General features: G+C 49.4%; 2 protein-coding genes across 6 annotated transcripts; one reads left to right on the forward strand and one right to left on the reverse strand.

The window, feature by feature from the left end:
- The first annotated feature begins 10267 nt into the window (after nt 1-10267).
- CCDC33 (coiled-coil domain containing 33) lies at nt 10268-236126 on the forward strand. Of its 4 annotated transcripts, XM_025183619.2 has the most exons (22): nt 10268-10634; nt 12338-12501; nt 54801-54934; nt 65332-65441; nt 73978-74079; nt 92207-92298; nt 92759-92879; nt 127911-128040; nt 130678-130805; nt 132226-132297; nt 148617-148790; nt 195578-195628; nt 210295-210431; nt 212684-212717; nt 228455-228650; nt 229041-229129; nt 229445-229579; nt 231966-232023; nt 232527-232648; nt 233090-233176; nt 234131-234247; nt 235925-236126. In XM_025183619.2, exons 1-22 carry the CDS (start codon nt 10617-10619, stop codon nt 236033-236035), a joined length of 2382 nt encoding a protein of 793 aa, XP_025039404.2. In that variant the 5' UTR covers nt 10268-10616; the 3' UTR covers nt 236036-236126. The 4 variants fall into 4 exon arrangements, with proteins under 4 accessions (XP_025039404.2, XP_025039407.2, XP_025039406.1 ...); XM_025183622.2 differs by lacking the exon at nt 148617-148790; XM_025183621.2 differs by lacking the exons at nt 210295-210431; nt 212684-212717.
- Nucleotides 236127-253762: 17636 nt separating this feature from the next.
- Nucleotides 253763-277624, reverse strand: CYP11A1 (cytochrome P450 family 11 subfamily A member 1). 2 transcript variants are annotated; one of them, XM_075897597.1, is made up of 10 exons: nt 275343-277624; nt 274566-274858; nt 267580-267735; nt 266663-266862; nt 264231-264434; nt 263390-263550; nt 262691-262857; nt 261039-261117; nt 259291-259482; nt 253763-255073 (listed from the first exon to the last, which is right to left on the reverse strand). In XM_075897597.1, the coding sequence occupies exons 2-10, from the start codon at nt 274853-274855 to the stop codon at nt 254951-254953; spliced, it is 1572 nt and encodes a 523-aa protein (XP_075753712.1). In that variant the 5' UTR covers nt 274856-274858; nt 275343-277624; the 3' UTR covers nt 253763-254950. The 2 variants fall into 2 exon arrangements, with proteins under 2 accessions (XP_075753712.1, XP_006121145.3); XM_006121083.4 differs by lacking the exon at nt 275343-277624 and having other exon boundaries at nt 274566-274914.
- Between the last annotated feature and the right edge of the window lie 8262 nt (nt 277625-285886).

The raw sequence follows: 285886 nt of genomic DNA on the forward strand, positions 1-285886 counted from the left end.
CAAATTCCCTCCCAGAGCCTGCACCTCTCACCCCGTCCCACACCCAAATCCCTCCCTCCCCCCACCCAGAGCCCGCACCTCCTCTCTCAACCCAGTGAGAGTAAGGTCTGGGGACAGCAAATGATGGAGAGGAGGGGACTGGAGAGGGCAGAGACTCCAGGAAGGGTTAGAGTCTTGGGGAAGGAATGGGGGAGATCTTGGCTTGCCTTGACATTTGGAAAGTGATCTTCGGTGTGAAAAGGTTGGAGACCACTGCCCCTAACCCAGTCTGACTGTAGGATCAGGCGTTCAGGCCCATTGTGTGTATACTTCTGCCCCCTTGGAAAGAGCTTTTGGCTCATTACCCACTTTCATTCTGCCCAGAATTTAAGAAAGAGACTCTTGGTGCCTGGCTCTCGGATGAATTCCCAGGCTCCATGGAAAGTGGCCCTCTCCGCAGCCTGCCCAGGCTGGATTGAAGAATGGAGGTGACTGCATCCTCGCCCAGATCTGTTTGGCACTGCTGGGAGGGAGGGTGTCGCCCATTCTTCTCAGTCAGACTCCATCGCTTTCCCTGCACACTGCAGCCCCTGGCCTGTTAGTTATAGCTTGTTGCTTTCTGTGATTACCTTCGCTCTTTGTCCAATTGCTGGCTGATTGCAACTGTCACCTTCCTTTGGGGTCTGGAGGGAGAAGGCAGGAGAGCAGTCCTGTTTAACCTTCCCTTTGCTTCTTCAGTGTCAATAGCCCTTCTGGGTCAGCTGAGCCCAGATAAAGCCGGCCATTTGCCATGTGCCTAGCGTGGTGCTTGTGTGTAAGAGAGAGAGAAATAGGCTCTCTGGGGTTGCTTCAGGGGCTTCTGCATGTCTTGCGATAGCTATCTGGGGCATGCATGGTTTGTGTCCCCATGTCTATCTCTGGCATGTGTGTGTGGCCATGTGGTGGGGCGTATGGTCTGCATGTCTTTCAGTCTCTGGTGGTGTGGATGGTTTGTGCATGTGTATTGCCTGGGGTGGTGGGCGTGTGTGTGGGCCTCGCTCGGGGTATGACTGCCTGGGATGGTCTGTGTCTGGGATGGAGCTCTGGTGGCATGCATGGGTGTGCATGGCTGCCTGGGAGTTGGCATGTTGGATAACATTAGGTGGCAAGGTCCTTTGCAAAATGTGGCCTTATTTCAGTGCCTGAATGGGAGCTGAGCTTGTTGGAAAGTCTGGCCCCATAGATGAGTGCTGATTGTGGAAATCTGCCTCTGATCACTCTAGTGGAGTAAAAAACCCAGAGATCTTGGAGATAGAAAAGACCTACTTGGTCCAGTCCACTCCAGCTCTCCATCAGTGCAGGCTTATTCCGTATAGCAGTTCTCTAATGGAGTCCTATCCCAATATGGCCAGCAGGTGCACGCGCAACGCTCCAGAGGAGTGTAAATTATTCCGGAGGATCTAATGGATAGAGCACGGAACTGGGCACGGAGCATAGGTGTATCATTAGACCAGGGGTGGGCAAGAGGTGGCTAGTGAGTCCTATCCAGCCCTCCAAACCACCAAATCTGACCCGCAGCTGCCTTGCCAGCACCCTTACTACTTTGAAAAGTAGGCTGTTACGTGCTCTGCAAGCTGGGCAGGGAGGAGAAAGCTTCACGTGCTGTCCCTGCCCCCTAGCAAAATTCCCAAGTTCTCATTAGCCAGTTTCCAGACAATAGGAGCTGAGAAATTTTGCTGAAGGCAGGGGCAGCGAATGAAGCCTCCTCACTCCCCATGCTGGAGCCGTCACGTGGAGCAGCTGCCCAGCACACAGGCAGGAAGTCTGGGAGCCGCTTAGGTAAGCACCTCCCACCCAGAGCCTGCCACTGGCACCCACCCGCTCTTCCCCCCAACTACCTGCCCCAGGCCACCACACAAAGCCTCTGTATCCCCTCTCCCCTCCTCCTCTAGGTCACAACTCCCTCCCAGAATCCTGCACCCCCTCCATCACCCCTCTCTCAGTTCAGAATCCTCTACTGCACCCTGAACCCAAGCCCCTGCCCCAGATTATAACCCCTCATTCACCCAAACTCTGTTGCAGACCTCACACCCCCTCCTGCACCCAGTCCACTATCCCAAAGTACCGTCTACACCCCACCTGCTGTCCCAGACCGCGTGGCCGCTCTGCAGAAGTGCAGCCCTTGACCACTTACCAAAACCTTGGAGTGGCCTCCCCATTAAAAATTGTTACCCTCCCTTCATTAGATTGTTCCACAGTTCAACAGACCTCCTCATGTTTCCAGTTTGCAATAAAGTTCCTGGGGGCAGCAGGATCTTGTGTGTGTTGTTGGTTTGTGACATGAGGGGCTGATGTTCGGCTGCTCTAGAAATAAGGAAAAGGGATATCAAACACATGTTTTTCTTTCCTTGATGCAGTCTAGTTAGTCTAGTCAATTACCCTGTGTAGGCAAACCCTATCTGATGATCATGTAGGAGGAGGAAGCTCAGCAGATTAATGGCTTTGTTGAGAGGAAAGTTGTTCTTGAGGTTAATGCAGTGGACTACGACTCAGGAGATCTGAGTTAAATTCCAAGCTCTGCCACAAATTCCTGGAGAGATCTCAGGCAAGTCACTTAGCCTCTCTGTGACTCAGTTCCCTATCTGTACAGTGGGGATAACAACACTTCCTTTATACCCATGGTGTCCAACACACCAGCCACTAGCCACATGTGATTATTTGGCCTGTTGGCTTGAACAATGTGGCTATTTTGCCGGTTGAGTGTGGCTAATTTGCTACAATTTTGTTTCTGTGCAGGGTTCTATTGATAATTGGGAAGCTCAGGTCCAGATGCCTGCCTTGTTTGTCCCTTAGGCTACTCAAAACTGTCTGGATGGAGCGAGGTTGATGGAGAGGTGGGGGAAGAGATTATTTGTCATGCATGTTGCTAAGATCCCTCACCCAGCTCCCTAGCGGCCAGCCCAAATCTAGAATCTGCTCTGAAGTGAGACAGTGGAGGGAGAGGCAAAGGGGACAGCATGGAGTGTAGCGCCTCCTCCTTAAAGGGTTTAGAGCTGAGGCATGTCAGAGGGGACTTGTTTGGAAAAGCTTCTGGAGGAGGAAGGCAGTAAGTGCTGGTTTGGGGAGCTCCGTTTAGCTCGTCGTGGTGGAAAGGAGTCACATTGCTAAGGGATTGCCTTGACCTGTTTCCGGGCTGGTATCGCCTGCAGTGTAGCTTCCCCTCTGGAACTGGGGTGACCATATTAGAACTCAGAAAAGAGGATGCCTGGGGCCTGCCGGTGCCGCTGCAGCAGCGGCTGCTCCACTCACACAGGAGGCCGGGCTCGGGAGCCAGCAAACTCGTCCCCGAGCACACCAAGCTCTGGGCTCTGGCTGCCGCCTTGCTGCTGCTTCCGCTGGCCCCGCTGGCTCTCATGGTGCGAGGGGACGCCGCATGCCAGGTTCCCACTTCCCCGCTGTGCTGCGGGTGCCAGCAGCACCGCCAACCAGCTGGCAGCCCGAGAGGAGAGAGTGGGGGGCCAGGGAGGGTGCTGGCTGGGGCCCGTCCTGGTGCATAAAGTTAAAGGCACCAAGGGGAGAAGTGGCATGGCTAGAAAAGGAACCCAGGAATCCTTCCCAGAATCCCTTCCTTTCCCCTGCCCGCCCCACCAAACACAGCTCCCTCCCAGCTGAGAGTGGAACCCCCAGATCTAACCCGCAGACCCACTGCCCACCTACAGGGAAGGAAAGAAGTCAGAAGTTCGAATGCCCAGTGCCCCTGCCCACCCCCAGAACCATTCCCTTCCCCCAGCCCTCATGCTCCAAACCAATGCCCCTCCCCCAGAACCAGGTACCCCGCAGACCACCCTGCTCTAATCCAATGCACCCACCCCTCCCCCAGATCCAGGCACCCCCAGCTTTAACCCAATGCTCTCCCTCTTCCCTCAGAGCCAGGCAATCCCTGACCCTGTCCTGTAACCCAGTGCCCCTGCCCTCCCCCAACCCTCTGCTCTAACCCAATGCCCTTTCCCTTCCCCAGAGCTGGGGTGGAGGGTAATGCAGTGGCTCCGTGGGAGGAGCCAAACCTGCCTCCCACATCGGACCTGCCCTGGGTCTCACCAGAGCCGCCGCCGCTGCGGCCACACACTTTTTCCACCAGGTGCTGAAGCACATGCGCAGAGCGTCTGTTTACGTCTGGGCGCGTGGCTCCAAATGTTCAATTTGATAGGCACGTGCCCCACCCCTCCCCGATTCCCTTTGCAGGGCAAAATCCCGGACATTTTTGGCCATTTAAAAAAGCCAGCCGGCCGGAGATTTAACAAGCAAAAACGAGGACATGTCTGGGAAAAAACGGACATATGGTAACCCTGCTGGAACCACAGGACTCAAGTACAGTTCCTTGCTGAAATCAGCTTCCCTGCCATTAAAGATACATTTGTACATGGGTTAGTTATTGTAGGCTTGCTCATGAGCACTGGGATACGCTGACACTTATTGTAGGCGGTTTTCAGACAAATTTGCATACAGAGATTTGTTATGTTCCGTCTTAGGGTTTTATGCAGTTGCCCATCACCATAGTATCTGAGCACCTTCCACAGAGGGAAGGCATTTGGACGGACCGTTCATGCTGTGCATACAGGTTTGTTGTTTAGGCTAAGCTGTGAATTAAGTGGCACGTACTTGCTTGTTATTGTAGTGCTGCTCAGAACTGCCTTGCTGTGCTTTCTGTTTTGCTGTTGGAAAGTGGCTTATGAATAAAGCCACACACACTGGTTTGTTTATTGCAGGGTTGCTCATGAGCTCTGGGCTTTACATACTGATTTGTTGTTGTAGCTGCCCCTGTGATACCTTCTCTCCAAGCAGTACATTCACAGTGTGCTGACTTTCCGAGCGGCCTGTCATTGATCTCCAGTTTCTGCGAGAGTAAATAGGAAATGCATCTGTCCTCCGACTGTTGGCCTATCTATGAGATTGAAAAATGAGAGCCCTAAATCAGCAGAGCCTTCTTAACTTGCAAATGAAGGCAGGCTGGTTTTCATTAGCACCTCATCTGGTTGTTCTCATGCAGTGGTCCCCATGGTCAGAGAAAGTGTCCCACCTTTAAATCAAAGTGCTGAAGGCTCTTTTATCTGCATATGTCAATTGCACCTGTGCTACTATTTAACTTGCAGGTGTTATGTAACACCTATTCAGGTTGCTACCAAGGTCAGTGGACATGGAGCAGGGAGGTTTTATCCGTAACTGAAGAGAGGAATAATCACATCCCTGGATCTGCTGGCAATGCTCCTACTAATGCAGCCCGATATTCCTTTAGCCTTCTCAGTCGCATAGGCACACTGTTGACTAATACCCAGTTTCTTGTCCACTGTAACCCCCCAGACCTTTTAACTGACGCTTTGCCAGTAGCAGTGCAAGAGACTCCTCCATCTTAAATGTAGGACCCTGCAATTGTCCTTGCTGAACCTCCTCTGATTTCCCGTGGCTCAATCCTCCAATTTGTCTAGGTCATTCTGGACCCTATCCCAGCCCTCCAGCGTGTCCACCTCTCTCCCCACCCCGAGCTCAGTGTTATCTGCAAACTTGCTAAGGCTGCAATCCATCGCATCAAACATATGTCATGAAGATGTTGAACAAAACTGGCCCCAGGACCCACCCTTGAAGCACTCTGCTTGCCAGCTAGACATTGAGCTGTTGATCACCAGGAGTGCGGTGGTGAAGGGCAAGGGAGTCAATTGTCCTGGAGCCTGGTGATTCAAAGGGGCAGTGGCCAGAACCCAGGTCCTTTAAATTGCTGCTGGTGGGTAGCGCTGCATGCTCTGGGCAGCGCTGGGGGTGGAGGGAAGGCCTGTCACGCTCTGGGCAGCGCTGGGGGTGGAGGGAAGGCCTGTCACGCTCTGGGCAGCGCTGGGGGTGGAGGGAAGGCCTGTCACGCTCTGGGCAGTGCCGGGGGTGGAGGGAAGGCCTGTCACGCTCTGGGCAGCGCTGGGGGTGGAGGGAAGGTCTGTCACGCTCTGGGCAGCGCTGGGGGTGGAGGGAAGGTCTGTCACGCTCTGGGCAGCGCTGGGGGTGGAGGGAAGGTCTGTCACGCTCTGGGCAGCGCTGGGGGTGGAGGGAAGGCCTGTCACGCTCTGGGCAGCGCTGGGGGTGGAGGGAAGGTCTGTCACGCTCTGGGCAGCACTGGGGGTGGAGGGAAGGCCTGTCACGCTCTGGGCAGCGCTGGGGGTGGAGGGAAGGTCTGTCACGCTCTGGGCAGCGCTGGGGGTGGAGGGAAGGCCTATCACGCTCTGGGCAGCGCTGGGGGTGGAGGGAAGGTCTGTCACGCTCTGGGCAGCGCTGGGGGTGGAGGGAAGACCTGTCACGCTCTGGGCAGCGCTGGGGGTGGAGGGAAGGCCTGTCACGCTCTGGGCAGCGCTGGGGGTGGAGGGAAGGCCTGTCACGCTCTGGGCAGCGCTGGGGGTGGAGGGAAGACCTGTCACGCTCTGGGCAGTGCTGGGGGTGGAGGGAAGACCTGTCACGCTCTGGGCAGTGCTGGGGGTGGAGGGAAGGCCTGTCACGCTCTGGGCAGCGCTGGGGGTGGAGGGAAGGCCTGTCATGCTCTGGGCAGCGCTGGGGGTGGAGGGAAGGCCTGTCACGCTCTGGGCAGCACTGGGGGTCGAGGGAAGGTGTACCGCGGTCTGGGGAGCACTGGGGATTGGGGGAAAGAGTGTCACTCTCTGGGTAGCTGTCATAATCAGTAGTGCTGACCAGCACCTGGTCACTAAGGGGTTAACTCAAGTATCTAGCCAAGGTGTTGGGCAGTCAGCCAATAACAATGCAGGTAGGAATTTCAAAGTGGAGAAGAGGGGTTTTTCTCTCTCATCCTTGTTTGAGATTCAGAGAAGTTTCTCCCAGGTATTAAGGGAGATGCTTCTCTCTCCAAGAACGGACTTCTTAAAATATATAAGTAGGGACAAGTTTTAGATAGTCCATCAGGGTTTATTGTTTTCCTTGTTTGGGGGTTTGGAAATAATGTCTGAGCTTGCTCATTGTTTTTTCCCCTCTTTTGTAGCTAAGTCTTACAGCCCAGAGGTTTTTCCCTGAGGATCTGTATCAAATGGTGGCTTTTTCCATCTAGCCAATTTACTATGCTTGCAACTGTAGTTTTGTTTTGATAATAAAAGATTGTTTCTTTTTTCTAATTAACCGGTATTGGTTGATTCGTGTGTCCTAGGAGGTCTATCGGTGGGTATCTACATGCCTCTGATTGAGGGGTCAGCTACCAGAGACTGCAGCTTCTTTCTCTCTCTCCTTTTTCAAGCGCTTTGGGGAAAAAAGGGCTTGGGGTACCCCTGGGGTTGGTTTCAAGTGTCAACCCCTGGTTTTTTATTTATTTTGGGGGTTCAAAAGCACTCGATGGTGGCAGTGGATCCCCCAAAATCTGGGTATTAGGATTTTGTAGAAGTTTTTTGTACCGAAGCCTGTAGATGCAAGCGTTTGGAGCACTCTTGCGGCCCCCCCAACTTTTGCATTTGTTGTGCCAGAGTGGGGAACAGCCTTGACAGTAGCTCTGAGGATTGAGGGAAGACATGCCACCGTCTGCGCAGTGCTGAGGGTGGAGGGAAGGCAAGCCGAGGTCTGCACAGTGCTAAGGGTTGAGGGAAGGCCTGCCACAGTGTGGACTGCACTGGTTACATAGGCCTCTGTGGGCAGTGCTCAGAGCTTGCTGCCTCCACCCAAGGCCCTGGCCCTTCCACCCAAGGCCCTGCCCTGTCTGGGAACAGGAGCTAGGCCTCCCTCACCTTGCCCAGGGACTCAGAGGCAGTCGGCACCACTGTTGATCAGTACCCTTTGAGCCAAACGATTTAGTCAGGTTTCTATCCACATGAAGTGTTATCTGATTAAAATGTGGCCATTAGGATCATGGCTGCAACAAGTAGGGCACGTGGCCTGAAAGGTTCAACAGTCCCAGGCCACCTGACCCAGCTTCAGCCTAGAGGCAGGGGAGACAAGGAGGTAAATGGTAATTAAGGCCCTTCAGTGCTAGTTAGGCTACAGTTGTGAAATGCCAGCCTTGGTGTTAGGAATGAGAGGCAATGCTGGTTAGATGTGTTTGCTGTGCTTATAGATACTAACTGTGTGTGTGTGTGTGGGGGGGGGGGGCAACTGTTTTGGGTCAGGGGCCACTGACCCACTTGCTTAAGGCACACACACCAGAGGCTGGAGGAGAGAGCAAAGGGAAAGCTGAGGTGAAGACTGAGCTTGTCAACTGATTAAGGAATTGGCAGCAGAATAGGCTGGATCAACCATGTGGGAGCTTAATTGCCAGAGCTACACCAGCCTGTCCAATCCCAGTGAGCTGCTGGGATGGGGGAATTTTAAGAGCAAATGTCATGATACCTGATCTATATATATATATAGTGGTCCAATGTCTGAGAGTCTGTAACTCTGAAATGCTGGCTGTTCCCTCTGGGCGGCCTGTGCTCATGGGGAGTGCGGGGCCCAAACGGCCATCTGGGTTCCGCGGTCCCCCGAGTGAGAGGCAGGAAGGGAAGGGGGAGGAGAAGAGAAAGAGAGAGATGGAGAGAGAGGCAGGAGGCAGAGGAGAGCTGAGAGAGAGAGAGGGGGAGGCAGTAGGAGGAGAGAGAGAGAGAGAGAGACAGAGCGAGAGACTGGAAGCTCAGGAGAGAAGACCGACGTGGAGGAGAGACCTGAAAATTCTGTCATATGACGGGCTAATTGGCTAGTAGTTAATAAGACTGGTGTGTGTGTATGTGTATTAGCATTTGTGTCTGTAGATGTGTGTGCATGTTTGTGTACGTGTTTGTGTACACGTGTATTTATATATGTGTGTGTGTATATTGGTACCCGTTGTGTGTTTGTGTATATGTGGGTGTATTTGGGCAGTTTGGGTCTGTCACACATCTCCTGCCTTCTGTTGTGAGACGCAGGGCTGACTAGCAGAGTTGAGATTCATTGCAGACCCTGGGGCCAGGGAGGAGGCAGCTGCATGTGCCAAAAGGGGTGGGATGGGGGCAGCCAGCCCTCAGTGCTGCCCGGAACATGTTTCCCCTCCCAGCTCTCAGCCGTTTGGAGCGACGCTTCGGCACTCGAGCAGCAGTTCAGGGGGGCTGTAAGCCCTGGCCCCTTTGAATTGCCAGGCCTTGGAACAAGGGCCCCCTTTGTCGTCCCCCCTCGCTGTTGGAGGTTGTCAGATGGCTCCAACAAAAATCCCGGAAAAGCGTGACATGACATCCCAATCTACATCCCATCTTATTTAGAAAACACCAGACAGTTCTGCAGTCTCCTTTCTATTTCTCAGTTTGTTTCCTGTATGGAAAGCTCAAACACTGGACTGTCCGGTTCAACACCGGACACCTGGCAGCCCTAGTTGGTGGGCCTGGAGCTGACGTTTTGGAACCTTTTGCTAATTGCCGTAACAAGTGCAAGTAGCTGGAGAGACTGATTGCTGCTGGGTGCTGTTCTCTCTTCGCTGTCAGCGGGAGCCTGTCTGTCGTGCCTCATGTTAGAAGCAGGCGCCAAGCGGCGCTGCTCATAGGGTTGTAACCATAGGCGTGTGCAGCACATTTCATTAGGGTGTGCACCCAAAGAATTTTGACCCCCATTAGCCACACCCCTGACTCCCATTAGCCAGACCTCTGGAGGTAACACTCTCGGGGCAAGATGGGCTCATGACCAGATGTAAAAGGTGTCACGTGACCCACCATCTTCCTACCAATAGGGATTAGTTTGGCTCCCACCAAACCCCCCTCATGCAACTATTCTGCAGTTGCATTACCCCAATTTGGGTCACATTAACTCGGAGGCGGAGAGGCTGGAGGAAGTGTCCCCTCTAAGAGTTTCCTCCCATGAGCAGAATGAATTTTGTGTTTTGCACCAGTACTGAGGTCATGTGGCTTGTTTGCATGTGCCACCGTGGCACCCAGGTTATTAATAAATATCATATGAACCTCGACCTTTTCCCTCTGCTGCCATGTCTCCCCCCTTTGCTCCATCAGCTCCCCTGGTGCCTGCTGCCCCCCAACCCCTCATCCTCCTCTGCTGTTCTGACTCCTGCCCTTCTCACTGCCCTCAGCCCTCTAGGACCTGCCCCCCTCCACCATACTGACCCAGTATGGCCGTTCTTATGTTCTTATCTTCTTAGTGTCACCGAGCCAGGTTTGAAGCAGGTGGGGTGTTGTGTAGACAGGCCCTGCCTGACGGCCTGTGTGTTGTGAGGGCAACCAAGCCCGAGCCCTGCCCGGGCCCTTTCACTGTGCTGTCACACAACTCAGAACCCTCACCGGCCAATCGCCACGGGGCACCTGCGCTGCTCGTGGAGGCAGTAACCAGGGTGCCCACCGGAGGTCTGAGAGCATTTCTTCCCGAGGCCTGAGCAGAGGCAGCGTGTGTGCTCAAGGCACAAGAGTACAGGCCCATTGCCATGGGGATGTGCAGGGGGGTCGCCACCCCAGCCTGTTCCCTCCTCAGCCAGACTCTCAGCACTGAGCTGAGCGGGGTGCTTTTTGTTTAGGCCTTGCACTTCCAGCCTCCCCTGGTAGGGGTAGAGCTCCTTTCTCCTGTGCTGCCTCTGGCTGGCTGCCTGCTCCTCACCCCTCTCACCAGCTCCCTGCACAGAGGGAGCAGTGGGTTCCAGGGGCACAGGAGGGGCCTAGAGCGCTGCCCTCTGGCTGAAGTCAAACATGGGAAAAGCTCCCAAGGTAGGGAGGCGCCTGCCCATCAGGCATCAACATTCATCCATATTGATAATTCCTTGTGGGGGAGAGAGGGCTGGTTACTTCCTAAGTTTTGTGCCTTTACTGGGCCCAAATTGTGTGTGCTTCAACCTTCTGTGCATCTCCAGAGATGCAGGCGCTGGTTAATCTCCCCGACTCCTGGTGCGAGCGTGCTGCCTGTGTATGCCTACACTGCCCCCACTTCATTATTGCCCTGTCCCCCTTCCCTCCCTGCTTCTCTCTCCCACCCAGTCTCCTGCTCTCAATTCATCTGCCAGCCCATATGTTCCCTCTTTCAACCTCACCGTCTTCTATCCATTCTCTACCCTTTCTCCTCCATTCCCTACCTTTTCTGGGTATGTCTACACTACCCCCCTAGTTTGAACTAGGGGGGTAATGTATGCATACCGAACTTGCTAATGAAGCCCGGGATTTGAATTTCCCGGGCTTCATTAGCATAAAGCCGGCGCCGCCATTTTTAAAAGCCGGCTAGTGCGAACCCCATGCCGCGCGGCTACACACGGCACGGACTAGATAGTTCGGATTAGGCTTCCTAATCCGAACTATCTGTACACCTCAGTCTCCTTCCTGCACTCCAAACTTCCCACCCGCTCATGTTCTACCTTCTAACTCCACATTCCTTTGCATTCATCTCCGCCTCCCTCCTGCTCTCTGCTGATTAGCTCCCTGGTTGGCAGTTTCAGCAGAGAAGATGACAGGGCCGTACAAACTTTGATTCCTCCTGCCTGGAGGAGTCTACTCTGCTGGCTTGGCTGAGGCACATTGGCAGGGCATTGTTGGGGAAGCTGTGGGCTCTCACAGCTCCTTTTCCTGGGTTGTGAACTCCTCTTCCTCTGCATGTATTACTCCTGGAGGTAGAGTCCTGCAAATCTGCACATATCTGCTTTGTATCCATGGGTACAGGCGACTCTGCACTTATGACCTACTTGGTTTCTGAAGAACTGCCGTAAGTGAAGCTGTCATAAGTTGAATCCTTATTTCCCATAGGCGCAATCTTATAAATGGCAGTTCCATTCCTGGAAACCCATTTCATACCCTAAAAATGCCAAAGTTGACTACAGAAATGGAGGAAAATGAAACAAAATAGTTCAAATAATTCACAAAAATAACTAAAAAGTGAAGACCGGTGTGGCGCAGTTCAAGCAGCTGATGCAGACGGCGAGTCTGACTGACCGTGTACGTTTCCTGTTTTGGGATGACACGTGGAGTCTGCGTCATACGCCGTCGTAAATGAGAGCTGTAGAAGTAAATTGGGAGGTTTTAGGAGCTATCTTACATGGAAAGAAATGGCTGTAAATGCGGTGGGTCGTCAGTCGGGGGTCACCTGTATCTGCATCCACGGCTCATTTTGCAGTTACAAATGCGGACGTGGATACAAATTTTGTATGCATGCAGCGCTCTGCCCATGGGAGTTACATGTGAATAAGGACAGAAGAGGAGACATCTATGAATTTACTTTTGCTCTGGGACTCAGCCAGTGGACACATTTACATCCATTGGAAAGACGCCTCTCTCCAAGTAGATGCAAAATATGCAAGCTCAGCTTGTTTGCAGAGGGTACACACCTGAGCCTTTAGAACAGAGCTGGAGATGTGGATTGGTGGGAGGCAGAAGATCTGCATCAGGGAAGAACAAATGCTGAAGTTCCTTCTGCTTGTGCCTGGCAGGTAGTGGAGTCACCCTGTGGAGCGGATGAGGCTGCACGAACTTCAGAAACCAATCACTGGCACCTGGCGCACACTGGGAAGGAATCCATCTCCGTCACTCTGCATGGTGCCACCAACCTGCCAGCCACCCAGAAGGGCACTGTGCCATGGCCCTATGTCACTGTGTGAGTACTGGGGAAGTTTGCTTCTGGGCTTTGGTTAGAAGATCTGCTCTTGTAGCAAGGAGATCAGGCAAGGAGTTGAGACTGTGGTGCAGGCTATAAGCCTGGTCTCTGCTCATCTGTTTAGTTTTCATCTGCACAGTAATAGATTGCACTGGCAAGGTATCACAGGAGGATACATCTCTCCGACCTGAATGCACAGCGTGAGAAATCAGAGACACTGAGAATCTTGTGGGAGAGGAGCGTAACGTGCACAGAGATTTACCCCTGTTGTCAGAAAAAAATGATCTATGCAGCTCTCCGAGTGGAATGTCTATTTCTAACTTCCTTTTGTTCAAACCCTGCCTGTCACACCGGTGATTTGTGCTATGGAACGCCATATATATTTTATAGCAGCAATGTGAGGGGAGAGAGTGAAACACACTAACCCCTTGCAGCGGGGAACTAGCATATGATCAGACTGAAGGTTGCCGCATTCACACTCAGGTGGTCAGAGCTGCCACGTACCCAGGGGGTAGCCCCAGATGCAGTTTTGCTCAGTTGATGCAGCTGCCCAGACTTTGCATAATGAAGCAAATGAGGCGAAGTGTGGAATACTGCAGCGCATCATTTGCATAATTAACGAGGCTCTGTTTTTGCGCAAGAGGCTTTCACGCAAGAGCTGTTCTTCCTGAAAAAAGGGGAAGAACGGCTCTTGCGCAAAAGCCTCTCGCGCAAAAACGGAGCCTAGTTAATTATGCAAATGAGGTGCAGCGATAGTCCATGCTTTGCCTCATTTGCATATTTTTTGAGCAAGAGGGGGCAGTCTAGACATAGCCCCCCCTTTATCATAGTTGAGGCATCTCACCGCATCAAGGCAATGGGCCTCTTCTACTGAAAATCTAAGTCTGGTCTGCACAGGACAACCATGCTGGTGTAGTTATATCAGTCGGACTGCGAAAAAACCCACCCACCTCAGCAGCACAGCTATGCTGACAAAACCCCATAGTGATGCAGTTCTGCTGACAGAAGAGGGCTTTTGTCTGCACAGCTAATGTAGTTCAGGGAGATGGTATTCCTAAGTTGGCAATAAAACTCCTTCTGTTAGCTTTCACTGTGTCTGTGCTAGGATCTGTGCTGGCACAGTCTCTGTAAGGCAGACATGGCCTTCATTTCCTACTGGCTTGAATGGAATATATCATTTGGCAAACAAACCTCTGGATTGGACAAGGGTTTGTAATTGGGTAAGCTGATAGGTGATAATTGGTCAGGGTGGCTATTCTATATTTTACAACTCTGTGAATGAATTTTTGACAGTGTGAAATGTATAGACTGATGTCAGAGTCCAGAAGATGGTGCTTCCTGGGTTTATTTAGATTTGTCAGAAAAAAGAAGTAAAACAATGTGTCTTGGTGCACAGAATTTGGTTCCTTGTGCAGGATACATGCATCAGGGGACTCAATTTAGCATTCGCACTGTGCTATGTAGTAACTGAAAGGACACGGTTGAGTTGTGGTGTTATAATCAGATGGGCAAAGCCTGAATGCTAAAGGAAAAAAAATCCATCTCTTTTTCACTAAAAGAGGGGCAAACAATCATTGCTTGTGTAGGACCTAGGCAAATAATGCGTTGTGTTCCTGTACTGTTGTTGTGGCAGGTGTTTACTTAGCAGCCCCATTCCCAGACTGGTGTAGGCATCACAAATGACATCAGTGCACCTGTCAACAAGAAAAGCCATATTAATTTCAGCTCCTTTAGGAAGAGCGGAGGAGAAATCATAACCTGAAAACAAATGAAATCAGTTGAAGGGGCCTGATTCTCTATTCGGTTGCCCCAGCTTTACACTAGTGTAACCCCTTCTTTGAAACCGATTTCTGGAGGTTCACAACCAGTGCAAAAGAACATAAAAATGTAAACCAATGGGCAGTTTTTATTGGACAGATATATTTATTTATGGCCTAGGATAGCAGGCGTGCTGCATGCCAGCTCTGTCCTGGCTCTGGCCCAGCGATGGAGATGCCTAGGGTGAGATAGCTGGGTATGGAATGCAACAAGACTAATGTGCCTGGGACGAGCTGTGTGTGTGAGTCTTTTACTGCATGCACTTTGCCCAAGCTACAAACCCTTTACTTGAATAAGGAAAACTGACAAATCAAAGAGAAATGTGCTCCCAGGAGAGAAGTGTGAAGAGTAAATATCCAGATTCTCAGCTCTTTGGGGATATACTGCACAGAGTCTGTTGCTTGAGCTTTAGTGGTCTTTGCAGCCATGCCTGGGGTAGTCCCACTTGTGTGCTGTCAGGAAGAGTTGCTTCTAGTAATTGGGTGCTGTGACCTTAAGCCAGGGGTGGGCAATAATTTTTGATGGGGAGCCACTCCCCAGATTTTGGAAAGTGGTCAAGGGCCGCAATCTTCCTTGATATTAATGGAGGAGGAGTGGGGGTCTGGGATGGACGTTGGGTGCAGAAGGGAGCTTGGGGTAAGGGATTGGGCTGCAGGAGGGAGAATGGGGTCTGGGAGGGAATTTGGACGAAGGAGGTAGTTGTGATCTAGGGCAAGAAACTGGGGTGCAGGGTTTTGGGATGTAACCTAGGATAGGAGGGGATTGGGGTGCTAGATCTGGGAGTGGGTATGGGTGCATGTGGAGTAGTGGGGCAGGAGTGTGGGGCAGAGGGTTGGGGAAGGGAGGCAGGTTCTCGCCAGGAGACTTAACAGCCAGCCTGCCTGCCTGTAGAGCTAAAGGCTTGCAGAGCTTAAAATGTTTCTGCTTGCTCGGCCGTGTGCTTGAATGAGTGAGCGAGCAGGAGGGTTGTATTTTGTGGCTGTCTTGTATTCAAACGGGCAGTTCCCATTGGCTCTCCCACAACCTCTCTAGGCAATTTATTCCAGTGCTTAACCACCCTGACAGGAAGTTTTGTTGGATGATCTGTGCATTGCTGTTATTTTCCCAAAAGATGTCTGGTTAATTCAGATCCCTCATTACGACCAGGTTCTGTGCTTTGGATGATTGTTAGTTGTTAAAAAACAAACAACAAACAAACAAAAAAAACCTCCTCCACTTCTTCCTGGTTAGGTGGTCTACAGTAGACCCTCCCATGACATCACCCTTATTTTTTACCCTTTTTATCCTTATTGAGAGAGTCTTAACAAGTCTGTCTCCTATGTCCATCTCAACCTCAGTCCAAGTGAATGCATTTTTAACATAGAAGGCCACACCTCTTCCCTTTTTCTCTTCCTGTCTTTCCTGAGCAAGCTGTACCCTTCTATACCAATATTCCAGTCGTGCGTATTATCTCCCCAAGTGCAGGCATGTGTGTTACATCCCTGTGATAGAGACGAGAAAGGCGAGAGGTGTAGAAAGCAGACCCACTAGCAGCCCAAGATGAAGAGAGAATGGTGCTCAGAGTCACTTTGCACCTTGTGCTTCCCAGAGCTGCGGATCTGGGCCAGACTCTCCTTCCCATTCCCACTCTGGTGTGCTCAGTTCTTAGAGACATGAGCTGGGAATAGAGATGCTGACAGCTAGCAGGGACCTTGTGTGTTTGCTTCAGAGACCTGAGTGGCAGGGGGGCTGGAGTGCCAGTGAGGGCTCCCCAGTGCTGAGCGGCAGGGGCTGGATTCAGGCCTGAGGTTCCCCACCCCTGCTTTAAGGGGTGCCAAATTAGACAGAAGTGATTTTTCCTCTATTTGAAAAAATATATTAACATGTTATCCACTGTATATTTGAGAGAGTTTGTCTGTCTGTTTGTTCAAGAACTCCTCCTAAACGGTAAGAGCTGGGACCATCATATTAGATAAACAGCTTCCTCATAGCTCAAAGCAAGGTAAGGGTGTGGCTGTGCCAGGAAAATCGGATGTGCCTGAAATGGGATTGCTTCTTATAAAACCATACAGAAAAAGGAAGGAATCACCAGGCAGGTGAAAGGAGCTGCCTGATGGTGCCCCTCCTCCTCCCAGTCCAGGACTGCCCCAACCCCAGGCCCCCGATCCTCAAGGTGCCTTTTGGGAGGGCAGGGGAGAGCTGAAGCAGTCCCCCAAAATTCATACAGCTGTTGCTCTTTAACAAGGAGTGAGAGGAAAGTGCACAGTGTGGCTGGGGAGTGCAGGGGCCAGATGAGCTGTGCACTTGGCTCTTGCTCCTTGATAGGGACAGGAAGGAGAGGAGCAAGCTAGTCTCTTACAAATGCAAGTGTGAAATATTGTACGTCACAGACCTTGAGTTCTGTTCTTTCACACCGTGGAGCACCACAGTGTACGTAGATGCAGCTAAAACGTGTCACGGCAGAGCTTCAAAAGCGCATCACCTGGGTTTGCCGCTTGGGGACGGGGTCTGGCAGGTCATCATTCTCAGTAGCCCCACGGGGCCAGTAACACAGCTCAGTCACTGTTGCTTGCTGCTTAGTGAAGGCCAGTCGGCAACCTGCAAGAGCTGTTCTGCCGTGTTACGAGCTGTGATCCCAAAGACATTGTGCCCAGGAGGTATTTGTCTTGTGCTGCACTTGAAACATTTGGTAAGAGATTTCAATAAGCTTGTGAAAGAAGACTCACAAGTGCTTACAAGATTAGAAAAAAACAACCAATGGTCTGGTAGCACTTTATAGACTCACAAAGCATGGAGATGGGATCATGAGCTTTCGTGGGCACAGCCCACTTCTTCAGATGACCGGAGTTATGAGTTTGGGATGTGAACACTCGACTGGTAAAATGATAGTAAAGCCCTACTTTTGGACACCTGACTGCTAATGAAAACAAATATCACTTAACATATTGTGACAGACCCAGGGCAGCTGGCTACAATAGTTATGTGGAGGGTAGACACACCGGGAACTGAGTGAATGTGTTTCTGTTTTCTGAATAAACTGCAAGAGACATAATCCAGGCAGGCACCTGAAGCTAATTAAGAGCTTACCTGAAGCAGCAGACAAATCAGATACCTGTAGCCAATTAAGGCCTGCTGGGTTACTTTAAAAGATTTCCTCTCAGGTAATCTGAAGAGGAGGAAGTGTGCTGCTGAGAGCTGGAGACTGAGAAAGGAAAGTGTGTTTGGGCCAAAGCAGGCAAGATTCACTCAGGTTCCAGGGAGAAGGTACTAGGCAAGTGTTTGGGGAAGTGGCCCAGGTAAAGGCTGCTGTATTGGGCCTATGGGAAAAACCCCTTCAGTTGCTGCTATCTGGGGTCCCTGGGCTGGAACCCGGTGTAGTGGATGGGCCCAGGTTTCCCCCAACCCTCCCTACACCACTAAAATGTCTACTCCTGGACAGGGAGGCCAAGATCACAGAGGGATTTCCCCCAGTCCTTTGACTTTGCCAATGCTGAGAGTGGCTCTGTAAGCTGTGACCCTGGCATCTAGAATGGATTTAGAGGCAGTGTGGAGGGTCACAGTGAGCCTCTGAGGCAAACAATAACTGCCTAGAAGTGCCAGACCCACAGGGCATGGCCACGGCTTTGCCAAAGTATACATTCCTTTCCATTCCAGTTGCAATGATGATCGATTATAAATGAAATTCTGGCCTTCTGTGTAGCTGCTTAAATAGTTTTAAGTGAACATTGAAATAAAATGTACCAATTTATGTTACTGTGATGCCATCTTACTTCTCGTTTTTCTTTATATTGAATGGGGGAGAGGGGGGACAAAGTCATAGTGTGCTTAGGGTGCCAAAACCCCTTGGGCTGGCCCTGGAGCGGAGTAGGGGTTTTGCTAGGGACTGAACATAACCAGAGGTTCAGCAGGCAAGGTGCAGCTTTCGCATTTTTAACGGTGGCAGAACTCAGAGCCAGCCTCCTTACCCCTAACTACCCAGGAGTAAGGGAGGTGGGGCTGTGGCCAGAGTAGATGCGGGGCCAGGCCAGGCATGGGGCCAGCAGGTGGGGCTAGAGATGCATAGTGTAGTCAATTAACTGATAAGTAAAAGCTTATAGGTTAATGCTATAGACCACACGCGTTTCCTCCTCCTACTTCCACCATTACATTTTTTAGCAGGCTGACCAGCAGCCTGGCTCAGTCCTGGCTTGCGATGGGGCTCGGACCTACCCCTGCTGCGGCTCTGCTTTTAAAGTGTATTGGGAGCTGGGCAGTCAGGCAGCCCAGCTCAGTTCTGACTTGTGCTCGGTCTGGGTACTCAGATCCGCCTCCCCCCACCAGGTAGGGGCTGGTATTACCCCAAGCTACTGCCTCTTTATCAGAGGCAGCAGCATCAGGCGACAGGCAGCTGGTCCACGAGGGGAGCTGGTTTTAAAACTGGCTCCCCTCACAGACCAGCTCCTGCCTGGCACCCCAAGGCAGAGGCTGCAGTGCAGAGCGTCAGAGGGCTCCTCGGGAGTGAGGCCGGAGTGCACTGGCTGCTGGCCCTGCCTCTGGGGACTAGAGAATAGTTGACTAACCAATAATAATTAATGAGGTTATTTAACTACTCAATTAACCGATATTTAACACCCCTAGCTGGGACCCTGGGCAAGGGCCCATCAGCAGAGCCCTGGGCATGGGGCAGACAGCTGCAGACCCCACATGTGGTGTGGCAGCAGAGTCCCGGGTGTGGGGCAGCAGTGCCACCCTGTGTAAAATGTGGGGTTGCTGCAGCACCCCTGCACTTCTAGTTCCTACACCTATGGGCTGGTGTCAGACCCCTCATTGAGGGAAGTGAATCAGGAAATGGCAGGATTACTGTGCATTGTGGTCAGGCCCAGGAGATGGCAAATCCAGAACCAGTAGATCAGTTGTCCCAGTTCTGTCCTTTGGTACATCTCAGCCAGTGCTCATGTTCTGTGCAGGGAAGTGGCAGGGTGAGTCTGGGATTGTCCTGGGGGTAAATGGCCACCCCTGCATTGCCAGTGGCAGAAGTAAATGTGTCTGGCCAAGGTGTTCCCACTGCTGCATTTGACCAGAGCAGTCTAAAGAACTCACCATTGTTTACGATGTCCACTTCCCCCTTCGCTAACTCCTTCCTTTGGAGCACATGCTTTGCCAAGGGTTGATTAGGGTGGGGAGACTGAGACAGCAAGTCAGTTGTAGAGCTCAGCATGGGACCCCCTGAGTCTGTCTTAGCAGATTTGGTTGTTCTGTGCTATTGCACTGGGCGGGAGAAGAGCTATTGAAGCTAAAGGATAATGGCACAAACTAAACTAGCCACGAAAGTAGTCTGGAAAGTAGAGGCAGGAGAGAGGTTCTAAAACAGCCTTTCAGTAGGCACACTGGAGAGCATACCTAACTGGTCTCAAGATGGGTCTTGACACGTCAACAAGGGAGAAGACATCATATATATAGTAGCCCAATGTCTGAGAGTCTGTAACGCTGAAATACTGGCTGTTCCCTCTGGGTGGCGCTGTTGCCAGAAATGCTGGCTGTTCCCTCTGGTGCATGGGGAGTGCGGGGCCCAAACAGATGCATGCGCCGCTTGCTCCCCCACGATGGCCCGGCTGAGTGGCACAGAAGTCAGCTGAGCGCCACGGCAGGAAGGGAAGGGGGGGACGGTGACGTACATGGCCAGGGGGTTGGACCTGGACGAGCGTGCATCCTAGACGGAGACAGAGGAGAGTGGAGGAGACAGAGAGGAGGGGGAGGAGAGCGGAGAGAGAGTGAGAGGCAGGCGGTGGAGAAGAGAAAGAGAAGATGGAGAAAGAGGCAGGAGGTGGAGGAGAGCCGACAGAGGGGGGGCGGAGGCAGTAGGAGAGCGCGCGAGAGAGAGAAAGACAGAGTGAGAGACCGGCTCAGGAGATAAGAGCGAGATAGAAAGGGAATAAGATGTGGAGGAGAGACCCGGAAATCCTGTCTTATGACAGGCTGTTGGCTAGTATATAGAAGAAGAACAGATTTGATGGTCAAGAAGGTTGCCTGCATTCTATGCATTAGACCAGCGGTTCTCAAACTGAGAGTTGGGACCCCAAAGCGGGTCGAGATGCCACTTTAATAGGGTCACTAGGGCTAGCATTAGAATTGCTGGGGCCTACGACTGAAGCTGCAGCCCAAACTCCACTACCACGCAGGGCGGCAGGGTTGCGGCTCGCTCTTCCCCCACTTGGGGTGGCAGGGCGGCAGGGTTGCGGCTCGCTCTTCCCCCACTTGGGGTGGCAGGGCTGCGGCAGCCGCTCGCTTTCCCCCACTTGGGGTGGCAGGGCTGCGGCAGCGGTTCGCTTTCCCCCACTCGGGGTGGCAGGGCTTGGGTGGCGACCCGTCCTTCCCGGGTGGTAGGGCTCGGGCAGCGACCCGTCCTTCCCCCGCTCGGGGCGGCAGGGCCCGTCCTTCCCCCACTCAGGCAATGGCTCTTTCCCTATTCGGGGCGGCAGGGCTCCAGTTGCAGCCCTGCTCTTGGGGTCATGTAGTGACTTTGTTGTCAGAAGGGGGTAGGGATGTAAAAAGTCATTACAAATGTAAGCGTTTGACCACTAAAAATCCTAACTGTGAGAGGTGCTGCCAGCTTTGCAGTATAAAGCTTATATACTGAGCCTGCAATGAAGCCAGCTCCATGGGTCTAGGGCCAGCACTCCAGGGGAGCTAGCATGTATCCTGTGGCGGGAGGCTGGACTGGGCCTGCCACAGACAGGGACTGCTCCGGCTGTTCCCTCTGGGCAGGTGGGGAGCTGCTCCAACCCCTACTGGTTAACCAGCACGGGTAAGCATTACCTGTTAAGAGTAAGGCTTACTGATTAATTGGTTAACCATTTACATCTCTTCAAGGAGATTGTCATGCCCCTGAACTAGCCTACAGTGTTTGCACTGATTTCTGCACATGGATCCAGATGTATTCAGCTGTGCACTCAGCACTAGGAATGGATCAGCCCCCGATTGCTAAGAGAGGCGCCCAGGGAAAAGGGTGTGCTGCTTCATTTATCTCGGGGGGGAGAGGAGGGAATTTAAATCTGGGGCCTGCAGTTGTGCTGAAAAGTGAAGTGAATCCTGGGGCCAGTCAACTGCTGGAATGAAATCCCCTGGGTGAGGACTCGTTTGGGCAGAGCTGACCTTTGGGCAAGGCGAGCGAGGCAGTCGCCTTGGGCCCCGTGCGTTCAGGGCCCCACACTGCCAAGCTCCTGGACCCGCCCACCCGGCTGGGAGCTGCACAGCTGTGTGGCTCAGCATGCTGCCTTGGGCCCCGTACGCTCTTTGGCTGAGTCTGCATTTGGACTGCTACCCGTACAGAGTGAATCAGCAGCAGAGACTCAGGGCTCTCCTCTGAAAATAAAGGGTGTCTCCTGTCGCACAAGGAGCAAAGGCCCTCCGGGCTGGCACTAAGTCTCTTGTACCTCTTCCATCTCCCATCATTTCTGTGATTATAACGCTGCCCTTTGAAGCGTGCTGGAAAACATTGGCGGAAGAATCACAGGGAATGTCTGTTGAAGCACAGTCTTTCCCAGGGACGGATTTTGCCTGGAGGCAGCAGTGACATTTAAAGGCAGTGAGAGCATCAAGCCAGCCTTGCATCGCTGGATATGTGAGATTAAACCCAACAACGTAGCCTCCTCCCTTTCCCTCCCACCCACTCCCTCCTGCAGAGTCAGGGAAGGGGAGTCACACAAATTCAGATGTGTTCAGGGCCGTTCAAGTCAAGGAGAGTCTTTCCACTGATATCAGCAGGCTTTGGATCAGGCCCGTAGAGAGGAACGTGGCACAAGTGGGAGCAACTGAACTGCGACACGGTTTGGCAGGGTGGTTTCAGTCCGCCTTCTGGCAGGATGACTTGGATGTTGTGATGTTGCCACTGAAATGGCATTGAATCATGATACCAGTCCAGGAGTCCTTTCCTAGTTTGTGGGGGGAGGAGAAGCCAGCCCTGATGAACATCTGCTCCTGGATGGCACATGTGGCTACTGGCCAGGGTAGCCGAAGGGCAAGAGGCTCTTCTCCAGTATGGATGGGTGGCAAGAGAATCATTAGTCCCGTGGGATCACTGCTGGCAAAGGGGAGGCCATCTCAAGCAAGAGGGACAGTCGCAATGAATCGGAGGAGTCAGCCAGTTCCATCTCATAGCATGGATGGCAGGAAGGGGCTTTCTACTTGGAAGAACCCCGTCCTCAGGAGAAGGCAAAAGGACAGTGATTTTGGGTAAGCAATTGGCCAGGAAGTCCATACCAGCCAGAGACTCAATGGCCTGAGAGGCTCGGCAGCCCAGACAGGGTAATGGCTGCTGGCTGACAGCTCGTTCAGGGGGTGTGTGAAATGAACTAGGGATCTTAGTCCACCTCACACTGCTGGAGCCTCAGTGGCAGGGCTCCTGGGGGCAGAACTCCCCTCTGCCCCTGAGAGCTGATCGCTCTCATTTCATAGGATCCTAGGGCTGGAAGAGACCTCAGGAGGTCATCAAGTCCAGCCCCCTGCCCAAGGAAGGACCAACCCCAACTAAATCAACCCAGCCAGGGCTTTGTCAAGCTGAGACTTAAAAACCTCTAGGGATGGAGATTCCATCACCTCCCTAGGGAACCCATCCCAGGGCTTCCCCACCCTCCTAGTGAAATAGTTTTTCCTAATATCCAAGCTAGACCTCTCCCACTGCAACTTGAGACCATTGCTCCTTGGTCTACTTGAGACCATTACATCCATCACTACTGTGAACAGCCTTTCTCCATCCTCTTTGGAACCTCCCTTCAGGAAGCTGAAGGCTGCTATCAAATCTACTCTCACTTCTCTTCTGCAAACTAAATAAGCCCAAATCCCTCAGTCTCTCCTCATAGGTCATGTGCTCCAGCCCCCTAATAATTTTGGTTGCCCTCCGCTGGACCCTCTCCAATCCTTCCTATAGTGGGGGCCCAGAACTGGACACAATATTCCAGATGTGGCCTCACCAAAGCCAAATAAAGGGGAATAACCCCTTCTCTGGATCTGTTGGCAATGCTCCTCCTAATGCATCCTAATATGCCATTAGCCTTCTTGGCTACAAGGGCACACTGTTACCTCATATCCAGCTCCTCATCCACTGCAATCCCCAGGTCCTTTTCTGCAGAACTGCTGCTTAGCCATTTGGTCCCCAGCCTGTACCAGTGCTTGGGATTCTTCTGTCCCAAGGGCAGGACTCTGCACTTGTCCTTGTTGAACCTCATCAGATTTCTTTTGGCCCAATCCTCTAATCTGCCTAGGTCATTCTGGACCCTATCCCTGCCCTCCAGTGTATCAACCTCTCCCCCTAGCTTTGTGTCGCCCACAAACTTGCTGAGGGTGCAATCCATCCCCTCATCTAGGTCATTAATAAAGATGTTGAACAAAACCGGTCCCAGAACCGATCCTCGAGGCACTTTGCTAGAAACCGACCGCTATCCTGACTTTTAGCCGTTAATCACTAACTGATGGGCCTGACAGTCTAGCCAGCTTTCTATCAATCTTACAGTCCATTTATCTAATCCATTCTCCCTTAACTTGTGGCAAGAATATTGTGGGAGACCGTATCAAAAGCTTTGCTAAAGTCAAGGTATATCACATCCACTGACTTTCGCATATCCACAGAGCCAGTTACCTCATCATTTACAGCTGCTAGGGGCCAAAAGGATCGTTCTTTGGCTGGTTTCTGGGTTACAGTTGATGGAGGGGAGCAGTAGATGTGATGTTCCTTGTCTTCAGTTAATTTTATTGACACAATTGCATGCAACATCCTCACAAGCAAACTAAGGAGATGGGGTCTAGATGGAATCACTAGACAGTGGGTGCGCAACTGGTTGACAGACTGCAATCAGATTATAGTTCTCAACCGTTCCCTGTTGAGCTGTGGGAAGTGTCTAGTGGGCACTTGCGGGGGTCAGTGCTGGGTGGGGGTAAGGTCAATATGGTCAATAATGACTTGGATATGGAAGTGTAAAGGATGCTTATAACATTTGCAGCTGACCTCCAGCTGCAAGTGGTGCAGGCAGTTTGGAAAACAGGATTATAATTGAAAAAGTTGGTGACAAATTGGAGAGTTGCTCTGAAATCAACAAGATGAAATTCAATACAGAGAAGTGCAAAGTGCTTCACTTTTTGACTCCCCGGGGAGTTAAGTTCTGCAACAAGCTTCCAAGGGATTTTGTAGCCCAGTGGTGGGCAACTTGAGGGCCACTTGTGGCCCACTGAGGCCCCACGTGAGGCCCATGGCTGCCCTGGCTGCTCTCCTTCCCCCCCACGCCTCTTGTGCACTAGGGCACCAGAGATCCACACTTCCTGCTTCTTCCCCTCCCTCCCAGCACTTTCATAGCACCACAGATTGTCTGATTCGAGGCCCCTGCCCGCTCCTCCCCTGCTGTCCCAGAGCTGGAATGTGGCGAATCAGCTGTTTGTGGCTGTTCCAGCTGTGGGAGGGCAGGGGAGGAGTGGGGATGGAGCACGAATCGGGCAATTCATGGTGCTCTGAAAGTGCTGGGAGGGAAGGGGAGGAGTAGGAAGTGTGGGGCTCCGGTGCCCCAGTGCCTGGAGGACGAGAGCAACCGGGGAGGCCACTGCAGCTCTCTGAGGTGAAGGAGGCCACTCATGCGGCCCACTCATGGTTTGTGGGTGCCTATCACGGTTGTAGACTCTGCGTCACTGGACATTTTGAGCCCAGGTCTGACGAACCCCTGTCAGGGATGGTCTGAGGTTCAGCCCAGCACAGGCCTGAAGGCTGGACAGGATGAGATGCCTGGGTCCCTTCCAGTTCTGCCGGTCTATGACTGTAAGAACCTTGCCCTAGCATTGTCCTTGGCAATATAGTGGCCCCAGTGTCCCCGGCCCCCGGCCCCGACTGAGCTATGCGTGTCTGTGTGACTGTACGGGGCGGTTGACTTAGCCTGGATTACTGCAGTGGAACCTCGATTACAATGTAGGCTGACTCACCCTCCCTCCCCCCGAGCCTAGCCCACGCGTTGCATTAATCAGCCTGCACTTGAACAGAGCGACAGCAGCTCTCCCCACCCCCACAGCACCACTGCTGGACTCGTCTCTATTTCCATAAACCAATTATCGCCAGATAATCCCGGGAGATTTAAACATCAATAACGTAAATGGTAACATGAGGGGGGCTTGTGAATGTTGCAGCTCTCTTTACATTTCAAGGCTGCTCCATCGCTGCATCGCCATGGTAACGGGGCAGGAGCAGGCGGGTTGGGGGGTGGAAGACACAAGAGAAAGTCCATGGATGTTGGTGCGAGGGTCTGTGAATTACCAATGCAGGACACATCAGGTGCCTTTTAGTAACCATAGTGAGGAAACCCAGGCAGAAGGGAATTGATTACAGTTCATGGGAATATTTCATACGAAGGAGAACAAAAATGAAATCCAAAAGCGGTTTGCGTTGCGTGAAATTGAGCAAGTGGCAAAGCAGGCTGGGTACGGCCGGATGGAAATCAGCCTCAGAGGAATTGCGCTTTCCCAGCCATGTGCTTGGAACACCACGGTGGCAGGTGCCAAAATGTAACCAGCCCACTTATCTCCACAGGTGAGGCTGCTGGCTAGCAGGCGGCAAATGAGATGTTAATGACAGGCAAGGAAGAACAATGGGGGGCTGCTGGGGGAGGACATAACCCTGGTGCGGGAGAAAGGTGCAGGAACAATTCTGCCAGGGTGCACCCTTCAATACGTAGCCCACTGTTGCTGGGCGGACGGTGCATTTGGTCTCACTGAACAGTCAAACAGGAGGCTGGGCCTGTGATACTTCGTTATTGGATGACTTAAAGGAGCTCTGAAAAAAGCGCAGTCGCTTCTTGGGACCAAAGTGAGGAGTGGAGTTTGGTGTCTGGTCTGACTATCCTGCAGTCTGCCACTCACAGCACAGAAATGCCACCTGTCGGGTGGGTTCTCTCCCCACAGTTGGCTCTGCCATCTCAGCACAGCCTTGCAAATACTAGAGGCCTCTGTTGGTCAGACAGGATCCATGTTGGCTCTGTTGTTCAGGGGAAGGCTGCTCATGTCCTGTGCTACATGGTTACAGCCAGTGTGTTCACGAGTGGACCAGGGACTGGAACAGTAGGCTGGCCATGATGTGCACGCAGGGAAAAGTTTGACCGAGCCAGTCCCCCAGCTAGAGGGGCTGACTTCTGTTTTTGCCTGTGGTACTTTTTGAGAGGTGTGTGTGTTGGGGGGAGGGCATTCTGCCAGTTTTGGGAGAGGCTATTTTCAGCATATGTATACTCTTCATTCATATTCTAATTATTGAATGTCTATCACTGGTATCCCTACTCTTTTGATTAGGATTCAGTTATGAACTACATAATTACATTATCATGAAGGATATTCAAATTATTGCAATCTCCTCCAACTGAAAGACGTTATGTGTGTCTGTAGTTTTCTGGATGAAGCTGTCAGCAATATTATTTACATCTAGGTTCCCTGGTATTTGTTTTGATGCTTGTTAAGGGCAGCTACATTATTCAGTGTCTGTCCCAGTGATAAGTGGCGATAATTTGTAAATCTTCAGAATCTTCTGAAGCTGGAGCATGAATTCAGGGTGATACAGGCACAGTGAGAAGAATTCTTCTGCCTCTGAATGCTGCAAATGACGCCAAGATCTCTCTGGATGGGTAACAGCTAATTTAAGCACCATTACTTTTTTTGGTATAATTGGGATTCTGTTTTGCCATTTGCATTGCTTTGCATTTAACATTGAATTTCATCTCACATTGTGTTTCCAAGACACCCAGTTTTGTGAGATCTCTTTGTAACTCTTGGCAGTCTGTTTTGGACTTACTCATTACCCCTTTGTGCATCTCGTTCATAGCTATATCGAACAGTATTGGTCTTCGTACTGACCCCTGGGGAATCCCACTGTTAACCCCTCTCCATTCTGCAAATGGACCATCTATTCCTACCTTTGTTTCCTATCTTGTAACTGTAGTGCCAGGGATTGCTTTCCAGATCATCTAATGAACCTTAATTTCAATTAACGACAAGCCTCTTGTTACCTTAATCACTGTCTTGCTTTAGAAACAAACTCCCTGCCCCAAGAGCACCCCGCCAATGGGGGAAAGTAGGGGACAAAAAGAACAGTTGCCCTGGGGCCTGGTGATCCAAAGGGGCCTGAGACTAGCAGTGGTGGCTGGAGCCCGAGTCCTTTACATCACTGCCATGTAGCATGCTCCAGGCAGTTCTGAGGGCTGCTTGGGGGGATAGGGGAGGGCACAGTGCAATGCACTTTGGGCAGCACTGAGGGCTGGCTGCCCCCAGCCCACCCCCCACACCTTGCCCGGGGGCCTGTTGCGTTTCAGCCCCTCTGCATAACACAGAATTCCTCACATTCCACACTCAGGTTCTGCTGCTGGACACTGAGGTTGTTGGTGCTTGAGCTCCAGAGCACCCACAGACTCTGTGCTATGCCCCCTGCATGTTAGTGTCTAGCTAGTGCGAATAGTCTCTGGATTTCCTAGCTGCCAGGAGCCCTCTCTAGCCCGTGTTCTGTGTGAGCACTTCGTTGCATCTCTGCCTGCAGGCCAAATAGAGCCTTTGGCCCCACGTGTCTCCTCTACGAGCACATGAGGTGTTTGCATCAGGGAGGGGTCAGTATGGCTTGGCTGCACCGGAAAGGCCAGGCAGCGAACCTCCGGGCAGACCCCTTCAATGTTTCCATAGGGCCTGTGGCTGAGATGGGTACAAAAGGTACAGGGATTCCATGACAGCCCGGGCCCATGAGAGGCCTAGAGAATGACTGCCCCAACTAGCAGGGAGTCTGTAGGCCAGGACAGGGGGATGGATGCTCAGCGGTAGTCCGGGCCTGCTTTGTACACAGTGGCTGTGGGCTGAGCAAGTGAAATCCTGGCACTATAAGGAGACCGTTTGGGCGCAGCTGCTACTATAGGTTTTCAGAAGACTGCAAACCCAGAGCAAGGAAGTCAAGCTGCTCTTCCCCTTGCTCCCAATGACAGTCACTCCACTTCATTTCAGCTTCATTGCTTTTGTACTTGTTCTGGGACAAACTGGAGCAGCAGCTTTTGGTGGGTCATAACGCAGCCGTAAAAGGAGCCCTTGAATGCTGACCCTGGGCCAGAGGTGTACCTGCAGCCCCTCATCTTCCTGCTGAGACCCAGCCCCCTGGCCAGACCCGAAACTGAAACCTGTTCAGCCCAGGTGTAGCTGTGAGGAACTGCAGAGCCTGCATCTTCCAAGGGTAGGGGATGAAAGAAGCCCTCAGCCCAAGTCTCTGCCCCCCAAGTCCCTCACAAATGGAGCAAAGTTGGGGACAGCTGTGGGGAGCTTGGGTCCCTCCGTTTGCCCTTGGCAAGATGCTGGGGAGAGCAGAGGGCTTCTGTCCCTCCCCTCTCCCCCATTCCCAGGCAGATGGAGGGGCCTGAGGTCCCAGGCTGCTTAATGACTCTAGCTTTCAGCGTGGCTGGGTTCAGGGTTTTGGGGGTAAGAGGATGAGCAGGGAAGGGGTATTATTGGGGGTGGGGTCTCCTGGCACCCCCACATTTACAAAGGATCTATTGTCCCTGTCCTCAGAGGGAGATGAGTTTTATGGCTGTGTGATTGGACCAGAGTGGGAAATATTGGGATGATCTTTTAGGTAACCTGGTTTCTGAGAGCACTGGTTAGATCAGTGCAAAGTGCACAAGATGCTATTGCAGCGTTTCTTAAAGCGTGTTCCATGGCACACCGGTGTGCCGCAGAGATATGGTGACCATACGTCCCTTTTTTTCTGGGACAGTCGCGGATTTAAAGACACCCAGCGCTAGCGCAGCACAGCAGCAGCTCCCCGCCTCCACCCAGCACCTAAGTGGCTCCCTTGGTGCTTTGCGCAGGCAGCCAGGGCTGCTGCTGGTGGCGTGCAGTGTCCAGAGCTCTGAGCTCATGTGCTGCCATCCGGCAACCTCCCCCTCCCCCGTTCCCTCCTGCTGCAGGACTGCCTCCACCATCCACGGTCGCCAGCCCGGCCTCCTCCATCCACAGGCGGCCGTCACCACTGACGGAGTGGGAGGGGCGCTGGTTGGGGGTCAAACCCGGCAAGCTGCTCCTGGGAGTTGCCGCCGGAGTCCCGGCAGGAAGTGTACAGAGCCCGGCTGGAGCACTGCAGAGCGAGGTATGTTCGGGCTCTGCCGGTGCGCTCTGTGCACGGCCCTTGCTTCCCCCACCCCTTCCCACCCCACTGGGGGAACGGCAGTGCACGGACCCGCTCGCTCTGCCGCGCTCCGCAGGCTGGGTCTGGAGGGGTGGGGGGTTCTCCCCTCCCCCACGCTCCTCCTAATGGGAGCCAAAGCTGGTGCAGGGACTGGACTGCACAAAAATTAGCACCGCAGGCGGCCCAGCTCCAGGCCTGGAAAGCGGTCCTGCCCTGGAAGCGGCTGGGGCTGTAGTGGCTTTTGGGGCCTGATCACAGACTCCGGCCCCACACACTGGAAGGCAAAAGGTGGGGAAGGGGCATGGAGAGAACTAGGGTGAAGGGGGGAGGGAGGGGAAGGGGCTTGGGCTGAGGGGAGGGGGGCAGGTCAGGAGAAGAAAGGGGAAGGCACCAAGGGACAGGGTGGAGGAGAGACAAATGCCAGAGGGCCAAGTGGACACAATGAGGAAAAGGGCAGGTGGAGGGAGGGGAGGTGTCAGTGGGGGTGGGAGGGTGGAGGGGACAGGGTGATGCTGGCAGAGGGGAGGGGAGGGGCATTGGGGGCAAAAGGAAGGAAGGGGAGGGGGAAGTGCTGGGAGAAGCGTTGAAAGGAGCGGTGGGCATGAGGAGGGAGGGGATGGAGCAAGTCATGTGTGAGGGCACAGAGAGGCATGAGAGGAACTGGGGCAGTGGGTGGTGAGGGGATGGGCATCAGGGAGAAAGAGGGCAAGGGGGGCAGGGGCAGTGATGGAAGGAGAAGGCACCAGGAGGGGCAGGGGTAAGGGAAGGTGCAGGTGCCAGAGGATTCTGGGGGTGAAGCAGAAGGGCAGACACCTGCAGGGGAGGGACCAGCACCAGAGGAGAGAGGCAGGGCAGGGGTGTAGAGGGAGGTGTTAGAAGAGGGGATGAGGAGGGGTAGCTCACATGATCAGAGTGGGGCTACTGGAGGAGTGAGCACAGGGGGGAGAGAAGGGCTGGTGCAGGGAGGCAGGTCCCACGAGAACTGAGGACAGTGAGAAGGGCAGGAGTCAGGACAGCAGAGGAGGGAGAGGGGTTGGGGGGCAGCTGGCACCAGGGGAGCTGATGGAGCAAGGGGAGGAGACATGGCAGCAGAGGGAAAGGGTAGAGGTTTATAAGATATTTACTAATAACTTGGGTGCCACAGTGGCACATCCAAACAAGCCACATGAACTCAATACTAGTGCACAACACAAAATTCATTCTGCTCATGGGAAGAAAATATTGGAGGGAACACTTCCCCCAGCCTCTCCGCGCCCCCCAGCCCTGAGTTAGTGAGACCCAAATTGGGTTAATGCAATTGCAGGATAGTTGCAGGGTTTGATGGGGGCCAAACTCATCCTTATTGGTAGGAGGATGGTGGGAAAAGTTCTTAGAAGGGGTCACACATCATATATATAGTAGCCCACTTTCTGTGACTCTGTAACGCTGAAACACTGGCTGTTCCCTCTGGGCAGTGCTGTTGCCTCCCGCCGTGGCGCCCGGCTGACTTCTGCGCGACTCAGTGAGAGGCAACAGCGCCGCCCAGAGGGAACAGCTAGGGGGCGGGACCTGGACGAGTGTGCGTGTCTGACATCAGGAAAGGACGCTGGATTCAAAAGGAGGCAAGCGGAGCAGACAGAGAGGAGAACGGAGGAGGCAGAGAGGAGGTGGAGGACAGCGAGAGAGAGAGAGAGTGAGAGAGACGCAGCAGGAGGAGGAGAAGAGAAACACAGAGTGAGAGGTGGGAGGGGGAGAAGTAGAGAGAGGCAGGAGGCAGACAAGAGCAGAGAAAGAGAGAGGGTGGGGCAGTAGGAGGAAAATTGAGAGAGGGGCCCTTTGCGCCGCTTGCTCCTGCATGGCGGCCTGGCTGAGCAGCACAGAAGTCAGCTGAGCGCCTCAGCGGGAAGCGAAGGGGGGCGGGAAGGGTGACATGCATGCCCAGGGGGCAGGGCCTGGATGAGTGTGCATCCCCAACAGAGACAGAGGAGAGCGGAGAGAGAGTGAGAGGCAGGAGGGGGAGAAGAGAAAGAGAGAGATGGAGAGAGAGGCAGAAGGCGGAGGAGAGCTGAGAGAGAGGGAGGGAGGCAGTGGGAGGAGGAGAGAGACGGAGTGAGACACCGGAGGCTCAGGAGAGAACACTGATGCGGAGGAGAGACCTGAAAATCCTGTCTTATGATGGGCTAATGGGCTAGTAAGAACATAAGAACGGCCAGACTGGGTCAGACCACAGGTCCATCCAGCCCAGTGTCCTGTCTGCTGACAGTGGCCAATGCCAGGTGCCCTGGAGGGAGTGAATCGAACAGGCAATGATCAAGCGATCTCCTTCCTGCATCCATCTCCACCCTCTGACAAGCAGAGGCCAGGGACACCATTCCTTACCCATCATGGCTAATAGACATTAATGGACTTAACCACCATGAATTTATGTAGTTCTCTTTTAAACGCAGTTATAGTCCTGGCCTTCACAAGCTCCTCAGGCAAGGAGTTCCACAGATTGACTATGCACTGTGTGAAGAAGAACTTCCTTTTATTTGTTTTAAACCTGTTGCCCATTAGTTTCATTTGGTGGCCCCTAGTTTTTATATTATGAGAACAAGTAAATAACTTTTCCTTATTCACTTTCTCCACACCACTCATGATTTTATAGACCTCTATCTTATCCCCCCTTAGTCTCCTCTTTTCCAAGCTCAAAAGTCCCAGTCTCTTTAATCTCTCCTCATATGGGACCCATTCCAAACCCCTTATCATTTTAGTTGCCCTTCTCTGAACCTTTTCTAATGCCAGTATGTCTTTTTTGAGATGAGGAGACCACATCTGTACGCAGTATTCCAGATGTGGGAGTACCATGGATTTGTGTAAGGGCAATAAGATATTCTCCATCTTATTCTCTATCCCTTTTTAAAAGATTCCTAATATCCTATTTGCTTTTTTGACTGCTGCTGCACACTTCAGAGAACTATCCACGATGCCTCCAAGATCTCTTTCCTGATTAGTTGTAGCTAAATTAGCTCCCATCATATTATATGTATAGTTGGGGTTATTTTTCCCAATGTGCATTACTTTACATAATTTCATTTGCCACATAACACCTTTTACTTCTGGTCATGTGTCCATCTTGACCCCGAGAGTCAGGGGCATGGTTAACAGAGGTCAGAGTGTGTGGCTAACGTGTCCCTAATTTTGGTTCAGAAGATATGGTCACCATATGCGGAGAACACAGAGTTCAAATGGCTGCCCTTAAACGGACAAGCCTTTTTTTTCCTCAACAAAAAATTCCTTGGTGTTCCCCATAAAAAAAAAAAATTGTTTGGTGTTCTTGGTCTTAAAAAGTTTAAGAAACACTGCAGTATTGCATGGCTGTGCCTCTCACTCCCGACCTGCAGCCCCCTGATAGCCCAGGCCTGGGTTCCTCCGACAGCCCTGGCAGTGCCCCTTCAATCCTATCCTTCAGCCCCCACATCCCAGTCTTGAGGGTTGCTCCATGGCTCTGCCAGTGACCCTTGCTCCTTTACAATTTGTTCTACATACACCTTCCTTCTTTGTACCAGTGACTGGTCTCTGTAACTGCCAGCACTTCCTTATAGAATCATAGAATACTAGGACTGGAAGGGACCTCAAGAGGTCAACGAGTCCAGTCCCTTATACTGGTGTCTTCTAGAGCAGGGGAAGGTCTGAAATCAGCACAGCATTTAACTTTCCTCCTCCTAGCCTGCCTCTTTTCCTACTAAAGCCTCTTCTGTCCACAAACGCAAGGAGTAACCTTAGAGACACTGTCTCCCCAGTCACTCCAGGTTCCTGGGAGCATCCGCAGGCTAGATAACCGTAACAGTTCAGTGCTGTGCTTGGCTCTTTTAGCTCTCACAACAGGCTGATGTTCTGAGGCTACAGGTTTTGGGCCAGTCCTCTGCTCCCTTGTGCTCCTAGCCTGTCATAAAGCAGGAGTGACCTTGCAGCATCAGCGCCAGCTGCATTTGCAATTAACACAACAATGATAGAATTGACAGGCTCTTTCCCCTTAATGCTGGAGTCAGGCTAGGGAGGGCCCTTTCCCAGAGGGGTGCCTGGGAAAGAACCCAACTCTCTCTCTAGAGCTTCTGCACTTCAGCCTAGAGAAAAAAAACTCAAGGTCTTTGCTGAATGCTTTATTGTGCTTTCTGCCTGAATAGTGTTGCTCTGAAGGAGTCTGTTGCCCATTGGGTTTTCCAGCAATGTTTATTTGGCACCATGATAGAATAGGAGCAAAAATCGGCTGTTGATAGAATAGGAGCAAAAACCATTGTATGCTGGGATTGAAATGAGGTGAAGCCTCTGCACTGATTGCCTAGCAAAGGAGTTGTGTTTCCACACACACAGGCTTTCAGCCTAAAATTACACTGATTGCTAAGGAAAGAAAGCAGTAACAACAAAGAATAAAAGGGAAGTCACCATGCGAGCGCACAGTGTGTGTTATCCTCTGAAGCATGCAGTAGCTGCTAAGAACAAAATGGCTGTTCTACCGATAGTAGGCAAGAGTTCTTACTAACTTAAAAACATTGTCATCAGAGTTTCAAGCTATATATGCTGCAGGAATGCACTGTGCGCAGAAGTGCAAGCAGTCTTTAGACTGTCTGTTATTTGTATTACCCTAGTGTCTAAGGATCCGAGCTATGGAGCAAGCCCCATTGCACTTGACGCTGTGTAGAGAACAAAAAGATGGCCCCCCCTCAAAGCACTTTCAATGTTAATACTTCCTTAGTTACTGCCTATCCCAGTATTTGAAAATCATGAGGTAGGGCCTCCGAGAATCATGAGTTTGCCATAAAACCACGAGATTTTGCAAAATTATCAGTGTTGGGTTCTCTTTGCCTGCCATCCTGAATCTTTAGATGACACACAGGCATGTTTCCAAGCTCGCCTCTGTAATCACAAGGGTTAGACAGGTGCGTTTTTTACGAGTGAGGATGAGATTCTCACCAAACCACAGGACTCCAGGAGCTAGGGCATTCAGAAAAAACATTGACTATTGTTACAGTTGGCAACACTAATTAGACTTTACAAAATGGGTTGATATAACTCTTCTGTGAGCTGTGCATGCACTGCTAGCACACTGAGCAGGGAAGCCAGGATATGCAGAACTTGTCCTGTATTTGTGTTCTGAATGTTGTGTTGTATAGAATTTTCTTTTGCTTTGCCCTTTGGTGAGCCACTTTGTCTACTCCTCTGCTAGTGGTGTTTCCCCAGACAGAAAATCTCCAGTGGTTAGAGAGAATGCCTTAGCTAGCTACATAAATATGTACCGGATCAGGGATCTGTACATCTAACATTTCCCAACAGAATGTGCCTTTCACAAACCATCCTCATTTGTTGGATAAGCCTGGTGCCTGGTGTGAAGGAAGAGTGCCATTGTGTGTGATGCTGAGTCCTGTACTATAGATTCTGATTATGTGTAGCACTTGAGCACCTCTCAGTCTTTAAACATTAACTTCCCAGTCCCTCTGTGGAGCAGGCCAGGGCTGTTAGAACCAGCCTGCAGCGAACATAAAAACGGCCATCCTGGGTCAGGCCAAAGGTCCATCCAGCCCAGTATCCTGTCTGCCGACAGTGGCCAATGCCAGGTGCCCCAGAGGGAGAACGGAGGCACAGAGCAGTTAAGTGGCATGCCAGTGGTCACTGAGGAATTTTGTCATGAAGAAGGGAACCCAGGTCTCTGGCTGGTGCCCTAATCTCTGGACTGTCTCCTCTCTTCACCTGCAAGAGATGTGGGGCACAGAGGGATGTGGAGCAATGGATTTTGTGCTGTTCCAGGGGATGGGATAACTTAGAGCAGCTCCCTTGACTATCCAGAATATGGCAACCTGGCCCGGCCTAGTTGTCTGTTAGTAGCTTGGGAATCTGGAGCAGGCCAGAATGATCTGCCCCCTATTAACCTCAGCCACACCCCGGACATACACAGAATCTAGTGAGGGAGTCAGCTTAGTGCAGCCTACATCTGTTCTATACCCTGCCTGTGCCTTGTTCTCTTCCCTCCATTTGCTAGGGACTCGGAATGGAGGAGAGGAGGAAGTGCAGCTCATGTACAACAGCTATGAATCGGTGATAAGCATTAGTCCAGTATCACCAATCCTACATGTTCAAAAATAAAGAGATCAGCTTAAAATCATGGGGGTTCTGTAAAGATACAGTTGCGATTATATTTACCTTGGTTTTGGAATGTCCAGATTGTGTTTTGCACCTAACTACCTGACTCCAAGACTGTGGCTTTAAGAAAAAGCACCAAATATCCCAAGCCTCACGGTACTAGGACTAGAGGTGGCTGCTGTTGACCAGGATAACAGAAGGGACACAAGGAAGAACAGTTTGCAGAATGTGTTTCCCTTTTTCTGTGGAATTTCGTTGGCAGTGACGTTTCCTGCTCAGCCTTAGTGGGGATTACCTAGGGTTCCTGCATAGCCTGCTCAGGACTCTGCTAATTTGTGGCTCGCATGGCAAACTGCAGCCTGTCGCAGAGGGTTCACACTCTGAGCTCTCTACTCTGAAGCCTTTCCTTTTGTTTTTTCTTTTCTTCTGGCTAAGTAAGAGTCATTTCAGAATGAAATAACGGGGTGGCCCATTTTTTATGGGAAATCTAAGCGTTGAGACTTTTCCTGAAAGCAGAGTGTAGGTAAAGAGATGAAGGGTGCAGGTTTCAAGACCCAAGACACACAGTTTCCGAAGATAAAGGCTTTGCTAGAAAGGGGAAAGCTTGAGGGGGAAAACATGCCTATTCATCGGGGAATTAGAGAGAGGGCCATGTTCTAATTGGTGCAGTCTACTGAAATACATGAGTTGCATCAGTTTACACCAGCAATGGATTTGGCCCCATCTCCACAATTCTGATCTGTTCCCCTCATGTCCTTGAAAATAAGTGTTTCAGCTTGAGTTTTCCCTTGGAGCATTGCAATGGGCTAAGCTCAGAGCCAGTTCCCCAATGGGCACTCTGAGCAGGGCATGGCCCCCCAGAGGGACACCAAAGGAGAGAACAGGTTGCTCGTGGGAGCTGGATCCCAGGCATTTCTTTGGTGAATGGGATGCTCTCAGAAACAAAGGCTCAGACCTGTGGCATCACACCAGGGTTAAGTTACAGGACACAGTGACTAGTGCAGGTAACTTTTGCATTGATGGCCCATCTCCGTGCTACGCTGAGGCTATGTCTAGACTACAGAGTTTTGTCGGAAAGACGACGGTTTTTCCGACACAACTTGAGTTGCGTCCACAGTGCAAGTGCATTCTTTCGACAGTAAATTGAAAGAACAGAGGGGTTTTTCCAACATTGGTAATCCTCATTCTACGAGGAAGGAGCCTTTTTGCGAAAGAGTGCAAAAAGGCACGTGTGGACAGGAAAGAGGGAGTTTTTTCAGAAAAAGAGGGAAGAGGAAAAAGCACAGGTACCCTGGTGGCCATTCTGTCCATAGCAATCACTGTTTACATGAGAGAGAGTGTCCAGGCAGTCTGGATGCTCTCTTTTCAAAAAGCACATGGCTTTTTGGATGCACTTGTGCAGTGTGGGCGCTCTCTTGCGCAAGAAGCCTGTAGTCTAGATGTAGCCTGAGATTTTGAGGATGACTTTGATCTTAAATGAGTACTATTGCTGAGCAGTCACGTGCACAGCTGATCTCCAGAGCTAGACACTCTGGTTAGAGATGGCCATAAAGGAAAGCACAAAACTAGGTCACTATAGTAAGAAGAATATAGTAGGTCAGGCCCAGTCAAATAGCATGGGAAGTCAGCGTGTCTCTGCCCTGCAGGGCTGCTGATTCAGATTGGCATGTGCTGTGCATCCCTCTCCCTGCTGTTCCAGGCCTGCTCCAGTTGAACTGCCTGAAAGAGCATTTGCCTGGCCTTTGTCCATGCTAACTGTAAGTGACAAGTCTCAGAGGGGTAGCTGTGTTAGTCTGTAATGGAAAAACGTAAGCAATGAATGGTTCTGCAGCACCTTAGAGTCTAACAAAACATGTAGATGGGATCATGAGCTTTTGTGGGCACAGCCCACTTCAGATGCGTGGGGAAGGGGTACAGGATACAAATAAATAGCAGAGAAAGAGAGAGGATGGGGAGGGAAAGAGAAGAAAAAATAATAGGAAAAAATATTGTCAATTAGAGTATCCGTGCTAAATGAGGCTAATCGAGTGGGCTGTAAGTACCTGGTGCTTAGCTTATGTCATTAGGGTGTGAAATGTAGCAGCCCATCCAGATCAGGTCTTTGTTCAGACCTTGATCACAGGTGTCATACTTGTAAATAATAACAGAGATGTAGCCGTGTTAGTCTGGTGTAGCTGAAACAAAAGACAGGACCATGCAGCACTTTAAGGACTAACAAGATGGTTTATTAGGTGATGAGGTTTTGTGGGCCAGACCCACTTCCCCAGATCAAATTCTGGAAGAGAATTGGCATGCCCACAGGTAAGTGAAGAACATGGACACCTGGGAGATGGGTTAGAAATGGGAGCGAGCGTGGGCTATAATAGCAGAGAAAAAGGAGGGACAAGGCAAAACTGGGAGGCAAGATCAAATCAGTATCTTAGATGCCTATATACAAATGTAAGAAGTATGGATAATAAACAGGACGTGCTAATAAATAAATACAACTATGATATCGTTGGTATCAGAGACTTGGTGGGATATACACACGATTGGAATATTGGTAGAGAATGGTACAGCTTACTCAGGATGGATAGGCAGGGGAAAAGGGAGGAGGTGTTGCCTTATATATTAAAAACTAGCTGGACTTACCCGGCGTTGCTCAGGAAACCGGAGGAACAAAATTTAGAAAATTTAGGAAAGGAGGGGACCCTGAGCCAGGGGACCCCCAGAGCCACAGACCCTGGGGGCTGATGGCTCCTGGCCCACACCTGCCCCTCTGAGAGCAGCAGGACCCTCCTCCCCCCAGGACTGAGCAGCCAGCCCCCAGGAGAACAGTACACAGTCATGCGGCCAGTAGCAAGGGGACTTCTCTTTGCAAGGTTGGCTCAGGGACCTACCTGCCCTGCCTTGGCAAGCAAAAGCTCAGAGCTCACATCTCACCCCAATGGCTGGAACCAGACACAGAAGAGCCCCACTCACAGTACGAACAGCAGCCGGCTGGCTTCACAGCATTGTAACACATCGAGGGTTTAACCCGGCCCCTCCGCCCTGCGCTGCAGCAGGCACACGGGTTCCTTCTGCTCGGCCAAGCCCAGCGAGCTGAGCAGAAAGGCTGGCCGGCTTTGGTTTCGGTTTCAGGGGGCGGGGTGTGGCAAGTGGAGTGACCCCGGGTGGAGGGGAGGTTACACGTGGGAGGGGCGCCCCAGCTCGCGCCCGGGGCTGCAGGGGGCAGGGGCGGGTGCCCGAGCCATTGTGCGCATGGAGGTGGGGGCACTGTGTGCCGGCGGGGTGGGGGGAGAGGATCGGTTTGGTAACCTCGCGGGTGTGAGGGGGCGAATCCTGGGAGGCTACACGTGGGAGGGGTGCCCCAGCTTGTGCCTGGGGCAGCAGGTTCCACGGGGGACAGGGCGGGACCCCGATTGGGTCCAAAATACCTTAAAACCTTCTCCTGGATGAAAGGTTATCCCATGCAGTTTGGTTGCGGTAGCTCTTATAGGCTGTGTCAAGACTACATGGCTCCGACGACGGAGCCATGTAGATTAGGGTTGTAGGCAAAGGCAAATGAAGCCGCGATTTAAATGATCGTGGCTTCATTTACATTTACATGGCTGCCGCGCTGAGCCGACAAACAGCTGATCAGCTGTTTGTCGGCTCGCCGCTAGTCTGGACGCTCCCCTGCCGACATCAAAGCCCTTTGTCGGCAGCCCCGTTATTCCTCGTGGGATGAGGTTTACCGGGGCTGCCGACAAAGGGCTTTGATGTCGGCAGGGGAGCGTCCAGACTAGCGCGCTGAGCGGACAAACAGCTGATCAGCTGTTTGTCGGCTCAGTGCGGCAGCCATGTAAATGTAAATGAAGCTGTGATCATTTAAATCGCGGCTTCATTTGCCTTTGCCAAAACAACAAATCTACATGGCTCTGTCGACGGAGCCATGTAGTTTAGACGTACCCATAGTGTCCAAGTTATTAGTGCACAAACTTACAAACATTCTCTTTTCTATATTCGATAGGTGGTACCTGGACAGATGTGGTGGAAGAAAATCAGATTGTCTGTGTGGGGGCTCAGGCTGGCAGTTAGGGAGGTGGCAGGAAGGGGTGAGGAGGGGCGGGGCGCTGTCTGTGTGGGGGCCCAGGCTGGCAGTTAGGGAGGTGGCGGGAAGGGGTGAGGAGGGGCGGGGCGCTGTCTGTGTGGGGCACAGGCTGGCAGTTAGGGAGGTGGCGGGGAGGGGTGGGGAGGAGCGGGGCGCTGTCTGTGTGGGGCACAGGCTGGCAGTTAGGGAGGTGGAGGGGAGGGGTGAGGAGGGGCGGGACGCTGTCTGTGTGGGGCACAGGCTGGCAGTTAGGGAGGTGGCGGGGAGGGGTGGGGAGGAGCAGGGCGCTGTCTGTATGGGGCACAGGGTAACAGTTAGGGAGTTGGCGGGGAAGGGGGAGTTGGCAGCGTGCAAAAGAGCTGACCCTGCTCCTCCTTCTCACCCCACCCCCATGTCTGGCCCGGTGGGAGAGGCATAAGGATCTTGCGGAAAACAGGGGTTTTGCGCAAAAAACCCACGTCCATGCTACTTCCCCCCCTGCAAAAACGGCTTGCATAAATTATGCAAATGAGGCATGATGATATGCTAATCTACTCCTCATTCGCATACTCACTGCTGTTAAAACTGGCAGTGTAGACGTAGCCTTGGAATGATGTGGAGATGGACGTAGGACACAGATGTGTTGAGAGTCTCTGGGTTAGGCTAAAAGGGGTAAAAAACAAGGGTGATGTCATGCTAGGAGTCTACTACAGGCCACCTATCGAGGTGGATGAGGCTTTTTTTCCACAACTAGCAAAATCATCCAAAGTGCAGGATTTGGTGGTGATGGGGGACTTCAGCTATCCAGACATCTGTTGGGAAACTTAACACAGCAGGGCACAGACTCTCCAATAACTTCTTGGACTGCATTGAAGACAACTTTTTATTTCAGAAGGTTGAAAAATCTACTAGGGGAGAAGCAGTTCTACATCTGATTTTAACTAATAGGGAGGAACTGGTTCAGAATTTGAAAGTGGAAGGCAGCTTGGGTGGAAGTGATCATGAAATCATAGAGTTCATGATTCTAAGGAATAGAAGGGAGAACAGCAAAATAGAGACAATGGATTTCAGGAAGACAGATTTTGGTAATCTCAGAGAGCTGGTAGTTAAGGTGCCATGGGAAGCAAGACTAAGGGAAAAAACAACTGAAGAGAGTTGGCAGTTTTTCAAAGGGACATTATTAAGGGCCCAAAAGCAAACTATTCCACTGCATAGGAAAGATAGAAAGTATGGAAATACTTTAGTCTGGTGTAGCTGAAACAAAAAACAGGACTGTGTAGCTAGGAAGTCTTAGGTGGAGTTTCTAACACCATCAGTATCTCTACAGCCCAGCTGCACCTTTGTTTGGGTGGAAATGGTGCCTCTGAAGCCGTGGAGCTGAGGCCCTAAAGCTCCCAGACCCCTTGCCTGACTCTGTAGGCAGCTCAGCTGAGATGTTCTGTATTCAGGAAAGCCCCTGGCATGCACACGTGGCTTCTGCTTAACTGTGTGCAGGAGGGATCTCTTTGCTTTGGCCATTCGGCTCTGGAGCCGCCAGGCTTTCCCTCCCTCCATGACAGCAGGCAGAGGTGAATGTCCTTTCATCCATTATTGATGCACTCTCTTTGGGGACAGAGAGAGGAGAGGCCAGGATTAAAGGGGGCCACAGGCTGAGATGGCATCCATTATCCTAGAGAGCTGCACGTTGTCTGGGCTGACACGTGGCCAATTACGGGATGAAATGCCAGCAGCTGCACTTAAGGAAGAAAGAGCAAAAGGACAGGAGTGGAAAGGAAGAGAGGGGGGAGTGGCTGCAACCTCCTTCACTTCCAAAGCGAGCATCCCATTAGCACATTTGGGAGAGTGAGCCTGTGTGAGCAGGGGAGTACATGAAAGCAATCTCTCCAGCCAAGAGTGAGACTGGGGGAGATATCAAATAGCTTGGAAGGAATGGGCATTAAATTTTCATGGACTGATAGCTGTGAGGGGTGGGGAGCAGGGGTCTTTGTAAGCGGGGGAAGGAAGGGAGAGAATGAAAGACACCTTAAGGAAGATGAAGCATAGAGTTGCAGCTGGGAACTGCTTAGGAATGTTTTAAGGACCAGCTCTTGTCCATCCCAAGAAGCAAATCACACTCCACTGGGCTCCTCACCAGGAAAGGCAATGCAGTCCCCGTGCTGCCTGCTCGCTCCCTGACATGCTAGCTATTGGCTGGGAAAACCTTTCCAAGAGGCTGCTCATTGCAGGAATGAAACTGGTTAATCAGGCTTTCCAGCTGTAACCAGATGTTTCCAAGCCAGCGCTATTTTGCTTGCATGTGATGCTGTGAGCATTCACAGATTTTCTTTTAGCATCTCACAGCAAAAGTGATGTGAATTTGTGCAGTCCGGGCACAAATGCAGAATTTAGGGTGAATTTATCTGTCTGGGAATTGACTGCTTTCCTGCCTAAACACTCATTCTGACAAGTTGGCCAAAGGGAGAAGTGTCCATCCACCTATTGACAGAAACACCAGACCTGCCAGAATTGAGAGGCCAGGCTGAACCGTGGGCGGTATTGTTAGGAAATTGGGGAATGGAAACTGGACCTGCTGGCTTTCCACCTGAACTCCCTGGTGGAGAATGCCCTTGCATAGCTCTCATCTCTGTGCTCAGTATCCAGTCTTGTTGTAGGAACAGTGCTGGCTCCATTCCAGGGAGCATGTGGCAAAGCCAAAGCTGTAAACCAAGTGAGCAGCTCACAGTGCTGACAGCACAAGGCATATACCACATTGTAACAGGACATCAGCATGGCGCTCAACAGCAGCCTTGTGTTGTCATGCACTGGTGCTCTGCTAGCTCTGAGCATGCTCGGCATGGAGAGATTGGCTAGGTGTCCTCTTGAGGTCCTGGCTTCCAACCCGCCGTGTCTGTGTTCTGATATTTTCAGATGCTTTCAATAACCTAGGGATGGGGCAATGAATCAAGTCTATGATGGCCCCTATTTACACCCACTTGGAGTATCAGGAACTTGCTGCTATTAGCCAGAGAGAGGCTGAACAGTCCAGAGCTGAGATGACTCTGTAACTCTGATTCAGATACATTCGCAACAGCCACATTTGCTGGTTTGCCTCTAATCAAACACCTAGATCCAAACAACCTGAACTTGGGAAGATTTGGGTCTGAGCTCCGTGACCCAGGGTGGGCTCTATGAACAACAATCCCATTGCAAGTAGCTGCTTTTGAGACGGGTCAGGTGCCCTGAGCCCTGGAGAGTTTGACCCTTCTAGAAGGGGATTTGTTTGGGCTTTTTGTTTAGGAATGTGCAAAGCAACATGGGTAAAACGGAACTCAAATCTTCTCTCTAAAGTCGATCTGAGCCATTACGAAAAAGGGCCATCAAGTGCAATGGATAAAAGCTAGGACGCAGTGGGGGTCAGACTAGATGACCCTGCTAACTCTGTGATTGACCTAGGGAGACAAAGCACCTGGGATTCGCCAGCCCTGGCTACTGCCCCGATGCACACAGTTTCAATCATATGTGATGTCCCTGGGCTTAATTCCATTACGGATGGAAAATAAACTCACCCCTCCCATTCCTTCCCCGCCCCCCATTATTAATTGGGCATGCCATCCTCCTGGGTTGTTTGCTGTGAGAGAGGCAATAGCTTTCCTTGTCTGAAGACAGCAGGACCAGTCACAAATTAACTCTTGGAGTGCTCTGTGGTTGCGCCTATAAGCCAAGCCACGGCTGTAGTCTCCTAGGTCATAACAGCTTCCCTGCAGTGTAGTGGGCCAGCCCCATTGGACTGGCTGCAGGAAGAGGCAGGGGATGTAGTGTGTGCCCTGAGTTGGATCCCTCACTCCAAATGCTGCCAGTATCTTGGGGGTCTGCGTAGCCAACACAGTTTGCTCCTGGGGAGTGGAATGCTTTGTTTAACAATGCAGGGCCCAGACCTTAGGGTCAGAGATATAGTGGGGAGTATTTGGAGTCATGGACAGTTGGGGGAGCAAAGCCTTTGGGGAATCTGGCAGGTGGGGGATGACTTACAGAGCAGCTGTCTGGCCGGCATATTTCCTAGCTATGGAGATGAGGTGCAGGAGCATTCTGGGAGCAGGGTCAGGAGCAGTTGGGAAGAAGCAGAGCAAGGCAGACAGTGGGCCCTGTGAAAACCAAGTGTGACAGCACATTGAGAATACTGTAACCTGTTGAACTCTGGCCCAGTCCTGCTCCAGCCATCCCTTGGAGCACCAGTGGGAATATGATGAAAGGTGAAGCAGGGCCCTGTAAAGATGTTAAAATGCAGTGAATTGACTAGTCGATGGAATTTCCATTGACTAGTCGATAGGCACTTCCACATTCCTCCTTTGAAATGTGCAAGAGCCCCATTACAGATTGGAAAGCTTTGTTTGGTCTCCACATGTAGAGCAGGTTTCTTCATTGGCGTGCCTAGCATGCTTGCAAGGTCCCTCCTTTGGCTGTGCCAAGCATCTCTCCTTTCTAACAACTGACTTGTTCAGCAGCTGCTCTTGAGGAGCTGAGTGGGGCTAGAATTCAGAATCTGAACGGACTGGTGAAGTTGGGAGCTTAATGCTAGATCAGAACTTCGTGGCTTGGATCCATCTTTGAGGACACCTCAGATCTTTAAGAACCTTTCGGGTCGTCATATATATAGTAGCCCAGTGTCTGTGCGTCTGTGACGCTGATGCTGACGTACACAGCTACGCCTCCTGGCTGTGTATGTCAGCACCCCGCCCCCCTTTCCCTCCTTCCGGCGGGAGCGCCACTCAGAGGGCCGGGGCGGCAAACGGCCGTTTGGGGTGGGGAGCGTGGACCCCAAAGGGCTGCGTGCCGCCGCTTGCCGGTGGGAGTGCTGCTCAGCTGGGCGCAGCGCAGCACGCCATGGAGGGGAAGGGGGGCGGGGTGAGGCGCCAGGCAGGGAGGGGAAGGGGGCAGGGCTGGCTGGAAGGGGGGTGGGAAGCAGAGCTGGGGGGGGATCGGGGGCTGTATGGGAGGATGGGGGGCCCAGAGGAAGGGGGGAGGGAAGCAGCGCAGGCGGGGAGGTGGGTCGGGGGGGCAGTGGGGCTGGCCAGCAGGAGGAGGGGATGGGAAGCAGAGCTGGGGGGGGATTGGGAGCTGTGGGGCTGGACGGGAGGAGAGGGGCGGGAAACAGACCTGGCGGGGGGGGGGAGGGGTGCAGCCACCAGCTGCTTGCCACCGCTTGCTCCCCCACCGGGGCCTACCTGAGCACCACTCAGGTGGGCCCGGTGGGACAAGAAGGGGGGTGGGGCGGTGATGTACACGGCCAGGGGGCGGGGCCGTGTAAGTCACCGCCCCTCTTCCTCCTCCCGCTGTGGTGCTGAGTGGTGAGCCCCTCAGCTGGGCCACCGCAGGAGGGGTGGTGACGTAGACAGCCCCGCCTCCTGGCAGAGTACAACACCGCCCCCTTCCCCTCCCGCTGTGGCACTCAGCTGAGTGCTGCGCCCCTCAGCCGGGCCTCCGGGGGAGTCAGCAGCACAAGGGGCTGTTTGGGCTCCCCCGGGGTGGAAGGGGAAGGGAGGACAGTGACGTACACGTCCCCGGCCCCAGCCGTGTACATCACCTCCCCGCCCCCCTCCCTCGCGGCAGCCTGGCTGAGCAGGCAGCACTCAGCCAAGCACCACGGCAGGGGGGAAGGGGAAGCGAGGTGGGGAGAGACGGAGGGGAGAGAGAGGCAGGAGGAGGAGAAGAAGAGAAAGGGAGAGTGAGAGGCAGGAGGGGGAGAAGAGAAAGAAAGAGACGGAGAGAGAGGCAGGAGGCGGAGGAGAGCTGAGAGAGAGGGGGGGAGAAGACAGTAGGAAGAGAGAGAGACAGAGCGAGAGAGCTCAGGAGAGAAGACCTGAAAATCCCGTTTTATGACGGGCTAATTGGCTAGTGTAGCCTAAGAATTATCCTATCACTTATTAGATTGGGATTTAAATTCTTATTTAATCTCCATCATAGAAATATGGCACATTGGAATATGTTGTTGTGTTTTTCTCCCATCAAGTTTTAATAAAACTAAACAAAAAAAAAATCACAATTTTCAGACACAAATTTCAAATTTTGTAAAAACAAAAATAAATAAACCCTGGAATATTTTCAGCAGCAATCTGCTTGGTTTTGGTTTTCAGTGAATAAAACTGAACTTTCCAATAAAAAAAATCTAAAATTATTAAGGAATGTAGATACTTTCCACAACAAAAATCATTTAGTCAAAAACCCAAGTTTCATTAAAAAAAATTGATGACAAAGTTGTAAGCAACAATAGGTAGAATATGGCAGTTGGTCACTGAGGCAAGGTGAAACTAGTGTTAATAGGGTTCCTTGGGCGGGGATGACCCCAGATGTGGCCACTGCTGGAGGGAGGGGGCATCAGAGTCCGGGAGGGATGCGAGGCCTGAAGTGGTATCGTCAAAAGAACAAATAATGACGGGGCAAAAGAGGCCCCTCTGGAGTTTGAAGAGCTAATTCCTGTACTGGCCAGCGGGTGGCACTGTGGTGAGTCTGAGCTTGTTATCCCCATTTTACACACAGGAATTGAGGTGCAGGGAGATGTTGTGACTTTCCCAGGATCATATGGAAAATCTGGCACAGCAAAGGACATAAACCTGGGTTTCCTGAATCCCAGGCTAGCCTCATAGTCTTCTTTTCTCTCAGGCTACGTCTACACTGGCCCCTTTTCCGGAAGGGGCATGTAAATTTCATGAGTCGTCGTAGGGAAATCCGCGGGGGATTTAAATATCCCCCGCGGCATTTAAATAAAAATGTCCGCCGCTTTTTTCCGGCTTTTAAAAAAGCCGGAAAAGAGCGTCTAGACTGGCCCCGATCCTCCGGAAAAAGCGCCCTTTTCCGGAGGCTCTTATTCCTACTTCAAAGCGCTTTTTCCGGAGGATCGGGGCCAGTCTAGACGCTCTTTTCCGGCTTTTTTAAAAGCCGGAAAAAAGCGGCGGACATTTTTATTTAAATGCCGCGGGGGATATTTAAATCCCCCGCGGATTTCCCTACAACGACTCATGAAATTTACATGCCCCTTCCGGAAAAGGGGCCAGTGTAGACGTAACCTCAGTCTAGGCAGACATGGATTAAACGTTCCCCCTGCTTTATCCTCATTGGGCCTTGGCTGAACTTAGCATGTTCCTCTTTCTCTATTCCTCTGTATTAAGTGGCAGGGCAAGATCAGCCCCAGAGATATTTGTAGGCAAACCCAGCCCTGGTTAGGTTTTGGCAGCTTTCTCACTAAGGACAGTCTGAGGATGACAGCTCAGTGCGTTACAAAGCATGTTTATATTACATTTATATTACAGTTGGTGATCACATGGACACCAAAAGCTTCAGCAGCATTATAAGGTCTCCACTGATGGACTTCAACTGGACATCTAGCTAGACGGTCATAATGATCTAGCTGGAGATTGGAGGGTCAGGCTAGATCTGCAAATAAGATATATTCCCTTGGGGTTTGTCTTGAACGATCAAATGTCAATGATGACGACTTTAAGCCTATGCTTAGTTCCCACCCAAGTCAAGAGGACTTCTGCATATGCTTGAGTGCACTGCTGAACTGAGGTCCGGTAGTGCCATAGAATCACAAAGCTGGAAGAGACCTCAGGAAGTCATCAATTCCAGCCTCCTGCCCAGGGCAGGACCAATCCCAGCTAAATCAATCCAGCCAGGGCTTTATCAAACTGAGACTTAAAAACCTCTAGGGATGGAGATTCCATCACCTCCCTAAGGAACCCATCCCAGTGCTTCACCGCCCTCCTAGGGAAATAGTTTTTCCTAATATCCAACCTAGACCTCACCCACTGCAACTTGAGACCATTGCTCCTTGTTCTGCCATCCGCCACCACTGTGAACAGCCTCTCTCCATCCTCTTTGGAACCTCCCTTCAGGAAGTTGAAGGCTGCTATCAAATCCCCCCTCACTTTTCTCTTCTGCAGATTAAACAAACCCAGATCCCTCAGTCTCTCCTCATAGCTCATGTGCTCAAGCCCCCTAATAATTTTGGTTGCCCTCTGCTGGACCCTCTCCAATGCGTCCACATCCTTCCTATAGTGGGGGCCCAGAACTGGACACAATACTCCAGATGTGGCCTCACCAAAGCCGAATAAAGGGGAATAACCATTTCTCTAGATCTGCTGGCAATGCTCCTCCTAATGCACCCTAGTATGCCATTAGCCTTCTTGGCTACAAGGGCACACTGTTACCTCATATCCAGCTTCTCATCCACTGCAATCCCCAGGGCCTTTTCTGCAGAACTGCTACTTAGCCATTAGGTCCCCCGCCTGGAACAATGCTTGGGATTCTTCCGTCCCAAGTGCAGGACTCTGCACTTGTCCTTGTTGAACCTCATCAGATTTCTTTTGGCCCAATTCTCTAATCTGCCTAGGTCACTCTGGACCCTATCCCTGCCCTCCAGCATATCTGCCTCTCCCCCCAGCTTAGTGTCATCTCCATCCTCTCATCCAGGTCATTAATAAAGATGTTGAACAAAACTGGCCCCAGAACTGATCCTTGGGGCACTCTGCTAGAAACCGACCGCCATCCTGACATTGAGCCGTTGAATCCCGACTGTTGAATCCCGACAGTCCTTTTATCCAATCCATATTTCCTTAACTTGCTGGCAAGAATATTGTGGGGAGACCGTATCAAAAGCTTTGGTGAAGTCAAGGTATATCACATCCACTGGCTTTCCCACATCCACGAGCCAGTTACCTCGTCAGAGGACCAATCTGATTAGCTTCTATATCTACTTGTGTAAGCTCTGGCAGTTATTGGTTATGATCTCCACCCTTGTGGCATGAGTCATGTCTGGATTTCATTTGAACTTAGCCCACCCAAATGGGCCAGTTATTGTTCTTTATGTAGAGACAAAGTAGGTTGAGAACAATGAGACTTGTTTCACTTATGACACCCTGAACTTTGAGTGGCATTGCTGCACAGTGCATGTTTTTCATATGCAATACTTTCAGCATCACACTGATTAAACCCTACAGGCATCTGGCTTTGCTCCCTGAGGTGAAGTTTTTTTTAACTTGCATCATCGGCACGGGATCAGAGCTGACCAAGTTTCAGGAAATCGTCTGCAAGATCCCGGATGTCTCTAGTCTAGACATGAAGGCAGCTCCTCGTTCCCATTTGGATTAGCAGGAATGGCTTTGCCTCCTGCTCTGTCTAGGGGGGGAGGCCATGTGACTCTAATCCACATAGAGAGGAGGCTTCTGGGGGCAGAGAGGTGATTTCTGCACATGTGACTCTAAGGAACTGCCCCATTTGGTGCTGAGCCCTTGAGGAACCTTGTCCAGGCAGCCATGGAGGGGATTATCAAACCAGCTCTAATGAGGGGGATGGGAGGCAGGGGGACAAAGGGAAGAAAGGGGGCATTGAAACTTGCTTGCCCCTCTGATTCATTAAGAAGGCTTATGGGATTGTTGTCAGAAAGCAGGCTCCACTTGCCGTTCCAAACCACCTTGCAAGGTAGTGGGGATTACTGCTGTGTATCTGGCATTACATAAAGCCTCAGTGAAAGCTCAGCACAGCTCCTGTGGCTGTCTTGAATCGAGGAGCAAGCTTTAAAGGGACTGCTGCTTTACAGCCTTTGTGCTGAATATCTCCTGCCAGCCAAACTTAAAGTGTCCTGGTGCAGGGATCTCATTTGCACAGCCCCTAGCACGAAGGATCCATTTCTGGAGCCCATGGGTGCTATTGCTGTGCTATCCAGATATGGTGCATGGGATGGGCAGGAACATGCTTATTAGGCATTACCCTTTCATTGACCCTTAATCCTTGCATCACTTGTGTGTGATACTGGTATTTTTGCTAGTATGGATGAGGGACAGAGAATGTGGAAGTGACTGGAAGTGTTGCAGGCAAGGGGAGCAGGAATGGGACCATTTCTAATCTTAAACTGAAACAGGCACGTGATGTCAAGCTAAACCTTGTTGTTGCCTACCAGACCTGGAAGTCTAGATGTCTCTACATTTAAAAAGAAGGAAATGGGACGTAGTGATTAAAATATTTAACTAAGAATGGGAACAGAAGAGCTAGTGCAAGTTATTTCCCTTGGTGTGTCTCCGTTTCTTGATCTGTGCAATGGGAACGCTACTTAGGAACCGCGGTAGTCTTGTAACACTTGCTGCTGATAGATGCCACCAGAGAAAAGCAAAAGGTCATTAGAATCAATTTTACTCTGTCCGAAGCCAAACTTCTTGTTCTACTTCCTTTATTGGGGAGAAAAGGTTAAATTACTGTAATCAATTATTGCTGTGCATTTTTTGTTAAACCCTGATATCAACACACTGTAGAAGCCTGGAAGAAGATAAAAGCCCAGTGCACCTCAACTGATTTTCATAAGAGTTTATACCTTTGGCAAGTTGTGGTCTAAGAGGGCTGTTTTATGAAATCTGTTTAAGTCTTGGGCATGGCAAATCTATTCTTGTTGTTGGTAACTCAGGGTATGTCTACACTACAAAGTTAATTCAAACTAACGGATGTTAGTTTGAATTAACTTTGATAGGCGCTACACAAGCGCTCCGCTAGTTCGAACTTAATTCGAACTAGCGGAGCACTTAATTCGAACTAGGTAAACCTCATTCCACGAGGACTAAGCCTAGTTCGAACTTACTAGTTCGAATTAAGGGGTGTGTAGCCCCTTAATTCGAACTAGTGGGAGGCTAGCCCTCCCCAGCTTTCCCTGGTGGCCACTCTGGCCAACACCAGGGAAACTCTATTGCCCCCCTCCCGGCCCCGGACCCCTTAAAGGGGCACGGGCTGGCACCGATGCCCGTGCCAGGTGCAAGCCTGCCAGCACCCAGCCAGCAGACCCTGTACCTGGCACGGCTCGAGCCACCCACCTGATGCCCCCCAGCCCTCCGCCTCTTCCCAGGACCAGGCTGGCGGCTCCCAGGAGCTTGTCCGGGACCACGAGAGGCGGGCACCCGCCTGGTCCAGTGCAGACATCGTGGACCTCGTCCACGACCTCCACACTAGGCACAGGAAAGTGGCTGTCTAGGGCACGAGAGCTGCCAGCCTGGCCACCCAGGAGCAGGTGTGCATGAAAATCAAGGTGGTCCACTGAGACCCCCAACCCTGAGCCTTGAGCTTACAATGGCCGTACTGGGTCAGACCAAAGGTCCAGGTAGCCCAGTAGCCTGTCTGCTGACAGCGGCCAACCCTAGGGACCCTGGAGGGGATGGACCGAAGACAGTGACCAAGCCATTTGTCTCGTGCCATCTCTCTCCAGCCTTCCACAAACTTTGGGCAGGGACACCACTCCTACCCCCTGGCTAATACCACTCCATGGACCCAACCTCCATGACTTGATCTCACTTCTCTTTAAACTCTGTTCTAGTTCTAGCCTTCACAGCCTCCTGCAGCAAGGAGTTCCACAGGTTGACTCTTTGCTTTGTAAAGAAGAACTTTCTTTTATTAGTTTGAAGCCTGCTACCCATTCCTTTTCTTTGGTGTCCTCTAGTCCTTCTAGTATGGGAACTAATGAACAACTTTTCTTGATGCACCTTCTCCACCCCACTCATGCTTTTATAGACCTCTGTCATATTCCCCCTCCATCTCCTCTTTTCTAAGCTGAAAAGTCGCAGTCTCTTTAGCCTCTCTTCATATGGGACCTGTTCCAAACCCCTCATCATTGTAGTTGCCCTCCCCTCTCCCACCCTCTCTCTTCCCCTCTCCCACCTCCTTTTCCCAGTCTTCCCCAGTTTTGTTCAATAAAGACAGATTCCATTTTGGAAGACACGTTATCTTTATTTTGTACATCAAGAAGAGGGGCTAGGGAAGGGTAAGTGGATGGGGAGGACTGGGCTGGCTCTGTGGGTTTCTGGGGGTGGAAGCTCTCCTGCAGCCCCCCAATTGCCCCCTCTCCCCAGATGTCAGCCTGCGGCAAGTGCAGCCGGGCTGATGGCCGAGTGCTGTGATGTTCCGCGAGTGGGCACTCAGGGCACTCCAAGCCAGGACTGCTTTGCAAGCGGGGAACCCTGAGAACTGTCTGTCCGAGGTGGGGGTCGGGTCCCTTTAAGCACAGCCCTCGGCTAGCCTGAGACAGCAGCTCCACGCTCTAAGTCCTCATCTGATGCCCTTCGAATTAGCGCTGTAGTGTAGACGTACCCTCAATGACCCTGCTGTATTGAAATATCAGGGGGGAAATTACTGTGAATTACTGTGAAACAATTTATCCAGCATATTTTCCACTCAGTCCTCAAATACAAATGATTCACGAATCTCTGTTTTTATTATTCTAACATGGGTTGTGCCCCCTGATCTGGCACTCTCTGAGCCTGACTGGTCATGAAATGGGGAATCTGCTTTACCAGGGAAGGTCAATGCCGGCTCCTCTGCTGCCATTGGCTGTGGGGCTCCACTCTGGCAGCAGCAGAGAGGCCAGCATTGATGAAGCAGCTGCAGCCGCCAGGGACAGATCCCTGGTCTCAAGATGCTGTGGTGACAGAGGGCTGGGGTTGCCGACAGTGGGTAGCCAGCACCGTGACCCCTTCTTTCCAGAGCAATGGCTTAAATGAAGCATCAACATTTTTGTTTCATTTTCCAAATAATAATATTAGCGGAGTTGAGGACCTGAGTAACTCTGGGAAATCCTGGAGTGGTTTATAATCAGGACTTGCTTGTTCATTGTAACTTCAGATCTGTTTTGGTCTCGTTAGATGTGAACAGTATATTTATGAAACTCCTCTCTCACTCGGAAGTACTGGGAGAATTGGAAAAGTCCAGCAGGAAGTAGTTTTGGGGCCTCCGCCTGTAGCACTTGCTTGCACTACATTGCTCAGGGACATCTCACACCTGTGCAGTAGTGAGGCGGACCACAATGCTGATATAGATACTGCCCGTTGAACAGACGAATGGATGTCAAATATCGGTTAATTGAATAGTTGATTAGTCTCATGAATTCTTATTGATTACTCGACTATTTTGTAGTCCCCAGAGGTGGGGCCGGCAGTCAGTGCACTCTGGCCTCATTTCTAAGGTGTCCCCTGCCACTCCACAGTGCTGCCTCCGTATCAGAGGCAGCAGCATGGGATGCCAGGCTGGACCCCGTGTAAGCCAGGACTGAGCTGGGCTGCTGGCCAGCCTGCTAAATTTACTGGTGGGGGGAGGGGAGGAATGGGATGTGTGTAATCTGTAGCATTAATCTATACAAATGTTATGCTTAAACGAAGCACACGAGATCTTTTATGGGGGAAAAGGCAGTACGCCGCATTGATTGAGAATACAACAGTTGCATATGCTTTTCAAACACACACATGCACACAAAACATCATGCATATACAGTTCTGTCAGATGATATAGTTACCAGTCCAGAGTCTGTGTCAATCTAGTGGTCAGCTAGATTGAGCACGGGGGGAACAAGGCTTTGTTGGTCGATCAATCTGATACTCCTCTCAAGACAGTGTGGCAGACAAACCCAAACGCATAGCAAAGCACCTTGCTATATATAATCCTTCTTCTCTGTTAAAATCAGTGGATCCCGCTCTGTCAGCCTGTGACCGGCATGTTATCTTGTTGATGTCAATCGTTCCCAAACATCTCTTCAAGGCTCATCCTGTAATCAGTCGTCCTTTTGGGGGTGCCCGCTCTGCTTCAAGGTTTGTCAATCTGCCGATTTGGTCCATTCTTTGACCGTGGGTACGCACTGACGGTTTCTCTGCTCTTTGCAGTCTGTCTTTTGCAGTTTGTCTTCACCCCACATTCTCCCCCTTCTCTGGCCATCTGGCTCTAACGATGACCTTCACTCTCTATCTCATTCATACAAACAGTCTCTCACACAGAATCCTTCAAAGGTAAACAATACTGTTTTATATTAAGCAGAATCAAAATAATTCGCATCGAAGGCCTGGAACACTGTCTCTTTACTTACTAAAACTTTAGAACAAGGAACTATAGGAGATATATACTTAACTAAAAGGACTTAATTCAATACAATATTAAGTGTGTGTGTGTGTATTGCTATATTACTATATTGTCAAACCTAAAATGCAAATATAAAAAGAATAAAGCTGTCAGCCCTAACAAGAATTTATCAGTTAATCGACTACACTATTACATCCCTAGTGTACACTGTAACAGGTAAACATTTATAACAGTTGTTCTAGGTCTCTCATGCTGTGTCACATATCCATTGGATTTTTGTGGTCATTCAATATCCCAGAGCTCTCATTGCAAGAGTAGGAGGGCTTGGGTTAGGATTGCATTCTAGATTATTTAAAATCCTCCCTCAGTTTTCATTTAGAGTAGTTCTTTGCTTGTTTTGCCTACATCGTGTGTAATGTTGCTGTGCACTGTTATGCTGTTGTTGTGCTCCATCTCAGAGGTGGCTGCGTTTTGCAGATTGAAGAAATGAACCTGTAACTGATTAGTCTCTCGCACCCCCCCAAGTCCGGGAGGGGGCGATACGGTCCCCTCGTATCGAGGGACCCCTGGCCAGCCTTTTGGTGTAGCTGCCGGGATCGGTCGCAAGGCGGGTCCCAGCCCAGGGCCCTAAGGCAGGGGAAGCTCTCCCTTGCCAATGGAGGGGGTTGAGACCCCTTAACCCTCCATTCACGGGGTCCACGGCCCTGCCCTGGGCCTTCTCTCCCCGGTCCGAATCAATTCACCCCCCATCGCGGTGAGAGACTCACCGCACGCGTCCTCCTCCGAGCCTCCGCAGGGGTTTTCGGCTCCTCCGGCTTCACCCCCTCCACCTGTCCCTCTTGGCCCTTTTGAAAGGGCCGCCATTCAGCGTCCCCTCCGGGCTCCGCCCCCAGCCGCATCATCCGGCTCCCCGGGAGTCCCGGGGTGACATCACGGGGGACGTCATCCAGGCACGCCGGTCCGGGCCGCGGCCCCACCCCCATGGCCGCGTCCACTGCGGTCGGAGCAGCCTCGGGCTCCCCCGCAGTTCCCCTGCCGCTCCTGACAGTGCGGGGCAGCGAGGTGAGACTGGCTGCCCCGTCACAGAACCTTATATACACATCCTGCCAAATTCATCCATTAACTTTAGTAGAGTTATGCCAGGTGTAAGTGTGGCCTGTAATCGGTAATATGCTGGGCAATGCTTTGAAGTGAACAGAGCAATACGAAGATAAGTCATTAAGTCTCTGGCTTGCGCAAGAAGGGAAAGGGCATTCATTCCTCTGTCTTCAGTTCACTGCAAGGCTCTGTGCACGTCAGGGCGGAGGCACCTCTGCTGTTGTTAAGTGGTTATTTTTTTTTCTTCTTCTTTCTCAGCAAAAGCAGCTCGGATGTTGAGAAGAAACGGGAAGCCCAGGGAGTGACTCATGTGTCTGCTGAGTCTACTCACTCTCCAACCTGGGAGGAGAAGGTGACCATGGAAATAGATGCGGAGGATGCAGGCCATGAAGGTATGGGCTCTGAGGAGAGCTGCATAGTGGTCAGTGGTGAATATCAATGAGATGGCCTGATTCTTCAGTCACTTACACCTGTGTCAATGCAACCAGGTCAGAACCATCCCACTGTACAGTTGCTAATGATTCCCCAAGGCTTGGCACGGAGTAATCAGACCTCTTAAGTGTAACTCTGTAGGCAATTAACATTCTTATACTTCAGGGAAGGCAGCTAGGAACAGGAGGAAATCCCCCTGTGGTAGTCAGTCACAAAGAGAAGCTCTCATATAGCCCATTTCACGATAGGAGGTCAGGCCTGTGATCCATATTTTGCAGATGGGGAGAAATGGAGGCACCAAGCTGGGAAGTGATCTGTCCTATGGTATATGTGGAAATGGAACCCAGCTCTCCTAAGCCCAATCCAGTGTCCTATAAGGCAGAGACTCAGTACAGTTTTAGGTTCTGATTTTGGAAAGAAGCAGGATGCTGTGAATTTAAGAGCTTAAGATCAGTCACACTGGTGTTATATTTAAAGAATTGCATGGGATCATCTTCAGAGGGGTCAGGCAAAATGCCAAATGTATTGGTAACATATCACTATTGTATTATATGCATATAATATACTACCCTCATGCATTCATATACACACACACACACATTGTCTTGTTGTTGCTTAGTTACCAACTTGTTGCTCGTCTTAAATCACTGGCAAGGTGAGTTAGATGGGGGAAGGGAAATGAGGATCTGGGCTTCTTTCGGTCTGGACAGATGCTCCAATGTTGACAAGACAAGACCCAATTCTGTAGTTCTACAACCATCTTTTTATACGTTTTAGTTTATAGATCTTCTGCTGTCCCACTGCCCCAGGATGCTGGATGACCATCAGTCATCAGTTAACAACAGATGAGACTTTAATCTTTTTAACTTGATGGAGCTTTTGTTTATCTCTTTCTTGTGAGGGTTCTTTTGCTGGGCTCACTTGCATTGTTCTTCAGCCATCAAGGTGGTGCCGGCAGCTGATCTCCAGACATGCTGGCTTCAGGGGACTGATTCCTTTTTTTTAATATATATCTCTACACACACACACACACACACACACACACACACACACACACACACACACACACACACACACACACACACACACACACACACACACACACACACACACACACACACTCTCTCTCTCTCTCTCTCTCTCTCTCTCTCTCTCTCTCTCTCTCTTACTTTTACATAGACACACACCTAACTTTAAGCAGTTAAGGCAGTACAAATTTTAAAATGGGGTTTCAGTTACAATATGGTTAAAAAGTTTCAGAAGGGTAGCTGTGTTAGTCTGTAACTGAATAAACTTAAAAAAACAACAAATAGTCTTGCAGCACCTTAGAGACTAACAAAAATGTAGATGATATCATGAGCTTTTGTGGGCACAACACACTTCTTCAGATGAAAAAGTGGGTTGTGCCCAGAAAAGCTCATGACATCTTCTACATTTTTGTTAGTCTCCAAGGTTCTGCAAGATTATTTGTTGTTGTTTTTTTAAGTTTAATATTGGTAAAATGGGGTTTGTTACAAAATACTTAAAAAAAAAAAAAGGTTTAAAAAGTTACAACAGATTCTCCAAAGGCAATTTTAAAAGGTAACTAACAAATTACCGGTAATTCAAATCCCATGCATAAAAGTTGGGCTACAATTTGTGAGGTTACATTCATAATATCATATTGATAGATATAGTTTATTAAAAGGGCGATTTTGATGCTGCAGCCCTACATTGTGACGGATGGCAGAAGAAGGAGCAATGGTCTCAAGTTACAGTGGGGGAGGTCTAGGTTGGATATTAGGAAAAACTATTTCCCTAGGAGGGTGTCCTATCATCAGAGGCCAAGGGGAACATTTTTTCTCCCTCCTCCTCCTTGTGACACCCTTTTAGACACTTGGAATTCACTATCATATCTCTCTTCTAAACTAAACAAGCCCGATTCTTTCCGTCTTCCTCATAGCTCATGTTCTCTAGACCTTTCATCATTCTTGTTGCTCTTCTCTGGCCCTTCTTCAATGTTTCCACGTCTTTCTTGAAATGTGGGGCCCAGCACTGGACACAACACACCAGCTGAAACCTAATCAGCGCAGAAGGGGTGGACTAATTGATATCTGTCCACTGCTCATCTTAAGCAGTGCAAGACGTTTTATTTCTGAACTACAGTGGTGGAAACTTGGAGGATTTGGCTGGTGCCATCCTCTGAGAGATTCAGAAGCGGTTCTGGGAGCATTCGTGCAATCTGGCTGGACGCGGGACTCTACATCCTGCTATGCTGAATGATCGCAGTGCCTGGAGGGGTTCACTGCCTGTCACTAGCATTGTAAGAGAGAGCCCAGGCCAGAGAGTTAAGGGGGCGCAGTGGTCCCACAGTCCCAGGCTGCAACCCAGGGACCCCACCACAGGAATGAACCGGATAGGGCAGTTACTGAGTGGTGCCTGTCCTCTGCTTCTAGGGATACGCAGAGTATAGAGATGCAGTCCTTCCATTTGGACTTAACTTACTAGGGCATCCACTCTGTTAGTACAAGAAGCACATTGATAGCAGTGGGTATAGTCAGAGTTCAGGCGTGTTATGCACACTTTCTCTGAATTCCCACAGTGCACCATAGACTATGTACATGTCCTCCTACTCTAGCCCTATCTCCCTCACTCAGCCCTGTAACACTGGTCAGTGCTTACTAGCCCCAATCTTCAGTTGTGGTTCTGGATCCTCATTCTGGTCTGGGCTGGGTTTTTAGAAATGCGAGTACCCACAACTCTAGCTGAAGACAGTGGGAGCTGTAAGCGAGAATCATAGAAGATTAGGGTAGGAAAAGATCTCAGGAGGTCATCTAGTCCAAGCCCTGCTTAAAGTAGGGCCAACTCCGCTGTTCCACATCTCTGAAAATCAGCCCCTGTCAATGGGTCCATGAACAGCTCTGCCAACACACTTCAGTCCTATTATGAAACAGTTCTCTGGGACTTCCCCCATAGTTGTGGAAATTCACTTCTGTCTGGATCTGCGGCTGCTGTCAGAAGACAGGATACTGGGCTAGATGGACCTTTGGTCTGACCCAGTGTGGCCGTTCATATGTTCTTATGCAGTGTGCCTGCAAATGTATTCCTGGCTCTGCACACAGCAGTGTCAGTGTACCTGAATTCAGCGCTGGTACACTTCCAAGCCCAGAGCCCAGCATAGATTTGCCTGGGCTCCTCAGTTCTGCTCCAGCACATGTCTGATTATTTTTCAGTCCTTACCAGTTAGAAGCTTCCCTTCTGCAGTGATGGTTAGGCCTCCCAGCGTGATTGTTCCAATCACAGTGCAGTTAAGTTGTAATAATGTAAATGGCACTAGAGTTTTTGATTAGATTAAAATCAGATGCTTGCAAAATGAACACTGAGGCAGAGTGGAAATTAGTTATAGTATTACATGTAATTCTATTAACGCTACCCCTTAAGTGAAATAAAACCATTTGATGTACTGACTGTACTTGCCTGTCTCAGGCTGACAGGAAGTGGGGGTGCAGAGGGAGACTAAATTAACTGGGCCAGATCCTCCACTCATGAAAATGAGCATAGCTCTGCTGACTTTGATGGAGTGGCATCAGTTGACACCAGCTCAGGGTATGGCACTCTGTGTGTGTAACTACACCTATATATGCTTGGAGGTGAGATACAGAGCAGAAAATGATGAGGTGTCAGGGCTAAAGCCTTTAGTGGCTTTAAAGCCTTTAAATATGGGCATTTAGGGTGTGTCTAGACTACATGCCTCCTTCGACGGAGGCATGTAGATTAGCCAGATCGGAAGAGGGAAATGAAGCCGCGATTAAAATAATCGCGGCTTCATTTAAATTTAAATGGCTGCCCCGATCTGCCGATCAGCTGTTTGTCGGCAGATCGGGGGAGTCTGGACGCGATGCCCCGACAAAGAAGCCTTTCTTCATCGACACAGGTAAGCCTGGTTTCACGAGGCTTACCTGTGTCGATGAAGAAAGGCTTCTTTGTCGGGGCATCGCGTCCAGACTCCCCCGATCTGCCGACAAACAGCTGATCGGCAGATCGGGGCAGCCATTTAAATTTAAATGAAGCCGCGATTATTTTAATCGCGGCTTCATTTCCCTCTTCCGATCTGGCTAATCTACATGCCTCCGTCGAAGGAGGCATGTAGTCTAGACACACCCTTAGAGTTCACTAGAAGATACTTTTCTAACCCAAGGAAAAATCATTCTCCCTAGTTTCTGTAGGTTTCATTAGACACTAAAATACCTTGTTACCCCAGTGAGACTGATACTGTGATTTACACCAAGTCTGGCCTTTCTTTGTTAGCGTTAAAGGGCCATACGTCCCTATCTCGGTCACATAATTTGGGGTTTTTCTGTCAAAACCTATTGCTCCAGCAAGGACAATACTAGCCTAAAAATATTGTAGCCCATATGATTCTGTTTCAGATAGGAGGTAGTGCAAGGCCTTGACCCTCTACTGAGCTCTATCGGAGGAAACACAAATGTGGCCCATTGCTGTGATGTGTTACCCTGGGGTGCCACTGAGCCTGACTGACCATCAGCCAGGGTTCCCTTTACACGTAGGGTTGCCAGATGGTTTAACCAAAAATAGCGAACAGCCCCCCTCCCTCCCAAAAAAAGCACCAGGGGAAAAATTCTATTGAGGGGGAAAAAAAGGGGGGAAACCAACATTGTTAAGCAAAAAAAAAAAAAAGACTCCAAGAGTTATTAAGCAGAATGGGGTGCAGGGTCAGAATAGGGATAGGAACAGGGGAGCGGTTTAAGAAGTGGGAAACAAACAGTGGTTGTCTTCAGCTGGTTTCACAAACTGCACCCCACCCCAAGAGATACATGAAAACATCTGGAAACTAGGAATGTTAGTGGGTAATAGAATAGTCGACTAACTGCATGAATTCTTAGTGGTTAGTTGACTATTGTATAGTTGCCGGGGGCAAGACTAGCAGCCAGTGTGCTCTGCCCCCATTCTTGGGGGACCCCCTGCCACCTCATGCTACTGCCTCTGTAGATGCCAGGCCGGATATAGTCTGAGAGGGGAGCCAGTTTAAAAAACAGCTCCCCACCAGACCAGCTGCCTTCTGCCCCACACTGTTGACTCTGATACAGAGGCAGCAGAACAAGGTGGCAGTAGCCCCTGTCTGCTGGCAGTCCGAGCTCCTCACGGACAGAAGCTGCTGGGAGGAAGGAGCAGGGGAGGCTGCTGCGAAACAGCCTTTCTCACCAGTGGCCTTGCCTGGCTGCAGATAGAAGCTTCTCTGGCAGCAGCCTCTGTCTGCAGAGGGTCCAAGCTCCCTACGGACAGAGGCTGCTCCGCCTCCCATGGAGCAGCCTATGTCCACGGTGAGCCTGGGCCCACTGCAGACAGAGGCTGCTCCAGTAGCCTCCCTCCCCCCACACACACTTCTGCCTCTGATAGAGAGGTTAGGGTTAGGGTGACTCACACAGAGGCAGCAAGTGTGGGGGGGGAGGAATGCGAGTAGGTGACTAGATTAACTGATCAGCCTAGGCTTATTGGTTAATTGTCTAGTCTACCCCTTGACATCCCCGTTGGAAACAAAGGAACTCTAAGGACAGGGGTGGAGAGAAGCTGCTAGACCCAGTTCAGAAAAAAAAAGGCCATCCCTAGCCTGAGAAGGACATTATCTGAAATAAGAACTAGGGTGAGAAATTATGATTTGTAACATCTTCTCTTAGTGCATTAGGCTCAGCTGGTATGTTTTGTTTTATTTTAGATTAGTAGCTTTCTTTGATCTGTCTGTTATCAGTTGCAACAACTTAAATCCTACTTTTTATTTTTGTTTATCATGAAACCCAGTGTAAATGGTTGTTACCGTGTGTGTGCTTGTAGGCAATAGCTGTGCCTGCCTCTCTTTCATTGTTAAAGAGAGTGAACATCTTCTGAGCTCATGCTGCATAAACTTTATGCAGAGCGAGACAGATTTATTTGGGGTTGAAGTCCCATTGGGGCTGTGCATCAGGATGCTGTATGAAGTCCCAGTGACTGGGCCTTCCTGGACCTGAGCTGTTCTTAGTGTCTGTTTTGCTCTGCTGGGGGCTGTTACCTCAACTCTGGGCCTTGGCTGGGGGAGACTCAGGTCTGGCTCAACAGGACAGGGTCGTGGGCGCCCCAGAGGGCAGGTAGGCAGGCTCAGTGGTATGATTAGCTGACCAGATAACAGTCTCAGGGGGACCACTGTAACCCAACCTGTCACAAAAACAGTCTGCCTGTACATGAGCTACCTTTTAAAAGTAACAGCAGAAAGACATACAGCTCCAGTCAGAGGCGGGACAGGCGGGAGGAGAGGAGACTCTCATGCCCCATTTCAGCACAGTACTCCAGCGTGTACTTAGCTTTAGACTTGCGCTTGAGGTTAAGTGCTTTCCTGAACTGGGATGGATTTAAGCATGTACTTCAATGCATCCTGCCTGGGGCCTTGGGAAGGGAAGAGTGAAATTGTCCATCAGTACAATCAGTAATTAGGCTGGTGATAGCCAGAGCTAAGTGTAAATAGCAATATAACAAGATGCAGTGGGCTTTTCATTGATTTGCCTTTGACAAGGGAGTATGGTTTGGACAGAGATAACTACTGGGGAGGAAAACAAAAGGGGGCACCAGCCATAGAGGGCCATGTGACCTCCTTGTGCCACCCCTAGTCCAGGGCCCACATGGTCTCTTTGTCCATCCCTTCCTCATCACACCTTACCGGGAGCGGTGGTGGAGGCGGGTTCTGTCCCACTGTGCTGCACCAGGCAAGCAGTGCCCCAGGCTGTAGCGGCCCTGCTCCTTCCCTTCCCTGTGCTAGAGGAAACTGGGCAGCGCCCCAGGCAATGTGGCCAGAAGCTGCCTGGGACTCAGCAGAGTGTAGCTGCACCATCCCCTCCCCTTTCTTCCTCTCTCTGTCCCATTACCTGGGGAGGCAATGGTTCTGTTCATGCCAAGCAGCATGGCCAGAGGCTGCCAAGGAGCATGCAGTAGCCAGGCAGTGTGGCTGGAAAGGGAGAGTTTCTGGCCCCATCAGCTGCTGTTCCCTTACCCCTCCCCTCCTACAGCATTTGGGGTCGGGCATATGACCCTTCCACTCCCCGTCCCCGTGCGCTGCCCCTGGGATTGGTGTTTTCTCCTGGTTTTCCGGGGGGCGGCAGACGTCACTGGGATACCAGCGGGTTAATCTGGGACCACGGAAGGGGTTAAAGCTGTGGATTGTGGAGGAAGGTGAAGAGGGAGTGTGGGAGGAGCTGGCAGCAGGCTGTTGCTGTGGTGATGGGTGAGTGGAAAGCAAGGCCATGTTAATGATAGGGGAGGCAAGATTCCATTCTTCCCGTGACAGGTCCAACATGCCTAACAGGCCTCCGCTCCTTCAAGTGACTGGAGGCATAAAGGAGCCCTGCCAGGGGAAGACAAAGCTGGGAGCTAATGAGGCAAGTTCCTTTCACGGAGACATAAAGCAAGGGCCTCCCTTGCCTCAGAGCTGTCTAATCAGGTCAGCAAGCTCTCTCAATGCAGCGGGGCTTGGCCTGACTTATGCATTAGGGCAGTGAGGGGGGTACAGGCTGCAGGTATCGTATCTAAGCCATTAGCAAGCTTCATGCTTCCCTAGCAACTGATGGGATTTGGTTTACTTTGGTTCCCTTGCAGCCATCCCCACTCTGAGCGGGAAGCTCGCAGGGTGTCCTCTGTGAACACAGCCTGGCGTGGCCAGGATCTCAGAGAGGATGCCGTCTGGGTGCTGCTTGCAAGAAGTGGTGTTAGTGACTCTCTTCCCTCTGAGTCAGCATTGCCCAGTGTCCCTGGAGCGTTGTGCTGTCTGAAGAGCTGGCTTTCACATGGGACGTACAATTGGCCTTGAGCACTGATCACCCCAAAATATGTCCAGGTTCCATTTCAAAGTTGAGCCATTGGTTCTGGAATACTGGCTCAATTTCAGGGTATTTAAATCTTTTCTGCAACCCTACACTGCCTGCTAGCCCTGCAGATACCTGGGCAAATTCCAGTCCCTTCCTGACAATGTGTAAAACTGTTGCTCAACTATGCAGTATGGGGCCTGTTTCCCTTACCAAGTAAGAGCTGAGTGGCTGATGGAGGGTTTTTTGCATTACTGCAGAGCGCTTTGGGAACATCTGGGGTTAAGATACTAGTGCAAGGGAAGGCCGTGGAGCAGAACTGTTATAACCAGAGAATTCTGGAACTGAAGGTGCAGAAGGGATCACAAGAGCCATCTAGACAAGATGCAGGATTTCTTGTGTCCAAACCATTCAGGACTGGTGCTGTCCGGCTTTCCCAGGCATCATTTCCATTGTCTTGCTGTTCAGGGGTGATGTGTTGTTGGGGGGGGGGGGTCTCCCCAAACACTATGGGCAGGTGGGGCAAGGGGCTGGCCAGCAGCCGGTGGACCCAGCAGGCCATTGCATCCTAGTGGAGTGTCCAGGGAATGAATGTGCCTGGGAAATGTGCCCTCTGTCACAGGATATTCAGGGATGAGGTCTACTGGAAAGGTGAGGGAGGGGGAGGAGCATGTAGCTGCCCAAACAGCACCAATGTTATGGCTAAACAGAGGGCTTCATTTCAGGGGCTACTGCTTCAGCACTGAAGGTGAGAAATCCACCTCCTCGTGGACAGGCTTTGTGTCCTTTGAGTCAGCACAGCAGCTGCTCTCAAGCACTAGTGCCAGGTGGGAATGGAGACACTGGATGTGTTGCTTCCTGGCTTGTTCTTCTGCCAGCCATCGGGAGCAACCTTTGCCTCAGACTCCTCGGTGCCTGTGCAAAGACCCTTCTAACTAGCAGAGAGCCCGCTGCATGACTCCCTGCTTGCACACACTCCACAATGGAGTGCAGAGCAGCCCCAAGGAGGTTGCCTGGGGAGGTTGTGGAATCTCCATCTCTGGAGATATTTAAGAGCAGGCTGCCCAGATGCCTGCCAGGGATGGTGCTGGGTCCTGCCGTGAGAGCAGGGACTGGACTCGATGACCCCTCGAGGTCCCTTCCAGCTCTAGTGCTCTGTGATTCTATGATTCAGGTGCTTTTAAATGGTGAGGACTTCCCATGGCCATGCCTTTGGTGACATGCTCGTGTGCTGAACTAGTCCTCAGGGAAGAGAAAGTGCCAACGCCAGGCTCTTGCTCTGATGCATTTATTTTAATCACAGAGTGTGTCCATGCTGGCATTTTGGTTGGATTTTAACACGTGTTAATTCCCCACCCTGCCCGCGCGATTTCCAGAGTGGATGGGCCATGCATGTTTGCATTCCGTCAATGCCAGACATTACCGTTGCGTTAGCCGACACAGCTCCAAAGCCCATGTGGCAAGCCTTTCACAGCCTGACTCTGGTCTGGCATAAGTGGCATAAAGAAGCCACACACAGGGAGTATAACAAGCCCTTGCAGAGTCTACCATCCCGACAGCTCCTTCAGCCAGTGAAGAACAGCTTCATTCCCAGCCTCAGGTATAGGATTGGTGCAGGAGAGATGGAGGAGAGAGGCTCAGGTTGGGCTATTCTTGTCTGGCATAAGAGCCCATAGAATTCAGCACAAAGCTGAGAGAATCTAGAGTGACTTTGCGGTGAGCTCTAGGCAGCTAGCCATGGAATTGAATCACGACTGAGACCCTTTCTCAAGAAGTTTTCCAGCTCAGTCTCTAGCATTCTGTAGCAGGGCCTAACTCTCTCTGACATTCTGTAGGGTGGTTTATAAGGCAAAGCTTGTATTGTCTGTGACAATACAGTTCTGTCAGACTCTTCCACGTTGAGCAGAACTGCAAACCTGGCTTAGAGACATTTCCAAGCCACAGTGCAGGGAGGGGGCAGGGGATCCTGTGACTCTTATGCTGCATCACAGCAGCTCAGTCCTAGGAGAGACCATAGTGCATGAGGAGTGATGTAACCTGGCAGACAAGAAATGTACATGGGAGAATGGGGGCATGAGGGACCCAGAACACCACCACCCAAGAGGCACTGTGCTGGTGCAAGCTGACACAGAGAATAATGGCAACCTGACCTGAAATTGCTGCTGTGTTTAAATTTTCCCAGTGGAAAATTCCACCAAAAATGACCTTTTCCCCCCAGAAAATTTGTATTTTGATGAAACCCATTTTCCAATGTGACAATGTTTCCTTCCCGACCTCCCTCTTTTGGAACAAGGCCAGCCCCCTTCACCATTCTAGGTAGAGAGGAAGTTGCAGCTGCTTGCAACACCACAACCATTCTGCAGCTGGCAGACATTCTGGTGCCTCCTTTGGTTTCACCCCACTGCGGATCCTGGGGTGAATCTGGCCTCTTGTCTCCAAATATCAGCTGTGGTCGGCAACATGGAATAGTTCAAAGCCTCCCCCAAGTCTTGTATTGTACTTCTTGATATGTATTTCTGCTTTTTCCCTTCCAGATATGATCCTTACTGTGGCCGACAAAGTCACCAAGGAGGTCCTAGCAAGCTACAAGATTCCTGTGAGGTATCTCCGATTGTTCCACCACTACCACTTCAAACTGGTGCTGGTGAGTATTGGCCAACTAATTTGCACCCTGACACATGTGAGTCGGGGGGAATTGCATTCTTTCACTGGAACTCCATCCACCTATGAGGCACGCAGAGTGACTGTCTCAGTCTCCACCTAGGCTGTGTCTAGACTACATGCCTCTGTCGTCAGAGGCATGTAGATTAGACACATAGGCAAAGGCAAATGAAGCCGCGATTGAAATGATTGCGGCTTCATTTACATTTACATGGCTGCGGCGCTGAGCCGACAAACAGCTGATCAGCTGTTTGTCCGCTCAGCGCGCTAGTCTGGACGCTCCCCTGCCGACATCAAAGCCCTTTGTCGGCAGCCCTGTTATTCCTCGTGGGATGAGGTTTACCGGGGCTGCCGACAAAGGGCTTTGATGTTGGCAGGGGAGCGTCCAGACTAGCGCGCTGAGCGGACAAACAGCTGATCAGCTGTTTGTCGGCTCAGCGCGGCAGCCATGTAAATTTAAATGAAGCCGCGATCATTTAAATTGCGGCTTCATTTGCCTTTGCCAAAACAACAAATCTACATGGCTCCATCGACGGAGCCATGTAGTTTAGACGTACCCCTACTGTCTCCTGTCTTATACTTTAATTGGTGGCTCTTTGGGGGCAAATGCTGTCTTTTGTTCTATGTTTGTACCGCACCTACCACAATGGGGTCCTGGTCCATCACAGGCTCTTGGGATTTACTGCAATACAAATAACTGAAATCACAGTAATCATGAACCTGTGCTACACATGCCTCAGGGGTATTTAATTCCAGGCTGATCAGCAACCAACTTGTGAAATATTTGCTTAGTTTCAGTTGGCCGAAGTCAGAAGCGGAAAATCTTGTGTAACCATTGTTATCCCTACTGAGAAATAGTTTAGGATGGTCAAAGTTCGCCAGTTGGAGAGGGGGAAAAAAAGCAACCAAAATGCTCCTGGGACCTCTTTAGAGGAGAGAGAGAATTCGGTCTGTCTGTTCTGGAAATGAGTGTATCAGGAAATAATGACAAATGGTGTCAAACTGTGAAGTGTCCTTTCTAACTCAGCCTCCTAGGAGACAAGAACACACATGAGATTGAAGTTTAGTGTCATGCAAGCAAAACCCATCACTCTGCCCCTTCTAATTTGTCCTTCCAGGGATCCCAAGGGGCTTTGTGAGTAATAGTCATTTCTGATGTGTTTAATTATCTAGAAAAGAGTACTGCAGAAAGAGATCTAGGGGTCCAGGTAAATATGAGTCAACAATGTAACAATGCTGCAAAAAAGTGCACATCATTAAGAACATAAGAACGGCCTCAATGGGTCAGACCAAAGGTCCATCTAGCTCAGCATCCTGTCTTCCAACAGTGGCCAATGCCAAGTGCCCCAGAGGGAATGAACAGACCAGGGAATCATCAAGTGATCCCTCCTCTGTCGCCCATTCCTAGTTTCTGATAAACAGAGGCTAGAGGACATCATCCCTGGCCATTGTGGCTAATAGCCATTGATGGACTTAACCTCCATGAATGTATTTAGTTAATTTTTTTTAACTCTGTTAAAGTCCTGGTCTTCACACTGGCTCCAGCTGCGCTGCTCCAGGAAGTGCTGGAAAGAGGCAGATGGAGAGGGATGAAGCAAAGGCAGGGCAGTGATGGAGCAATGAGGTGGAGAGAGGCAAGGTCTGTGCCCCTCCCCCGCCCCCTTTCCTCTTCCATGTTTTGCTACTGTTCTCAGAGAACTACCCACAATGACGCTAAGCTTTCTCTCTTGAGTGGTAACAGATAATTTAGTACATATAGTTGGGATTATTTTTTCCAATATGCATTACTTTGATTTATCAACATTAAAATTCATTGCTATTTTATTGCCCAGTCATCTAGTTTTGTGAGATCCTTTGGAAGCTCTTCATAGTCTGCTTTTGTCTATCTTGAGCAGTTTAGTATCATCTTCAAATTTTGCCACCTCACTGTTTACCCCTTTCTCCAGGTCATTTATGAATATATTGTTGTTCTGGGATGCATTAACAGGAGTGTCATAAGCAAGACATGAGAAGTAATTCTTTTGCTCTACTCTGCGCCGATTAGACTTCAGCTGGAGTATTGTGTCCAGTTCTAGGCACCACATTTCATGAAAGGTGTAAACAAATTGGAAAAGTCCAGAGAAGAGCAACGAGAATGATTAAAAAGATCTAGAAAACATGACCTATGAGGCAAGATTGAAAAACCTGAGTTTTAGTCTGGAAAAGAGAAGACCAAGAGGGGACATGAAAACCGTTTTGAAATACCTAAAAGGTTATGACAAGCAGAGGAGAAAACTTGTTCTTCGTCTCTGATGATAGGACAAGAAGCAATGGGAGGTTTAGGTTGGACGTTAGGAAACACTGGAATAAGTTGCCAAGGGAGGTTGTAGAATCTCCATCTCTGGAGATATTTAAGAGCAGGCTAGACAAACACGTCAGGGATGATCTAGATTGTGATGAATCCTGCCATAAGAACAGGGATCTTGAACTAAGTGACCTATTGAGATCCCTTATATTCTGTAATTCTGGGATACTTACCTCTCATTGGTGATCTCAAAGAATGTTATGGACCAGGCCAGCATCCTTATCTTCATTTTACAAACAGGGAAACTGAGGCCCAGAATGGGGCACTAAGGGTACGTCCCACGAGGAATAACGGGGCTGCCGACAAAGGGCTTTGATGTCGGCAGGGGAGCGTCCAGACTAGCGCGCTGAGCAGACAAACAGCTGATCAGCTGTTTGTCGGCTCAGCGCGGCAGCCATGTAAATGTAAATGAAGCCATGATCATTTAAATTGCGGCTTCATTTACCTTTGCCTATGTGTCTAATCTACATGCCTCTGACGACAGAGGCATGTAGTCTAGACACAGCCTAATTGTCCAAGGTCACCAGCAGATCAATAGCGGAGCTGAGAGTAGAACGCCAGTCTCCTGAGTCCCGGGCCAGTCTCCTGAGTCCCGGACCAGTGAGTCCCGGACACAGGTTTTCAAACAGGTTAATAGAGAACTCTAGAGGGATCCATGCTGAGCTGACCCTTGTGGTTGTCTTCGATTCATGTTTCCAACTCATATAATAGAATCATAGAATACTAGGACTGGAAGGGACCTCGAGAGATCATCAAGTCCAGTCCCCTGCTCTCGTGGCAGGACCAAGTACTGACTAGACCATCCCTGATAGACATTTATCTAACCTACTCTTAAATATCTCCAGAGATGGGGAAACCACAACCTCCCTGGGCAATTCATTCCAGTGTTTGACCACCCTGACAGGTAGGAACTTTTTCCTAATGTCCGACCTAAACCTCCCTTGCTGCAGTTTAAGCCCATTGCTTCTCGTTCTATCCCCAGGGGCCAAGATGAACAAGTTTTCTCCCTCCTCCTTATGACACCCTTTTAGATATCTGAAAACGGCTATCATGTCCCCCCTCAATCTTCTCTTTTCTAAACTAAACAAACCCAATTCCTTCAGCCTTCCCTCATAGGTCATGTTCTCTAGACCTTTAATCATTCTCGTTGCTCTTCTCTGGACCCTCTCCAATATCTCCATCTTTCTTGAAATGCGGTGCCCAGAACTGGACACACTACTCCAACTGAGCCCTAACCAGCACAGAGTAGAGCGGAAGAATGACTTATTGTGTCTTGCTTACAACATACCTGTTAATCCATCCCAGAATCATGTTTGCTTTCTTTGCAATAGCATCACACTGCTGACTCATATTCAGCTTGTGGTCCACTATAACCCCTAGATCCCTTTCTGCCGTACTCCTTCCCAGACAGTCGCTTCCCATTCTGTATGTATGAAACTGATTGTTCCTTCCTATGTGGAGCACTTTGCATTTGTCTTTATTAAACTTCATCCTATTTACCTCAGACCATTTCTCCAATTTGTCCAGGTCGTTTTGAATTATGACCCTATCCTTCAGATTAGTCGCAACCCCTCCCAGCTTGGTATCATCTGCAAACTTAATAAGCGTACTTTCTATACCAATATCTAAATCGTTGATGAAGATATTGAACAGAGCCGGTCCCAAAACAGACCCCTGCGGAACCCCGCTTGTTATGCCTTTCTAGCAGGATTGTGAACCATTAATAACTACTTTCTGAGTACGGTTTTCCAGCCAGTTATGCACCCGCCTTATAGTAGCCCCATCTAAGTTGTATTTACCTAGTTTATTGATAAGAATATCATGTGAAACCATATCAAATGCTTTACTAAAGTCTAAGTATACCACATCCACCACTTCTCCCTTATCCACAAGATTCGTTATCCTATTAAAGAAAGCTATCAGATTGGTTTGACATGATTTTTTCTTTACAAATCCATGCTGGCTGTTCCCTATCACCTTGCCACTTTCCAAGTGTTTACAGATGATTTCCTTAATTACTTGCTCCATTATCTTCCCTGGCACAGAAGATAAACTAACTGGTCTGTCGTTTCCTGGGTTGTTCTTATTTCCCTTTTTATAGATGGGCACTAGATTTGCCCTTTTCCAGTCCTCTGGAATCTCTCCTGTCTTCCATGATTTTCCAAAGATGATAACTAGAGGCTCAGATACCTCCTCTATCAGCTCCTTGAGTATTCTAGGATGCATTTCATCAGGCCCTGCTGACTTGCAGGCATCTAACTTTTCTAGGTGATTTTTAACTTGTTCTTTTTTTTATTTTACCTTCTAAAACTACCCCTTTCCTACTAGCATTCACTATGTTAGGTATTCCTACAGACTTCTCGGTGAAGACCGAAACAAAGAAGTCAGTGAGCATCTCAGCCATTTCCAAGTGTCCTGTTACTGTTTCTCCCTCCTCACTGACTAGTGGGCCTACCCTCTCCTTGGTCTTCCTCTTGCTTCTAATGTATTTATAAAAAGTCTTCTTGTTTCCCTTTATTCCCGTAGCTAGTTTGAGCTCATTGTGTGCCTTTGCCTTTCTAATCTTGCCCCTGCATTCCTGTGCTGTTTGCCTATATTCATCCTTTGTAATTTGTCCTACTTTCCATTTTTTATATGACTCCTTTTTTATTTTTAGATCATGCAAGATCTCGTGGTTAAGCCAAGGTGGTCTTTTGCCATATTTTCTATCTTTCCGACACATCGAAATAGCTTGCTTTTGGGCCCTTAACAATGTCCCTTTGAAAAACTGCCAACTCTTCTCAGTTGTTTTTCCCCTCAGTCTCGATTCCCATGGGACCTTACCTATCAGCTCTCTGAGCTTACCAAAATCCGCCTTCCTGAAATCCATTGTCTCTATTTTGCTGTTCTCCCTTCTATCCTTCCTTAGAATTGTGAACTCTATGATTTCATGATCACTTTCACCCAAGCTGCCTTCCACTTTCAAATTCTCAACCAGTTCCTCCCTATTTGTTAGGATCAAGTCTAGAACAGCTTCCCCCCGGTAGCTTTTTCAACCTTCTGAAATAAAAAGTTGTCTCCAATGCAGTCCAAGAACTTATTGGATAGTCTGTGCCCCGCTGTGTTATTTTCCCAAAATATATCTGGATAGTTGAAGTCTCCCATCACCACCAAATCTTGGGCTTTGGATGATTTTGTTAGTTGTTTAAAAAAAGCCTCATCCACTTCTTCCTTCTTCTTCTGGGTAGGTGGCCTGTAGTAGACTCCTAGCATGACATCACCTTTGTTTTTAATCCCTTTTAGCCTAACCCAGAGACTCTCAACACTTCTGTCTCCTATGTCCATCTCCACCTCACTCCAAGTGTGTTCATTTTTAATGTATAAGGCTACACCTCCTCCCTTTTTCCCTGTCTATCCTTCCTGAGCAAGCTGTGCCCATCTATACAAACATTCCAATCATGTGTATTATCCCACCATGTTTCTGTGCGATATGGTGCAGTAAAGAAAGCTAAAATACAGTGTTTCTGTAATTTTACTTCTCCATGTAAGCCCTAGCTGAACCTGTCACGGGGATGTTAGATAGTTCTGACTGGAGGAGGAGACAGGACCCCATGTGGGATAGAATGTGAGAAATGCACAAATGGGATGGGAGATGGGGCTGAGTGATAGTGTGAGAGGGGAGAAGTGGGACTGGGTTGGGGCAGAAAGAAGGGGAGGCAGAACCAAAATGGGGCCTATGAAAGGGAGGTGGGAGCCAGGGAAGGGAGCGTGGGAGAGGAGCAGTAGGGCACGGTGAGAGACCCATTCTTAGAGTGTTCAGACAAAGTGCACAACTAGAGCATTTTTGAAAGCTCTGAATTTTTCAAGAGCTGCAGAGCGAGTCTTTGTCTCCAATAAACACTTTTAGGAGTCTTTTATTGCTATGTTAGCAAGTTTCTCTGCCTGTATGAGAAACCATGACTGTTGTTCTATATGCCATTCTCCTAACTTGCATAGTGACTTTGCTGCTGTGTAGTAGGGTGGGTGTTTTAATGGAGTAATAACTATTAGCAAGTGCTGCCAGGAGATGCCTTTCTGTGCTCTGTGGTAGTAGGATTACATGGGGAATGGCTTTCTGCATTGTTTTGTCTCATGATTTATTAATGATCAGTATTAGTTATGGTGGAGTTAAGGGAGGAATAAATTGTTGGGCTATAGCTATTAAAGAACATCATGACTGATCTGCACATTATACCGAGACCTTTTCTTTCCATGTACTTTGTTACCCATACACATGCACATCCACATGCTTACATTCAAAGTAGGGTTATTAATTTACATAGAGCAGGGCAGTCAGGCTAAAGTCTTCCAGGGACATCTGCTAGGGTTTGCACTTGCCTTTCCCCAGGCACGGAAAGGGGTGGGATGCTAGAGTGTAGGGGCAGTTCCGTACTTTCTATTTTTCTGACAGTGTTTTATTATGCACATGTTGCAGGCATAGTGCAGAAGACAGTTGTTGAGCCAACTGTGTTTGACATAATTTCTTGGATCCTTATTTACCCATCCACACTTTCTTTATGGAATAGTCTGCCCCCACATTTCATTTCCATTTAAATCTAGAAATAATCCAGCATCAGTTAGTTCCCTGTCCTTCTGCCACAGCCTGTCTCAGCCTTCAAAAGAGGACCTCATTTTTCTCCTCCTCAAACTGGAGCACTTGATCGGAGTGTTCCTCTTTTGTTCCCCTCAGCATGGACAAGAAGATCTTTTTTCTTTTTCCTGGAGCTCAAGTATCTCGGACTTTTTAGAACCTTCCAGCCTGCCCCATACTTACTCTGGGAAGTCCGCAGTTGTTAGCACCCACTAGAATGAAAATCAGAGCAGGGTTCAGAGCTACATCTGTAGTGTACCCTCCGGTAATGCCAAAGGGTTGAAATAAACACCCACTTTTTTCTGTTTTGTATTAAAACATGCATGGCAGGGAGTCTGAAAATGGAAACAACTTCTGTAGCTTGGCAAATTCCTGTGCTTTCCTGCTAGCCACTTAGTTTTGGGCCAAAGGTGTTGAGGGCATGCAATTAGAGTTCCCAGGGAAAGTACAAAGGGAGAAGGGGGTTGCTAGATTATGAGGATGGGACAATTAAAGGACAGGGCATGTGGAGGTAGCAGTAACAAAGATTTCTTATTGCAGCAAGGAGAAGTGCTAGTGATCTGTCTTCAGCCTGGTGCTCTGGTATTGGCACAGAGAAAAGCCACATTGAGCTTAGTCTTACTCAAAGCTGGCCTGTTAGGCATGATGGTGATGTTACCTGTGCACTTCTGGCACCATTTGCGAGTATCAGGGGGTAGCTGTGTTAGTCTGGGTCTGCAATGGTGACAAGGAGTCCTGTGGCACCTTATAGACTAACAGATGTACTGGAGCATAAGCTTTTGTGGGCAAAGACCCACTTCGTCAGATGCATGTAGTGGAAATTTCCAGAGGCAGGTATAAATACGCAGGCCAGAATAAGGCTGGAGATAACGAGGTTAATTCAGTCAAGGAGGGTGAGACCCACTTCTAGCAGCTGATGTGGAGGTGTGAACACCAAGAGAGGAGAAACTGCTTTTGTACTTGGCTAGCCATTCACAGTCTTTGTTTAATCCTAAACTGATGGTGTCAAATTTGCAGATGAACTGTAGCTCAGCAGTTTCTCTTTGAAGTCTGGTCTTGAAGTTTTTTTTCTGCAGGATGGCTACTTTTAGATCCTCTACTGTGTGCCCAGGGAGACTGAAGTGTTCATTTGCGAGTGTGGATTCCTGGTGTCCTGCAAGGTTGCTGTGGAGACCACATAGCAACTAGCCTGCCTGAAAGCTGTGCCTTAGATGTTCTTTCCTCCTGCCAGAAATTCCCATTCCTCAGCTAATACAATTGTGTTTCCTCTTCTCAACTTTTGACTTTCCCCCACCCCTGGAATCCCAAGAAGGATCAGGAAGCCTGTGGCCATTGCGCATGTAAATTATTAAACATTTAAATGCAAAAGCAGAACGATTTCTTGTATTGATCTTACAGGAAAGGCTCCAGGGGGCAGTGAGCTTTAATTATCAATTGCCGATTTATTGTCAGTTATGGCAGCTCTGCGCCTCCGTGCCGCAGTCCGGATTGTTCGCACAACAAACAGTTCTTGTTTCATTGTCTGGCACTCGTTCCATCCTGTGGTTTTGTCTCCTCCCCAAACAGCCGAGGCAGAAGGACCCCGTGGGGACAAGTCTCTATGCTACAGTTGTTCGTAAAGGCAGCCTCATCCCGCGTTATGTTGGAATGAATTACACTGGCTTGGAGGTAAGTCCTGCACTGAGAAGCCGGGAGAGGGATGGATGGTGCCAAGCAGGGCCGGCCTTAAGCCGATTCGGCCGAATTGAGCCCCGTGCCTAAGGGGGCCCTGCGCCCCTGAACCCGGAAGTGCCGGTGAGTTACAGAGCCAGGGGCCCTGCTCCAACAATATGTGGAGTTGGGTCTCTCCCCCGGTTCTGCCTGGAGCGGGCCCCGGATCCCCCCTGCCAGCCTCTCCACACGTCCTCCCACCCTGGCCCCAGAGCATCCCCTTGGCCCCGGACCATCCCTGCTGTGCACAGCTCAGCATGGCTCCCCTTGGCCGGCTGCTGCTGCTGCCATGCACATTGCAGGTGGGCAGGGAGGACGCCCGGACGTGACGTGATGTGACGTCACAGCCCGGGATTTTAAAACTCTTCAGAGGCACGTTGCGGGGCTGCCTCCAGGGCCTGAGCGCAGACTCCGGCCCCGCAACGTGGAAGGCAGAAGGTAGGGAAGGGGCTTGGGCGGAGGAGAGGGGAGGGAAGGGGAAGGAGGGCGGGGTGGGATGGAGGGGAGGGGCTTGGATGGAGAGGAGGGGGGGGAAAGGGGAAGACATCAAGAGACAGGGTGGAGGAGAGACAAATGGCAGGGGGCCAAGTGCAGACAATGAGGGAAAGGGCAGGAGAGGAGATGTCAGTGGGAGGGAGGACAGGGTGATGCTGGGAGAGGAGAGGAGAGGAGAGGGGAAGGGCATTAGGGGCTAGAGGGGGAGAGGGTTGAAGGCTTGAAAGAAGGGGTGGGCATGAGAAAGGTATGGATGGAGCAAGTCATGTGTGAGGGCACAGGGGGCAGGACGGGAACGGGGCAGAGAGTGGTGAGGGGATGGGCATCAGGGAAAAAGAGGGAGAAGGGGGAGGCACCAGGAGGGTGCAGGGCTAAGGGAAGGTGCAGGTGCCAGGGGATTCTGGGGGTGAAGCAGAAGGGCAGACACCTGCAGGGAGGGACCAGCACCAGAGGAGAGAGGCAGGGCAGGGGTGTAGAAGGAGGTGTTAGAAGAGGGGTAGCTCACATGATCAGAGTGGGGCTACTGGAGTAGTGGGCACAGGGGGGAGAGAACCGCTGGTGGAGGCGGGCAGGTTGCAGGAGGGCTGAGGGCAGTGAGAAGGGCAGGAGTCAGGACAGCAGAGGAGGGTAAGGAGTTGGGGGCAGCAGGCACCGAGGAGATGATGGAGCAAGGAGAGGAGACATGGTTGCAGAGAGAAAAGGTAGAGGTTTATAAGATATTTATTAATAACTTGGCATGCTGCCCACGGCCAGATTGTTTGCGCCTCGCGGTGCAGTTTGGGTTTATGTGGGGATCAACACGTGGCCGACGAGTGGGAGCCAAAACAAAAAAGTAGTCAGTGTAATGATCTTCTGTTGATAAGTGGTTTTTAATAGTTAAATTCTTGGACTGTCGTTGCTCATGGAAAGTGCTGTCACATGGGTAGAAATCGGGTAAATATTGCAACCTGTGAACTCCTTGCCAGAGGAGGCTGTGAAGGCTAGGACTATAATAGAGTTTAAAGAGAAGCTAGATAATTTCATGGAGGTTAGGTCTATAAAAGGCTATTAGCCAGGGGATACAATGGTGTCCTTGGCCTCTGTTTGTCAGAGGCTGGAGAGGGATGGCAGGAGACAAATCGCTTGATCGTTGTCTTTGGTCCATCCCCTCTGGGGCACCTGGTGCTGACCTCTGTCGGCAGGCAGGATACTGGGCTAGAAGGACCTTTGGTCTGACCCAGTACGGCCGTTCTTATGTTCTTGCCGTGGGCAAGTGTATTTGTCGAGCCCTGCCGACGACGAGTGGGAGTTTCATACAGATGTACTGCACCATATATTCCGCCATTGGAGCTTCCCATGCATAGATCTCTTCGCCACAAGCAAGAATGCGTAATGCATCCACTTTTGTTCCAGACTGGGTATAGGTCGGAGATCCCTGGGGTATGCCTTCTTTTGGCATTGGGGAGGCCCCCTTCTTTATGTATTTCCTCCCATCGTCTTAATACCTAGGGTGTTGACAAAAATCAGGATTGGCAAAGCCACAGTGATTCTCATAGTCCTGGCCTGGGCGAGGCAGCCGTGGTTCCCGTTCCTGCACAGAATGTCTTTCCGGAACCCATATACCTTGCGGAATCTGCCAGACCTATTGATGCAGGACCAAGGGCGCCTCATCCACCTGCAGCCACACACCCTGCATTTCACTGCTTGGCTTGTAACTGGTTCAGTCCGTCCAAACAGGCTTGTTGAGACCAAGTGAAGAACGTCCTCCTGCACAGGAGGAGAGATGCTATTCATACGACCTACCAGTTTAAGTGGCGGAGGTTCATATCATGGTGTTCTACTAATAGACTCACCCTGGAGATTGCATCTGTCCAGCACATACTTGACTATATCTTATCCCTCAGCCATGGGGGTCTTTTCATTCCATCCCTCAAAGTTCATCTTGCTGCAGTTAGCACTTTCCGTCACTCCGTGGATGGTAGGTCGGGGTTCTCACATCCAACTACGAGAAGGTTCCTTAAAGGCCTTACTAACTTGAACCCACCACATAGGACCCCACCACCAACGTGGAACTTAGACCTAGTCTTGGATACTCTTATCCAGCCTCCATTTGAACCGCTGGCCACCACGTCCCTTCAACTGCTGACACTCAAAGTTGTTTTTCCTTAGCTATAACTTCCACCAGTAGAGTGAGTGAAATAGCAGCACTGATGTCAACACCACCGTTCACCCTTTTTACCAAGGATCAAGTCATACTCAGACCTCATCCAGCCTTTATTCTGAAAGTATGTTCTGCATTCCACCTTAATGAGCCAATTGTATTCTCTTCGTTCTATCCAGCTCCCCATGCTTCACCGTGGGAAGCGCGATTATATATGTTGAACATTCGATGTGCACTCACCTTTTATATAGATAGAACCAAGAGCTGGAGGAAAATGAACCGTTTATTGCTTTCTATAGCGGACCGCACCAAGAGCGAAGCGATGTCCTCCCAATGTGTGGCCAAACTCATAACAACCTGTCTTACCACGTGTTATTCGATCCACAAAAAGCCTCTTCCAATGCATCCTACGGCTCATTCTACGAGGGCCGTATCCACAACTATGGCATTCCTTAGGGGAGTCCCTCTTCAAGACATTCGTTGCGCGGCCACATGGTCTTCCAGTGCCACTATGCAATTTTATATGAATTAACAAAGGACTCCTAGGTTACTACAGCAATACTGTCAGCTCCACATCAACCCTGATTATGGAGCAGTACACGAATCTGTCTGACTACTGTCCTGAAGTCATCTACAGTGGAGCACCCACAGGGACCACTCGAAGAAGAAGAAGTTACTCACCTTGGTGCAGTAACAATGGTTCTTCGAGACATGTCCCCGTGGGTGCTCCACTACCCGCCTGCCTCCCCGCTCTGTAATCTGCTCTCTTTAGTTCTTTTTCAGCAGTTGAGAGGAACTGGTGGGAGCTGGATTGCGCACGAGAGGCATGAACCCTGTGAGATCGCAACGCACATCTGTGAGCCTGCTGACTACGGCTGTTCAAAATCTCCGGACTGTGGCACCAGGCCAGGGCCCGACACCAATAGTGGAGCACCGATGGGGACACATCTCAAAGAACCATTGTTAGTGCACCAAGGTGAGTAACTTCTTCTTCCCTCTCGTCACTGCCCACCCTTGGCGGCAGGTGGAGACTTTGCATGCTCTCCTCATGCCCAGGCCAATCAGAGCTTGGGAGTGGAGGAGTGTGTGAAATCTTTGCTCTGCCCCCACCCTGCAAGGGGTGCACCGTACCTAGAGGGAACTGTTAGCTGTTTTGAACAGCTGGCGGTTCCCTCTGATGCTATGTGCCCCTGGAGGGAGGAGGAGACTTCGCACACTCCTCTGTCTCCAGCTCTCAATTGGCCTGAGGGCAGGGAAGCAGCAGGATGGCCACTGGCTTGATTATCTGGCTTGGCATGCTGGATCTGGCTCGCAGAGGCTGTTTTGCCCACTCCTAGTCTAGAAACAGCCAAGCCAGTGGGGTTGCATTAGCCAGTGATGGATCTATCGTCCCGGAACTCACCTAATTATTTTTTAACCCTTTTATGCGTTTGGCCTTCACAATTTCCCATAGCAAGGAATTCCACAGATTCATTGTTTTTTGTGTGAAAAAGTACTCCCTTCTGATTGTTTAAAGCCTGCTGACTATTAATTTCCTTTTGTGACCCCTGGGTCTTGTGTGATGTTAAGGACTAAATAACACTTCCTTATTCACTTTATTCACACCATTCATGATTTTATAGACCTCTGTCTAATCCCCACTTTAATAGTCTCTTTTCCAAGCTGAAAAAGCTGAGTATTTGTAATCCCTCCTTGTATGGAATCTGTTTTATACCAATAATCATTTTTGTTGCTGTCCTCTATACCTTTTCCACTTTTAATACATCATTTTTTAAATAAGATGACTTGAACTGCATGCGGTATTCAAGGTGTGGGCATACCTTGGATTTATATATGGGCATTATGATATTTTCTGTTTTCTTATTTATAACTTTCCTAATGGTTCTCAACATTCTGTTTGTTTTTCTACTACTGCTGCACATTGATGTTTTCAGAGAACTATCCATAAGGATACTAAGATCTCTCTTGAGTGGTAATAGCTAATTTATATCCTCTCATTTTTATGTTTTAGTTGAGATTGTTTTCCAACATGAATTACTCTTCATTTATTCCTACCCTTTGTTTCCTGTCTTTTAATCGGTTCTCAGGACATAACTAGCTGGATAACTTTTAAGGCAGCTCCCCACAAGCACCGGATCCACCTGTTTTCCTCACCCCCATGCTATTGTCTCCGATAGAGAGGCAGCAGCGTGGAGGGTGAGGGGGGCAGGCAGAAGCTGATACAGTCAAGGAGTCCAGTCTGAGCTCCCCACTGATAGAGGCTGCTCCACAACAGCAGTTCCTGTTTGTGGGGGGTCCAAGCTCCCTGTGGATTCCCCATGGATAGAGGCTACTGCTTTGGAGCAACCTCTGTCTGCAGGGAGCTCAGGCGCCCCACAGACAGGGGCTGCTGCCATACTGCGCTGCTGTCTCGGTATCAGTTTTTAAACTGGCTCCCCTGGTGCACTGGTTCCTGCCTGCCACCCTGTGATGCTGCCTCTGATAGAGAGGCAGCAGTGTGGGATGGCAGGAGGGTCCCCAGGGATGGGACTTGAACGCACTAGCCCCGGGATACGCCCCCAGGGGCTATGGAGTAGTTGTGTAACCACTACAATTGTATGTGATTACACGACTATTCAATTTCATGCTCTTTGACATCCCTAATTTGATCTTGCCTGAGCTGCTCACCAAGTCATAGTGTGGATGGGCAAGAGAAGGGTTGGGACTGTGTTATGCTGAAGTGAATGATCTGGGGTCAATGTAAATGCTTATTGATCAATAAGCTGTACTCTTCCCATTGCAAATGGCTGTGCTGGAGCTTGCAGTACGTGACTTGTCAGGCCTGATCTCTCGCCTCCTCTGTCAGGCTGATTTGATGGAGAGGTCTATTTGCATTGCTGACAGCAGCAGAAATGTGGCTCAATCAATGAACTGCCATGAGCTACAGAGGGACATGCCGCTGGGGTTATTTCCTTCAAAATAATCAAAGAGGGATCGATCACAGCTGCACCTGGCTCATATTTAAAGAGAATTATTGAGGACCCGAAAGAAATCCTTATTCTTAGCTAGGCTTGAGTGGAGAGACCCCGGGATGCATCTTACCATACCTCCTCTTGATGACCTGACATCTCCTAGGTTTATTTCTGCTTGTGTTCACAGTGAAGGCAAAAGCTACAGTTGTTGGGGTATTTGAATGGGGGGCTGAGGGTGCAAGAGGCAGAGATTTGGGGATGGGGAACCATACCAGGACCACTGACCCCCAGAGAAAGCTAGTCCTAGGACACACTCAGCCCTGTTGGGGGGTGACTGCTGAGGCTCAGGGCTTCCCCTGGGCTTTGAGATTAGGGTTGCCAACTTTTCCAACCCGACAGACCAGACACCATTGCTATGAATGGCAACGGTATCTGGTCCACCTGGTCGGGAAAGTTGGCAACCCTATAATTTGGATGGGGCAAAAAATGAGGGGCTCAGGGTGCAAGAGGCAGAGGTTTGGGGTGTGGAAGGGGGTGAGGGCTCCAACTGGAGGTGCAGGCTTTGTGGTGAGGCTTGAGATGAGTTTGTGTAACAGGAGAGGGCTCTGGGCTGGGGCCAAAGGATATGAGGTGGGTGCGGGAGGGGACTTAGGGCAGGAGGTTAAGTTGGGGTGTGGGAGGAGTCTCAGAGCTGAGGCGGGGGTTGGGAGTACAGGAGGGATACTGGACACTTACCTCTGATAGCTCCTGGATTTGGAAGCAGCTGGAAAGTCCCTGTAGCCTCTTGGTGGGGAGAGGGATGCGGCTCTGCATGCTGCCCTTCTGGCCAATAGGAGCTGTGGGGATGGCAGCGTGCGGAGCATTCCCAATAGCCACAAACCGGCGCTTGTGGTCCAGCCGGGAGTGGGGGGAAGGTCAAGGCTCAGGGCTTCTGGCGTGTGGTGTAGAGACTTGCTGTGGGCCTGTGAAATAAAGCAGTGGGTCAGATCCAGGCTGCAGACAAGAGGTTCCCCACCCTGCCTTAGGGTATAGATCACATGAAGTAACAATAGCTTAGGACTGTCAATCTCACCTGAGACCCTGTGTATGCACTCAAGCAGGTAGCCCAGCTGCCACAGCTCCATGGCTACTGTCATTGGATCTGGTTAACTTGGTGTAGCCACATCTCAGATTGCACTGCAGACATACCTGGAGATCCCCAGCCCTGCAGGCTCGAACAGCCGTGTTTGACTACAGTGCTTAGTGAGAGTTCAAGCCAAATGGGGCTGAACACACGCCTGGCGCTGCTTGGCTGGTCCCTGAGGATGGGGTCTGTGTGAGAGCATGAATCTTTGAACCTAGTGCTAACACTGGCTCTGTCTGCATGTCTGGCCAGCTTATTCTGATGCCCAGTTCAGCAGCACCATGTTTCACACTAAAAATGTAGCCTAATTAAAGTAACACTAGTGGGCTGCGCCTCGTGCTCGCTACATTGCCAATCCCCCTCTCTCTGGTGGTTTTCATGGCCAAAGAGTATGATGATGTCATTTTGTCACCCGACAGGAAAAACTTTTGTATATATATATATATATATATATAGAGAGAGAGAGAGAGAGAGATACGATTCTGTTCATTGGACCAAAACAGCAAGAAAAAATGAAAGTCTTCAGGAGAGACCAGATAGTGCACGTCCCCATGTGAAAAGGGCTGCGTCTGCATTACTTCCTCTGCTGGCTAGTCAGAAGAGTTGGTCTGTTGGAAAATGCTGTTTTGATTACACTGAAATTTTACACAAAATTATTTCAATTTTGACAATAAATTGTTTAAGAAATTGGAAGAAATGTTTTGAAAATGTCAGAATGCCCCATTTTAACAGTCTTCTACTGGCAAGTTTGGGGGGCACCTTTTAGTTTCAAAACTTACATTTTATTTATGTCAAATACAGTATTTAAATGGTCAACACTGAGGCTATGTCTAGACTGCAGGCTTCTTTCGAAAGAGGCTCTTTCGAAAGATCGCGTCTAGACTGCAGGCGGATCTTTTGAAAGAGAAATCTGCTTTTTCGAAAGAGAGCACCCAGCGAGTCTGGATGCTCTCTTTCGAAGACGGCCTCTTTACATTGAAGAACGCCTTCTTTCGAAAGAGGAACTTTCGAAAGAAGGCGTTCTTCCTCGTAAATTGAGGTTTACCGCCATCGAAAGAAAAGCTGCGTTCTTTCGAAATAATTTCGAAAGAACGCGGCTTGAGTCTGGACGCAGGGGAAGTTTTTTCGGGAAAAGGCTACTTTTCCCAAAAAAAACCCTGAGTCTGGACACGGCCTGAAAGTCATGTTTTCAAATATATCATAATGAAAGTTTTGATGGATATTTCCAGAAGCAAACTTCATGAAAAAAATTGCTTTTTCTCCCTAATTCGGGATGATTTCCCCCCACAAATGTTGGCATTGTTTTGCAGGATGAAAAATCTCTTTTCCACAAAGCTCAGTTTAGAAGTGTTTAACAGTGCAGCTCACTGAAAGCAAAGGCAGTGCTGTTTCAGGACCAGTCATAACCAATACACACTGTTGCTCAAGCATCAAGTTGTAAGATCTGTGTTATTTGGCCCTCTCTGATATGATTCTTACAAACAATAGTCATCTGAAGAAGTGGGCTGTGCTCGCGAAAGCTCGTGATAGTCTGTAAAGTGCTACCAGACTATTTGTTTGGTTTTTTTAAGTAACTCCATAATGGTTAGGCATCCTGTGGCATGTCTTTCATAACATGGGCATTGACTGTGTCGGTGCTCCAGGGCTCAAGTGGACATGGAAAAATAAATAGGGGAGCTCAGTGCCTGCCTGCCACAGCTTTTCAACAGGGCCCTGGTGCTGGGCTCTAATCAGCTACTTGGTAAGGTCCTAGGTCTTGTCAGCAATCAGCTGTTGGGCAGCTGGCAGGAGGTAGGGTAGAGAAGGGCCTGTGGCAGCTGGGAGCACTGGGGGCAAAGTTGGCTCAAATTTTTCTATTAATCTGCAAAATGAATTTTGTGACATGCAGCACCAATGTGGAGGTGATATGTGGAAGTCAGTGGATGTGATATACCTTGACTTTAGCAAGGCTTTTGATACGGTCTCCCACAGTATTGCCCGCAAGTTAAGGAAATATGGATTGGATAAAAGGACAGTAAGATGGATAGAAAGCTGGCTACATTGTTGGAATCAACAGGTAGTGATTCACGGCTCGATGTCTGGCTGGTGGTTGGTTTCTAGCAGAGTGCCCCAAGGATCAGTTCTGGGGCCGCTTTGTTCAACATCTATATTAATGACCTGGATGAGGGGATGGATTGCACCCTCAACCAGTTTGTGGATGGTACTAATCCGGGGGAGAGGTAGATACATTGGAGGGCAGGGATAGGGTCTAGAGTGACTTAGACAGATTAGAGGATCGGACGAAAAGAAATCTGATGAGGTGCAACTAGGACAAGTGCAGAGTCCTGCATCTTGGTTGGAAGAATCCCAAGCATAGTTACAGGCTGCGGACCATCTGGGTAAGTAGCAGCTCAGCAGAAAAGGAGCTGGGAATTACTGTGGATGAGAAGCTGCATATGAGTCAATAGTGCGCCCTTGTAGCAAAGAGGGCTGATGGCATATTGGGGTGCATTAGGAGGTGCATTGCCAGCAGATCTAGGGAAGTGATTATTCCCCTTTATTCGGCACTGGGGAGACCACATCTGGAGTATCGCGTCCAGTTCTGGGCCCCCCTCATTACAGAAAGGATGTGGACACATTGGAGAGGGTCCAGTGGAGGGCAACCAAAATTATTAAAGGGCTGGAGCATGTGACCTGCAAGGAGAGGCTGAGGGATTTGGGCTTATTTAGTCTGCAGAAGAGAAGAGTGAGGGGGGATTTGATAGTAGCCTTAGAAATATAAGAACATAAGAACGGCCATACTGGGTCAGACCAAAGGTCCATCCAGCCCAGTGTCCTCTCTGCCGACAGAGGCCAATGCCAGGTGCCCCAGAGGGAGTGAACCGAACAGCGATCTCTCTCCTGCCATCCATCTCCACCCCCTGACAAAACAGAGGCCAGGGACACCGTTTCTTACCCATCAATGCTCATAGCTATTAATAGACTTAACCTACATGAATTTATCTAGTTCTCTTTTAAACCCTGTTTTAGTCCTAACCTTCACAATCTCCTCAGGCAAGGAGTTCCACAGGTTGACTGTGTGCTGTGTGAAGAACTTCCTTTTATTTGTTTTAAACTTGGTGCCCATTAATTTCATTTGGTGGCCCCTAGTTCTTATATTTTGGGAGCAAGTAAATAACTTTTCCTTATTCACTTTCTCCGCACCACTCATGATTTTACAGACCTCTATCTTATCCCCCCTTAGTCTCTTCTTTTCCAAGCTGAAGAGTCCTAGTCTCTTTAATCTCTCTTCATAGGGGACCCATTCCAAACCCCTCATCATTTTAGTTGCCCATCTCTGAACCTTTTCTAATGCCAGTGTATCTTTTTTGAGATGAGGAGACTACATCTTTACGCAGTATTCAAGATGTGGGCGTACCATGGATCTATATAAGGGCAATAAGATATTCTCTGTCTTATTCTCTAGCCCTTTTTTAATGATTCCTAACATCCTGTTTGCTTTTTTGAATGCCGCTGCACACTGAGTGGACGTCTTGAGAGAACTATCCACGATGCCTCCAAGATCTCTTTCCTGATTAGTTGTAGCTAAATTAGCCCCCATCATATTGTATGTATAGTTGGGGTTATTTTTCCAATGTGCATTACTTTACATTTATCCACATTACATTTTATTTGCCATATTGTTGCCCAATCACTTAGTTTGGTGAGATTTTTTTGAAGTTCGTCACAATCTGCTTTGGTCTTAAGTACCTTGAACAGGTTAGTATCATCTGTAAACTTTGCCACCTCACTGTTTACCCCTTTCTCCAGATCATTTATGAATAAGTTGAATAGGATTGGTCCTAGGACTGACCCTTGGGAAACACCACTAGTTACCCCTCTCCACTCTGAAAATTTACCATTTATTCCTACCCTTTGTTTCCTGTCTTTTAACCAGTTCTCAGTTCATGAAAGGATCTTCCCTCTTATCCCATAACAACTTAATTTATGTAAGAGCCTTTGTTAAGGGTCCTTGTCAAAGGCTTTCTGGAACTCTAAATACACTATATCTACTGGATCCCCCTTGTCCACATGTTTGCTGAACCCTTCAAAGAACTGTAACAGAATAGTAAAACATGATTTCCCTTTACAGAAACCATGTTGACTTTTGCCCAACAAATTATGTTCTTCTATGTGTCTGACAATTTTATTCTTGACTATTGTTTCAACTAATTTGCCAGGTATTAATGTTAGACTTACTGGTCTGTAATTGTCAGGATCGTCTCTAGAGCCCTTTTTAAATATTGGCGTCACATTTGCTATCTTCCAGTCATTGGGTACAGAAGCTGATGTAAAGGATAGGTTACAAACTATAGTTAATAGTTCCGTAATTTCACGTTTGAGTTCTTTCAGAACTCTTGGGTGAATGTCATCTGGTCCCAGTGACTTGTTACTGTTAAGTTTATCAATTAATTCCAAAACCTCCTCTAATGACACTTCAATCTGACAATTCCTCAGATTTGTCACCTACAAAGGATAGGTCAGGTTTGAGAATCTCCCTAACATTCTCAGCTGTGAAGACTGAAGCAAAGAATTCATTTAGTTTCTCTGCAATGATTTTATCATCTTTAAGTGCTCCTTTTGTATCTCAATTGTCTAGGGGCCCCACTGGTTGTTTAGTAGGCTTCCTGCTTCTGATGTATTTAAAAAAAATGTTATACCTTTTGAGTTTTTGGTGAGCTGTTCTTCAAACTCCTTTTTGGCTTTTCTTATTACATTTTTACACTTAATTTGGCAGTGTTTATGCTCCTTTCTGTTTTCCTCACTAGGATCTGACTTCCACTTTTTAAAAGATGTCTTTTTTATCTCTCACTGCTTCTTTTACATGAGTGTAAAAGAGCCATGGTGGCTTTTTTCTAGTTCTTTTAATGTTTGTTTTAATTTCGGGTATACATTTAAGTTGGGCCTCTATTATGGTGTCTTCAAAAAGCTTCCACGCAGTTTGCAGAGATTTTACTTTAGTCACTATATCTTTTAATTTCCGTTTAACTAACCTCCTCGTTTTTGCATAGTTCCCCTTTCTGAAATTGAATGGCACAGTGTTGGGCTGCTTAAGTGTTCTTCCCGCCACAGGAATGTTAAATGTTATTATGTTATGGTCACTATTTCCAAGCGGTCCTGTTATATTTACCTCTTGGATCAGATCCTGTGCTCCGCTCAGGACTAAATCGAGAATGGCCTATCCCCTTCTGGGTTTTTGTACCAGCTGCTCCAAGAAGCAGCCATTTAAGCTATCGAGAAATTTTGTCTCTGCATTTCGTTCTGAGGTGACATGTACCCACTCAGTATGGGGATAATTAAAATCTCTTACTACTATTGAGTTTTTTATTTTGATAGCCTCTCTAATCTCCCTTAGCATTTCATAGTCACTACCACTGTCCTGGTCAGGTGGTCAATAACACATCCCTACTGTTATATTCTTATTAGAGCAGGGAATTACTATCCATAGTGATTCTGTAGAACATGTTGATTCATTTAAGATTTTTACTTCATTTGATTCTAAATTTTCTTTCACATATAGTGCCACTCCCCCACCCGCACAACCTGTTCTGTCCTTTCGATATATTTTATACTCCAGAATGATTGTGTCTCGTTGATTGTTCTCACTCCATCCGGTTTCCGTGATGCCTATTATATCAACATCCTCCTTTAAGACGAGGTACTCTAGTTCACCCATCTTATTATTTAGACTTTTAGCATTTGTGTACAAGCACTTTAAAAACTTGTCACTGTTTATTTGTCTGCTTTTTTCTGATGTCAGAGGAATGGAAAACCTGTCTTATGAAAGGAGACTCGAGGAGCTTGGCTTGTTTACCTTAACCAAAAGAAGGCTATGGGGAGACATGATTGTTTTCTTCAAATATATTAGAGGGATAAATACCAGGGAGGGAGAGGAAATATTTAAGCTCAATACCAATGTGGACAGACGAACAAATGAATATAAACTGGCTATCAGGAAGTTTAGACTCGAAATTAGATGAAGGTTTCTAACCATTAGAAGAGTGAAGTTCTGGAACAGCCTTCCAAGGGAAGTAGTGGGGACAAAAGACCTATCTGGCTTCAAGATTAAGCTAGATGGATTTATGAAGGGGATGGTTTGATGGAATAACATGATCTTGGCAAATAATTGACCTTTCACTAACGGTGGTAAATAGACCAATGGTGGGATGATAGGAGTTACTACAGAGAACTTTTTCCTGGGTGTCTGGCTGGTGAGTCTTGCCCACATGCTCAGGGTTCAGCTGATCACCATATTTGGGGTCAGGAAGGAATTTTCCTCCAGGGTAGACTGGCTGAGGCCCTGGAGGTTTTTTGCCTTTCTCTGTAGCATGGGGCACGGATCACTTGCTGGAGGATTCTCTGCATCATGGGGTCTTCAAACCATCATTTGAGGACTTCAGTATCTGAGATATAGGTGAGAGGATTATTCCAGGAGTGGGTGGGTGAGATTCTGTGGCCTGCATTGTGCAAAGGGTCAGATTAGATTATCATAGTGGTCCCTTCTGACCTTAAAGTCTATGAGTCTATTAGATTCTTTTTTATGTGAATGTTCTTTTTCGAGTGGTCCCCGTGGATGCTCCACTATAGGTGTTGGACCCCGTCCCAGCACCACAATCTGGAGATTTTGAACAGCCATAGTCAGCCGGCTCGCACATACGCGTTGTGATCTCACTGTATTTGCGCCTTTTGTCTCGTGCGCATTCTGGCTCCCACCAGTTCCTCTCAACTGCCTCAGGTCACAGAAGGAGCTTCCCTCATCTCCTCTACTCTCTTTCTCAGAGACCTAAAGTAGGTATTAGGTAGTGTTAGGATTGTTATTGTGTTGCGTTAGTAGTAGTAGTTGTAGTCTAGTTCTAGTTTCAAAAAAAACTTTATTCATTATATATTGTTCACAGTTATCGTTAAACAGTTTTTAAAAAAGGAGAGAAAAGAGAAGACAAAATGAAAGGAAAGGGAATGCTGGGTTCGCCCGAATTAAAAAAATGCGATCTCTGTTGAGATGTGATGCTGGCCTCGGACAGGCATTCCTCTTGCATCTGGTGCCTGGGTAAGGGCCATATCCCTCAAAAGTGCACTGATTGCACTAAACTTACAGCCAGAGCTCTGCATGATAGGAAGATGCACCTGCGTATTCTTTTGTTTGACAAGACGCTTCAGCCTGCAGAGGCAGTGTCTCCCTCGCCACCTCCTCAGAAGCGGAGGGCGTCCTCCCTGGGGGCAGACCCTGTGAGAAAGAAAACAGTGTCTCCAGTATGTTCGCTGCCCTCGGCCCCGAGTAGCAAGCTAAGCTCGGGTACCAAACCCAGCACCTCCAGGTCCTGTTCAGGAGCATTTTCTAAACATAAAAAAGATGGTGGACGTGGAACCACCGTCACTGAGCATTATGTCGGTGCCAAGCGTGACAGCACCAGAGACTGCAGCACCGGCAACCTCGGCACTGAAACCGCACACGGCACCAATGCCTTCCATCCTGGCAGCCCCAGTTGGAAACTGCTCATGCCAGCACCCCCCAGCACCGAAGCCGCCCATGCCGGCAGCACCAGCACTGGAGCCAAATCAATCAGTACCACAGCCCAACCCGGCACATATAGCAACTGTACATAGGAAGGCTTCAGGTGGGACTGCGGCAGGCCGAGAGCAGAGGTTAGGAATTGACCCAGGGCAGGGAGCTGTAGAAGCCTCTGAGGGCTCGGGGCGTTGCGGGGAGGAGCCCCCGCCGAGCCAGTGGTGGGAACCACCTGCCACTACTAAGGCCCTGGGTCGGGGCCCGGTGGAGAGGGAGGGCCCGGGCCCCCCTACCCCTGCTGCCCGAGACCCTGGCAAGTGGGGACCGGGGTAACAGACACTGAACTGTGGACTAGGCCTCTGGGCCTGTAAACTGTGGACTAGGCCGGGAGGCCATATTTCCCCTAGAACAGGGGCACTGAACTGTGGACTAGGCCGGGAGGCCGTATTTCCCCTAGCACAGGGGCACTGAACTGTGGACTAGGCCGGGAGGCCGTATTTCCCCTAGCACAGGGGCACTGAACTGTGGACTAGGCCGGGAGGCCGTATTTCCCCTAAAAGGGGGCATCACGCTTTGGGCCGAAGCCCCAGTTGGTTGGATGATGCCTCGGAGGGGGGTGGCAACCCCCGTCAAGGGCGGGGCCCCCCGACAGAGACGGTACAAAAAACTTTGCTAAAGTCAAGGTACATCACATCCACTGACTTTCCCATATCCAGAGAGCCAGTTACCTCATCATAGAAGCTCTCTTCTAAGTGCCTCAGAATGAATTTATTGAGGATCCACTCCATGATTTTTCTGGGAACCAAGATAAGGCTGACTGATCTGTAGTTACACAGATTGTCCTTCTTCCCTTATTTATAGATGGGCACTCATCATCATGGCCTCCATACGTCTCCAAAGATGGTAGGATGCAGCATTAAACAGGCCACTCTTTGCAATGTTCTGTGTGGCTCAATAGGCCAATGCGAGAGAGGCATGTTTGGCTGCAGTAGGTACAGCTCTATGTTGTAGTAGTGTTAGTTATCATCATCCGTTCTTTCCTCTTCTTTCTTTTCTTGTTCTGGTTTTCTGCCAAAGTCTTGTCGTCGTGCTTTTGTCCTTGGCGGAGGCGTTGACACCCAGTATTTCTATCCATTGCCAGGTTTTCCCAACTATCAATGTCTATCTGAAACTTTACCAAAGCAGCTTTGCAGTAGTCCTTGAAATGGAGTTTAGGGCGTCCTTTTGGTCTTATTCATCTAGCCTTGTCCTTTTGGTCTTGTACATCTTGGCATCCATCTGGCCATTTGCTTGCTATTATCTGTAATTGAGATACCCTCCTTAGTTTTTAAGGGAGCAATCTTAGTAATGTTGGGACCTAAAGCTTTCCTAAGGCCTTCATACATGGCTCTTGCATTTCCTATATCGGAGGCAACCTGGATATTACTGCAAATATCTATCCAGTATTGATTTATGCAGCGCCTGATCTCTCTCTGGAGTAGGCCATTTGCATGCTGTAGTTTGGCCTTTGCGCTGTCGTATGGATTCTTTATGTATTCAAGATATGCTTTGTTCTTCTGCTTTTGGAGGGGCATCAATCTGTCAGCATTTTCCTCAAGCCATTCCTTACTGGAAGACTGTTTTTCTCCAAAAGCTTTATGGGCTGCTTCATAAATAGCGCTACGAAGAATTTGCCATGTTTCTTCAACTGATTCTACATGTGCATTCTCGTCCCGCTTTTTTGCAAAGGCTTTGGCAAAGTCTTCACATTTAGTATTATTCCTTGTGTTCACACAATTAAGTATTGGCTTTTTGTTCAGTATGTTTTGTTCAGTTTGTTCTACATTTGCCTTTTTCCAATCATCTGGGATCTCTCCAGATCGCCACAAGTTTTCAAAGATAATGGCCAAAGGCTCCGCAATGACATTTGCCAACTTCCTCAGTACCCTCGGATGCATTAAATCCGGACCCATGGATTTGTGTATGTTTAGCTTTTCTAAGTAGTTCCTAACTTGTTCTTTCCCCACCACGGGCTGTCTACCTCCTTCCACTAATGCGCTGTGTAGTGCATTAGTCTGGGAGCTGAGGATGGATGAAGCCACAGTGATTCTCATAGCCCCAGCCTGGGCGAGGCAGTCGTGGTTCCTGTTCCTGCACAGAATATCCCTCTGGAACTCATATACCTTGCGGAATCTGCCAGACCTATTGACGCAGGACTAAGGGCGCCTCATCCACCTGCAGCCACACACCCTGCATTTGACTGCTTGGCTTGTAACTGGTTCAGTCCGTCCAAACAGGCTTGTTGAGACCAAGTGAAGAACGTCCTCCTGCACAGGAGGAGAGATGCTATTCATACGACCTACCAGTTTAAGTGGTGGAGGTTCACGTCATGGTGTTCTACTAATGGACTCACCCCGGAGACTGCATCTGTCCAGCACATACTTAACTATATCTTATCCCTCAGCCACGGGGGTCTTTCCATTCCATCCCTCAAAGTTCATCTTGCTGCAATTAGCACTTTCCGTCACTCCGTGGATGGTAGGTCGGGGTTCTCACATCCAACTACGAGAAGGTTCCTTAAAGGCCTTACTAATTTGAATCCACCACATAGGACCCCACCACCGACGTGGAACTTAGACCTAGTCTTGGATACCCTTATCCAGCCTCCATTTGAACCGCTGGCCACCACGTCCCTTCAATTGCTGACACTCAAAGTTGTTTTTCTCTTAGCTATAACTTCCACCAGTAGAGTGAGTGAAATAGCGGCACTGATGTCAACACCACCGTTCACCCTTTTTACCAAGGATCAAGTCATACTCAGACCTCATCCACCCTTTATTCTGAAAGTATGTTCTGCATTCCACCTTAATGAGCCAATTGTATTCTCTTCGTTCTACCCGGCTCCCCATGCTTCACCGCGGGAAGCGCGATTACACAGGTTGGACATTTGACATGCCTTTTATATAGATAGAACCAAGAGCTGGAGGAAAATGAACTGTTTATTGCTTTCTGTAGCGGACCGCACCAAGAGCAAAGCAATGTCCTCCCAACATGTGGCCAAGCTCATAACTACCTGTTTTACCACATATTACTCGATCCGCAACAAGCCTCTTCCGATACATCCTATGGCTCCCTACAATAATCTTGTGACCCCCTCCCCCCCAACTCTCCTACAACTCCTTGTTGGGTCAGGACCCTTATAGTTACAGTGTGAAATTCCAAACTTAAGTAGCTGAAATCATGAAATGTATTATTTTAAAATCCTGTGGCTGTGAAATTGACCAGAATGGACTGTGAAATTGATAGGGCTCTACCCACGTTCAGAGAAGCCATGTAGAAAGAAGGTGGGTGCTGGGCAGGCTCTGCCTGTGTCCCTCAATCTGGCCTGCTGTTCCATTGCTGGCCAGCTCAGCCCATATGTCCCTTGCTGTTCCAGTGCTGGCCCTGCATGTAGCAGTGCCAATGCACTGCAGGCCAGTGAAATCATAATCCTGAACTTGGACAGGATAAGTGTTGTTGATGTCACACAATGCTTTCTGTGTCATTTCACTGTGCACTCAATGAGGACAGAGATGGGCAGCAGGGCCTGGAAAGAGAGCAGTTCAGAGCTGCCGTGGGAATCTAACAAACTAGTCTCAAATTCATTTAGCAGTTTAGACACGCCAAAAGGATCTTTCTGTAGCCACCCCTTGTAGAGCTTGATGTAGCACAATTCATGATTCCCAAGGACTGGCTGAGTTCTGCCCACTTTGAGCTAAACCAGGAGTTGTGCTACACTGGCTGCATTATAGTGTTCCTGGCAGCACCCTTATCTCCTTGCCAACCTGGAGCCATGTCTGCTAACTGGTGCTTGTTTTTCCCTTGGCTTTTAGGTTTTCCTCCAGGGAATGAAGAATCCTCTAGCAGATCCCCCAGGCCCTATCATAGCCATTGCCAGAGTGGTGAACAACTTCAGTGCGTACAGGTGAGTAGAGGGCAGGGGGCACCTTGCCAATCAGACAGGGACAAAGGGCCCAGCAGCTGCCAGCATGGACACAAGAATGTATAGCAGGGTGTGCTGGAAGTGTTAGTGCTTGTATTGTACACTCTGTACTGCAGAAGCCTGGGTTTGGATGGAAGCAGCAAGATTTTAAAGCATGGTTCTATGTTGACTATGAAAATATCTGTTCAGTAGTCACATTTTATTGCCTCTTCATAGTCGGCGTGTTACATGTCATCTGTTCCCAGGTCATACCCTGCCAAAAAAGCTCTAACTCACCTCTAAGATGGGTAAGACGACTAAATATTATTTGCCAGGGTAGAGCAAAGGGGAAAGCTACTCCATGTGTGTGTACACTTTGTGAATCAACAGAGGGACAGCACAGTCACCTACCATGTTGGCATGTTTAGCAGAATACCTCATCACCCTTTTCCTGTCCTCACAGAAAAGCCATGAAGATGCAGCCTCCTGGCTCTCTTGCAGTTGAATTAACCACGGTGACGTTCCCAGACCCCTCCGTGGTGGCTTTCGATGTCCCTCGGGTCACCAACCAAGGATATCCTCAGGTAGGGGAGCAATCTGTCTGTAAGAATTCCTGCTCCTGCCAGATTGTAGAAGGGTGCTATGCACTACAGTACTAAAGATAGGATGTGGATCACCTCACAGGGAAGCTGGTGCCAAAGGCAGTTCTGCGTAGAGTTTAGAAATGGAATCAGGTGTTAGTAAAGCATTCATCCTCCTTAATACTCTTCATCCTTTACTATGCTGCAACCTAATTGAGTCTTATCTGGCAGGAACTGGAAGTAAGGCCTGACTGGTGGGTATGGGTATGTAATGCAGCCCTCCATGCCTATGGTGACCATATTTTCTGAACTAAAATTAGGGACCCATTAGCCATGCCCCTGCCCTCCACTAGCCATGCCCCCTGCCACAAGAAATCCCACCTCTGGAGGTAGTACTCCAGGGGTCAAGATGGACACATGACCGGAAGTAAAGGGTGTCATGTGACCTGAATTCGAGCTCCCGGTAAGCAACACACCTCTCGAGATTCCAGGTCCGGACGGCAGATGGATGGCTCAGTCTCTCTACAGGTCCTCTACCAGTAGGGATGGGTTGGCCCCCACAGTACTCCCCATGCAACTAGCCTGCAAATGCATTAACCCAACTTGCATTGCATTATATCAGGGGGAGAGGTTGGGGGAAGTATTCCCGCTAAGATTTTCCTCCCATGAGTGGAGTGAGTTGTCTTGTGCACCCTTATTGAGTTCATGTGCACTTGTTCGGAAGTGTGCCACTGTGGCACCCAAGCTATGAATAAATAACTTATAAACCTGTCCCTTTTCCCTCTGCTGCCATGTCTCCCAACCTCCCTTGGTGCTTCCCACCCCCCACCCCTCACCCTCCTCTTCTGTCCTGGCTCTTGCCCTTCTCTCTCCCCTCAGTCCTTTGGGGACCTGCTCCCTCCCATTCTCTTTGACCCCTGCACCAGCACTTCTCTTCCCCCGGTGCCCACTCTGATCATCTGTAGCTACCTCTCTCCATCCTCCCCTAACACCTCCCTCTACCTATCTGCCCTGCCTCTCTCCTCTGGTACCTGTTCCTCCCCTTCATGTCTGCCTTTCTTCTTCACCCCCAGAATCCCCTGACACCTGCACCTCCCCTTATCCCTGCACCTTCCTGGTGCCTCCCCCTTCCCTCACTGCCCCTGTCCTCCTTGCCAGCTTTCTCCCTGGTGCCCACCTCCTCACTACCCTCTGCCCTAGTTCTCCTCACGCCCCTCTGTGCCTCACACATGACTTGCTCTAGCCACTGCCATCCTCATGCCCACCTCTCCTTTCAGCCCCTCTTTTCCTGGCACTCACTTCTCCCTGTTGAAGTGAGGCTGCCCCAGCTGGAACTTACCTTGTGTGGCTGCTGCTTGTCTCCAGCTGGAGCCGGGGCCACCCATGAGGACCAGGACCACGCTAGTAAAAATAGCACTGTGAGTGGCCCCAGCTCCAGCTGGAGTCAAGCGGCAGCCACACGGGGTGCGCTCTTGCACCTGCTGGCACTCCCTTCCAGTGGCTGCTCTACAAAGGAGGATAGAAGAGGTGGCCAGATCGGACCGTGCGTGGCAGAGGTGTCCTGCAGGAGGAGGGAGGGGGCCGCACAGTGGTGCTCTGGGGACTGATAGAGGCTTGCCGGGCAGTGGCACACACCGCACTGGAGCTCAGAGAATGTTCCGGGCTCCAGCTTCCTACCCTACCCAACCCAGAAACCACACGCCATTGGAAGCAGTCCTGGCTGCCCTCTGGCAAAGCACCCAGCGAGCCATCTACATGCTGGGAGAACAAGGGGACATTGCTGCTGTGCTGTGCTAGCATTTGCGAGGCTGTCCCAGCATGAGAAGGAAATGACAGTGCCATTTCTAGCCAGATCCGGCTGGGCTTTCCAGGACATTTGAGAATTTGAAAGTGGAAGGCAGCGCGGGTGAAAGTGATCATGAATTTGAAAGTGGAAGTCAGCCCTGGTCAGTTTCAGCAGCGGCTGAAGCGGAGAAGCCGGGGGCAGAGCAGCTCCAATTGTCCGGCTACCCAGAGCACTTCTGGGTTCCAGATGGTGCTGGACCATCAGGCGTGCCGGATCATTGGACGCTGGACCACTGGAGTTTTACTGTATTCCACTGCGTAGGAAAGATAGACAATGTGGCAAAAGACCACCTTGGCTTAACCACGAGATCTTGCATGATCTAAAAATAAAAAAGGAGTCCTATAAAAAATGGAAAGTAGGACAAATTACAAAGGATGAATATAGGCAAACAACACAGGAATGCAGGGGCAAGATTAGAAAGGCAAAGGCACAGAATGAGCTCAAACTAGCTACAGGAATAAAGGGAAGTAAGAAGTCTGGGTCACTTTGTGCTCAGCTCTGACCTCGGATGTAGGTTTGATGCAAATATCTCTGCTTAGGAGTCCAATACACCTGTCCCTGCCCTGGGGAGACATGTGCCTAGTTGGGAGTCCAGCCCCAGTCATGTTGGTTGTTTGCACAGGGATGTTTGCCACAGAATTATTCGCTTGGGATATATTGCAGGACCCCATGACAAGGAGCCTTAGAGCCCAACCCAAACCCCTACAGAGCTGTTTTTATTGCAGTACTGCAAACCAAACTCTCTAGATGTGAGCTTGAGATTTGCGGCTGTGGGATTCTCCTCGCTATGCAGAGGAACCCCAAGTTACTCACTGAATCAAACCTGCAAGGCCCAGACTACGTTAGAGTCTGTTGTTTCTGTGGTAAAGACTCTCACATCTAAAGCCTGCTTGGCTTGATGGGGCTTGAGCAGCCAACCTTGGGGCATGTATGGACACAACGCAGCCAGCAACAGTAGTACATGAAAAGCTAATTCTGTAGACACGTTTGAAAAAGTTCTAAAGAGCAGATACCACATGCACAGCAATGCCTGCCTACCTCCTACCAACCTTTCTTGCTTGCTTTCTCATTGAATTTTCCTTGGGCCTTGGAACATGCTGAGGAGTGAATACATTCTATCACCACATTCAGGAAAAATTATAAATAAAATATTACTTAGGGGAGCCACCAACATGCTAAATACCCACTTGGCTGTGGGCTATTGGAAGCATCACTAGTGCATTCCATTCATTAAAATAATTGGTTTTCTGCCGAATTTTAAAGTAAATTACCTGCTGCTGAAAGGATCTGGGTTTGGACGGTCTCTGTGTCATTTCCTTGCTCTGCACTGATTCCTTATGGGATCTCAGCAAAGTCACTCAGGTTAAGATCCTCAATGCGATTTAGGTACCTAACTTTGAGGATCTGGGCTTGAGTTTTTCTGTGTCTCAATTCTGCATCTGCACAAAGGGGACATCAGCACTTCCACTCTTCAGAGGTTATTGGCAGGTGCTTGAATACAATGGAAATGGGGCCAGTTGAGATGAGATAAAATAGAAATAGAAGGTGGGCAGTTTTTAAGGCAAAAAGTCTGGTGTAGCTGGAGGATTAAACACTGCTCCCCATGAAGAGCAGTGTCACTTCTGTCCCTTTCTACATTCAGCCAAAAATGATTTTCTTCAGAATTGTACAAATTGATATATCTCCTCTGAGTGCGAGCTCATAGGACTTCAGCATTAGCCCCAGGGTGCACTGGAGAGCCAATTTCTGTAAATCTCTGGGGAAGTGGCAGACTGGCATTCAGAGGCAAGGGGTTTATTGGTTTGTAGAAATTTGAGGAAAAGCATTTTTGGATTTCTCTTCCATGTACAAAGACACCACTTTCCACAGCTTCCATTGGCTGGGAACAGCAATCCATGGCCGATGGGAGCTGTGATCGCCCGTACCTGCAGAGGTGCAGGTAAACATAGTGGCGGTGGCCCACCAGGAGCTAACCCTAGAGAATCGATTCTGGCCCATGGGCTGATATTTGCCTACCCTTGATCTCGGGCCTTTAAATAAATCTTAAGCCTAGAGCTTGTCAGAAACACATTGATGAGACATTCTCTCCGTTGGCATCTTCTGATGAATGAAAGTGGAAGCAGTGGGGTTCTGACAGAATCAGCATGCCTTCCTGTTGGGCCCTCTTCAGCTGTCCTGGTGAGCTTCCAGGGAGCCAGATGCTCAGCTGCCGGGTCTGTGGCTCTCAGCAGCCTGGGCTTCCAGCTCTGGGGCAGCTCACCATCAAACTCATGGCACGTGGCGAGTAGGCTCTGGGGCACCAGCCTTTCTGTTGTGATTGAATGATACATCTGTTCCACGTTGCAGTTCTCCCTAAAAACACTATCCCTTTGGACCCTTTTCTTTGGTGCGTGTCTGGCCTACATCCAGCTTTCTACAGTTCAGCTCATGTATTACTGCCTGATCCCACCAGCCAGGTGCTTGAAACTCAACCCAGCTTGATGATCTTGGATGTGCCCTAGGATTGCAGTGCATTCCTTACTCCAGATTTGAGCATTGTTCCTCCTGTAGCTTTGACCTTTTAGCAGATTCAAGCCTGAGATGCTTGTGTCTCCCTGCTGAACAATGGGATAAATAAGTGGTGGGCAAAATATGGCCCACAAGGTGGATCTGGCCTGCCAAGTCTCCAGATCCGGCCCACGGTCTGCGCTGCCAGGATCCTAAGGCACAGAGCAGCCCCACATTACTTTAAGCATCTGACAGCTCCCTATGGCTCTCTGCTCAGGGCACCAGTAGGAGGGGGAGCTTTTTGCATGCTGCCCCTGCTCCCAGCAAAATATATTAGCTCCTATTGGTCTGAAACCAGCCAATGGGAGCTGAGATATTTTGCTGGGAGTCAGGGGCAGCACGTGAAGCCTTCCCCTGCCCCAGGCACCCAGAGCAGAGAGCCATAGGGAACAGCCAGCTATTTTGAGCAGCCTGCCTTGGGGTCCTGCAGGCCACCAACGTGAGTGCCTCCTGGCCAGAGTCTGTCTCTGGTACCCCAGCCCCTTCTTCCTCTTAACTCCCGGCTTCAGACCATCCCCTCTTCTTGCCCCAGGTCATTACCAACCCTCCTGTGCCCCTCCTCCCCAGATCATAACTCCCTCCGACACCCTTTCCCTAGGCAAGAATCCATTCCTGAACACACACACCCTCCTAAACCTTGCACCCCAATTCTTTACTCCAGATCACAGCCCGCTCATTCACTCAAACTCCCTCTCAGCCTCCACACCCTCTCCTACCCCAAGCTCTTTTCTGTACCCAATCTTTGTCCTAGACTGTGCACTTCCTCCATAGAAAAGTGCAGCCATTGACCACTTACCAAAATCTTTGAGTGGCCCCTCCATCAAAAATAATTGCCTACCCCTGAGATAAATAACAATGTGTCAACTTCTGAGCCAAAGGCCAGACTTAGTCTTCCCTGGGTGCAGAGAACAGCTTAATGCTGTCCTCAGTTACTGCCCAATTTTAGCTTCCAGCTCACATCCTCAAAGTGCACAGGAGAGACTCAGACAAGCCAGTGTTCAGATGTGAGTTAGAACTAGTCAGAAACTGGGGGTGGGGTGGATTTAGGGCCTTGGTTCTGACCCAGTTCTGACGGAAGAATAATACAGTGTTTGCTGAGATCACCTCTAGAGCATTCCGGGGCTGCAGAGACCAACTGTTTCTCTCCCTTGCTATTCCAGGACTCCCTCCTCTGCAGCAGATTCCCTCCCGTCACTGGTTGGTGTTACTATAGTAAGGTGCATAGCCCTTGTTCCTACCTAGGGGAGCCTGAATGTGACTTGACTCTCCTTTCCTGCTGCACATCTTGTCCTTTCCTTGGGATGATGCAGCAAAATGACTGTGATCTTCCCAGGCCGGTATGCAGGAATTTGGGGGAGGGGGGAGGGTAGAGGGGGGATGCTTTTTTTGTAAATGAGGAATGCAAGGGTGTGAATGCATCTCCCATGGTACCCCAAGTACGCAGGGAAATCAGCCCCACCCTTCCCCCAGCCATCCAGAGACTGGGTAAGGGAGGCTTGGACAGTGTGCTGCTCCCGCCTTCCCCTAGCCAGCCAGAGCAGGCTTACTTGAGGGACCATGGGAGGGTGCTTTCACCCCCATCCCCCGTATATGGGCCTGTTCTGCCTGACCAAGGCTCTGGGAGGGAGTTTGGATGCTGTGTGCAGGCTCTGGATTGGAGCAGCGGACTGGGGGAAATGAAGAGGGCAGACTCTGAGGGACTGTAGGAGCAAACAGGTGAGTGCTAACTGGGAGTTTAGAGAGGGAGTTGGGAAGGAGCGAGGTTCTCTTGCCTTTCTTTTAAATCCTTTTTCCAGGACAGCAGGGATGGATGGTGATGGGTCTGCTGTTGTTACCTGCACAGCGTGTGCCATGTTTATCTTCCTCCTGGATGAAAGAACGGTTTTCATCTGCACAAAGTGCAAGCTGGTCACCATTTTGGAAGAAAAATTAGAGGACTGGAGGCCCAAGTGTCGACCCTATGCTCGATGAGAGAGGATGAAGACTTCCTCGATAGAAGGCAGCGTTTAATCCTGCAAGCACGGCAGGTGGAAGAGCCAGAGAGGGAAGTACGGGAGCAGGAAGAGAACTGGCAGCATGTAACTTCTCAAAGGGGGAAAAGGCCAGCACAGGAATCCCCCAATGCTATAGAGGTAAGTAATCACTTTCAGGCTCTCTCCACAGGCTCTGCGGTGGTGAATGCTTTGGAAGGGACCTCACAAGGAAGAAACCGGAAGGGAACACCATCTACTGGAAGGCATGGGATGCGTAGTCCTAGGGATAGGGGTTCCACGACCACCACCTCCAAAAGAAGATGACCGGTGGTGGTGGTCAGGGACTCCCTCCTAAGAGGGACTGAGCCATCCATCTGCTGTCCGGACCTGGAATCTCGAGAGGTGCGCTGCTTACCGGGAGCTCAAAGTCAGGTGACTAAGATGCTTACAAAACTGATCAAACCTTCGGATCGCTACCCCTTCCTGCTTCTCCACGTGGGAACTAACAATACGACTAAGAATGACCTTGAGCGGGTTACTGTGGATTATGTAGTGCTGGGAAGAAGGATCCAAGAATTCGGCGCGCAAGTGGTGTTCTCGTCCATCCTCCCTGTTGAAGGGAAAGGACTGGGCAGGGATCGTCAAATTGAGGAAGTAAATGCGTGGATGCGCCCGTGGTGTCGGAGAGAGGGCTTTGGTTTCTTCGACCATGGGACTCTGTTCCAGGCACAAGGATTGTTAGGAAGAGATGGGATCCATCTTACAAAGAGAGGAAAGAGCATCTTTGCGGGCAGGTTTGCAAACCTAGTGAGGAGGGCTTTAAACTAGGTGCATTGGGGGACGGTGACCAAAACCCTGAGGGGAGTGGGAAAGTCAGATACCGGGAAGAAATGCAAAGAGGAATGAGCAACAATGGAGGACCCCTGATTCTAATGGAGAAGATAGGGCAATCAACTGGTTATCTGAGGTGGAGAAATTGGAGATGGTCCAGAGGATAGCAACAAGAATGAAAAAGGTCTAGAGAACATGACCTATGAAGTAAGGCTGAAGAATTGGGTTTGCTTAGTTTAGAAAAGAGAAGATTGAGTGGGGGACATGATAGCCGTTTTCAGGTATCTAAAAGGGTGTCATAAGGAGGAGGGAGAAAACTTGTTCATCTTGGCCTCTGGGGATAGAACAAGAAGCAATGGGCTTAAACTGCAGCCAGGGAGGTTTAGGTTGGACATTAGGAAAAAGTTCCTAACTGTCAGGGTAGCCAAACACTGGAATAAATTGCCCAGGGAGGTTGTGGAATCTCCATCTCTGGAGATATTTAAGAGTAGGTTAGATAAATGTTTATCAGGGATGGTCTAGACAGTATTTAGTTCTGCCATGGGGGCAGAGGACTGGACTCGATGACCTCTCGAGGTCCTTTCCAGTCCTAATGTTCTATGATTCTATGATACACCAATGCGAGAAGCCTGGGCAACAAACAGGAAGAATTGGAGGTCCTGGCCCAGTCCAAGAAATATGCTTTAATTGGGATAACAGGTTCTTGGTAGGATGACTTGCATGACTGGAGCGCTGTCATGGAAGGGTATAGACTGTTCAGGAAGAACAGGCAGGGGAGAAAAGGAGGAGGAGTTGCACTATATGTAAGAAAGCACTATGATTGCTCAGAATTCCTGTGTATAGAGGGAGAAAAACCTCTTGAGGGTTAAGTTTAAAGGTGCAAACAATAGCAGTGATGTTGTGGTTGGTGTCTACTACAGGCCACCGAATCAGGTGGATGATGTAGATGAGGCTTTCTTCGGACAACTGAGAGAAGCTTCCAGATTGCAGGCCCTGGTTCTCGTGGGGGATTTTAATCACCCTGACATCTGTTGGGAGACCAATATGGCAGTACACAGGCAATCCAGGAAGTTTTTGGAAAATGTTTGGGATAAGTTCTTGGTACAAGTGCTGAAGGATCCGACCAGGAGCCATGCGCAGCTTGACCTTCTGCTCACAAACAGGGAGGAACTAATAGGGGAAGTAGAGGTGGGTAACAACCTCAGAAGCAGTGATCATGAGATGGTAGATTTCAGGATCCTGATCAAAGGAAGAAAAGAGAGTAGTAAAATGCACACCTTGGACTTTAGAAAGCAGATTTTGACTCCCTCAGAGACCTGATGGGCAGAATCCCCTGGGATGCTAATGTGAAAGGGAAAGGAGTCCAGAAGAGCTGGCAGTATTTTAAAGATGTCTTATTGAAGGCACAGAAAGAAACCATCCCGATGCATAGCAAGAGGAGACCGAATTGGCTTACAGGGGAAATCCTTGATGAACTTAAGCACAAAAAGGAAGCTTACAAAAACTGGAAACTTGGACTAATGACCAGAGAGGGGTTTAAATGTATAGCTCGAGAATGCCGGGGGGTTATCAGGAAGGCGAAAGCGCAATTGGAATTATAACTGGCAAAAGATGTGAAGGATTACAATAAAGGTTTCTACAGGCATGTTAACAAGAAGAAGGTGATCAGAGAGGGTGTGTGGCCCTTACTGGATGAAGGAGGTAACCTAGTGACAGATGATGTGGGGAAAGCTGAAGCACTCACTGCTTTCTTTGCCTCTGTCTTCACGGACAAGGCCGGCTCCCGGACTAATGCGCTAAGTGACACTAGATGAGATGAAGCTGGACAGCCCTTTTTGGGTAAAGAACAGATTAGGAACTATTTAGAAAAGCTAAACGTACACAAATCCATGGGTCCGGACTTAATGCATCTGAGGGTGCTGAGGGAGTTGGCAAATGTCCTTGAGGAGCCTTTGGCCATTATCTTTGAAAAGTTGTGGATATCGGGAGAGATCCCAGATGATTGGAAAAAGGCAAATGTAGTGCCCATCTTCAAAAAAGGGAAGAAAGACAACCCAGGGAACTCGATTTCTGGGAAAATCATGGAAGGGATCCTTAAGGAATCTATTTTGAGGCACTTGGAAGAGAGGAAAGTGAACAGTCAGCATGGATTCGCAAAGGGTAAGTCATGCCTTACCAATCTGATTAGCTTCTATGATGAGGTAATTGACCCTGTGGACATGGGAAAGTCGGTGGATGTGATAGACCTTGACTTTAGCAAGGCTTTCGATACGGTCTCCCACAATATTCTTACCAGCAGGTTAAGGGAATGTGGATTTGATAAATAGACAGTAAGATGGATAGAAGGCTGGGCCCAGCGGGTAGTGATCAACGGCTCAATGTCAGGATGGCGATTGGTTTCTAGTGAAGTGCCCCAAGGTTCGGTTCTAGGACTGGTTTTGTTCAAGATCTTTATTAATTACCTAGATGAGGGGATGGATTGCACCCTCAGCAAGTTTGCAGATGACACTAAACTAGGGGGAGAGGTAGATACGCTTGAGGGCAGAGATAGGATCCAGAGTGACTTAGACAAATTGGAGGATTGGGCCACAAGACATCTGATGAGGTTCAACAAGGACAAGTGCGGAGTCCTGCACTTGGGACAGAAGAATCCCAAGCATTGTTACAGGCTGGGGACCAACCAGCTTAGTAGTAGTTCTGCAGAAAAGGACCTGGGGGTTACAGTGGATGAGAAGCTGGATATGAGTCAACAGTGTGCCCTTGTAGCCAAGAAGGCTAATGGCATATTAGGTTGCATTAAGAGGAGTATTGCCAGCAGATCTAGAGATGTGATTATTCCCCTTTACTTGGCTCTGTTGAGGCCACACCTGGAGTATTGTGCCCAATTCTGGGGCCCCCACTACAAAAAGGATGTGGACGCATTGGAGAGGGTCCAGCAGAGGGCAACAAAAATGATTAGGGGGCTGGAGCATATGACTTATGAGGAGAGGCTGAGAGAGTTGGGTGTGTTTAGTCTGCAAAGCGAAGAGTGAGGGGGGATTTGAGAGCAGCCTTCAACTTCCTGAAGGGAGGTTCCAAAGAGGATGGAGAAAGGCTGTTCTCAGTAGTGACGGATGGCAGAACAAGGAGCAATGGTCTCAAGCTGCGGTGGGAAAGGTCCAGGTTGGATATTAGGAAAGACTATTTCCCTAGGAGGGTGATGAAGCACTGGTATGGGTTACCTAGGGAAGTAGTGGAGTCTCCATCCCTAGAGGTGTTTAAGTCTCAGCTTGACAAAGCCCTGGCTGTGTTGATTTAGTTGGGATTGGTCCTTCTGAGGTCTCTTCCAGCTCTATGGTTCTGTGATTCTATGAATTTGGGTGGAGCTGTGGGGGGGCTTGGGTGCAGGTGGGGGTCTGGGATGAGGCGCTGGGAGGGAATGTGGGCACAGGACAAAGAGAGAGGTGCAGGCTCTGGGATGGAGAGTGGATGCCGGCTTTGGCTTGGGGTAGGGGAGGTGGAGATCCGGAGTGTAGGCTCTTGGAGGAATTCCAGGGGCTGGAAGGGGAGGGAGTTTGGAGGCAGGGTTTGGGTGGTGGGAGAGGGTGCAGTCTCTGGAGGGAGGGGGTGCATAAAGGAGTGGATAGGGTGCCACACTTTCCCGGAGGCATACCACTCTGGCAATGTCTCCAAAGGGAGAGGGGGTTCCAGGTGCTGCTCCCCCAGCCTCCTGCTGCCCTGTACTCCTCCCGGCGTCCCCCAGCCCCACCTGCTACCCCTGGGCGAGTTAAAACTCCACAGGTGGGGGCACTGTCTCCACCAGCAGTGCAGCAGGGCTAGAGTGGCTTCCAGCCGCTTGCTTTTAAATCACCCGAGACCAGCAGGCAGGGCTAGGGACGCATGGCGGGTGGTGGGCAGGGGATGCAAGGCCAAGTGGTGAGTTTTCATGGAGCCCAGCCCTGGGCCAGGATATTCCTACTGCTGGGGCACCACAGGCATGATAACTCGCTTCCTATGGCCCCAAGTGCTGTTTCTTTCTGCAGAGCATCAGGGCAGGCTCATCAATTCCTCCCATGGCAGAGTTAGAGTTAAGAGAATAGGGTGAGTCAGGGCTCTTGGTATCTTAGTGCTGCAGGCAGGAGGTGAGCAGGGCTGCCAATCAGAAGCCTCGAGCCAGACCTTCCTAAACATATTCATCAAAGGCTCTTGTTTTTCTTCCAGACAGTGGCGGCTGGGGGGAGAAAAATAGCATCTTTCCTCCCCCATGCAGCAGCTCTTGACATAAGGATCAGTGCAGCCATGAGCATGTCAGCTCCTTCCATAAGGGGATCAGAAGTCCTATTGGTCCTGCCACAAGCCTCCCGGCAGTAATGCACGTATTGTAGATCCCCACGCTCTGAAGGGCTGTGGGAAGGGGTAGGGGCTGGGGGAGGAAGGCAGCGACTCTGCTTGCAGAGGTTAATGGCTTTCCCTGTGTGAACGTATGTGCTAGCTAATCATATTTGCTAATTCTGCCATCCCAGCATGTCATCTCGCCTGTCATTTTCCATTAGTGTCCCCAGACAAAGGCTTCCGATTCACCTTCAGCCAGGCAGCAGGCTGACACAGGCCTCTTTACTCAGCTTGCAGGCCTGCAGGCAGCACTTTGTTTCATGGTTAACTCTTTCCTGGCTGCTCCAGTACTATGCTAACTGCCGGTGGGCCCAACACACTGCTGCTAGATAGGGACTCTCACTGTCTGAGCACAAGAACTTCTGCAGTTGATTCAAAAATCCAGACTGTCACCTGACTTCTAACAGGAACACCTGCTTGGTAAATACTTGCAACACTTACTCTGAGTCAGCTCTTCAGTTCAATGGTTTTTCTGACCTGAAAACTTCAATCATTTCCTTTTCAATCTTTGCTGAGTTCCATTATCCCAGGGGTAAGTGGTATGGTGCCCTTCTAAGCAGGCATTCTACTTAGCATACCCACACCGATCTTACCTGTAATACATCCATCCCACCAGGTGTCTTCAGTGAGGGTGACTGGAGCCACATCTCCCCCTGCTATGTGCTGCCTCATGCTAATTTGTGCACCACTCACCTGCTCTAGATGGGTTGCTAACCTGGGACATGCTGCTTTCCTGCAAAGCAAAGAGCTATCCAATCCCCATCACCCCTTCCCAATGGAGTCCCCTCATGCCAGGTAACTGGGTTCCCTGTGCCTGTGGGCATTGTTAGCCCTGGTATTTGAGCTTCTCAAAGGCACCCAAGGGATTTGGGTACCGAACTCTCTTTAACAGGTAGTGCACATTGTGTCCCAGTCTGTGATGTCAGCAACAGTCAGTGCAGGACTTGACTTCCTTACATGGCTGCTGCATAAGGAGGCCAGTTTCTGAGAGCAGAGCTAAGGTTACCATAGAATTCCTTTAACTCAGTTTCCATCCATTTCTGGGTTTTTTCTCTTTAGACCTTCCAATTGGATGCATAGATTCCAAGGCCAGAAGGGACCACTGTGGTCATCTAGTCCAGGGGTGTCTGGCATACAGCCAGAGGATCATATGCAGCCCATGAGAACATTTTCACAAGGCCCGTGTCCTGCTTAAACACATTATACCATGTATAGAAACAGCCTTTTTAAGGACATACAAAGCAAGCGGAAAGTAAAATATAAATCCGTGCAAGTGACTTTACATCTTAATTAAATATGTGGAAACAGATTTACCCAGCATTGCTTGGGTCAATTAAGGGTTTTTTTAAATAAAAGGAAAATGTACATGCTTTATTTAAATGATTGCATTATTTAAAGTGCAGTATTATTTAAGAAGTTAACTTTTATTTCAGATTTCTTTAAAAAAGGGATTGTTAAAATTCTTCCATTTAATATTTTTAGTAAATTTTTAAAATGGGAATTCCGTTAAGTGTATTTTTTTCTTCATCCCTATAAACTCTTATCATTTGCTGTGTTTTAACATAAAAGGGCTATAATCAGTTTGGTTTCCAATAACATTTTCTTCTAGTTTTCAAATCTTAAGCATTGAGTTATCTGTGCCAAAAGAGAGCAGCACTAATCTAAATTTCTCCACTATATCTCTATTCTGTAATGTGTTTTCAGAAGCAATTAGAGATATAAAATCCTGTATAACTGGTCAGCTAGTTACACATTGTTTAGCTGTTTAACCAATTAAAGGGTGGTACATGGGAGGTAGTTCTAGCCTGCCTGGCCAGAGAAGCCCCTGTCACATTATTGAATTTTAAAGATTATTGCTGCACCCATGGGGGGGAGGGTGATGTTTGCTCCAAAGTCTGTACAAAGGGGGCCATGTGAGGTGTCACATGAAAGTTTGTGTTCTACTGATTCTGTGTTTGCCACTCATGTACTTGCACAATATATGTATTGGGAGGTATAAATATGGACTCTGTGTTGATGCTGGAAAATCCTCTGTCTGAGGCAGAGCAATGTGACAGGAATGTTCAGCCAGTGGCTATGCTAATTAGCGAGGCTCCAGGGACAATCTATCTCTAGGTGCTAAAGACACACCTGAGGAATGAATCTGGATGCCTGCAGACCAGCCAGAATAATGATTGCTGGCTTAGCACACAAGGATAGGCTTACGGGGGAAATCCTTGGTGAACTTAAGCACAAAAAGGAAGCTTACAAAAAGTGGAAACTTGAACAAATGACCAGGGAGGGGTTTAAATGTATAGCTCGAGAATGCCGGGGGGTTATCACAAAGGTGAAAGCGCAAATGGAATTGCGACTGGCTAAGGATGTGAAGGATAACAAGAAAGATTTCTACAGGCATGTTAACAAGAAGAAGGTGATCAGAGAGGGTGTGTGGCCCCTAATGGCTGAAGGAGGTAACCTAGTGACAGATGAAGTGGGGAAAGCTGAAGCACTCAATGCTTTCTTTGCCTCCCTGTATTCATGGACAAGGACTAATGCATTAAGTGATGCAAGATGGGATGAAGCTGGACAGCCCTTTGTGGGTAAAGAGCAGGTTAGGAACTATTTAGAAATGCTAAACGTATCCAAATCCATGGGTCCGAACTTAATGCATCCGAGGGTACTGAGGGAGTTGGCAAATGTCCTTGAGGAGCCTTTGGCCATTATCTTTGAAAAGTCATGGAGATCGGGAGAGATCCCAGACGATTGGAAAAGGGCAAATGCAGTGCCCATCTTCAAAAAAAGGCAAGAAGGACGATCCAGGGAACTATAAGCTGGTCAGTCTCACTTGGGTTCCTGGAAAAATCATGGAAGGGATCCTTAAGGAATCTATTTTGAGGCACTTGGAAGAGAGGAAAGTGATCAGGAATAGTCAGCGTGGATTCACAAAGGGCAAGTCATGCCTGACCAATCTGATTAGCTTCTATGATGAGGTAACTGGCTCTGTGGATATGGGGAAGTCAGTGGATGTGATATACCTTGATTTTAGCAAGGCTTTTGATAGTCTCCCACAGTATTCTTACCAGCAAGTTAAGGGAATGTGGATTGAATAAATGGACGGTAAGATGGATAGAAAGCTAGCTAGAAGGCCGGGCCCAGCGGGTAGTGATCAACGGCTCAATGTCAGAATGGCGGTCGGTTTCTAGTGGAGTGTCCCAAGGTTCAGTTCTAGGATCGGTTTTGTTCAAGATCTTTATTAAGGACCTGGATGAGAGGATGGATTGCACCCTCAGCAAGCAAGTTTGCAGATGACACTAAGCTAGGGGGAGAAGTAGATACTCTTGAGGGCAGAGATAGGATCCAGAGTGACTTAGACAAATTGGAGGATTGGGCCACAAGAAATCTGATGAGGTTCAACAAGGACAAGTGCAGAGTCCTGCACTTGGGACAGAAGAATCCCAAGCATAGTTACAAGCTGGGGATCAACCAGCTTAGCAGTAGTTCTGCAGAAAAGGACCTGGGGATTATAGTGGATGAGAAGCTGGATATGAGACAACAGTGTGCCCTTGTAGCCAAGAAGGCTAATGACATATTAGGTTGCATTAAGAGGAGCATTGCCAGCAGATCCAGAGATGTCATTATTCCCCTTTATTTATTGAGGCCACACCTGGAGTATTGTGTCCAATTCTGGGACCCCCACTACAAAAAGGATGTGGAGAGGGTCCAGCAGAGGGCAACCAAAATGATTAGGGGGCTGGAGCACATGACCTATGAGGAGAGGCTGAGGGAGTTGGGTCTGTTTAGTCTGCAGAAGCGAAGAGTGAGGGGGGATTTGATAGCAGCCTGCAACTTCCTGAAGGGAGGTTCCAAAGAGGATGGAGAGAGGCTGTTCTCAGTAGTGACAGATGGCAGAACAAGGAGCAATGGTCTCAAGTTGTGGTGGGAGAGGTCCAGGTTGGATATTAGGAAAAACTATTTCACTAGGAGGCTGGTGATGCACTGGGCTGGCTTCTCTGGGGAGGGAGTGAAATCTCCATCCCTAGAGGTGTTTAAGTCTCGGCTTGACAAAGCCCTGGCTGGGTTGATTTAGTTGGGACTGGTCCTGCCTAGAGCAGGGGGCTGGACTTGATGACCTCCTGAGGTCTCTTCCGGCTCTGTGATTCTATGATAGGTCCCTGGGCCATGTGACCTGCTCCAGCTTGGGAGAGACCAAGGATGGCTATAAAGTGTCATGTGGCAAGCTCCATCTTGTCTTCAGTTCAGCTCCTGATCCCAGATGCAGCCTTGCAGGGAACAATGACCTGGAAAGAACCGTGGACCCATCTTGACATAGGATATACACCAGAGACTTATAAGATAGCAGTTTATAACATCTGTGCTAAGAGCCTGTATCGAGAACTGGGAGATTCGATACATGTAATGTACTCTCCTTAACAACCTTGCTCTCGTGCTTTTCTTTCTCTCATTAATAAACCTTTAGAGATTAGATTCTAAAGGATTGGCTCAGCATGATCTTGTGGGTAAGATCCAAAGTGCAAATTAACTGGGAACTGTGGCTGGTATTTAGGGACCGGGAGAACCCATTTGGGGTAGGTAAAATTGGGTTCTATAACCCCTCACCTGTGTGCAGGCCTGGGGCCGATTGGGGCACAGGAAGAGCTAGGGTCCCAGAGGGGTTTTGCTCATGAGGCTTCTGTCTGGCCAGACTGGCACTGAAGCGCTTGGTGTGACTGGTTTGTGACCTGTTTGGGAAGGTCTCCAGTCAGAGGCTGTAAGTAGCCCTTGTTTTGACCTATTCACCCTGAAGGATGCCCTCAGCCATGCCCAGACCTGGCCCGGTCCATCACAGCCCCCTTCTTGGGGTGGGTGGGGAGCTGCTCCAGCCCCTATCAGTTAACCATTCACGTCCCTAGAAGCAATCCGATTCCAGGTTCATCCTATGTTTCTTGCTCATCTTGGTTCAGACTCTTTCAAGATTTGCTCAGTTATGTCAGTTTTAAGGACTGTACTTGATTTAGTGATGTTTGTATCTTTTCTGTTTGGTTTTATGAAAAGCAATCTCATTCCAGGCACATCCTGTTTTCCTGGCACCATCAAATTCATTCTTCTCCTTAAATCATGATAAGAGAAAACTGCATACCAAATGTGGTGGTCCTAGCCCTTTCCTTTTGGGAGGAGTCCTTGATCAAAGTGTCAGACAGGTGGACTCGCTTTCTAGAATACGGAGTAGAACTGTTTGGCCCACACAAGCTGTGCTTAAATTTATGTGGCCCTTCTGTGTAATAAGACTTGGCACCATTGCTCTAGCCCAGAACATCCCTGAAATAATTCTGTGGCTGTCTAGTGTTTGGTGGGTTTCTGCTTTTTAAACTCTCTTCCTTACGCAACTGCAGCCTGACATAAAGAAGCTTTAAAAGGTAGAAGGCTTTGTCTGCATTACATCCTTGTCATTAGCCACCTCTGATATCTGGGGCTCTCTGCCTATACCAGCCACTCTGTCTTTGATCTGCCCTGCTTGGAATTGCCTTTTCAGCCAAGAATTTGGGCTGGTGGAGCCAAAGCATTAGACAGCAGGCAGGCAGCACTTCCCCACCCCCTAGCTGTGTTTCTTCAGGAAGCCCTTGGCAGAAGTCTGTTGTTGTGACAAGATGTCTGCTTGAATCAGTGCATTGGCTGTGATGTGCCAGTATGGTCGTGGTGGGGGTTTAGGGGCGAGGAGCATTGTGTAGGCAGTGTTTAGCAATGGTATTAAGAAAATCTGCTGTCAGTGAGTTCCCGGTGAGGGCCCTATGTTAATGCTGACCTTTCAAGGGCTGGCATGATCCCTGGTGCCGGACAGGAAGGGAGGGAAGGCAGCTGCTAGCATTATGGGCCAATGCCATTTCAAGTGACAGCAAGGTGCTCCAGGGATAAATGGGTTTGCCCACTTAAGCAAGCTCTCACAAATCATATTGTTGTCACAAAAAACATTTCCTGAACCTGATCTTTGGGATCGTGAAAAAGCACACGACTTCCATGCGTCCTGGTCCAGGCATGTGCTGTCCATCCAGGGCCTCTGTGATCAGGACAAAAGGAAGCTCAGGAGAACAAGTTTTCTCACTCTACTACAAGTCCACTTGCCATGTGGAAATCAGACTGCCCTGTTGCCATTTACTGCAGGAACATGAGGGAGCCCCACTCATGGATCAGGGCCTCACCGTGCTAGGCACTTAACAGATACAGAACAAAGAATGCATCTGACGAAGTGGGTCTTTGCCCATGAAAGCTTCTGCTCCAACACTTCAGTTAGTCTATAAGGTGCCATAGGACTCCTCGCCGTTAGAACAAAGAATGAAGCTCACTATCTAAGTAATACAACCAGAACCACGTCATGTGATGATTATGGCCTAGGGCAGGGGCAGGCAAAGTGCAGCCCGCAGGCCTGGTCTGGCCTGCCAAGCCATCAGATCTGTCCTGTGGCACAGTAGGAGCCTCAGCCAGGCTCCTTGCCGGCCCGGCCCCTGCAAGCTACTCAGAGTGGCTCTCTGAACACTGCAGGCCTGGGGAGAGGCTGTTTCCGGCCAATGGGAGCTTCCTGTTCATAGGATAGGCAGCGTGCTAGGTATCCTTCCCCCTCCAGGCTCTCAGCATTCAGAGAAGCACATGGACCCCACACTGGGCCTGCTCTAAGCGGCATGCAGGGGCATAAACGACAAAGAGTCTGGTTGAGGAACCTGCTGGGCTGGTGGACAGGAGCTATCCAGGTAAGCACCTTCCAGCCACAGCCTGCTTCTGACACCCCAGACCCTTCCTCTCCCAATCCTCTGCCCCCCTCCTGCATCCCTATCCCATGTAACCCAAACCCTCTGCTCCTGCACCCATACCCCTCCCAGATCCTGTACCCCAAGTCCTGCACCCCCTCCTGCATCCCTTTCCTAGGTCACAACCTCTACCCAGACCCTGCACTCCCTCCTACAACCCCCCTCCAGGTTACAGCCTTCTCCCAGACCTTGTACTCCAAACCCCTCCCCCAGGTCATAACCCCCTTCTTCACCTAGACTCCTTCCCAGATCCCACACCCCAAGCTCCCTTCTGCAACCAACCTCCAGCACAGACCCACACCTCCTCCATTAATATTATGGAAGAGAGCGGCCCTTGACCACGTACCAAATTCTTGGAGTGGCTCCCATCAAAAACTTGCCCATTCCTAGACTCTAGGGGCTATGGACAAGACTAAGAGGACACCTGGATTCTCTTACTAGTTCTGCCACTGACTAGCTATGTGAGCTTCAGCAAGCACTTTATTCTCTCTGGGTATGTCTACACTACAAAGTTAATTCGAACTAACGGCAGTTCGAATTAACTTTCATAGCGTCTACCTAGTGCTTAATTTGAACTAGGTAAACCTCATTCTACGAGGACTAATGCCTAGTTCAAATTAAGTAGTTTGAATTAAGGGCTGTGTAGCCACTTAATTCGAACTAGTAAGAGGCTAGCCCTCCCCAGCTTGCCTTGGTGGCCACTCTGGGCACCACCAGGGAAACTCGTCTGCCCCCCTCCCGGCCCCGGAACCCTTAAAGGGCCACGGTCTGGCTACGGTGCTTGTGCCAGTTGCAAGCCTGCCAGCACCCAGCCAGCAGACCCTGCACCTGACACAAGATGAGCCAGCCACCCGCTGCCACCCAGCTCTCCGCCTCTTCCCAGGACCAGGCTGGTGGCTCACAGGAGCCTGCCCGGGGCCACAAGAGGCGGGCACCTGCCTGGTCTAGTGCGAAGATCGTGGACCTCATTGAGGTTTGGGGGAAGGCCTCCAACGTCCACGATCTCCGCACTAGCCACAGGAACGTGGCCATCTACAGCCGCATGGCTGACAGCCTGGCCACCAGAGGACACATGCGGACCCAGGAGCAGGTCCGCTGCAAAATTAAGGACCTGCGGCAGTCCTACTCCAGGGCCTCCCAGCCAGGGGCCAACCCGGAAGCATGCCCTCACTTTGAGGCCCTGTACCGCATCCTGGGGGCACACGCAGTGCATGCCCCCGGGTGGTGATTGACCCCGGGGCAGAGGGACCCATCCTGGACACGGAGGAGGAGGACGCAGAGAGCCGGGAGCCTTCCCAAGACCCCCGAGGCACCCCACAGAGCACATCGGCTGTGTCGTCCAAGGCCAGAGAGGGCTTCACATGTGAGTGCCATCGTGCTCCCCTAATGTGTATGGGAGACATGGGGGGAGAGGGAGCCCAGGGATCGTATGCCTCGGCCTTGCCCACAGTGGAGCAGCAGCTGGGTATCATGCAGGGGCCCTGGCCCGTTCCCCACACGCCGACCTCGCCTTGCAGAGGGGCGCTGGGTTTCACCCACCATGTCCCCAGAGAGAACTGACCACTGCTCTTGTTTCACCACAGCCGCAGCACCTGGGACTGCAGGGCGCACCGCCCCGCCTGCAACAGCCACCTGTACCCAGGCCAGCAGGTGCACCCGCAACCTGGAGGACTACCACCGGCAGCACCTGCAGCTACTGGAGTAGCAGCTCCGCATCCAGGAGCACTGGGTCCGGGAGGGGTTGTGGCAGCGGAGCTTGGAGGTGCTGGAGGAGCAGAGCCATGCCCTCAGAGGTCACCTCCAGACCCTGGTGGACAGGTTCCTGCCTCCTCATGCTCCAGCCCCTGCGGCCGCCCCAGCTCTCGCTCCTCCTCCAACCCCTGCTCCACCTGCCACTTCCTCTGCACCCCCATCCCTCCTGCCCCCACCCTCCACACCCACTCCCCTCTGACCCATCACAGTGCTGCGAGACGGGAGAGCCAGCAGGACCCTCAACCCTGAGCTTTCCCTTCCCTTCCTCCCCTTCCACCCTCTTCCAGCACCCTCCTCCCAGGTTTTCCCCTCCCCCTCCCATCCTCACTTCTCCCTCCTCCACCCCAGTTATGTACAATAAAGAGAGATTTTTGTTGGCAAAACAGGTGTCTTTATTTTACATTAGGAAGGGGGGTTAGGGAGGGGAAAGGGGAAGGAGGGGAGGGTGGAAGAAGGCCCCAGTGGAGCATGCAGGGAGAGTTCAGTCCTCCTCCTCCACCTGGAAGCTCTCCCGCAGAGCTTCCCGGATCTGGATAGCCCTCCGCTGGGCCTCCCAGACGGCGGTGGTGCAGGGCTGCACATACTGGCCAGCCATGCGCTCAGCCTCAGCCATCCAGGCTGGCAGGAAAGCCTCCCCCTTCCGTTCACATAAATTGTGCAGCACACAACATGCTGCCACCACGGGAGGGATATTGTGCTCGGCGAGGTCGTGGCGTGTGAGGAGGCATCAAAATCGGGCTTTCAGGTGTCTGAAGGCCCACTCGACCATGATGCGGGCCCTGGTGAGCCTGGCATTGAAGGCCTGCCGGGAGGAGTTGAGGTGCCCCGTGTACGGCTTCATGAGCCAGGGCTGTAGGGGGTAGGCCACATTCCCCACCAGGCAGACGGGCATGTCCACGTCCCCGACCCTGATGTGGTGGTCGGGGAAGAAGGTCCCGGCCTACAGCCTCTGGCATATGGAGGAGTTCTGGAACACCCTGGCGTTGTGTGCCTTGTTGAACTGGCCACGGTGGTCACACATGGCCTGCAGGAGGATGGAGAAGTACCCCTTGCGGTTGATGTACTGGGAGGCCTGGTGTTCTGGGGTACAGATGGGAATGTGCGTCCCATCGATGGCCCCCCCACAGTTGGGGAAGCCGAGGGCACCGAACCCCCGGATGACGGCGTCCGGGTCAGCAAGGTGGACCACCCTGTGGAGCAGCACCCGGCTGATGGCCTTGACCACCTGCAGAGAGAGACAACAAACCACGAATCACTGAGGCGCTTGGGTGGCTGGGAGTGTTCGTTCCCTGGCACTGCCCCGCACCCCACTCCTGGAAGCAACCCCCATGGGCAGCGTGTAGTACGGCCAGGACAGACCGAACGTTCCCGTGCGGGGCACTTTCGCCTCCTCCCCCCCCCCCCCGTTTTCCCTGGTGCGGCCCATCCCCTCCCTGCAGCCCCCATTCCCCCCCGGCCCAGTGGCCGGTGTGTGCCATAACTGCATGAGCACTGCTCCGACGGTGGATCTCCCCATGCCGAACTGGTTCCTGACAGATCGGTAGCTGTCCGGTGTGGAGAGCTTCCACAGGGCGATGGCCACATGCTTCTGGAGGGGAATGGCGGGCCTCATGCGAGTGTCCCGTCACCGCAGAGCAGGGGCGAGCCACTCACAGAGCTCCAGGAAGGTGTCCTCCTTCATCCTGAAGTTCTGGGTCCACTGTTGGTCTCCCCAGCGCTCCAAGATGATGCGGTCCCACCAGTTGCTGCTGGTGTCCAGACGCCAGATGCCTCCAGACCCCCGGGGAGGCCAGGAGGAGAGGCAGGGGGCTGATGTACACCAGATGGTGCCAGGCAGCCTCCACCCGTTGCTGGCAGGCTTGCAGCAGCAAGTCCAAAAACTGGAGCAGCATGCCCAGGGTGAGCTCTGGCTCCATGGTGCCAACTACGGCGGTGTCCCCAATGGGAAGCACCGACACAGACAGGCAGAGAGAAAAACACTTTGCTGTCCCTTGGCGAGGTAGGCAAGCAAGCAGAAAAGCTGTGAACCGGCTGTCCAGGGGGGTCCCTTTAAGCTCGAGCCTCAGATAGCTTCAGACAGCAGCCACACAAAGCAACTACTGACCTGATGCCCTGCCGGAACTGGTTTCAGCTGCCCTTAAATGCGACCCAGCATCCAATCAGTGTGGACATGCTAGTTCGAATTAGTTTTTGGGTCTAGATGCGCTAATTCGAATTAGCTTAGTTCGAATTAACTAATTCGAATTAAGTTAGTTCAAAGTAGTGCTGTAGTGTAGACATATCCTCTGCTCCTTGCTGTAACAGGGTTGGCACTCACCTCACACAAGCGCCCCCATTTGTCCCAGTGTGGGGTCCAGCATGGCTTCAGTCTTAAAAGCCTTGCAGCTACTTGGGCCTCTGGCTAAGTCACGCTGTGTGCGATCACAAAGCCCTTCTGGGCTACATATCGAAGAGAGCCCCATCATGGTGTTCTCTGTGTAGTGTGTCTCAGTTCAATGCCATTCCCTCACTCTGAACAAGAGCGGTGCTTCCAGGGCTCCCACTTCTGGATACAACTCCTTTGCCCTTAGCTCAGGGCTTCACCTTCAAGTCTCTCAAGGGCTCTCCACTGGGAGCTGTCTCTGGTTCTGCCAGCCAGCCAGCCCCCCTTTTCTCCCTGCCCGGTTGAGCTGCCTCTACTCCTGCAGCTCCTTTTGTAGTCACTCTTGGCTCCTGATTGGCTGGTTCCTTCACAGCCACTCTGGCTTGTGGGAAGGACTTCTCTATGATCTTAGGGCTTGGTCTTTCCTGTCACCCTTGGCTGATACCTACTTTCCTTCCATAGGAAACTTAGATCCTTAACTGTTGGTAAAGTATATTGGGCTCCTCAAAGGATCTCTCTGCCTTTTCCTTTCTTATTTATTGCACAAACTTAAAAAACAACAAATGGTCTGGTAGCACTTGATAGACTAACAAAACATGTAGATGGGATCATGAGCTTTCATGGGCACAGCCTGCTTCTTCAGATGACCAGCACATTGCATTCAGTTAAATTCAAAAGCTTATGTTAATGCAGCAGTAGGGCTGAAATATGGAGCACTCAAAAGACCATGTGCAATGATGGTGTGGCCACCATGGGTACACCTACACTGTGGGCTAACATCAAGTTAAGATGTGCAACTTTAGCTACATGCATTTCGTAGCTGAAGTCAAAGTAGCTTAACTCTGCTTTTGGCGCTGTCTACAAAGTAGTAAGTCGAAGGAAGAAAACACTTCTTTCGACTTCCCTTATTCCTTGTGTTACAGAGTAAGAAGCCCATTATTTTGAAATAACTTTGCTTGCTGTGTAGAGACACACACTGTTATTTCGAAATAAGCATGCAGTATAGACATAGACCATTTGGAAAGACACTCTCTTGGTACGGAGCCAGAGATGATAGCATGGACATCACTAGCCATGATGATAAAACCTATCACATCCTGGAATGTAGCTGCTGTTCCCAGCTATGACAGTGGTGCAGGCCACTCTTTGGGGTGGTAATCATCTGGAAAGATAGTTCAGGACATCCACTGTGGATCCCTACCCAGGATTTAGGAAGAAAGTATCTTCTTGAGAATCTGTTACAGGTTTCTGAGCCAGTGTGTGCTTGGACATGACCCTCAGAGTTTCATCAGATTGTGTGGGTACCAATACAATGCAGAAGGGATCAGTGAAGCTCCTTATTGAATCTCGGGAGCTCCCAGAAACCAGAGACATAAACAGCTACTTCCAATCCTTCATAAGTCCCTTTTTTTATATGTGAGATACAGATGCTGAGTCCAGTGGATACACTTGAATCTTGTCAGAACTGCATTCTGCCGCAGTGAGAGGAGGAGCTAGGAAACAAAAAGGAGAATGGAAAAAACCATGAATGAGCATAAGTGGGACTTTAAATCAGTGTGTAGAAGATCAGGTTCCTGTAGAGAAGAGAGAATTCTGTCACATCAGCTGCATCTTTGTCAATGCATGTCTTTGGAAGAGTTAAATGCTTCTAAATTGAACCCTGATGAGATGGCTGCTTGTGCATCTGATGGAGCTTCCCACTCCTCTGGAAGACGTAGTGGTGTATATGCTTTGCTCAGAGAAAAATGTAACCCAAATCTCTCCTATACACACTGCAGAAACCATCTACTCTAACTAGCACAATAAGCTGCAGTATCTTCTAAAGACTTTCAAAGGAGCATATCGTTAATGTCTTCAATATACTCTTTTTTTTCCCCCAGCAAGTGTCCAAAAAGACTGGATGTCTTGGGAAAAAATAGAAGATGGTCTGAGATTGAAGTTCAAATAAGTCCATCCTGGGAGAACCCACTGGGTTTCTCACGAGTGATTGTGACTATTGTTTTAATATTACTGCAACTGTTATTACTGGCTCTGGGAAATATCTGCCAGGATCTAAGCAGTAAATCTGGTAAACTACTTTTGCTACTAATTTCAAAGAAAACCATTGCTATTCTTGCTCTTGTAAGTCTGATGATGAAATCAGTTGGATCATTACACAATGGCATCTAGGTGTCTGCTACATCAGTAGCATATCTTTGTCCAGCAACAGAACTACACTTGGTTCAAATGGCAAGAGAGCCATTGAAAACATACTGGAAGAAGCAAAGACTTCAGTTCAGAAATTGACTAATTGAGGCACTTACATTGAATCCTTAAGTGAAGAGGACAAAACGTGTTTTATAAACCAGATGAAAAAGGTAAAGTACCCAGACTTAATTCTTAGAAATCTACAGCAACAACTTCTGGATTGTACTCAGCCTCAATTCTACTGCCATGTGATCAGGACAGAACACAGAATTTGAACACAGAGTGGAGTATCATACAATGAATGAATGAAGATTTGACTTTAACTTCTTTATCATCCCTGGTGGTTTGACCCACACTCTGGGTTCTGTTTCCTGGCATGGAAGATGTAGAAATTAATTTCTTACTACTCCCAGTCACAACAGCTACAGATGAGCCTTCGTTCTCCTGATTGAATAGAAGTTTGTGTTCTGAAAGGAGTTGCCTTCTGCCTGACCACGAACACAGCAGGAAGGACTGGCAGTACTGGACACACGAGAAGCCACCAGAAAGGAATGCTCAGCATTTGAGAAGCTCATTAACAGAGTCATGCAAAATTACAGCAAGAAACCAAGTAGGCTGTTGATGTCATGCTTCGTAGTAGGCTTGAGTAACCAACTTTCATTGGCATGATGATTTTAAAACATGAGTTAAATCGAATAAAATGGTTGTTAAATGTTTTTCAGTTTTTACTGTCAAGTGCTACAGCTTACCTTCGCCAACGTGGTCTCACCCCTCTTCAGCTATTACCCTCCGTATGTTCAAACATACCTCTTAATTTTCATTATTGTTGAAAACACTGGAATACTGCCATTATGGAGTCAACTTGCAATGGAGTCAGACATCTCAATTTGAACAGAAAGAGATGGGAAAAAATGGGTTGCCTTGTGCTGCTGGCTACAGGAGATTCTAATGCTAAAAGCTGTCTAGGCGGAGGCTCTCCACCTTTTTCTTTCGGAGGCTCCCAGCTGCTATAAAAACATATTGGTCCACCTTTGCCACAACAATTGTTTTTTGCTGCATAGCCAGGAGAGTGAAAATCAGCATCATTGTTAAAGGATGGCAAGCAGGATGATTGCCCATGGCCCAATGCCATACAGGGCTCTGTGAAACTAAGTTGCTTGGGCTTTGGCTTTCTATCATGGGCCAGTGAGTCTGACACCTGCCCTGCTCTCTTGTTTAGACCAGCAGAGCCCATGAAACCTGCTACAGACCCCCAGAGGCCTCAGATAATCTGGTTGAGAACCACTGATGCTAAGAGTATGCGTATTGCTGCAGCACTACAGTATCTGGGCGCCTCAGAGTATTTAATTTGTTATTCTTCATAAATATCTCTAGGAGACAGGGCAGTGCTGTTGTCCACATTTTACAGATAGGAAGTAAGGCCAGCTTGTCCAACGTCACACAGGGAGTAGTCCATGGTGAGCAAGTTTCTCAAGTCCCAGGTCAGCATTCTAACCACTGGACCATCCTTCTTCTCCAGTGAGACCCACAGATAGACTTTGTTAAATGTCCCGAAAAAAATAAGAACTGGTGGTAGTCTGAGTCCAGGGTTTTGACCCGATTTCTCTAGCTCCGGTGAGACAGAGGGAGAGTAAAGAAGATGAGTGCTGGTTTTGCTGATCCGCTGAGCACTGTGGGCTCAAAATAGGGCTCAGTGAATCTCTGGGTAGGTTGTGCCTGGTCCCCAATCCAGTGAGGTCTTCATACAACCAGTTTCCAGCAGGACGGCAGCTTGGGAGCTGAGACAGAAATTGAAGTGACACAGCATGCAGCAAACACAGCTAAAGCCATCTGTCTTTTATTTTATGTTGGCACAATAGCTTTGGCCTCCGGAGTGAAACGTAGTGAGATGAGTCTGTGTGCTAAAGCACAGGGTTGTAATTAAAGCTCTGGTAGGGATGTCTGCATTTTGGGGAGAGGGGAGATTCCTGATGGTCAGTGGTGCTCAGATATCCCCCCGTAGTATTAGTAAACTTGGCAAACAGGGAGTTTTGAGAGGGAGTTTGGAAGGGAGTGGGAAGGGGCCAAGGTACACTTGCCAGTCTTTATAGTTTAGTTTAAAGGTTTTAATCAAAACTTCCTGATTTAACTAAAAACCCTATCAATAACCTAGGGAGCTGTAGCAGAGAATACAGGCAGAAGCCCAGCAGCAGAGTGGGGGCTATCCTGTTTATTGCACTCAGTGCAGCATGTATGGTTACCTGTCCTATGTGCGGGTGGTGTATGTGTGTATTCGGAACAAGGAGCTCCTGGCCCTCAGAGACTGTGTATGGGATTTGGAGGCCAGGGTGGCTGAACTGGAGGAGCTGAGGGAGGCAGAAAGGTACATGGATGAGGCTTTCCAGGACACTGTAGAATTGTCCCACCTCCAGTCAGACAGCCCCTGTGCTATTAAAGAGGATGAAAGGTTCAAGGAAGGAGCAGAGGGAAACCTTCCCATAGATGGGACCCTCCTTCCAGATGTTGGGGTATCCTCTCACACTGACGTTACCTCTCTAGGGGAGGGAACTCCAGTCAGCAGGAAAAGACAGTTGTTAGTAACAGAAGATTTGATCATTAAAAATGTACATAGCTGGGTTTGCGATGACCGGGAGAACTGTATGGTGACTTGCCTGCCTAGTACAAAAGTTACAGATCTCTCGAGGCATATAGATAGACTTATGTGTAATGCTGGGGAGGAGCTGGTGGTTGTGGTACACGTAGATACCAGTGACATAGGGAAGGGTAGGAGAGACATCCTGGAGGCCAAATTTAGGCTGCTAGTAAAGAGACTGAAATCCAGGACCTCTATGGTGGCATTCTCGGAAGTGCTTCCAGTTCCACGTGCAGGGCCAGGTAGGCAGGAAGAGCTTCAGAGTCTCAATGAGTGGATGAGACCATAGTGTAGGGAGGAGGGGTTTAGATTTATAAGGAACTGGGTAACTTTTGGGATAAGGGGAGCCTATACAGGAAGGATGGGCTCCACCTAAGCCAAAGTGGATCCAGACTGCTGGCACTAAACATTAAAAAGGTCGCAGAGCAGTTTTTAAACTAAGAGATGGGGGGAAATCGATTGGTGCAAAGGAGCACGTGGATCGGACAGAGAATTCTCTTAGAGGAGAGACTATTGTTGGAGATTCTCTAGGTTTTAGTCAGGAGGAGAGGATGGAAGAGGATAAAGTCCTGGCCAGATCAGACGAAAAACATTCACATAAAAAAGAATCTGACACATCAGAAAAGGGCTGACAAATAAACAGTAACAAGTTTTTAAAGTGCTTGTACACAAATGCTAAAAGTCTAAAAAATAAGATGGGTGAACTAAAGTGCCTCGTGTTAAAGGAGGATACTGATATAATAGGCATCACGGAAACCGGATGGAGTGAGGACAATCAATGGGACACAATCATTCTGGGGTACAAAATATATCGGAAGGACAGAGCAGGTCAAGAGGGTGGCGGAGTGGCACTATATGTGAAAGAAAATTTAGAATCAAATGAAGTAAAAATCTTAAATGAATCAACATGTTCCATAGAATCACTATGGATAGTAATTCCCTGCTCTAATAAGAATATAACAGTAGGAATCTATTATCAACCACCTGACCGGAACAGTAATAGTGAATATGAAATGCTAAGGGAGATTAGAGAGGCTTTCAAAATAAAGAACTCAATAATAGTGGGGGATTTCAACTATCCCCATATTGACTGGGTACATGTCACCTGAGGATGAAATGCAGAGACAAAATTTCTTGATACCTTAAACGACTGCTTTTTGAACAGCTGATACAGGAACCCACAAGGGGAGAGGCAATTCTCGATTTAGTCCTGAGTGGCACGCAGGATCTGGTCCAAAAGGTAACTACGCCTGGAAATAGTGACCATAATATAATAGCATTTAACATTCCTGTGTTTGGAAGAACACCTCAGCAGCCCAGCATTGTACCATTTAATTTCAGAAAGGGGAACTATTGAAAAATGAGGAGGTTAGTTAAACAGAAATTAAAATGTACAGTGACTAAAATAAAATCCCTGCAAGCTGCATGGACATTTTTCAAAGACACCATAATAGAGGCACAACTTAAATGTATACCCCAAATTAAAAAACATAGTAGAAGAACTAAAAAAGAGCCACCATAGCTGAACAACCATGTAAAAGAAGCAGTGAGAGATAAAAAAGACATCTTTTAAAAAGTGGAAGTCATATCCTAGCGAGGTAAGTAGAAAGGAGCATAAACACTGCCAAATTAAGTGTAAAAATGTAATAAGAAAAGCCAAAAAGGAGTTTGAAGAACAGCTCGCCAAAAACTCAAAAGGTAATAACCATTTTTTTTAACTACATCAGAAGCCCAAAGCCTGCTAAACAACCAGGGTGTGTCTAGACTACATGCCTCCTTCGATGGAGGCATGTAGATTAGCCAGATCGGAAGAGGGAAATGAAGCCGCGATTAAAATAATCGCGGCTTCATTTAAATTTAAATGGCTGCCCCGATCTGCCGATCAGCTGTTTGTCAGCAGATCGGGGCAGTCTGGACGCGACGCGCCGACAAAGAAGCCTTTCTTCATCGGCACAGGTAAACCTGGTTTCACGAGGCTTACCTGTGCCGATGAAGAAAGGCTTCTTTGTCGGCGCGTCGCGTCCAGACTGCCCCGATCTGCTGACAAACAGCTGATCGGCAGATCGGGGCAGCCATTTAAATTTAAATGAAGCCGCGATTATTTTAATCGCGGCTTCATTTCCCTCTTCCGATCTGGCTAATCTACATGCCTCCGTCAAAGGAGGCATGTAGTCTAGACACACCCCCAGTGGGGCCCCTAGACGATTGAGATACAAAAGGAGCACTTAAAGACGATAAAGTCATTGCGCAGAAACTAAATGAATTCTTTGCTTCAGTCTTCATGGCTGAGGATGGTAGGGAGATTCTCAAACCTGACCCATCCTTTGTACGTGACAAATCTGAGGAATTGTCACAGATTGAAGTGTCATTAGTGGAGGTTTTGGATTTAATTGATAAACTTAACAGTAACAAGTCACTGGGACCAGATGGCATTCACCCAAGAGTTCTGAAATAACTCAAATGGGAAATTGCAAAACTATTATCTATAGTTTGTAACCTATCCTTTACATCAGCTTCTGTACCCAATGACTGGAAGATAGCTAATGTGACGCCAATATTAAAAAAGGGCTCTAGAGGCCAACCCCGCAATTACAGACTGGTAAGTCTAATGTCAGTACCGGGCAAAACAATAATAAAGAATAAAATTGTCAGACACATAGAAGAACATAATTTGTTGGGCAAAAGTCAACATGGTTTCTGTAAAGGGAAATCCTGTCTTACTAATCAATTAGCGTTCTTTGAAGGGGTCAACAAACATGTGGACAAGGGGGATCCAGTAGATATGGTGTATTTAGAATTCCAGAAAGCCTTTGACAAGGTCCCTCACCAAAGGCTCTTACGTAAATTAAGTTGTCATGGGATAAGAGGGAAGATCCTTTCATGGACTGAGAACTGCTTAAAAGACAGGAAACAAAGGGTAGGAATAAATGATAAATGTTCAGAGTAGAGAGGGGTAACTAGTGGTGTTTCCCAAGGGTCAGTCCTAGGACCAGTCCTATTCAACTTATTCATAAATGATCTGGAGAAAGGGGTAAACAGTGAGATGGAAAAGTTTGCAGATGATACTAAACTGCTCAAGGTTGTAAAGACCAAAGGATTCTGTGAAGAACTTCAAAAAGATCTCACCAAACTAAGTGACTGGGCAACAAAATGGCAAATGAAATTTAATGTGGATAAATGTAATTTAATGCACATTGGAAACAATAACCCCAGCAATACATATAATATGATGGGGGCTAATTTAGCTACAACTAATTAGGGAAGAGATCATGGAGTTGTCATGGATAGTTATCTGAAGACGTCCATGCAGTGTGCAGCAACAGTCAAAAAAGCAAATAGGATGTTAGGAATCATTTAAATAGGGATAGAGACTAAAATGGAGAATATCTTGTTGCCCTTATACAAATCCATGGATACTGCGTACAGATGTGGTCTCATCTTAAAAAAGATATACTGGCATTAGAAAAGGTTCAGAGAAGGGCAACTAAAATGATTAGGGGTTTGGAACGGGTCCCATATGAGGAGAGATTAAAGAGAATGGGACTTTTCAGCTTGGAAAAGAGGAGACTAAGGAGGGATGTGATAGAGGTGTGGAGAAATGAGTGGTGGGGAGAAAATGAATAAGGAAAAGTTATTTACTTATTCCGATAATATAAGAACTAGGGGCCACCAAATGAAACGAATGAGCAGCAGCTTTAAAACCAATTAAAGGAAGTTCTTCATACAGAGCATAGTCAATCTGTGGAACTCCTTGCCTGAGGAGGTTGTGAAGGCTAGGACTATAACAAAGTTTAAATGAAAACTACATAACCTCCATGAATTTAAGTCCATAAATGGATATTAGCAGGGCTCGACAAACTGCAGAATCTACTCACTCATAGTGAGTAGATTTCAGCTGGTCGCTCCGTGCACCCCATTCACCGGTGCTTCGTGCATGCGCAGTGCCAGTCTGGTGCATGCGCGGTACGGGGCTGGCAAGTAGCTCTCGCCGGGGATTGTCTAGCCCTGGCTATTAGCCAGTACATGTAAGGAATGGTATCCCTAGCCTCTGTGTGTCAGAGGCTGGAGATGGATGGCAGGAGAGAGATCTCTTGATCGTTACCTGTTCGATTCATTCCCTCTGGGACACTTGGCATTGGCCACTGTCGGCAGACAGGGTACTGGGATGGATGGACCTTTGGTCTGACCCAGTATGGCCATTCTTAGGTTCTTATATTAAAGCCACGAGAGGACAGGCTAGCTGCAAATCTGCTGGCATTTGGGGTTTCACATCATACCCTTGTCCTCCTGCTCACCATGGGGATAACTGCACTCTGGGTATGTCTACACTAGCTCATTAATTTGAGCTAGGTAGGCAAATGAGGCGACCGGAGTTGCAAATGAAGCCTGGGATTTAAATATGCCGGGCTTTATTTGCATGTTCCCATCCAGTCGCCATTTTGAAATTCCACGAGGAGTAACAGTTAATTCAAACTAAGGACTTAGTTCAAATTAACATTTCACTGCTGCGTGTAGCCGCGCGGCAGTGAGTTCAGGCTAGTGAAATTTCAAAATGGCGACTGGACGGGAACATGCAAATAAAGCCCGAGATATTTAAATCCCGGGCTTCATTTGCAACTCCGGTCGTCTCATTTGCCTACCTAGCTCGAATTAATGAGCTAGTGTAGACATACCCTCTATGAGGTGTGTAATAAACTTGGCAGCCCTAATGGCTAATTATTAGTGGGTTCCCTTCCTTTCTGGCTTCAGTGCAAGTGTGTTGTGGGGTTTGGGTATCTCCAGATGTATGCCGTTTGGGGACGTTGAGAGGTTCCAGGATGGTTGTGTTGCCTGAGGTCACATGGTGAACCAGCAGCAGAGGTAGGAATAAAGCCCTGGGGTCCTGACTCCCATTCTTATCCTAGCCACTATACAACACTGTCTGCCTTGTGCTCAGCTACAGGGCAGCACTGCTGAGCATATGGCATGTGTTGCATCCTTTTCTCCCAAATGCTTTGCTTCTGTCCTGCAGTGAATGGCTCCAGTGCAGCTTCTCTGGCTCAGGGACCAGGCAAACCCTGGAGATTCTCCAAGTGCTGAATTGACTGCTCCATTTTCACAGTGGGATTCCACAAACACCCAGCCTGCCTGTGCTTCTCTTAACAGCATCCCAGGAGGTATCCGTGCTCCAGCTCCCTGTGCTGCAAGGGAGGCATTTCCAGCAGCACCTTCGGGGACCATGGGACCACAGGGATAAACCAAGCTTAGGAGAAGTGGCTGGGATGTCAGAGCTCCTCCCATGGAGACTCCGAGCTGGGAAATTCTTTGGTGCTGTGAGGCACCTGCTCCGTCTGACTGTAGCAGCATCTCTTCCCCACTGAACTCTGGTAATGTTACTAGGCTAGCCAGCCCACAAAACTTAACCCCTTCAGCTCCTCCTGAGCTTGCAATGTGAATCCAGCTGGAGGGACAAGAGGATTCCCTCCTTCCCCCAGCGGGAGCAATTCCAATCCTTTGAAGCATGCTGCATCCATTAATATGGCTTCGCCTCTTATGCAGGCATGGCATGTTGGAAGGGTAGGGGTCCAGCCAGAGCACATTGCTTTGGGGACAGGAATTTGATCTTCCCCCGAGAGAGATGGAAAAATCCCAAGGTATCATCCAGGAATGTTGATTTGTGGTTTAACAATGGGAGAAGGGGTGTATTTTTGTTAGATCTACCCTTTAGTACTGAGAAGTTAAAGGGATCAGACAACAATTATTGAGATGCATATTCCTGGGAGAAGGGGAGGAAGGGAGAGAGACAGGAATCTGAAGCCTTGAGAAAAGCAATTTAAAACAACCAGGATTTCTTTAACAAAGCAGAGAGCTGAGCCCACAACATGGAGGGAGAGGGAAGCAAGATGTATGGAAGCAAACATGGGCTTATTTTGCTTGCCCTGAAGAAACATGACTGGGAAAGTCTGCTTCTCAGAAAGGCGGGGGAGTGCTGAGGGTCATGACTCTCTGCTGGTGTCAATTGGCATTCTGCTGGAGATGGTGGAGCTCCATTGATGAGAAAGTGGCCCCAAGTCCTCTTTCAATGCCCATTGCTTCCCCACACTGCTAAAGCATGGCCGGTGGGCCTTAAGATTCCAGCATGTTGGAGCAAATTTATTCCTGAGACTGCATGGGTGGAGCTGCGGGGGGGGGGGGGGGGATGGATGTACCTCACTGTTTCAAGTTGACTAGGAGAGAAGGAGGCCATAACTCCTCACTCCATTCCCACAGATCTGCCCTAGCAGGCTCTGCCTTCATCCAAGAATTGCCCAATGAATATCCACTTGTATACCCAGTGTCCTTCCCCTGTTGTGGTTCCAGTGCAAAATATTCACTCCCAAAACTCTTTACTAGAACAGGTGCCTGTGTGCTCACTCATTCCACCCCACACACAGCCACTCAGTGTCCCAAAGCTCTGTGGAGGAGGAGCATGTGCCACAAAATAGACAGAGCTGATGTAGACCATTAGAGAAACCTACTTTCTGGGCTCTCAGAGGAGAGAGAACTGGACACCAGAAAGCAGGGTGCACTCAGAGCTGAGTCTGTTCTATATCCCATTTGAGTCACCTGGAAAGGCTTCTGTCCCTGGTAGAAAGAGAGGGTTTTACTCTGTGGCGGAGCATTGACCTCAAAAGCCTGTGTGTCAAAGTGGAATGTACTGTAATATTTTTAAGATGTCTGTGTGTGCCTCAGTTTCCCATTGTACTTTGTATTGCTATCCAGTGGTGGAGTTGTGAAAGGTATAGGTCTGCTCTTGGGGCAGAAAAGGAGATAGAGATGTGTAGAGCCCTGCACATCCACAGATACCTGCTTTATATCTGCATCCATGGATGTTAGTGTGGATAATCGCAGCTCATTTTTGTGGTTACAGATGTGGATGTGGATATGGGGTTGGTCCTGCTTTGGGCAGGGGGTTGGACTCGATCTCATGAGGTCTCTTCCAACCCTAGGGTTCTATGATACAGATTTTGTATATACGCAGAATTCTAGAGATGTGTGTCCCGTGGTGCTGCCTGGGATGGAATGACTGGGTCATTAAGGAGCGGGCTGGCCACAAATCACATCCAAAGAAAGAGAGCAGGAAACCCTCCCTCCCTCACCCCCGAGACCATAACATTGACACCTGGCAACTAGCTGCCAAAAGGCAGGAAATGGCCGGCACCATCTCTCATCAGGAACGCAGAGCTGAAGCCCCAGCTGGCAAACAGAGGGAAAGGTGTTGGGTGGCTCTCTGAAGGGACACAGCCTCTCACCTTCAGGGGGCCAAAAAAGAGCCAGAGCCAAAGCTTGAAATGAAGTGCATAGCGGTTTGGCTGGCTGGTTGCTGTGGCTTGGCCGGGCAGGCTATGGCTCTGTGCTAACCTGAGGACTTTGAGGTTTGGAGTGACCCTAGTTCCCAGGAGTATTGTGTCCTGAGGGGAACGGTGCACACCCCGCACAGGAGTCTGCATGGCTGGATTCACGACTGTGATCCCTGCCCAAGTCTTGGAGGCTGTGGGCGAGTCCTTTTGGAACTGAGTGGGGTCCAGGAGGCCTGGCACTCCCCAGGAATTAGCCTGTGTGGATCCACGACTGCCTCTAGTATGTATGCTGCCTGGAGTGCCCCTTAGTCCATCACTAACGGCCTCTTTTCCCCCAAGGGTTGGATATTACTGCTTGCTGCACATTGTCAAAGGAGACACAGGAATTCCCCCAGCCATGTACACATGTTTATGTAGACCACTGTCATCTTTCCTAAGGTCATGCAACCTCGTGGGCCCCCAGAGAAACCAACGTGGAACTCCTCCATCCTCTTCCAATCCAGGGATGGGGCCACCCTCTTCTCAGACAATACCAGCCTGGTGATTGAATACTATCCATATAAAGCAAGTAAGTTCCTCTGGGATCCAGCCAGAGGTTTGGAAGTTTCCACTTGTGCAAGGTGCACAGGCAGGTCTAGGCATGTGGATGTCTGTGGATTCACTCTGGTTCTTTGGGCACTGACGATGTTCATACACACCTGGGCTGGAAAGCTGGCAGGAAGTGCAAGGCCACAGGAAGGCGTGTGCTCTGAACTGGATGAGGCTCTGTGGATGAGAGAGAAGACTACGTCACTGTGACAGACCAGGCTGGGTCCGGGCACTGCTGAGGGCTCCTTACAGCTCCTGACTGGAGGCCTTTCCCAAATAGCCCAGGGGTCTGCCTATACCAGTAGCAAGACAGCCCTGAGATGCCATCTCATGGGAGCTAAAGTAGCATAGTGACAGCTTTGAAATCCAGCTTGTACCAATCCAAATTGCTGCCTGCTGGAATGGAACTGTCTCCCCTAGCCAAAGCACTGAGCTGAGATCACCGCTGTCCCCCCCCCCCCCCAGCATTATTTAGGTAAGCCCCCTTTAACAATGAAAGGATGTCAGGGCTGGCCCACAACATTTTGGCACCTGAGGCGGGGAGCTCAAATGATGCCTCTATGCCCCCTCGCTTGGGCCAAAACTTTGAAAGGTCTCAATTCCGCCTTCTGCCTGTTCTACTCCTCTCATGGCAGCCCCCCATGGCTGTGAATCTAGAGCAGAGAGAAACATCTGCACCAGCAGCAGAGACAATTTTCTACACTCTGGGTCCCAGTGGCGCCCCCCCCCCCCCCAGTCTGGCACTTGAGGTGGCTGCCTCAGTCCGCCTCATGGTAGAGCCGGCCCTGGAGGATGTACACCCTGATTGCTCCCCCAGGTAACTGTTATTTATACTGAGCTTGATAGTAAATAAAAGTGATTTTATTAAATACAAGCAATAGGATTTAAGTGGCTGCAGGTGAAAACAGGCCGAGCAAAATAGATTACAAATGTAAAATAACAGAAAACGCATAGCTAGTTCTAACACTTATTACAAACTTACTTGTTCTGATTGCAGCTAAGCCTCCAAACCAGAGTAGTCCCCTTCCCCTGCGGTCTTTGGTTCATTCCCTTGGGAGTGACATGCCATCCAAAGACCAAGAACTGAAAAACTTTGCATCTTAAATAGTCTCCCTTTTTTAGGTGGGAATTTGGTGTCTACTTTCTACCCTTCCATGGAAAATTACTTGGTCAGCCCCTATCTGTTTGGGGGGAGGGGGGGGAGTGACAGACAGACATGACTTCCTGAGATCAACTACTGCTTAGACTTAATGGACAAAGGAGGCTGTTTATAGGTGATGGCCCAGACACTGAAGGAAACACTCTTGATGGCTTTCATTAGCACATTTAAAACCACAAACCATTCCATACTCCATAGCTCTAACTTTACATACAGAAGTGATACATACATACATACAAAATACAGAGCCAGCAGACAAACATTAAGATTGATAGGTTACATGAGGTATTTTGTCCAAAGCATCTTCGACTTCTGCTTATTTGTGTCTGTAAGTCAGTTTCAGAAAGCATGGAGAAGGGGCTGTGCTTGGTTTTGGTGGTGGTCTCATCATCTTCATGCTAGGTTTCAAGGGTTGTCAGTGAAGTTGTTTTCAGATTTGGGAATCTCTGGAGGGTAGCTGTGGATTTTGAGATCTGTGAGCTACAGGAGTTCTTGGTTTTGGGAAAAATGAACGTGGTAGTGCTGGTTTGGGTGAGGTTAAGACTGTAGAGCTGGGTTTTGGGGAGTGTTAGAACTGTAGGGCTGGATGGTTGGAGGGTTAGAGCTGTAGTGCTGGGTGTTGTGGGGTTAGGGCTGTAGGGCTGGTTTGGGTGGGGTCAGGGATGTAGTGCTAGGTTTGGGGGCGTCGGATGTAATGCTGGGTGTTGTGGAGTTAGGGCTGTAGGGCTGGTTTAGGTGGGGTTAGGGATGTAGTGCCGGATTTGGGGGGTGTCAGGGCTGGATTTGGGGGGTATCAGTGCTGGATGGTTGGAGGATTAGGGTTATAGTGCTGGGTGTTGTGGGGTTAGGGCAGTAGGGCTGGTTTGGGTGAGGTTAGGGATGTAGTGCTGAGTTAAGAGTGCTCAGTGCAGTAGTATTTGAGATTGGGGGGTTCAACTTGGTAGTGCCTGACGGGTTTTTTTTCAGGATTGTACTGCTGGGATTGTAGTGGTCTCCGTGGAGTAGCACTGGGTTTTGTAGGGGTCTCAGGGCTGTAGTGTTGGGCTTTGGGAGTGTCAGCATGGTAGTGCTGAATTTGGAGGGGGTCTCAGTGCAGAGGTGCTAAGTTTTGGGTGGTTTTAGCATAATAGTGCTTGTTTTTTTCAGTGACTCGGTAGGGTAATGTTGGTGTTTTGGGGGGGCTTGTTATGGTAATATTTGAGGGGGATTTCAGGGCTGTAGTAGTGAATTTTCAGGTGTCTCAGTGTAGTAGTTCTTTGGGGGGTTGTCTCAGCACGTTAGTTCTTGGTTTGGAGCTCTGGAGGTTGTAGTGCTGGGTTTCAGGGATCTTGGCTCGGTGGCGCTGTGTTTTGGGGTTGGTCTCAGGGCAGTAGTGCTGGCAAGGTTCATGGCAGGGGATAGTTGAGAATTGCCTTGCTTTCACTTTGTAAGGTTATATGATGTGATTCCTTTCCCCAGTGTCAGAAATAGAAGCTGATAACAAGCCTTTGGGCTACTCTGTGTTGCCCTTAACCAACCGTGTGTATCGGAGTCTTGTGGCAGAGAGAAACCGGAATGGGGTTCGAGTGGATGATGTTCCCATCCAGGTAACTGCTTAGGTCTGGGTCTAACACTGACCCCCACTGTCCTGCTGAAGGGGGGAGGGAGGTCCTTGTATAGGAATGAGCCAGGCAGGGGTGTCGCTAGGGAAGTGCGGGCCCCGAGACAACTTCCTACCCTTGCTGCAGGCTCCGCCTCTGCTCTGTCCTGCCCCCACTCCACTCCTTCACACGAGCCCCACCCTCGTCCACCCCCTCCCGCACTCATTGCACCCCATGCCTAAAGCCTCCTCCTGTGGATAACCGGAGCCAGGGGATTACTGGGGGGCCTGGCACAGAGCAGTGGCCTGGGTTGTCCCCCCTTGCACTTACCTAGCAGCCTGCTCCACTCTGCCCCACTGCCCATCCCCCCTCCCAGCCTGCTGCTCTCTTCTTCACCGTGGTGACAAGAAGCAGAGCACCAGGAGTCCAGGGTGCTCCACGGTCACTCCAGCTCCAGCCACGATGATGTGTGCGGGGGGGCCCACACCTGTTGCCACTCCGCCCCGAATCCCGTCCATAGGACGGTCGAGGCAGCTGCTGCAGGGTCCCCCAGAGCTCAGGGCCTGGGTTGGGTGCCTAGAATTGTCCTGTGGACAGAAGTGGAGTCAGGTACCACCCACCTTCCTCTCTGAGGCCATTCGGAAGGGACTTGGAGTGAACAGACCCAGCCAACAGCAGAGAGGTGCAAGATACAGTCCTTTGCAATGGGTGCATTTTGGGAAGAGGTGTTTGCCGAGGAAGGGAAGGGTGGGGGTGCTCTCATGATGCATTAGGAGGGGAATACTACAATATGCAGCACATGGAGGGCCAGGGGAGTTCACTCAAGCAGAGTCAACCAGCGGGAAACCTTGGTTCTCATCTAGAGATCAGCTATAGAGGGGCAGGAAAAAGAGGAGTTGCTTCATATGGATGGGAACTATACAGCCAGATAGCCCAGGTTTATCCCTAGGTGTGGTGATGCCTCTGTACTTGGGGCAGGGAGTGATACACAGACCTCATCAGCCATCTTCAGAAACTCAACATAAGATTGGCCAGACTGGGTCAGACCAAAGGTCCATCTATCCCAGTATCGTGGATCAGGTGAGCCATCCTTTGTTGACTCAAGAGCTGAGTTCTAGGTCAGACTTCTGCTGCATCATTCAATCCCGCTTTTAAAGTGCTTCACTGCTCGTCTGCGGTTGCATTTTGCTGATGGTCTGTTGGGATCCCAGTGGAATGTCATGGCAGATCTGACCTATGTGGTAGCTCCAATCTTCTGGCATGTTAAACTGCAGTAGTGAAGCAGACAACTTCCTTGCTGACTGCTTTCCATGGCAGACTGGCACCAGCCAGCCTAAGCTATTAGAGGCTGTGGTTTGCCATCTGACACGCTGAGGTTCTCTTGTGGATTTTTTTGACCTTGTCCTTCCTTGTGTTGTTTCCCAAGGGCACGAATCTGAAAACCACATCCGGTGCTGTTCCAGCTGTTCAACTCTGCATGCAGCTGCTTGGCTCAGAGGTGAGGCAAGGGGGAAGGAACAGATTAACTTTAGAGGCAAGAGGCCATCTCAGTCAGTGGGGCTATCTGCTTGTGATTTTCTGCGTGATGTGCAGGGGGAGTTCCCCTTTCCATCATGGGAAAAGGCAAATGGGATTTTTTTATTTGACAAAGAGCCCAGAACTATAACTGCATCCAACCCCCCCTGAAACAAAGGGAATTTTGGGCCTGGCTCTAGGGATGTTAAATGGCAATTTCCATCGACTAGTACTAGTTGATAAGGGGGGAAAACTGCAGAGCCACAGCAGGATTAGCTCCTGGCCCCGGGAGCTAACCCTGCGGCTACTCTGCCTTTTACATGTATTAAGAGCCACCAGAGGAGGGGGTGGGAGACTCAGAGCAGAGGGTGGAAGTGCAGGAATCAGGACAGAGTTGGGAGGTGGGGGGGCTTGGAAGAGGGTTGGGGACCCGGGGCAGAGGGTGTGGGTGGCCGGCAGACTGCCCACTGGCTTCTCCCTGAGGCTGGCCTGGGGTGGTGGAGACTGCACAGCCTGCCTGCCAGCTTGCTTCTCTATGGGGCTGGCTCAGGGCAGTGGGGACTTCATGGTCCAGCCACCGACTGCTGCCTGGGACCAGCCTGGCTGGTGGCTGCTCCCCGGAGGTGGCCGGGGCGGGTGGGGGTTGTGCTGCCAGCCAGCATCTGCTTCCCAGTGCTGGGGCGCTTCCTGCCCCCCTGTGGTCATTCTGGGGTGTAGTTGTCTCCCTATGGTCATTCCCTGAGTATAACTGTTCCTGCTTTAAGTTATGATTAGAGGAAACTGCATACCAGACTTGGTAGTCCTAGCTCTTACCATTCAGGAGTAGTTCTTGAACACATGAACTCTCGGACAGATGGACCGACATAGACAGTCAGATGCACAAACTTGAAATAGATGGTAGATCAGGGCTACTCGACTTTGGAAGCCCCGGGGGCCACAATGATACTCACAGCACATACCAATGGCCGCAAGTTAAGTGTGGTTGTATATACATGCAAATATATATGCAAATAGCGTCTTTCACACTGATGGGCATGAATACAAAGATTAAGGCAAGACTACACGACACACAGGCCCCATTTAAGGCAGTTTTGCTGATGTTACTAAAATGCAATATTTACTTGATTTCCACCCATATGACAGCACTTTTAATGAGCAATGACAGTCCAGGAATTGAATTACTAAAACGTATCTCAACAGAAACTAAACCGCATATCGCCATTATATTAACTACTCTTTTGTTTTGGCTCCCACCCATGCGCCGCGTGTTGAGCCCCGTGTAAAACCAACTGCACCGGGGGCTGCAAACGAACGGGTTGTGGGCTGCATGCGGCCCGCGGGCCACATGTTGAGTAGCCCTGTGGTAGAGGAAGGTCTCCTTCATAGCAGGTCTGAATCTTTTCACACAGGTCTTACCAGTACTTCTGGGCATGTTCTCTGGTGGCTTTCAGAACCACGGCCTTATCCTCTTTAAACTTCAGAGTTCTGGTCTTTGTTGCTTGTTGAAGTATACTCAGGCAAGCTTGCTTTGACTTTTCTGAGTGGGAACCTCTGATGTTCAGATGCTGGAAACCAATCAGGATGTTTTTTCTTTGTTGCTCCAAAGATATCCAGGGCAGTAGCCAGGGTCTTGTTCGGAACGTTTTCCCACAATTCTCATGTGAGAATCGGTGGAATCAGGTTGATCGTTTTCAGAAAGAGGCTCCTCTGCACATTGAACCTGCCCAAGTATAGCACCCTTCTTGCTAGTGGTGTTGAAGTGAGGTTTCCTTAGGCTTTGCATGTTAGGTCTTTTAAAGATGTAACTGGAGTCTGGTGTGGTTGATATCACAGTCAGTGTTATGCACTGGTCAAACATCGCCACTGAGTGTCCTGAGCTACAGTGCCTCCGTATGACCTGCTTGTGGCTGCTACCAGCAAAACTGGTATTTGACACTATCAGCTCGCAAGAGTCACAAAGCTCAAGGACACTTTTAACAAATCCCTGGCCACCTTTCCAAATTATTACTCATGTCTGGGATGCAGCAGGATAGTACTCCAACCCTCTTGTTCCCAAAGGGGAATCAGTATTACCTCTTAGCAGTATCGGGCCTAGGACACACAGTTGGGCATGCTGGAGCCAACCACTGGAGAGACATAGCATGCACATAGACTAGTTAATTCACTCCAGTCTTATTACTGAAATAATAATACAGCATCTAACTATCCCCCTCCCCACACAAAAACAATATCCATAAAGTTAATTTGGGATGGAACCTAATGTCATTCTGTTTATTTTTGTTGCTATTTTCGCCTGGGGAGCTGCACCCGTGGGGCATGGCTGACTGGTTTGGTACTTTGGAGTAATTGCTCAGGGGGGTCAGTGAAAAAGGGTTTGCGTGTGATGAATTATTCACATGGGTGTCACTAAGTGCAGAATTAATCCCTTTCCTTCCAGCTGGCTGCCGCACTAAATTATCACTTCCAGTCATGTGGGGAAATGCTGCGGAATTCATTTAGCTGATTATTGTTTTGATCTGGGAGCTGTAATTTTTTTCCTCTCTCCTCCCTCCTCCTCCCTTAGTGCCCCTTCTTCCAGTAGAAAGAGTCAAAGCAGGAAACAAAAAGCACCAGAATCAGACATGTTTTTGGGATGTTTTTTCTTTGTCTTTTAGAGGCATGTTTCAGCAAAGAGATCCATGGAACAATGCAACTGAATGAATTTGTTGCCACCAGCACAAAGGAAGAGGAGGAGGGGTTGGAACCTCTTGGCAGGTTCAAGCAATTTCAGCTTTGAAAATCACTGACTTAATTTTCATTTAACCCTTTGGAAACCCTGCATCTTCCTAAGCAGCCAAGTTGGCAGGCATTGTAAAGTGGGCCAGCAGACTAAGGGTTAAGTTGAGTGAAGTGAGAGATTTAACACTAGCTAACTGCAGGAACAGAGCTGATGTGTAAGGTTCCTAGGCTCCGCTCCTCTACTGTGACTCATTTCTGACCTGCAGCCCCTCCTCCTAGTCCTACGCACAGCTCTGTCATGTTCCCACAGAGCTAAGACAATGTACCTCAGTCCTGCTGTGCACCTGTTCCACTCTGCAGGCCTTTCGCTGGCACCAAATGGAGCTCTCTGTATCTCTGTCCTGAACTCCACCTCTGACAGTGCCCCATCGCTGCCTCCCAGAGCTCTGCCAAAGCACCTTCATTCTACCCTGTGCTCTTCCCTGGCAAGGCCACACTAAGTCTCTGCATAGCTTTGCCAATACACCCCCCTTTGTGATGTGCGACAGTCCAGGTCTCTGTTGTGTCAGCTTGTGCCAAACCACCTGTTAGCCAGGGAAGGTGGAGCCTTGCCAAGAGTGGGGAAGCCAGGCCCTGTCCCTTTTGTATTCTCACCGCTGCCCCTTCTCTTGGCCTCCAGGCCATGCCCCAGCAAGGGTGGAAGCTGGAGTGGATCGGGGAGCTGTAGACCCTCCTGTGATTGCTTTGGTTACACAGGTCCCCTTGGAGTTCTCCCCCGGTGCGCTGGGCTTGCCACTGACCCTGCCTACCTGCCTTTGGGGCGCCCCTCCACCCTGTCTTGCTGGGCTGGAAGCTCTTGTCTCCCCCAGCCAAGGCCCAGAGTTGGGGTAACAGCCCCCATCAGAACAACACAGACACTGACCCAGTCCAGCTCTGAGAGGGCTCAGCTATGTGGCTGTTGGCAGCATCCAGGAACACAGCCCCAAAGAGGATCAAAACCCCAAATAAATCTGGCTTACTCTGTATAAAAAGTTTTCCAGAGAAAGATTGGGTCTGCCCTTTTTATCCACGGAAGAGAGATACAGTGGTTGCTCCTTCTCCCTCCCCCCCCCCCCCCCCGGCACAGTTATTTATATTGGGCTTGATCATAAACAAAAGTGTTTTTATTAAGTATAAAAAGTAGTGTTTAAGTGATTGCAGTGAAAATAGACAGATCAAAGTAAGCCAAAATCCACAAACCACACCAGCTAATCTTAATACACTTGGGGTACGTCTAAACTACATGCCTCCGTCGACGGAGGCATGTAGATTAGACAGATCGGCAGAGGGAAATGAAACCGCGATTAAAATAATCGCGGCTTCATTTAAATTTAAATGGCTGCCCCGCTCTGCCGATCAGCTGTTTGTCGGCAGATCGGGGCAGTCTGGATGCACCGCGTCGACAAAGAAGCCTTTCTTGATCGGCACAGGTATGCCTCGTGAAACCAGGTTTACCTGTGCCGATCAAGAAAGGCTTCTTTGTCGGCGCGGCGCGTCCAGACTGCCCCGATCTGCCGACAAACAGCTGATCGGCAGAGCGGGGCAGCCATTTAAATTTAAATGAAGCCGCGATTATTTTAATCGCGGCTTCATTTCCCTCTGCCGATCTGTCTAATCTACATGCCTCCGTCGACGGAGGCATGTAGTCTAGACACACCCTAAGAGCCTTGGTACATGCAAATATTTACCCCAACAGCAGTTCTAAACATCTCTTTTGCAAGCTAGTCAGACTCCTAGCTTGGGCCCGATCCTTCTCCTTGTTTAGTCTTAGATGTTTCCAGCAGGCATCTTGGGAGTCTCCCTAGTGTCTGGCAACTCCCTCTTGTTTGGTTTCCCATCTTTATATCCCTTTTGCCCACTGAGGGAATTCTTTGTGTTCACTGAAAACTGTTCTCATTTTCAGTTGAAAAGTACAGGATCTATGTTGGATTCCAGCACCACGTGGCCTGACCACACGTCTTCGTAGAACCAACCACAGTTTGGGCTTACAAGAAAAATTTACTTATTTACAGGTCATTATCTTGAGCACCAGGCCATTATACCTCCAGAGTATTAGTTATGCCCTCATTAGCATATTTATAATTATTAACAGATCCATAGTTCATATTTCTAACTATGCACAGAAATAGAACATACACATGCAACAGATGATAACTTTAAAATGATACGTCACATGATATATTTTGCCTAAAGCATCTTTGAGTTATGCGTATTCATATTCATAAGCCAATTTTCAAAAAGCATGGGGGGGCCCCATGACACCTCCAATTTCCTGAGCAAGGAAGGCCTGAGAGCAGCCCCCAGTCCATGTCTGTCCCCCCAGGATTCCCCTCCTAGGGCAAGAGTGGCAGACAGTGGCTCTCCAGAGCTACCCACGCAGCTCTCACCTAGACCCAGCTCCAGCCAGGAAGTGGGGCCTCTGAACCACAGCTGGCCCATGGTAAGAGCCTCTCTGGCAGTTGTGGAGAACCATGGAACCCTCTGTTTGCCCTTGGGGCTGGAGATATGGGTTGGGGACTGCTCTCAAATCCCCCATTCCAGGCAGGTTGAGGGTCACCAGCTCCCCATGGCTTCCCAGGCTCCATGGCTGGGCTCCAGCTTCTTGCCTGGCTAGGAGGTGGGGCCCCACAGGGAAAAGGAGGGACAGGCCTCATGGCCCCTTCCCGGTGCTTCTGCTGGTAGCTTTTCCATCTCAGCAAATGTCCCTTAGGGACTAAGGGGCTATGAGTGAGTCTCACTTATTTCAGTTCTGTGTAGGGATGTTAGCGACTAGTCGACTATTGGATAAGCATAAGCTTATTGGATAGTCGACTCGTGATGTGCCTAATCGCTTCCCCCACCTTGCTGCCTCTATCGGGGAACTGGCGCCGGTGCTAAGGGGAGCCAGCTTAAAAGCCGGTTCCCCCCAGCACCGTCTCTGCGGCGGGCAGGGGTGGTAGAGGCACCGTGGGAAACAGCGCGAGCAGGGACTGAAGCAGTCTCCACTCATGCCACTTCTGCTGCAACTCTGCTTTTGAAATGTACAAGAGCCTTAGCGGGGCTCTTGTACCTTTCAAAAGCATAAGCCCCACAGGTGCAGGAGACTCCCTGCTGGCCACACACTCCCTCCAGGCTTCTGCTTTTGAAGCCCACTGGGCTCTTGCTATAGTTCAAAGGTGGAAGCGCCCTTATAGACTAATCGAATAGTCGATGGAAATCCCATTGACTATTTGATTAGTTAATTAATCTACATTTAAAATCCCTACTTCTGTATAAACTGTGATATAACCAACTTCACGGTAGCTGAAAAGCTAGTGCAGTCGTCCTCAAGAGTGTGTGTAGCCATCTCACCAGATGGCCAGCTCTCCACAAGAAGACTTTGCTTCCCATTGATACTGACATCCGAGTGCCTGCTTTGCAAGGCTGCAGACAATAGCAGACTTCAGTCTACAGATAGTTACCAGAAATGGGAGATGTTTCGTGGCACACTTGCTGCTCTCCTTGGACTAATTACCAACCAATTAGGATACAGTCATCCTCTCAGTTTCTTTTCCATCCCTCTCTATCTCTGCACCTCAGAAAGGCAGGAACTCACCTCAAGTGGGTGATCATTGTCTGAGAGTCTGAATTTTCAATTACCAGGTTGAGGGACTGATCCTAGAAATTGCTGAGTCTCTTGTAAGTGCAGGGGTGGGGTGGTGGTAGTTTGAGTGCTCCCAATGCCTTTGACTTTTATGGGAATGGAGAGGGCTGATGTTGCAAGATAGGCCCACGAGTGGGAAAATCTGTACTGTAAGTGGACAGCAGTTGACACTAACTCGAAGTGCCATATTCTATGGCTCTATCATGTTACTGTCAGAAACAGACAAAAACCCCAGGCTAGATCTGAGTATTTTCTCTGACTCACATGTTTATTAGCAATAAGCACTAGGGCAGGCAGGCAGTATTGCATTAAATGTGCTAGAAAGCCACATTGTGGCTTAAACTAAGTGGGAAAAGGCCCTCTTGTTCCAGAATGTGTGTCCACACATGGAGTTATTTTGGAATACAGTAAGTTTAAAGTCCCATACCAACTTCCATGTGTAAAGTGGCCCTTCATACAGATGCTCTGCTCATTGTCTTTATGGCAAAGGATAAATGGACACAAATCAGACATCAGGAATGATCATACACACAGACCTGTAAGGGAACATTTTAACCTCCCTGGACATTCAGTAATGGATTTGAAAGTAGCCAGGAGTTGAGAAAGACAGAATGATTTAAACCCAGGCAGGACTACCCTGCCTCCAGGAAATTCAGGGTATGGAAGTGGGTGGAACCAAGAAAAGATTGGAAGTAAGTAAAGGAGGGAAAAAGTGAATCTAGTCGTGTTCAGGGTATTTTTCTTTATTTTGTGGTTTGGTTTGAACTGCTGTGTGTGAATCTGTGCCTCCTCTCCTCTTTTACCATCTAAGCATTAGTCCCAGAGATTTTTCTCTGTGTTTTAGTTTGTTTTCCTTAGTTGCTCTGTAACATCTAGTAGCCAAGAATGCTTTATTAAGTTGATATTTTGTTTTGTATTAACGATCACTTTTTTAAGGTGTGATGATTCGATTCTTCTGTCTGGAAGGTACAGGTCTGTCTGTGTGTGTGTGTGTATATGCATGCCTTAGACTGAGTGGCCAGTTACAAGAGACTGCGGGTTTTTTCTTTTTTTTTCTTTTTTCAAGCTCTTTTTGGGCAAAAAAGCTTGGGGTACTCTTGGGGGGTTGGTTCGATTGTTCACCCCCAGTTTTAGAGATAAAAATTACTTGATGGTGGCAGCGATCTGTGTATTGTGATTCTGGGGGAAACTTTTTGGTTTGGTTTTTTTTCTTTTGAGCTGTTTGTGGGCCTCCATCTTTTGCACTTGGAGTGCCAGAGTAGGGAATAGCCCTGATAGGTGCCATATGAAGAGAGATTAAAAAGTCTGGGACTTTTCATCTTAGAAGAGAGGAGACTAAGGGGGGGGGGGGATATGATAGAGGTCTATAAAATCATGAGTGTTGTGGAGAAAGTGAATAAGGAAACGTTATTTACTTGTTCCCATACAATAAGAACTAGAAGGCAGTAAATGAAATTAATAGGTAGCAGGATTAAAACAAAGAAAAGCAAGTTTTTCTTCACACAGCACAAACCCATGGAACTCCTTGCCAGAGGAGGATGTGAAGACTAGGACTTAAACAGGGTTCAAAAAAGAGCTAGATAGATTCATGGAGGTTAGGTCCGTCAATGGCTATTAGCTAGGATGGGTAGGCATGGTGTCCCTAGCCACTGTTTGTCAGAGGCTGGAAATGGATGATGGAGGAGGGATCACTTGATTTCCTGTTCTTATCACTATCTCTGGGGCATCTGGCATTGGCCACTGTGGGCAGACAGGATACTGGGCTAGATGGATCTTTGGTCTGACCCAGTATGGCCATTCTTATGTTCTTGTTCTTATAATTCATGTGATAAAGTGGGTTTTACACACAAAAGCTTATCTGTTAGGGTATTGCAAGTAGGAATAAGAGATCCTCCAGAAAAGGGCTTTATTCCGGAGGATCGCGCCAGTCTAGACGCTCTTTTCCGGCTTTTCCCCAAGCCAGAAAAAAAGCGGTGGCCATGTTTATTTAAATCCCGCGGGGGATATTTAAATCCCCCGCGGATTTCCCTATTCTGACTTGCCTGCTTTGTATGCCTCTTCCGGAGAAGGGGCCAGTCTAGACGTAGCCCTAGGGTTCGATTTAGTGAGTCTATTGAAGACCTGCTAAATCGAACTGAGAGGGTGCTCCTGTTGGTGCCATTACTCCTGCTCACAAGGAGTAAGGAAAGGCAATGGGAGCGTTTGCTCTTGCTTTGTAGACAGCACGGAAACGCAATTTAAGATATGTTGACTCCAGCTACATAGTTAATGTTGCTAGAGTTGGGTATCTTAATTTGACTCTCGACTGTCGTGTAAATCAGGCCAGAGTGAAATCTGGCCTGAATTAAATCAATGGCAAGATTCCCATAGATTTAAACAAGGCTTGTGATTTTCTCTGATTTAATGGAAAAGATCTTTCTAAATTTTCTGCGTTGAAGGTCTCAGATTATGCCCACCAGTCGGTAGTGCTGGTAGCGATATTTATCCCTCTGGTAGGGGAAGAGTGAGCCTGAGAAACAAACTAAATATTGCCCAAAGAAATAAAATGCCATTGAATGAATAGGCAGACTCCCTGGCTCTCTGATTGTTCTCTGCCAGCAATAATCCCAATGCCGCCTGACTAGACAGAGCCTTTTATCACAGTAGAAATTACATAAGAGTTATAGAATTGCTGCTGAAGGGAAACAGATTGGATTGGGCTCGCTTTGTTAGGGAGCTAATGAGTGGGATACAGCAGGGCAAAGCCAAAAGAGAGGGGGAGGGAGAATATCTTTGTTAAAGAGAATTTGTCAGTTTGTGTCTGCTGCTCCCAGAGGAGTGTTCTGGGGAGAGCTAATTGAATTAAGAACATGTGCACTTCTGCTAGCAAAATCTCCATCGAGTGAAGATGGCAGGGAAAGAGATGGGATTCATGGTAATTTCGGCACAGCCAACAGCAGCTGTATGCTGTGCACTTGTAATTGCAAAGAACATGATAAACTGTTGCATTTTGCATGATCCTGTCCTCTGGGGAGGGCAGGTTGGGGGAACCAGAGAGGCGGGCATTTCCATTTGGCAGTATGGAACCTTGCTGTCTTTGATGCCAGAGGAGCCTTTTCAAGGTCAGGGCACACAGCTTAATGAAATGCGTCGGCACAGAAGACAGCATCTGATGGCGTTAATGAGGCAGCAATCGAGAAGGTTGTGGGGGGCACCTTCAAAGCGCTTAGAAAGTTCCTTGTTCTGTACATAGTCTCCCCTAGTGGTAGCAGCTTTGGGGAATTGAGGAAAGAAAGGCACTGAGGCCGAAAGTTGTAGCTGTATGTGGCTTTATGCCTTCGGAGAGGACTCATTACTGTGCTAACAAGATAGCATCATCCGCAGTCACGGAGCAAGATCTAGCAAGGGCCATTTCACTGCCGCCCATTGCAGCCACCAATTTGACAAGTTAGAGGCCTGATTACTTGAGCTGTGCTCAATGAAGAAACCATCTGCAAGGCGCACACCAGTCACAGGAGGGGGAGGCCTGAGATGCTTGCAGTGGAGAATCCTCTGGCTCTGTGGAGTTTGCACTGCGGAGTCCTATCCAGTGAACAATCCCTTCCCTTCTACTGAAGGGCTGTAACAATTCGTGACTCAGTGGCACAACGCCTTCGGCTGCTCACAGTGGGAATTAGAAGCTTCAGGGGGTAGCCGAGTTAGTCTGCACAGGAAAAAACAACCAACGGTCTGGTAGCACTTTATAGTCTAACAGACATGGAGATGGGATCATGAGCTTTCAGGGGCACAGCCCACTTCTTCAAAGCTCATGATCCCAGCTCCATGTTCGTTAGTCTATAAAGTGCTACCAGACCGTTGGTTGTTTTTCAGTGGGAATTAGGTCAGCTCAGCACTGGAGCGCCCTCTTCCAGCCAGTGTCTCCCTCACCGTCACCTGTTGTCCACCTCCTTGTATCAGGACCCGCATCCCTCCCAGACTGTGGAGGCCTCTCTGCAGTTCCTCCACACTCTGGGGTCCTTGTCCTCAAGGAACCCCCAACCTCCTCTCAGTGACATCCTGCAGTCTGAAGTGGCCACTCCTCATAAGCAAGGGGTGGTGACCTGCTGCCTTTGCCTACCCTGGCTGTCTCCCTGCAGCTCCAGTACTCTTTGGCCCCTGTGGCTGGGCCTTATCCTGGGAGTCTTTAGGCCAGAGCTCTCCTGGCTCATCCTGCCTTTCCAGCAATACTCTGTCCGTGGTGTCTCACTAGCAGGCAGCCGGGTCCCTCTCCCTCCCGAGCTGGCGTGAGAGGAGGATCTTCCTCCTCTCCAAGAGCCCTTCTTAGGGCCTACCAAGGCCCTAATTGGCTGTTGCTAGCCTCACTCTGGATCTTAGGACAGCCCTCTGCCAGGCTGTTTTTAATCCTTTTTATCCTGAAGAGGGGTGAAGCAGCCCTGCTACACACCCTCCCCCACAAAATCCTGCCCCTGGGGATAGAAGGGTCTCCGACCCTGGGCAACATGAAGATGCCCCTGCGGTGCACTAGCCTCTCTTCTGTATCCTTCAGCTTCTTATGGAAATGGTCCCTACCACGATCTGGTCTATCACAGCCTGCCTCCCCCTCTCTGCCCAGTCCCCTTCTCAGCCACCGCAGCCATCACTGCAACATTGACTATAGCCTGCTGCGTCCCTTCTCTGCCCTCCCCGGGGCAGCCAGAAGCAAGAGGGACGCAGCAGGATCGGCACTTGCCTTCACTCCCTAGTCAGAGAAAGCAGGAAAAGCAACAGGGACCCAATATGTGCTGCTGCACTTCCCGCATCCAAAATGGCTTCCTTACCCCCCTCAGCCCTATACACACCCAGCCCCCTGCCTTGGCTCTGACACCCTCTTATTCCCCTTGCTCTGTGCCCCCATACACTCCCAGCCCCCCGCCCTGGCTCTGACACCCTCTTATTCCCCTTGCTCTGTGCCCCCATACACTCCCAGCCCCCTGCCCTGGCTCTGACACCCTCTTATTCCCCTTTCTCTGTGCCCCCATACACTCCCAGCCCCCCGCCCTGGCTCCGACACCCTCTTATTCCCCTTGCTCTGTGCCCCCATACACTCCCAGCCCCCTGCCCTGGCTCTGACACCCTCTTATTCCCCTTTCTCTGTGCCCCCATACACTCCCAGCCCCCCGCCCTGGCTCCGACACCCTCTTATTCCCCTTGCTCTGTGCCCCCATACACTCCCAGCCCCCCGCCCTGGCTCCGACACCCTCTTATTCCCCTTGCTCTGTGCCCCCATACACTCCCAGCCCCCACCCTGGCTCCAACACCCTCTTATTCCCCTTGCTCTGTGCCCCCATACACTCCCAGCCCCCCGCCCTGGCTCCCCTCACCGCAACCCTCTGTCCTGAGCTCCTCCTCATACCCCCAACCCTGACTCCTGAGCCCCTTGCATGCTCCATGTCTCCAGCCCCCTGCCTTAACTCCTGCACCCCCCTACCCTCTGCCCTAAACCCTCCACACTCTACCCAACACTTAAATATCTTATAGGTACTGTTGTATCACAACCCTTCCCCGCCCTAAGCCCCCCCCCCCCCGGGGGCAAGTTGTGATAGCACAGTACCTGTAAGAAATGTAAGTTACTTTCACCCCTCCTAAACCGGTGCCTATATCAGCATAGGAACAACTCCAAGGACAGTGGAACTTTGTGGGTGCATCTCCTCCTTCTGAGCTGAGGCCCCTTTAAATACAAGCCAGGATCTGAGCCAATGCTAACGCACGAGTCAGGCCTGTGGATTGCTGCACAAAGGGGCAGCTGTTACGGTCTCAAAGATGCACACTTACTCCCTAGGGAAGCAGGGTTACTGATGATTATGGGGGTGCCGCAGACTTTCCTGACTATTCCAGTGCAGAAGTGATGACCACGAGGGACCGGTATTAATATATCAGCCAGTGGCATTCAGCAGCTCAGTAACTGGCTGCCTTGCAGAGTCATGGGACAAGGTGTTGTCTTCTGAGCACGGTGTCATTAGGTGCGATGCAGGCTCTTGGGAGTGGAGTCTTTGGCAACTAGTGTCACTGGGTACGGTAGGTTTGGAGACACCTGGCCCAGATCCACTAACATATTTACGCTCCTAATTTCCACTGTCTGGCTGAGACAACCCCAGAGCCTGTCCCTTCCCCAGAGAACCTAGTTACTGTCATGGGGAACAGTGGAACCTTGATTTCTTTTGTCAAAGAAACCACAAAAATGCAGGCTAGCTGAATCAGATTGGGGTGGGAGTCGGCGGAGCCATGGAGATCCAGGGCAGGGAATGTGGCAATGATTGGCAGAGGCCCAGCGCCAGAACAGCAAGTCAGAATTGAGGATCATTGGCAGATCAATGAGCTGCACTGTCAGACAGACATACAGTGCCTACCTTTTCTCAGCGTCCCACATGCCGGCCTCTTCTGAGGCCAGTACATACAGAAACCAAAACCATGAAGAGGTGGAATAAATGAAACCAGGAAGAAGCTAAAAGCTGGGAGCCCTGTCACTGCTGAGCGTAGTGACAGGAAGTGCTGATGCCAGTGAGTGTGTGTGTGGTGGGTAGGAGGGGTGCGATGGCTGTAATTCATCAGGCAAATTCTACACAGCATAAAGCCACCCTCCCCTCCCCTGCCATTCTAACCATGACCCCTCTTCCACGGGAGCAGCCAGGGCTCCAAGGACTCCATTGTTTATTTCATTAGATCCAACTTCCCTCTCTAACCCGATTAGACGGAAGTCTATAAACTCCTGGCTGGCGGGGGAAGGGCGCAGAGCCAAGTGACTGGAAGCGAAGGCAGGAAAAATCACATTACAACGATGAATTAGCATCTGGCTCAGGCTCTGGCGCTCTCCACCAAGATGGTTTTGGGCCCTGCTGTGGCTATGTGAACCACACGTTTCCCTTGCAAAGCCTGCTATTCTGGGACAGCCGTAGGGGAGTTGACAACCAGAGTTGGATGGGGGGGGATTTGGAGACACATTGTGAAGCTGCCCTGTTGTGACCTGCTACAAGCTCACTGTAGATTGTAACAAGGCTTCTCTTGACTCCATTGGGCTCTGGATCAGACCCAGAGGGGCAGGTTCATTTGAATAAGGCTTGGCCTTTTTGGGGCACCCTCTTTCAATGGTATTATTCCCCAGTCGCTGGATGGCAAGGCGAGAAGGCCCGAAGATGTGAGTTAGCTTGTTTGAGGGCATACGGCAATTGAGAGCAGAGCCTGGTATGCTAGCTCCTGTTCCCTCCTGTCCTCTCCAGAACCCACTCCTCCCAGTCCAGTGTCTCTGGAGAAAATCAGGGCACAAAACAGGTAAAGCCAGTGGACACAGAGGAAAGGAAACCTGATTTTGCTCCTTCAGTCTTCTCAAAGGCCTCCCATGAGGGAGGGAGGATGGTGCAGTGGTTATAGTGCTCGGCTAGGCCTCCAGAAACCCTTAGTTCCCTGCTGGGCTACATTCTTCCTGTGTGGACTTGGGAAAATTATTTTTGTGCTTCAGTTCCCCAGCTGTACAATGGGGATTAGCACCTGCCTCCGTGGGTGGTTGGTGCAGCAGGGACTGAGAGAGGCAGGCCCTCAACCCCACCTACAGCCCCACCCCTACCGCCCACCATGGGAAGGGGAGGAAGTGGGGCAGAATGCTGAACATGCCCTCCCTCAGGGGAGGAGACGGGGCAGTGTGCCAAGTATGTCCCAGTCTCCCCAGAGCACCAGGGAGGGGCAGAGAGGTGAGGGGACTGTGTGCACAGTGCAGCCCCCGGAGTACCAGGGAGGAGAAACGGTGGGGCAACTTGCCAACTGCTCCCCAGCCACCCCACAGCACCAAGGAGGGACAGAGAAGCGGGGAAGCACGCCGAGTGCTCCCCAGTCTCCCCAGAGCACCAGTGAGGGGTGGGGATTGTGTGCACCGTGCAGCCCCCGGAGTACCAGGGAAGAGAGATGGTGGGGCAGCATGCCAACTCCTCCCCAGCCACCCCACAGCACCAAGGAGGGACAGAAAAGCGGGGAAGCATGCCGAGTGCTCCCCAGTCTCCCCAGAGCATCAGGGAGGGGCACAGAAGTGGGGCAGTGCACCAAGTGCTCCCCAGCCTTTCCAGAGCACCAGGGAGGGGCAGAAAGGCGAGGGGACTGTGTGTACATCACAGCCCCTGGATTGCCAGGGAGGAGAGATGGTGGGGCAACATGCCAACTGCTCCCCAGCCTCCCCACAGCACCAAGGAGGGACAGAGAAGCGGGGCAGCATGCCGAGTGCTCCCCAGTCTCCCCAGAGCATCAGGGAGGGGTAGAGAGGCGAGGGGACTGTGTGCGCAGTGCAGCCCCCAGAGCACGGGGGAGGAGAGAAGATGGGGTAGCATGCCGAGTGCTCCCCAGCCTCTCTGGAGCACTGGGGAAGAGCAGAGAGGTGAGGGGGTATGCACACAGTGCAGCTCCCAGAGCACGGGGGAGGAGAGGCGGTTGAGGGGTTCCAGCGCCTACACTAAGCATTCTGTGGGTGGAGTGGGGGCAGGGCCAGGCTGGCGATTTGGGAGGGCAGAGCTTTCCCACGTCTAAGCCACGAGACGGCCGTGCCTGCCTCCCACAGGTGTGCTAGGGTAAATAGGGAAAGAGAATGAGTGGCTTGGATATTGAAGGGGAGGGCTGTAAATATCTATACGAGAGGGCAACGGCGTGGGCTGGGTTTGGGTCGGGCTCCGTGCAATGTGCAAGGGCTGATTGCCCAACCTGATCTTGTGGGAATCTTTCCCTTGCTGGCTAGTGTACTTCCCTCCACAAATACAGCCTGGTGACGGGCCACATCAGATGTGTAGACCAACCCTCCTCCTCCACTCTCGCCTGTAAGACTGACCCTTCAGGGCTAGGTGAGGGGCTGCTTTCTGCCTAGACCTCTCTCCCATGTAGCATAGATTCCACTCTGGCAGTTCTGCGGAGGTGCAGCCAACCAGAAGAGATGTCAGCTCCCTTTCCCAGCACACGGCTGATGGGATGGAACAGAGAGAAAACCCAAATGTAGGCCAAGGGACCAGACTGGGCTGCGAACAGCCACAGGGTGGATCTGATGAGAGGAGGTATCATGTACACCACTTCACTTCAGGGAATTAAGCCTCAAAAGTCTCCAGGCCTTGAACATCACTGTGACGTGGGGAGAGATTATCATCCCCACTTCATGACAGGGAATGGCTACGTGCCAGGTTCTACCTGAGTTAGGAATGCGATCCATATCTCTGACTCCCATGCCAGGTATCCCCAGCAGGCCGGTACACAGGAATTTTGGGGGAAAGGGGGTTTGCAAGCTGTGTGAGGGGCTGGTGGCTGCCATGCCTCTGTGTCCCAGCACAAACCCCCACCTCACTTTTGGGGGAGGAAGAGGAGAATCATCTCCAGCCTTCACCAGGCTGGCCAGAGCACAGGGGAGGGAGGCTGGGGCAGCTTGCTGCCTCTACTTTCCCCCAGTCGGCTGGAGCACGGGGGAGGGAGGCTGGAGTGGACCATGAAGGACTATGGGGGAGGGGATGCTTTCGCACCCTTTTCACACACTTCCCCTCGCCCCCTCCCCCCGCATAACGGCCTGCCCAGCCCCACCAGCCTTCTCCTCTCATTGTCTAGTTCACAGTCCCACTGGGAGGCATTGTGAGCGGCACCTCTGAAAGTGAAGCCCTGTTATCAGAAGCCCTGCATAAGGCTCCACCTGCCTTGTGTGCACGGCTACCCTGCTGGGTATAGCATGGCCAAAGCACACGGACATTAGGGGCAGAATTACTCTCCCATTTCAGGAGGCAGTTGCAGGCTTTGGGGCTATAGACAATCAGCACCCGGGTTCTTGATTTCTAAGAAACAAACCCAGGCGAGAATATGGGTCATTCAGAACCCAGCCCTCTGCGTGGTTCAGCTCTGAGCCATTGCCAGCGTCCAAGCTCTGTCCGTCTAACCCATACTACTCTTGTTTTCTCCAGAGACCAGATACGTTTCTCACCCCGTCCAACACTGACATGCTTCCCAACCTGGATCCCAAACTCCTGGCGAAGATTGGGGCAATCAGAGAGTCCTGGGCACAATCTTCCTCTCTCTTACGGCAGGCTTCTGTCAAAGGGGACAAATCACAGTTCACACCTCAGCCCCCGGATGAAGTAAGTTCTCTCCCTTCCTTTTTGGCTCCAATCACCCACATAGGACTTCAGACCGTGGCACAAGGGGCACTGCTGTTTGTTAGTCAATGAGATTTTCTTAGCCCTGTGCTGGATTTGAATGCATCTCTGACCTACTAGTGGTTACCATTCTTTCCCTTAGTCCCTTCAACATCTTCATGAATGACCTGGATGAGGGGATGGGTTGCACCCTTAACAAGTTCGCGGATAACACTGAGCTAGGGGGAGAGGTAGATACGCTGGAGGGCAGAGATAGGGTCCAGAGTGACCTAGACAGATTGGAGGGTCAGGCCAAAAGAAATCTGAGGAGGTTCAACAAGGACAAGTGCAGAGTCCTGCCCTTGGGACGGAAGAATCCCAAGCACTGGTACAGCTCAGCAGAAAAGGACCTGGGGATTACAGTGGATGAGAAGTTGGGCCAACAGTGGGCCCTTATTTTGAAGAAGGCTTACGGCACATTGGGCTGCATTTGTAGGAGCATTGCCAGCTGATCAAGGGATGTGATTATTCCTCTTTATTTGTCACTGTTGCCACATCTGGAGTATTGAGTCCAGTTTTGGGCCCCCAATTACAGAAGGGATGTGGTCAAATTGAAAAGAGTCCAGCAGAGGGCAACAAAAATGAGTAGGGGGCTAGGGTACATGCCTTACGAGGAAAGGCTGCGGGAACTGGGCTTGCTTAGTCTGCAGAAGAGAAGAGTGAAGGGGAATTAGATAGCCTTCAGCTCATGCCCTGTATCCGCTGGACTGGGCTGCTTCCCCTCTGCAAAGGCTTGTAGGGATAGCTACTGGCAGCACAAGTGATTCTGCTGCGTGTGCATTTGTTGGCTTTGTTATCTAACTGCAGGGGTTACCGAGAAGGTGCTCTGTGAGCCATACCTGTCAGCTGTGGGATTCTCACTCCTTCCCCTGGCCACTCTCAGGGGATGTCTACACTACAGCGCTAATTCGAACTAACTTAATTCCAATTAGTTAATACGAACTAAGCTAATTCGAATTAGTGCATCTAGACCTAAAAACTAATTCGAATTAGCGTTTTGCTAATTCGAAATAGCACGTCCACACTGAGTGGACCCTGAACCGAAGTTAAGGCTGGCCGAAACCAGTGCCATCTGCCGAAACCAGGCAGGGCATCAGGTTAGGAGTTAGAGCGTGGAGCTGCTGCCTCAGGCTAGCCGAGGGCTGTGCTTAAAGGGACCCGACCCCCACCCCGGACAGACAGTTCTCAGGGTTCCCTGCTTGCTTGTCTACCTCGATGAGGGACACCAAAGCAGTCCTGTCTTGGAGTGCCCTGAGTACCCACACTCAGCACATCACAGCACTCGGCCATCAGCCCGGCTGTACTTGCCGCAGGCTGCCATCCAGGGGGGTCAATCGGGGGGCTGTCAGAATCCAGGAGACCCAGCAGGAGAGCTTCCACCCCGAGGAGCCCGCAGAGCCACCTCAGTCCTCCCCATCAGGGGCTCATGCCCCATTCCTCCCTCACCTCCTTCCACTTACCCCTCCCTAGCCCCCCTTCCTGATGTAAAAAATAAAGGACACGTGTTCAAAAATAGACACTCTCTTTATTTAACAAAACTGGGGGGGAGGGGTTAACCTCTGGGGAGACTGGGAAAAGGAGGTGGGACAGGGGAAGAGAGAGGGTGGAAGAGGGGAGGGGGAAACCTGGGAGGAGGGAGCTGGAAGGGGGAAGCTGGGGAAGAAGGAGAAGGGGAAGTATAAAACTATGGTACGCCATCTCTTCAGTACTGTGTACAGATGTGATCTCCTCACCTCAAAAAAGATATTTTGACCTTGGAAAGGGTTCAGAAAAGGGCAACTAAAATGATTAGGGGTTTGGAACGGGTCCCATATGAAGAGAGGCTAAAGCGACTGGGACTTTTCAGCTTAGAAAAGAGGAGACTGAGGGGGGATATGATAGAGGTCTATAAAATCATGAGTGGTGTGGAGAGGGTGAATAAAGAAAAGTTCTTCATTAGTTCCCATAAGGACTAGAGGACACCAAATGAAATGAATGGGTTGCAGGCTTAAAACTAATACAAGAAAGTTCTTCTTCACACAGCGCATAGTCAACTTGTGGAACTCCTTGCCACAGGAGACTGTGAAGGCTAGGACTATAATAGAGTTTAAAGAGAAACTGGATAATTTCATGGAGGTTAGGTCCATAAAAGGCTATTAGCCAGGGGATAAAATGGTGTCCTTGGCCTCTGTTTGTCAGAGGCTGGAGAGAGATGGCAGGAGACAAATCGCTTGATCATTGTCTTCGGTCCACCCTCTCTGGGGCACCCGGTGCTGGCCACTGTCGGTAGACAAGATACTGGGCTAGAAGGACCTTTGGTCTGACCCAGTACGGCCGTTCTTATGTTCGTATGTTCTCCCAGCATCACCCTGTCCCCCCTCCCACTGTCACCTCCCCTCCTGCCCTTTTCCTCGTTGTCTGCACTTGTCCCCCTGGCATTTGTCTCTCCTGCACCCCTGTGCCTTGGTGCCTTCTCCTTTCTTCTTCTTCTCCTCCTGACCTCCTCCCCTCAGCACAAGCCCCTTCCCTATATTTTCCCCTTCCCTCCCCACAGCCCAGCCCAGCCCAGCTCCACCCCTTCCCCTCCCCAGGGGCCAGCTCTAGGTTTTTTGCTGCCCCAAGCAAAACATTTGTGTCCCCCCCCCCCCTTGCTGTTGTCTTTTACACGTTTGCATTTTGCAATGGGGTTTTTGTTTGTTTGTTTGTTTTCTTTTTTGTCCTGGCATTTTAGCCCTATAAATAGCAAATAGCATTTTCATTTTTTTCCCATAAAGGCAAAGGCGATTCAAGTGAACTCCCCCTTTCACTCGCTGCTGAGTCACAGCAGCCTTTTCCCTGCCCTGTCCAGCCCCTCCCTATGGGCAAGCACCCTTCACTCCTGACCCACAGGGGGAGCAGGGTGCAGGGACAGCACAGAGCCGGAGGGGTGCAGGGAACAGTGGGGCAGTACGGGGGTGGCGCAGGGAATGGGAGCCACAGTGCCAGAGGGATGCAGGGATCGGGGGTAGCAGGATGCGGTGGAGGCACGGGGAATGGGACACGGGGAACAGGAGGGGCAGAGGGATCGGGGTCTAGGGGCAGTGCAGGGAATGGGCAGCACAGAGCTGGGGGGGCAGGGATCGGGGGGAACAGGGTGTGGGGGTGCGGTGGAGGCACAGGGAGTGGGACGCAGGGAACAGGAGGGGCAGAGGGATCGGGGTCTAGGGGCAGTGCAGGGAATGGGCAGCACAGAGCTGGGGGGGCAGGGATCGGGGGGAGCAGGGTGTGGGGTGTAAGGGTGGCACAGAGCCAAAGGGTCGCAGGGAAGAGGGAGAGCAGGGGCTCCGGAGTGCATGGGAGGCGCGGAGACAAAAGGGAGCTGGGGCCGTGGCAGGACTGGAGCCGGAGGGGCGGGCCCTGGCTGCGCCGTGTGCCGCAGCTAGCTCTTAGGGACACGCGGCTAGAGCTGAGCTGCCGCAGCCCTTTAAAATCAGTGGGGCCAGGACACGCCAGCGTCGTGGTGTCCTGCCCCGCCTCCTCGCGCCGGAGCTGCACGCAGGCAGCCCGGTGGGAAGAATCGCCGCACTTCCCCCTTCCCAGCAGCGCTGTGCTCCTCTGCCGGCTGGCGGATCGGATGGGGCCGCGCCGCCCGTAGTGCGGGCTTCAGCCAGCCCGTCACAACGGCCCACCAGGCCAGTCCGCCCCTGCACTCACCAGCTGGAAAAATCTACTCGCCACGGGCGAGCGGGTGAATGCATTTGTCGAGCCCTGGCAATTGGTATAATTCTCCACTTAGGAAGGAACAATCAGTTTCATACATACAGAATGGGAAGTGACTGTCTGGGAAGGAATATGGCAGAAAGGGATCTAGGGGTTATAGTGGACCACAAGCTGAATGAATCAGCAGTGTGATGCTGTTGCAAAGAAAGCAAACATGATTCTGGGAGGCATTAACAGGTATGTTGTGAGCAAGACACAAGAAGTCATTCTTCCGCTCTGCTCTGCGCTGGTTAGGAGTATTGTGTCCAGTTCTGGGCACCACATTTCAAGAAAGATATAGAGAAATTGGAGAGGGTCCAGAGAAAAGCAACAAGAATGATTAAAGGTCTGGAGAACATGACCTATGAGGGAAGGCTGAAGGAATTGGGTTTGTTTAGTTTGGAAAAAAGAAGATTGAGGGGGGGCATGATAGCCGTTTTCAGGTATCTAAAAGGGTGTTATAAGGAGGAGAGAGAAAACTTGTTCATCTTGGCCTCTGGGGATAGAACAAGCAGCAATGGGTTTAAATTGCAGCAAGGGAGGTTTAGTTTGGACATTAGGAAAAAGTTCCTAACTGTCAGGGTGGTCAAACACTGGAATAAATTGCCCAGGGAGGTTGTGGAATCCCCATCTCTGGAGATATTTCAGAGCAGGTTAGATAAATGTCTATCAGGGATGGTCTAGACAGTATTTGGTCCTGCCATGGAGGCAGGGGACTGGACTTGATGACCTCTCGAGGCTCCTTCCAGTCCTAGTATTCTATGATAATCCCTTATTTTTGCAGGGACTCAGGAGTCAGGTCCAGGAGTAGCTTCAGCAGGTGGTCCCTAGAGAAAGGGAATGGGGCTGGGACCTGAGGGCAAAGGGCTTCTGTGGGTCACTGTCCTGGCAAAAGGAGGGAAAGAAACCAGAGGGGAGTGTGAGTTCTCAACCCTTGGGAGTGCGTGCTTGGTGCTACTCTGGGAAGATACCAAGCAGTCCGAAAGCTTTGTGGTTCTCTATGTGGCTGTTGACCCTTGGAGGACCCGATTCTGGACAGTGACGCTCTGGGAGGGGAAGACCTGCAGGGGGAACTTGCTGGGGGAAGGGAGGGCCAGGTTCCCTAATGTGCTTGCATGGCTGACAATATTTCAGGCCAGGAGTTCCTGGCTGAGAAGGGGTGTGTGCAGGAAGCTAAGGCTCATTGCAGGCTGACCTATTGGGGACATGCAGTGTGATGGGAAGCTGAGCTCTCAGCCCTGCTGTTTGAGACACCCTTACCCACTATCAGCACAGCCATGTGGCTTGGGAAGGGTGGGGAGGGTAAATGGGACTTTGAGGAGCCTAGCACTGTAGCAATTGCATTGACTGTTCGATTAGTCGATAAGGGCACCTCCGCCTTTGAAGTGTAGCAACAGCCACAGGGCTGCAGCTACACTTCAAAGGTGAAAGTGCTGCGGAGATCATGGGGCAGCGGGGGACTCAAGCAGTCCCCCCCGGCCCCATGCTCCCCATGATGTTTCAAATCGGCAGTGCCACATGGAGCCCGGGGTCACACAGCATTTCAAAGGCAGCAAGAGGGAGGAAACAACTAGTTGATTAGCCTGTCAACTATCCAATAAGCATTTGCTTATCAGATAGTCAACTAGTTGTTTACATCCCTAGTCCTGAGCCTCTGCGCCAGCCAGAACCAGCCCCCCAGGCGGGGCTATATAAGTGAGGGTGGTGTTGTGGGTTTTTTTGCCTCCCACCTTGGAAGCATTGGGAGCAGGTGAATAGTGAGGGTTGTTTTGGGAGATTATGCTTGTGTTTGGCCTCCAGGCCTGGTGATGGGTAGGCACTAGCGGTGTTAAAATTAGATTAATCTAATTGAATAGTTGATGGGATTTCCATTGACTATTTGATTAGTCAATGAGGGCGCTTCTGCTTTGAAATGTAGCAAGAGCTGCCTGGCCGTTGCTACATTTCAAAGGCAGAAGTGCCAAGTGTGTTCTGCCTTTGAAATGTACAAGAGCCCCTGCAGGGGCTCTTGTGCATTTCAGATACTGAGCTCCATGCAGGCGCTTCTGCTTTGAAATGTGGGAAGTCCTGTACATTTCAAAGGTGGAACGCTGTCACTGTACCTCTGCCCCCTCCCACGGAGTTGGAGCAGGGGAGAACCAGCTTTTAAGTCTTCCCTCCCCGCACCTCTTCCTCTTTCTTCCCCGTACTGCCTTTTTCTGATAGAGGCAGCAAGCGGGGAGCCACTAGTCGACTAGTGTCGACTATCTGACAAGCTTTTGTTTATCAGATGGTCGACCAGTCGAATAGTCCCTTAGGGTATGTCTACACTACTCCCCTAGTTCGAACTAGGGTGGTTAATGTAGGAAACCAAAGTTGCAAATGAAGCCCGGGATTTAAATATCCTGGGCTTCATTTGCATCTTGCCGGGCGCCGCCATTTTTAAAGCCCCGGTAGTTCGGACTCCGTGCCCGCGGCTACACGCGGCATGGAGTAGGTAGTTCGGATTAGGCTTTCTAATTCGAACTACCGTTACGCCTCGTTCCACCTTGAATTAGAAAGCCTAATCCGAACTACCTCCTCCGTGCCGCGTGTAGCCGCGGGCACGGAGTCCAAACTACGGGGGCTTTAAAAATGGCGGTGCCCGGCAAGATGCAAATGAAGCCCAGGATATTTAAATCCCGGACTTCATTTGCAACTTCGGTTGCCTACATTAACCACCCTTGTTCGAACTAGGGTGGTAGTGTAGACATACCCTTAGAGACATCTGTTGTAAACTCTTGGGAGCAGTGCCTGGAGCTCTGTGCCCCTCTGAATTGACTCAGAAGCGCTACTCTGTGTGGCTCTGAGGGCTGGGAGAGGCATGCTGAAGTCTGGACGGCACTAAGGGCCGACTGTTCTCGGCCCTGCCCCTTCCACATTTGGCCCCACTCCTTCCAGGGTGCCGAGCTGCCCCCCACACATTGCCCCCGGGCTCATGGTGGATGTTGAACTCTTGGACCCCAACTCAGTTTTCTGTGGGTCAGTGGCCCCTGACTGAAAAAGGTTCTCCACCCTTGGGCTAAGACCTTTTGAGTGCTTGCTGAGCCTCGGGGGAAAGTAACCCAGGAGTTCAGTGGCCTGAGGCCCAGATGGATTGACCGGGACAGAAACCCTCTAGGGCTTGTGCTGTAGTAATCCTGGCAGTTTTGAGAACTTGATGCAATGTCCAGATTCATGTGCCACTCCCTGGAGCTCTGGAGCCGAAGCACGATAAAGCCGTGGGCTTCTTCAGTGGTAAGAATGGCACGTCAGCCCATTGATTCATGTCAGCACTCAGAAGGCTCCTGCCTGCCCACCTATCAGCAACACAAGGAATAAGGGCAGAAAGCAGCAAACCCCACCGGTGACACACGCCTGCTGGGGGGAAAGGAAAGGCCCTGAACTGTGGAGACAGGAGCTTCTCAAGTCTAACTGCAGTGATGATGGGTGTGCTGGTGCGGGAGGCCATGTCAGTGGAAGTGCTGTCTTGGAGAGTGCCTGTTAAATGTGTGCATTGGTGTAGTGCCTGGAGACTAGGGACCGTAATGTGCTAGGTGCTGTGCAAACATCATAACGAGAAGCCCTGCTCCCAAGAGTTTACAACAGATGTCTCTAAGGGTATGTCTGCACTACCACCCTAGTTCGAACTAGGGTGGTTCATGTAGGCAACCGAAGTTGCAAATGAAGCCCGGGATTTGAATTTCCCAGGCTTCATTTGCATCTTGCCGGGCGCCGCCATTTTTAAATGTCTGCTAGTTCAGACTCCGTGGCCGCGGCTACACGCGGCACGGACTAGGTAGTTTGGACTAGGCTTCCTAGTCCGAACTACCGTTATTCCTCGTGGAACGAGATGTACCGGTAGTTCGGAATAGGAAGCCTAATCTGAACTACCTAGCCGCGGGCACGGAGTCCGAAAATGGCGGGGCCCGGCAAGATGCAAATGAAGCCCGGGAAATTCAAATCCCGGGCTTCATTTGCAACTTCGGTTGCCTACATTAACCACCCTAGTTCGAACTAGGGTGGTAGTGTAGACTTACCCTCACAGACAGACAGAAGGGGGCAAAAGACGAGATGTAAAACTAAGGTCCTGAACTCTTGTGGTCATCTGAAGTCTCCTGGTACTTTTCAGAAGGGTTGGGGTGTCAGCCCTCATGCCCTGGTGTGGTTCCAACTCAGGAGTCAGATCTTTGCAGCTCTTTCAGTTCGATGCATTCTTCTTCACTTCTCTTCCTAAGTGGCTGTGTGATGTAGTTGACTCTGTTAAAGAGCTGCTATGTTCCTCCCAGGAGATGGTTGCATGTCTATGGCAGGGGAATGCATGGACAATCTGCACAACCCTACCAGCCCCTCTGAAATGCAAAGTGCTCAGGAGCTGAAAGGTAACAATTACGGCACTGGCCTTTGGAGTAGCTGTGGAAGAAGCAGTGACTGTGGGTAGCTCTATGCAGGAGCAGCACTGAGAACTGGGCCATGTCTACATGTAGGAGAGGGACCGTGCGCAGGAAAGCCTGCATGTCACAAGGGGATGTTTTTAATGGCTGCCGAAGCAGTGACTGAAAGAGAGGGTGGGAAACTGAGGCTATAAAATAATCATGGCTCACTGTGACTTATACATGGCCTATGCCTCAGCTCCATTCTGGGAGCTGCTGGGAACAGGCTTTCTGCGCTTGGTGACAGGGATGCTGGGGTTGATTACTTCCAGTCTGTGCACAACCCCAGCCTCACCGCCACAGCCCAGCTTGAGTAACAGGGATTGACAAGTCCCACCCACCTCTGCAGTGTGATCATGGATCCATTGTAGATGCATTGCCAGGATCCTGTGGGGGACATTGATTTTAGACTCTTTAAAGAGCCTGGTTTTGATCCCTCTAATCCCAAAACCCCAACAAAAGCCTTTCCCAAGATGTGCCCTGTATATTCTCCCCACTCCACTTGTCCCTTCCTTTCCCCTCTCCACTGCTATCCAGAGCGCTCCAGAGCTCACCACATGGGGAAAGAGAAGGAAATGGTAGAACTAGGCCATTTTCACACGGCTTTAAATATTCATCAGCCCATCAATAATCCATGGAGCTAAATTCTGTTTAACTGTTGCAGTGGCTGGATGTGCCCAGTAGGAGATGAAGTTTGTCACCAAGACCTTTCCTTCAGGGAAGGGAGCGGGGGGCTCAGTTCTTTGTTCACAACTGCAGAGGCACCTGGTACCTGCTGGGGGGAGGGTATGTGGGAGCACCCCATTTAGTAATTAAAATATAGAGGGCATAGAGAGGTGATGCACCGCCCGAGTGCTATTATGAGTGACCCATGCTCAAAGGGTTTGGAGGGTTTGACCAAGAAAAGCAGAGCTGCTCTGAGCTCTTATCTTAGGAGCTCAGCTGCTGAAAAGCTTTTCCTAGGGCAAACGGTGGGGATGTGCTCTCTGGGGCACACATAGCACATAGGAACTGCCAGGCTGGATCAGACCTGTGGCCCACTGAGCAGGGGCGCCATTTCAGAGTTTGGTAGGAGGGGGCTGACCTGTGCATGCCCTGATGGGGAGGGGAAGAGTGAGAGCATGAGAGGGCAGACTGAGGACAGCAGCTTCAGCATTGTTACTGAGCATGCTCAGTACAAGCCAAGCAGCAAATGGTGGGGGGACTGGTTCCATTCACCCTCTCCCCACACACACATCACCTCTTTCTAGGGCTACTCAGGCACTGGAAAACTCTAGATTTTTTTTGGCAGATAACTTAGCAGGTAGCTGACAGGAGCACTGTATCTAATTCATATATAAAGGAAAGAAAATTAAAATAAATATTAGACCCACTCAGCTTTGATAGTAACATTCTGACATCTTGGGGCAAGTCACTTAAGGGACACTGGTTAGTCTTAAAATGTTCATATATTTTCTTACTTTCTTACTAAATGCAGAGAGACAGACTGTCAGGACTCCTGGGCTCTATCTCAACTATGGAAGTGGAATGGGATCCGGCAGGTTACAGCAGGGGGGCAGGTACATTTGGGCTCTATCTAAGATCAGAATGGTCAGATTGGATCTGACCAATGGTCCGTCTAGCCTTGTGTCCTGTCTTCCAATAGTGCCCAATGCCAGGTGCTTCAGGGCTTGAACAGAAGAAGCAATCATCAAATGATTCATCCCCTGTTGCCCATTCCCAGCTTCTTGCAAACAGAAGCTAGGAACACCATCCCTGTCTATTCCGGCTAATAGCCTTGATGGATCTATCCTCCTTGAACTTATTTTGTTCTTATTGGAACCCTGTTAGAGTTTGGTCCTTTCCACCATCTCCTGGCAAAGAGTTCCACAGATTGCCTAGGAAGAAACAATTTGTTTTAAATCTGCTGCTTATAAATGTAAGTGGGTGAGCTTCTTGTTTTAAGTAAATAACATTTCCTTATTCTATTTCTCCACACCATTCATGATTTTCTAGACATCTAACATATCCACCCATTCTTTTGTCATTTCTTTTCCAAACTAAAAAAAATCCAAGTCTTGTTAATCTCTCCTCATATGGAAGCTGTTCCTTACTCCTAATCATTTCTGTTGCTCTTTCTGTACCGTTACCAAATCCAAGAGATCTTTTTTTTAGATGGGGTGATCAAATCTGCATACAGTGTTCAAGATGTGCGTATACCATGACTTTACATAGCGGCAATATGACATTTTCTGTCCTATTATCTATTCCTTTCCTAATGATTCCCAATATTCTGTTAGTCTTTTTAGTTTTTAGACTGTCACTATGCATTGAGCCGATGTTTTCTGGAAACTATCCACAATGGTTCCAAGATTTCTTTCTTGAGTGGTACCAGCTAATTTAAAGCCCGTCATTTTGTATGCATGGTTGGGATTATATTTTCCCTTGTGTATTACCTTGCACTGCTCAACACTGGTTCTTCTTCAGGGAGTCTCCCCGTGAGTGCTCCACTTTATGTGTCTGGGGCACCTCTGCATGTCTAGTGTGGCAGCCCAAGAGCAGGGGCTGCAGGAGCCTGGTGGAAGGACTTACACGGGGAGTTGGGTGTGTGGGTTTATGTTCCCAGAGTAGGCTTCCAGAGACTGAGCCCAGCCATTAGGACACCTGCAGCCCATCAAGAGTCTGTCTGGAGGGTAGACTGAGTGGAGCACCTGCCACCAGTTAAGGCTATGGGCACACAATAAAAACCTTCCCTCAGGGAAGGAGAAAAGGGACGGACCAGAGGAGAGGCCAGGCCAGGCCAGGCCAGGCCAGCAGAGCAGAGCAGAGCAGCGCAGCGCAGCGCAGCGCAGCGCAGCGCAGCGCAGGAGACAGACCCAAGATACCCTGCAACAGGGCCTATTCCAAGGCTTTGGAAAGGAGGTACCCAGGAAGGGTGGGGGAAGTGGCCCAGGTAGGTGGCAAAGTTTGCAGATGATACTAAACTGTTCAAGGTAGTTAAGACCAAAGCAGACTGTGAAGAACTTCAAAAAGATCTCACCAAACTAAGTGACTGGGCAACAAAATGGCAAATTACATTTATCCACATTAAATTTCAAGTAAAGCACATTGGAAAAAATAACCCCAACTATACATACAATATGATGGGGGCTAATTTAGCTACAACTAATCAGGAAAGAGATCTTGGAGTCATCATGGATAGTTCTCTGAAGACATCCACTCAGTGTGCAGCGGCAGTTAAAAAACGAAACAGGATGTTAGGAATCAATAAAAAAAGGATAGAGAATAAGATGGAAAATATCTTACTGCCCTTATATAAAAGATGTGCATGGAGTGGAATACAAGCTTGGGTGCCAGATCTTTAGCCAGTGTAAATGCACCAGCGTCAATAAATCTGGCCCTATGTGGCCCAGTGGCAGGAGTGGGCTGCATATTTCATTAGCGCATAGCTCATGGCCTTAGGTTGTCATGTGCAATTCTGTCTCAGAGAACCTTTCCCATGGCCAGGTGGGATGAAGGGATGCCAGTGAATTCTCTGTTAAGGAAAGGAAACAGAATATGTTTGCTTTGCCAGTGCGATGCCGCTGGGCTGAGAGGGGAGTCAGGTCTGCTACATCTGACTGTCTGTCTCTCACTGAATAGATTTGTAACAGGCTGCAGGGCTCTCAAGCCGGAGATGAATAATTTAGCAGTGGTATTTAAAGATTCAGTAGAGTTTTTCCAGTCTCTTCAAGCTGGTGTAATGTATTTATTTTTAAAGGATTTTCTTTCTGCCTTGCCACTTAGTTCCCATCCTTATGTTCCTTCAGACTCCAATTCCTTTGTTTTGCTTCTTTGAATTGACTGATTTTTTGGGGGGGGCTGTGCCAGCAGAGGTGTCTTGGGGAGTGAATGGCAGTCAGTCCCACCCTACTGGTATATCTTCCCCTACTCTGTGTACATTTGATCACATACATTACCTTGGCAGTGGAGGCAACATTAACTCAGCTGTGTGTACCACTCCAAATACATGGAAAAGTCAGGCCCTAGACACATGCATCTTGATGCAGATTCAGCTGCTTAGATTTCTCTCATTGAAACTGGGACTCTTGACAGTTCTGTGCCATGTAGCTGTACAGTGTGTGAAAACTGCCCATCTGTTGTGCTGATTTCTAATCACCACATTATCTGTTGGAGAGGAGGAGTGCCAGCCATATGGGCTGGGGGCTGGGTAGCGGTGAGGAGTGATATACCCCTAGAGTGGTATGGCAGGGTCACTCCTTTTCCGCTTTACCGTGTGTCTCTTGGTCTGGCACAGTCAGAAGTGCCCCATTGAAAAGGTGCAGAGTGTTTGCTTGCCAGGGGAGTGCTGTCTGCAGCTCTCACAGTGCCATCTAATGGCAAATACTAGCATCCATAGTCAAGCTGAGAAATCTAAGCAAAGACATTTCAGCTTCCTAGTGACTGTTGCTCTATAAATACCAAGAAGAGATTAGGAGAGGAATGGGTCTGGACTCCTACACATGCTGGGCCCATTCAGGGCTTTTTAAGTCACTGGGTGGAGTGAAAAAAGGCTGCCAAGTCACGGCAGTACCAGAGGATCTCTCCCTGACTCAGCCAGATTTCCAGCGGGGTCTGTAAGGCAAAGCACCCTGGTGCAGCTTTGCCACTCTTAGCAAGGGGGCATCATGCATTTTTCTGTAGTCCCCCCCACTGGCATTTTTGGAGTGGTGGCATGAGCATGCACACCCCTGTACTTTTCTGGGCCCAGACTAACTTTGCAGCACTATCTTTGTATTACTTCCCCCGTTTGATTGTGTCTAGAAGGAAAGGTGCTCTTGTGGCTTCTCTGCACCCCATCTGAACCATGCAGGGCCAGTCATGATCTCCAGGCCAATGCCTATTGACAGAGTTTAGCTCTTCTGCGTCCAGCGCGGCAGGAGCCCAGGAGTGCAACTGCAGGGAGAAAATGAAAACAGGAAGTGTAATGTACTTGTTGAAGGAGACCTTTGGTCTGTCACGGGTATTTCTCCACTGGGTGTTTCCTAGGAAGATTTGGTCCCTGTATATATGGGGAGGGAGATTTCCATGGATCCAAACCAACCTGAAATGTTTGGACCTGGATCCTCTGCTAAGAGCTGCACATGGGAAGCTATTTGTAGAGCATAGTGACAGCAGGCTGCAGCTTTATTAGTCCTACAGCTTGTGAACAATATACTAGCCCCCTCTCCTCCCATAACAGGGGAAACCCGATCGGGGTCCCAGCAGTCCATGAGCCTGGCGAAAGACCAGCTGTAGGAGGGCTTTTCTTTGCCGTGCATGGAGTGTTTGCCTGGGGGAGAGAGATGGTTGGTGGCCTATCAATTTCTTGCATCTCATCAAGGGGTTGAAAAGATTTTTCTTCAGGTGCTTGCTCATGTCCATTCAACATAGGTGTGAGTGCTCACCACATGCACCCATGCAGGAAGATTTTCCCTCAGCAGTACCCATAGGGCCTGGGTCTCAGAGCCCCCTGGAGTGGCGTGCTACACTTTATAGGGCGCCCCCAGGCCCTTCTCTCCTCTGTTTCTGTTTTGCTGCCTCTGGTGGTGCTGGGAATACTCTGTACCTGCTCTAGCTATAGCACTATCATTCCCTCAATTGGTTTGCAAAAAGTTTTCTTCAGGTTTTAGTAGAGTAGTTAGCAGTCAGTCCCCTGTTGGCATGATCCCCCCCCCCCCCCCCCCCCCCCCGTGCTGACTGCCTTCGTTGTTTGGGTGAATCCCACATTTCTTCCGAGTGCAAGATTTGCACTTCTATTCACCACAGGACCATAAGAGAGAGGGGAATTCAACGAAGGGAGCTTCTCATGGAGTCTTCCCTAGCACCACAAGATCTGCACTCTGATTCAGCTCTGAGTATGTCCTCCTCGGTGTGGAATGCACCACCGACTTGGCACCAGGTGTCTGGGCACATAGCCACAGAAAGATAAGCAGTCTGCCAAGGACAGCTCTCCTGCCAGAATGGAGAGGGGCAAGACGGGACTGTCCATCAGAATGTTCCAAGGACTAGTCCCTGGCGCAGGCAGAAAATCCCAATCTGATCCAGTCTCCATCCACTCCAGAGGCCTTCCAAGTGGTAGAGAGAGTGTCTCTCAATCTGGTTCTCATCACATCAGGTGCTACTCACTATGTCCATGCCTGCACTCTCCTCAGCACTACTCCTTGCCAACACCTAGTAGCTCTGGTCTCTAGACGTGAGGCAATTACATGGCAAAGTGGAAACGGTTTGCTGCCTAGGCATCCCAGAGAGGAGATCTTCCCATGGATGCTCCACTTCAGTTGGTCCTCGAGTACCTCTTGTACCTGAAGCAAGAATGTCTCACACTCACCTTGATTAAGGTGCAACTAGTGGCAATCTTGGCCTTCCATCTGCCAGTCCAGATGCACTTGGTGTTCTTACATGATCTTGTGCATCACTTCTGAAAGGACCTGGAAAAGGCATTTCCACAAACACCAGCCCCTCTCCGGCAATGGGATATCAACCTGGCCCTTGCTAGGCTCACTAGTCCTCTGTTTGAGCCACTGACCACCTGCCCCCTTTCACTACTGTCCATGAAGGCGGACCCCCTACCCGACGTAATGGCGACTAGAAGGGTCTCCGAGCTACAAGTGCTCATATGGAAGCCACCATATACAATCTTCTTCAAAGATAAAGTGCAGCTTAGGCCGCACCCAGCCTTCCTTCCGAAGGTAGTCTCTGCATTCCACATGGATCAGGACATCTTCCTTCTGGTCGTCTACCCAAAGCCTCATACAATCTATGAGGAACAAAGTTTACATGCTCTAAATGTCAGGAGGGCCCTAGTGTTCCATCTGGAAAGAACAAAGCCCTTCCGTAAGTCCACACAGCTGTTCGTGGCCTATGTGGATAGGATGAAAGGCTATCCTATGTCATTCCAAAGGATATCCAGATGGATTAGCACCTGCATCTATATGTGTTATGACCTCATGAGCGTTCCGGCCCCGGATTTGGTCAAAGCTCATTAGACTAGGGCCCAGGCCTCATCTGCAGCCTTCCTGGTGAGTGTCCTGACCCACAAGATCTGTCGAGCAGCACCATAGTCATTGGTGCATGCCTTTTCAGTCCACTATGCGATCATGCAGCATGCGAGAAGCAGTGTGGCCTTTGGTAGAGTGGTGTTCCAATCGGCATGTTCTTGAGTCTTCTGCCCGCTCCCACAGACACTGCTAGCACCCACCTATGTTGAATGGACATGAGCAAGCACTCGAAGAAAAAACAGTTCTCTCTTTCTGTAACTGGTGTTCTTCGAGATGTGTTGCTCATGTCCATTCAAACTCCCACCCTACCTCCCCTCTGTTGGAGTTCCAGCAAGAAGAAACTAAGGAGGGAGGGGCTGGGGGGGCACCTTATATAGCAGGGTGTGCATGTGCCACTCCATGGGGCGCTGGGGACTCTGGCCCCTACAGGTACTGCTTAGGGAAAATCTTCCCACACCGGTGCATGTGGCAGGCAAATACACCTATGCTGAATGGATATGAGCAACATATCTCGAAGAACACCAGTTACAAAATAGGTAAATGTCTTTTTTAGCTTTTCCCACAATACCTCACATGGCATGCTTTATATACAATATCACAGTTATATGCAAATGGGGATTATAGGCTGCTCCTGCAAAGTATAGAGAGTATCACAGCTGCTAAACAATACTGTTTTTACTGGGGTGGGGGAGGGAGAGGAATGGCCTTGTACTTTGTGACAAAGCACTAGACCTCAAGAGATCAGGCTTCTTGTCAGACACTGGGCAGGTCACCTGGCCTCAGTTTTACCATCTGCAAAAATCAGGAAATGTGACCAGCTCTCAGCAGAGTTGAGTGGGGTTACATTTATAAATGGTTTGAGCTCAACAGATGGAATACACTGAGGCTGTGTCTAGACTGCATGGCTCCATCGACGGAGCCATGTAGATGAGGGTTGTAGGCAAAGGGAAATGAAGCGGCGATTTAAATAATCGCCGCTTCATTTAAATTTACACGGCTGCCGCGCTGAGCCGACAAACAGCTGATCAGCTGTTTGTCAGCTCAGCACGATAGTCTGGACGCTCCCCTGCCGACATCAAACAGCTGATCAGCTGTTTGTCATCTCAGCGCGGCAGCCATGTAAATTTAAATGAAGCGGCGATTATTTAAATCACCGCTTCATTTCCCTTTGCCCAATAAACAAATCTACATGGCTCCATTGACGGGTTGCCTTTCACTTCTGCAGACCAAGGCATAAGAAATTCCAAGGACTAGAAGGCAAAGTTAAACAAATTAAATGTTGACAATGTGTTTTTGGGGAGTAAGGGTCATTAAGCATGGGACCAGCTTGCAAGGGCAGGGCGGACTCACGATGACTTGGAGTCTGTTGAACAAGATTAGCTCTTTTTCTCAGAGCAATGCTTTAATCGAGCTCTTGGGAGAAATTCTACAATGTATGTCCAAGCAGGGATGGGGAGACGCCGGTCAGACTAATTCATCACAGTGGTCCTTTCTGGCCTTAACCTATGAATCCATATCACAGGTCAAATAACTTCTGCATCAAGCCCATTACTTCTGTTTGAGCCACAGCCTCTTGTCCAGGATGGAGTCCCTCTTGACTTAAAGACTACAGGTGATAGCAAATCTACCATACCCCTAAGTAAACTGGTCTGATGGCTAATGATTGCCACTTTTAAAAAAACATGGTGCCTTATATCTCGTATGATTTTCTCTGCTTCTAAACCTTCACTCTCATTAACCCTTTTTCTGCTAAATTAAAAAGCCATCTGGTATCAGAAATCTTGCAAGTCAGGTACTTGTTGAACATGATCAAATTACTTCCTAACGGTCTTTAGAATCAGCAATTGGTCGTTCACTATAAGGCAGGTTTTCCAGAGCTTGAATCATCCTTGTAATTCTTTTATGAACCCTACTTTCAGTAAATTAACCAACACGTGTTTGCATCAGGGATTCATTTGGGCCCATCCTGTCTACTTTTTTAGGGCCTGTAATAGCCTCTGCAGGGTAAACTGGGTGTGAACAGAAACCATCTATGAGGAAGGAAACAAAGATACAACATAACCGTTCCGTTTCCATTGTGATAGGCTTTTGACATGATTTTACCACCTTCTACTCTACATTATTCCTCCTCTCATTAAGGATGGAAATTGCCCCCTCTTTGTGTCTAGGGCAGTCGAATGGGATAAGTGCATTGTCTCTTACCAACAGGCACTTGCTGAGCAGACAATAGGAACTGATGCATTTTACGGCAGTGAATAGCATGACAAGATATGGCTCTCTGAAGTGCTTTGCATTACAGCCCTAATCCCCTGTTAATATCACCCAGCCCATGTCTGCCTGAAGGCTAGTTATTACCCAGTTGCAATGTGCAGGCCTCTTGTGCTGATTCCCTAGTGGAGTGTCACTTTGGAGTGAGGCTGCCAGGCACAGGCAGTGAGGAGGGGCTGAGAGGACAGAAGTGGAGACCAATTTTCAGGGACACAGATCTGGAGGGATAGCCAAAAAGAGAGCGTGGGAGCAGCAGTGTTCAGAGGATGGCTGGCGGCTGCCTCAAGCAGAATTTCACAGATGGGGGGAGGGGGGAGGAAGGAGATGAGGACACCCATAGACCCTGCTCCATTGGCATCAGATACATGGCTAAAGTGCTGCACTGAACAGTTCTGCAGCAGGTATCTGCCTTCATGTTACCAGGATCAGTGACCTGGACTCTCCTGAGGATGGCCCAATTCTGTAGCTCTACCTTCAGTAAAACAATCCCTGAGAGAAGCCAGCAGGATCAAACCCTTGGCACCCATGCTGCAGTAGAATACCATAGTAGCTTGGTGCTAAAGGAGACCTGCTGACCGGGGTGAGGGGGGGGGGCACAGGGAACCTAGGGAGTTGCAGAAGTGCCCAGAGAACCTAGGGATTTCCCTGTGGCACTCAGGACATGCAGTCCCATATGCAGGCATTTCTGTGGGGGGTGGTTTTTTTGTAAATGTAGACCACAAGGGTGTGAATGCACCCCACAAAGTTCCCCAAGTAAGCGGCTGGGGCTGATTTCCCTGGTTAGAGCATGGGAGAGGGAGGCTCGGGCAGCGTGCTGCTCCTGCCTTCCCTTGGCCAGCCAGAGCATACTTACTTGGGGACCATGGGAGGGTGCTTTCACACGCCCACTGTGTATAAGCCTGACATGGGCAGGTTTGAGGTTGAAGAACATGACTGGCACTGCCCAACCAGCTAGTAACTTTACACATGGGAGGGTGCAGTCCATCCTGCATCTGGGTATGAGCTATAGAATGAAAGATGACAGGTAAACCTAATCAGTTCTATTTTTCAGCCCTTCCATGGTCTTCAATGATTCTTAATGCAACTGCACCATATTCAGCACAGTACTGCTTGCTGTGCAGGAGTAATAATACCTAGTTGTTGCAGTATTTTTCATCAGTAGAGATCCTCTTTTCAAATGCAGTGAGCATTGTTAGCTCTTTTTACAAGTGAGGAAACTGAGGCATAGAACAGAGAAGTGACTTGCTTGAGGTCACCCAGCAAGCAAGGAGCAAAACTAACTAGAGAAGCCAGGTTTGAGTCCCAGACCAGAGCTCTATCCACTAGACCACACTGCAGTACTAGCCTCTGGTAGTGATGTCACTGCAGTATGTGTGGCTCTTACTCTTGAATACTGGATGCAGATGTTTTGGCTGCTCGAGGAGTGGGCCTCTTCAGGCAGCCAGGAGCAAAGGAGAAGTGAAGTAGGGGACAGATTCTCCAAGGCTGGTGTCACTGGTTGAAATTTCACTCAAGTCAGAGGGAGTGCAGTGCACCCATTTACCCCAGCTGAGGATCTGGACTGGACAGCTTACAGGCTGGGTGGGGCATGAATAAATACCCTCCATTAACGTCAATGGAGAAATTATGGGAGTTTTGTCTTTGACTGCAGTGGAACCAGGATTTAACTCCAGAAGTTTTACACTCTGTGGGCTATGCGGCGGTCTGTATGAAAACTCTTGGGTGATTTTCAGTCCAACATCCAAGTACCATATTACAACATCCTGCTGCAGTTGGTCCCCTTGTTGGCAGCATCTACAGAAGAGTCTTGGAGGAACAGAGTGGCTAGCTCAGCTGGCATTAGACTTTTAATCTGAGGGTCTCGTATTCAAGTCTCTGGTCCAGCAGGAGAGCCTTTCCCCCAAAGACCCTCTCCTCCTCCATGTCACTTTGATGTTCCTAGCCTCCGTTTGCCAGAAGCTGGGAATGAGTGACCTGGGATGGATTATTTTATGATTCTCTGTTTGGTTCATTCCCTCTGGGGCACCTGGCATCGGCCACTGTCAGAGGACAGGATGCTGGGCTAGATGGACCTTTGGTCTGACTAAGTCTGGTCATTCTTATGGAGATTGAATTCTCTTTTGAATTCAGGCAAGACCTCTCCAGAAGACGCATGTGCAGGATGACACTTTATGCTGTGCAGTAGCTGAATAGCTTCAACCTCCAGATACCTCCGAATAGCCTGAACCCCCAAAGACATAGGATGGGTTCAACCCTGCAAGGTGCTGAAATGGCTGAGTGCTCAACACTTGACAGATACATTGAAGGGGCATTTTGTTTTGTCAGCTGCCGAGGATCAAGCCCATAATGCTCCATCCGAGCGTTACCCTTTACAGCACCAGTGCCAGGCAGATATGACTGCTGGTCCATTGAGAGCTCTGGGGCATTGCTAAACTATACTGAATTGGGCAGTGTCCACACTGCACTCCTCACAGCAGCACAGCTGCACCACTGCAGCAATGCCACGGGGTATAGTATAGCCAATCTTTGTCGGCAGGAAAGAGCTCTCTTAGGCTAAGTCTAGACAGCAGAGCTTTTTCAGGATACCTCCGGTATGCCAGAAAAGCTATGCCGCGTCCAAGGAATGTGTCTGCTTTTTCAGAGCAATTTCCGAAAAAGCGGATGCATTCTTTCACCATCCATGTAATCATTATGGGTATGTCTACACTACCCCCCCTAGTTCGAACTAGGGGGGGGTAGTGTAATGTAGTCATACGGAGTTGCCAATGAAGCCCGGGTTTTGAATTTCCCGGGCTTCATTTGCATAAAACCGGCCGGCGCCATTTTTAAATGCCGGCTAGGTCAGACCCCGTGCCGCGCGGCTACACGCAGCACGGACTAGCTAGTTCGGATTAGGCTTCATAATTCCTAATTCCATGAGGCGTACAGCTAGTTCGGATAGGAAGCCTAATCCAAACTAGCTAGTCCGTGCCGCGTGTAGCTGCGCGGCACGGGGTCCGCCCTAGCCGGCATTTAAAAATGGCGCCCGCCGGCTTTATGCAAATGAAGCCCGGGAAATTCAAATCCCGGGCTTCATTGGCAACTCCGTATGACTACATTACCCCCCCCCAGTTTGAACTAGGGGGGTAGTGTAGACATACCCTAAATGAGGAAGAAGGGATGTGTCGAAAGAGGAGGTTTTTCCAAAATTTGGCACTATGTAGATGGGCCAAATTTAGGAAAAGCCTCTTCTGAATGAAAAGCTGAAAAAGATCTACAAATTGTTTGTAATTTATGTATCTCTTTCTGACTTTTCTTTGCAGTCTAGACATAGCCTTACTGACAAGACTACCCCCAACAATGGTGGTAGCTTTGTCGGGAGAGCATCTGCTCCCACCAACAAAGTGCTGTCCACACCTGCACTTTTCATCAGTAACACTTCTGTCAGTCCACAGAGTGCTTTTTTCACACCTCTCAGTAACAGATGTTCTTAGTGACAAATGTACAGTGCAGACATAATCTTAGACACTTAATAGTTAATAAATCCTGGCTTTACTGTGAACTTTGTGAGCCAAGATGACCTTCTGTACTGCTAATTAACCAGCAAATGAGCCTTGTTGGTATTTGTTGTTTTTCTATTTTAATTAACAAACCCAAATTATGTCAAGCCGATTAGGAGATTCAGCCAAGCAGAATGAATCAGCTGAGCCACAGCTAGAACAGGCTGTGGCTGGTTGGCACCTGGAAGTAAATGGAATAGCTAGGGGCTGAGATGTTCCACATTTTCAGTTCATTAGCCAGGGTAGCTCTGTAACATTAGTGCTGTGGAACGCAGACATTTTATTGATCGATTACCCTCTGATTGAATGGAGGAGAGATTTTTGTCAGTAAATAATGTCTATAAATATGCAAACATTTAAAATATATGGACAGAGATATCAATAAATGGCCTGCAGTGTTTGGGGCTGGGGAGATCATTACAACAATGCCTGTAAAGTGGAAATGGGAGGGGAAGTGGACTTTTATATCTCTTTGAAGTTCTCATTTGGGAAATTATTACCCAAAGTATAGGCCTAATTTCTGAAATGGAATTAACAGCTCCTTGATATCAAGTGTAGAGGTCTCAAAATGGAGCAGTGCATTCTGCTAGCTAGACTTTTGAGTAATTACGCTGGTGCAGTTGATACTGCTGTATTGCCAACTAGCTCAATGCTATTGCAAGTCTTGCAGGGTTTTTTTCATAAAGCTTAGGCACTTGGTGCCATGTGATTATTGTCTTTCCTTTTAAAAGAACATTTCTAGCAAAGTAAAGCTTGAAAATAGGACCCCTTGAATGCTCTTACACCAGGATGATGATGTTTAAGACAATCTCATGACTCTAGTAGCACGTCTACACTGTATGGCTATTTCGAGATACCAGAGGTATCCCAAAATATCTACCCTGCATCTACACAAGCCGCCCGATATTTCAAAATATTTTTCGAAATACCAGGCGCACTATTTTGCCATCCTGGTAAACCTCGTCTCACGAGGGATAAGGAATGGCTCGAAATAGCCATACTTTCATTGGAATTCTAGGTAAGTAAGAAATTACTCAGTAAATTAATGAAGGGTGCCCTTCTAAAGCACAGGACTGGTAGTCACTTAAGCTGTGTGTTCAGTTTCTGATTCTGTCACTAATTCATTGGGAATCTGTCTACACGGCAAAGAAAAACTCACCACTGCTTCTGCCAGCTGAATTGGGCTGTTTCATTGCTGTGTAGATTTCTGGGCTCTGGCTGGATCCTGGGTTCTTGGACCCTGCACAGTAGAAAGTCAGTTGGCATGGGAAGATCCCTGCAAATCTGTGGATATCTACTTTATATTTGCAGCTGTCCAGCTCCATGGATGTGGACATGGCTATCCTGAGTTCATTTTTGCTAATGCGGGTACAAGTTTTGTTTCTAGATCTACATTCTACAAATATATTAGAAGCAAGAGGAAAATCAAGGACAGGGTAGGCCCATTGCTCAGTAAAGAGGGAGAAACAATAACATTAAACTTGGAAATGACAGAGGTACTTAATGACTTCTTTGTTTCAGTTTTCACCAAGAAGATTGATGGTGATGGGATGCCTAACACAGTGAATGCTAGTGGAAATGGGATAGGTTGAGAAGTTAAAATAAAAAAGAGCAAGTTAAAAAATATTTAGAAAAGTTAGATGTCTTCAGGTCTCCAGGGCCTGTTGAAATGCATCCTAGAATACTCAAGCAGCTGATAGAGGAGGTATCTGAGCCTTTGGAAAATCATGGCTATCATCTTTGGGAAATCATGGGAGACAGGAGAGATTCCAGAAGACTGGAAGAGGGCGAATCTAGTGCCCACCTATAAAAATGGAAATAAGAACAACCCAGGAAACTACAGACCAGTCAATTTAACTTATTTGCCATGGAAGATAATGGAGCAAATAATTAAAGAATTAATCGGCAAACATCTGGAAGATAAGGTGATCGGAAATAGCCAGCATGGATTTGTAAAGAACGAATCATGTCAAACCAATCTGATAGCTTTCTTAGCTAGAATAACAAGCCTTCTGAATAAGGGAGAAGTGATGGACGTGGCATACCTGACTTTAGTAAAGCATTTGACGTGGTCTCGCATGACCTTCTTATAAATAAACTAGGGAAATGCAACCTAGATGGGGCTATAATACGGTGGGTGCATAACTGGCGGGACAAACATTCTTAGGGTATGTCTACACCACAGCACTAATTCAAACTAAGTTAGTTCGAATTAACTAATTCAAACTAAGCTAATATGAATTAGCGCATCTAGACTTAAAAACTAGTTCAAATTAGCGTTTTGCTAATTCGAACTAGCATGTCCACATTGAGTGGACCCTGAACCGGGGTTAAGGATGGCCGGAAGCAGTGCCGGCAGGGCATCAGATTAGGACTTAGAGCGTGGAGCTGCTGTCTCAGGCTAGCTGAGGGCTGTGCTTAAAGGGACCTGACCCCCACCCCAGACAGACAGTTCTCAGGGGTTCCCTGCTCGCTTGTCTAACTCCATGTGGGACAGCAAAGCAGTCCTGGCTTGGAGTGCCCTGAGTGCCCACACTCGGCACATCACAGCACTCGGCCATCAGCCCGGCTGCACTCGCCGCAGGCTGCCATCCGGGGAGGAGGGTCAATCGGGGGGCTGCAGGAGAGGTTCCACCCCGAGGAGCCCGCAGAGCCACCCCCGTCCTCCCCATCAGGGGCTCGTACCCCATTCCTCCCTCACCTCCTTCCACTTACCCCTCCCTAGCCCCCCTTCCTGATGGACAAAATAAAGGACACGTGTGGTCAAAAATAGAAACTCTCTTTATTGAACAAAACTCGGGGAGACTGGGAAAAGGAGGTGGGAGAGGGGAAGAGAGAGGGTGGGAGAGAGGATGGCAACTAAAATGATCAGAGGTTTGGAACAGGTCCACTATGAAGAGAGGCTAAAGAGACTGGGACTTCTCAGCTTAGAAAAGAGGAGACAGAGGGGGGATATGACAGAGGTCTATAAAAGCATGAGTGGTGTGGAGAGGGTGCATAAAGAAAAGTTCTTCTTTAGTTCCCATAATAGAAGGACTAGAGGTCACCAAATGAAACGAATGGGTAGCAGGCTTCAAACTAATAAGCGAAAGTTCTTTTTCACAAAGCAAATAGTCAACCTGTGGAACTCCTTGCTGCAGGAGGCTGTGAAAGCTAGAACTAGAACAGAGTTTAAGGAGAAGTGAGATTAAAGTCATGGAGGTTGGGACCATGGAGTGCTATTAGCCAGGGGGTAGAAATGGTGTCCCTGGCCTCTGTTTGTGGAAGGCTGGAGATGGATGGCATGAGACAAATGGCTTGGTCATTGTCTTCAGTCCATCCCCTCCAGCGTATCTAGTGTTGGCCACTGTTGGCAGACAGGCTATTGGGCTAGATGGACCCAGTACGGCCATTCTAAGCTCAGGGCTCAGGGTTGGGGGTCTCACTGTACCACCTTGATTTTCATGCACACCTGCTCCTGGGTGGCCAGGTTGGCAGCTATCCTGCCCTAGACGGCCACTTTCCTGTGCCTAGTGCGGAGGTCGTGGATGAGGTCCACAATGTCTGCACTAGACCAGGCGGGCACCTGCCTCTTGCGGACCTGGGCAGGCTCCCGGGAGCCGCCAGCCTGGTCCCGGGAAGAGGCAGAGGGCGGGGTGGCTGGCTCGAGCCATGCCAGGTGCAGGGTCTGCTGGCTGGGTGCTGGCAGGCTTGCACCTGGCATGGGCACCGTAGCCAGCCCGTGCCCCTTTAAGGGGTCCGGGGCCGGGAGGGGGGCAGAAGAGTTTCCCTGGTGTTGCCCAGAGTGGCCTCCCAGGAAAGCTGGGGAGGGCTAGCCTCCCACTAGTTCGAATTAAGGGGCTACACAGCCCTTAATTCGAACTAGGCGTTAGTCCTCGTGGAATGAGGTTTACCTAATTCGAATTAAACGCTCCGCTAGTTCGAATTAAGTTTGAACTAGCGGAGCGCTAGTGTAGCGCCTATCAAAGTTAATTCGAACTAACGTCCGTTAGTTCGAATTAACTTTGTAGTGTAGACATACCCTTAGAGAGTAGTTATTAATAGTTCACAGTCATGCTGGAAGGGCATAACAAGTGGGGTTCCTCTTCAAGTGATGTCCCCGTAGGTGCTCTACTGTTGGTGTTGTGTCATCCCGGCACTGTAAATTGGAGATTTCTTCTCAGTAATCTGCTGGACCATGCATGTACGCCAGAAGAATTAAAAAATTAGACTACGAATTGTTCGCATGATGCCAGGTTCTCCTGGCTTCAAAAAATGTGATGCCTGCCAGGAGCCCCATGTCCACCTCAGATGGGTACTCCCTATATAACTGCTGCCTCAGGGATGGTCCCTCAAAAGTGCCCCCACTGCTCTAAGTTAACAGCTATAGCAAGGCATGATAGAGAAATGAGGCTCCGAATCCTCCATTTTGATAAGGCGCTCCAACCGCCACAGCAGGAGCTCTCCACTACTCATTCAGATCCTGTCAAGGCCTAAAAACATAGAGCTGGCTCTCCTGGCTCCCGCTCCTCAGTTAAAAGAAGGGCCTTTCCAGCACGGTCCTTACCATTGAGCTGTGTAAACACTGGGGACAAACCTGGCATGTCTGGCACCGCTTCGGTCCACTCTAAGGAGGCGCATGCTAATGCGCACTGTGCTACACCAGTGCCAACTACTTCGGCTGCAGCACTGGAATCTGTACCTATTCAGGAATCGGCACTGACGCAATCCTTGGCACCGGCCCATATCAAGAGCCTCGGGTGGCCAGTGGGCATTGCCGGCACAGAGACGATAGCCGGCACCAGCGAAGGTGCGTTCAAAAATCAATAGGCAGACCGCTGCCTTTCCAACCCCAGAGCCAATTCCTTTTTCTCTGGTACCACCCTCCCCCCTTTGCCTGCACCACGGGCGCTATTGAGTGATGTTCTGCACCATCATACTGATAAGGGGCATTACAGATCGGTTCCCCCCTGCTCTCTGGTGCTGCGCTCCTCATCATCTCATTTTCATCAGCATATATCGATATCTTCTCCTTCATCCTCAAGAGTTTCACCCAGATCACCTAGATCTCCCACTTTATCAGCCTATATTGCTTATCACAATGACCGTAGGAGTTCCTTTTCTTCCATACACTGCTATCCTACAAGATCCAATTATGATGGTCATCATAGGCATCGATTTTACTACAACCACCCCCACTGGGCCACACAGTATTATGCATTGTCAACCTACACGTGGCATTGGTCTTCCTACTGCCACTGCTCCATTTCCAGCCTTTTCTTACACCAGACCATATGCGTCCTACCATCCCACCTCCTCAAATCACCTCTCTTCCTTAACAGTCTGACCTGGAGCAAGGCTGTCTGAATAATAGCAGCAACCGGACATTTCCCCCACAGACCACTCCTCTTCATCTCTGGACGAGGCAGTGATTCTGGGCAATACCTCACCCACCAATGACATCAGGCAATTCCAAGAACTGTACAAAAGAGTAGCAGCCAGCCAAGAGGTCCAATAGATGGAGGTGCAGGAGAAACAACACCATCTTCTCAAGAATCTACAACCTTCCCAAAGAGCAAAGGTCGCCTTGCCCAATGATGAGGCTATTATGGAGGTGGCTGCCAATATACACTAAACTCCAGCCTCTGCCCCACTCACTAACAAAAGGGCCATCAAAAAGTATTTTGTCCCTGCAAAGGGCATGGACTTTCTTTTTTCTCATCCCCAACCGCGTTCTCTAGTGGTCAGTGCGGCACAACAAAGAGTTAAAGTACTTCAATACAAGAACACTGCTTCTAATGCAGAAAGCAAACGCCTCAACCTTTTCGGTGGGAAGGTTTATTCCTCGTCAACCCAGATTCTGCATATGGCCACTTCCGCAGCCCTTCTGGCAAACCACAGTTCTGACAATTATTCCAAACTCACGGTTCTCATGGACCACTTGCTAGATGCCAAGTGGCAAATCCTGAAGTCTGTTATTCAGGAGGGCTATCAGCCCCAACAGCCCTCCAGATAGCCCTGGATGTCACAGATACAGTGGCAGGCTGCCATGTGGGCTTCCAGCCACGCTTTAGGAAACACTCCGCTATCTCTAATCAGCTCAGTAGCGATTTGGCAGTGGCTTCTGCAGCTGTCAAACACTAACTCCGAGTCCCACCTTCCTTCTATTTTGGGGCATGGCTACAAAGTCACCAACAGTGGAGCAACATGGGGACATCACTCGAAGAAGAGGAAGTTACTAACCTTGGTGCAGTAATGATGGTTCTTCGAGATGTGGGTCCCCATGGGTGCTCCCCGCCCTCCTCTCTGCTTCGGAGTCTTTGGTCTCATTATGTTTTTCAGATACTTGGGCAGACACGAAGAATGCGGGAGCCAGACCGCGCACACGAAGAAAGGGTGCGAACAGCACAAGGCATCTGGCGTACATGCATGGTTCAGCAGACTATTGCTAAGAAATCTCTGATCTGCAGCGCTGGGATGACTTGACACCAACAGCAGAGCACCCAGGGGAACGCACATCTCGAAGAACATTGTTCCTGCGCCAAGGTGAGTAACTTCCTCAGGGGTCTTTTGGGACCAGTTCTGTTCCATATCTTCATCAACGATTTAAATGATGGCATAGAGAGGATGCTTATTAAGGTTTGCAGATGATACAAAGCTAGGAGGGGTTGCAAGTGCTTTGCAGGATAGGGTCGTAATTCAAAATGATCTGGAGGAATGGTCTGAGGTAAACAGGATGAAGTTTAATAAGGACAAATGCAAAATACTCCACTTAGGAAGGGACAATCAGTTTTACACATACAGAATGGGAAGTGATTGTCTAGAAAGAAGTACTGCTGAAAGAGATTGAGGGATCATAGTGGACCACAAGCTATACATAAGTCAGCAGTGTGACACTGTTGCAAAAAAAGCAAACGTGATTCTGGGCTGCATTAACAGATGTTGTGAGCAAGACATGAGAAGTCATTCTTCTGCTCTACTCTGCATGGATTAGGCCTCAGTTGGAGTATTGTGTCCAGTTCTGGCTACCACATTTCAAGAAAGATGTGGAGAAACTGGAGAAAGTCCAGAGAAGAGCAACAAAAATTATTAAAGATCTAGAAAATGAGCTATGAGGAAAGGCTAAAGGAATTGGGCTTGTTTAGTTTGGAAAAGAGAACACTGAGAGGGGACATAAGTTTTCAAGTGTTAAAATGATGTTACAAGGTGGAGGGAAAAAAATTGTTCTCCTTGGCCTCTGAAGATAGGACAAGAAGCAATGGGCTTATACGGCAGCAGGGGAGGTTTGGGTTGGATAGTAGGAAAAACTTTATAACTGTTAGGGTTGTTAAACACTGGAATAAATTGCCTAGGGAGGTTGTAGAATCTCCATCACTGGAGATATTTAAGAGTAGGTTAGATAAACATCTATCAGAGATGATCTAGACATTGCTTGGTCCTGCCGTGAGGACAGGGGACTGGACTGAATGACCTCTCGAGGTCCCTTCCAGTTCTAGTACTCTAGGATTCTATGTAACAGGTTGTAATTCATCCCACAGCACCTCCTGCTGGTCACTTTGAAAATTAGCTGTGTCCTAAGTAGGACATCCCCTTCTGGCTGGTGTCTCACCCGTCGTTGCTCTACGCTCTCATTCTGGACTCACGTCACTCCCCAGATCTCGGTGTCCTCGTCAGGAGGCTGCCCTCTGACAGTGCCCAGCTCTCTGTTAGCTCTCCTCTTTCTAGGGAAATCAGCAGTCCACAGTCTCGCGCCTGCTACTGTGGCCAACTGCAGCCTCTATCTTGCCTCTCAGAGGCCACCCTTCAGAGTGGCTAGGTGCAGTGCCAAGGGGGGGGTCCCAGGCCCACCCACAACTCTGGGTCCTGGACTAGGGACCCTCTGGTGCTAGCCTTGTTCTGCCCTTCTGTTCCCCGGGCCACTTCCCTTATATCAAGGCCTGCAGCTTCCGTTTCTCTAGCTCACCTGAATCTGCCCAGCACTGCTCCCTCTAAGGTACTTCCCAATCCTGCACCCTCCCTGGCCCAGATCCAACTGCCCCCTCTCTGCTGAGCAGCTCCTTTATACAAACAAGGAACTGCAGCCAATGGGAGCTGCAAGGCTCTATGATTGTGGAGCTGGTAAGTAAACTAACCAGAGCAGCCCGTTAGCAGCTTTCTCAAAGTGAGCCCATGGGCCCACTTGGAGTAACACTGATGTAAAGCCTTATTTCAAGGCTGTGTGTAGAACCATTTCTTGTAAATTCTTGGTATTTGTTAGAGATGGCCACAAACCAGAACCTGAAACCTAAATCTCCATGTCTACCCTCATTTGCGCATGGGAATTGGAAGAAGTCGTTAACTAAGTGCACAGATCCAAGCCAAATCCCTACAATTTTATTCCCTAGGTCACATCCAAAACCACAAGAGCTTTATTTGTCATTTGAATGCAGCTCAAGATGGTGAAAATCTTTCAAGAGCTGCTGTTTTCATGAGATTTCCACCATTCAAGATGACAGAACTCTTGGGAGATTTCTGCCGTTTTGGAGCTGAACATCAGATGTGCATGCCACTGAATTCCACACTAAACTCCAGCCCCAATCTTACCCTACCTCTCCTTCACATTTATATAAACCAGCTTCTCAGGCCCAAGCTAGAACTTGCGTATCATGCAACAATTGCCTGTGCCATCCTGATTTGAAAACTCCCCTGAAGGATGCAAGTTCCTTTTCGCCAGAATCTTATGGAATTAGTAGTTTGTAGAGTGAGGGAGAAAAGTTAGCAGAGTCACCATAATCAGTGCTGGTTCTGGCTGACATCATGCCAAAAGCCAGGAGACTTTTTTTCTCTCTGGAGGAATATGTTTTATTGTTGTTATTCCTTTATAATTTTTGATCCATGCCTTTGAGATGAAGCCGATTTGTTTGCCAGTACCAAATCTTTGAGCTCACCCAGTTGGAGGCCATGGGAAAATTATTTTGTCAGCTTTCAAGTCTCTCAGTATTCTTAGCCATTTCAAAAGGAATGGGAGGAACATCAGCAGCAGAAACATAAAAACCAGATAGGGGAATCATGTTCTTTGCTGTCTGGAATAGCTGCTTTCTGAGCCTTATCTTGACGGAACAGGCAGGGATGGAAGTCACAGAGAAGCCAGTGTACTCTACAGAGAGCTTGTCAGCTCAGGGAGTTTACCGGTGTAATTTGGAAGCTTTTATTTCCTTGTTAAATATGATATCAGCACACGACAGCTGGGGCTGGAGCAGCATGACAGTGACAAGCTGTGCTCCCCAAATCACTAGCCTGACGTGGGGGAGCATGGACACAGTGTCTCTAGTAAATCGAACTCAGCTCAGATTAAATGCTTTTCAATACAATCCAATTAACTCTCAAATTGAATAGTAATGCGTCGGCTAATATACCCCCTTCAGCCCATTTTTCCCCGTTCCTGTCACAGACCAATGCTGAAAAGTAATCAAGGCTGTAGATTACGACGTATGGGAAATGAAAGTTCAACCCTGGTTTAATCAGATAAAAGGGTAGTTAATTGCAGTCTTGGACCAGCTGACACACTGGGTGGAAAAGAAGGAAAGAGGGCAGGTGGCATGTAGTGTTTATGTGTTTGTGTGTGGCTAGAGATAGGCTGTGTGTTAGAGCTGCTCAAAAACATGCTTTCTTGCTCCTGAGAAATTTCAAGCATTTTTCTTTTTTTTTTCTTTTCAAAATTTCTCATAAACATTCTGTTTTCCAAGGAAAAAAAATATTTTGGGGGTTTTCAAAAATCTGGTTTTGGTTTTAAAAATGTTTGTCTTTTGTTTTTTATGGGAAAAGAAAATTTCAACCAGACAAAATTTTGTCTGTGAAAATGTGCATTTTAGAACATAAGAACAGCCATACTGGATCAGACCAAAGGTCTGCCAACAGTGGCCAATACCAGATGCCCTAGAGGGAAGGAACACAACAGGTAATCCTCACGTGATCCCTCCCCTGTCACCCGCTTCCAAAGAAACAGAGGCCAGGGACACCATTCCTACCCATCCTGGCTAATAGCCATTGATTAACCTAACCTCCATGAATCTATCTAGCTCTTTTTTGAACCCTGTTAAAGTTCTAGCCTTCTTTGCATTTTGATCAAAAAGACACTTTTCAACCCACTCCTTCAGTGTAGGTTGATTGGCTATTTGTTTCTTGAGGAGGCAATGGACAAAATGGGACTCTGAAGAGCAATGTCCCCTCTAATTTTTTCCACCCATATGAAGAATTAATTTTGCTATGTGCACTGAGGCATGTGCAAATGTGCACCATCAGTAGAAACACATGCTGTTGGCTTTGGGCACTGTGGTTGGGCAGCACTGGAATTTCTCCTGAGCAGCTGCCAAAGTGCTTAGCTAACAGCGAACACTGCTGAAGAGCTATCTCTGTCATCTGATCACCTGCAGCTCCTTAATGATGTTATCACATGAGAAGCAGTGATGTGTTATCCCCATATTCAGATTTGGCAGTTAGTTGGGCTCATTAGCTCCTCTGGTCTGACCGCCAGGATAGCATAGGTTAGAGGTCACATCCTGCTTGCCCTGTATTGAACCGACGAATTGGGGATTGGCTAACACATCTCTTCCAGAAAGGCTTCCAGGCTTGATTTTGAAGACCTCAGGAGGTGGAGAATTCACACTGGCCCGGGAGTAGGGAGAGCAGAGTTCTGTTCTTGTTCTTTCACTGGTCTACTGCGGGACTCAGGCAAGCCACATAATTGCTCAGCTCCTCAGTTTCCCATCTAAAATGGGGGTCAGATGCCTGCCATCCTTTATAAAACACTTTGAGCTACTGCTGAAATGTACCGTATGAGAGGTAGGCAGGCCCATTGATGGAAGTCAGGACAAAGAGGCCCCTGCCTTGGGGCCTGGTGATTTAAAAGGGCTTGTGGATCCTGGCTGCTGCTACTACCTCCATGCTGAAGAGCTGGCTGGGGGAGGCTAGCCTGCAGGCATTAGCCCTTCCAGGGGCCTGGAGCAGTCTCTCCCTCATCCGCCCCGTCCTCCTCCCTCCGGCTTAGCAAAAGCTACCTGCAGGACTGAGGACAGGTGCCAAGCTGGGGGGAGGACAGCTGCAGGCCCCTGGAAGGGGCAATGCCTGTGGGCTAGCCTCCCCCAACAGAGACAGGGAAACCAAGGCACACAAGAGACAGGGAAACCAAGGTGCACACAGAGATTAACTATGCTGATGACTCGTAGATCTAGCTTTCTGTTCTAATGTCCCCTCTATTTTTTCCATTCGTGTGTGAAATAAATTTCATTATGTCCACCAAAGCATGTGTGAATGTACATCACAGGTAGAAGAATCACATGCTGCCAGCTGTGGGCAGCACTGGACACTCTGCTAATCAGTTGAGCAGCATCTGAATCTCTCCTGGGTGGCCACCCAAGCACTCAGCTAACAGAGAACACTGTTCTGTTCCAAACCTGTCTCTTTCTGCCCAAACTGAAATCTTGTTCTGTCTCGCTGAGATCTCCTCGTGGATGTCTCGTTACCAGCTCAAGCTCAGCAAGGCTAAAATGGAGATCTTCCCCTACAAGCCCTCCCTGCTGCTACCTGCTTTCTCAAACTCTATGAACAGCATCACTATCCTACCAGTCACACAGACCTGTAACCTGGGTATCACCTTCAGTCCAAAACCTCTCTCCAGGTCCTCACACCTAGATGGTAACCTTGCAGATTCTTTTTGCATAACAACTCTGAGATACAGCCAATTCTTCATGCAGCTAAAACTCTTGTCGAAGCTCTCAACATCTTATGTCTCAATTCTGCAGCATTCATTCAAAAGGCTGCTACCAAACTCATTTTCCTGGCCTGTCACCTCTCTCTTTGCATCCCACCCCTGGCTCCTCCTCCTCTATCACATCAACTGTAAGAGATTTTGTTCAAGGCCTTTCAGTCAGCCCCCACCGCTCAGGCATTATCCAGCCATCAGTGCTGATTCTGATGGACCCTTGATGCCAGCCTCCACCCCTCCGGGTACAATTTCAGGCTCTGCGCTCCTGAGAACTACTTCCATTGTCCACTCTCCAATCCCTCCTCAGAGATCCTATTTGCCAGTTTGTCTACAAGAAACTTGACAACAGCTAGGGGTGCAGTGCTCCTTGTCTCATTGGTTCCTGATGCTTTCTCCTTCCCTGACTGTCTGTTTCCAGCTTTTGTATCTTGTCTTCTACAGAGATCATAAACTCCTTGGGGCAGGAAGAGTGTTTTGTTCTGCGTTTGTACATCGCCTTGCACAATGAGCTCTTGGTCTAGGACTGGGACTCCTATGCACTCTGCTAATCCTACTAGGAAATATGGAAGAACCGGATCCAAACCCTGCCCACTTGGGCCCTAGATGACTGAAAAAGCAGTTGATAGACTAGTTGTCCTCTGGCACTTTTCTGAGTATTTATACAGAAAGAGAGAAAATGGGGGGGGGGGATTTTTTCCCCTCTGATCATGCTAAGCTGCTGCAGCAATTTTTCTCAGCTATGCAAATCTGTTCCTGTCTCATTTTCATAACAATGAGAGAACTTGTTTTGATATTTTACTACAGGGGAAGGGTTGTTTCTTGCGGGATTTCTGTAATATCCTAGTCTAATATGCAGTCTGGATATAAATGCATATTTTTCACAGGTGAGACGAGTTGTACATTCTCAATCTCACTCCCTAATAGTTATTTATCTGCAGTAACGTAAATGGTGTTTTTCCGTGAACTGAGATAGGAGAGGACTTGAAGATCTTGGGAGAGGGGCATTGGTGTTGCAGGACTGGAATAGCTGGGCATGATGTAATCCAGGAGAGAGGCATGGACAGACATGTTTAGTACGAGGACTGGAAGAGCAGGATGTGGATGCCTTCCCACACCATGTTAGTCTCTCACATTTCTGAGCAAGGACTGGCAGCAAGGGGACATTAGGGAGTGGCCTCATGAATGAAGCCCTTGGGATCCTATAATCCCTGTTGCAGATGGATCCTTCCCTTGTGGTGAGATCATGGCAGCCCTCTTCACACAGAGGTGCCAGAAAGGAGGGACTTCCCAGGGGCACTGTACTTATGGCAGTGATCATCACCCCAGCCAGCTCAATATCCCCCTGCCTCTTTGATGCTACATAAGGAGTCCAGGTCATTCTGTACCAAAAGACTGGAAGATAGCTAATGTGACTGCAATTTTTAAAAAAGGCTCCAGAAGTGATCCCAGAAATTACATGCTGGTAAGCCTGACTTCAGTACTGTGTGAGTCTGTAACTTTAAAAACAAGCAGTCCTGTGGCACCATGTGGGTTTTACCCAGGAAAGCTGATGATATAATATATTTGTTTGTCTCGAAGGTGCCACAGGACTGCTGGTTGGGATTGAAGCTAGAGAATTGTCAGACACATAGATGAACATAATTTGTTAGGGAAGAATCAACATGGTTTTTGAAAAGGGAAATCATGCCTCACATTTGAGGTGATCAACAAGCATGTGGACAAGGGGGGATCCAGCAGATATTAGAGATGTAATTAGTCGATTAACCAAAAAGCTTATAGGTTAATGCTAAAGACAACACGCATTTCTCCCCCCCCCCCCCCCCATCAGGCTGGCAGCAGCGTGGCTCAGTCCTGGCTAGTGATGGGTCCAGGACCTACACTTGCTGTGGCTCTGCATTTAAAATGTACTAGGAGCTGGGCGGTCAGGCAGCCCTGATCAGTTCTGACTCACTCTGGGTCCGGGAGCTCAGCTCTCCCCTTCCCCCCCAGACAGGCACTGATGCCACCCTGTGCTGCTGCGTCTTTATCAGAGGCAGGAGCCCAGGGCGACAGGCAGCTGGTCCACGCGGGGAGCTGGTTTTAAAACTGGCTCCCCTCACAGACCAGCTCCCGCCTGGCACCCCGAGGCAGAGGCAGCAGCACAATGTCAGAGGGCTGGGAGTGGAGCCAGAATGCACTGGCTAATGGCCCTGCCTCTGGGGACTAGAGAATAGTCGACTAACTGATCATAATTAATGAGGTTACTCAACTCAATTAACATCCCTAGTGGATTTAGTGTACTCAGATTTCCAGAAAGCCTTTAACAAGGTCCCTCACCAAAGGCTCTGACGGAAAGTAAATTGTTATGGGATATGAGGGAAGGTTCTCCCATGGACTGATAATTGTGTCAAAGGTTAGGAAACAAAGGATAGGAATAAATGGTCAGTTTTCAGAATGGGGTTGGTCCTGCTTGGAGCAGAGGGTTGGACTAAAGATGGCCTCCTGAGGTCTCTTCCTACTCTAATCTTTTGTGATTCTATGAATAGAGAGATCTTGGAGTCATAGTGGAGAGTTCTCTGAAAACATCCACTCAGTGTGCAACGGCAGTCAAAAAAGCAAACAATGTTGGGAATCATTGAGAGAGGCATAGATAATAAGATAGAAAATATCATATTGCCTCTGTATAAATTCATGATACATCCACATCTTGAATACTGTGTGTAGACATGGTCACCCCATTTCAAAAAAGGGGGTATGTCTACACTACCCCGCTAGTTCGAACTAGCGGGGTAATGTATGCATACCGAACTTGCTAATGAAGCCCAGGATTTGAATTTCCCGGGCTTCATTAGCATAAAGCCGGCTCCGCCATTTTTAAAAGCCGGCTAGTGCGAACCCCGTGCCGCGCGGCTACACGCGGCACGGGCTAGATAGTTCGAACTACGTAGCCATTCCGATTTATCTGTACACCTCGTTCCACGAGGCGTACAGATAGTTCAAACTACGTAGTTATTCCGAACTATCTAGCCCATGTCGCGTGTAGCCGCGCGGCACGGGGTTCGCACTAGCCGGCTTTTAAAAATGGCGGAGCTGGCTTTATGCTAATGAAGCCCAGGAAATTCAAATCCCGGGCTTCATTAGCAAGTTCGGTATGCATACATTACCCCACTAGTTCGAACTAGCGGGGTAGTGTAGACATACCCAGGTATATTAGAATTGGAAAGGGTTCAGAAAAAGTATTTTAAAAATTAGGGGTATGGAAAGGCTTCATATGAGGAGAGATTAGTAAGACTGGGACTTTTCAGCTTGGAAAAGAGATGACTAAGGAGGGATATGATAAAGGTCTATAAAATCATGATTCATGTGGAGAAAGTAAATAAAGAAGTGTTATTTACTCTTTCTCATAATACAAGAACCAAGTGAAATTAATAGGCAACACATTTGAAACAAACCAAAGGAAGTATGTCTTCACACAATGCACAATCAATCTGTGGAACTCTTTGCCAGAAGATGTTGTAAAGGCCAAAACACTAACGTGGTTCAAAAAAGAATTAGATAAATTTATGAAGGATGGATCCTTCAGTGGCTATTGGCAGTCATGGTGCCTTGTTTGCCAGAAGCTGGAAATGGACATCAGAGGAACAGATCACTTGGTGATTGTTTCTTCTGTTCATTCCCTCTGGGGCTGAGGGAAGAAGGCAGGAAACTCCACACAGCACTGATGCTGCCCTGCCCGTGCCCTACTCCTAAATGCTTCACTTCCCACTTGGTGCCATCTCCTCAAGCCCTGCTCTTTTCATGGCACTCCCTCTTGTGCCCCTGCATCTGCAGGAGCCAGGGTGGGATTTTTCTCATAGCCATTTGTAAATACATTTTGCTCACACAAGGGGCTGAAGGTGCAGTATTCATTGTTTACTCTGGAAACAAGATGGCACTTTTACATTTTCAGAACAAATTATTTCTAATACTCAAGGATAACCAGCCACTCTCAGGATCCAGCTGAGCGTTCCCCCTCCAACTGCAGGAGATAATTAACATCTAGAAAAGTGCTGCCATCGCCACTGCACCTTCATGCTGCTAAGGCCCAGGCTCCTACACACTCCCTGATCATCAGCAAATGCAGTGACCCCGAGAGAGATCTAGCCAAGTGGTAATGAAGGACTCAGGGGGATCCCTGAAACCTCCGCCAAGTGACACAAGAAATGTTGCCGTGCAGCCAGCAAATTAAAAGCTGAGGGGCCTGATGTTCTGAGGTACTGATTGCCTGCAGTTTCCATTGTTGTCGGTGTGCTGTAAGTGATTTGCTGCTCTGACACTTGGGTCCTGTGGTAGGCCAGGGCTCTTCCAGGATGGCCAGTAGATCTCAGTGTTGCATCCCATAAAGCAGCCTCTGCCAGTGGCAGGCCCAGGCTTGCCGTGGAGAAAAGGCTGCTCTGTGGGAGGTGGAAGAGCTTGGAGCCCCCCACACACACAGACAGGGACTGCTGCCACCCTGCACTGCTGCCTCTGTTAGAGACAGCAGCGTGAAGTGGCAGGCAGCCGGTCTGCATGGGGAACAGGTTTTTAAACTGGCTCCTGTCATGGACCAGCTCCCGCCTAGCACCCTGCACTGCTGCCTCTGAGACAGAGGTGGCAGGGGGCTACCCAGGAGTCAAGCTAGAGCACACTAGCTGCCAGCCCTGCTCCCAGGAACTTACAGAATAGTCCGCTAATGGCTAAGAATTCATGTGGTTAGTTGACTGTTCTGTTACTTGATAGCTAACATCCCTACTGTGTAACCAGCATAAGTTATGTAGATCCAGGGTTATAAATCTGTCTGCTGTGACATTACAGACAAACAGAGAGTGCAGAGGGGTAATGGAGGGTGGGCCATGTTAGTCTTATTGACTGACAGAACCTGCCCATGTGACTGCAGTTAGATTCTTCCAGAGGTGGGTGGGAGAGGCAATGAGTACACATAATGAATGTGACCATAAGATTTATAAATACCGTGCTATCAATAATCACTTCCAAGGTTGATCATTATTCCAAGCATGGCTAGGCAAGACCATTATCTATTATGCATGCATATTGATTGTTTGTGCATTTCAACAATTTCCTTCTTCCAGTGTTGGTACATCCTGCACATTGCAGAGGCAATACACAACACACAGAAAAGCACAGTGCCCCAGCAAAGCTCCCAAATACTGATGATCATAATGTGCCCATCCATCAGCCCCCTAAATGCCCACATCTCTCCTCATATGGGACCCGTTGAATCTCTCCTCATATGGGACCCGTTCCGAACCCCTAATCATTTGTTGCCCTTTTCTGAACCCTTTCCAAGGCCAAAATATCTTTTTTGAAGTGAGGAGACCACATCTGTACACAGTATTCAAGATGTGGGCGTACCATAGTTTTATACAGGGGCAGTAAGATAGTCTGTCTTATTTTCTATCCCTTTCCTAATAATTCCTAGCATCCTATTTGCCTTTTTGACCGCTGCTGCACACTGTGTGGAAGTTTTCAGAGAACTGTCCACGATAACTCCAAGATCTCTTTCCTGATGTCGTAGCCAAATTAGCCCCCATCATACTGTACATATAGTTGGGGTTATTTTTCCCGATGTGCATTACTTTACACTTATCCACATTAAATTTCATTTGCCATTTTGTTGCCCAATCACTCAGTTTGGTGAGATCTTTTTGGAGTCCCTCACAGTCTGCTTCTGTCTTGACTATCCTAAACAGTTTTGTATCATCTGCAAACTTTACTACCTCACTGCTTACCCCTTTCTCCAGATCATTTATGAATAAGTTGAAAAGGATTGGTCCCAGGACTGACCCTTGGGGGACACCACTAGTTACCCCTCTCCACTCTGAAAATTTACCATTTATTCCTACCCTTTGTTTCCTGTCTTTTAACCAGTTCTCAGTCCAAGAAAGGACCTTCCCTCTTATCCCATGGCCATGTAATTTACACAAGAGCCAGAACTAGCCAGATATCACTGTACGGGCCGTTGCGCTGCAGTGCATAATGCCCTGCTGGAATTAGAATGACCAGCTTTGTGCTGCTAATCCCAGGCCTCTATCCCTGGCCAGGCCCCTAATGCCTAATCCTTGAATCATTCCTTGTAGATGGCTCCATCTGGGCAAACCCAACCTACACAAGAAGATCTTAGTGTAGCATGGGCCCTGCCTACAGTGCATGCTCCATCTGTCTCCCAGACACCAAGGATGTGATCTTTCTCTTGCTTTATAAGAACAAAACCAAATCTGCTGATGGCGCTGCAGTTTTTCCCAGACTCCGGCAGCAGGCATTGTTCATGATCTCTGTAATGAGGTTATGCTGAGGTACTGCATGAGGGCCAAAACCTAATTAGGAGTGGAACTAATTCCATTGTAGGCTTGTCATGTGTGTTTAAGCAGGAAGACAGAAACAGATAGCTGATAGGTGAAAACACCCCGCCCCATCCTGCGCACTGACCATAAGGGCTATGTCTAGACTGCAAGCCTCTTTCGAAAGAGAGCGTCTAGACTGCACGTTGAACTTTCGAAAAAGCGGCTTGCTTTTTCGAAAGAAAGCATCCAGTGAGTCTTTCGAAGAAGCCCTATTTACATTGAAGAACGCCTTCTTTCGAAAGAGGAACTTTCGAAAGAAGGCGTTCTTCCTCGTGAAATGAGGTTTACCGCCATCGAAAGAAAAGCCGGTTCTTTCAATTTAATTTCGAAAGAACGCGGCTTGAGTCTGGACGCAGGGAAAGTTTTTTCGAAAAAAGGCTACTTTTTTTGAAAAAACCCCTGAGTCTGGACACAGCCAAGGAGATTCAGGTAGCCACGTGCTAATCTACATAGGACTACTTGTAGTGGTAGTTGAATATGTTGTAACCTTTACTTGGTAAAATTAACATGGATCTGCTGGAGAGAGCAAAAATTCCTGCTCTCCCATGAATTCCTTGTGTGACCTTGGCTGTGTGCCTCAGTTCCTTATCTGTAGAATGGGGAGAATGCTCTCGTCTGTCTGGACTAGAAACCTATCAAGGCAGACCTGCCTGCTGTCTGTCCAGCTCTTTGCACGATGTGGCTCTGGTCTCAACTAGGCTTGGTTGTCACACTGATCGTACATTGTAATAATCAAATAACCCAGTGACGGTGCAGATGAATTCTCCTGTTTGTTGCTTGGCTATGCTACTCACATCTGCCCAGGAGGAAGGAAAGGTCATTCTCATACCTCTCAGCCCAGGTTGTGATTCATCCCTCTAGCTCAAAGTTGCCCCGTCACTGGTTGGTTTGGTTTTTTTGAAGATGTGAGTGGCTGGCCAGGACAATTTGAACTTTGAACTGTGTCACACTGCATAGCTTATGCCACTATGAGGGGCCATGCTGCTGTTAGGAGATTTACACGGTTGGTGCTTCTGTTCTGCCTCAGTAGTTGTCCTCCGTTCATAAGGTGATGCTCCAGTCTGGGGTGGCGTGATTATTTGTGGGGTCTAATTAGAATGGCGAGCTGGGGCCCAGGCTATCAGCAGTCATACACCGCAGCCAGGACTCTGGCTTTACCTGCGCAAGGCTGCGGCAGCTGCTCCCCCAGTAGCACAAAGAGTTCCTGGGCCGGCAGTGCAGGGGGTCAAGCCGCCTGGGGCACCCTCATCCTCTTCTCCTGCAGGCAGGGGTCCGGGCAGAGATGAGGCCACTGCCGCCATGCGCAGCCTGTAGCTTTGAATGGCACGTCAGGTAGAATGTGTTGCCTGGGCAAGTGGGGCCTATAATAAAACGCGCAGCCGTGCAGGGGAACTGAGTGCACACTCCTACTTTGGCCCTGATTCTAGTATGGATGAGACTTGAGTAGTGATACTTGAGCTAACCTGTTAAAAATAACAGCGTGACCTTTGACACCGGCAGTAGCTTGGCCAGTGCTGCAGGCTTGTTGGGCAGCTAGCCAACTACAGCATCCACAGCACTATTCCTAGCATACTAGAGCTAGTGTGAGTCTGTCTTGCTGGTCTGAGAGGCTCTCTTCCAGCTCCAGTGCACATGTACTCTGTGATAGTCCATGGGCCAGCTGGTCTATTTGGGCTCCAGGACTCCGTGTGGTTAGAGCAGCATCATGACAGCAGAGTGGGTCCCAAACTGGAGCACTGCCTCAAACCCCTCGAGCTCTGTGAAGTTTGGCACACGTTCAGATTGGAACATGGCAGCTCAGACCCTCCTCCAACTCCCTTTAAGGCTGGCGGGAGGCTCTCATCGACTCTGTGTTTGGAGTCAGCTCCCACTTTGCTGCTGACTAGAACCCTTATGGCAGGTGCAGCATCACACTTATTGAACTACAGGCCTCCCCCTTCCTGACATTGCCGGGTTATGCAGGCCCAGGGCAGAGCATAAGGTCTAGCTGTGGAGTCCTAGCTCCCACCTGCTTCCCCAAATGGTCCTGCCCCCTTACCTTGACTTCCCTGTGATGCCACAGGCATTCCACCTTCCCCTTGCTTACCTGACTCTTCCAAATCCTCTCCCCTTCCCCCCGGGATTCTGTCTGACTGTCTCCCCAAACTCCCTGCTCTTTCCTTTCTGAGCATCCCTCTTTGCTCCCATGCTGGCCCCCTTTCCATGTTCCAACCCTGAGTTGCCAACTTGGGGCTGTGAGGGCCTCTCTGGATACAGCCCTCATTGCAAGTGCTGCTGCCTGGCCAGCACTGTGATGCCATGGCCTAGCACAACTGTGAGTAAACTTGGAAATGGCAGAGATGCTCAATGACGTCTTTGTTTTGGTCTTCACCGAGAAGTCTGAAGGAATGCCTAACATAGTGAATGCTAGTGGGAAGGGGGTAGTTTTAGAAGGTAAAATAAAAAAAGAACAAGTTAAAAATCACCTAGAAAATTTAGATGCCTGCAAGTCACCAGGGCCTGATGAAATGCATCCTAGAATACTCAAGGAGCTGATAGAGGAGGTATCTGAGCCTCTAGCTATCATCTTTGGAAAATCATGGGAGACAGGGGAGATTCCAGAGGACTGGAAAAGGGCAAATCTAGTGCCCATCTATAAAAAGGGAAATAAGAACAACCCAGGAAACTGCAGACCAGTTAGTTTAACTTCTGTGCCAGGGAAGATAATGGAGCAAGTAATTAAGGAAATCATCTGTAAGCACTTGGAAGGTGATAGGGAACAGCCAGCATGGATTTGTAAAGAACAAATCATGTCAAACCAATCTGATAGCTTTCTTTAATAGGATAACGAGTCTTGTGGATAAGGGAGAAGATGTTTGATACAGTCTCACATGATATTCTTATCAATAAACTAGGCAAATACAGCTTAGATGGGGCTACTATAAGGTGGGTGCATAACTGGCTGGATAACCATACTCAGAGAGTAGTTATTAATGGTTCACAATCCTGCTGGAAAGGCATAACAAGTGGGGTTCCGCAGGGGTCTGTTTTGGGACCAGCTCTGTTCAATATCTTCATCAACATGCATCTGACGAAGTGGGTCTTTGCCCACGAAAGCTTATGCTCCTATACTTCAGTTAGTCTATAAGGTGCCACAGGACTCCTCGCCGCTTTTGATTTAGATATTGGTATAGATGATAAGTTTGCAGATGATACCAAGCTGGGAGGGGTTGTGACTAATCTGGAGGATAGGGGTCATAATTCAAAACCACCTGGACAAATTGGAGAAATGGTCTGAGGCAAACAGGATGAAGTTAATAAAGACAAATGCAAAGTGCTCCACTTAGGAAGGAACAATCAGTTTCATACATACAGAATGGGAAGCGACTGTCTGGGAAGGAGTACAACAGAAAGGGATCTAGGGGTTATAGTGGACCACTAGTTGAATATGAGTCAGCAGTGTGATGCTGTTGCAAAGAAAGCAAACATGATTCTGGGATGCATTAACAGGTGTGTTGTGAGCAAGACGCAAGAAGTCATTCTTCCGCTCTACTCTGCGCTGGTTAGGAGTATTGTGTTCAGTTCTGGGCACCGCATTTCAAGAAAGATGTGGAGAAATTGGAGAGGGTCCAGAGAAGAGCAACAAGAATGATTAAAGGTCTGAAGAACATGACCTATGAGGGAAGGCTGAAGGAATTCGGTTTGTTTAGTTTAGAAAAGAGAAGATTGAGAAGGGACATGATAGCAGTTTTCAGCTATCTAAAAGGGTGTCATAAGGAGGAGGGAGAAAACTTGTTCATCTTGGCCTCTGGGGATAGAACGATAAGCAATGGGCTTAAATTGCAGCAAGGGAGGTTTAGGTTGGACGTTAGGAAAAAGTTCCTAACTGTCAGGGTGGTCAAACACTGGAATAAATTGCCCAGGGAGGTTATGGAATCTCCATCTGTGGAGATATTTAAGAGTAGGTTAGATAAATGTCTATCAGGGATGGTCTAGACAGTATTTGGTCCTGCCATGAGGGCAGGGGACTGGACTCGATGACCTCTCGAGGTCCCTTCCAGTCCTAGTATTCTATGATTCTATGATGGATAAATACCACTGCAAGTCATCCAGTCTCTTTTGATGTAAAGATCTCGTGAGCACCTTCAATACATATCAGCAAGGATTTCTGGCATGGAGGAGGGAAAGCCCTCCTCCCTCTCTCTGTTTATCTGTGGCTTCTGGGGAGACAGCCTTGAGAACAACAACTTGCAAAGCCAGCCTCAGAGCAGTATCCTGGAGGGGGCAGTCCAAGCTCTGTCTCTTATCAGTTCTGTAGTGGTAGAAATGTAGCCGTGTTAGTCTGGTGCAGCTGAAACAAAAAACAGGACTGTGTAGCACTTTAAAGACTAACAAGATTTTAAAGACTAACAAGACTTGTTAGTCTTTAAAGTGCTACACAGTCCTGTTTTTTGTTACCAGTTCTATGTGAGAGCTTGGGTGACGGACTCACAGGTGGTGCCCACTCTTGGCCCTGTACAGTCCTTGGGGTTAATGCCCTTCAATGGGACAGACCTTCTCAGGTGGCCACTCTCGCTCAGGGGTTAAGTCCCTCCGCCTCCTGGAACTGCACCTCTTCGAGCCTTTAGCAAACCTGTCTCGCACTGTGGGCCCCTCAGGGAATCCCCTCTCTCTGGACACCACTAGGCCTCTACTTCCAGTGAGAATAGTGCAACCCTGTTCTCTAGTAAGGGATAGTGCCAGAGAACGCACAAAGCTGACAGCTCCCCTCTTCTTCAGGGACATCCTGGGAGAAGCAGCCCTTTTACAGAAGGCCCCTGCACATGGAAATCAGAGCTCTTCCCAGCTCCCGAGACAAGCTCCTAACAAGCTGTGACAAAGTGGCTGACTTGCATGCAAACAGCATGGGTGCCATGGGAGAGAGGGCAATGGTGGGGCAAAGGCGGGAGGGGCAGGAATTTGGGGCCTGATTCCTGCTTCACCCATCGGGAGTCCCAAGCCAGATTGTGCAATTAGGCTGGCCACAGATAGCCCATGGGCCAGGAGTCTGAAACCTTAGGATGGTCTGAGGTCAGGGGGGATGCTCTGGTGGCGGGGTGACTGGCGGGGGGGGGGGGGGTACGGGGACCGCTTCAGGCAGAGCCAGAGGAAAGACCCAGCTCCACATATTGATGGAGCAGGGCCCCTGGCTCTGAATATTAACTCGCCGCCCATGGTGCCCGGCACACTTCCGGGTTCAGGGCACGGGGCCCCTTTAGGCGCAGGGCAATCGGGCAAATCGGCCTAAGGCTGGCCCTGATTGGGAACCATTAGGAAAAGACACAAAATATCATAATACCATTGTAAATTGAAGGCACACACTCATCTTGATTATTGCATGAAGTGCTGGTCATCCCATCTGAAAAAAGATCATTAGAATTGGAAAAGGTATAGAGAAGGGCAACAAAAATGATTAAAGGGCATGGAACAGCTTCCATATGAGGAGAGATTAAAAAGACTTGAATTGGTAAATTTAGAAAAGAGATGACTGAAGGGGTATATGATAGAGGCCTATAAAATCATAACTGGTATGAAGAAAGCGAGTAAGGAGCATTATTTACTTTCTCATAACAAAAGAATTGGGGGGGGATCACTCAATTAATAGGCGGCAGGTTTAAAAAAACAGAAGGAAGTATTTCTTCACACAACATATATTTAACCTGTGGTACTTGTTGCCAGGGGCTCTTGAAGTCCTAAATGATGAGTTTCAAGACAGAATTAGGTAACTTCACGGAGGATCACATCCATGTCTATTAGCCAGGATGGCCAAGGATGGTGTCCCTAGTCTGCTTGCCAGAAACTGGGAATGGATGATGCAGGATGGATCACTTGATTCTCTGTCTTTGTTCATTCCCCCTGGCCCACCTGGGATTTGCCACTGTCAGAAGACAGGGTATTGGACTAGCTGGACCTTTGGTCTGACCCGGTGTGGCTGTTCTTACGTTCTACCTGGTGTTAGCCAGCCTGCTGTTGTTTTCTCAGTTCTAATGGATACTGAATGTGTGGTTCTAATTACTGACCCGTAATGGGTCAGATAACCCTCCTGCACATAACATACCTAGATAGGAGTCAGGTTACAAGCTTATGTAGGCAAGCTGATCCCTGTGTTCTTTGTCCACTGCTGTGTTTGATCCAAAGAGAACACAAGTCTAGAAGAGCCCAGCATTTTGGTTCAAGTTAGAGCAACTCTTAATTTTACCTCAGAAGGTCCCTAGTTCAGCACCATGTTGGCCAAGATGGCCGCCATCGCATAAAGGCGGGTGGGGAGCCTTATTTGGGATTTGAACTGTTCTTGGTCTCAGAATCTTGGGCTGAGCTTCCTCTGTCTAGAAGTGCTGCATAACCCACCCGTCAGTGCCTGACTGTATAACCCCAGCTGTGCCCACGATGGACAGCATCATCTCATATTGCCAAGTCATTAGCTTTCCACACTTCAGATTTTCTCCTTTTCCTCCTTGTCTGTGTGGAGAGGGCAGCAGCCCCTCTGCTAGTTATATCACACAGATAATTTCCTCCCTTCTTAGTACCTCACACTGGTGGTGAATGAGTGGGAAGTTGTAGCTGCCATGTGCAGGAGTGGCAGATTTGCAGAAATGTTAGTGATGCCCAGAGCCCACACCCTTCACTCACCCAAACTCACTCCCTCCCCTACCTGACACAGGCTCTGGGAGGAGGTTTGGGTGCTGGGCACAGGCTATGGGCTGGGCAGGGAATTGGGGTGCAGGAAGGGGTGGGAGGTTGTTGATGAGTAAATATTTACAGACCCTGGAGGGAGTTTGGGTGCAGGAGGGTGTGAGGTGCTGGGCTCGGCTCTGGGAGGAAATGTGGGTATGGGAGGGGATCTGGGGGGGGCAGGCTCTGGAGCAAGGTTAAGGAGGGTGTGAGAATGCAGGCTCTGGCACAGAAAGTATGAGGGAAGGGATTGCAGGAGGGAGGGAGAGGTGTGGGAGGACATGGAGGTGCGGGGAAAGGGGGTGGAGGTTGCAGCACTTACTTGAGGGCCCCTCCTCTGGCAGTGGCTTTTAGGCCAGGGAGTCTCTGCAAGCTGCTTCCTGCAGGCACCTCCCGTACAGCTTCCATTGGATGCCTCAGGGATGTGCCAGCAGCCACATAAGGAGCCAGAACAGGCAGGAAGCTGCTCTAGCCTGGCTGCACTGCCGGTGGTGGCAGTAGGGACATCTGGACCATTTGAAATTGCCTGAGAGCTGCAGGCAGGTCAGGGGATGCACTGAGGAGCTGTGTGCAGGGATGGCAGGTGGGATTGGGGGAGAGACCTGGCCCCAAACTTTGAGGACCTGGGTCCTGGGCCAGAAATATTCCTGTTGCCCAGGCACCACAGTCCCATACAACCTGCTGCCCTGGCCATATGAGGAAGAAGAAACCATGTGGCATATGGAGAAGAAGCTGCAGGCCAGGACAACAGTGAATATGATAGCTGAGCCAAACAATTAGACATCTGTTAGCTGTGAGGATCAAGGGAACCTTCATTTTTCAGGCAGTGCTGATTGTCCCGTCTCCAGTCTTCACTTCGGTGCCCTTTATGACCATCACTGATCTCTTGAGCAAGTTCTCATTGGAGTATGCAGTTGTCTCTACAGAACACACAGTGTCACGGTTAAAGGTCAGAACAGGGAAAGCCCATGGAAGGCAATAACCTTGGCTTTTGTTTCTTTTCCCAGATGCCCCCCATTGAGCTTGAACGCAAGAAGTCTCATTTCAATCTGTTGTTGGTAAGTACGTGTATCTGCAGGGACGTTTCCATCACTCACCGTGGGACTGTAGTTGAGTTTGGGAGTCAGATCAGATCTTTTCATGGGCAGTGCACTAAGGTGAAGCATCTTTTAGGAATTTACAATGGGCGTTTACAAGGACATCACAGTGAGAGCAGTGTAAGCATTGCCCTACTGGGTCTGACCCTTTTCCAGCCACAGCCTGCATCTTGCTGTATGAGATCCCGGCTGTGGATCTCACCTCCTGCCAGGGCAGTGAAATCATGGCTCTACCAAGTCCCTGTGGCACTGTCTGCTTTACTCAATTGCTTATTGGGTGTCCTGCCTTCTGCCATTACTGCTCCACCCACTGGCCCATCCACTCTTGTATTCCCACCTCCTGTCCTATTGCAAAATGCTCCATCAAATCTAATGTTCCCCTTGTTAGCAGTCTTGGTACAGAAGCGAAGAACTGACTGGTAGCATGCCCAGATTAAGGTACATCAGGGCCTTAGGCAAACCATGACACAGGGCCTTGACAGCCTCACACCAAAGTGACAGGAGCCCCCTGCCAAAAAGACAGGTGCCATGGCAATGGGCACTTTATCCCCCCCAGGAGCAACAGTTGTGTCTTCCATCATGGGGGGTTCTCCAAATTTGCCCTGACAGCTGGGGATGATCTGTTTAGGTAGCTGGTGGGGGAAGGGCATTGCCACATTAAGAGCTAATACTGCACTGAGATGCATGGAGCAATTCACCCCTCTCAGAACTATTATTTCAGGTTGGCTGTAGATCTGTGGTTCTCAAAGTGTGGGCTGTGGACCATTAGTGATCTGTGACTGTCTTGCAGGTGGGCGACAGGTGTGGGTCTTGCTCCCACTTGCAGTGGGGATCCTGTGCTGGGGCTTCAGCCCCACGTTCTCTCCTCACCTCCACCCCCCGTGAAGCTGCAGCACCGGCACCAGCTTCATGGTGCCTGGCAGGGGGCAAGTCTCATGGACCAGATCTGGCTTGTGGCGGGAGGAAGTGGCTCCATGCGCTGCTGTTTCCCCTTCCCCTGGCTCGGGGAAAGGCAGTTTAGGAAACCACTCACCTGGAGGCTTTTCCCACTGGCGGAATCACAACCAGTGATAGCAGCAGGGGGCAGTATCTGGGAGTGGCAGCAGGCATGGAGCCAGGTAAGCTCCACCTATCCCCTTCATGCCCAGACCACTCACCCTATCCCCCTCGCACACATTCCTCCCACAGAGATCTTGCACTCCACCACATTCCTACACTCCAGATCTCCCACCCCAGCCTGCTCCTGCACCTCACCTCCTACCCAGCTCCCCAGCCTTCAGCCTGTTCCTGCACTCCACCTCCCACCCAGGCCCCCCACTGCGCTCCTGCACTCTGCCTCCCTCCCAGACCCCTTACCCTCAGTCCATTCCTGCACCCTATTTCCCAGCCAGACCCTGTACCTCCACCTCCTCCTGCACCTATTTTGTTATCATGGCTAGTTGTCTGAAAGGTCTGTATTGAGTGGGGTTTGTCGCAGGCCAAAAAGTTTGATGGTTCCAGCCACACTCGGTCATGTTTTCACACATTTGTTACCTACCATGAGAGGTAAAAAGACGCTTTATTTTCAAATGAAGTCTGTGAGTGCAATACACTCACATGATTCCTGGAGCAGATGCCCAAGACACAGGTCTGTATCTCCTACAACTTCACCCAGCCTTGACTGAGAACAGAGACTCAGCCTCCTCCTCCCCCCGAAGTGGTCCCCCAATTCAGGCCTGTGGCACATTCCATGGCAGGTGTGTGGGCAAAGCTGGTTCTGCCTCTGGTCCCTGCTCTGTGGAGGCAGTGAGGCTGTAACTGTCCTAGGCTGTCAGTGCATCACGTTTCCCCAGGACTAGAGAAAGGGCAGATCCAGCGTAAATAAAAACCTAGCTCCTCCCCCAGCCTGGTCCTGAATTCTGGACAGAAAGTTGCTCTGGATGCACTGTTGCTGGGAGTTTAATTGCACACTTAATAAAGCACATAGAGCCTTGGATTAAAAAACCATGGCATGCGCCACAGTGTTAAGGAGAGATCATCGACTGGCTCTGGCTCGGCTTGTTTCTTAACAAATGCTGAAGATCCGAGGCTGGGATGCTGCAGTAGGTGAGGGAGGAAACAGAACTCCTTGGGGCCTCTCCGAAGATTATGGCTTCTGGCTCCTCCAGGCGGTGAAACACTGCAATGCCTTGAGAGAAGAGGGGGGGACACCTCACCTTAAAGGTGCCACTGACCAGCAGGGTGGTAGGCAAGTCACTAGCTAGCTGGTAGATGGCTGGCTGGACAGTGTCTAGCAGGCAGTGCATGATTGGTTGGCAGGGCAGCAGGCAGGGCACTAGCTGGCTGCATAGAAGGGTAGCAGGCTGGGCAGTGGCAGGACACGACGTAGCTGGCAGGCAGAACACTGGCAAATATGCCTAGTTCAAAAATACTTTGGACAATACCAATTTTAATGTCTTAATCTGCTGGCTCTGCACATCCTATTTTGGTGTATATATCGCTCTTGAATGTAAAGTTAGAGATACGGGGCAGAAAATTGATTATGGTTTTAAATGGGCAAATGAAAGCCATCAAGGGTGTTTCCTGTGCTGGTAACCACTTATAAACAGCCTCCTTTGTCCTTTTAAGTCTAAGCAGTGGTTACTTTTCACACAGGGTTTGTAAAGATGGCTATTCCAAGCCAGGCAGTAAACAAATTAAATGTCAGTTTGAATGGCCAGGACATTCCTGCCTAGAGAGACACGGGACAGAGCGATTTGCTTAAAAAGCAAGATATCGTCTGTGGGGTCATGGCTGAATTAGAATTGGCTGGTGGCCATAAGATCATTGTGCCTTGGACCAGGTTACAGGTACAGATGCTGCTCTACCTGAGAGTTTTGTGCCATTCATTTTGGGGAAATGACTTTTTGATGCGACTGAGTTTATCCCAGGGATTGTGAGCAGTGAGACGGAATCCTGTGCTGAAATCCCAGAAGGGAAAGCGATGTCACAGAGGCTGTGGAGGGGACCAGAGATTGTCTCTTTGATTCTCCTCCTACCGAATTGGACAATTTGCAACATGTAGGAGGGGCAGAGGAAGCCAGCCCTGACCCTGAGTGGTTGCCTAGTGTCAGTGGGTCTGTCCAAGCTGTGTTTTGTCCAGGAGGAATACGGGAAACAGCAGAGGGCATGGCCAGCCTCCAGAGACACAAGAGTGTGTGACTTGGAGCAGAGCCTTAAGACGGGCTGGAGACCAAGAAGCTACTATGGGAACTGAGGAATCCAGGGGCCTGATGGCTGAGGGTTTACCCAATAGAAAAAAGGAAAGACTGCAGGTCTTTCCAAGGAAGGGCCTGTCCTGGCTGGGAGCTGTGTGCTGACAGGTGGCCCAGAGAAAGGGGAACAAGATTGTTTCTCCATCTTTGACAGGAGGAGACGGGAGATGGATGTTGGGTATCTATAAGCCCAAGGGCTGTGTCTAGACTGGCAAGTTTTTCCGCAAAATCATCTGCTTTTGCGGAAAAACTTGCCAGCTGTCTACACTGGCCACTTGAATTTCTGCAAAAGCACTGCCGATCTCATGTAAGATTGTCAGTGCTTTTGAGGAAATACTATGCTGCTCCCATTCGGGCAAAAGTCTTTTTCCGAAAAACTTTTGCACAAAAGGGCCAGTGTAGACAGCAGAGATTTGTTTTCTGCAAAAAAGCCCCGATCACGAAAATGGTGATCAGGGCTTTTTTGCGGAAAAGCACGTCTAGATTGGCCATGGACACTTTTCCGCAAAAAGTGCTTTTGCGGAAAAGCGTCCTGCCAATCTAGACACGCTTTTCCGAAAATGCTTTTAACGGAAAACTTTTCCGTTAAAAGCATTTCCAGAAAATCATGCCAGTGTAGACGTAGCCAAGCTGCCTGACTGTCATTCATGCCTCAAGGGAGAATGGTGAGTCTGGACTCCCAGCGGGGCATGACTGCAATTGGCTTCTTGGAAGCAGAACCTGGGCGTTCAATAGAAACCCCACAGATTCAAAACCCAGTAGTGTCAGACACTGAATTGACACTTGCTTTGAGACAGGAAGGTGGAAATCTCTGGAAGTCTGTAGATGAATGTGGGTATGCTCAGGGCTTGACAAACCGTGGCAAAATCTACTCGCCAGCCTTGCACTGCGCATGCGCAAGACCCGCACTGCGCATGCACGCGCCGCTGGTGAACGGGGCAACCGGCTGAAATCTACTCGCCACAAGCGAGTAGATTCACTGATTTGTCGAGCCCTGGGTATACTAATGGACCACCTGAGGGAAGAAGTGAGGAATGCCTCAAGGAGGGAGGGAAATATGTTTCCATTGGGAACCCATTCCTTCCCACAGTCTCAAAATAGAGCTTGATACAGCATACTTTACTGATGAGAAAGAAAAACCTGTAGCTAAACACACTTTGGTACATAGAGATTTTGAGAGGGGAAAGAAATACTGTACCACACAAATGGTCTAAGCAGAGGGCGTTGTTTTGCTGGTAACCTTATGTCTTTTCTTGCAACACTTATAGATCTGCACAAAGAAACTGATATAAACGATAAACCTCTTGAAAATATGTAACATACCTGAGTCTTTGGAAAAACTTTTGTGCCTGCTGGGGACTGGAGCAAGAGGATCCCATGAGCATGCAGCTTCTAAGCTCACAACTATGCATAGGCTTAGAGCTGAGTGTAGCAGCAGGCACAACAAAACTGCTCTGTTGTATGGAAGGGGCATGCTACCTTATGGTGTTGGGGACTATATGCCAAAATACTTACACATGGAAAGATATTGCTATCTGCATTCCGGAGGCACTGCTATACCCCAACATGTTTTCTGGCAGTCAGGGGATAGGAGCCCAGAACTTTGGAAAAACTCCTACAATTGACAACACAAGGTTTGGTGGCACTGCGTGGTTGTGTAACCAAAGCCCAAGTAAATTTCTGAGCACACTGTCCACTCCACTGACAATAATTTCAGGGAGAAGGTGTAACGGTCTCCCCCGCCCCATGACTATGGCAAAGTTCTGTCTGTGCTCCGTGGGTCTCATGCTACTGACAAATAATAGCCTTAGAGACTCGCTGTGGTCCTATACACAACCCCTTTCTCTTTAGAGGAGACAGGGTCCACAGCTTAGTGAGCCATACTCATCACAGGCTAGTCCATGGTTTTGAGGTGAAAACCCCCTGATAGTCCTGATCTTCCTGCTTGGGACAGGCTCTGTGTTGGCGTGGGGGAAGGTTTGGGGGGAAAACGGGCCCGCCTACTACTCCGGGTTCTGGCCTAGGGCACCTAAAGCAGCAGCAGCAGCAGTCAAGGTTGTTTTTCCTTCCAACTTGGCAGCTTTTTCCTTGGGCCACTTCCCCAAACAACCGCTCCAAAACATCTCTCTGGTACCTGTTATTCAGCTTTCACACAGCTTCTTGTTTCTCCCTTTCTCCTTCTGGTCCATCACTCTTTGTCTTCCCCCTCTCCCTACCTAGAGGAGGCCTTTTAAAGCAACTCCACTGGCTGTCATTGAAAATAACAACCAATGGTCTGGTAGCACTTTATAGACTCACAAAGCATGTAGATGGGATCATGAGCTTTCGTGGGCACAGCCCACTTCTTCAGATGACCGGAGTTATGAATAGGGGGATATGAAAACTCAAAATAAATAGGAGACTGTAATTGACTGCAGGTGTTGAGTGACTTACCTGAGGGAGCAGTCTACTTAACTAGCCCCTGGTGTTTTCTTGCCTTCATTTTCTTGCAGCAGGCTCTAGGGTTACGTCTACTTGCTGCCTGTCTACACTGGCTGCGAGTTCTTGTGCAAGTAAACTGATGTTCTACTGTATAAAATGAAGGTTTCTGGTGCAAGAACTCTGACACTCCTGCTCAGGAATAAGCCCTCTTGCGCAACTGTTCTTGCGCAAGAGGCCAGTGTAGACAGGCAGCTAAGAGATTTTGTGCAAGAGCCGTCCAAACGGAAAAAAGCCCTAGTGGCCACTTGGACGCTCCGTATGCGCAGGCAGCTCCGGACTTCCTGGTAACCCGAACCCCCTTAAAGGCAGACGCAGCCTGCAGAGGCCATGAGGCAGAAGTACCTCTGCCACCCAGCTCCGCTGCACGGCTCTGTGCCCTCCAACAGCCACCAGACCACCCAGGATGGCCACTCCAGGGGGGGAACAACCACCCGCAACCCCAGCGGAGGAGGCCCCAAGGGGCACAAAGAGGCGCGCCCCTTCGTGGTCCCCAGGGGAGATCGAGGTCCTTCTGGGCTGACCAAGAGGCCCTCCACAACATCCATGCCCATCGGAGGAATGCGGACATTTTCTGACGCATGGCCCAGGCGCTCTCCGACCAGGGTCATCCAGCCCGGACCCTCGAGCAGGTCCAGGCTAAGGTCAAGGACCAGCGCCTGGGCTATGTCCAGGCCAGGGGGCAGGAGCCGACACCTGCCCCCATTATCAGCGGCTCCACGCCATCCTGGGTGAGGCACCACCCCAGGGACCAGTGGACACCAGCAGGCGCTCCCCCATCAGCAGGCCCAGTGAGGCGGGGGATGAGGACAAGCTGGCTAGTGCATCAGAAGAGGAGGACCAGGGGAGCACTGTGACCCTCCAGCTGGAGGTCCTCTCAGGCAGCCCAGATGTCTCCCGTGCGTCATCGGAGGCCGGGGAAGGATCCACTGGTGAGTGTTGCACTTTGCACTCACAAGGGCGGCGGGGAGCCAGGCGCCCGGGGGGACGGGGAGGAAGCATCACTCAGGCAGCGTGAGCTGTGTAGCATTAGCAGTATGCAGCACGTGCAACCACGTGCAGCTTGGTGACCGAGCGGCACGTGGCCGTGGCAAGCAGCTCCAGGATATGCCTGGGACCGTGCTGCTCACACACATCCGGACCAGGGGGGAAGGGTGGATGTTGGCTGGAACCAGCCAGGGCCCCAGGGGCTCAAGCCAGAGCCCACACCTCCGGAAGGGTGCAGCACACAGAACAGCACACTGTTCCATGCCTGGCTGTGCGGCACAGCCAGCTGCTCCTGGGAAAACCGCAGTGACACAGCCCTATGAGTGTGGCCCCCACCGCGCCCCTCGCCTGCTCCCGGTGCCTTGGCTGGCCCCCTGAGGGAAGTCCCCACTGTGGCCACACATGTCCCTGGGCTACGTGTGTGAGGGCTAGCGGGAGGGGGAGGAGGGAAGCGCTCGGGCTAGCCCTAGAGCCACCTGAGTTTCGCTGCAAGGATGGTACGCTCCACAGTCACCCCGGTTTCCGTCCAGGAGACATCCACGTGATGGAGATCTGAGAGCCCAAATCACGTCAGCCATATATGCTCCTAGGCACTGTTGTGGGGATTCATCTTGCTCCCTGTCAAACACCATTGATTAGCCCAAAGCCTCACAGCCTCTCCTGGCAGGGAGTTCCACAGGTTAACACAACAAACGCGCACGCGCCCGCCCCCCCCCCTTCCCTCCCAAGGGACCAAGACACAGATCGGTGGTTACAATACATGGAGGAGCATCCTTCTCCGGGGGCGGTCCTGTATGCAGACATACAACACAGGGGGAATGAGTGGGCCCAAGCCACAGTACTGTGGTGTCAGCCGAAGCTGGCTGGCGGCTGGAGTGGGGAGACAGGGTCTGTTTCAGCCACCTATCGGCCCATCAAGCCGGAGTGGCCACCCTGTTCTCCCCGAACCTGCAGCCCAAGGTGCCTGGGACTGCCGAGGTCGTGCAGGGCTGTCTGCTGCATCTCCGGGTTTCAACTGAGGGGCTGACACTAAACCTCATTAACAGCTGCGCCCCGACGTCCAGCCTGGAGATGCTCCGCTTCTACCAGCGGATGTCTGCCTTCCTTGGCTCTCTGGATCCTTGTGAGTGCCTAGTCCTGGGTGGGGATTTCAACTGCACCCTCGAGGAATAGGACTGCACGGGGACCGAGCAGTGCCCAGCCACCGCAGACCTGTTCAGGGAGATAATAGACCAACACTCCCTGGTGGACGTCTGGCGAGACCTCCACCCGAGCGAGGACACAGTGTTTACCTATGTTCAGGTGGTGCATGAACGGTCATTCCACTCCCAGTTGGACCCCATTTATCTTTCTCGTCATCATCTATTTCGGGCCCATTCCTCCAGCATTCGGACGGACCCATTCTTGGACCACCTCTTGGTGGCCGTGACGGCCTCTCTTTCCTCAGAAAGGCCGGGGCCGGCCTACTGTCATTTTAACAACAGCCTGCTGGAAGATATGGGCTTTGTAGAGTCCTTCCGGGGGTTTTGGCTGGCCTGGCATGGGCGGCGGCTTGCCTTTCCCTTGGCGCAACAGTGGCGGGATGTAGGGAAAGTGTGCATGGGGCTCTTCTGCCATGACTACACCCGGGGGGCCAGCTGGCGGAGGGATGCAGCAATAGAGCAGATGGAACAGGAGGTCTTAGAGCTACAGAGATGGCTGGCCACCAGCCCCGGAGATCCACGCCACCGCGGAGCATACTGGGAGAGGCGGGAGGAACTCCTGGCCCTTGAGAACCTTCGGGCCCAGGGTGCCTTTGTTCGTTCTCGCATCCATCTCCTTCGGGAGTTGGATCATAGCTCCCGCTTCTTCTATGCCCTGGAGAAAAAAGAAGGGGGCTAAACAACACATTGTCTGCCTCCTGGTGGAGGATGGCACCCCCCTCACAGATCTGGTGGAGATGTGCGACATGTCTCATGCCTTCTATGCCTCTCTGTTCTCCCCGGATCTGACCGACACTGATGCCTGCAGGGTTCTCGGGAACGAACTCCCGACGGTCAGCACGGGCAACCAGGATCGGCTACAGCTGCCTCTCTCTCTGGCCAACTTCTCAGAAGCCCTCCATCTCATGCCCACCAATAAATCCCCTGGCATGGACAGGCTGACCGTGGAGTTCTACCACGTGTTCTGGGACATAGTCGGCCTGGACCTTGCCAGCATCTGGGCTGAGTCCTTGGAGATCGGGGTCCTCCCTTTATTGTGCAGGTGAGCCATGCTCACCATGCGGCTTAAGCAGGGGAACCTCCGCGATCTGAGGAACTGGTATCTCTTCTCACTCCTCAGCACAGACTATAAAATTGTTGCCAAAGCCATCTCCCTAAGGCTAAAGACCCGTATGTCTACACTACCCTCCTAATTCGAACTAGGAGGGTAATGTAGGCATACCGCACTTGCAAATGAAGCCCGGGATTTGAATTTCCCGGGCTTCATTTGCATAAGCTGGGCACCGCCATTTTTAAATCCCGGCTGGTTCGAACCCCGTGCCGCGCGGCTACACGCGGCACGAACTAGGTAGTTCGGACTAGGCTTCCTAGTTCGAACTACCGTTACTCCTCATTCCACGAGGAGTAACGGTAGTTCGAACTAGGAAGCCTAGTCCGAACTACCTAGTTCGTGCCGTGTGTAGCCGCGCGGCACGGGGTTCGAACCAGCCGGGATTTAAAAATGGCAGTGCCCAGCTTATGCAAATGAAGCCCGGGAAATTCAAATCCCGGGCTTCATTTGCAAGTGCGGTATGCCTACATTACCCCGCTAGTTCGAACTAGCAGGGTAGTGTAGACATACCCTCCGTGTTGGTGGACATGGTCCATCCAGACCAGACCTACACCGTCCCAAACCGTACCATCTTTGATAACCTCTTTCTGGTCCAGGATCTCTTAGACCTTGGTTGTAGGGATGGTCTGTCGTTCGCCCACCTGTCCTTGGATCAGGAGAAGGCATTCGACCGGATACACCACGAGTACCTCCTAGGCACCCTGTCTGCTTCGGCTTCGGGCCTCTCTTTCTGGGGTTTCTCCAGATGCTGTATGCCTCCACAGAGTGCTTGGTCAAGCTCAACTGGACCCTGACCACACTGGTCAGCGTCAGGCGGGGAGTGCGTCAAGGCTGTCTGCTGTCAGGCCAGCGGTACTTAAGGCCTTGGCCACCCTCTGTTCCTTTTTGGTCTTCTTGCCTTTCCTGGGGGTGGGGAATAGTTCCTGGGACATCTCAGGGTCACACAAGTAGTGTGTGTGTGTGTGTGTGTGTGTGTGTGTGTGTGTGTTTGTATATATATATATATAGTGTGGATGAGGACCACATCATACACAGAGAGCAGCATATGTGGCCCACAGTGGTAAATAGAAACTGAGTTGCTGTATACATGAAATTGACCACTTTATTTGCATTGTCCCAATCAAAACGAAAAGCAAATGATACATTAATAGAAGCAACGATGAAAAGTCAAGGAGATTTTTAATGACCTATGGAGTAACAAAGGTTTAAAAAAATCTTTGTGTAAATCTGCATCAGCTCATTCCATCAATGACTTCAGTTGCCCAGGGCTCAGCTGTAATTTACACAAGTTGAGGATCTGGTCTGGTATAGTTTTTTAACGTGTCAGTATCCATGTAACAAACTGCTTTGGCAGAGACACAGAGACTGGTTGGGTTGCTTGCGATTTTTCATTGAGGGTCTTTTTCAGTGTTTAAATCCACACATATGCATAGAACTAGAAGAGGCTGGGTGCTCAGCACCTATGCTTATCAGACAGGTATAAAAACCTAGATTTGCATACCTAACCCGGATTTGCATCCTTAACCAACAGATCAACTCACCCTTCTCTTTCCCTTCCAGTGAGAGAACCCGTAGGGTGTACACAGTGTGTGCTGAAGCTAACCTTCAAAGGGAGCCTTTCTATGTGGTTGCTAAGAGGAGCTCTCTTGTTGTAGCAACAGCAGCACACTGTGGGCTGTGAACACACAACAGAAGCAGGTGCTGCTGCTCAAACCTATCCTCTCTTGTTAGCAGAAAGACGTCTGGCTCCTCTCATGCTGCAGGCTACTAGCTCTTCTGTAAGTTTGGTGTCCGGCTGGTTTTTCATAGGCAACTTGGAGCCTAGGTGGGGGAGGTGTTCAAGCTCCCTGTGGTCAGGACATCAGAGTAGAGGACTGCTGATTTGTCTTTCAGCTCTGGAGTTTGCATAGTTGTGTGGGTGTTGCTGTTTGAAGTGACAGACACCTGGCAACGAACTTGTTATCGTGGATGGATGGCTTTCTAGGCAAGGGTGACTGCCAGTTAACTCTGGAGCCCAGAGTATCTTCAGGAGCAGCAGCAGCTTGGGAGAACCTGCTAAATGGCTTGGGATGAGCTAGTAGGATAGGGACCAAGCACAAGTGGTGGATGGCTTGGTACTACAGGCCTTTCTCCTCAACCGTGAGTATCCAGAGCTGCAGATGGGGATGAGGGACCATGAAATCTCTCTCTTTGTCGCTCACATTTAATTAAGTGCTGGTAAGGCAAAGGATGCCAGAATGACAGCTCTGGGAGGGCACAGACCCAGGAAGTGCACACTACCCCCTTCTGTTCCATGTATTCACATAGCAGCTCTACTCTGGAGAGACCATGTCAGAACAGGGGGCCCTGTCTCCATGACCCATTCAGACCTTAGCTTTACTGCTATAAACAGCTTTTTCTGCTGTTTGCAGGACCCTTGACAGTTGCAAGGAGACAGGGCTCAGCTGTAATGAAAAGCAAGAAGATTATTTGCTGAGCCTGCTGGATGCAAACAGACTTGGAATCCTCTCTGCTCTCTAGCTCTCAGGCTGACTAGCACTAACTAGTGTCAGGGCCTTTGTAACTCCTGGCCAGGACTCTGCAGCTGCTGCCAAAGCTTCAGCGATGAGCGTTGCATTTTGAAAGTTTGGGTGTCAAGATCTCTTTCCACTAGAGGTGATGCAAGGTAATCAGATGCAGTGTCAGATATTACCAATACGCTTTTACAGCCATGAGCACCAGAGTGTTGTGGAAGACAGCAAATCATTGTGGCGATAGGAGGTTACAGCAAAACAGAGATTTTTTTTCAGAGGTAATGACTAGTGGCTGGGAAACATGGCTGTGTGTTGGGTTCCACAGAACATAGGGTGACTGAGTAAAAATGTTTGGGGTTGCACTGGATTTCTGCCACTTGAGTTCAGAAAATCAGGGCTTTAAAACTTACCAGAAGATAACTTTCTTTGCTGAATTAGGGTTTGCCCTTAGTCATTAGACACCAACAAATTGTATGTAAATCACCCATTTACATGCAGTATGTGATGCAAATTGTGCACCCCCCATTTTTATGGAATGAATGGATGCAAAAGATTGTTCTCATTGTGCCTCAGAAGTTAGAGATGAGGCTACCACATTCAGGACAGACTCCTGAAAAACAGGGCACTCCAAACTAGTGATTATTAGATTATACCAACTTCTATCTTGCCACACTTGTTAATAAGTCAGAAATGCGGTCTCCTCAGGCATTCCAACACTAATTTTGCCACTCAGACATGACTTTATGATGAGTGCTTACTCAAAACCAGTTTAATCAGACAAAGGGGTTTTTCTAATCCCAGAAGACCAGCCACACAGCCAGGTCAGTATGTAAGTCAGATCTTACCCAATAATCATGCTGTTGCCAATCCTTTAGTATCTAATATCTCAAGGGTTATTTATAAGAAAAAAGAAAGAGGAGAGAGTGAAAATGTTTAATGAGATCAAATATGTACAGTTCTTGCCAAGTTCTTACATCAGGTGTAAAGCAGTGATGGAATAAACTGTTGGCTTGTAAAGCCTCCTTCTAGATCAGTATCCTGTCTTCCAATGCCAGATGCCCCAGAAGGAATGAACAGAACAGTCAATCATGTGATCCCTCCCCGTCACTCATTCCCAGCTTCTAACACACACAGGCTAGGGACACCATCCATGTCCATCCTGGCTAATAAGCATTGGTGGACCTGTTCTCCATGAATTTATCTAGTTATTTTTGAGCTCTTTTAATATCCTGGTCTTCACAACATCCTTTGGCAAAGAGTTGCACAGGTTGACTGTGTGTTGCCTGAAGAAGTACTTCCTTTTGTTTGCTTTAAATGTGCTACCTATTAATTTCATTTGGTGACCCCAAGTTCTTTTGTTATGGAAAGAAGTAAAAAAACTTTTCCTTATTCACTTTATCCACACTAGTCATGATTTTATAAACCTCTATCATATCCCCCTCCCTTAGTTTCCTCTTTTCTAACATAAAAAAATGCCAGTTTTTTAATCTCTCTTCATATGGAGCCATTCTAACCCCCCAATCATTTTTGTTGCCCTTTTCTGAACTTTTTCTGCTTGTTTTTTGACTGCTGCTGCACATTGTCTAGATGTTTCAAAAGAACTATCCACAGTGATTCCAAGATCTTTCTTCAGATTGTTAACAGCTAATTTAGTCCCCATCATTTTGTACATATAGTTGGGATTATATTTTCCAATGTGCATTACTTTACAGTTATCAACATTAAAACTCATTTCCTATTTTGTTCCACAAGATCCTTTTGAAGTTTTTCAAAGTCTGCTTTGGTCTTAACTATCTTGAGCTGTTAAGTATCATCTGCAAATTTTTCCACCTCGTTATTTACCCTTTTCTCCGGTTCATTTATTAAAAAGGCTAAATAGTATTGTCCCAGTATGGACCCCAGTGGGACACTACTAGTTACCACTCTCCATTCTGAAAGCTGAACATTTATTCCTACCCATTATTTCTTATCTTTTAACCAGTTATCAGTCCATGGGGAGGAACTTCTTTCTTATCCCATGATAACTTACTTTACTTAAGAGCCTTTCATGAGGGACCTTGTCAAAGGCTTTCTGGAAATCTAAGTACATTATATCCACTGGCTCCCTCTTGTCCACACGTTTGTTGACACCCTCAAAGAATTCCAGTAGATCAAGGCGGCATGATTTCTCTTTACAGAAACCATGTTGACTTTTCCCCTGAAAATTATGTTCATCTATGTGTCTAACAATGCTGTTCCTTACTATAGTTTCAGCTAATTTGCTGGGTACTGACATTAGACTTACCAGTCTGTAATTGCCAGGATCACCTCTATAGCCTTTTTTAAAGATTAGCATCACATCTGTGTTCTTTCAAAACTCTTGGGTGACTGGCATCTGGTCCTGCTGACTTGTTACTGTTCACTTTATCAATTCATTCTAAAACCTTCTCTAATGAGACTTCAATTTGGGACAATTCCTCAGACGTGTCAGCTAAAAAGAATGGCTCAGAATTGGGAATCTCCCTAACATCCTCCCCTGCAAAGACTGATGCAAAGAATTCATTTAGGCTATGTCTAGACTACATCCCTCTTTCGAAAGAGGGATGTAAATTAGACACATTGAAATTGTGAATGAAGCCGGGATTTGAATTTCCCATGCTTCATTTGAATATTGGCAGCCGTGCGTTCTTTCAAAAACAGTTAACACCTTGCACCAACATCAAAAGTACCTTGTGTGATCTTCAGTGACCCCAAGTGGTCTTGGGCTCTGCTGTTCATAAGTTCTGAAAGATGAAGCTAAGAAAGACCCAGCAGGACCAAGTGAACAACCAGACCAGGCAAACTATTAGGAAACACGGAGCTGTTCTTCAGATAAGTGCCCTAAGTAAATAGAGAAAGAGAGGAAGGATATAGGAGAGTTTGAAACCGTATCAGGCTGGCCTTAGTGTTAGAAACCAGATCCGGAAATCAGCATCATTCCATGGAAGTCAGCAGAACTCTGTCAGTTTACACCAGCTGAGGCTCTGGCCCCAGGTCCATGACCCAAGGTGTTCTACATGGCACCAGCCCCGTTTTGTGTAAGTTTTGCTCCATCTATGGTGACCTTCTCAACTCCCCCTTGCAGCTTCACCAAGATAATGGCATCTCCCTTCCGCCCCCCGATGCTGTCGCTGAGATCCTACCAGAAAAGCAGATGTTCCTATATGAAAAGGCAGCCACCCCAACTGACAGTGATGTGGATGATACGCACATGCTCAATAGGTATGGAGATCGGTTTCCCAGCTCTTTCTCCGGTGGATGTATCCTTAAGCAACTCCCTAGCTTCCTCTTGGCCCAGCTTCTTCCTGTCTCCCATTGGGATCCAGATAGTTCATTGCTTGTGGCATTTTAGGAACATGGGGATTGGCTAACTGAATCAGCAGAACTCTGTCAGTTTACACCAGCTGAGGCTCTGACCCAAGGTGTTCTACATGGCACCAGCCCCGTTTTGTGTAAGTTTTGCTTCATCCATGGTGACCTTCTTAACTCCCCCTTGCAGGTCCATCCAGCCCAGTATCCTGTCTTGGTCATGGCTTCAGAGGCAGGTGTGAAACCCCTGGCTTGGGATGCTATGGAATAACCTATTCATAGCGAAAGTTCCCTCCTAACCCCAGTATTTTGTCGTTGTGAATATTTTGCACCTGTGCTAAGAAAATGACAGTGCTGATGGGAGCCAGTGACAGTGTGGACAGTGGTGGGCAACCTTTCCTGTCTACCTTCCCTGCATGCATCCTGCAGTCCTGCATCCCACACAGTTGGGCCAATTACCTTCCATTCTGAGATGTTTTACCCCAATTCATGTTCAGTTGGGCCAGGCTGAGTAGTGACATCCTAGTTCTGATACATCCCAAGGGCTGTGTCTAGCAAACTCATTTCACTAAGGCATGCATGGGAAAAATGTGGCCCATGGGCTGGATCCAACTCACCAAACTGCCAGATCTGGGCTACCATCCCATCGCCTAGTAGGAGCGTCAGGCAGGCTCCATGCCGCCACACACAATTCAAAACAGCTGGCTGCAGGGGTTATGTGCTCTGCTTGCCATGAGCTCCTGGGATGGGAGGTGGGGCTTTGCACACTGCCCACACCCCCAGCACAATCTCACAACTCCCATTGATAGGAACTCCCACTCCTGGGAGCCACCAAGGTAAGTGCCTCCTGATTGGAGCTTATACCTGGCACCCTGCACCCAAGCCCTCTGCTCCCCCTCTTGTACCCCTTGCCCCATGTAACCCAAACCCTCTGCACCTCCACTTCTGCACCCATACCCCATCTCACACCCTTGCACTCCAATTTCCTGCCCCAGGTCACAACCCCTTCCTTCACCAAAACTTCCTCCCAGATCCCACACCCACTCCTGCAGCCCAATCCTCTACCCTGAGCTCTCTTCTGCACCCATCCTTCATCCCAGACCCTGCACTTCCTTCATTAATATCATGGAAAAGTACAGCCCTTGACCACTTACTAAATTCTTGGAGTGGCCACTCCCTTCCCCCCTCCCCCCCCCCCCCCCCGCAAAAATTATTGCCCAGCCAGGCACTAGGGCCACAAGCAAGATTGTATCCTGGCCCGAACAATGCAAGGGTGCAGCATTAGCATGGGGCCCACATATCCCAGCTTTCTGGGTTTAGGCTAGTTTTCTGGGGCACTTCCAGCCTCCCAGCTGGCTCCCAGGCCCAGCCAGGTAAAATCAAACATTTCTCACCACTTCCTGCTCAGCCCTCTCCCTTCTAACCTCCAGTCCCCTTCCTCCTCCTCCTCTATCTCATCAGGCATAGTTTGCCCACTTCTAAGCTGGGTCCCCATCGGACCAGACTGGCCAGCTGCTCACCTGGTGGAACAGCACAGTGCATTAGGGATCACTTCCCAGCGGAGAAGTCTGCCCATAATGTATTGCAGTGGGACCTGCAGACTATTCAGCAGAGGGGCCTAGCACAGAAGGAGGTGAGCAGGTCAGATTAGTTCCTGGGAGGGGAAGATCTAGAGGATATAGGGAAAGAAAACACAGGTGAGATTGAAGGACCCAACATCCTCTGCAATCCCACCTCTCTCTCAATATCTGCCTGACCCCACTGCCAGCTTCCAGCCCACCAGTCTTTTGGAAGCCATGCTCCAGCATTGATTCCCCTTCTCACCCATCTACTTTCGGCAAGAACATAGAGACATCTCCATAGTCACCCAGGCCTAGGAGGTTCCAAAGTTCCAAGTTCCACTGAAGTCAACCCTCCTTGACACTGATCAGTATTGGATCTGGCCTTTGATTAATGCTGTGGGGGCACTGGCTGCCCTCAGAGCAGGGGCATGCCTCAGCTGTTGGTTTGGTTTGATGGAGCCCAAATGGCTTGAAACCTACCTGCTTCCTCTTCCAGGCAGGGAGAAACAGAGGAAAGAGGCTTCTTCATTAGTTATATCTTGAGCTGATGGCCTTGCAGGTTGCCTAGCTCCCATCCATGACCCTCTTCTTTCTGTTCTGCAGAACCCAGGATGTCACGAGGTTCCATTTGGACCAGGTGAGTAAATAGTGCTGCTCATTTTCACTCTTGGAGTGAGATAGTGATGGTCAGGAACCAGGAAGGGCAATGGACAAAGCAGGGTGAAAATGGAAGTGACTGGATGCTCCAGGCCTACCACACATTGACCAGACAAGAAAGAACTAGGGTATGAGGCATGGAGTAAATGAGTGAGACAGGGTAACATGCCGCTCAGTGAGCCATGTGAGATTGCTGGGCATAGGCAGTACCAGGTGGGTGGAAAATAAGCAGCAAGGGCTGGTTGGAGGCTTGTTTGTTAATCAATGTCTGTTTCATGTTGTTCCCAAGTGAGTTGCAAAGCAACCCCCACTCCCAAGAGTCCATCCAATGGTAGTGCACCATTCTGGGCTCAGGCTCTCGGAGGAAGGGCTAAATGACATGCGGAGCTGGTAGCTTCCCTGCATTCCCATGGGAACAAGATCCATTCCATTTATAAAACACAGACAAATTGCTCGGCAGCATCATTGTGTAGTTGTGATGAGGACCTGGATTTTCCTTTAAAGCTTGATCCAGAGTCAACTTAAGTCAACAAGGGTCTTTCCATTGATTTTAACAGAGTTTGGATCAGACCTTTAAAGCAGCTGACTCTCTGTGTGTCATGTACTGGGCCTTCCACCTAGATACCAGCAACCTGCAGAGAGCAGGAGAAGCAAGAATGATGACAAGTCTCAGAGGGGTAGCTGTGTGTGTTTGTACCTGCAAAAACAATGAAGCCTGTGGCACCATAAAGAACAAATGTATTTAGCCATAAGCTTTTGTGGGTAAAAGCCACTTCACCAGATGCATTGGAGTAGAAATTACATATAATTACGTCTATATGTACTAGTTATATCAAAAGAAGGGAGTTACTTCTCAAGTGTAGGACCAGTGTTAAGTAGGCTAATAAAGTGGGGGGAAGGGACGGGGAGGAGGTGTGGCTCTCTTCCAACAGCTGATGGGAAGGCATGAATACCAAAAGAAAGATAATTGCTTTTGTAGAGAAATAACCACTCTAAATCCTTATTCAGTCGTAATTTGATAGTGTTAAATTTGCAAATGAATTGCAGCTCTGCTGTTTCTCTTTGTAGTCTGGTTTTGTATTTTTAAAGAAGGATGCCTATTTTTAAATCTGTTAGGGTATGTCTACACTACCCTCCTAATTCTAACTAGGAGGGTAATGTAGGCATACCGCACTTGCAAATGAAGCCCAGGATTTGAATTTCCCGGGCTTCATTTGCATAAAGCCGGCCGGCGCCATTTTTAAATGCCGGCAGTTCGAACCCCATGCCGCGCGGCTACACGCGGCACGGAGTAGCTAGTTCGGATTAGGCTTCCTAATCCAAACTAGCTGTACTCCTCATTCCACGAAGTCTGCTTCTGTATTGATGATCTTGATGATCTTGATGATCATTCCACGAGGAGTACAGCTAGTTCGGATTAGGAAGCCTAATCCGAACTAGCTACTCCGTGCTGCGTGTAGCCGCGCGGCACGGGGTTCGAACTGCCGGCATTTAAAAATGGCGCCGGCTGGCTTTATGCAAATGAAGCCCGGGAAATTCAAATCCCGGGCTTCATTTGCAAGTGCGGTATGCCTACATTACCCTCCTAGTTCGAATTAGGAGGGTAGTGTAGATATACCCTTACTGAGTGTCCAGGAAGGTTAAAGTGTTCTCCTACTGGCTTTATGGATGTTACCTTTCTTGATGTCTGATTTGTGTCCATTTATCCTTTGGCGCAGAGACTGTTTGGTTTGGTCAATTCACATGGCACAGGAGCATTGCATATGATGTACCTTTTGAAGTAGTACAAAAAACAAACTGAAATTTCCCACAAAACAAAATTCTCAGAAAATGTTAGGGCTACTTGCAGAGGGAATAGTCGGAGAGAGGCAGGTAACCATACTTAAGCTGAAGTACTCCATGCTTTTTTTGCCTCTGTCTTCACAGACAAGGTCAGCTTCCAGACTATTGCACTAGGCAACGAGTATGAGGAGGTGGGCCGCCCTCAGTGGAGAAAGAACAGGTTAAGAACTATTTAGAAAAGCTAGAGATACACAAATTCATGGGTCAACTTATTCATAAATGATCTGGAGAAAGGGGTTAGCAGCGAGGTGGTAAAGTTTGCGGATGATACTACACTGTTTAAGATCATCAATACAGAAGCAGACTTCAAAAAGATCTCACCAAACTGAGTGATTGGGCAACAAAATGGCAAATGAACTTTAATGTGGATAAGTGTAAAGTAATGCACATTGGAAAAAATAACCCCAACTATACGTACATATGATGGGGGCTAATTTGGCTATGACAAATCGGGAAAGAGATCTTGGAGTTATCGTGGACAGTTCTCTGAAAACTTCCACACAGTGTGCAGCGGCGGTCAAAAAGGCAAATAGGATTAGGAATTTTCAAGAAAGGGATAGCGAATAAGACACAGAATATCTTACTGCCCCCGTATAAAACTATGGTTCGCCCATATCTTGAATACTGTGTACAGATGTGGTCTCCTCACTTCAAAAAAGATATTTTGGCCTTGGAAAGGGTTCAGAAAATGATGAGGAGTTTGGAACGGGTCCCATATGAAGAGAGGTTAAAGTGACTGGGACTTTTCAGTTTTGAAAAGAGGAGACTGAGGGGGGATATGATAGACGTTGTAGTGGGGAGGAGTGTCCGCCCACTGAGCCGGAGGAGGAGGAACCCCTCCAGCCGCCATGTTGGGCTGAGGCTAGTCCCACCCTGTCATCTGACCAGAAGCCAGGGGGTGGGCCCAGGACAATAAAAACCCAGGCAGAAGCCTCAGTCAGGACTGAGCCTGCCAAGAGACTGCAGGCCTCCCCAGGACTCCCAGCCTGGGGAGTGGGGACTGAGGCCTGGCCCGGGCCTCCTACCTACCATGGATTTTCCCCGAGACCAACGGGACGATCCCACCCTATGAGCCGCCTACAACCAACTTGCCTGTGTTGATGGGACCGTGGTTGAGCTGCAAAGGGCTGCCCAGTGGCCCCGGTTTGAGCTATGAGTAGACAGGCTCTACCGGGTTGTGCAGAACACGACATTGTGGACATAGTGGGCCCTTTCCACGGAGCAAGGCGGGATTCTGATACATCCTGATGCTCATGGACTATGCAACCCAATTTCCCGAGGCTATCCCCCTCTGAAATACCCGTGCCTGCACCATCGCGAACGAACTGGTACAAATCTTTGCCTGGGTAGGGCTGCCGCGGGAATACTGACAGACCAGGGAACAAACTTTACATCCTGGCTGCTGCATCAGGTCTGCAGCATTTTAGGCATCCACAAGTTACAGACCTCCGTCTACCATCCCCAGACTGACGGACTGGTAGAACAGTTTAACCATACTCTAAAAGAGATGCTCAAGAAGTTTCCGCCAGCCAAAATGAAGCACTGGGACCAGTTAGTTCCACCACTCTTAATGGCTGTTCGAGAAGTGCCACAGGCCTCCACTCAATTTTCCCCGTTTGAGCTCCTGTACAACAGACGACCCCGTGGCATCCTGGATTTGATGAAGGAGACCTGGGAGCAGACCCCCTCGACCTCGGTAGGACTCTTGCAGTACATGTTCCAACTCCAAGAGAGAATCTCTCGAGTGGGGGCCATGGCTCAGGAGAACCTGTAGACCGCCCAGAGTGCGCAGGAGCAGGGATGCAACCGTGGAGCCCAAGAAAGATTATTTGAACCTGGGGATAGGGTGTTGCTGTTACTCCCTTCCGAGGAGTCAAAATTACTGGCTCGCTGGCAGGGTCAGTATGAGATTTCCCACCGACTGAGCCCGGTCACTTACGAAATTCAACCAGATCAGCGAAAGAAAAAGCAAGTATATCACGTGAACCTCCTCAAACCCTGGCGAGAACGAGAAGGACTGTAGGTCGTACCCTACCCCTCAAAACCGGCATTGGGCCCCTACATATCAGGGACCAATGAGGAAGGTGAACCCCAGCTGGGGGATACCCTGTCTGAGGACCAATGGAACCAAGCCCAGCGTCTCATCGAAGTGTTCACCAAAACCTTCACCTAGAAACCGGGCCGAACCTCAGTTATAACCCATAGCATCCGAACCACTCCTGGACAGGTCGTACAAGAAGATAACAGACCTCTTCCCTGGCGGATGCTTGACATGGTGGAACAGGAAGTTCGGACCATGTTGGAGTTGGGGGTAATCGAACGATCCAAGAGTGAATGGGAAGCCCCGTTGTGCTGGTCCCCAAGCCGGATGGAAGCATCAGGTTTTTGCATTGATTTTCGGAAGGTCAACGCTATTTCAAAGTTTGATGCATACCCGATGCCTCTGACGGATGAGCTCCTGGAGTGCCTAGGGAAAGCCAATTTCATAACCACACTAGACCTTACAAAGGGCTAGTGGTGATCCTGTTGGACTCGGAGTCGCGAGAGAAAACAGCTTTCACCGCCCCTTCAGGACTCTTCCACTTCGTACGCATGCCGTTCGGCCTCCATGGGGTACCCGCCACCTTTCAGCGGATGATGGACCGCCTGCTTGCCCCCCGTCTGGAGTATGCCACGGCCTACCTCGATGACGTGGTCATCTGCAGTTGCGGGTGGGAGAAGCACTTGAACAGAGTGGTGGCGATGTTACGAACCCTCCGAGACGTAGGTCTCACCACCAACCACAAGAAATGTAAAATCGGCTGGCAGGAGACAACCTATTTGGGGTATCACTTGGGACGAGGATTGGTCCGACCACTGGTGGGGAAGGTGGAGACTATACAGAATTATCCTGTATCAACAACTAAAAAGAAGGTCCTGCAATTCCTGGGGCTGGCGGGGTACTACCGCCGATTTGTTCCCCAGTTTGCCAGCTTGGCCGCTCCCCTCACCACACTTCTTACTAAGGATAAACCCCAGAGTGTGACGCGGCCTTTCAGCAACTCAAAGAGGCTCTGTGTAGTGAGCCCGTCTTGTTTAGCCCCGACTTTGATAAACCCTTTATTGTTCAGACAGATGCCTCAGACAGTGGGCTGGGAGCCGTACTGTCCCAGGAGGTCGACAGAGAGGAACACCCAGTCATCTACATCAGCCGCAAACTATTTCCCCGAGAACGCCAGTACTCTGTGATAGAAAAGGAAACCTTAGCTATCAAATGGGCGGTTGAAGCTTTATAGTACTACCTCCTTGGAGACGCATTTATTTTATTTACAGACCATGCACCATTAAAATGGTTACAAAATATGTGGGACACCAATAGCCAGCTTATGAGGTGGTATTTAGCCCTCCAACCCTTTGTATTTTCTATCTGCCACAGGGCGGGAAAGGCAAATGCCAACGCAGATGTGTTGCCTCGCCTGGCGGAGGAGCAAGGGCCCAGTCCTGATGATCGGGATCTGGACTTAAGGAGGGTGTGTGTGTAGTGGGGCGGAGTGGCCGCCCAGTGAGCTGGAGGAGGAGGAACCCCTCCAGCCGCCATGTTGGGCTGAGGCTAGCCCTGCCCTGTCACCTGACTGGAAGCCAGGGGGTGGACCCAGGATGATAAAAGCCCAGGCAGCAGCCTCAGTCAGGACTGAGCCTGCCAAGAGACTGCAGGCCTCCCCAGGACTCCCAGCCTGGGGAGTGGGGACTGAGGCCTGGCCCGGGCCTCCTACCTACCGGGGCCCAGATGCAGACACCCGGCTCCCTGCCTGGGAGGCGAAGGCCCAGCTTAGCCAGCCTACCTGCACAGAAGCGGTGGAGGACCCAAAGGGCCAGCCGGGTCCTGTGCCCCAGTGCCTGCCCCGGAACCGGGAGAAGCAGCCCCAGATACCTTGTCTGGAGGCACCACCTGGGACCCCCACGGACCCTGACCCTGACCCTGAGGCCTGGCGCAACCGCCCGACCTCACCCGGAGCCCAGCTGAACCCCAGTGACCTGCAAGCGGTGAAGGACTGGACCAGACCGCCCCAGTGGGATGAGACCCTCCTGGGCTGACTGCCTCCGCCGCCCAACACCCAGGTACCGGCCGAGGGGGAGAACGGAAGTGGCCCAGGGATAGTGGGGGCAGTTAAAGGCCCCAAGGCTGGCGCGTTTTGGGCTGGAGCCCCCGCTGAGCCGTAGCAGCCTGCACTGCTGCTCCTAGGGCCGGGGTGCAGTGGAATGGGTAGACCTGCACCCCCCTCCTGCCACCCACCTATTGAGTGGCAGTCTTCCCCCTTGCCACCGCCACAGGTGATCTGCCTGCACCTCTTCTGAACAAGGAGCTCCCTGACTGTGTTTGTTTGCTGCCATGCCCTGAACCAAGGGCCTGGCCACTCCTTACGAACTGACTGGGTTGGTTTGTTGCTGCCACGCCCTGGACTGAGGGCCTGACTGCTCCCTGGGAACTAACTGGGGTTGCCTTAAAGGGGCAGGGTAGTGGGGTGGAGTGGCCGCCCACCTAGCCGGAGGAGGAGGAACCCCTCCGGGCAGGCAAACCGACTACAAGGTATATAAAATCATGAGTGGTGTGGAGAGGGTGAATAAAGAAACCTTGGAACCTTCCCTTGCAACAAACCCTGTTGCCAGCTTTGTCCACACATTCACTCTGCTGATACCATTATTGGACCTAACCAATTGAGTTATAAGATCAAGAACACATATTCCTGCTCATCCAGAAATATAATTTATGCAATCATGTGCCGAAAGTGTCCGTCTGCTATGTATATTGGACAAACATCTCAGACACTTCGCCAAAGGATCAATGCCCACAAAACAGATATTAGACAGGATCACAAAGAAAAAACAGTTTCTTGCCATTTCAACCAGAAAGGGCACTGTCTGAATGACTTGATTACCTGCATCCTGCTTCAAAGACCTTTTCACACCAGACTTGAAAGAGAATCCTCTGAACTGTCATTCATGCTTAAATTCGACACTTTACATATCGGTCTAAACAAAGACATTAATTATCTTACCCATTACAAAGATAGCTTCCCCAATTATCACCTCTAATATCATTAGCTCACAGACATTTACCTTCCCCTCCCCCATTCCCATTCTGTTCTGAAATTTGATTTGTCCTTTTCATGTGTGTTCATTTTTTTAAATTGTATCCTTTGGTATATATGGTTGTGCCAATTTTCTTCCAATCTGAGGAAGTGGGTCTGGCCCACGAAAGCTCATCATCTAATAAACCATCTTGTTAGTCTTTAAAGTGCTACATTGTCCTGTTTTTTGTTTCAGCTACACCAGACTAACACGGCTACATTTCTATCACAGTTTAAAGAGAAGCTAGATAATTTCATGGAGGTTAGGTCCATAAAAGGCTATTAGCCAGGGGATAGAAATGGTGTCCCTGGCCTCTGTTTGTCAGAGGCTGGAGATGGATGGCACGAGACAAATTGCTTGATCATTATCTTCGGTCCACCCCCTCTAGGGCACCTGGTGTAGGCCACTGTCGGCAGACAGGCTACTGGGCTAGATGGACCTTTGGTCTGACCCAGTACGTCCGTTCTTATGTTCTTATGTGATTATTCCCCTTTATTCAGTGCTGGTGAAGCCACATCTGGATATTGCATCCAGTTCTCAGCCCCCAGTATAGAAAGGATGTGGATGCATTGGAGAGGATCCAACGGAGGGCAACCAAAATGATTACAGGCTGGAGCACATGATATACAAGGAGAGGCTGAGGGATTTGGGCTTATTTAGTTTGCAGAAGAAAAGAGTGAGGGGGGATTTGAGAGCAGCCTTCAACTTCCTGAAGGGAGGTTCCAAAGAGGATGGAGAGAGGCTGTTCTCAGTAGTGATGGATGGCAGAACAAGGAGCAATGGGCTCAAGTTACAGTGGGGGTAGGTCTAGGTTGGATATTAGGAAAAACTATTTCCCTAGGAGGGTGGTAAGCACTGGGATGGGTTCCCTAGGGAGGTGGTGGAATCTCCATCCCTAGTGGTTTTTAAGTCCCAGCTTGACTAAGTCCTGGCTGGGATGATTTAGTTGGGGTTGGTCCTGCTTTGGCAGGGGGTTGGACTTGATGACCTCCTCAGCTAGCCCTAGGATTCTATGTACTGTGATGAGCAACACTGCATGGAACAGGGGAGTAATTAGGTATAGGCTAGTCCCAGATGGCACCAAACCCCAGGCTGGGATTTCCTATGCAACAAAGTCTGTGTTACATTGAGAAACCTAGCCATAAATTAGGGGTTTCTGATGTCATGCCCAGTCCAATGAACCACATTGCCTGTCAGCAAAAATGAGAGGAGATAACAGAGCAAAGCCGTTCTGTGAATACCTATTGATAAACCTGTGAGCTCTTCGGGGTGAAGGTTTCACGTGTGGCAGCTGACCTAACATCCCAGACCGCCCAGTGCACATGTGTATGTGCCAGCCCCAGGCTCCACCGTAGCAGGATTCTGATGGGCTCCTTCCACAGCAGCACAGCATGTGGAGCTCATGTAAGACCCAGGCCAATTAGAGGCCCTACCAAAATTGTTGACCTGGACAGAAGGCTGGCCTGACCCAGCTTCGCATTCAAGGAGGGGAATCATCAGAGCTGCTGTTGGGTCACTTCTGTTGGGTTCAGAATGGTATGAAGCACTTGCTGCCTCTGTATAACCATCCTTCCAAGTGCAGCAGGGAACCCTGTGCTGCCCATAGGAGATGTTTTAGAAACCCTGTTTAAAAACTCTGTCTCTGTTAAAATCTGTAGGGTTTAGGAATCATGTTTATAAGAACCCCATAGGTTTCATCCCTGTTCAAGTCTATCTGGCTTTCCCATAGGGGATGCCCTGAAAGGATAGCATGTGTGTCAGGGCAGAGTCACAATATTAGGGCTCTTTTGGTGCATGGAAATCGGAGTGCCTAATCAGTCTAACGGGGTGCTAATTGGCTGCAGTGCACGAGGCATGCCAGCAAGGCTGATGCTCCACTGAAGTGGAGAAATGGGACTCATGCAATTTCCAGCTGATAATAGCCTCTGTTTAAAAAACAAGCACGCAAACGGGCCTCCCCAAGGCTCCAAGCCACGTGCAACTCTCTTGAAGGCCAGCACCAAGGCTGAGAGCTGATGTCAGCAGTACTGATACACAGACAGCTCTGTCATGGCTGTCTCTGCCCAAGGCCCCAAGCAATGAAGCTGTGGCAGCTGTTGGAGGGGCTGACCACCTTTCAGTTCAGACATGACCACTTCCTCCTGTACAGACAGCTTCTTAAGCTATGTTCCGCTTCTTCGTCTGGCACAGCGTGTCATGTCCTCACCTGATTCCATCAGTGTCTCAGACTGTTTAACTGGAGCAAATATGATGGTCTGTCAAGTTTATAGCTTCTTAGATTTTAAAGTCATTATGATAATAAACTCTGACTTCCTGTAAAATACAGGCCACATAACCTCAGGCAGTAATTTCTGCATCAAATTCATGACTTCAGCTGGAGAGCTCCAGTTTTGCTTTAAAGATTACAAGCGATGGAGAATCCCCTATATTGCTAATTATCCTCACTGTTAAAAAAATGCACCGTAGCCTGAATTTGTCTCGCTTTCGCTTCCAACCATTGGATCTCTTTATGCCTTTTCCTGCTAAGTTAAAAGCTGTCTACTAACAGAAAGTCGCCCATTAACCTTTGCTTGTATGGACTAAATAGATTAAGCTTCTTGAGGCTTTCATTCTGTGACTGGTTTTCCAGATCTTTAATTTTTTTTGTAGCTCTCTTCTCAACCTTTTCCAATTTTTCAACACCTTTTTTGAAGTGTGGACACCAGAACTGGACCCAGTCTCCAAAATTGGGCTCACTCCTGCAATATAGAGAGATAATTCCAGAACCATACTCCTACTTGCTATTTCCCTGCTTATACATGCAAGGATTATGTTTGCCCTCTTAGCCACAGCGTTGCACTGAAAGCTCTTGTTCAGCTGGCTGTTTACCATGCCCCCAGGTGCTTTTCAGAGTCACCACTTTCCAGGATATAGTCCCCTGCATTCTCAATGGGACCTGTAGTTTTTGTTTCTAGAAGTATGGTTTTGCTTTTGGCTGCATTAAAACACGTTGCCCTTGCCATCCAATACAGGTTGGTCTGTATAACTGACTGATCACTATTTGGAAGTTGAAACTAGACAAATTCAGACTGGAAATCAGGTGTAAATTTTTAACAGTGAGGGTAATTAACCACCAGAAGAACTTACCGAGATTGGACAGCTTTGTTCAAGACATGTTCTAGTTCAGAGGAGATTACTGGGGATCTGGTTTTGGTTTATCTTATACAGGAAGGCAGACTAATCATCACAGTGGTCCTTTCAGGTCTTGGAATCTAGGAACAGCTGTGATTATTTACCATTCCACCAGTGTTTCCATCACAGTGCAAGAAGAAGGGAGAGGGGACTGTGAGTCAGAAGGCTTCTTCTTAAACCATTTGTGCTCTGAATTTCTCTGTGGAGATGGTCACCTCTGAAGCTTGATTCTTGATGGAGTTGCTCCTGATTTACACTGGGCGAGATCTTACCTCTCCCATTGGGCTGCATGTCCTTTAGCTGGTATCAGCCAGAATTGATGATAACAATAGAAAGCTCATGCCCTGTGGAACAAGAGAGTGCATGACAACAGGATATGCTGGCCAGAGCTCAGATGTCATTGTCCACTCGCTATAACTTATTCCAAGGATTTCCCCATATTTGGTGGCTCATGATCAAGCAGCTGCCTTCAATCATCATGAGAACTCCAAACATCCACAGGGCTGGAGGAGCAAATCAGCAGTTGCTAGCCATTCCTAACACAGCAACATCAGAGTCTTTCCTTCTATTTAAAGTAGGAAAGAGCTGTGGGAAGCCTTAGCAGATGCTTCCCTTTTACTAGTGACTGCTATGTGCAGTGTCAGAAGCCGTGCAGTGTGCAGAGTACATTTTACCACCCCATTGCTAGCTTCTATCCTGTTGCAGTTCTGCTCTGAAATAGTATTGCCTCTGAGGCAGATGTTTAAAAGAATCTAGATTTACTTTATTTCCTTATTATTCATGCTGCATTTTCTCCTCCAATGTGTGTGCCCTGAAGGGAGCCAAAGCATGTGCCTGAAAAACTGCACTGAGCTGAGACTAAATGAAGGTGTCTCAGGGGCAGTGTGCTGCTGCTTCACTTTTACTTCAGCAGCAGATTTAGAGTGGATTCGGAAGTGCCTCTTGCTTAAAGTTCAAAGCACTCACCACCCAGAAGGACAAATCATTCAACATTCCTTAAAGTCTGGGGTCATGTTTTGTGAGCAGAGGGAGTACTGGCTCCCAAGAGGATGGACAAGCTGTCAGGTCCATGTGCCTGCATGGACACAGTGTGACAGGTATGGTCTACAGGAAGGCAGCTGGCATGTTCCTCATCAGAGACTCAGGTCATGTTGACAAAGCATGGCAGCTCAGTAGGTATGGGCGGCTTGCAGGTCTCAGGAAGTATTGAAAGCACAGGAGTATGCTGTGTGTGGGCCTAGTTGGATTTTTGGGAGACCCAGCAGCTGTGTTCTGCATACTTGGTAGCACTGTTAGATCTGAAATGCCAAGCAGCAGCCATCCTCTCTGCCTCACTGCAGGCCACAGCTCTGAAAACTGTGGGAATGGAACTTAGCTGGCATTCCCTGAGCCTGTGACCTTGGCCAGAACCCCAGCTTGCTTCTCTTAGCTAATGCAGCTGCTTGTTGCTTTTGTTTCATCCATTCCTGAGATAGGGCTCCGAAGTGCCCTTGCCCCTGGGCTCCAAACCATGGCAACGTTATCACCTCCCGGCCTCCATGCACAGCAGGCTGGAGGCCTTGCTAGGGGAGAGGAGAGCTGGTGCTTTTTAGAGAAACAAACCGGCCAGTATGAAATGCCAGTGGCTTAGCTAGAATTATGCCAGTGGGGGAGAGATCTGCTCAGCTTCAGTCCCCCAGGAGATCATGCATTGAGAGTTCATAAATCCAGTCTTTTCTATGCCCTCACTTTGCTATACTGGTTTCCTGCTCCCTTTCCACCAAGGGTGTGTCTAGACTACATGCCTCCGTCGACGGAGGCATGTAGATTAGCCAGATCGGAAGAGGGAAATGAAGCCGCGATTAAAATAATCGCGGCTTCATTTAAATTTAAATGGCTGCCCCGATCTGCCGATCAGCTGTTTGTCGGCAGATCGGGGCAGTCTGGACGCGATGCGCCGACAAAGAAGCCTTTCTTGATCGACACAGGTAAACCTGGTTTCACGAGGCATACCTGTGTCGATCAAGAAAGGCTTCTTTGTCGGCACATCGCGTCCAGACTGCCCCGATCTGCCGACAAACAGCTGATCGGCAGATCGGGGCAGCCATTTAAATTTAAATGAAGCCGCGATTATTTTAATCGCGGCTTCATTTCCCTCTTCCGATCTGGCTAATCTACATGCCTCCGTCGACGGAGGCATGTAGTCTAGACACACCCCAAGTGTGTTCCTCTCTTAGGATCTTCACTGGCTATTAGTTGGATTGGTGGGTAGGGAATTCATTTCTATAATTATAGGACATGCAGATGAGGAGCAATGTGGTCTAGTTGTTAGAGCAGCAGATTGGGAGTCAGGTTTTCTAGATGTTATCCCTAGCTCTGTTATTGACCTTGGGCAAGCCATGGTTAATCCCTTGGTGTCTCAGTTTTTCTGCTTTTAAAATGGTGATAGTAATGTTCATACACAACCCCTTTCGCAGAATTATTAAAAAGTTTTAAGTTCAGAAGGAGCCATTGTGATAATCTCCTCTGACTTCCTAAATAGCGTAAGTCAGGAAACCTGCCCCAGTGAGTCCTGCATCAAAGCCCACAACTAGAACTAAGAAAAGGATGTGTGAAACAAGGTTTTGCCATTTTTTTCCCCTTCTGCATTGGAAAAAAATGGAAATCTATGTGAAAGTAGCAGCCCTTGGATGTGATAGTGCTGGGATCAAATCCCTGCCCTGCCTGAGGAAAAATAGGGACTTGACCCCCCATGGAACTGACTGCCCTAGCCACTGGGCTTTTGGCTTGTCTGGGATGATTCCTGCCTCATTTTGACCAGAAATTCCATTCCAGAACTGGAGTTCCTTCCCAATGAAAAATGAATCCAAGCTGATATATATGTCCTCAGAAAGGGCTGCGTGACAGAGCTCTGGCCTTGCCTCGGGAGGCCCTGCACTTTTAGGTGGATAGTGTTTGCCTCAGAGGCTCACTATGGCCCCTCTCACCTTTTACTAGAGGGTAGGTCACAGCCTATGGAGCTATCTTCCTCAAAGGCCAGTCAAGCAAGTTTGGGGTGAAATCCCTCTTTAGTCCCAAACTCCTGCCTTCAGGGATAGTCTCTGTAGTGGTGCAGGGAAGGTTGCGGGCGGGGGAATCCAGACCTGCCCTCTGTCTGGGTTCTGGACTAGGGGCCCCTAACGGCAGAGGCAGCAGGTAGTAATTCCTTTACCAACAGACCTGCAGCTTTTCCCTGCAACCACTTTCCCAACCAACTCCACCCAGTACCAAATCCTTCTGCTCTTCCCCAGCGCACCTTCTGCTCTTCACTCCCAGTCCTTCGCCTGCCAGCCCCCCCTGAAGGGAAGCCTTTTAAACTAACCCCACCAGGTCCTTTATGGGCTGCAGGTGTTCTGATTAGCCTGCTGCTTCTGGCAGGCTATGTCTACACTCGCGGCTTCTTGCGCAAGTAATATGCAAATGCGGCTAAGCGTGGAATATCGCCCAGCCTAATTTGCATACCTAATGAGCCACCATTTTTTTCAGAAGAGGCTCTTGCGTAAGAAGGAGCGTCTACACTGCCCCTTCTTGCACAATAAAAACCCTCTTGCGCAACGCTGTTCTTCCTGAAAAGTAATACGTGTAACGGCATTGCGCAAGAGGGTTTTTCTTGCGCAAGAAGGGTTTTTCTTGCACAAGAGCCTCTTCTGAAAAAAAGCTGTCTCGTTAGGTATGCAAATGAGGCTGGGCGATATTCCACGCTTAGCCTCATTTGCATATTACTTGCGCAAGAAGCCGCGAGTGTAGACATAGCCTGCCAGAAGCAGCAGGCTAATCAGAACACCTGCAGCCCATAAAGGACATTTATTTGGGCATCAGCTTTTGTGGGCTGGAGCGCACTTGGTCAGATGCCTAAAGTGAAAGCTTCCTTTTGGCAGGGGTTTATACCTACATACAAAGATGGGAGTGCGTGGACTAGGGGTCATCAGGTAAATTAAAATGTAGCAGATTTAAAACAAACAAAAGGAAATATTTCTTCACACAATACACAAGTCAACCTGTGGAACTCCGTGCCAGAGGATGTTGTGAAGGCTAAGACTTTCATGGGGTTAAAAAAGAACTAGGTAAATTCATGGCGCATAGGTCCACCAATGGCTATTAGCCAGGATGATGTCCCTAACCTCTGTTTGTCAGGACTGTGAGGGTATGTCTACACTACAGAGTTTTGTCAGAAAAATGGCCATTTTTCCACCAAAACTTGAGGAATGTCCACACTGCAAATGCGTTCTTCCGCAAGAAGATCGAAAGAACAGAGGGGTTTTTCCGGCATTGGTAATCCTCATTCTACAAGGTAGAAGCATTTTTGCAAAAGAGCTCTTTTGCAAAAAGGCGTGTGTGGACAGGGAAGAGGGAGTTCTTTCAGAAGAAAAGGAAAGAGTAAAAAGCACAGGTGCCGTGGTGGCTGTTCCATCCATAGCAATCACAGCTTACATGTGAGAGAGTGTCCATTCAGTCTGGATGCTGTCTTTCAAAAAAGCAGATTGCTTTTTCAATGCAATTTTGCAGTGTGCACGCTCTCTTTCGGACGAAACTTTTTTTGGAAGAGATCTCCTTGGCCTCGGATGATAGGACAAGAAGCAATGGGCTTAATTTGCAGCAAGGGAGGCTTAGGTTGGACATTAGGAAAACCTTCCTGTCAGGGTGGTTAAACACTGGAATAAATTGCCTAGGGAGGTTGTAGATTCTCCATCATTGGAGATATTTAAGAGCAGGATAGATAGACACCTGTCAGGGATGGTCTAGATGGTGCTTGGTCCTTCCGTGATGGCAGGGAACTGAACATGATGGCCTCTCAAGGTCCCTTCTAGTTCCAGTATTCTATGAGTCTGTGATTTGATGATGATTGCCTATTCTGTTCATTCCCTCTGGTGCACCTGGCATTGGAAGACAGGATACAGGACTAGATGAATCTTTGGTCTGACCTGTACAGCCGCTGTTAAGTTCTTATGGATCTAGGCAGGACTAGTAAGTAGAACTGAAGCCAAGAGGGAGCATGTGGTGTGCTGCTGCCCTATGTGGCTGGGTATAATTCCTGTTCTGAGGCTTCTTCGGTAATCTTCTCAGTCCTCTGAGAACATCACTGCTGCTATGATGAGAGCTTTATGAATCAGAGCAAAGAACTGACATATACCCAGGACTGATTCCATCACTCAATGGTTAATTTGGGACACGTAAACTGGGGCCTGCCACTCTGCCACTGACTTAGTCACCTTTGGTGAGTCATTTCCTGTCCCTTTTCCCCCATCTGTAGCATGAAGTCCAGAGGGCTTTGAGCTCTCTGGATGAAGAATGCTCTACAAGTTCAGTACATTATGGTGCATGCCTGAACACCTGGGGGCTGTGGCTATTGTGTTCTATACATGTTGGGTGGGAAAATATATACAGCTCATCCATGTGGTTTGCAGCTCTCCCATCCAATGCCAGGATTTTGCTCTGTCTGGTGGCAGAAGCCTTTGGCCAGCCCCTTGGTCATTAGAGTGAGTGGGGGGAAGGGAGATGAAGAGCTAAGCATGTGTCTTTATGCTGAGGTCGTGCTAGCTGAATGTGCTGTAACAGATGCTTTCCTGTGGCCGGCAGGAGCTGGATAATTACCGTCTGGCCATGAGGAAGATGGCAGATGACATCCTGTCTCTGCGCAGGCGTGTTGCCAGCCTGGAGGCGGAGAACAGCACGCTGCGCCGCAATCTGAGCATGCATGAGGAAGTGGGCCGCACACTGCTGAATGACGTGGATGTGGATGTCATGACCAAGGTGGAGATAGTGGACAGTATAGGTAAGTTGTGCGCCTCTACCCTGCCTCTGCACGGCCCAGTGGGAGCCAAGGAGGGAAGAGGCCACCATGAGGAAGAGTGGAGAGGTTCTCTGGTTGTGACGTTACAGGGAGTGGGAAAGTGAAGGATTAATTGCCTTGTCTAGAGCCAGGCACAGTTCCATTGCCCGCACCCAGCTATGGCAGTGCCCCTCATTCCCTGTTATCTCCATCCTTGACCTCTCCTCCAGGACTCTCCCTCTTGGCCAACGTTCCTCAGTCCTAATTGGGCACTGTTGGCCTTAGTAAATAGACCTGTTCCCCTTATTCCCTGGGAGTCCTGAGAGCCGCTTGTATCCACCAGACACGACTCCATGCTGCAGGGCACTGATCAGGCTGTGTGGTCTCTTACAGTGGCCCTCAAGCACAAACTGGCTGCTGGGACAGTGGAGATGAGCAGGATGAAAGACCGTGTGCAACAGCTGCAGAATGAGCTGATCCGGGTAACTGTGCAGATGGCTTTGGCCTGCTGGGCCATTATTCCAGCATAATCAATGCTGTCCTGAGGGCTTCATGGTCTAGCGCAAACAGATACCATGTCCAGGGCACAAGGCCAAAGGTCTGGGCTGCCCTTAGTAAGGGGAGCTCAGAAGAAGGCTGCATGTAAAAGAAGAGAGTTTGATGGAGGAGTTAGGGCATGTCAGAGATGGCTCATAGCATAAGGGTAGAAGCACAAAGCTGGGAGTGTGAGGAAGAAGCATTAGAACAGGGATCTGATGGTTTCCTAAGGGAACTGATGGTTGCCTTTCCCCCACCAGAAGAATGACCGGGAGAAGGAGCTGGTGATGCAGCAGCGAACCCAGCAGCATCAGCAGCAGACAGTACTGAGGAAATACCAGGAGAAAATCACCAAGATGAAAGCTCTGGAGGATACGGTGCGGCAGCAGGAGAAGGTGAGCAGAGCACAGGTGCCCCGGGGGTGCAGAGGAGGGCATCCAGCTGGGTGTCCCACAGGCTTTGTTCCTCTTCCATGCTGGGCAACAGAGCCTGTGCTCATAGTGCATTCCCTCCAGGGAGACCTTGCAACGAGCTACAGCACAGAAAACCCCACTGGGGTCCTGTCCTGGTGTCCTGTTTGTCAGCATCATCTATGCACACAGGATCTGGACCCCATAGACTCACTAACAAGGCAGGATCTTCCTGCCTGCATCTGCTCTCCTTTTGTTGTCCATGTCCTGGTGGCAAGGCATAGAGGCACATTGTATTACATGGCTGGTATTGGATGCAATGCTACAACCAGCCAACCTCCTGCATGAAGTGCTTGGCTTTTCATTTTCGTGTGTTGGAACCTGACCTGGAGAGAGGAGCTGCAACTGCAAAGCATCTGCGCAACACCATGAGCTCCCTTGTACACCAGAGAATGGGACCCCGGCATCCCATAGCTCCTCTAGGGCAGCCTTGGCTGAGCCCTTAGTGTGGAGTGTGATGAAAGTGATTCATGCTAATGCAGAAGCTCAGTCATTCAGCTTTTCACAATCTGCAGTCTGAACAGCATTGGGAAGCTGGGATCTGAGTAGCAGTGAGACCCCCAAAACCCCAGAAGGCAGATTGAATGACATCCTCTGCCCAGACCCATAGTCCCTTTGCCCAATGCCTAGAGGTCCTGGTCTCTTATGGCTGTCTGCACTGCACACTAAGCCCTGGTCCCGGGGATTCAGGTTTGTAGAGTTGGTGTTTCAAGCCCGCGCTTGATCATGTACACTGCATTGTAAACCAGGTCTGGCATTCCTGGAGCCAGGTCTCAGAGCTGTGCTAATCAATCATAGAATCATAGAATACTAGGACTGGAAGGGACCGCGAGAGGTCATCGAGTCCAGTCCCCTGCCCTCATGGCAGGACCAAATACTGTCTAGACCATCCCTGATAGACATTTATCTAACCTGCTCTTAAATATCTCCAGAGATGGGGATTCCACAACCTCCCTGGGCAATTTATTCCAGTGTTTGACCACCCTGACAGGAACTTTTTCCTAACATCCAACCTAAACCTCCCTTGCTGCAGTTTAAGCCCATTGCTTCTTGTTCTATCCTCAGAAGCCAAGATGAACAAGTTTTCTCCCTCCTCCTTATGACACCCTTTTAGATATCTGAAAACGGCTATCATGTCCCCCCCTCAATCTTCTCTTTTCTAAACTAAACAAACCCAATTCTTTCAGTCTTCCCTCATAGGTCATGTTCTCTAGACCTTTAATCATTCTTGTTGCTCTTCTCTGGACCCTCTCCAATTTCTCCACATCTTTCTTGAAATGCGGTGCCCAGAACTGGACACAATACTCCAACTGAGGCCTAACTAGCGCAGAGTAGAGTGGAAGAATGACTTCTCGGGTCTTGCTCACAACACACCTGTTAATGCATCCCGGAATCATGTTTGCTTATTTTGCAACTTAATACATCCACACTGCACTGAGCAGAGCCTCTGACTGGGATCTGTGGCTGGAGCTGCACTCGCACAGAAAAATGACAGGGTTTGGGCCTAGCAAGCTCTGATCCACGCCCTCAGCAGTGTCCTAGGACCTAGGTCCTGAGTGCTTGGGGAGCTGATGTGTGTGGACAGAGGTAGACCTTGAGCTCAAACCTGAGGCCAGGTCTGTTCTACAAACCTACACTGTATAACTACATCTCTTGCGGTGTGAAAATGCGCACCCCTGAGTGATTAGATCAACCTATCTCCTGGCATAGGCAGCACTATATTGACAGGAGAACGTCTCCCACCCACATAGCTTTAGTTTCTGGGGGAGGTGGATTAACTACGTCAACAGGAGATGTTCTCCCCTCAGCATAGTAGCATGTTCAGTGCACCACTGCAACATTTTAAGTGTTAACCTGCCCCTGTGCAGAATAGACACGCCCTTAAAGGACATGATGTGCCTTGTCTGTTCCACATACAATCCCCTCCAGCTGGGGAGCAGAGGAGCAAACTGAGCAGGAGGGGAGGCTAGCAGCAGCATTGCAGAGCAAGGCCTTGTCCAGACTAGGGTTTGATGTTATTGGTAGCATGTATGACTCTCACATTGTAATAATCTAGTGTTAAAGCAGCCTTTACCATGCTGACCTAGACTCCCCTCTGGGCTTCTCCTCAGCCTGTTTAGCACGAGTTGAAGGCAACATGACGTGCAAGCTAGACATTTGGACCCTGTTTGGGACCATGTGCTAAGGACACTCTCACATGTTGTCTAGCCATGGTCCCAGCTCTCTGCAGCATCCTGCTGCTGTTGGGGTTATGTGGGCTGCAGGGGCCATGATGGGCGCTCCCCCATCCACTGAACTTTTCCTTCCAAAGGTGATTGAGAAGATGGAGCACATGCTGGAAGAGAAGTTTCCAGAGGCTGCTAGAACCTGTGAGCAACTGTTGGATAAATGCCCCCCTCTCTCTGTGTGAGAGCCAGGGGCCTGGGCCGGGCCCTGTTTTATGTGAGGGCCGGACAGTTCCTGAGTGATGCAGGAAGAGAGAGAGCAGCCCAAGTTACAGCTCAACCAGCCACCTGGGAGGCATGCAGAAGTTCAGAAGGACCCAGCAGAGAGGCTCATCCTTCAGGGCCATCCCCTGCCCCAACCTTACACCAACCAATGGGGCTATTGTGGAGTAATGTGCTGCTCCATGTGATGTCTGACCCTATGGGAAGGAAGTCAGAGTGCAGATCCCCCAGTGTGGGAAACCTAAAGCCTCAGCTCCTTGCTGTGCCAAGGGTCCTCTGATTCCAGCACGGCAAGCTGGCAGGGGCAAAGAAGTGAAATGACCTGGGCTCCCCAGCCTGTCCCTGTGCAGGGGTGGGTGGGGAAAGTGCTGGAAGGTATGGAGCTATGAAGGGGTCTGAGCATCCTCTCTGTTCTTCTGCCCCAGCTGACAGCTTCTCCAAGGAATTCTACTCCAGCCTGCTAGCTGAGAACCTAAGACTGCGGGAGGAGCTTGGCAGAGCCCGCTCCCGCTCCTCCCCCATCATCCTGCAGCAGCAAGCCTTGCCGGTGAGATGGGCCAGCTCATGGGCAGGGTCCCTAGTTAGCCAGCTGGAGTGCTTCACTTCATGCGCAGGACATTGCACCTAGCAGATCCGGTTTTTTAGTGGGTTATAAGTGCTTTGGGACAGGGACAGTCTCTGCTGACAGATTTGTACAGTGCCTGGCATAATGGGGCCTTGACCTATGATTGGAGGCTCTAGTCACTACTGCAATGCAATATTATATTGTATTTGAAGTTGTGCCTTCACCTCAGCCTCACAGATCCAGGGCCTGCTTAGCAACTCCCTCGCTGGCTTTTTTCTCTCCCCCACCCTATTAGCATCCCCATTATCTGGATTTTATGGCGTGTAAAGGGAAAGAGGACACAGGCCGCCTGTGGCATGATGGGAAGGGGGTGGAGCTGTAGAGGCTCCAAATCTCACTTTCTGGCTGTGTTGTGTGTTGTAGGACATGTTCTCCACCAATGCAGAGAAGCTATCCTTGCTGGCCAAGCTGGAGAAGGCACAAGGTCGCATTCATGTTCTGGAAAGCCAGGTATTTGACAAACCCTTTCTTATTGGCCATCATCCCAGCATATGCATCCCATCCCCAATTTCTACCAGGAGCATGATCCTGTGTCATGAATGAGAATGAAGTCTGACAGCCCTGAGGGCTGACTTACCCCTTCGTGTTCTCCCAGGTACTGGCCTTTCCCTCAAGGTATCTATAGCTACATGATCACCGGTGGAGAAGGGACTACATGCAAAGCATTGTCTCATCTGTGCTCCTTTCTCACAGGAGGGGAGAATGGGTTCAGGTTTATTGGTTGGTGAAGAGATGGCTCTCACAATTGTCCAGACAGGCAGTCAGTGGTTAGTGTAAATGTTGTGAATAGGAATTCCACAGTCAAGAAAAGATCAGTCCGGTGCCACTTTTCTCCCTGAGTCCCATCACCATGCAGGAGCACAACATGGAGGGAGAAACATCAGTTTTTGACAAATCTGAGGCCCAGACCATGGGAGCTCAGAAGAGCAGCATCAAGGCCTTAAAGTACATGTGCCTAAAAGCTCCCTTGCTCACCAGCCTCCCTGGCATTGACCATTTTCACAGGCTTTCCCACAAATAAGCCCCTGGCTTTATTCAGGGTTAAGGGGGGCTGTAGCCAGGAGTCTAGCAGGTGCCCGTATCGGTACTAATGGGGGGAAATGGACCTCAAAAGAACCTCCTGTGTGGCTTCAACAACCCTGTTGCCCAGGGGCTATGTTTCATAGTTTCCAAGCTGCCTCCTCACTCGACTGCACTTTGCTGTGTCTGGCTGTTCTAGGCTCTGGGTAACAGCCAGTCTTGGGTGGGGAGTCCACAAGTGAACAGCCTAAGGTGCACTTGTCCGGTTCCCACGTGTCAGTGAGCAGCCTGCACCACCTCTGCTTTCAAGAGAAAACCTGTGGTGAGCAGGCAGGCAGGGCAGCGCTAGAATAACGCGCTAAGTATCTGGTCTCTCCCTCCCAGCTTGAAGAATCTGCAAGAAAATGGGGGCGGGAGAAGCAAGACCTCAGCACCCAGCTCTTGGAGCAAGATCATGGCTTTGGGCGCTCATCCAGCACCATCCTGCATGACTTCTCACTGGTCAGTGATATGCATGCCATGTGAGCCAAGCCATGAGCATGCAAGGACGGGGGGGGGGAGGGGTGGAACTCATCCAGCTATAGACTGACCCTTCCCATACTCAGCTGCTCACCTCCTGCTGTGGCTGCTGTCCATCCGGCTGGTGTAGGAGCCACATTACTGGTCTCTCAAAATGTCATCTAGTTTTCCTTAGGCAAGGATTAATGGCCAGGTTGAGCGTACCTTATAAAGGTTTCAGCACTCCATATAGGGTTCAGAAGCTGGCATTGACCATTTTCACAGGCTTTCCCACAAATAAGCCCCTGGCTTTATTCAAGGTTAAGGGGGGCTGTAGCCAGGAGTCTAGCAACTTCTCGAAGAGCCTCCTTTCCCATAAGCATATCCAGGCTGAACAGCTCTTTGGTTTGTGCTAGCTCAGTACTGCACCTCCTCTACACATTCCCAGGAGCAGAGAGGAGGAAGAGAATCGGGCAGAGCAGCCAAGGTGTAAGAAGGGCAGGAAAGAGAGTGGGTCCTCTGCTGTTGACTCTACCAATCTGGACCACAAAGGCTGTTCATTGATCAAAATTTTGGTGCCTGAACAGCTAGTCTCAATGAATTTTTGAGTCACCCATCTCTTTTGCAGTGTCAGCGAGAGGCCAACAAAATCATCCTTAATTATATGCACAATACACAATTGCATAGGGCACCTGAAAATTTGGGGCACCACCAGGTCTTAATGTCCACCCATCTGCCTCTTTTCTATCCCTGTTCTGTGGCCCTGCTTCCTCTGAAGAGGATCTAGTTACCTTACAAGTGACAAAGCCTGCCAGAGCTATTAGCAGAGCACTGAACCTGTGAAAGAGCCATTCACGTGGCAGTGAATTCGTTTAACTGGCATTTGCCAACCCCAGATAAATCCTGTCAGTTTCTGAATTTACCGTGTTAGTCTACAGTTTAAAATTTGTTTGAAAAATATCCCATTAGTGTGTTGCTGAAAATTATAACATCACATCTCTAAAGAATTGTCTCCTCCCCCCGCTCCGCACAACTGCCAACGGATATAGGAACACCAGTTTAATAGCACTGCAGAGGGCCCCTAAATTCTAAGAGAGGCCCTTGAGGTTAGGGCTACCCTCCCTTTGCCGACATGCCCATGTGCTTACTGGACTGCAGGAGTAGTCTCTTAGCCTCATCACTTAGGCTCCATCACCCCTAATTGACCTTGGCCCACCTTACCCAAGCCCTTTGACTTCTTCCCATTATCATAGGAGAGTTGTTGTCAGACCAGTGACTTCCCAACCTTGTAAGTAGATGCATTTGCTGATGGGGGTAAGTCTGAGCAGAATCTGCCTCTTCCCATTCAGGTGGGTGGACACTCCTCCACCATGGCCTGCTCTAGACCCCAGAAATGGGATTTACAGTGTGGCAGGTGGGCAAGCATATCACTGAATGGCATGCAGAGTCCAGCCCAGAATCTCCTTGTTAAACATTGGGAGGAGAAAGTGGCAGAGCACCAGTCATAGAAACTGGTAGAGTCATGGTGGGCCCACAGGGTACACCCTAAGTACTATGGGATTGAGGCACTGGACACAAAGGAATTTGACAGCACAGAAAAATGGAACGACTGAAAGGAAGTGGGAGATTAATTAAGATTCCAAGAATATTCCCTGATGATCATTCTCTTCTCCCATACAGAAGAATTCACCAGATCCCACAACACAAACCAAGAGGCGCCAGATGCTCAATCCACTATCATCGCACCTTCCACAAGATGGACTTACTGGCACTGCTGGAGAAAAACTGTAAAATGTTCTATCTGGTCTTCCCATTCATCTGAAACAGACCTCTCCTGGGAGGGGTCTACTGGAGATGTGTATTAAATGCTTGATGCCCACCACCAAGTGCTATTACTGACATAGGGAATACCTATGCAGTCAGAGCTCAGGGAGATGCTTAGCCAAGTGATAGGATCTAGTCTGAGAAGCCCGTATCAGAGCTTGGAGAAGCACCAGCTGTGGATGCTATCACCAAAGGGGCACCGGGGACTGGGGACTTTGAACCTGGTCCAGGACTCCAGCACTTAAATCCCTGCCCCAAGAGGTAATCCCCCATAGCCCCATCTTCTCCCCATCTTCAGTGACCTGTACGTGTCTCCCCTTGACTGTTACAAGGCAGTTAAAAACCTGGCCTTCAGCATGTTTCCAGTAGCTGCCTCTTGATGGTTCCTTGGGTGATCTCTTCTGCAGTGTCCCAAGCATATAATTAGATGAGAAGCTGGCAACTGGTGTTGGGCTTATCGTCTCTTCCTTTCCTCATCTTCTCCCCAAGGCAGTAGTGTCTTGGAACATTGCATTGCTGGGCCTGGGTGGGGAGGAGTGTGACAAGGTATAATGGACTGAAATTATACCCTGCAGAATTGGCCTCCATGTCTTTAGGAGGATGGGTCAAGAACTTTCTCTTTGGCTGTGATGATGGATAGAGCCCTGCAAATCCACAGATATCTGTTTTACATCCATGGCTCATTTTTGCAGATGCAGATATGAAAAGAAATTTTGTATCTAGAACCCTGCCAGTGTGTGGATATCTGCTTAATATCTGTGGATATCCGCATCTGCAGATGTGGATATCCACGGCTCGTTTTTACTGTACAGATGCAGATACAAACACAAATGCTGTTTCTGTGCAACGCTGTAAGGATGGAACACTGCCCATTCTACAGCACGTTAGCTATGCCTGAAGGACCAGTCTGGATCATTTTCACCCTCCAAGTGATGTTCATGGAGGGTGATGCTCTTCTTTGAGGCGTGTCCCTGAGGGCGCTCCACCGTGGGTGTCTGGGCAACACTGTGCACCAAGTTGGAGATTTTTGGTAGCAGTGCCCTCCAGTAGGCTGCACGCACGAAGCAGACAGCACAGACAGTGCTGCTACCAGGCATTCGCAGCCAACTGTCCCTTCAGTTCCTTCTCTGCCGCCAGTGGCGTCAGTCGGAATTGCAGTTGCTCTCTAGACATTTACAAAAACGTCATCGTTCGTTGTTATTGTTAGTGTAGTTTAGGATAGTTTTTTACAGTTTAATAGTTAAATCAGTTAGTGTTAAAACATTTTTTTCTCATAACTGTTAAGGTTGGTTTTGCCTTAACAATATTTCCTTCCTGGGATGCTAGATTCCCCAGGCTTCAGACGCTGCCTGTCCTGCAGGCTCTCAATCCATTTCCAATGGCAACTCACAGTATGTTCGGTGCCTGGAGCAGGCTCATGCCACAGCCCAGTGCCAGCACTGCAGACAGTTAATGGCGTGCATGCGTAAAGCCAGGGGGCTACAATTGAAGCTTCTCTCCCTAAAGAACAATTGACAGCCCTCTTCATTGGCCATGTCTGAGAAGGCTGTACCCTCGCCAGGGACTCTTCCTCTGACCAGCCTAGGAAGAGATCTCATTCTTCAAGTAAGGGTGACTCCCTTTCAAAAAATGGGGGCAAACACCCAAAATACCCCCTGCACTGATCGCATCTAGGGCACTAGACAAGAAGGTACTGGGACCATCTGGAACCAACGGTTCCCAAGGACCTCACTAAGGCAGGTGTTAAGGCACCAGAGAAGCCCAAATCAAAATTGGCTCCGCCAGCACCATCTGACTCAGCCTCAGTGCCAAAGAAAGCAAGAACTAAGTCAGCTTCTTTGGACACACCTCCGGCACTGAAGAAACCTAGTCTCATTCAGCACCTATGCCACCTCAGCACTGAAGAGGCACAAGCACCCAGCACCAACGACCCCACATATGGCACCACAGGTAGTGTCAGTACTGCCCTCTACACTGCCTTTGGCACCAGTGACCCTGGCACCACCGCCTTTCACAATGGCAGAGGAGCTCAGATTAACATCCATGCCAACAACCCCACTATTCGGCACCAATGGTATGCCCACATCTAGCAGGTTTAGCCTCTCCACTCCTGCAGGCTCGGCACTGCCACTCTCCAGTGATGAGGACAAGGAGCCCTTGGTTGGTACCAATACACCAAGGCATTCCTCCCCAAAACACCCACGACACCACCAGCAGCAACAAGTTCTGCTTCAATGGCAGCCACCTCAGTGGCTGCCATCGCCAATACTAATGCCAACCAACTGGTCCTACTGGGACCCCTAGGCACCCTACGGAGCCCAACAGGTGCAACCTCAGCCAACTCCAGCTATACCATCGAGGGCCACCTCTGTACCTTCATTGGAGAGATTGCCGCACCAGGAAGAAGATGAGCCAGTTTCAGGTGATGAAGAGTCTTCTGTCTCTTCACACCCACCAACACACATCTCATCATCTTCCCCCAATGACACACTGATGCCTCCTCTCCCCACAGCAAGAGATGATTTTAAATTGTTCCAAGAATTTTACAAGAGGGTGGCTGATGTCCTGGATATCTCCCTAGTGAGCTTCTCTGAGACTCAGTATAAATGGATCAGCAGTATCTTACATGCCTCCTCGTCTGCAAAACTGGCCTTACTTATGGATCCAGCCCTCATGGACCCTGCCAAGTGATCTGACAGACGCCGACAACAATTTCACTGGTTTATAAGAGGTTGGACCATAAATACTACGTTGAGCCGCCACTTGTTGTCCCACCCATCTCCTAAGGTCCTTAATGGTAGACACCGTTAATCAGATGCAAAAACAGAGTGCACCTAGGACCATGCTTTATAATGAATGGAAACGCCTTGACCTCATGGGAAAGAAGTCATGCACTTCCGAGTCTCTTCAGCTCCACATATCAAACTACACCATAATGCTCACAAAATACACACAGCATATTTTTGAACAGCTGTCACATTTTATTGATAGCCTTCCAGAGGACAAAAGAGAACAGGAATTTAACTTACACATAACTATATTACAACTCAGGACAGTATTCTATGCATGCTAGCATGTCCTACACCTCATATGTAGCAACACTGCAGATTTTTATGGACAATCAAGTAACAATGTTTTACATCAACTCACAGAGCCATATCCTACCATCTGGCAGGGAAGCTGTCCGCATTTTGGACTTGGTACATAGCGCACAATATCTACCTACAAGCCACTTATCTACTGGGCAAAGACAACTTCACTATCGATGACCTCAGCAGGAATTTCACCTCCAACCGCGAATGGGAAATGGACTCCTGATTCCTTCACTAGTTGATCGGTCACTGGGGCTTTCCTACAGTGGACTTGTTTGCAACCAGTGCCAACAGGAAGTGTCCACAATATTGTTCCTGTGTGGGCATTGCACGCTGTCTCTGAGGGACACATTCACAGTACACTGGAACACACCGCTCCTATATGCTTCCCTCCAATTCTGCTCCTCCATTAGTCAACAAAATAAGATCAGACACAGCCACGGTGATTCTTATTGCTCCTAAATGACCCAGTCAGATATGGTACACTTACCTGTTTCAGATGTCCAGGAGATGACCATGGCAACTTCCATTGCTTCCTCATATCTTAATGCAAGATGGCAGGCGAGTCCATCATCCATGGCTGCAAACACTTCACCTCCAGGCCTGGTTTCTCAATGGTTCACCATAGTTGAACTAACATTCACTGATTACGACAAACAAATCTTATTGAACAGTCGCAGAATAACAACCAGAAACTCTCACCTCCATAAGTGGCGAAGATTCTTACTGTGGTCAGAACGAAAACACTTAAACCCATCCACTGTACCACTGTCTGGCATTTTAGAATACCTCCTAGCACTAAAGGAGTCGGGCCTCTCCTTTAGTTCTCTAATGGTTCTCTGATGGTGGCCATCATGGCACTTCATCAACCCATCGACAACAACATAAGAACCATACTGAGTCAGCCCAAAAGTTCATCTAGCTCAATATCCTATCTGCCAAAAATGGCCAATACCAGATGCCCCAGAGAAAGGGAACACAACAGGTAATCATTACGTGATCCCTCTCCCGTCATCGATTTCCAGACGGACACTAGGGACACCATTCCTACCCATCCTGGCTAATAGCCATTGATGGACCTGACCTCCATGAATCTATCTAGCTCTTTTTTGAACCCTGTTAAAGTCCTAGTCTTCGCAATATCCTCTGGCGAGGTTGACTGTGCGCTGAGTGGAAAAAAAATCCTTTTCCTTGTTTTAAACCTGCTGCCCATTAATTTAATTTGGTGACCCCTAGTTCTTATATTGTGGGAATAAGTAAATAACTTTTCCTTATTCATTTTTTCCACACCAGTCATGATTTTATAGACCTCTATCATATCCCCCCTTAGTCTTCTGTTTTCTAAACTGAAACGTCCCAGTATTTTTAATCTCTCTGCATATGGGACCCGTTCCAAACCCCTAATAATTTTTGTTGTCCTTTTCTGAACCTTTTCCAATGCTAATGTATCTTTTTTTAAATGAGATGACCACATCTATATGCAGGATGGTTTTATATAAGGTTTTATATAGAGTTAATAAGATATTTTCCGTCTTATTCTCTATCCCTTTTTTAATGATACCTAACATTCTGTTTGTTTTTTTGACTGCTCCTGCACACTGAATGGATGTTTTCAGAAAACTATCCACAATGACTCCAAGATATCACTCTTGAGTAGTTGTAGCTATATTAGTCCTCATCATATTTTATGTATAGTTGGGATTGTTTTTTCCAATGTGCATTACTTTACGTTTATCGACATGAAATTTCATTTGCCATTTTGTTGCCCAATCCCTTAGTTTAGTGAGATCTTTTTGAAGCTCTTCAGAGTCTGCTTTGGTCTTAATTAGCTTGAGCAGTTTGGTATCCATCTGCAAATGTTACCACCTCACTGATCACCCCTTTCTCTAGATCATTTATAAATAAGTTGAATAGAATTGGTCCCAGGACAGACCTTGGGGGACCCCACTTGTTACCTCTCTCCACTCTGAAAACTTACCATTTATTCCTACCCTTTGTTTCCTGTTTTTTAACCAGTTATCCATGAAAGGACCTTCCCTCTTATCCCATGACAACTTACTTTACTTAAGAGATTTTTGTTGAGGGACCTTGTCAAAGGCTTTCTGGAAATCGAAATATACTGTATCAACTGTATTCCCCTCCACATGTGTGTTGACTGCCTCTAAGAACTCTAGTAGATGAGTAAGGCATGATTTCCCTTTACAGAAACTATGTTGACTTTCCCTAAACAAATTATGTTCATCTATGTGTCTGACAATTTTATTCTTTGCTTTAGTTTCAACTAATCTGCCCGGTACTGACATTAGACTTACCTGTTTGTAATTGCCAGGATCATCTCTGGAGCTCTTTTTAAATATTGGTGTCATGTTAGCTGTCTTCCAGTCGTCAGATGCAGAAGCTGATTTAAGGATAGGTTACGGACCACAGTTAATAGTTCTGCAATTTCACATTTGAGTTCTTCCAGAACTCTTGGGTGATGCCATCTGGTCTTGGTGACTTGTTACTGTTAAGTTTATGAATTTGTTCCAGAACTTCCTCTAATGACACCTCAATCTGGGAAAATTCCTCAGATTTGTCACTTAAAAAGAATGGCTCAGGTTTGGGGATCTCCCCAATATTCTCACCCGTGAAGACTAAAGCAAAGAATTAATTTTCTGCAATGACTTTATTATCTTTGAGTGTTCCTTTAACATTTCGATCATTCAAGAGCCCCACTGGTTGTTTATCACGCTTCCTACTTCTGATGTCCCTAAAAACCATTTTACTATTACTTTTTGAGTTTTGGGGTAGCTGCTCTTCAAACTCCTTTTTGGCTTTTTTTATTATATTTGACATGTAATTTGACAACATTTATGCTCCTTTCTATTTTCCTCACTAGGATTTGACTTCCACTTTTTTAAAGATTTTTTTTTCTCTCTCACTGCTTCTTTTACTCAGTTGTTAAGCCACTGTGGCACTTTTTTGGTTCTCTTAGGCTGTGTCTAGACTACATGGCTCCGTCGACGGAGCCATGTAGATTAGGATTATAGGAAAAGGCAAATGAAGACGCGATTTAAATGATCGCGGCTTCATTTACATTTACATGGCTGCGGCGCTGAGCCGACAAACAGCTGATCAGCTGTTTGTCGGCTCAGCGCGCTAGTCTGGACGCTTCCCTGCCGACATCAAAGCCCTTTGTCGGCAGCCCCGTTATTCCTCATGGGATGAGGTTTACCGGGGCTGCCGACAAAGGGCTTTGATGTCGGGAGGGGAGCGTCCAGACTAGCGCGCTGAGCCGACAAACAGTTGATCAGCTGTTTGTCGGCTCAGCGCCGCAGCCATGTAAATGTAAATGAAGCCGCGATCATTTAAATCGCGGCTTCATTTGCCTTTGCCAAAAAAACAAATCTACATGGCTCCGTCGACGGAGCCATGTAGTTTAGACGTACCCTTATTGTGTTTTTTAATTTGCAGTATACATTTAAGCTGAGCCTCTTTTATGGTGTCTTTGAAAAGTTTCCGTGCACCTTGCAGAGATTTTACTTTTGTCACTGTTGTTTTAATTTCTGTTTAACTAACCTCATTTTTGTGTACTTTCGCTTTCTAAAATTATATGCCACAGGGCTGGGCTGCTGAGGTGCTTTTCCCACCACAGAGATGTTAAATTTTATTACGTTATGGTCACTATTTCCAAGCAGTCCAGTTATATTTACCTCTTGGACCAGATCCTGCACTCCACTTAGGACTAAATCAAGAATTACCTCTCTCCTTGTGGATTCCAGAACCAGCTGCTCCAAGAAGCTGTCATTTAAGGTATCAAGAAAAGTTATCTCTGCATCCTGTCCTGAGGTGATGTGTACCCAGTCAATATGGGGATAGTTGAAATCCCCCACTGTTATTGAGTCTGTTTTCACTCACCCAATGAGCTTCCTCAGAGGCATACAGAACACTTACCCGCCTGTCCATCCCCTGTTCCAACCCAGGGCCTCAATTTAGTGCTACATGCTCTCACTCGTAAGCCATTCGAGCCCATAGCAACATGCTCCATTCTTCACTTCTCTGTGAAGGTGATATTACTGGTGGCCATGACATTGGCCAGGAGGGTGAGTAAAATTGGTGCTCTCATGGCAAACCCTCCTCTCTGCAGTAGTCCATAAAGACAAAGTTGTTCTCCATCCTCATCCAAAGTTCCTCCCGAAGGTCCCCACTGCTTTTCACTGTAATGAATCCATACACATGCCTGTCTTCTTTCGAAGCCTGATGCCTATAATAAAGAGGCTGCATTGTGTACGCTCAATATCCATTGTGTGATTTCCTTTTATTTGGATAGAACTAACAGATCTGCAAGCCAGATAGGTTATTTGTCTCTACCACAGAGAGATTATTGGGTATGCTAATCTCTAACCAGAGGCTATTCAGGTGTACAGTGGACTGTATCAGACTAACCTACTCCATTTTTGGCCAAGCTCCTCTGTTCCACCTACGAGCACACTCTACAAGTGCCATGGTGGCTTCTACAGCCTACCTGCATAGCATTCCTCTCATGGACAGCTATTGATCTGCAACATGGTCCTCTGCTCACATGTTTGCTAGACATTATGCTCTTGATACTTACCTGTCCCAGGGCACTCAGTTTGGGCACACCGTTCTAGCTACTGACTAGCCAAAGCACCCACCTCTGATCACAGGTACTGCTCAATAGTCACCTAAGGTGGAGCACCCCCAGGGACATTGCTCGAAGAAGAGAGGGTTACTCACCTTGTGCAGTAATAGAGGTTCTTCAAGATGGTTATCCTTGTGGGTGCACCACCACTCGCCCTTCTTTCCCTCTGCTTCGGACATGCTTGTTTCTCTTTCCGGGCCAGAAAAGGAACTGAAGGGATGGTTGGCTGTGCATGTGTAGTAGCATGTTGTCTGCTCTGCATGCGCAGCTTACCAAAGGGTACTGCTACCAAAAATCTCTGACTAGCCATGCAGTGGTGCCAAGACATCTAAGGTGGAACACCCACAGGGACAACTATTTTGAAGAACCTCTGTTACTGCACAAGATGAGTAGCCCTCTCTTCCTTTACCTGGGGTCCACATGGAGGTAAAGTTTGATGCTAAACCCAAATTGGGAGCGTGAGAGAGCATCAGCCTGCATATCCCCAGAAGACTGAACTGAGGCTCCCATGGTCAATCCTCAGACAAGGAAGAATTTTGAACATGAAACTAAGCCAAGGGTATTCTGCAGTAGAGCTAGTGGCAGCCTCAGATGTGAGGGAGCTGGCCACCTTGACAATTTGCTGCCCTGTGCCAGCCTACATCCCCAGTGGAATGCTGGGCAAAGAAAGAAAATATCATGTGACAAATTCAGCTTCCTTTCCTTTGGGTGCAGTAAGTGTATCAAAGAATTATCCAATCACAGAATCAGAGGATTAGAATTTTAAAAGATCTCAGGAGGTCATCTATCCAGTCCCCTGCTCAACGCAAGACCAATCCCAACTACATCATTCCAGCCAGAGTTTTTGTCAAGCCTGGTCTTTAAAACCTCTAGGGATGGAGATTCCTCCAGCTCTCTAGGTAACCCATCCCAGTGCTTCACCACCCTCCTAGTGATCTAATTTTTTCCTATTATCCAACCTAGACCTCCCCCACTGCAACTTGAGACCATTGCTCTGTGTTCTGTCATCTGCCACCACTGAGAAAGGCCTCTCTCCATCCTCTTTGGAACCCCCTATAGTGGGTTGGAGTGGCCACCCACTGACCCTGATGGGGAGGCGCCCCTCCCAGAGCCATGGTGGGCTACACCTGGCCCTAATGATCTACCTGGCCAGAAGCCAGGGGGTAGAGTCGGAGGTAAAAGGCCTGCCAGCGAGACCAGTCAGAGGCTGGCTGCTGAAGGAGCCAGAAGCCTCCCCTGTGCACCAAGGAGAAGAGCTAGGCCCAGGAGAGGTGGAGAATTGGCTTGGGCCTCTAGGGTCCCTACTGAACGGCGACCAGGAGGGACTGCTTACCGCACCCCGCTTCCCAGAGACCTTGCAAGCTGCTGAGGACTTTGATTCCCTGAGAGACCTCCCAGACATCCAGGTATGCGCTGAGGGAGAGAAGGGAAGTGGCCCAGGGAACAGCATGAACACTTAAGCGCTCGGGTCAGCGTGTTTCGGGGTGGAGCCCCCGCTGACCCAGCAGCAGTCAGTACTGCTGCTTCTAGGCTCTGGGCTGGGGCGCAGTGCAGTGGGCGGGCCTGCGCTTCCCCCCCACCACCACCTGCCGCTCGGGTGACAATCTCCTCCTCTCTGCCATTGTGGGTGAGCAGCCTGCACCCTCCTGAGCAAGGAGACCCCAATTGTGTAATTTGTTTAAACTGTTTACTGCCGCCCCACCCTGACCAAAGAGTGGGCCTACAGACTGTTTGCCTGCCGCCCCGCTTTGACCAAAGGCTGAGCTTACAAACTCTTTGCCTGCTGGCCCACCCTGAACCAGGGCTGAGACCTTTTTGCTAGCCACCCTGCTCCTAGCCAAGGCAGGGGCTTTTGAACTGTGGACTTGGCTGCCCCACTCTGAACTAAGACCGGGCCTCTGATTAGGGTTGCCAGGTGTCCTGTTTTGAACCAGACAGTCCAGTATTTGAACTTTCTGTTCCGGAAACAAATTGAGAAAATATAAATGTCTGGCTGTGACGGGGCAAGCCCGCACCACGCGGGGACAGCCCCCCGGGAGGCGCTGTGGGGCGGGAGGCCAGGCAGCTACCGGCGTAGCCCCGGTTGCTCGGCAGACGCGCAGGCTGCCCCCAGCCCCAGCGCGGCGGGAGACGTCAGCGGGCGCGCACCGCGGCACCGGCCGCGTTGCCAGGGCAACGGCCCGACGTCTGGGCGGAGCGTCGGGGACACCGAGACGCACTGATGCCGGGACGTCGGCACCAGATTTAAAAGGCCAGAGCCGGGAGCAGGACGGGGACGAACGCACTGGGACGGAGGCAGGCGGCCCGCCAAGGAGTCGGCGGACCCACCCATGGCAGTTCCTCCGAGCGAGCCCCGAGCGGGGACGGTGAGTCACCCGGTTGCGGGAAGGGAAGGAAGTGGCCCAGGGCAGAGTCCGGCGAGACTGGTGGGCTGACGAGTTAAGGGGCTACACCCCGTCAGCCGGGGCGGGTCGAGCCGAACCCGCACCCTTAGGGCCCTGGGCTGGGGCCCGTGAGAGTGGGTGGGCCCGGCCCCCCCTTCCCCTCCCGTCGTGCCTGGGAGAGGGAAACCGAAGATAAAGTAGGATAAAAGAAAGACTAGGAAAGACTCGGGGCGACGCCGCGGGGCTTCACACTGCCATTTTCTAAATAAGATGTAATGGAGATTGTGACAGTGTCGATTCTAATGTCAAGTGTATCTGGTATTTTTGTTGAAATCGTCTGGCAAGCCTTCCTCTGACATTTTTGCTGGCCTACCCCAAACCCAGGCCACCTTTACTGTTGTTAATTCTGTCGCCCCTCCCGGAGGTAAGAGCATGGGACTCCAGACTGGTGGGTTGACAGCTGCTAATTCCCCCCAGAGACTAAACCGGGCATTGGAGCGGCCACCCACTGACCCCGAAGGGGAGGCGCCCCTCCCTGCACTTCAAGTGGTTAAAGGCTGCTATCAAATCCCCCCTCATTCTTCTCTCTTGTAGACTAAATAAGCCCAAATCCCTCAGCCTCTCCTTGTAGGTCACGTGCTTCAGGCCCCTAATAATTTTTTTGCCCTCCACTGGACCTTCTCCAATGCGTCCACATCCTTTCTATAGTGGAGGGCCCAGAACTGGACACAATACTCCAGATGTCGCCACGTGCCCTCGGGCTCCCTCCCTAGCTGCCTTTACCTAGTGCTGATCCAGATTGTTCTCTTCAGTTTCTTCCTGTCTCTCCACCACCTTCTTTTCGTCCTCTCACACTCCACCCCCTCCAGCCTCCAACTGCTGAGGCTTTTAAAGGCCCTCAGTCAGCCAGCAGAGGAGTCAGCTGGCCCCAATGCGCTTGAGCCAGCTCCTTCCCAGCTGCATCTAACTGGGCTGCAGTTCTCTGCTTTTACTCACAGGGGTTTTTACCCTTTGGGGCTGCCTTTTCCCCTCTCTGCAGCAGCTCCCTGGCCTGACCCTGTCGCAAAGGTATATCACCTTCAATTAGGTGGGTCAGGCATGTGTGGTAGATAGGAGATGGCATGGGCTGCACCCAGCCCAGCTCTGAGCACAGCATACAAGTTAGCAGTGCTTTCTGAGCTGTGCTCTCACTGGGACTGACTTGCTGAATGTACCTGGTATGGAGGAGGCCCCTCTGCTGCTGCTCCTAGTACATGGAGGCTGTGTCTACACTGGCATGAATTTCCGGAACGGCTTAAAACGGAATACTATTCCCTTTTCAGTTTTTCTGGAAAAGGAGCGGCTACATTGGCAGGCTGCTTTTCCGGAAAAGCCCTTTTTCCGGAAAAGCGTCTGTGGCCAATGTAGACGCGCTTTTCCGGAAAAGAGCCCCGATCGCCATTTTCGCGATCGGGGCTTTTTTCCGGAAAAGACTACTGGGCTGTCTACACTGGCCCTTTTCTGGAACAGTGTTCCGGAATAAGGACTTATGCCCGAGCGGGAGCAGAATAGTTTTTCCGGAATAGCGGCTGATTTTGTACAGTAGAGCATCGTTGCTTTTCCGGAAATTCAAGGGCCAGTGTAGACAGCTCGCAGCTTATTCCGGAAAAGCGGCTGATTTTCCGGAATAAGTGGCCCAGTGTAGACACAGCCGGAGTGTTGATTTGCAGTCAATGGAAGGGAAGTGGCCATGTCCTATAGAAGCAAAGGGGTGTTTTCTGTCTTGTTGCTTTCACAGGTGGCAATTTTAAAAGAGGTGACAACTCCAAAGATATCTTGCCTGGTTTTCCCATTCTTCAGTAGTCTTCCCCTTTGCCACCTCAGTGATGCAAACCCAGCCTGCTGCAGGGTGGAGCATCTCAGCTGTAGCCTAGAGGGAAGAAAGGGGACAGGACTTTAAACAAATGAACAGAGGCCCCCAGTGATCTGCGAGGTTCAGGAGCACATAGCCAAGGCAGAGCATGGCCCAGGGATTGGCCACATCACCAGCCAGGAAGTCAGATTTGGAACTCATGTCTTGGAACCTCAAGTTCTGACCTCCTGCCTGAGGATGCAATAAGGAGCAGGATTCTGGTATGGCCAGGAGCCTGTTTTGCATGTGAAATCATGACCCTTCACATGTCAATTGGACATGCCAATGGGTCCTTCCTGTGGCAGCTGGGTGCCCTTAACATCTCAGCGTCTTGACCATACGCATGTCCTTGTCTTAACTATTCTCCAGCTACAGACTTCCCATGTAGCTCTCCTGAGTCCAATGCTTTCAATAACCACACCTTCCCCACTCTCGTCTGTAATACACTGAATGGGACAGAAATGAACTTTCTGGTGCCCATCTTTTCTTAAAACATGTATTGTTTTCCCTTTATTAGTTCTTGGAACATCATCACCTAGCTAAGCTTTACTTGATGTTGTATTCACATGCTTATTTCTTAAATATATTCCTGGAGTCCACTACAGGAGTTGTCACTGGAAAAAAAATCACTAGGAATGACAATGTGAGCCCCAACAAATGGAAAGCAGTAGTTGACAATTTTAATACAATGGTACAAACCTAGTGGTATGATTACTGGGAGGTCCAGTGTTTCTAGTCAACCTCACAGTGCTTTTTCATACCCTGGTACAACCTGTCGGTAAAATGTGTTATCATTGGTGGTCCTTTCAAATAGGCATTATAGTAATTGTAAGCCTTGCTACAAAGCTTAAAGTCTATCGAGCAGTAGTGTTAACTACCCTGATGTATGCCAGTGAGACTTGGACTGTATACAAGAGGCACGCTAGGCAACTGAACCACTTCCACACGATTTGCCTCCGCAGACTTCTGAGGATCCGGTGGCAGGATAAGGTGCCAGACACAGAAGTCCTTTCTAGAGCAGGCCTGCCGTCAGTTTACACCCTGCTGATGAAAGTCCAGACACGCTGGGCCGGCCATGTTGCAAGGATGCCAGATCATCGCATCCCTAAACAGCTCTTCTATGGTGAGCTGTTTCAAGGGAAGCGATTGCACGGGGGACAAAAGAAGCGATACAAAGATATGCTTAAAGCGGCTCTCAAATCCCTGGATATTGACACCACCTCCTGGGAGACCCTGGCACAAGACCGATCGACATGGCACACGCTGATCTACCAAGGCTGTCAAACATCTGAAGCCAGAAGGACAACCATAGCACAAGAGAAGCGAGCACTCCGTAAAGCCAGAGTTGCAAAAGCTGCAACAGTGGTGCCCACACATGTCTGCCCGACATGTGGCAGAACATTCCGTACCTGTATCGGCCTTATCAGCCATTTGCGGACACACCGTGGACAGTCCACAACCTGTTAGATGTCAAGGTCCTCTTCGAATACGATGGACGAACAACAACAACAACAATAGTAATTGTGGCTTGCACAAAGATAATCACACTGATAGCTCAGTGGTGATCCTTGGTGGGAACATCTGCCCTTGAAAACATATACAACCTCTTAATGCCCTAGGATTGCAGATACAAGGTCAGAGTCACTTTTATTGCTAGTTCAAGCTGGTACAATTCCATTGAAATTTGAGGAATCTCCAGGAGTGTAACTGAGATCAGCCTTTGGTTTCTATTTTCACCTCCAAAACGCAGCCAGACCTAAGGTGGATGTCATCTGCTGCTTAACAACACGACATACAGTAGCTTCAGGCTTAAGTTTAGGCGTGACAGTGAGGAACACAACCTTCCAAATGAAATTGCAAGAGGAAATGTAAGGTAGCAGAATCTAATGGCCATGACCAGGAAAATGGAAGGTGCTTATCAAATTATGAACATTCTGTTACTGCTGGCCTTGTGTTACAGTTGGATTGGTTACGATAAAAATGATGGGAAAATCAGCAACTTTGCAGTAAGTTTTTGTGGGTGTCATTTCTCACAGAGATGGCTTGTTTTGCATTTCTCAGAGTTTTGGATTCAGAAATCCCAAAGAAAGACAAAGCAAAGTCTGGTATGGTAATTATCCAATCTTACCATATTTTATCCCATCTATGATTAACTCTGACTTGGCTGGTTTCCATCTGAAAGCAGAAAAAAGCCTGTGCTTGCTGTCAGCCGATGGTCAGGGCAATGCGTGGCGTGTGTTATATACCCGAGTCTTCAACTGTTAGAACGACAGGTGCCCCGAGAAGTTTTACGTCTGTGTCTTTAGCCGCTAGGACCGAGGTCCCTTCGCAGCGGGCAGCCAATAGACTGACAGATGCCCCAAAGTTTGCAGGGAGAGCTTATTACACCTGTGTCTTTAGCTGCTAGGACCGGGGTCCCTCCGCAGCGGGCAGCCTATGGAAGGCTGACGGATGCCCTTATGGATCTGTCCCCTGGAGGCAACATGATCCAAAATGCTCAGCTCTGCCTGTGCCTGCCCCTGTGACCAGCTGGAGTTCTTTTAAATTGTGTTTGGTTCTGTTACAGCAACTGAAGGAGTCAGGTTAAAGCTTAAACAGTTACAGGTTTATTAAAGAAGCTTATAACTCATATGGTTACAATGGCTATTGCTCTATTTCTTAACTGCTAGCAAATATAGATCTTAAAAGTGGTTACAAAGAAAATAAAGATATAAAATAGAAATAATGGTACCAAGTGACAGCTTAATCTTTAAAGAGCTCTAAGTTTATGTGTATACTTAAGACAAAGGACACATCCAGGTACAATTTTTACCCCTTTCTGTGCCTCTCGGCTCCAGCGGGTCAAGCCAGGGCCGGTCCCTCAATTCCTAGGAAAGACGAATACCAGGTGGGCGTCCCCGTGGAACCTCAGGAGGCCAATCACCTCACCCGACCAGAAGATAGATGGTAGATTGACACTCAAAGTAAGTGTGCTGCTGGACCCATCTTTATACCCATAGGGGCCCGTATCCTCTTTCTTATCTAAGATGCCAAATTGTGTTGGTCCGTCTTTGTGACGCCAGTTCTTACAAGGGAGTTTCAACTTAATTTACACTTGCAAGAGAGATAACTAAATTGTAAGTGCTGGACATTCTTTACTGGGCGGGAGATTCCTCCCCCCCCCCCCCCCCCCCCGCAGATGAGTGTGTGATCGTATCAATATAGGTGCCAGACAAGGCAGTTCTCGCAGCCTCAAGGTCAGCGATTAGCTCGATCACCCTCACATCTCTGCTTACAGTTGTCCAGGGTCACTGTGAGCTGGCATATCCGGGCCTCCTGTCAAGGCTTCAAAGACTATGCTGATTTTACTGCTCTGTGTGCCCTGTGTGCTCCAAGCATCTCAGAGAGGGGCAAGCAAGATGGATGTTACGGGTGGTGGTTCCTGTCTGGCTACACTTGCCTAAGGCTAATCTGAACCAGGTGAACATGCTCTGTTTTAATCCCAGCTCCACCATAGCCAAAGTGTGTTTCTCTGTGCCTCAGTTCCCAAGCTGTTGAATGGGATGAACAAGATTGACCTGCCTAGCAGGAGAGGTTGTAAGACTAAATTCATGTGTGGTTGTAAAGCACGTGGCATTGAATATGGAAATATAATGTCCAGGTTGGATAGGCATGGCACGGCATGGCAGGCTGCTTCTTATCCAGCTAGCACAAAGAAAACAGCAGTATAGTCATGGGCCGGCAGTGTGTCCAGCAGGCTACAATAACTGCCCCCAAGCACAAGCCTGTCTAAAACCCTAGGATCTGTACAGAGAGCTAGCTAAGGCCATTGCCCAAGCAGCTATGGCTACACTGCTGTTTTTAGCCTGCTAGTTGAATGAGAACTAGCCTGGATACCTCTGTATACCACCAGAGTGGATATACCTTCAGCTGACATGGGCTATAAATGGCCAAACCAATGGTGGGAGGAGGGCAAAGCACTAGTGCCTATGGAAAATTTCACAAAGGCTGTGACTTGGATGGTTGAAAGCTAATGAGCATCTTCCCATTCCAGTACACTGGGAATGGCAGTGTTGGCTGTGCTGACAGGGCAAACTTGACTGACCGTGCTAACTTTCCTGACACCAAAGATTGGGATTGCTTGAAACATCTGGATTCTTTTGCCACTTCCCTGCATGGCACTTGGGGCCATGTCTCAGGGGTCTTACAGGCCAGGGGACCTGCATGGACATTCATTTTGCATGTTGGACTACTTTGTCCTGAACACTAAAGGAATTTGATCACAAAGGCTCCTTTTATGTCCAGCACCCTTCAGCTACCTAGCATGGTTGCATCTTCCATTGCATTGGTCAGAAGCAAAGCCTGTGTAAGCTCCCTGAAGCTTCCATGCCGTTGTCACACACTATACTTCAAAATAGATTCCTTTTATTGCCATATTCAGCACTGTCATACATTTGTGATACATCATACAAAGCAAACTATGTAAAATAGCATATGAAATGTCATGATCTGCTAGAACCCGTCATGTCCAAATATTTATAGCATTAGTGATCATACAGTTATGAGATGTTTGCTGCATGCTTGTTATTGAAATATGTAGAGCCCTGCAAATCTGCGACTATCCACAGGTGTCCACAGCCACAGATATGGATGCGAATATCAACAACTCATTTTTGCAGATGTGGATGCGTATACTAATTTTTTTATCCATGCAAGGCTCTAGAAATATGCTGTACATTTGCTAGTGACATACAAAGGATCCCCACAACCATTAATTAGCAGGGGAGTTGTACTCAAGGGATTTACAGTTCAGTGACAGTTCCCTAATCACACACAATGGTGGTTTTGTGCAGGGCCATCCTTATAATTTATGGGGCCCTGTGCAACTGAGGCAACCTCTCACCCCTGTGTGGTTGATGCCTAGTCTTCCCTTCCTTCCCCCACATGGCTCCTGCCCGAGTTCACGGCTTCTTCCCCTTCCCACATATGGCTTCTGCTGTTGGCAGGAGAGAGCAGCCAAGGGGAGGGGCTGTAGAGGAATAAGGCAGTAGAGATGATCAGGTCTGTCCTTAAGCATACAAGCACACATGGCTGCAGAGGGCACTCAAAAATGTGGTGCACCAAATTTTCAGTTGCCCTACGCAGCTGCATATTTTGCATATGCCTAAGCCCAGCCCTGGTTTTGTGACTTATGAAAGCCCACTTCTGCACATGTGGATTGAGAGTGTAAAATAAGGAATTTTTGTAGCATGTTTTGGCCTTTCTCCTTCCTAGGGTTGCCAGATGGTTTCAACAAAAATACTGGACACACTTAATATTACATCACAATCTACATTACATCTTATTTAGAAAATACCAGACATTTATATTTTCTCAATTTGTTTCCCAAACAGAAAGTTCAAATACTGGACTGTTCAGTTCAAAACAGGACACCTGGCTACCCTACTCCTTCCCTCCCTGCCCATGCTGGAAGCAACAGGCACACAAAGATGACAGTCATCTGAGGAGACTGGCCAAGGCTTAAGGAAAAGCCTGTGTAGTAAGAACTATAACTTCCAGTGGGGGGAGAAAAATCACTGCTCTATATATTGAGTAGTGTAATAGGGTTTAAGATTTAGATTGTGCATTTAATTTTTTATTTTCTATGGTAACTTTCTCTGATATTCATGCCTGTCACTTAAAATCTATCTTTCTGTAACACATAAATCTGTTTAAAATAGTGCAATTTTATTGAAGTGTTTGGAAAATCTCCACTCAGTTACAAAGGCTTGTGCATAAGAGCATAAGAACGGCCAGACTGGATCAGACCAAATGTCCATCTAGCTCAGTATCCTGTCTGCTGACAGTGGCCAATACCAGATGCCCCAGAGGGAGGGATCACAATCGGTAATCCCCATGGCTGTGTCTAGACTGGCATGATTTTCCGGAAATGCTTTTAACGGAAAAGTTTTCTGTTAAAAGCATTTTCGGAAAAGAGCGTTTAGATTGGCACGGACTCTTTTCCACAAAAGCACTTTTCTGCAAAAAAGCCCCGATCGGCATTTTCGCAATCAGGGCTTTTTTGCGGAAAACAAATCTGAGCTGTCTACACTGGCCCTTTTGCACAAAAGGACTTTTGCCTGAATGGGAGCAGCATAGTATTTCCGCAAAAAGCACTGATTTCTTACAGTAGGAAGTCAGTGCTTTTGTGGAAATTCAAGCAGCCAGTGTAGACAGCTGGCAAGTTCTTCCGGAAAAGCGGCTGATTTTCCGGAGAAACTGGCCAGTCTAGACACAGCCCCAGTGATCCTCCCCGTCACCCACTTCCAGAGAAACAGATGCTAAGGATACCATTCCTACCCATCCTAGCTAATAGCCATTGAGCAGGTCCTCACCACATTTGGGGGGGGGGGGGTCAGTTCAGGTAATAACTTCACATTAGACCGGTTTGTGACCAGAGCAAGATGATACAGCTCTGAGGTTCAAAATTGGGGAGAAGTAGCTGGAGCCTCTGTTAGCTCATGACTAGTCAAGAAAAACAGTCATGTAACTCAGCTGGGTGGTGTCTGCTTGTGGATGTCTGGGTAAGTGCAGGACCTGCAGAGATTTGCAGCTTGGCAGGGTATTACAGTGTTAGAGCAGCCCAGTCTGATAGGTCAGAAGGCTCAGCACTGTGCGAGTTCCAGGTTGCAGCTTGGGGATCCCAATAGCCCCACCACCAAAACCCATTCGTTTCTCCTTGAGCCTGATTTTTATATGTAGAGACAAAGTTGCACAAGGACATAAATCATATGGTACAGATTGCCCCAAGCACCAGAGACAGCTCTCCAGCTGGCTCAAGATGGGTGGATGGCTCCATCACCCCTTGGGCTAGCTTGTCACAGAACCACTGGAGAGACGTAGCTTCTGTTCCCTTCATGGCTGGGTATCTAGGGCCCGTAATGTGATGTGTATTGGTTTGTCTGGGATCAGGATGAGGTCAAACTTGGTACCAATATCCACTCCTCTTTTGGTTTCTATCTTGAAGTTCTCCAGCATCTGGGAATAGAACAAAGAAGACAATGAAAATCTATCAGAGATGCAAACTCATCTTTATTAATCCAATAAGGCAAATGGAAGGGAAGGTCTCGTTGCACTGTGGCTGCAGTCAGATGCTTTGCAAGCTTCCCTTAGTAGATGGCTTTGTCAATGCCCTCACTTGTGACCTGCACTAGAAGCTCCCTTGGGTTGAGCAAGATACTGACCTCTCAAAGAAAATAACACTTGCACTTTGGGCCATTTTTTCCAAACTGTGGCACAATAATTTCTTGCTATCAGCCACTATCACCCTCTGGAAGATGCAGAGTTGACTACTGCAGTACAGGAAATTTGCAGGCTGAGCAAGGTGTATGGCATTACTTCTCACCACCCTACACAAAGAAGGATTTTAAGTGACTTAGGTGGATGCCTCTGATAACCAGAGGAAATGAAGTGAGATGTCTAGGAAGATGGCAGCATGGAAAAGCTCCAATATCAAGTCGGATGGAAATACTCTTATCCCTAGTCTTTAAAATGTCCTTGTATTCACTGTATGAGATGATGTTTGTTCTCCTTTCATGCATGCAGGAGTTGATGTGCACACCCAAAAATGTTGCTGATTTGGGGAGGATTTTGTATGGCTGAAGTTTTGCTTTTTTCATGAAATTAAAGAAAACTGGCAAAAATCCTCTACGATCTGCCATAAAACAAGCTATGTGATTGTGAAGCCACCTTGCACTGGGGAAAGGGTCTCAGCAGCTAGAGGGAAATTTATGATGTTGGCTAACGTTTGGGGGATCATTTTAAAATGCCTATTGAAATATTATTACAGTATTATTTTTTTTACAATTTTTAGTTTATAGGTGTCTTCATAGATGGGTGGGTGCTCACCTGTTAACATTACTCCATTGCCACAAAAGGCAGAATCTATGTAAGCAGGGTTAAGTCTACACTACAAAGAAAAGCCGAAAAAAATATGCAAATTGTGCTTCACAATTTGCGATTCTTTTTCCACTTTTCTTCCGAAAGAGGCTTTTCCGACATTTGGCCCACCTACATGGGGCCAAATGTCGGGGGGAAAATCCTCTTTCAGAACATTCCTTCTTCCTCGTAAAACAAGGTTTACAGGGATGCCGACAAAACACATCTGCTTTTCTGACATTTTGATAACCCAGAAAAGCTCTGTAGTCTAGACGTACCCCAGGAGATGCTCTACTACCAACATAGCATGGTGTATACACAGCTGTAAGTTACATCATGGGATGGGGGAGAGGGTAGAGAAGAGATTCATTGGCTTAAGCAGGAGTGTAAACAAGTCTTAAATTCTTTGTTTTCTCCAGTGTATCTCTATATTTCAGATTCTTTAATGCATTTACCCTTATACAACCCTGGGAAGCAGGGCTCTGTTGTTGTTCCTACTGCACAGAGTGACTAAGTGACTTCCCCAAGGTCATGCAGGCATCCTGTGCCAGGGCAGAGACTTGAGTCTGGATCTGTGGTGTCTCGGGCTAGCACCCAACCCACCAGATCTGACTTCTTTGCAACATGTTCATTAGCTGCAGAACTCAAAGCACATTATAAAGGAAGGCAACTATTACGAGCTCCATTTTAGAGATGGGAAAACTGAGACATAGTGGTCCAGAGTCTCAATGGCATTTAGGCACCATTGAAATAACTGGGTGTTAGGTGTTTTGGATCTGGGGCAGAGAGATGAAGTGAATATACATGAACACTGAAAGCTTGGCCTAGATACCAGGGTTTGGAAACCAATGCTACTTCCAGGGCAAAAAAAGACACTCTCCTCCAATTTGGACTGGATCAGGAAAGCCAAAGCACGGTTGGAGTTGCAGTTAGCAAAGGATTTGAAGGATAACAAGAAGGGTTTCTACAGGTATGTTAGCAATAGGAAGGTGTTTGGGGAAAGTGTGGGACCCTTATCAAATGAGGCAGGCCAACCTACTGACAGATAAAATGAAAAAAGCTGAAGTTCTCAATACTTTTTTTTGCATGTCTTTAAAAATAGCTCCCAGACTGCTGCGCTGCGCAGCATAGTATAGGGAGGAGGTGAGTGGCCCCCCGTGATAAAGAACAGGTTAAGGACTCTTTAGAAAAGCTGGACATGCACAAGTCCATGGAGCTGGATTGAATACATCTGAGGATGCTGAGGGAGTTGGCTGATGTGATTGCAGAGCCATTGGTCATTATCTTTGAAATCTCATGGCAATTGAGGGAGATCCTGGATGATTGGGGGGAAAGGTAAATGCCCATCTTTTTAAAAAAGGCAAGGAACTACAGAAGGGTCAGCCTCACCTTAGTCCCTGGAAAAATCATGGAGCAGGTCCTCAAAAATGCATTTTGAAACATTTGAAGGAGAGGAAGGTGATCAGTCAACATGGATTTACCAAGGGCAAACCATGCCTGACCAACCTAATTGGATACGATAAGCCTTGACTTTAGCAAAGGTTTTGATAGTCTACCACAACATTCTTGCCAGCAAGTTAAATATGGCTTGGATGCATGCACTATAAGGTGCATAGAAAGGTGGACTATAAGGTGACTAGTCCACCTTTCTATCCACCTTAAAGTCCATGGACTTATAGTTTGGGCTCCACGGGTGGCAATAGATGGCTTGATGTCTAGTTGGCAGTTGGTATCAAGCGGTATGCCCCAGGGGTTGATTTTGTTTAGCATCTTCATTAATGATCTGGATGATGAGATGGAATGCATCCTCAGCAAGTTCACAGATGACACTAAGCTGAGGGGAGAGTTAATTACACGGGTGGATAGATATAAGGTCCAGAGTGACCTAGACAAATTGGAGGACTGGGACAAAAGAAACCTGATGAGATTTAATGAGGATAAAGGAAGAATCCTGCACTTAAAGCAAAAAAATCCATGCACTGCTACAGGACGGGGACTGACTGTCTAAGCAGCAGTTCTTCAGAAAAAGACCTGGGGATTATAGTAGATGAGAAGCTGAATATGAGTCAACAGTGTGCCTTTGTAGCCAAGAAGGCTAACAGTATATTGGGCCAGCAGATCAAGAGAAGTGATTACTACCCTCTATTCGGCACAGAAGAGGCCACATCTGGAGTACTGCATCTAGTTTTGGGTCTCCCACTATAGAAAGGATGTGGACAAAATGGAAAGAGTCCAGCAAAGGGCAATGAAAATGATTAGAAGGCTGGGGCACATGACTTATGAGTAGAGGCTGAGGAAACTGGGCTTATTTAGTCTGCAGAAGAGAAGAGTGAGGGGTGATTTGATAGCAGCCTTCAACTTCCTGAAGGGGTGTTCCCAAAAGAACGGAGCCATGCTGTTCTCAGTAGTTCAGGATGACAGAATGAGAAGCAGTGGTCTCAAGTTGCAGTGAGGAGAGTCTATGTTGGATATTAGGGGATAAGCTATTTCACTAGAAGGGTGGTGAAGCACTGGAATGAGTTGCTTAGGGAGGTGGTGGAATCGCTATCCTTAGGAATTTTAAGGCCTGGCTTGACAAAGCCCTGGCTGCAATGATTTAGTTGGGATTGGTCCTGCTTTGAGCTAGGGGTTGAATTAGATTACCTGTAGTCTCTTCCCACCCTGATCTTGTATGATGGTATGTTGGTGGGATCTGGGCTTATGGCTTTGGTTCTGCCATGCCCATGCTTGAACACATGCTGGAGCTGGGTTTCCAATTGCTGGTAGTGGATCTCACAGCCATGCTAACATATCCACGCTATGTTACACAGACTCTCTGGCTCGGGTGCTGTTGCATCCACACTGCAATATGACAGGGCTTGAGTAGAACTCAAGCTCATCCCTACCCATCCAGCAAGATCCTAGAAACAGGGTCTTGAATGCTTGCTGCCCAGAGTCAGACTGATTTGTGTGTGGATGGGAGTGGTGGTGGGGGCTTGGGCTACAAATGAATTCAGAGCTCAGCTTCATGTGTAATGTGGGCGCACACTCAGCACCCAGTGAAGCGCAGAAAGGGTACTGCAGGCAGCTTGCTGACACATGCACCTTCCCTGTGATTTTTCAACCTCTTTGGTGTGAATCATCTGCCATACAAGGCTCATTCCCCTTGTACAAGCCGCACAGGCAGCCGAGTGCCTCGCCCTCTGCTTCTGTTACCAAATAGACCTCTATGTTCCTCTGGTTCTTATGCAGATGTCCACACCCCTTGTCTGGCATTGGCCAGGAAGGGGCTTTGTTAGTTCTGTGACCTTGCCAGGGGAGGAAGGTATCAGACTCACATGGACTAGGAAAAGCTGCATCTCCAGCTCAGCAATCCTGCGGCCGAGGCATTGGCGTGGCCCGAAGCCAAAGCTCAGCCCCCTGAAGTATGTGGAGTCCATCTTCAGCCATCTCGCAGGATTAAACAGCTCTGGCTTGGTGAAGAACTTGGGATCCCGGCCCATGGCATAAATTCCAACCTGCACTAGGGACTGTAAGGGAGAAGGAGGATCAATGACTTGCTAGTAGCTCTTCCAGCTGGTGCCCGTCACAGAGGCTGTGCCAGACATCAGTCATGATAGGAGAGTGATTTCAGTCACAATGGTGGAAGAACGTCTCCCCTTAACCAGGTGTGAATCCGCACAAGCATAGATCCACACACAGGCCCAATGGGAAGCCTTCCCCTCAGGGTGGGTGAGATGTTTCACTGACTTTAATGGCTTGCTCCATCAGGAGATTTCTTCTGTAAGAGATGTGCAGCAGGGTGAGGTACTTTTCTCTGTCTAACTGACAATGGTTTCAGAGCCTTTCTGCTCTAGGCCAGTCAAATGTTTATTTCCCGTTTTCTTTGGCCCCATCTAATCTCCTCTTCCACAAACATAAGAAAGGCCACATTGGGTCAGACCAATGGTCCACCTAGCCCAGTATCCTGTCTGCTAACAATGGCCAATGCCAGGTGCCCAGAGGGAGGGATCACAACCCACCTCCAGACAAACAGAGGCTAGGGACACCATTACTACCCATCCTGACTAATAACCATTAATGGACCTACCCTCCATTAATCTATCTAGCTCTTTTTTTAACCCTGTTAAAGTCCGAGCCTTCACCACATCCTCTGGCAAGGAGTTCCACACGTTGACTGCACTGCGTGAAGAAAAACTTCCTTTTGTTTGTTTTAAACCTGCTGCCTATTAATTTATTTTGGTGACTCTTAGTTTTTATATTGTGTCAATAAGTAAATAACTTTTCCTTATTCACTTTTTCCACACCAGTCATGATTTTATAGACCTCTATCATATCCCCCCTTAGTCTCCTGTTTTCTAAACTGAAATGTCCCAGTATTTTAATCTCTCTGCATATGGGACCCATTCCAAGCCCCTAATCATTTTTGTTGCCCTTTTCTGAACCTTTTTCAATGCCAATATATCTTTTTTTTTTTTTTTTGAGATGAGGTGACCACATCTGTACGCAGTATTCAAGATGTGGGTGTACCATGGTTTTACATAGAGGCAATAAGATATTTTCTGTCTTATTCTCTATCCCTTTTTTTAATGACTCCTAACATTCTATTTGTTTTTTTGACTGCCGCTGCACACTGAGTGGATGTTTTCAGAGAACTATCCACAATGATGCCAAATATCTCTCTTGGGTAGATGTAGCTAAATTAGTCCCCATCATATCGTATGTCCAGTTGGGATTATTTTTCCCACGTGCATTACTTTACAGTTACCAGCATTAAATTTAATTTGCCATTTTGTTGCCCAGTCCCTTAGTTTGGTGAGATCTTTTTGAAGCTAATGTGTCCCTGCCCTGGCCTCAATGACAAGCCAAGGGTGTTCTGCACTAGATCTGGCTGACACAATAGTTAAAATGGCTGGGATAGCCTATGGCTGTGCTCCCATGCTAGCCACCACCACTGAAGAGGCACCAAAAGCAGTAATAGGTAAATATTAAGCCAAAGGACTAGTGGTGGCAAAGCCAAAGATCCACAGTTATCTATTCCCCTCCTCCCCTCCTTCCCTCTGGCCCTGTCCCGGGGGAAGCTCACCTTGGCAGGGATGAAATAGTTCTGGAGGATAATCTCCTGTGTTGTGTATCTCTGTAGGGTCACTGCCACCGGATGGAGCCTGCAGGAAGAGGGTGAATCAGGGTAAACCACTTGCTTACAACCAGTATTGTCTCAATGGGCAGAGTATACAGTCAGAACTGTGCATGAGACCACCTGTCTGCCTTAGAAATAAGAGCCCTGCCCAAAAACTCCCCGTGCTATTTTGCTTCTGTTTTAATAGAGGGCCTACCTCTGTTAAATCAGGCTATTGAACTGTTGCTTGTGGTGGGGTATGCAAACCCCATGCTGTCCAGGAAAGAATTAACATTAACCAGCCCTGACCTGCGGCAACTGCAAAAGTATCAGGTAAGGCTGTCAAGCAATTATAAAAAATAATTGCACTTAATTGTACAATTAAAAATATTAATCATTCATAATGTGATTAATCATACTGTTAAACAATTATTGAATACCATTTAAATATTTTTGTTTTCTATATTTTTAAATATATTGAATTCCATTATCATTATACAGAATACAAAGTTTTACCATACTCACTTTATTTTTATCTCTACTTTTAGCATGTCTGTCTGTGCATGCATCTATTTGTCTGCTTGTTCAAGAACTCCTCCTAAACCATAAAAGCTAGGGCTACCAAATGTGGTATGCAGCTTTCTGTTACCCTAACTTAAAGCAAGGTCAGGGTTTTATTGTGGCAGGAAAATGGAAAGTGCCTGAAATCCGATGGTTTTCCACAACATGGAAAGGAAGGGACAGTGAGTGCAGAGAACAGCCAAACTGTAGAGTGACCACTGGGGGCAGTTGCAGCAGGAACACAGTGGCTACCTGCAGATGGGGCTCTTCACCCTGCCGCCCTATGGAGCAGGTAAGTGCTCCTCAGCCCCCCAGCTCGAGCTGGGCCAGGAAAAGCAGCTTGGCCCCAACTCCGTAATTCTGGCTGGGGAACACAGCCCAGCACCAGCTCTAACCCTGCCCTCCTCCCCTGGAGCTCAGGCTGGGGCTCACCTCAGCCCCGGAAGACAGATGGGGGGAGCCAGAAGCCACAGCCCCCAGCGGAATACAGGCAGGAAATCCAGGAGCCACAGCCCAACCTGCCCCTCCTCCCCAGAGCATAGGCCAGAACTGGGAACTGCAGCCTATCTTGGCCCTTCATCCTCTGTGCACAGGCTGAGGTTGGGGACCACAGCCCGCTACCTGACCCCACCCCACCCACAGTAGTTGCCGGGGGAGCTGGGAACCTGAAGAGCTGGGAACCACAACCTGACCGGGAACTGCGGACTGGAGAAAATGCTGGAGCCAGGAACCATACCATGGCCTCCCCATCACCACCTCTGGAGGGGATGTCAGAGCCTGGACGAGACACCAAGGCCAAGCACTGTAGCCCTGGCCCTCCGCCCCCAAACCAGCAACACCTTTACCACTTCAGGAGACCCTGGTAAGCTCCCCATATCTCCTAGCTCCCCCTACCCTGAACCCTCTGCCCAGCTCCTCTCACCTCTACCCTGAGCCCCATCACATACCCAACCCAGTTGAAGCATCTTCTACCATCTGGCAGCTGTGGACCCATATCTGGGCAGGAAAGGTGGAGGTTGGGAACTGATGACAATGTCCTGGAAAGGAAAACTCCTTACCTGAGTGTTTCCTTGATGGCAGCTTTGAGCAGCCGAAGGGCTTTCAACATCTTCAGCTCATCGCCCTGTGCTGCCTGTCTGGCAGCAAAGATCTCTGCCCGCAGCTGCTCCTGCACCGCTGGCGCACGAGCCAGTTCAAACATGGCCCACTGGAGAGTCATGGAGGTCTAGAGCAGAGCACAGGATGGTCATGGGGATCTAGAGCAGAGCATAAGGGAAAGTCCTAGAACTCAAAACCAGCTGGGTCCTGACCCTAGGGATGCTGCTTTGTGGGTGACCCATGCATGCCATGTCACCTCTTTGCCTCAGTTTCTCTGCCTGATGAGAGGGGGTGTGTTATTTTAATGAAGTACCTTGAGATGTTGATGAAGTGTTATAGTCCAGGACTTTTAGAGGAGCCTATGGGAGTGAGGCACCCAAGTGCTAGAACTTCAGTTCCAAGCTCTCACCTGTAGCCTTTGTCTGCTCCACCTTTGAGGCGCATTTTCCTTTGCGGTAAAGTCACTGGAGGCACATCAGAGGGATACCAGACTAAAGATAAGCAATCAAGGAACTATGTTGAGGTTCCATCATTGCTCCTTAGTGAAATGCCAGGCCCCTGGTGATAGTGGGTGCTCCCCACTAACCCTTGTAGCATACAGCAATTACCAGCAATATTGTAATATCACCACCACCCCCTTGCCTGCAGCTCATCCTTACTGTGTCCACTCCTCCTGCCATCATCTCCGTCACATTGGCCTTGATGCAGTCGATGGGCAGCTTGTCCTGCATCAAAAGACTTGACAGGATGCCAGCATATTCCTTTGTGCTTTTCTGGTCCAGTCTGAGCTCTCGGTAGATGTTCTGGATGCACTTGTCAGCTTGGCAAGGGGAAAAGAAAGCAAAGCTGTAAATTCAGCACATAACAGTACATCTATGAGGGCCCAGCCCTCCTACCGCTCCCCATGCTCTTCAACCCACCTCTGAACCCCTGACCCATGAGTCTTCTGAAAGCGCTAATGTGCTTTTATTGAGAGTGGCTTTTAAATGGACTCTCTTAAGGAAAAGGGACTCACCGCTCTAGCCAAAAGCTGTGTGGCTTTTGACTGGAATAGAACATTCTGCTTTCCTAGACTGGCCAGCTTTGGCTGGAATCTTGTACCCAAAGAGAGTATGGGGAATCCTGCACTTCCCTGACATGATGCATCTTTCCTATAATGACCCCAAATGAAGCCATTTGATCCTTTCTGCACCACAGGAAACCCCTCCAGAGCTATCCCTGCTATCGCCCGTCTAATAGAATGTAGTAACACATCAGAGCTCTCCAGTATAGCAACAAGCAAATATCTTGCCAGAGTCACTCCTATAATCAGAAAGAGCTATTTTCTGTGCAAATCTATCCTTTTTCCTCCATGATGCTCCCACAGCTTCCCATCTGTGGCAATGTAGTACTGAGTCTGGGACCTGAACTTGGATCTTCTGCATGGCAGCATGAATACTCTCGCTCTAGCCTTACTCTGAGTTGGGTGTGATCTATGAAGCAATGTGCATGAGCTCTCACCATGCCTGAAAATCACATCCCAGGATTGTACATGGTCCTGCCAGATCTTAGAGTTGATCCTGCGGAGCAGGGCTGGTGGGATGTAGAGCATGGGTGAGGTGGTGTGGAACATCAGAGTCACGGCATCAATGAACTTCTGTGCTTCGGGATCAATGAAATCCTGAAGGAGCCCAAGGCGCACTCCATACAGGACATTGCACACGGCTGCTGGGCAAAAGAAATAACTGTTTGTGCAAATGGATAACCTAAACCTTTCAGCATCTCCCAGAATATCATTCTGGGGAGATGTGAGGCTATTGGCCACAAGCATCTTCATTTCACAGTATGTTTATATGCAGGGCTGCTAGGGCTTCTCTATTAAGGATACAGAGGCAACCATAAATATCTGGCATTTCCTACCTTCAGAGCTTGGCTTTACAACCTTAACATTCTTTTTCATGTAATTCTATCACATATAATAATCTGTACTCTCTCTTATTCCAAGGCCTTCAGTCCAGAGAGAGGCCGTATCTACTTCTCTCTATGCTAGCACTAGCATACTTGTCATTATGCAGCATCAACCAATGCAATATCTAGGACCAAAATGTGGCCACCCATGGAATGCAATTGCAGTGTTTTTAGGCCAGTAGACGCAGTTTGGCAATTCAGAACAAGAAGAAAGAGCAGTACATGTAACTGAGGCTACTGGGAGAGTTTGATGAGGCAGGGCAGCTCTAGCTGAAATTTGGCCAGGATTCTGGAGTCAACAACGTGAAGAATGTGGCATGTGTGGTCAGAGACAGAGTTCAGGGCCAGCTGGTATAAATGAATGCATTTCCATTGACTTCAGTGGAGCTGTGGTGACTTGAACCAGCTACAGAAGTGGTCCTGTAAATAACTTGACCCTGCTGTGAGGACAGGGGACTGGACTTGATTATCTCTCGAGGTCCCTTCTAGTTCTTGTGTTCCACGATTCTGTATTTCATGTATAAGATGTTCAGACATAGTGGGCCAAGAAGTTCTGGATGACCCTTACATTCTAAGGGATAAGGCTAGATACTGACTAATTCTAATCCATGGGATTTGTTTCGTGCTGAAGAGAGTCTGCTGAAGCTTACTTGGGTGCTCATCCAAATAGATTTATTATGCAGAAAGGGTGGATTTTCCATCTTCTATGGGCATTCATATCCTATGGGCTCATCTAGACTATCCTGGGGTATGTCTACACTACCCTCCTAATTCGAACTAGCTCCTTCCACGAGGAGTACAGCTAGTTCGGATTAGGAAGCCTAATCCGAACTAGCTACTCCGTGCCACGTGTAGCCGCGCAGCACGGGGTTCGAGCTGTTGGCATTTAAAAATGGCGCCGGCCGGCTTCAAGCAAATGAAGCCCGGGAAATTCAAATCCCGGGCTTCATTTGCAAGTGTGGTATGCCTACATTACCCTCCTAGTTCGAATTAGGAGGGTAGTGTAGACATACCCCTAGAGTGTTGAAAGAGGATATGCAAATTCCATAGGAATTTGCATATCTTCTTCCAATCTCACTTTTGAAAGTGGAGCTTTCAAAAGTGAAAGTAGTTTAGACGCAGCTTTTTCGGCGAACTCCCCCCACCCCACCCCCTCTCAAAAAGCCACATAAACCTCATTTTTTGAGGAAGAGCAGCTTTTCAACAAAGGGGGAGGGTTCACCAAAAAAGCCGCGTCTAAAATACTTTCACTTTAAAAAGCTCTGCTTTCGAAAGTGAGATTGGAAGAAGATATGCAAATTCCCACAGCGTAGTCTAGATGATCCCTATGGCTACGTCTACACTGGCCCCTTTTCCGGAAGGGGCATGTAAATTTCAGCAGTCGTCGTAGGGAAATCCGCGGGGGATTTAAATATCCCCCGCGGCATTTAAATAAAAATGTCCGCCGCTTTTTTCCGGCTTTTAAAAAAGCCGGAAAAGAGCGTCTAGACTGGCCCCGATCCTCCGGAAAAAGTGCCCTTTTCCGGAGGCTCTTATTCCTACTTCAAAGTAGGAATAAGAGCCTCCGGAAAAGGGCACTTTTTCCGGAGGATCGGGGCCAGTCTAGACGCTCTTTTCCGGCTTTTTTAAAAGCCGGAAAAAAGCGGCGGACATTTTTATTTAAATGCCGCGGGGGATATTTAAATCCCCCGCGGATTTCCCTACGACGACTGCTGAAATTTACATGCCCCTTCCGGAAAAGGGGCCAGTGTAGACGTAGCCCATATGTCTAGTTTAGCCCCTTCTTATGTAAGGGGGCATTTGCAAAGTCACAGGAATCGGGCAGGTGGATTTAGGCTCATATCCACAAACACAGTCCCTAATTCGCTAGTGCAAATAGACTGAGCTCAGCAGGAGCTTTTCTCTGCTCCCTCCAGCCCCAGATGCCCCCACCGAGCCAATGAAAGCTGACATGCTGCCATATCATGCCAGCTCAACCTACTCACACTCCAGGGCAAAGCGGAATAGCTCATTGGTGAGGTCGGCCGTCCACCTTCCCTGGCCACTCTTCTCGATCTGGACTCGGACCCTCTTGACAAAGTCCTCACCCACCTCGTTCAACAGAGGCACAAAGCACTTGAGCAGCTGCAGGGACAGGGCCTCTTTGTTCAATATCAGGCGGTCAGAGCGCCAGGCCTCTCCCTTCCTGGGAAAAATCAAAGGAAGATCACTTATATCATTGTGTGCCCTGGGATGTCCCACCTTTCATAGTGAGGCACAGGATAAGCCCATTCCTCCCTCCACCCAGTCCCTACCCACTCTCAAATCCGCCTCGTCTCTCCCATGAAGTAGACAGACAGATTTTTCCTTCATGGCACCACTGCTCCCTGTCCAGCTGCTATGCCCTTGCTGGCCTGATCCCATTTGAATTCCTTCTCATATATTGAGTCAAATGCTCCAGACCGGAGTCCTGGATGACAGTGCCATGGGTTCTAGCAACAGGGAAGTAAGTTATTCATGGTGTGTAAGCTAGGGATCAAGGAAGACACCAGTTAGGAGTTGAGACCTGTTTCTCTATTACCAGTAACCCTACCTGACCCACTTGAGCTTCAGACAAGTCCCTAAGAATTAGGCACCACCCACTTCACTCCCCAGCTGATGCTCTGAGTTCAGAGGCATCACTATGACAATGCCCCTCTTCTCACATCATGCTACATTCCTCATATCCTAGATCACTACTTTAAGGAGAGCTTTGCTATCTTTGTCTTTTGAAAGAGTTCCCTCCTTCCCCCACAATTTTCCATTCACCCTACCTTGGGAGAGTTCATTTCTTTCCTGAGTGTCTCTTTACTTGGCCTGACAAGAGGGTTAGAAGCAGCCTGGAGAAAGGGCTGTTGTATGCCCTTTTATAGCCCTTACTTACTTGAGAAGCACTCCATATGGCTTGTTGCGGAAGTCACGGTAGGCCACCCAAGGTGGCACCATGAACCTCTCTGGGTAGTTGCCCTCCGATTTAAAGAGAGTAGCAGCATCTTCAGGGTTAATTATATTCACACTCTCGTAGAAGCCGAGTTTCTCCCTGTGACATTTGACAGGGGATTAGGACATTTCCACAAGCAAAGAGCCCTGAAGAAAATCTTATTCACTGTTCTGATAAATGCTTAGTGGGGCAGGAGTTGCCTTATAAGTAGCAATTCACAATGGCTAGAATCAGGATCAATAAGCATCTAAAAGTCTGCTGCTGATCAAAACGATAAGCCTAATCCAAAATTTGGAGCAGTCTTTCCACTGACACCAGTGAACTCTGGATCAAGCCCTGTATGAATTATGTACTTACTTAACCTGAAATGTCTAAAGCATGCTCATTGCAGTTGCCTCTGGAAGTGTGTTGTATGTAAAAATGAGTCACTATCAAAACTCTAATGACATAAATAACATGTGTAACATGCTGTATGGGAAGGTCAAAGGATGAGCTTCTCAGCAGCATCCCAGTGATGTAGCAGCACAAATCCCATTATCTACCAACAGGACATATGATCTTAAATCACTTGACCATTCTGACTCCAGAGGATTTTAGACCAGCCCTTAACTAGTGTTTCATCCCACACAGACTGGAAACTGCACTCAGTGACTCAAGAGGTCTCTTCCCTTCTGTTTTAATACCTCTTCATTTGGTTAGTACTTGGGATTGGCATGCAGGAGAACTGACTTCTATTATTGACTCCATCTATGAGTCCAAGTCATGCCCCCTTCCCCTGCCTTCATTTACCCTTCTTTTAACAATAATATACCCCCCATCCTAGGGGTGTCATGAGGTTTGTTTAGTTATTAGTGTAGTTTAGGGTTGGTTTTGCTTGCAGTCCTTAGATAAAAGGGGTCATCACAGGAGTTGAACATGGAAATTAGTTGGTCTGGAGTTCATAGTCATTCAGTCTAAGATGGAGTAGCCCCATACAATGGGGATTCCAGCCAGTCCCACGAGAAGAGTTTTCCTTGGATTTCCACTCAGAAATTGGTCAGGTGATTTTATTTTCTGTCTTAATGTCAAACCCTGTCACAGCATCACAGTACTCTTCCTTGTGGTTTGCCAAGCTCAGCTGCTCATTTAATCTTCCTCACTTAACCCCTTTCTTGCTCTTTTCTGAGCTCCCTTCCTGTTTCCAATATCTTGCTGATATTCATGCTAAGACTCAGCTGCTCCTATCATGGAATCTGAGCCCACCATGGTCTTGGAAGTATGGGTATGGCTACACATCAAAGTTATTTTGGGATACCAGAGGCATCGCGAAACAGCTACCCCGTGTCTTCACAAGCCTCCTGTTATTTCAAAATATTTTACGGAATAACAGGCACGCTATTTCGGCATCCCGGTAACCCTCATTCCACGAGGGTTAAGGGATGATTTGAAATAGCCTATTTCAAAATAAACTCGAAATAAGTACGCAATTTGCATAGCACAAATTGCGTATCTTATTTCGAGTTAAGAGTGCAGTGTAGATATAGCCTATCTGTCCTAACAAGAGGGAAATGTTATTGCCATTTCACAAATGGTGCACCAAGATAGAGAGACCAATGGCCAGATTTTGAAAGATACTTAGGCATCAGTGTGCTCAGCCTTGCAATGTTTAACTGGTTGAGGAGCCTAAATCTCATTCTCAAAAGGGATTAGGCACCTAAGAGTCTAAATCAGGGCTACTCAACACGTGGCCCGTGGGCCACATGTGCGGCCCATTTGTTTGTGGCCCACGGTGCGGTTTCAGTTTACATAGGGCTCAACACGTGGCCCACAGATGTCATCCTTTGAACATGGCCTCCACTGGGAACATGCTCCACAATGGTGAGGTAGCTCACAGGTAGGGTGAGCACTGAACGATGCAAGTGGACGGGCTGGCTGGAACAGACGGGTAGAGAGTGTGTGTGTTTCTAGCCCACTGGGAGGAGGTGCCGGGAGTGCTGGGGTATTATGGGAAGTGCTTTGTATTCATGACAGTCTGTGTGAAAGAAGCAATTTGCATATATTTGCGTGTATATTTGCATGTATATGCAACCCCACTTAAGTTGCAGCCCTTGGCATGTGCTGTGAGTATCATCGTGGCCCCCAGGGCCAGGGCCAGCACACAACATTTTGTCACCTGAGGAAGGGAGCTCAAATGATGCCCCCATACTCCCTCGCTTGGGCCAAAACTTTGAAAGGTCTCAATTCTGCCTTCTTCCTGTTCTACTCCTCTCATGGGACTGCTCTGCTGCCTACATATGCACCAGCAGCAGACACAATTTACTACACTCTGGGTCCTAATAGCATCTCCCCCCCCCCCCCCCCCGCCCCACACACACACACACACACAGAGTCTGGCACCTGAGGCGTCCACCTCATGGTAAGGCCAGCCCTGACCAGGGCTTCCAAAGTTGAGTAGCCCTGATCTACTTCCTATTGGCTGTCCATGGGAGTTTGACTCCTAAGGACATAAATCCCTTCGGCTCCTAAATAAGTTGGGTTATTACAATGCTGAGCACAGCAGTACCTAAATATCTTTACAAATCTGGGCCTAAGTCAGCTTGTCATGATCATACATAAAGGAGGATCACGGGTCTCCATCATCCCAGGCTAGAATCCAAACCATTGAACCACCCTTCTTCTTCTGTCTGAAAACAAAGAGTTGCCCAGAACCATGTTTAAAGGGTACTTGCACCAACCCAAAGTATCAATTACCCGGCAGTGCTGCATGAAGCTTTGATGTCATGTTTTAACATCTCAGGAAAAAGCACCTCTTTTGAAAATACTGACCTGTACCTCCCTATGTCTGTTTTCCCACCTGCAAAGCAGGAGTGATAAATTACCTACCTCACAGATTAAATTTCATTGTCTCCTTATGAATGGGCCTTGAAACCCTGGATTTAGTGGCGCAGCTGCTCTGGGTCTGTCACTCTGGGAGCGATCAAGGGGCAATCAGGATGAAGAAGGGTCACTCTTCCTGTCTGCACATGGCACACAGTGAAGAATTTGAGCTGATTACAGTATGGCTTTGGAGCCAGAGCCTGGGTCTGCTTAAGGCAAAAGGGGTATATAGAAGAGTTGGGGTGTCAGCCAGAATAACCCTGATGCACTGGGGTGTCAGCTGTGTCACCAGTTTCAAGAAGGCAGAATCTGTTTCCCCTTCACCCCTTCATGCTGACTCACTTCCTCTAGCAGGCAGAGAGCCATGATTGTACTTTCCATTTGCCACACAATACTCTCTTTGAGAAAGCTGGCATGGGGCACGTCACTAGCCTTGCACAGATCATGCAAGAATGATCTGTAGCTGCCTCCTGAGCCAAAGTGCAAATGGCAGTTGCCCTTTAACACCCAGCCATAATCAATCTTTTAAACGACATCATCTCCCCATCCCACAGCCTTGTGTTCCATAGGGTCACTCCCCAAATGTCCTTCGTAGGGAGCTGCTAACACTTGCAACTCCAAACCAATGGGAATTGCCAGAGATGAGCACCACCCATGATCAGGCCCCAGTTACTGAGGTAACACACCCATTGCTTCCAAAGGGAACTGAGCACAACTAAAGAATAAAGGCTTTAGGATTTGGCCCATGCAAACTAAATTAGCCCCAGCTGTGTAAGATATATAAGGCAGTGGGCAAATCCATAAGCCTATGTCTAGGGATGATTTAGGGCCCATGAGAATCTCTCATGACTAAAATAACCCTGAGGTTAGACAGATACTGGCAGAAGCACAAAACATCTTTATTAATTGTTCAACATCTTTATTAATGACCTGGATGAGGAGATGGATTGCACCCTCGGCATCCTCAAATTGGAGGGTTGAGCCAAAAGAAATCTGATGAGGTTCAACAAGGAGAAGTGCAGAGTCCTGCACTTGGGATGAAAGAATCCTAAGCATTGCTGAAGGCTGGGGTCTGACTGGCTAAGCAGTTTGGCAGAAAAGGACCTGGGGGTTACAGTGGATGAGAAGCTGAATGAGTCAACAGTGTGCCCTTGTAGCCAAGAAGGCTAATGGACCAATGGGATTCATTGGTAGGAGCATTGCCAGCAGATCTAGAGATGTTATTTTTCCCGTTTATTTATGAGGCCACATCTGCAGTATTGCGTCCAATTCTGCTCCCTCCCTCTATTACCGGAAGCATGTGGATACATTGGAGGAAGTCCAGCAAAGAGTAACAAAAGTGATTAGGGTACTGGAGTACATGATTACAAGGGATATGGGCTTGTTTCGTCTACAGAAGAGAAGAGTGAGAGGGGATTTGATAGCAGCCTTTAACTAGCTGAAGGGGGGTTCCAAAGAGGATGGAGAGATGCTGTTCTCACTAATGATGGATGGCAGAATGAGAAGCAATGGTCTCAAGTTGCAGTGGGGGGTGGGTCTAGCTTGGATATTAGGAAAAACTATTTCCCTAGGAGGGTGGTGAAGCACTGGGATGGGTTCCCTAGGGAGGTGATGGAATCTCCATCCCTCGAAGGTTTTAAGTCCTGCCTTGGCAATGCCCTGGATGGGATTGATTTAGTTGGGGTTGGTCCTGCTTACGGCAGGGTGTTGGACTTAATGACTTCCTGCGGGGTCTTCCAACCCTATGATTCTATGACAGATTAAAAATAGAAGGCCAGCACCTCAGTTGGTGTAAGTGGACACAGCTGCATTGCAATGTATTGAGCTCCCCTGACTTTCACTAATGTAAGATCTGGCCCATCGACTCATGGAGCAGGGATATTGAAAAGCGTGTAATTAATCAGTCAATCTATAGAGTTAGCACTGCAAGCACTCAATCCCTGCTTGTGCCCGATCTGGCAACTACCCAGCTGCAGGTCTGCATGAAAAGTAATTTATGTGCCAGTAGGCAGGCAGCCCAGCTCACATCAGGTCCCAGGAGCTATCCCCTGCTGCCACTCTGCATGAAAAGTAATTTAGGGGCTGAGTGGACAGGCAGCCAGCTCAGTCCCAACTCGCACTGGGTCCCGGGAGCTACCCCCGCTGTAGCTCTGCAAGGAAAGTATTATTGCAGAGCTGCAGTGGGACGTAGCTCCCAAGACTCAGCACAAGCTGTGACTGAACTGGGCTGTCTGTTTGCCAGCTCCTAAATTACTGTTCGTGCAGAGTCACAGTACGGGCAGCTCCCAGGACCTGGCACAAGCCGGGACAGAGCCAGGCTGCTGGCCAGCCTTATAAAAAATTTACTGGCAGAGCTGCAGGGAGGGAGGAAGAGGGGAAAGGGGATTGCATGTAGTCGGTAGCATTAACTGGTAAGCTTTCACTTATCGGTTAATTGTTTGACTGACTACACTATTACATCTCTAGTCTGGAGACAAGTATCAGAGGGGTCGCCGTGTTAGTCTGAATCTGCAAAAGCGACGAGGAGTCCTGTGGCACCTTATAGACTAACTGAAGTGTAGGAGCAGAAGCTTTCGTGGGCAAAGACCCACTTCGTCAGATGCTAGTCTGGAGACAAGCTTGTTGTTTATAATAAAGTCCTAAAGATCCTGCCAGCCGAGGGAGTGTGATCATGGTAGCAATTAACATGTAAATGAACAATGTAAATGGCCACTTCCAGCCATGTTGTCTTTTTTGGTAAAGCTACAAATGTCTGATATGCAGAGAAAAAGGTAAATCCAGGGCCTCTTGTCTTGTTATATTAACTGGTCATTGAATTGGGCATGTGCTGCAGTGACAGAGTGAAATTACACTGGGTGTTGTTACGTGGTCACTCCGTGGGGCTTTGTATCTCTGCCCTTCCCTCTGGTGTCTCAGCTTCTAGATGTATAAGCCTACATGGGAGAGGAAGGTTGACTTTCTGGTGAAGCCACCAGCCAGCCCTAAATGTGGCCTGGACCAAACGGTATTGTAGGAACTTTCAGCCCAGAATCTCTGTACTAAACTATTAGTTTTCCAGTCTCTCCTACAGATGGCAGCTGAAATCAGGGTCTCTTTGAGCTCAACACTGTATGTTTTTTCAGGGGATGGAGGAGGAGGACTGTCTCTCAGACTTGCCCACCTCAAAACCCAAAGAAGGCAATGACTTGCCCACTATCATGCAAGAAATCAGTACTAGAGCCTAGGCTGCCTCACTCCCAATCCAGTGCCTTATCTGCTGAGCCAATGGATCTCAAACTTTTTTTCTCATGACACAGTTGAAAAAAATTGTTGATGGCGCAACCCTACATAATTTGACTCGAGCGTGAGCTCTGGGGTGGAGTGGAGGAGAAGAGCTTTGGGGTGTAGAAGGGGGCTTTGGCTTTGGGGCGCAGGGCTGGGGCCGGAAGCGCTTACCTTGAGCAACTTCCAGTCAGCAGTACAGCAGGGGTGCCAAGACAGGCTTCCTGTGCTCCTGGCACGGCAAACCCTGCTGCACCGCAGAAGCAGGTTCCAATGGGAGTGTGAAGCAAATGCTCAGGGCAGTGGCAGGGCGCAGAGCCCTGTGCTTTCTTCCCTCCCACCTAGGAGCCGGGCCTGCTGCCGACCGCTTTTGGGGTGCAGCACGGTCTGAAGTGCCAAGACCGGCAGGAAGCCTGCCTTGGTGTCTCCTCTGGTCACCTGATCCCCCTGCAGCAACGAGACCCCGTGTCTGACATTCCACCTCCCACTGTTTGGTGCCAACCCGTAGTTTGAAAATCACTGCACAAGACCATACTGCCCCTCTGCTTATACTACTGGTGTGGAGTCCCGGGGGCACAGTGAAAGCAGATCTCCAGAAGGGGCAGATGGATAGGATTCTCCCACAAGGCATTGTGAATCCATGTCTTCCAACTCCCTCTCTATTGCCCTACCTACTAGACCGCGTTACCGCAACACCCCATCTATACGCACTTGACCCCCCAATTTCTTTTATGCCACTGAGCTACCCTTATCCAAGATGTGCAGAGCAGAGAGGGAGCTGCCCAAAGGGGGCCTGCATCCCAGTGTCTTACCTGTAAATGGGTCCAAACTTCTGGAACTTGTGGATCATGATGTTGTGGACGTTGTGGAAGCCACCCTCCTGCCAGAAGTGATAGAGGTTGAGCCAACCCGTTCTCCAGTTGCCTGGGAGCTCGTTGAAGGGCAGGCCCACCTTCCCTTGGAGGGAAGGAGGGTGCAGTTCACTAGCAGCTGTGTAAGCCCTGCAGTAGCCAGGGACCTGGCTGTCCTTTGTGGGGGAGAGAATCCAGAAAATGCTGGGATTGGCTAAAGCTGGCAAACGCAAGCCACCTCTGGCTAACATGGCCTAAAGGAAGGGAGAGCAAAACCAACCAGTCACCTTGTGAAGGAAAATTCCTGCAAACTGGCCCGCATTCCAAGAGCCTTGCTCTTATACTAACATGATCTCTTCAAGGATATGAACTAGCCAGTTGAATCATTGCTGCAGTCCTTGCCTCCCAATCACTTTGACAATTATAGTTGGCACTGGATGGTTAGTGCAAGCCCCGCCCAGAGGAATGCAGGAGTAATGGGGGAGCAAAACGGGGAAGACATGGCTGGCTACGCCCATGTCCTAGTGAGAAGGTTCAGAAATGCATTTCTTTGCACATGTTCAGATCTGCTAGGCTAATCCTAATCTTCGATGCCCCAAGAAGCTAGTTATTTTACTTTGGAAGGGGGGGAGGAAAGGGGAAGACACAGCTCAAAGACTGTAATCCAGATCCTCAAAGACTTTCTGGTTCATAATTTCCATTTAAGTCAAATCTCTATATAATTACTGTATCACCTACCTCTTTTAATCAGCAGATCTCAAAGTACTTTACAAAGGATCATCCCCCTTTTACAAAGGAGAAAACTGAAGCCCGGGAAGGTTGATGTAATGCAGCAGCCCAGTGTCAAAGCTAGGAATAGATCCCAATCTCCTGGCTTTTCGGCCAGGACTCTCCCCACCATGAAATAGGACTCTGCCAAAGGATACTCTGCAAAGAAAAATTGAATTCACTCAAAATGTGTTCTGGATCAAGAGGAGAATTGGCTGTTTCAAAGTAGCCTGCTCTGGTGATTTTTATCCAAGCCTTGTGGCATTTGGTGTTTTTCTTAAAGCTGCAGTTCCTGGAATCTCATCTTTGGGGGGTTTTGAAGTTGCTGTGAAAGGACTGAAATTGTAAAACAAGTGCACCATGAAGTCTCAGAAAGTAGGAGGCAAAGAAAAGAAAACGTGTTGTGGTGAAACATCTTCTTTGTCTCAGCAGCATCAGCACTTCTCCTTTTGGCAAGATGGGCCTGGGGAAAACCAACTCCTGTCTGCTGCACTGGCTAGGCAGCCTTGCCCCGAACAGGCACTCTGGGCTGTCTGTTTACCCTATGGAGAAGGGCAGCCTCTCATCAGGAGGCACTTGCTCCTCTGCTGCTACTGTCGCAGTAACAGCTTGTCTCTGTCTCTCTTCTCCCTTCTCTCAACAGGGGAGGAGTTGAAAAACAGAGGCAGGCAGCCCTTTATTGGATACATCTGATCCCAACTGGCTGTGGTAACTCCTTCTCTGCTGATAGGGAAGAGCCCTTCAGCATTCTATAGCCTAGACGCGCGCACGCACACACACACCCTTCCAATAGCCTCTTGCAGTGCTGTGGAGCTGCTGCTAGGCTTGCTACAGCTTCTTTCTAGGACTCCCTCCCATTCCTTTGCTTGCTGCCCCTTGGGGGCCCTACTGCCTTGCTCTTCAGAGAGGGAGTGAGGGATCCCCCCATATCTACAGTTGAAACCACCTGCAAGTTCCTTCCTGGCTGCCTGCTGTTGCTGTCTCTGCTGCTGCCTTGGAGGGGAGGTAGAGGAGGACCTTGGCTGCTGAAGGAGTGTGCAGAAATCCTGCAGGACTCTCTGCAGGGGGCTTACTGCTGGATTGAGTAACAACAATGGGGGGGACTTGTGGTGGGGAAACGGGTTGTGTGGTACACTCCCCTAGTCTGATCTGCACTCCCACCTACCATCTGCCTCTGCTCCTCAGTCCTGGCCTCAACTGCTTGCATCAACTTTTTCCACATTTGAAATTGCCAGCGGCAGCCACATAGACTGAGATTGCAAGCACATATGGACACACATGCCTTCCTCTTCCCCTTGAATTGGTTCTTCCCTCTCCTGCTGCTTCTGACTGGTGGAGCCTTGCTGTTGGACAATTGTGGGGCTTGGGCCTGTCTCTGCCCTCCATTCCTCACACTTGTCCGTTCTGGATCTTTAACAGCTCTCAGCAGAGCTAGTTACTGTTTGCTGTTAGTGGCAAAGGTCGAATCAGAGAATTTAACCCAAGCCTGCATGGCAAATTTATTAGGAAGGAATTAAGTTCCTCTCCTAGTCCCACACAGTGCCTGCTTGGCAAACAGGAAAAGTGGTTAACAGACAGCCCCTTTCTCATATGTTCTTCTCCGTTTTCTGGTCTGATCCCCCACAGCAAGACTGGTTGCTCTGAAAGCCCCTTGATTCACAGTTCCATAAAGCAGACCATCACTGTCTTCTTCAGGTGCTTAAATTAATGGATCCCCACCACCAATTTACTTTGCTTGAGTCTTCTACTCTCTCCCCAAAAGCGGCGAGGAGTCCTGTGGCACCTTATAGACTAACTGAAGTACAGGAGCATAAGCTTTCGTGGGCAAAGACCCACTTCGTCAGATGCATGTAGTGGAAATTTCCAGAGGCAGGTATAAATATGCAGGCCAGAATCAGGCTGGAGATAACGAGGTGAATCCAATCAGGGAGGATGAGGCCCAGTTCTAGTAGCTGATCTGGAGGTGTGAATACCAAAATAGCAGAAGCTGCTTTTGTAGTTAGCCATTCACAGTCTTTGTTTAATCCAGAGTTGATTGTGTCAAACTTGAAGATGAACTGTAGCTCAGCAGTTTCTCTTTGAAGTCTGGTCCTGAAGTTTTTTTGCTGCAGGATGGCTACCTTTAGATCTGCAATTGTGTGTCCAGGGAGATTGAAGTGTTCCCCTACAGGTTTTTGTATGTTGCCATTCCTAATATCTGATTTGTGTCCATTGATTCTTTTACGTAGGGTCTTTCCAGTTTGGCCGATGTATATAGCAGTGGCGCATTGTTGGCACATGATGGCATATATTACATTAGTAGATGTGCAGGAGAATGAACCAGTGACAGTATGGCTGATCTGGTTAGGTCTTGTGATGGTGTTGCCGGTGTATATACATGGGCAGAGTTGGCAGTTACTAATTTTTACCTAATTAGTATTTTTGGAAAGAGCTAGGAAGGGTGGTACCCCAAATCACCCCTCTTTTACTCATCAGTCATTCACCTTGGCTTATGCATGACCTTTTGCTGTGAGATTATGATGACTAAGTCAGCTTGTGTTCCATGCTGGAACTTCACTTATATGATTAAGTTTGCAGATGACACCAAACTGGGTGGGGTTGCAACTTCTTTGGAGGATAGGGACATAATTCAAAATGACCTTAGCAAGTTAGAGAAATGGTCAGAGGTAAACAGGATGAGGTTTAATAAAGAGAAATGCAAAGTGCTCCACTTAGGAAGGAACAATCAGTTCCATACATACAAGATGGGAAGCGACTGTCTAGGAAGGAGCATGGCGGAAAGGGATCTAGGGGTCATAGTGGACCACAAGTTGAATATGAGTCAACAGTGTGATGCTGTTGCAAAAAAAGCAAATATGATTCTAGGTTGTATCAACAGGTGTGTTGTAAGCAAAACTCATGAAGTCATTCTGCCGCTCTACTCTGCACTAGTTAGGCCTCAGCTGGAGTACTGTGTCCAGTTCTGGATGCCACATTTCAAGAAAGATGTGGAGAAATTGGAAAGGGTACAGAGAAGAGCGACAAGAATGATTAAAGATTTAGAGAACATGACCTATGAAGCCAGGCTTCATGAACTGGGCTTGTTTAGTTTGGAAAAAAGAAGATTAAGGGGGGGACATGATAGCGGTTTTCAAATATCTAAAAGGGTGTCACAAGGAGGAAGGAGAAAATTTGTTCCTCTTGGTTTCTGAGGACAGGACAAGGAGTAATGGGCTTAAAGTGCAGCAGGGGAGGTTTAGATTGGACATTAGGAAAAAATTCCTAACTGTCAGGGTGGTCAAATATTGGAATAAATTGCCAAGGGAGGTGGTGGAATCTCCCTCTCTGGAGATATTTAAGAACAGGTTAGATAGACATCTGTCAGGGATGGTGTAGACGGAGCTTGGTCCTGCCTTGATGGCGGGGGGCTGGACTCGATGACCTCTCGAGGTCCCTTCCAGGCCTATTATTCTATGATTCTATGCCAGACTCCGCATGCAGATGTCCACTGCAGATGTAGTTGGCTCAAGCCTACAACCCCTCCTTTCATGCATGGGACAAAGTGATGGCAGTTCCCCCCAACATCCTCCGCTCTCTGGACTTGTGGACCCAGTAGGAGAGGATCTGTGCCAGAGTACCATTCTCCAGGCTACGACTGACCATTTGACTTGTGACAGACACGTCAGACACCAGTTGAGGCGCCCACCTCTGGGACCTGCAGACACAAGGTATGTGGACAAGGGACGATCTCTACCTGCATATCAATGTCAGGGAGTTGCGAGCTGTTTGCCTCATGTGTACGGCCTTTCTCCCTCAACTCGGGGCATTTGGTCCTCATCCTTTCCGATAACACGTCGGTGGTCACATACATCAACAGGTAGGGTGGTGCCCACTCTCCTCACCTGTGTTGGGAAGCCCTTCACCTGTGGAATCTCTGCATTGGAGCAGGTATTCACTCAGTTGCTGCCTACCTCCCGGGCTTCCAGAACATCATGGTCAAGCACCTGAGCAGGTCATTCTCCACTCACGAATGGGCCCTCGGGGGATGTGGCCCTAGATATCTTTCTCAGGTGGGGGTTTCCTCATCTGGACCTGTTTGAGATGCATCAGAACAGGAAGTGCCCAGGGTTTTGCTTCCTCATGGGCCTGGGCTGGGGTTTCCGAGGGGATACACTGCTAATCCCCTGGCCCATGGGTCTGCTGTATGTGTTTCCCCCGTTCCTGCTGATTCACCGAGTGCTCCTATGGGTGTGGGAGTTCAGGGCATCCCTGATCCTTATCGCACCAGCATGGCCCAGGCAACATTGGTCTGGGGGGTCCGTGGGCCTTGGGGCTTACAGGGGTCTTAGCTCGTCCTCTCTCCTGGGTCTTGTACCTGCTCCCACGCTTGGCTCAAGGTCTGGTCTTCCCTTTGCGCTCTCATGAAGTTGCCCTCCACTTCCAGGGTTTCGACTTCCTCCTCCCAGGCCGGGTGATCTCCCCTGGCCGGCGGCAGGTCCATCGCTTGGCTCGGGGTCGGCCTCTCTTCCCTCCCTAGACTCTTGCCTTGGGCGTCCTCCTCCAGGTCGGGAGAAGGGGTACCAGGCCCTTGTGCCAACTGCTGACCCCACTCTCGCAGCACCCTGCCTAGGCCTCTCCAGTCTCGGCCTAATATCACGGGGTAGGCTAATGTCGGGACCAACCCCACGCTGTAGACCCCAGCATCCCGGCCATCATCTAGCTGTACCCATGCTGTCGGGTAGGCCCGTACGTCCTCGTGTACAGACAACTGGATGGTGGCCCCTGCTGGCTCTGGGTTGGGTATTAGGTCCGCCCTAACTAGGGTCTGGCTGCACCCTGAATCCACCAGCGCCACCGTGGGGTTCCCCTCTACCCTGAGTCTCACCATCATTTTGGCTTGGTCCGTTGGCCCCATTCTGGGCTCCGCAGTCAGTGCTTGCCCAAAGGGGCAGACCATGCGGGGCTCCTCCTTTCCCTGGGCCCACAGCTGGCCCACGACCTCCCGCTCCCAGCGGTCCTGTCGCTCTCGTAACCTCGCCAGCTGCCTCTGCAGTTCGGTCAGGTACCCCTCTTGCTGCTGTTGCCAGGTCAACAACCATCCCCCCCACCTCCGGGGCCCTTTTCGCCCGGATCTACCAACCCCCTTTGCCAGCCCCTCTGCCCAGGGACGGGGTCGATTGCCCACGTTCTCCACCACATGTCGGGGGCCTCCCCTCGCGCTTGGGGTTGCCGCCCTCATCCGGGGCATAATCCGGCCCACTCGGGCATAGGCCCGAAGCGCGATGCCCTTTTTTAGGGGAAATATGGCCTACTGGCCTAGTCTCAAAGTCCACTGCCCCTGCAATAGTGGAAATACAGCCTCCCGGCCTAGTCCTCAATACGCAGGCCCTGAAGCCTAGTCCTTTAGCCCAGCCCCACTCGCCGGGGTCTAGGGCAGCAGGGGTAGGGGGGCCCGGGCCCTCCCCCTCCACCGGGCCCCGACCCAAGGCCCTATTAGCAGCAGGTGTCTCCCACCACTGGCTCAGCGGGGGTTCCTCCCCACAATGCACCGAACCCTCAGGGGCTTTTCCAGCTCCCTGCCCTGGGTCACTTCCTGCCCCCTCTCCCCGCCTGTAGCGGTCTCACCGGTCGGTGTGAGTCGCATGGCGGTTGTGGCACGTCCCCCGTCGGCGTCGGGGTTGGGGGGTGGCCGGTCTGGAGCCTGGGTCACGGCGAGGGTGGTCGGCTGGCGGCTCCATCGTCGGGGTCGAGCTCGGCTTGGGACTGGCGACGCCCTCTCTGTCCGTCCGGTCTGCGCCACGGGCAGTGGGGCACTAGCTCCAGCTCTGGCTGCAGTCTCCCCTTTTGGAGCAGGCCGGCAGTCTTTTATACCCTGGTCCCCCTTGGAGCATGCCCAGTAGGGCTGTGTGGGTGGAGCCTTCTCCACCCCCTGCACCAGGTGGCTGCCCTGGGTTTGAGTGCGGGGCGGGGCTGCTCCGTCACACCCCTTCGTTTTTGAAAAATTCTATTACATAAATAAAACGTACATTTTCCTTTTATTTTCTAACCCTTCTCCAGTCCCCCCCCCCCAAAAAAATTACCTCTTAAAGATCCAGATACTCTCATAGGGTATGTCTACACTACAGCACTAATTCGAACTAACTTAATTGGAATTAGTTAATTTGAACTAAGCTAATTCAAACTAGTGCATCTAGACCTAAAAACTAGTTCGAATTAGCATTTTGCTAATTCGCACTAGCATGTCCACACTGAGTGGACCCTGAACAGAGGTTAAGGCTGGCCGGAAGCAGTGCCGGCAGGGCATCAGATTAGGACTTAGAGCGTGGAGCTGCTGTCTCAGGCTAGCCGAGGGCTGTGCTTAAAGGGTCCCAACCCCCACCCCAGACAGAGTTCTCAGGGGTTCCCCGCTCGTTTGTCTAACTTGATGAGGGACAGCAAAGCAGTCCTGGCTTGGAGTGCCCTGAATGCCCACACTCGGCACATCACAGCACTCGGCCATCAGCCCGGCTGCACTTGCCTCAGGCTGCCATCGGGGGGGGGCAATTGGGGGGCTGCAGGAGAGCTTCCACCCCGAGGAGCCTGCAGAGCCACCCCAGTCCTTCCCATCGGGGGCTCGTACCCCATTCCTCCCTCACATCCTTCATCTTGTCCCTCCCTAGCCCCCCTTCCTGATGTACAAAATAAAGGACACGTGTGTTCAAAAATAGAAACTCTCTTTATTGAACAAAACTGGGGGAGACTGGGAAAAGGAGGTGGGAGAGGGGAAGAGAGTGGGTGGGAGAGGGGAGCGCATCTAAAATGATCAGGGCTTTGGAACAGGTCCCATATGAAGAGAGGCTAAAGAGACTGGGAGTTTTCAGCTTAGAAAAGAGGAGACTGAGGGGGCATATGATAGAGGTCTATAAAAGCATGAGTGGTGTGGAGATGGTGCATAAAGAAAAGGTCTTCATTAGTTCCCATAATAGAAGGACTAGAGGACACCAAATGAAATGAATGGGTAGCAGGCTTCAAACTAATAACAGAAAGTTCTTCACAAAGCAAATAGTCAACCTGTGGAACTCCTTGCTGCAGGAGGCTGTGAAGGCTAGAAGTATAACAGAGTTTAAAGAGAAGTTAGATAAATTCATGGAGGTTGGGTCGATGGAGTAGTATTAGCCAGGGGGTAGAAATGGTGTCCCTGGCCTGTTTGTGGAAGGCTGGAGATGGATGGCACGAGACAAATGGCTTGGCCATTGTCTTCGGTCCATCCCCTCCGGGGTAGCTGGTGTTGGCCACTGATGGCAGACAGGCTACTGGGCTAGATGGACCTTTTGTCTGACCCAGTACGGCCGTTCTTATGTTTTTATGTTCTAAGCTCAGGGTCGGGGGTCTCAGTGGACCACCTTGATTTTCATGCAAACCTGCTCCTGGGTGGCCAGGCTGGCAGCTATCCTGCCCTAGACGGCCACTTTCCTGTGCCTAGTGTGGAGGTTGTGGATGAGGTCCACGATGTCTGCACTAGAGCAGGCGGGTGCCTGCCTCTTGCAGCCCCAGGCAGGCTCTTGGGAGCCGCCAGCCTGGTCCCAGGAAGAGGCAGAGGGCTGGGTGGCAGCGGGTGGCTGGCTCATGCCGTGCCAGGTGCAGGATCTGCTGGCTGGGTGCTGGCAGGCTTGCACCTGGCACGGGCACCGTAGCCAGCCCGTGCCCCTTTAAGGGCTCCGGGGCTGGGAGGGGGGCAGAAGAGTTTCCCTGGTGGTGCCCAGAGTGGCCACCAGGGAAAGCTGGGGAGGGCTAGCCTCCCACTAGTTCGAATTAAGTGGCTACACACCCCTTAATTAGAACTACTTAATTCGAACTAGGCGTTAGTCCTCATAGAATGAGGTTTACCTAGTTCGAATTAAGCGCTCCGCTAGTTCGAATTAAGTTTGAACTAGCGGTTTGTATGTGTAGCACCTATTAAAGTTAATTCAAACTAACGTCTGTTAGTTCGAATTAACTCTGTAGTGTAGACATACCCATAGGGACATAAATATGTAATCACAACATGCATAATATCTCCGCTCAAAGATTTTCTCTTTAGCCATGAAGCTTAGAAATGTTTGAAGGAAATGGAGAGTGTCAGGTAGTAACAGGACTGTCTGCAGGGGCTGGGGATTTATGGACTCAGGGCTTCCCTCGCGCCCCCCCCCCCCCCCAACACAAATTGACAATAGGGAAGGGGCAGCCTTCTCCCCTCCCCCGCTCCTCAGTACTGGGGGGGGGGTCATTGCAAAGCTTGTTACACTCACCTCACCCCTGCCCCAAAGCCAGCCCCCCTCCCCCATGCACTCACCCTTTCCTCTCCCCAGAGCAAGGCTCCCCCAGTGCTGGGGGGAGCACTCCCCCAATCAAATCCTCCTCTCCCGCCACCCCCCAGTCAGGCGTGGAGGAACGTATCTTTCTTCAGAGCACTGCTCCTCTCCACCCAGCTGGCTGCTTTGGCTTGCACTTTGGAGAACTTGGTGTGCTTGGTCCCACAGCAACCAAATCTCCCCCTCCCCAGAGCCAGAGGAACCAGCCAGGCAAGTTAATCTTACTTTTAAAAGAGGCTGCTCCTGCCAGCTGCCTCTGCTCAGTGCGTTCCAGGCAGCAGCACGTTCAGGCAGCAGCTGTGGCCCAGCTGCCAGCTCACTGATCTAGCGTCAGGTGAGCCTGTTCAGCGTGTGCTGGCTCCCACCCTGGCCCGGCCCGGCGCCCCCCTAGCTATTGCATGCTTACTGCTTCCCATTCCTCCCAGCAGAGTGGTGCCCCAGAAACACTGGTGCCCTAGGTAACTGCGTGCTCTGCGTATGCCCAAGGACGGTCCTGAGCAGGACTGGCCTTTTTCTGAGAAGTGAGGGGCAGCCTCATAGCCAAGGGGGTTGTACTGCTTTCCTCTCCCCGTACCCTCTGAAGAGGCTGGTGCTATCCCCCTGCTAGGTCCCATGTATGTTTCCACAAACACGCTGCATTTCCTAGACTGGCCACTGGAGGTCACTGCTGCTCCTGAGTAAATTGTGCATTAGTCTTTCTGGCCACCCCTCTCACTGCTGCTCCTGGGGACCCCAGTATGTTACTCTGACCCCAGAGGATGGACAGCCAGAGCCCTCTGAGAGACCAGTGAGAGGCCATTTACAGGGGGCAGTTCCTTGTGCGTGGCTCTTTGCAGGGGGAGGTGGCAGAGGTCTTGCAGGTGTGATGGTCCAAGTATCCCAGCTGAGCACATGCCGAGCTGAGTCCTCCTTTCTCTGTTTTTCAGTTCCCAATGACAATGGGTAGATGAGATGCTGGCAGACCTGTAGCAGAGAGAAAGAAAAGGAGCAGCCCCCTGAGCCCATCCGAGAGGATTGAAAACAAACAGCTAAGGAGTGAGAGCAAATGGACATTTGCTTCAGTGTTGAGAGAGGATAGAAAATACTCTGGAGGGTGATACATTTGGTTAACCTTTTCACTGATGCGTCTTGTCCAATGGTTCCGGTTAACCAGTGCGGGCTGGAGCAGCTCTCTGCCCACCATAAGCAGAGGGCTGCTTCAATCCCACGTGGCCCACTGCACTGCAGGCAGAGGCCCTCCAGCGGACCCGCCCCCCTTAATTGGTTAACCAGTTAATGAATTAAACAGGTTTCTACATCCCTAACTCCAACTGGCCTCAAAGATAAATGTGTGGTAAAGGCAGAATACAGACTGCTGCGTCCTGCTAGATGTGACTCTGTTTCTAATATAAGTTTCCCTGCTCATTCTGGGTGCAGGGGAAGAATTTCCCCATCTTGGGGAATTTCCCTGATCTCTCAGGGCAGGAGGGAGCATGTCCTCCTAAGCAGAGACCTGGAACAGGTGCTGAGTTTGTTCTTTGTGACTTCTCTCTATGTTAACCAACATGCTCCACACTCCAATTCATCTGATAAAAAGTGGCTTTTGCCCATGAAAGCTCATGATTCTATATATTTTGAAACAAATAGTCTGGTAGCACTTTAAAGACTAACAAAACATGTAGATGGGATCATGAGCTTTTGTGGGCACAGCCCATACTGTTTGTTGTTTTTTAAGTTTATTCTGTACAGACTAACTTGGCTACCCCTCTGAAGCTACATATTTTGGTTAGTCTCTTAAGCTGCCTCGGGAACACTCGTTCTTCATGAATGTGTTCACCATGCATCCAGTGATGACCGACACGCAGATATCTATAGATATCTCTGCAAATCTACTGTGTGTCTGGCAGGGCAGGGAGGAGGATTTAATGCTGCTGCTGCTGCTTCATAGAATCATAGGGCTGGAAGAGACCTCAAGTCCAGCCCCCTGCCCAAAGCAGGACCAATCCCAACTAAATCAACCCAGCCAGGGCTTTGTCAAGTCGAGATTTAAAAACCTCTAGGGACAGAGATTCCACCCCCTCCCTAGGTAACCTATTCCAATACTTCACCACCCTCCTAGTGAAATAGATTTTCCTAATGTTCAACCTAGACCTCCCCCACTGTAACTTGAGACCATTGCTCCTTGTTCTGCCATCCGTCACTACTGTGAACAGCCTCTCTCCATCC

Source organism: Pelodiscus sinensis, chromosome 14, assembly GCF_049634645.1.
Source record: "Pelodiscus sinensis isolate JC-2024 chromosome 14, ASM4963464v1, whole genome shotgun sequence".
Taxonomy (NCBI): Eukaryota; Metazoa; Chordata; order Testudines; family Trionychidae; genus Pelodiscus; species Pelodiscus sinensis.

Bases quoted from the DNA above. Each gene is read 5' to 3' on its own strand.
- CYP11A1 (XM_075897597.1), bottom strand. From the start codon at position 274,855: ATGTTAGCCAGAGGTGGCTTGCGTTTGCCAGCTTTAGCCAATCCCAGC. The intron at 261,118-262,690 runs GTAAGGAGTTTT...CTCTTCCTGCAG, and splicing joins GCCATCAAGGAAACACTCAG to GCTCCATCCGGTGGCAGTGA. The intron at 259,483-261,038 runs GTGAGCTTCCCC...TCTCCCTTACAG, and splicing joins ACTATTTCATCCCTGCCAAG to TCCCTAGTGCAGGTTGGAAT.
- CCDC33 (XM_025183619.2), top strand. The intron at 132,298-148,616 runs GTGAGGCAAGGG...TGTTTTCTCCAG, and splicing joins TGCAGCTGCTTGGCTCAGAG to AGACCAGATACGTTTCTCAC. The intron at 229,580-231,965 runs GTGAGCAGAGCA...TTCCTTCCAAAG, and splicing joins CGGTGCGGCAGCAGGAGAAG to GTGATTGAGAAGATGGAGCA.